The following is a 288358-nucleotide window of genomic DNA, read 5'->3' as shown; positions in this document are numbered from 1 at the left end:
AAGGAACGTATATGGCACAGCTTACCCAGCTTTTTTGCAGGGGTTTCTGGATTTCCTTTAGGGTTCCTTAAGTGGTGCATGCCCATAGAATAGATCGTGAGGGCCGTTATGTGCCTTAGAGGGGCTTCTGGATGGGAACCCCTTCTCTTTAGTGTTGCCATATCTTGTCCCTCAATGTAGAGAAGGCGTTCAACACCCTTGGCTGAAGTTATTTGTTTGGGTTGTTAGAGCGTCTAGAGGATAGGCCTGAAGTTCCTGAGATGGGTACAGACTGTGTACTGCAACCCACTGACATGCGTTAAAACAGGCACCTATATTTCAGCCTCTTTGACATACAGTGGGAACCTAGGCAGGGGTGCCTACTATCATCGCTCATTTCTGTGCTCACTATCAAGCCTCTATCGTCCTGGCTCCACACTAATGTAGAGGCATGGTGAGGGCTGGTGGCTGATGATTAGCACATTGTGCCCTGATTTAGGACCCCTCACGTCACTGATATACAGATTTGGGAACCTATCAGGCCTGCATATAAATTGGGCTAAATCCAGTTTGTTTCCACTCAGATGTGTGGAAGAACATGCGTGAAAAACCGTGATGCCCACAAAACTGGAGTTGTGGTTTGACACATTTAGATACTTGGGGGTAAACATGTATTGCTCTAATGCGGACATAATGGGTGGAAATTAAAATCTTGCAGTTGTGCCAACTTGTGGCTCCCTCCTCTTCTGACTGTCGCTCTCCCATCTCCTGTGGCCTCAGTTACTATATCTTTTTTTGCATTGCCCTGATGGTGCTGAGATAATTCTTAAGGGGATTTAATTGACTAATGTTAGTTTTGATCTGGGGACAGGGCAGGAAAAGGGCTGCGCTACTAACAATGCAGCAACCACTGGTGGATGGCAGCCTCAGAGCTCTGGATTTTGAGTTGTACTATGCAGCAGCCCATCTGCAGTGGCCAATGCACTGGATGGGGACAGTGTCTTTTGCTGAGAGGGAGACTGTTCAGTGTACCTTGCAGTGGGTGCCGGTACTTATATGACTGTCGTGTAATGCGCCCCCAGATTGCCCAGAAAGCACGGTGATGCAGGTGGTGCATAACTGTTGGCACAAATATTTCCGGGGGAAGGGAATCTACTGCAAAAAGAACTATTGATGGACAGAATGCAGAACAATGTCATACATTCACCCAAGTACAGAGATCTGGGCCTAAATCCATTGTTTTTTTGCTCACCATGCAATTCCAGTTTGGACCAAGCCATATGCAAATCAGTCTTGACCCTGTGCCCTATGGGAACAGTCCAGCCCGAACTGCCAGGCCAGGTCCTCCCTGGACTGGAAACAAGCATCCTAGGACCGGTTTCGGGGTTTCATCCCTCTTCAGCCAGAATAGCTTGATTCCAGTGGCATGGAGAGCATGGGACTCAAGTCTGAGCATACCCGTCCCACTCGGGGTGACAAATGCAAAAAGAACTATTGATGGACAGAATGCAGAACAATGTCATACATTCACCCCAGTACAGAGATCTGGGTTTAAATCCATTGTTTTTTTGCTCACCATGCCATTCCAGTTTGGACCCAACCATATCCAAATCAGTCTTGACCCTGTGCCCTATGGGAACAGTCCAGCCCGAACTGCCAGGCCAGGTCCTCCCTGGACTGGAAAAAAGCATCCTAGGACCGTTTTTGGGGTTTCACCCCTCTTCAGCCAGAATAGCTTGATTCCAGTGGCATGGAGAGCACGGGACTCACGTCTGAGAATACCCGTCCCACTCGGGGCGACAAATGCAAAAACAACAGTTGATGGACAGAATGCAGAACAATGTCATACATTCACCCCAGTACAGAGTTCTGGGCCTAAATCTATCGTTTTTTTGCTCACCATGCCATTCCAGTTTGGACCCAGGTATATGCAAATCAGTCTTGGTCCTGTGCCCTATGGGAACAGTCCAGCCCGAACTGCCAGGCCAGGTCCTCCCTGGACTGGAAACAAGCATCCTAGGACCGGTTTCGGGGTTCACCCCCCTTCAGCCAGAATAGCTTGATTCCAGTGTCATGGAGAGCACGGGCCTCACGTCTGAGCATACCCGTCCCGCTCGGGGTGACAAATGCAAAAAGAACTATTGATGGACAGAATGCAGAAAAATGTCATACATTCACCCAAGTACAGAGATCTGGGCCTAAATCCATCGTGTTTTTGCTCACCATGCCATTCCAGTTTGGACCCAGCCATATGCAAATCAGTCTTGACCCTGTGCCCTATAGGAACAGTCCAGCCCGAACTGCCAGGCCAGGTCCTCCCTGGAATGGAAACAAGCATCCTAGGACCGATTTCGGGGTTTCACCCCTCTTCAGCCAGAATAGCTTGATTCCAGTGGCATGGAGAGCACGGGACTCACGTCTGAGCATACCTGTCCCACTCGGGGTGACAAATGCAAAAAGAACTATTGATGGACAGAATGCAGAACAATGTCATACATTCACCCCAGTACAGAGATCTGGGCCTAAATCCATCGTTTTTTTGCTCACCATGCCATTGCAGCTTGGACCCAGCCATATGCAAATCAGTCTTGACCCTGTGCCCTATGGGAACAGTCCAGCCCGAACTGCCTGGCCAGGTCCTCCCTGGACTAGAAACAAGCATCCTAGGACCGGTTTCGGGGTTTCACCCCTCTTCAGCCAGAATAGCTTGATTCCAGTGGCATGGAGAGCACGGGACTCAATCTACTGCGAGCTACACGCCGAGTGCAGTAGGACAATGTTTCTAGCAAGGGCCAAGTGTACGGTGGCATTGGGCTCCAATCTCTTGGACAAGCAATTGGTGAGGGCTAGGGCACATGTGAAGGGGGTTTCAAGGAACCCACTGTTTCGGTACACACAGTTTAACTACTTACCCCAGACCAACCTGACACCGCAAAGTATACAATAGATATTTCTCGGGTGTCCCTTCGTAATGCCCGTACTGCCACACACAACCCACCAATTTTTACCACATGGTGTGGGCTTCCCCTATGCTCTAGGAGGTTTGGGGAGAGATGACAGAAATGCTGTCTGAGGTGGTGGAACGTGCGGTGCTCCTCCCCCCCAGAATACTGGTTATTGGTCATACAACCCAATCTCTATCGGGAAAAGCAAACCAGCAGGCTTGTTGCACTGGCCCTGGTACTTTTTAAGAGACAGATAGCAATGTCTTGGGAGGCCAGCTTAGTGACGGAGGTGGGGCGCTGGCTATGAGATATAGTGAAATGGGCCGAGGCGGAAGTGGCTTTACTGACTGGTCTCCACCGGCACAGTAGCAGGGGGTTGACTATAATATGCCTGTTGATTTATGATGTTGTTTATGATCTGTAATCTTTCCGACCTGGCTCTTTTTCTTTTACTGGGATGTTATGGGCTGCCTAGGAGCCACGGGCGACCTATTGACCTTCTTGATCCTTTCTTGTATATTCCCTGATGTTTCTGTAGTGCTAGTAGAGGAGGTTGAGTACCAGAGTAGAGAGGTGTGTGACCACCCAGTCTCTATATATGCCTGGACTAGGGGAACTCCTGTGTTGTGAATTGCAGGGGGAGTCAGGAGTGCTCCCCCCTGAATTGTTTTACTGTGGTTTATTACTGTAAACTCCAAGAGATTTAAACAAAAATAAGAATGGCTTTGTCATATACCTGATCTGTTATTTATTAAATGTTGAAGAATAATTGGCACAGCTGTGTTTTGCCTGGGGGATTATGGGTGTTACATGGCCACTGAATATATTTTGTACTAGGAATGTAATTGGGATAGGGATTTTCTACTTTGGGATGATGGGTGTTGAATGCGTTTTACATGTACCTGCACTATAATTTCATGATTACTGTAAGGAAACAATGATAGCTACTTTACTCACACAGGATTGTGGGCTTTAAATAGTTGTTAAATAAATGTTCTATATATTCTAATGAATGATCCTAAACGAAAATGGGAATAGATCATGCTTACATAGGGGATCATAGGGGAGGTAATTGGCTTCGACATATCACAGGCACAGAATATTATTTATTCATTTTGGGATAGTGGGTATGGTGATTGTCTAAATAGGGGATAATTGTTGTTAAGTGGCTGTTACATATACTTGCGCAGTCCTAACTATACTTGGTATATTCAATTTCTGATCTTTTCGACAGTGTAAGTGTGCCGCATAGGACCAGAAAGATGCCTGTCTTCTGTAGTCTATTCTCAATGTGTATGTCAAGTAAATCTATACCTGAATACCAAGCACACAGCAAACATTATTTAACATTCCATATTTAACATTATACAAATAAGCGTTTTCACTTTTTTTTCAAAACAAATCTTTGTAGTGATTTCCCAATCTTTAATGTGTGTTCTACACCAATCAACAAATTATTTACAAAATAAATTCTCAGACATCATTACAAGTGAAAATACAATGATTTTAGTCTATGGATTCCACTTTGTTCTTGCTTTGCACAATGCATTTCGGGACATTTTGTCCCTTCATCAGGGGCCTCTGTATAAATTAAAAAAACTTCATATCAACCAAAACTTTCATTACAACAAGGACATTTTGCAAATTTCCACATCAATAGTCCATGTCCAACTTAAAAACCTTCGCCAGCTCCACTCCAACTACCATGCGGAAATTCCTGAATCCTGATAGCATATTGTGATCTTGGCTGTAAAACAGCCTTGAAATAAGTTATATACTCACAACTTCATGGAACCACCAAACAAATTGTACTCCATATGTCGTTCTTTCTGCAAATAAACATCAGCTTTAACGCTGTGTCGGTGGAAACTCGAAGCTATAACCCCATCACAAATGTCCGCATACCTAATTGGTGAATGTAATCACGTTCACTTCTCATAGGGAAGAATGTCTGCCTTTCATGCAGAAGAATCGGAGTGTGTTAGACCAACTCCGATAAATTCAAAATCGACCCTAAACCAAAAGTCAACACTAATCAGTAATCTCTCACCCGGGCAGAATTCACATAATAATTGCACCGTTGCTATATTTTCACGTACTGCTTAATTTGTCCTCAAACTACACCCTCTCAGTGCTCTGCCGACGGTGTCAATGGTAGCTCCATAGTTTTGCACTATCAAGATCTTGGCGTCATCGACCCCCGATACTGACAACGGACAAATCAGCGACACTTTTACACACCCTCTAACAGGCGCCATTTTATAACTTCTGCGAGCCTCCTAAATCATTAAATCAATGCGATCCTATTCATCTTGTGCAGAAGCTCACAATGAGGGCTCCTTGGGGTGTCATTCGCAGATTGTCCACCCCCGGGCAGCTTTGGGCATTTAGTATGGCCCAGGACAGGAGGTGAATCGGGATTGGCTGGCGCTAGTAAGCGCGAGCACCGGGAGTGCAAAATAATCGTTGCGCACTTGCTCCCGTTCTCGGTGAGGTAGGGACGTCGTTTTTGGCGGTTTTTCTTCAGGGCATTTGTTATTTACATTTGCGGAGTTTCATGTGAGATGGAGGCAGCTGCTTCCATTCGGGAAGCGCTGAGCGTCTTATGCGAAGCTGAGAGGGAGGACCTAATTGTGCCTGGCATGTTATCTCAGGCCTGGGTGGGAATGGAGCGGCTCAAACGTAAACGTAAGGCTGCGGGCGGCGTTTCTGCAGCCGTGACTGCTTGTGTATCTAGTGAAGGCTCTCCAACGCCTTCATGCAGTGCGGGCGGCTCGTTATCTGGTGCCTCACCTTTATTGGGCCAGCAACAATGGTCCCCACCACTTCAAAAAGAGGGAGGGGCAGGCGGCGCACACGCGCAGTGCCTGGCTCAGCCCCAATTAGGAAAATAAACAAAAAAACTGTTGTGTCTGTAAAAGAAGACACACACTCCATCATAAGTAATGAAAATACCCCACCCAGTGGCCATTTATCACAATTGCAAAGCCCTGCTTTAAAAAAAACACAAGTTTTGGGTGAGAAAAAAGACATCCTTATATTTGGGAGGAACCTTTTTAAAAATAACGAGTTGGCAGCAGATATGTATACAGATATGTATACAGATAGATGTCTGTCGCCTATAATATCTAGTGAAAGGGGCGAGACTGTTTCTCTGTCTAAACATACACCAATGGTATTAGACGTCCAAAGTGCATCGTCTAGGCAGTTTTCTAGTGACGCATATAACTTTTCGAAACAAACAAATGCGGACAATGTTGAAGACCTGTTCACGGACATGCTTAACAAGACCGAGGTCAGCCAGGTTGATCTCACAATTGAATCTGAACAGGGTGGTCAGTGGGTATGAATACCTAAAGAAATTAATAATGAAACTAGATGATTAAATTTGAAGGACAATAGATCTCCTGCGGCTGCAAGCTCAAGCGTTTTGCAGTCCAACGTGGGCGAGATACTGGCAAGCACAAGAAGTGGCAGTAAGGACATTTCAGACAGGCCTGTAGCGTCTTGCAACGTAAGAAGTAAAGAGAAGGGGAATTTTCAAGAGAAATTTCCCACGCCGTTGGATGCACACTTCTCATTAAGCTAAAGCTATTAATTGGAAAGTGTATGACGGGGGTATAGGTGACGGGGAACATCCAAGTAGCAGTAAGAGGGGTGGTAGGTTAGGGAGTTTTGGAGTGGTAGGAAGGTTTTCGGTGGATGATGGTAATGAATCTTTGGAGGAGGGAGAAATTGATGAGGAAGGCAATTTAATGCAAGGTTGTCAAGAATCTTTGATGGAAAAGGGGGGGTTTACTAAAAATGTCTCCAGAATTTATTTTTCGCAGGACAAAGACAGCGAAGTTGCTCAGGGCAGTTTCGGTACAAGACATCAAAATAAAGGGATGAAGAAAAGAAATTTGAGTGAAGAGCGAACATCTGCCAACCCAGGTGAGGCGCACACACATTTTATCCACAAACGTTTACGTGCAGATAAGAGCGTGGGAACGGACAGTGAGCGTAATAAGGTTATATTGCAAGCTACAGCTAGTCAGGTGGTTCCAGATAGCGAGAATTCTGATGAGAAGGAAAATGCCACGGTAAGCTCAGTTAAGAGTAATAAGGCAGAAGGTGAGATATTAAATGCATCCACTTTAAGACGTTTACCATACATGGGTTTGTCGATGCCTCTGGGTGCTCTTTTGAATAAGGCTACAAAAGAAAAGACCTGGAAGGGGGAGTTCATTGATGTGTTTAAACTTCTTCATAGGAAAATACAAGCAAAAGAAGGTTCAAAAGAGGAAGCGTGGGAGTTGGCAAGGAGGCCAAGGGTGCCAACTAATATAGATACATGGACATCAGCCTTCCTCATTTTCGCGAGTGTGTATTGCAAAACGTTCCCTGATAGGTCGGTTGCAATTTTTAAATATTTAGACACGATACGGAAACCTTCTACGGAATTTGGGGGGTATGCCTGGTTACCTCACGACGAGGAGTTTCGTGCTAGGCTAGTTTTGATTCCAGATAAGCCATGGGGTGAAGTAGCTAATGAACTTTGGGTTCAATGGATGTACCCTCAGCAGCCTCCACCATCCAAGCATACGGCGAGTGGGCTAGCAGTTCCTTATCGGCCTTTTCAGAGCAGACCCACCCTAGAGGGGAGGGTGGGTAGTTGGAATAGACCACAAACGTTCATATCCGGTGCCTGCTGGAACTTTAATATGGGAAACTGCGCAAAAAACCCTTGTAAATATAAACACAAGTGCTGAAGGTGCGGGGGGAAGCATGCAGCTATGCAATGTTTTGGAGAGCAATCCAATTGGGGAGGAGGGGTCTCACACAGAGGAAGAGGTTTTGCTTTTCAGTCTGGAAACAAGGGCTTCTACTTCAATTAAGGTGGACAATTTATGTAAATGGTTAAAATTCTATCCTGATACACACAAAGCAACACTATTGGAATGGGGTTTCAGAGAAGGGTTTAAATTGGGATATCAAGGGCCCAGATGTCGCAGATTTGCAACAAATTTAAAATCTGCAAATGAATTTCCTCACATAGTAAGGAAGAAGCTGTTGACAGTGGTGAAGGAGCGTAGGATGGCAGGTCCTTTTGATTCTTGGCCGTTAGACAATCTTATTGTTTCCCCATTGGGCGTGGTTCCTAAGAAACAAGAAGGGAAATTCAGGATGATCCAGCATCTATCATGGCCTCATGGTCTCTCTGTTAAGGACTTTATAGCAAGGGAAGACTCCATGGTCAAGTTTGCTTCTGTAGATACAGCATTAAGAATGATAAAAAGCATAGAGGTGGATTCTGAATTAGCAAAATGTGACATTAAGTCGGCTTTCAGATTATTGCCAGTGCATCCCTCTGATTTCTCGTTGCTCGGTATCTATTTTGAAGACAAATCTTTCATGGATAAGGCTCTCCCAATGGGTTGTGCGGTATCATGCAGGCTGTTTGAATCCTTTAGCTCATTCCTACAGTGATGTTTCTCTTTTAGAACAGGACATATTGACGTGACTCACTAACTTGATGATTATTATTCATGGGCTCTGCGGGGTCACAACAGTGTGGAAGGGCATTGAGGGACTTGAAAGCTTTTGCACAATACATGGGAATGCCTCTAGCAGAAGACAAAACAGAAGGCCCTAGTTGCTGTTTAACATATCTCGGTATTGAAATAGATATGCATAGTATGGAAGCCAGACTACCCGAGACTAAAATAATTGAAGTGACCAGATTATTGGAGTGTGCAAGAAAAGCAGACAAATTGACATTGTCTGAAGTTCAATGTTTACTTGGTCATTTAAACTTCGCCTGCAGTGTCATTCGGGCAGGAAGAACATTTTGCAGGCATCTGGGTTTTTCCATGTCAGGCATAAAACTACCACATCATAGAATCAGAAAACCTGCTAGCATGCGGGCTGATTTTGAGGTGTGGTTAAGGTTTTTGAAAGATTTTAAAGGCGTCACAATCTGGTCGTTGGAAAAATATTTTGTTTGGCTGATGCAATTATTTTCAGATGCTTCTGGTGCTAATGGTTTTGGCCTTTTTTGGGAGGAAAATGATGTGCAGAGCAATGGCCAGACGAGTGGGTTGCAGAGAAGAAGAGCATAGCATTCCTGGAATTGTTTCCATTGATATTCGCTTTGGCTGTTTGGGGACCGAAGTTGGCAAATAGAACTGTGCTGTTTAACGTAGACAATAAAACTGTAGTGGATCTAGTTAACGGTCAGAAAGCCAAGGATAAACAGTTGTTAAAGTTGTTACAAACATTTATGCTAGGCTGTTTAAAATGTAATATTATTTTCAAAGTTTAACATATTGCCGGAGTGGCGAATAACATCGCAGATGCCCTATCTCGTTTTCAGTGGGAGAGATTCCGTGGTTTGGCACCCGGAGCAGATCTACGGAAGACTCAGGTACCCAGCGAGATATTGGATTTGGCTAAATCACTGCTCATCAGCTCATCGAAAACTCGTTAGCAAAGAGTACCAAATTGGCATACAGAAGAGCTTGGCTGGAGTTCTTAGATTCAGGTGCTGCGTATAGATTTCATAACAGCGAAGGGTTGCAGCAGCGCAGAGAAGACATAATTAAGTTCATCATGCTTAATATAGAAAAGGGCATTTCTTCCACAACAATAGCTGGAAAATTAGCTGGAGTGTCATTCTATGGGAAGTTCTTCTGGGGATACGAGCCATCAGCAGGGGAGATGGGCAGGAGAATCTTGCAACGTTGGGCAAAGACAAAAGAGAGAGGGCATAATAAAAGAGAGCCAATCTCTTTAAAATTATTATATAGGATGACACTTAGTTTACAGGAGATTTGTTTTTCTACATTCGAATATAGTGTCATCAAACTCTGCATGATTCGGCTCTTTTTTGGTGCCTTCAGGGTTTCTGAATTGTTAGGCACTGCTCACAATGATGATCTCAAAGTACAGAATGTTTCACTAGTTCAATCAGCTATATGTATTTTTCTTGAACGTTCTAAAACAGATCAAGCAGGTAAAGGTTCGAGAGTAATTTTACAGACCATAGATGGACCATTATGCCCCAAGCAAGCATGGCTAGATTTTTTAGTAACGGGAGGTGCAACTTCTAATATTGTTTTTTGGCATCTAGAAGGATCCCAGCTCAAAGCTTCCCAATTGCTGTCAATCCTGAGGAAATCATTAAAGAAGTTAGGGGAAATCCCTGTCAGTTTTGGTACACACTCATTCCGCATTGGCGTGTCTTCCGAAGCTGCCGGATGGGGGTTTTCCCTTAGCGATGTTAAGAGGCTTGGGCGTTGGTCCTCAGATTGTTGTTTACGTTATATTAGAGAGTTAGAGCAAAGATATTCATTGTATTTTCTTTTCAGGTTTGGTGGCAGGTTTATCATTGTCACAATGACAAGTTTAGATAATTGGACATTCGTTCATTAAATGGGCTGCAAAACAAGCAGAGAAAAGGCATTTCGGGAAAAATGTGGGTTTTAGTTCTGAAGAAGTGTCCATGTCATGTTTCGGGAAGAGTGGCATGAAGTTGGGGCAGCTATTACCTTTGATGAGCGAGCTGTCTGTTAAGAATAAACCGACGTCATTCTGATCCACCTAGGAGAAAACGACTTAGTGCAATTATCAGGTCTCGGGTTACTTATAGAGATGAAAACCGATTTAGAACTTTTATCAAAGACCTGGTCCAAAGCACAGCTTGTGTTAACAGCATTAATGCCACACAGAATTTGGAGGGGGGCAAAGAGATTTACGGCAGTTGAAAGAGTAAGGAAAAAGGTGAACAGAGATCTAAATCGTTTTTGTTCCAATAATGGAATATATTGGTTAATTCATGACGAAATCACGAAACAAGACTACCAATTTTTTAGGCATGATGGTGTTCATTTATCCTTTATTGGCAATGAAATTTATATCTTAAATATAAAAGAGATGATTTCTAAAATTCTTGAAATACAAGCATGGTGTTGAAAATGTGCTGCTGGAGCGACAACATTGCTGTTATATTCAATGGTTTTACTGTTTTTTCATTGTTTCAATAGTTACACTCCCCCTCCTCTCTTTTTGCATCCATCTCCCTTCCCTCTCCTCCTCCTTTTTCTCAGTTTTTTCCTCTTGTATTATTTTATTGATATCCAGAATGCAATTACATAAGTTCACTGCAGATTCAATTCCCCCCCCCCCTTTTTCATTAGTAGATGTGGTAGGATCCAGGGATATGTTGAGGATGTGTTGGCACCTGTTGGGCGACAGCGTGTGGAATGGCTATAAGCATGGCACTGGTTACAGTATTGAATAAAGTTTTTCCCCTGTTTTGGCGAAAGTGGTGTTATGTTTTAATTAACTGATGACAGGCGTCCAGTAAACAATGCGATTTCATTACAAAGGGGAGGGGGGGGGGGCAGGAAAAAAAACTCCTGGGTTAGGGTTTTTCCTGGTGGCAGAGTTGGAGGAGATCAACACAGGCAGGAAGGGTTGGGGGCATTAGGAATAGCTTTGGACAGAGGGAAGCAAGGGAGCGAGGTAGGAGGCAAGAGGTAGGCAGGAGATATAGATAGGGGTTTGGGGAGGAGGATTAGGCCGAACAATGGTGGGGAAGTTTGTTGTTGGGGGAAATTGCTTAGGGGCGGGGGGGTGATAGTTTGGAATATGTATTGGCCTGAATTGTAAATAAATATGTATTGATTTGCCTACCTGTCCAATAAAGCGGCCTTTTACCCCATTTTGGCCTGAGGACGTGCTTATTTGCCCGATGAGGGCTACTGGGGGTGGCATTCGAAGATTGTCCACCCCGGGCAGGTATGGGCATTTAGTATCGCCCAAGGACAGGAGGTGAATCTGGATTGGCTGGCACTGGTTGCGCGAGCACCAAGAGCGCAAAATAACCGTTGTGTACTTGCTCCTGTTCTCGGTGAGGTAGGGACGTCGTTTTTGGTCCTCCCACCCACCCTTGTAGGGGTAGGATTGTCTTTCAGCTAGTTTTTGCAAGAAAGATTTTCCTTAAATTTTGGTGGTTGTCGCTTGGAGAGGTGGCAGAGTTGGAGGAGATCAAGACAGGCAGGAAGGGTTGGGGGCATTAGGAATAGCTTCGGACAGAGGGAAGCAAGGGAGCGAAGTTGGAGGCAAGAGGTAGGCAGGCGATGTAGATAGGGATTTGGGGAGGAGGATTAGGCCGAACAATGTTGGGGAAGTTTGTTGTTGGGGCGAAATTGCTTAGGGGTGGGGGGTGATAATTTGGAATATGTATTGGCCTGAATTGTATATAAATATGTATGGATTTGCCTACCTGTCCAATAAAGCGGCCTTTTACCCCATTTTGGCCTGAGGCCATGCATATTTGCCCGAAGCATTCCATTTCCGCCTGCCGTCTTAGTCTTTTCTTGTGTTCAACAACTGAGTATGACAGTCAACATTGCGTCGTCTGTCATTTGTCTTTTGAACATTGATGTTTAACAATTACTCATTCACATGTTATTACATTATATGAGTGCAGATTCTAATGTGTACATTCTTCTTCTTAGTTAAGGTTGACATTCTTGTGTGTGTTCAACATATAATCTTATAAATCTATAACCATGAATTGTTCCATGGATGGTCTGAGCCCAAAGCTGTGCTTATTTCTAGTGTTTCTACTGTATTTATAGCAAGTGTGATGTGTCACCAAAAGTGTTCACCAGTTGGTTATTGCTATGGGAGATTATAGAAAGCAGCTCCATTTTGGCATTGAGTTTGACATTTGAACTCGGGCACATAGAATTGATTTATTTGTATCCAATTTGTTTCTTTTTGTAGAAGTGTTTTTGTGGGGTCCATGCCTTCTCTACTGATTGCTGTTTTTAAGATTGAAAATCTCAATTGAGCTATATTGTGTCAATTCTCCAGCCAGTGTGCCACCAGGTTCGAATTGGTATTGGAAGATTTTCAATCAAATCAATTCCATAGAACAAGAATCATTGTATTTTCACAATTAGTTTTGTATATAATGTGTTGAATGGTGTAAAACATACACTAAAGATTGAAAATGCTCATGTGTATAATGTTAAATATTTAAATTTAAATATGCTTTGCTGTGCACCTAGGTATTTAGGCATAGATTTACTTGACATACACATTGTTACATATACCTGCCATTGTATTTTATTGATTTATGTTGACAAAATGAACATACTAATTTTTCAGATGGGGGATGAAGGACATCAACTGGCTGTTACACATACCTGGTACTATTAATTAGTAATTGTGAAGGAAAATCACTGTTACATACACCTGTTATTAAGTAAATGTTGAAGAAAGATGGTTATAGCTGTTCTCTGCATGGGGGGTTATAGGCATTACACGGGATTGTATTAGGATTTTTCCAGGTAAGAAATGGGGATAGGAATTTTCTACATTTGGGGTGATGGGCGTTAAATGGCTTTTACATATACCTAACATCGTATTTTCATGATTACTGTAATGAAATGGTAATAGCTATTTTACTGACAGGGGATTATGGGCTTTGAACATCTGTTTTCCCCTATTTACTAACGAGCCATGTAAGGAAAATGGGAATAATGTTTAAATAGAAGACTATTGGTGTAATTGGCTTCTACATATCTCAGGTACAGAATATTAGTTATTCCTCTTGGGATAGTGTGCATAGCAATTTTCTACATTTGGCACAATGAGTGTGAAATGGCTGTTATAATATACCTGCCACTGTAGTGTACTGTTTCGGGTTGAGGACATGGGCACAGAGATTTTCTGTATGGGTATGGCAGGTGTTAAAGGGCTATTGAATACATTGTCCCCTTATATTTTAATGGGTTTCTGGTAAAAATAAAACATGGCAATAAATAATGTTCACATGGTGGATTATGTGTGGTAAATGTCTGATCCATATCTCGGCTAAAGCCTATTTATGCGTCGTAATGCGCCACCGTTTGTGATATGATTACCTCATTATTTTGTCATTTGTGCATGTTAACACTATCTGGGCAATGGGTTCACCTCATTATAGCCAGTTTGACACTGAAAAACAACAATTAGCAAAGAAAAGTGTCCGATCGCGGTTTGTGAAAGGCCTTCAACAATGGCAATCATGTGTCGCTGTATTGTAGTTATGTTAGATCCTTTTGAATACGAAACACATTTGTTTGTTAAACTTGGCAGATTAAGCAGCAGATGATGGACCATGAGGCAAATGCAACAAATTCATATTTTTGTTGATAACACAGTGACCATGAAATCTACTAATATGCGTGGCTCTGCATATCCTTGACACTGTATTTTAGTGAGTGGTGCTGAGGAAAAAGGCATATCTAATTTTTACATGGAAGATGATGGGGGCTTAATGGCTAAAAATACCTGGTACTGTTATTTAATAATTGCTGAGGGAAAATGGACATGGCTGTGTTCTACTCTAGGGATTATGGGTGCTAGGTAGAAAATATTGATAGTGGTTTTCTACATGGGGATGATTGGTTTTAAGTGGCAGTTATATTTACCTGCCACTGTATTGTCATAATTACTTTACGGAAATAGCAATAGCTGATTTCGCGTTGGGGTTGTGGGCTTTAAAATGCAGTTGAATACAATGGCCACTGTATTCTCATGGTTCCTGTTAGCAAAATAGGAATAGCTATTTTTTATATGGGTAATGAGGGTGTTAAATGGCTGATACATATACCAGCCACTGTATTTTATCAATTGTTGAAGGGCAAATGGCATACCTGTGTTCTATGGAGGTGGGGGGGGTCATGTGTGTGAAATGGCTGTTGAATATAGATGGGACTGTATTAGGCTTGTTCCGGGTAACACATAAGAATGTGGGGTGTCTATTTATGGGTGGTGATTGGTGCTAAATGGCTGGTACATATACCTGCCACTGTATTAGCATGATTCCTGTAAGGAAGGGAATTGATTATAGTGCTTAACACATCAGCGTTCATCCTGCTGTTAGGAGCTATCGTTTCATCAGTTGAAGGATGTGATGTAAACAACGGCTGCCCAAGAGCACACAGTTTCATAACAAGTTGAAGAAGCTAGCATTATTTAGACCTGGCATCTCATTGCTCAGAAGTCTCCAGTGAAGCCAGCAGAGCATCACAAATGCAGCATTCCCCCAGACAGGACGGGCACTATATTCATGCCAAGCAATAAATCAGAGCCACACTAACTTTTTATATACCTTCACCACCTCCTCCCTCACACCAGCAAACCAGTTCCCATCAATATTTGTCACACAAGATTTGCTGAATACACAGAAACACCAAAAGCTAACAGCTCAGCTGCTGACTTTCCGCAGATGGCTCACTCCAAGCAGGAGACGAGATAGGGGAGAAAGAAAGGAAGAGAGAGGGTGAAAGAGGTGATGTAGAGTGCTCTTCTGGTGTGAACAAGGGCTCAGCTGTTTATCATTTGATGCACCCCGGGTGCCCGTTTTACCATCAAAAACAGGCAGTCATTAGAGGAAGCCAAAACAAAAAAGCGAGAGGGTAGACTGGGCACCCCACAGAAATGCCTTATGCAAACAATAGCCCTCATTCACTAAAATTAGTGCAGCGTCATGTGATTAAGTGCAATTTAACACTTTGAATGCAGGCATTTAGTAAATAAATAGACGCTAGTATCTGCTGGGTTATTCTCGGTCATGTAGGCACCCATAACAAGTAAATGAGGGCCAAACAAACATGTCTTCCAGGGCACCTATTGGTGTGAAACCATGCTTCCTCTCCCCGATGACACCACACATTGCCACTGTATGCTGCCAACAGCCACTTGTCAAAAACCATGTTAACATGTCAAAGAGCATTCTTTGGAAGTGCGTACTATTCACTAGTATTTCACCCAATCTGTACAACTTGCACATTCCCCCGAGTGCTTGCATCCAGCCATCGTGTATACTAAAATTTAAAAGTTCACATATTAAAAATAAAACAGTCTCGGGGATGGCACACTCACTGACTGTGCGTGGGGCTCACCACAGAGACAAGCTGCCCTGCGGCCATGAAGATCCTCTTGGCTTTGTAGTTATGAAACCTGAAGTCAATAACAGAGGCGGCCGGTAAGTTTTGGAGGGAGGGGGCGGACGCGACACACATATACATAACACTCACAGCTATGCATTCACATGTGCGCACACACATACACAAACACATCCATTCACAACACTCTTTACCAAACATTCATACATAACATGCATGCACGCACACACCAAACATTTATTTAAAAGAAAACGCACACTCACCTGCAGCCAGCCCTGCCTCAGATGTTCGAGGAGGCTTGGGACTGCAGCCCTCCCTCATTGGCTGGCCTAAGGTTAGCCAATGAGGGAAGGCAGCAGTCCCAACGTCATCACTAAGTGGGATGGGGTCAGTGAGACTGCTGATCGCACCCCACTCTGTAATGAAGTGTCACTGATTAACACTCAACTCTGGGTGCTTCAGAGCTTAAAACTGTAGCACCCAGCTGCGAGGCAATCAGTGACGCTACCCCTCGTCACTGAGGGGAGGGCCTCAGGGTCCTTTGCTGACCTGAGGAGGTCATGCCCACAGGAGCCGTGACTTCCTTAGCCTAGCAAATTTCAGCTCAGGCAGCCAGGAGCCTGCACATTTAGTGCATGTCTGGCTCCTGGCTTCCTGACCTGAAAATGAACAGTGTCTGCCAGGCTGACCTTTGTTCTGCCTGACAGACACTGTGAGGGGTAAAAGGTGGAGGGGCGTGGCCCTTCAGTCCCAATGGACCGGCTGCAGCTGTTGAATAAGGTCCAGAACAGCTCCAAAGCACTGACTGAAGAAAAGCATTACAACTTCTTTTCGGCCCACCCTCTCGCTTCCGAAAAGTCAGATACCCCACGTGTATCGGGCTAACAACACATAATCTGCCCACATCGTGCAGGGCACTAAGCTTGCAAAGTCCGATGGACTTCGCCTTAGTTCAAACAGCAATAACACCTTGAGGTAGAGGCTGAGCAGCAATCATGACCGTCACTGTAATCTCACATACAGTAAAGAGAAACTTGCTTTAAGGGTTAATGTCAGCAGCGGGATGACTCATGGCTGTCAGCCCCTTGACGTGAACAGTGCAACCTGGCCATGAGCACTGTACTCCTGCAAGGCCTGTGCTGGCATGCCTTCATATTCATCACCAAAATAAAGAATCTGCTTTGTATCCTGCAGCAGCGCACAGCCCAATCTCAAATCAAGCCTCTTAATAAATTGAGAAGCGATCAATGGTACCACCACCTGTTCAAAGTGCCGCCTAGAGCTGTTGGTAATCAATCAATCACACAATTAAGAAGCGTGCTCATCTATGGTAATGTTCATACATTCTCCACCAGGTTCCACTCATCAGGGAGCTGGGGAGGAAGGAGGCGGGGAGCGCTCTTTTCATTGGCTGTCTCCGTCCATTCAAGAGGACTGGCTGGTGGGTTGAGGGCACCAGTAAACTCCGCTCAGCCGGGAGTTGGCGGAATTTTTTTTAAACTCCTCATTCCCAGCAGGGCATGGAGTCGCAAAACTCTGCAACTCCGCTGGCTGAGCAGAGTTTACTGCCTAGCTCTGGCAGGCCAGCTGATAATGCAGTTCACGCTCACAGAACTGTCAGGAGAAAAAACACCACTCGACATGGTAAAGTACCTTGATAGGAAAGTTCTGTGCAGCTGTTTGGCATATAGTGCAATACGCATCACAGAATATTATCAGTGGATTATGCATTGATGACCAACTAGAGTCTAGCAAGAAATTGTATATTGTGAGTATGTCTCGCATGCATATAAGTCGGGAAAATAATACACGTGGTGAATTTCCCACAGTAGTTTATCTGATGATTAAGAACAGGAGATTATGATATACGGGAAACGGAGCATTCCTCCTGGTCTTGAGCACACAGTCAAAGAGGACTGGGAGGAATACTCTGTTTCCAGTACAACGGCACCAATTGAAGTGCTAGACTTGGGGCTGATATTCCTTTTGTTTAATGCACACTCAGAATACGGGAATCTTATTCATACCATCCTTACTGGGGCAGAAAGTCATCTATCTCATGACTTCCTGTTCTTTATCATCAGACGACTACCATGGGAACTATACACCGTATATTATCGGGCCAACTTATACGCATCATACTCAATTGGATCATGTGATATACATCGTCTTGACATTATTCATGCCCTGAAGTAGTCCATTTTTTTTTGGGACGAAACGCGTTGGCTGGTTTTTGCAGTATATTTAAGAGGCATCAATAAATGAAGATCACTAATGGTTTTACAAAACTCTGCTTGGATAATTGTTATTTTTTATAAACATTGTAAATATATTGAATGTGGTGTACCTTTGGTCGTATTGTTTGAAATAATTGTTTCCCTATAGTAGGGTAGCACCCTTTGCGAAGAAGGTGCTTTCAGGGAGTGCACACCATATGATACACATCTCTTAAGATAAGGTTTGGATTTATAATGGTGGGGGTGCAGCAAGTTGTTAAGGTCCACTGCCCCCTTTCTTTTGTCTTCTAGCTCCCACAAGGTGTAAACTCCAAGGCTGCCTCGGGCCACTATTCATGATAGGAATTGTGTAAAGGCCTATAAATGAGTAATTGTCTATAAAGTTGCGGACATCAGCACTTTTACTGATCCAAACACTGGAAATATGACTTTGCTTTAAATCATTCTTTTGTATACTGTTCCCTAGCATTTTAACTTCATTTCTTTTTTGTCTCGAGCCTTCCAACCCGCGTTGATCTCTCAGGGCCAGGGCTGTTTAAAACCCCAGTCACGTCTCTCGCACCTGCCAATTATGGTAGGTGACGCAAAGCTTTCAGCTTATTGTGTCTTTCTCTTGACTCCCGCTTCCCTCATCACTTTTTGTTCGCCATTCTAACATTGAAATTGTGTTTGGGAAGTGAGCACCCTTTGGCATATCTAAAAAGAGTACACAGAGAGCTAAGAATTACTGTCCTGAAGCCTTGAATGCTGGATTCCTCCGAGGCCCATAGTTATTGTGCCTACTGTAACTCGTGGTAGAAAGGAAATAACCTTTAATAGGGAGGTAGTGGAGATGAGATGGGAAAAAGCTGAGAGGTGGAGAAATATTTTCATATACAATACTTTTGTCTTCTCCTGGATGCCTTCTGCCATCTGTGGAACACCCAACTGGTATTGCCAGCAGTATCACTTCCCCTCACCCAGGCCGAGAAAGAATACAACTTGGTAGATTCTCTTCTCTGCCTTCATAACTCCGAAGGCTATTTGTCAATCAGAGAATTTCTGTTTATGCCATATATTAATAAAGGGAACTGGTCTGTATTAGTTCAGGGGAAACTCAATTTGACTTCCATATAAATAGAGTTCTTATTGACCCTTTCATCCTTTTCACCCGCCCATTCACTTTATTTTGATGTAACACAATGCGCTATGTTGTATTCCACTATGTTTGAAATATTTCCTTTTTTCAGAATAAACTGTACAACATTATCTGATGCCAACATCCTCCCAGAAATCTATGCATTTTAATTCTAAAATCACTGCTTCAAAAAGAATTCACACAAAATACAGTATACTTTTACTATCTGGCAAACAACAAAACGACCCCTAATACCAATTGCCAGCTTATGCTATGTTCCAGGTTCCTATCATGCATTCCCTTTTTACAGGCCTTCCGTTTCACCCCTCAGTCCACAGACAACCACTAAAAAGGCTTTGGGCCTGATTTACACATTGGCGGAGAGGGTACTCCTTCGCAATGGAGTTCCCTCCCTACCAATATAGTGGTCCTCCCGCTGCATATACATGTGGAAGGACCTTAGAGTTAATCACAGCGGAGACTGCTCTGCCTCTGCCGTGATTAATCTACTCCGACTGCCCTAGTGAGTCAGGGCCATAGGAGAAATGGCCACATGTCTGCACGCCCAAATTAGATTTTTTATTATTCCTTACTGTCAAGTAAAACCTGGAGGTATATAATATTGAAAACATTATATTGTGCTTTCCGCCATGGGAGAAGCCTCCCATGGCGAGGGAAGCATTACTTTTTTTTCTCGAAAAGAAAATCCTGTTTCGGGATTTTGTTTTTGAAAAGAAGAAAGGAATACCGTTTGCTAGAGGGCTGTATCCTTCCAACGTAGCCCCGTAGCAAACAGTAAAATGCATTGACAGGAAACCACAGTGATGGCGATTCTTGCCAATGACTTTATAAATGACCACCAGGTAGACAGTCATTTATAAATTTGGTTGGTGGAGTAGTCTTGTCCTGGTGGGCGTAAAGTCCCTCGCCAGGTCAAGGAGAATATTACATCCACCAGAAAATAAATTCTGCAGCACACTTAGAAAGAGGAAAATGCCTCAAAGGATTGTTTTTGTGCAGGTAGGTGCCCCTTCCTGCACAAAAGCAATCCTGCCTACAATGCAGGCACCCTTAGCCCACGGCGCAAGGGTGCCTGCTTTGGCGCAAGGCAGCAAATTGTGCACCAGTTCTGGGAGAGAACAGGAATGCACCATATAATGTTAAATATGGCGCATCCCTGCCCTCTCATGCAGTGCAGCAAGGTGTCTTGCTGTGTTGTGTTGTGTTGTGTTAAAGTTTGATAAATCTGCCCAAGATATTTACCATAGAACTGGCAGAACAAATTGATTTCATCATGCATGTCACTAGTCATCCAGATCTTGTGGGGCTCGTATGGTCAAAAGATTTGATGGATTTGGGCAAGTAATTGGTAAATATGGCCTCACAAAACCAGCATGCCGAACAGTTAATTTGCTATTATACAACTATTAATCTCAGTAATTTTTAGGTATCTACTGTTGTGATACGAAATACAGTGTTGGATGCAAACTCAATATTTCCACTAGCATTTATGATTCATGAAAAGAACTTTCAGAAATACCACGAACTGTTCAAAGGAGAAATTGTGCATCACATAAAACCAAAAAACATCCAGAATATGCCTTGTGTGACTGATCGTGAAAAGGGTGTTCTTGTTGCTTTTGAAAAGGTTATACCAAATAGTTTACTGTTGAATGTTGATGCTGAATACTAAAATCAGCTAGAGGAACAAAAAATGATATAAAAATCTTAAAGATTCATATTGAGCAATTGTTAAATCCAGAATTTTTTGAAGAGTGGAATGATCAATATGAACAATTCAGAATGTTATGTTCACAGTCTTTTAGGCAATATTATGAAACATGCTTATATGAACCAGTATTTCAATATGCAAGTCAATATCATACTAAAAGGTTTAAAGCATTACAAGACAAAACTTCAACTAATAACTTTTGCGAAAGTATGAATAAAATACTAAAAAATGCTACAGAGTGACAGGAGTTATCTTTGAACATACCTCTACTTTGTTTGTTCCATTGTTCCATTTGCAATCTTTCTATGTCTTTGAGTTTCAAAATCCTCACTATGGACTTGGAATATTCACGCTGAAGGGGGCATTTAGAGCATTGCGCGCTTGAGTATACCCAATTGTCTTTATATACCGGTAGATGACATGGTTCAAAAGCTAAACTCCGAAAATCATACAAATCTCTTGCAAATGAAAAAAGAATATCCAACAAGATGACATAGAAAGTAATAACCTCTGAATTGAAAACAATTTAGTTTCCGTCAGCGATTAGCTTCACGTGTTCCTTGTAAGAAGTCCATTTAAAAATTAGGTTAACCCTGTGCTGTTGTGCCCCAAACCTCATTTTTCCTGTAAAAAGAGTGGGCTTTGATTTCATTTAATTACAGTTCAAAAAGGAACAGGAGTTTTCATCCCAAACAATTTCAGCTATAACATGTCTGCAAAAGCATGTCACCAAAGAAGGGAAGGGAAATCTGGTCTCAAAGGGGAAAGAAAAGAGTACTATGACTATGAAACTGAGCCAGTAACAGTTTCCAAGTTAATAATGTGCGCTAAATCACTAAAATAAAATATAGTTTCACTGAGTCTAAAAAAATAGCAGTTCGACAGTGATTCAAATAGAAGCAGTCGTTCCAGGGCCTATCTCCAATGAAGAGTAACAGTCAATCACTCAAATCCACAGTTATACAAGCATGGGAAACATATACAGGTAAATAGGACAGTGTGACTCCGTGCCTTAAACAAAAGGTTTGGCTGGAAGGTAATGTAATAGACTACAGTTAGATTAATGTAGTAAGAGTCTGGTCTTTGCAGCTGTTGTTTTGTTACTCCTTCAAATTATTTCTATGCTGTGGCAAATGGAGGATACACCTCCTTTATACAATTTGTTGATTCAGTTTGAATTCTTAACTATTATACTTTTAGGGAAAAGCAATAACTTACTTGAAAAAGATGATGTCAATAGAAACATGTTGAGAGGAAGACCAGGCAAATGTTGTGAAAAGACATATATTCTCATGTTTACCTAGAAAACATCAAGACAACCAATAATTACCTGCCAGTTCAATGGGATCCAACCATAAAGCTGTGGCAAAGTCATGTTTTAAACTTTTGTTTAATAAATTAAAATATCATCACCATATTGCAGAAAATAAAGACGTCTGAGCACCTGCAGAACAGATATCGAGTGGGCCTTTTTCCGTTTCTATGTATGCACATTCCATTTGATGAACATGTATATATGTATAAATGTGTATGTATATGTATATAAATGTAGTGTTTACATCTATCTAATTTGTATTTTTGTATTAAAATTAATAATAAACGCATAAAAAAAATGTAACTTCTGAACTGTTTAATACATTAGTTTTTTAATTTATTAAATACATTTCACCTTATTTACTAAATACTAAATTCAAATAGAAATCTCAATTTTTTTAAATGATTGTTTAAAAATAATATTGATAAATTAATACATTTTTTAAAATAATATATCTTTTTGTAACAGTTTGTTTAATTTGAGGTTAATATTTTTAAATAAATAGCACGATTAAAACATTTGTATATTTTTTTTTACAAATATTAATAGCCTATAATTTTCCTGGTGACTATGGTGAATGGTGATTATCAAAAGAGTGGAAAGTTGTGTGTGAGTGTAAGATTATGTATAGACATTAGTAAATATGAAGGTGAATATTTGCTTTTGTAAATCAGGCTCATAGTGTTCCAATATCACTATAAAATAATTTGAAATATACATTTAAATATTACTAATTAAACTTAATAAAAACTGTAATATTTAAACAAATGATGGTGTCTGGTAATAACACAAAAATGTCTCCACAATAGTAAGCGCCAAGTAGTTTATTCTGTATTATTGAAAGGACCCAATCCATAGCCAAAGATCAACAGCTGTGTATGCATCTTCAACTCTTTTAACATAAACATTCTAAGAACATGATATCATACAGTTTCTACAAAGCTGGAGCACTAACCTTGAATGCCAGAATGGTACACACAATTAAAAGTACTCTTTACTAAACATTTTTTTTTTAAAGTGTCCCTGTATTTTTTCAATATTGTATATAGGAAGCATATTTTAGAAAACATAAACAAAAAATAATGTGCAAAAAGATTGCTTATATTTACAAAAAATTTATTAAATACAATTGTAAAAATAAAACAATATAGAAGTATTCAGTTGTTAATAAAGAAAAAGATTAATTCAATAACATTTGTTTTTGTTTTAATTTATTTAATGTCTACATTTTTTTAATATTACTGGAATAAACTAAATATGTCAAAGAACAACAATAAAAACAATATTAAAATTAGTAAAACATTCTAAAATATTATTTATTAATTACCATTCTACTGACATTTTAAAAATATATAATTTTAAGTGAGGATAAGATTTGCTGATATAACATTGTGAGAAGTTCATATATTTGGGATGGTCAAATTAGTTATTATAGTTCCAGTTCCAAAACCATTGAAGAATTAATAACAATTTTACAAAATGCCAATAAATAATGTAATAATCAATAATTTATTTTTAAAAATTGTTTTGATAAAACACCTTCCTCCAAATTTCTCAATAAACCATGCATTCGGAAAAAAAATTATAAAAACAAATTACTATAGCACATTCATTTCTATTATATATTAATTTAAATAAATAAATAACTAAAATAATTTCTCAACAATAAAGTACAACACTTCAACATCAGTATTATTGTTAAAAACAACAAATAATCTATTTTTGATCGATAGTTACTTCCTTGATATTTTCATTCAAAATTTTTACATTGAAATATTTTAAAAAGAATATAAATGTACAGCAGATGTTTATATTGCTCAAAAGCAACCCAGAGCCCTAATACTCCCACACCTTCAGGCCCTTAAGATCTGTGTGTGGAACCCCAAGGCAGCCACCTCCATTTTGTAGCACAGGCTCTAGGTGCACTAAACATCCCATTGAGCTAGCAACAGCAAAGGGGGTAAGAACAGAGACATTTGCTGTGTATTCTTGATACTTAAAAAAAAAAGCGCTGTGTTTTTTCTGTCCGTAACTGCTTAAATTGAACATTTTGTTTCTCTGCAATCTGTACTTTTAAAACTGCTGGTTTTTCTACCCTTGATTGTTGAATTTCTCTCCTAGTTTTCCCTGCTCCGGGCAGCAGGGACAACCCCTGAGTCCCGCCCCCCCTGTGTCTTGAAAAGTAAAAAAAAAGGCCATTTACACCCTCAGAGGCTAAGCAGGTCGTGTTTAAGAGACTGCTTAATCTGCTGTATGGTTTCAACTGTGCTTAGAAAGTGTATGTAGCACTTGTTTTTGGCTAGAAAAAGTGATTTGTTTAAAGTGACGGAAAAGCAGTATTTTCAGTGGTTTTAGATTTAGATTTGGGCCTTACCTGCTGGCCCAAACAGGACATGAAAAGTGTGGATTGAGCCTGTCTGTATCCAAGGAGATTCTGACTTCAGGAGCATCTCTCCCTGCCCCCTGGCAATCAGCTTGTGCTTGAGGTCACATGTCCTTAACCCATTCGCTGCGTTCGTCGGCCAACGGCCGTCGCGAGCACTACCTCCGTAGTGCTGCGCACATCCTTTGGCCGACGTGGCCCTGCCCGCTCACGAGAACGCCTGTACCGCGGCGGATTTTACGCCGCGGTTAAAGGGTTATATATGCTGCTGTGGGACGTTAGATCTGTGCTCTGATTGGCTGCTGTATCTGGTGTTTCTATTGGGCTTATGGTTAGTGTTTTGATTGACTGCTAGGTGTAGGGCTCTGATTGGTCCCTGGGTTAGTGATACTATTGGAAGTCGGACTAGGGTTAGTGTTCTAATTGGTTAATAGGTCTAGGGCTTTTGATTGATTTCTGGAGCTAGGGTTTTAATTAGACCTTGGGCTAGGTTTTCTTATTGGCTGCTAGGAATGGGTTGTGATTGACTCTAACAGGCTGATCTCCTATTGGTTATAGGTCTTAGAACTAGAGGTGTAATTTGTTAGGATTAGGGCTAGGGTTCCCCTTGGACGTATGGTTCACCTGGTCACTAATGCTATTTAAGGTCAGGGCTCAGGGCATCTCAGCCCGGCCGTCAAAGTTAAGGGTGGAGAGCACAAGGGCAGCTGCTTGCTTGAGCCTTTTTGGGACCTGTCAGGCCTAGGGCCAAAGATGCTGTTCATTTTCCAATTCACCAGCACGCACCCTACCCTACCTCATCCACATCCACAACCAGATAAACACACTCACAGCAAATGTACTCTACTCATTTGCAAACAAAGCCTACATACATTTCAATGTCTCAGCACCCCTACAATACCCCACAAACCACACCTTTGCACCCTTCTACCCCCAACTACCACACATTTGCACCATAACTCATTCACAAAACACCACTCTATCCTATATCACTAGCCAATCCACTCATCACAAACACAACCCAAATCCACATCATACGTAACTATACCCATCCAGGCACACACTCCCTGCTCTAATTACTCCTAATAGACCCCTTTCTGTTACCAACAAACCTATACTCATCCTTCCATCTTTACATCCACCAACACCCTCTTCTTTTTACCAAGAAAACACAATCACATAACCCTAACATTCCACTATAACACAAACATGACCTCTTTGAGCAATCAAAACTAACACAAATACTATTAACTCATGTCCATCTCCTTTCACACGCCACATACACTTTTCCAAAGCATATTACAACCCCCTTTACCTTGCATCCACATCCACAATACTTTTATGCAAATACTTCTCAGAAAGCAAATACATCATCCTCTCCTCTCACTACACCTCAAAAAGGAAAAATAACACACACCAGCAAAACAAAATTTCATACACACAGCACGCCATAATACTTTCCATCACAAACTAGAAACATATACCAATTTCCACCTTCCTGACTACGCAAATAATACACACTCTAAACCAACTCCACTGCCAAGCATTCTCTCTTCCCCAACACCTGAAACATATACATCAACACAGCAATACCCTTTTAAATGCCTTTCATCCATAGGACAATTTGGAACCTTACAACATGACCCACTTACTGCACCACCACCCCAACTCAAACACCTTCCACCCTAAACAGACGCAAACAAAATAAGCAACATGCTACTCTTCACAGCTTCACATGTCCATGTCTACTGCACAAACAGGCTACTCAACATAAACAACACAGCTCACCAACTCACTCTCAACCACCATCTCCAACACCTACACAAGCAGACCCATCAAAATGCCTTCTTAGCCTGCTGGACGACTGACAAGATACTGAACAGCTACAATGTTGCTATGCTTGTACAACAAATACCATCACTAAGGACACACTTGCTACAAGCCCACAAAACACTGCTCACTCTTGCACAAAACAAAGTCACACCATCGCCAAAGCACATTCTCTAAACTGCCTACTAATAAATGCTCGATCACTCTAAAAAATACAAGCTTCACATCTACAGCCTTCTCACTGACACACAACCTGAATTACTCTTCATAACTGACTTGTGGTTGGTAGAGGACATGGCTCCAGTGTTGCATGAAGGCATTCCTCTAGGCTATCAAACTATCACACAAAATCATATAGCAAAAAGTGGAAGTGGCCTAGTTGTTGAAATCAAGCAAACATTTAATATCAATAAAGCTGATGACTTCTCCCTACAAGGTTGCAAGGCACTCTTCATCAGATGCAACCCTACACCATCTTGCTCGTGTAACTTATTGCTCCTTTACAGATCACCACCTAGCATTGCAATATTCCCAGCCACACTTCTAGACACTGTTTCAAACCTTATAACACTACACTCCAACCTATGCATTCTTGGTGACCTAAACATTTGGTTTGACAAACCAAATATGCCCCATCCAAAAACAAACATCACTGGCCTAGACGCACTGAACCTACTTCCGGTCATCCGCAAACGCACACACATTGCTGGACACATCCCAGATGTCATTTGTGCAAATACAAAACTAGTTACCTTTCAAATAATTACTCCAGTCACATGGCCAGATCACTATTTGCTTGTTTTACAACATACAACAACACAAAGCAACACACCTAAAGCCAACATACATGCATCCACCTATCAACCATGGAACACACTCAATTTTGAACACCTTAGAAATACAACTAATATTCAGTAAAGATCTAGACACAATACATTTAATTTGAAAGCTATATGAGTGGCTATAGTAAGTATTGACATCCTAATACCACTAAGAACAACACAACAGGACATAAGACAACAGGCACCTTGTAGAAATTCAGAGCTAAAAGAGATATACCAGCAAATTAGATCCTGCAACATACCTGGCTCAAAACAAACACCAATAAGCACAAACTTCACCTACAGGAATTTAGCAGATTATACAAGCTAAGAACAAATACTGTTCAAAATGCTAAATGTGCAAATAAAGAATTGTATAAAAATTCTCACCCAATTTCATAAACCACATTTCCTAGAAGGAGCTCATCCTATTACTCAAGAATTCACAGACAATCTGTCAAATAATTACATGACCACAGCAGACACGTTGGACTCCAATTAAAAACAAAGAAAAACTACCAGCACCGACCCTTTCTAAAAAAATCCTCCAAGAGTAGGCTAACCCAGCCTCTACATTCCTTCCAACAAATATCACACAATTAATTGAATGGACCTGGTCAAAGCAAGCAGGCCTGCTAGCAGCCTTTCTGACCCATGTCCACCACAAACCTTCACGAAAACTCTCCTAACTACCTCTGCTGCCACACCAGTAAGAAGAATCATCAACAATTCTTTAACTACAGGAATATTTGCAGAAGATCTAAAAACAAAGTCCTACGTATGCCCACTACTAAAGAAAACAAACCTGGACTCGCTTAACCTCAACAACCACAGACCAATTACAGATGGACCTTTCCTGGGCAAGCTGATAGTAAGAGCAGCAATCACTCAGATGTCCCAATACAGTGAAGATAATTTCATACTTTCAGACTTCCAAACAGGATTCCATCCAGGAAGAGGCACAGAATCTGTCCTTGTTGCCATCTGAGATGACCATAAGAACACAGTTGACTGGAACGGGGTTACTGCACTACTTCTCTTGGACCTCTCAGCTGCCTTTGACATGGTTGACTATGCCAGTCCAATACAAAGGCTCTACGAAGCCGGCATGGAGGGACAGCTCTCAAATGGATCACATCCTACCTACAAAACAGAACTAATGTCATACCCTCTTGCTCATCCAAACCATATTTCAGAAAAGCAGGGGTTGCTCAAGGCACTATCATCTCACCCATGCTTTTCAACATCTACATGAAGTCATTACCGGCACTGATTAATCAATTTCACCTCACGTGCTATACCTATACAGATGACACACAAATACTCCTTAAACTGGAAAGCCCCAAAGACATGGGAAACTCACACATTTTCAGTTGACTCAGAGCCGTTGATCAGTGGATGACATGGAGCCATCTCAAATTGAAAGCTATCAAAATGTAAATACTCACATGTGAGAATTGGAAAAATTATGACCCACTCGCCATCTGGCCTGATGATCTGGGAACACCACCTAAAGTATTAAAGGAAGTAAGAAACCTTGGAATTACCATGGACTCTAAGCTATCAATGAATGCTCAAGTGGAAAAATTAGCAAGATCAAGCGTTGTTACAATACAAACTCTGCGATGCTTCTTCCCCCACCTGGGATTTCCACACAAGGTCCAGGCACTATCTCTCTCATTTTATTTAAACTCGATTACACCTATACCCTCTATCACGGATCATCTTTAACAACTATGAAAAAACTACAACAGATTCAGAACGCTGCTCCCAGACTACTCTTACATATTAAGCCACAGGGCCACACCTTCCCTACCTTAAAGGTTACCGGTTGCCAGAAGATCCACATTCAAGCTGCTTTGTATCATCGGCAAAGCAATCCATGGTACAGGATCGCTCTTCATCATTAATAAAATCACAAAATACATTCATCAAAGGAACATTCCTTCTAGATTGGAACCTCGCCTCAAAATCCCACCAAACAAGAAAAAAACCATATGTGGCACATCCTTCTCTGTTCAAGCAGCCGAACTAGGGAACTTTTCACCCCCAAACATAAGATCCACAAATAAGTGCCTTATCTTCAGAAGACTACTCAAAAGTTGGCTTTTCCCCAAATAACCACCATACTCAAACATAAATATACAGCATATACCTGTGTATATATGCATTTATTTGGACTACATATGTGTACTTACATATGTGTATAGCTTTCTATAAACATGTACATTAATTATGATAATATATATATAGATTTTCGTTAGTGCTGCTTAACAAATGTACATATTGCTTATGGTTTTATTAATCTATGTTTAACATGTATATAGGTCCCTGCATAAATAAGTAAGGGCTAGAAGTATTACCCATTTTAGCGGTTGCAATTGGAAAAACGGCCCGTTTGCGACCGCTAAAAGGTTTTCGTTTTGTACAAACCCTATTTTGCGAGTCGTTAACCTATTATCAACTTGCAAAATAGGGTTTGCTAGTCGCTATCAGGAAGGACCGTACCAAGGGTGTCCCTTCCTAATAGTGAGTTGCACAGGTATGTACGATTGTTTAGCGACTGCAAAACAATCGCAGTTACCACATTCTGCAAGTAGGTGGTAAGCCAGTCCCATACGGGTAGGGGTCCCCAGGGGACCCCTTTCCCATTGTGTTGGGTAGCAAAAATATATTGTAAGAGCAGGCAGTTGTCTCACGGACCACTGCCTACTCTTTAAAAAATGAAACAGAAACTTTAATTTTTCTTTTTTAAATGCATCCCATTTTCCTTTAACCCCTTCGATGCGTGTGACGGAGCGGTTCCGTCATGCGCGTCGGTTTGAGCTGTGCGCAGGACGGAACCGCTCCGTCATGGCTCCGCCCACGCACGGAACCTTCAGCACGGCGCGGTGATCCGCGCCGCGCTGAAGGTGTTAAGGAAAACAGCTGCATTTAGGAAAAAGACCACTTTATTTAAAAAACATTATTAGAAACGGTGGTCTGCTGACCCCAGAAGGCCACCATCCCTATGAGTGCTGGACATTCCCAATGGGTTGCAAATTGTTACCTGCCTCATGAATATTGATGAGGCAAATCAATTCAATTCAATTCAAAATTCAAAAATCTTTATTCGGCTACAGATATATCCATAAAAGCACAGGTCAAATGGCAACATGATGGTACACAAGTCAACAATAAAATAAGATCAATTCATAATAAGACAGCATAAGAAAACAACTTCTAGTTAGGCCCACTTAGTTTATGCCTGTCCTATATCATAAAAAGAATAAAAGACTGATCTATAAAAAAGATCCATATGTTTTTGGCAATGATCATGAATACAATATTAGCATAAAATCGAAAAGAACAACTTTCATAAAGTGCACATTGTGTTACAAGCATGTACTGCAGCTTTCAAAAACGAGCCTACACGAAACATTAATTCTTCCTCTTCCAATTTGAGGATTTTCATGTAAGCTGCTTTATGTGGACAGGGGAGGTTTTAAAAGAAAATGGTCTCAGAAACCATTTTGCATATTTTAAGTAAAAAGTACAGAAAAATAAAAAGTGTAACGTTGTTTGCCTACTTCGGTCATCACAAGGGCATGGCAGTTGATCAAGATTGGCATTATACCCCAGGGGAAAACAAAGTAGAAATTTCACTATGCCAGCCCTTAGACGGAAAAGTAGTCCTCTCTCCCAGCGGCCTATCAGTTTTAAGAGGTAGTTAGATGGCAAGTGGGAGACATCCTCGATAGACATGTACCTGACAACAGTGGTTTTCTGAGCCTCCTTTTCATGTCTTGCTTTGCTGTAATGTACATAAAGGGCCTGCCGAAGGACTTTTTTTTATCTATGCCATCTAAATCAGTAGGGTTTAAAAAGACATGTGCAAGGTTCATGCTGCTCAAGCTCTCTCTCACTGCGGAGAGCTATGGTATTTCCCTATCCTTCTTGCACTTGAGACAATCTGTTATTATATCTCTGGTGAGGGTCGCAGCCGGGTTTTTACAGACTGCAAGCCAAAATATGACAGGGCGAGCCTTTATATAATCTTCAACGTAAAACAATTTCAATTTGCTGTAGCAGACATACTGCGATGCAGAGATCGGAGCTCCCAGGAGTTTTTGACAGAATCTTTTTTCTTTCGCCTTGGATACTATTACTCTTTCTGAAACCCCAGACCTCTGCACCATATGTTGCAGTTGGGATACATTATGATTTCAATATTTTCGTGATGACTAAAACTACCTCTGTCTTTTTGGGCTGTGGGAGACCAAGGATTGAATTAATATCTTTATTCCTGCTGTTCACCACATGATCATCCCAGGAACCGTTACCTGCAAATACCAGCTCCAGATAAGGAAAAGTGCAAGTGCGTTGTAAACTTTGGTTGTCTATAATAATAGAATTTAAAAGATACTTTTTCGGCCCACAGGCCATTATAAATGATTTTTTAAAATTAGTACATAAATCTAAGCTAGCCATAAAATCAACAAAACCCCGCACTAAGACGCGTAAAGCGTTGGGTGTGAGGCCCATTAAGTCTGCGTCATCGGCATTTAATAGGGCGGGGAGTGTATTGCCATTGATTTTAGGGACGTCGTTGGAAAGTGTTATCAATGATTTATGTAGGTCATTGATATATAGAATGAAAAGGAGAGGGGCTAGGACACAACTGTGCCTGACCCCTCTACCAACTTCAATATCGTTTAAGACCTCCCCGCCCTTATTGATCCTCACCCGGGCTTATAAGTCCTTGTGCAAATAAGCTAGAAAATTAACTAAAACCTCATCCAAGCCATATTTTAAAAGAATAGACCATAAACATGACCTGTTAACGAAGTCAAAGGCTGAGGTTAGGTCCATAAAAGCCAGATAAATAGGGGATTTTTGGGCTATAGTTTATTTACCAATAATGAAGTTAAGATTTACACACTGTTCGATTGTGCCTATTTTACTTCTAAACCTTAACTGTCATGGTTGTAAGATGCAATCTTCCTCAGCCCATGTCTTGATTTTATTATACAGGATCCTCCCCAAGATTTTCAACGTATTATCTATCAGGGAGATCGGCATATAACAGCTTGGATTGGATCAGTCGTCCTTTTTCAAAATTGGTACAATAATGCTAGGTGACCATGTGCTAGGGATCCGGGCTTTAGTTAAATTATTAAAAACATTTAATAAAAGAGGCGCCCAGAACTCAGGTTTGTGTTTGATAAGATTGATAGGTAGCCCGTCAGGTCCGGGAGCTTTGTTGCCCAAGCTCTGTTGAATAGCATCCTCCACTAAATAGGGATATCGTGATCCCAGTGGGGGCTTGATGTTTGGCAGGGTGCTCATTTTGTGTTGGGGCTGAATAGATCATAGAAAAATGAGCTTCCCATGCCTCCCTGGTTATATTGCAACTTATCAGGGTCAATGATTGTCCCATGGACCTCATGTCTTTAACCGCTGCCCAAAAACCGTTCCCATTCTTTAGTGTGGCAGCACATGCAAGGGCGTCCCAGCGCTCTTTTACAATTTCGTCCTTCCTTAGCGAGGTGGCTGCCTTGTACTTTTGCCTTAATAATTAAAAAGAGCAGGGTCTCTGGGGTTCACTGAAAGTGCCTTACGAAGCTGTCTGTTAGCTGAAGAGCAGTCACTATTGAACCATCTTGGTCCATGTTGTGCTTCCACAGTGGGTTTGGATAAATGGATTTATTACCCTCACAGAGTTTAGAACAAGCACCAATTACTTCGGGATTATGGTCTTGTAGCGACAAGCAAATGTCGATGGGTATCGGGTAGTCCCTTACCATCTTAAAAAACAAACCAGTATTGTAAACTCCTCGTCAAACTAGTCTTAGGTTGTCAGCAGTGGGGGTCAAGTTCCTAGCACCACACTCTTTAACATATATCGGCTTAGGGGCTATTCTCAATATTATTTTAATAGGATTATGGTCACCATGGACGTTTGGGACGACCTCAGTTTTCAGCAAGCAATCTTCAGGGGTGGGAGAGATAAAAACACAGTCAATAGTGGAGGCACTGCCCCTACCTCTGAATGTTGGCTCAGGAGGGTTGTTATTATTGGTTATTGCAGCGATTTCCATTACGTTAATTAGGTTATGGTTATGCAGATGATCCAATAGTTCTACCCCCTGTTACATGGGGGTGCCTTGGTGATAGATTCTATAGCTGGGATATTTTCCCTGGAAATCTTAGCATTACAATCTCCTTCTAAACAGATGCCAGCTAAATTGTCGAAGCCTTTTTGATGTTGTAGTGTGGAGATAAAATCAAACAGGTTAATAAAATTAATGCTCGGTGAGGTATGAAAATCGTTGTTGTAAAAGTTAAGTAGACAAATAGATACACCCCTTTTATAGATTAGTGCCTGGAATTTGTAATTTTTTGTATCTAGAACCTTTGCACTACCTCCCGCAGAGACATTGACCCAGATTGAAAGCCCACCAGTGGGGGGCCAAACTTGGGGGTTGGGGCAACATTTTAAAACATTCAAACTCCTCAAGGTATAATTCTTGCGTAGCCCAGGTCTCCTGAAACATATGGATGTCCTGTTTTTGAACTATTTTTAACCAGTCTGGTAAGATTATTTCAGATGCCAAACCAGCAACATTCCAGCTTAGATTATTTAAATTTGGGTCAACAGCGGACTTAATTTGGATGTCTTGCTCACGTGGCTCTGGTGGGTGCATATTCAGTGTAGGGGTGGTCTCATTGGGTACCGGTAAGGGTACCCGTCAGTCCTGGCTTTCCAAACCAGACAAAGCTGAAAACCTATTATGTATGATTGGGAAGGGAGCATCATTAGTTATAGACCTGGGGGTCGGTTTGTAGAAGTAACCCAGTGGCAATGACCAGATATGAGTTGGGTTGATGGTATTGACCTCCTGTACCTTCCATAGTGACCTAACCATTGACTGGCTTTGAAAATTAATCACTACACAATCCCCCTCTATATTCTTTAATGATGCCCCCACCCACCCTACTCTTCATACCATGATGATATCATTCATGTTTGACCCCTTACTATCCTCTGTGTTTGTATAGCCAGTCCGCACATTTATTACGCAGTTGATCCCACGTTTTTTCTTGGACTTTCCCTGAGGGTGGGTACTCTTGCCAAGACCAGAACGTAGGGACACGCCGCTGGTGGTAGACTCATGACCTCCCTGCTGGGCTCAAGGGTTCTAATTCTCAAAGAGTCTGGGACACCCTCTCTCAAACTGCCTGACCTTGGATTTACACTAACTATGTTATTCCCAGGTTCACAATGAGGAATAAAGGGCATATGCAGAACAGCACCAGACATACTTCTAGCTCCACCAAAGGTAGAAGGATTTTTGGGCACAGCAGTAAGCTTCGATAAAAAGCACTCCTTAACTTTACTACATGTTTCACAAGAACCAATGGGTGCAATTGATGTTGATGAAATGGTCTGTAAATTAGAATCGGATACAGCATCAAATGGTGGGTTCAAATCCCTCCCCCCCCCTAATAGCAGCAGACACAATGTTTTTTTTGTTGTAGGCTTAAATTGTTCATAAGATTGTGCAGGCGATCTAATCGCTTCCATAGGCAAGTAAAATTCTTAACTATTGAATCTTTGATACATTCAAAACAGTGCCAACAACAATATTGATAAAAGTATCTCCAGATCCGCTACAGTCAAAAGGGGGGGGAACAACCTCGGTCTGGGTGCTAATGAAACAACTCAGTTCCTCGTTTAATTCAGTCTCCACAATATCAACATTCTGTGTGGGCAATGGGGGCTGTAGCCACTGTACGGGATGATCTGGAACGAAAGGGCTGTTTCCTTATGGAACAGACAGGCTTTCAAAACTTCCTTTTATGTTTGTCCTCTAAAACAGTGACAGGTGTTGGTGGGCCCTTATTTAACAGTAGCTCAACGATTTTGTCTCCCTTACAGTTCTCATTAGGGCGGTCCACATTATTGTGACCGGGTCCTGTAAGTAGTGAGGTGCTTTGTGTAGAAGCGGTCGCATTACAGAATGTAGAGGGAAAGGCAAGATCAGCTAGGGCCACTCCTATCATAGGACCAATCTGTTGAGCCTCTACTCCAAGGGATAAATGCCTCTCAGTTAGTTCGATTTTGTTAGAAACTATGCTGACCGCCCTTTTTAGCATGCTGTCAATACTGGTGGTGACATGCCGCAGAGGGAGTGCCCCTGTGCGCTTCCCCATGGTGGTACTTAAGAATACTTGATTGTTACTTTTCAGTTATATGGGTACTCACCTCAATTGACTTAGCGGTTGATGGATGTAAGAGGGATGGACCAGCCCTGCCTCCTCCTGGCTCTGACGGGCGCAGACAGGCCTGCCCTTGACCCGGGATTGGTCCGGGTGCCTCCGCATGCCTCCAGCGTCTCAGGAGCCTGGGGTAGTTTTACGTGCTCCTCCTGGCGTGAGACCAGCGTGTCTGCGCCTCCTGGCGCTGTGAGTTCAAGGGGATGGAGTCCCCTAAAGTGCCCTTGTACAGCAGCAGCGGTGATGTGATGATGGGCAAGTCATTTGTAACCCCATTGGGAATTGCTAAATGTGTCTAAGACACACAAGAACATTCCGTTTTGCGAGTCACAAATTGCAAGTTGCAAAAATTTGCAATTTGTGGCTTGCAAAATAGAACGGTCGTACATCGGGCCCTAAATCTTTATCATAGCTATTTATCTACAACTGCTTCACTACTGAATTACAAAAAAATATATAAAAACAAATAAATTACCTTAAAGTACAGCAACACTTGAAAGCTTGAGTTTATTGAATACAACTTAAATCTGCATATATTACCTTCCTTATACATATATAACTTCCTTGTACTTATGCATCTTTATATTTAGTACTCTATGTCTATTTATTGCTTCCGAAGTTTTATATAGTGCAAACTCGACCCAAAGGTATCAGGTATCAGAGCGCTTTACATGAGCTCCAGTTGCGTTACAGACGTACACAGTCATTAGTTTGTTAGGCATGGGGAGAGTAAGTGATTTGACCAGAATCACAGGATGTTGAATGTCGTTGCCGAGACTCGAACCCCGTTCTTCAGATTCGAGGTCCACCACTCTAGTCGTTAGGCCACATCTTCTCCTCAGCATCTACATTGCACTACCCTATATCTAACCCCATGCCTTTCTCAATATATCCTCTGCTTTCACACTGACTCATCCCAAATCCCATTCTACTGCTATGATCCCCAAAATAACCCTTTCTAGACTCTTCCTTTCTCTACCCCTCCTTGCATCATCTCATACCTCTTTTACCATTCAAATCTCCCAAACAAACCTTTCTAAACCCTTCCCTCTAAATCTCCCCCCCACCTCCCCTTTACTCATTCCAAACCTCCTCATATTGCTATGAGCTCCAAATAACACTTTCTAGGCCCTTCCCTCTACCATCCCTCCACTATCCTTTTCAATCTAACAAACAGACTAACATCTCCACCCCTTAATTTCATTTCATATTTCCCTATACTAATTCCCCACTAATCTTGTTTGTTTTTCCGGAGTAGCGTGTTACCCCCCAAAAAGCGCTTCAACTGCGCATCAAGGGTAGAAAACCCTATATTAATTCAAACTCTTCCCTCTTCTATCCCTCCAATATACTTTTTCAATCCAACAAACAAACTGACTCGTCCACCCACTCAAACTAATTTCATATCTCCCTATACTAATTCACCCCTAATCCTCTTTGGGTTCTGGAATAGCGTGCTACTCTCCCAAAAAACACATTGACGCCTCATCAGGGGTAGTAAGTGCTATATAAAAGCAAATACAGTTACAATTGCAATATCCATCCCTCACGACAAGTGGTCTTGACTTTTCATTGAAATAGAGAGAAAAGATACCAGCTGCATTTTAGTGCATCATAACATACCCCCCCCACCTCTACCCATTCTAATAGAACCCAAAGTGAAAGGATGCTGATGGCTTCACTTGCCTCTTAGAGAGTGAAATGTGAATGACGTTGTTTTACTGACCAGCATGCACTCAATAACCATTGGGGGAGCACTGTGAAGCATCAAGTGAAAGAATTTAAACCTCTAGAGTTGTTGGTCTTTCTTTTTTTATATCCCCCTTTGAGGGGCGGGGCTCAGTTAAACAACTGTAATGCTGGTAGTCTAGGGAGCTCGAAGCATTTGTTCTCTAGTTTGGAGAGAAAGTCAATAAGAGGTAGATATTTTCCCATTAATCTCTTTTGGGAATGTGTTATGTTGTGTGCTAGCCGTTCCATGGCAAGTGTGTTCAACAACCTGTTGAACCAAAGACCACTGGGGGCGAAATTCTCTTTTTCAAGTTTAGGGTGATAAACTGTTTGGCCACCCCTGTCACATGTCTTACTAAAGACAAATCTACTGTGACGGAGGAGAACATGGTGAATAGCTAGCAGCTGCCCGCACGCTCACTGAAGAGGAGAAGGAATTCACTGCCGACTTCATGAAGGCATGCAGCGCTAATGTGCTGCAACCATTGACCACAAGCAAATAAGAAGTTTGCGACAGGAACATACCGGGCTGAAGACGTTCACGTTGGCAATGTGCAGGTCCCGGTCTGGATCAGCAGCAGGGGAGGCGGCTGGCGTGTGGCTGCCAGGGTGTGTCCCTTGGTAGTCGAGGAGCAGCTGGATACCTCGGGAGATGCCCCGGAGTTCGATTGTTGGAGGAGGGCAGCCCAGAAAACAGGGAGAGCACGCAGGCTCACTTCCAGGGTTGTCTGGACTGGGGGAGGTGGCTACACTAGGAGCCTTTTCTCCGACCTTACTCTACAGGAGAAGTGTGCTGCCAGTTGCTTCCCTGGCAAAGAAAAGAGGCTAAGTTTGAAGAGGAAAGCCTTCAGGTAGGAAAAAGATGGAGGTCTGGCTAATGGGAGGGAAGGCACAGAAGGCAAATCGATATATAAAGAGGGGTGCGGGGTGCTGGTGGTGATGGTGGTGCTCTAGTGTATCTACAGAGAAGCTCCCTCAAGAGAAAAAAACCAGTGGTGGGCCCTATAAAAATAAAAGCCAAAGCACCTAGGGAAGGCAAGAAAAATACTCTTGTGCTCCAGGAAGAAGGGAACGTGCATTCGTTAGAGCTTCATGGGATATCCGGGCAGCCTCAGGCTCAAAGGTCAGCTAAAATAAACCCGCCCCCTACGGGTGAATCTCTAAGGATTATCCCCTCTTTCAGGTATTATTTTAAGTTGCGTGGAAGAATCCCTGAGAAAGAGAAGGGCCATTTATTTCCTGATACACCACAAGTCTTACATGTTAGTCCTAACTTGAATATGGCTAATGCAATGGATAAAGAACCTAGAGGTATATTGAGAGATCAAGACCATACACGGAGTATGCTGGAAGTACATAAAATTCTAATTAGTCCCAATCGGTTTCAATGCCTAGCAGAAGATGATAGTACTGTAAATGTAGGAAGTGGGAGAGAGGCGGAAAACAACAATGGCAGTCATGCGTCTGTGGATGCTGGAAGACCAAGACGAGAACAAGAACACGACTCAATGGGGAAATGCCCACCAGTGTTAAAGCCACAAAACCCCACAGAGCAAGAAGCTCATGCTAACCCCCTGGAACAGCTAATGAAATCACTTGCAGCAGAAGTTAAAAGTGGGTTTGCCACATCTTTAGCTAATCAAAAGGATATTCAGGGAGTTTGTGAGGGGCTTGCTGAGTTTGAATCTCTATCTCAAAGAACACTTACACTAGAGAACCTCAGTTACGAAATTACAGGAGAATACAGCACAAGACAGGCAAGAAATGAATAGGTGAAGGATGAAAGTTAAGGAAAATCAAGACAAATTGGAATCCTTAGAGAATAATGCAAGGCAAAATAATAGCAGAGTGCTGAATGTACCGCAAGGAAGCACGATGGAGGATATAAAAACCTTCATATTTGAGTTGCTGCAGTTGATTGCCATTCAGGAAGGTTCAGCAGAAACTTTGACTCTGAAGATTCAGATGGTACATTGAGACCCCTTCAGAAAAAATGTAAATTGAACCAAACGACGTAGAATCTTAGTGAACTTCCTTACCTTCACTATCAAAAAGATAAGATTTTGAACGCCGCTCTCAAAGCAGGTTCATTAACTAGGAAAGGGTTCTCCTTTGAGATCCGAACTGATATTTCTGAGATCACGCTGAACAGACAGTGAGAGTTAGGGAAAAGAACGGATGAATTCAAAAAGCTAGGTTTACTGGTCAGCTAAAATTCCCGGCCACCCTACTAGTAATGATAAATAACAAAATGCATAATCTGAGAAGCTGTGAAGAGGCATATGTGTTAGTTGACAAGGTTAGGTCAAATCAGGTATGATTATAGGTTATAGGTTTTGGGGTAGGTATTTCTGACTGAGAAAAAAAAGGGTATTTGTGATATGCTGTCTTATTAGCACTCCTTTAAGAGGTATTATTATTGTATTCCCTTCTCCCTGGCATGTCCACATGGCTAGATTAGCCAAGAAGAGAAGGGGTAGGGTTCTCCAGGGATGGGGGAGAGAATGGGGCACGAGGTGAGGAGCATAGAGGAAAACAAACATTTTCCTTTTGCTTTGATAATCCTCCAAGGTGGTGAATCTTCCAGCCGGCAAGATGGAGTTAGTGAGGAGGGGAGTCCAAATTCTCTCCTGGAATATTAACGGGTTGCAAGTCAGGAATAGGAGAGCAAATATTTTCCAATATCTGGGGATGCCCCACCCCAAATTATCATACTTCAGCAGTCACACTTATCTAAAGCAGAATGTTTAGATGCCTTTAAAAATGGGTACAGCAATTGGTATGCTTGGAACAAACATGTCATATGGGGGGGGTGATCATCCTAACTAAAAGACCAGTGAAGGTGTCCATATTGGATTGGAAAGTGGATAAGAAGGGTAGGTGGGTCATTGCTACCACGAAAATTTATGATAGGATTTACACTTTGGTGGGATACTATGGTCTGAATATAGATGATATAGAGCTGTTACAAACTCTATATGCGGAGTTGATATGCTCCCAATATCCGATTATTATGACTGGAGACTTTATTGTGGTGATATATTCTCACCTGGATAGGTCTAATAATAGTAGATCAATGTTTTGCTCCAAAATGCATGCTTATATTAGATCCCTGGTGATCTAAATTGGCGTTTGTGACATTTGGAGAGAGAAGCATGGCGTAGAGAAGGGGTATACATTCCATAATAAAAAATATAATCACCATTCTAGGATTGACTATTTCTTGTTGGACAAATCCTTAAGAGCAAATGTTATAAGTATTAAGCATTTACTTGCTCAATTTTCGGACCATGCGGCAGTGCCTTTAGAGTTGAAAGTTGAATGAGGTACAAAGATATGAAGGTGGATGTTGGATCATTCTTTACTAAATGACCAGGTCTTAACAGACATTTTAGGAAACAAAACAGTTGAATTTTTTGAGAATTATAGTCTATCAGCAGCTAAACATATAGTTTGGGACACGTTTAAAGCTTATATAAGAGAGATTCTGATTAGTTTCTCTGCATAAAATATAAGCAATAAAGGAAAGTGGTTGAAGACCTGGAGCAAGAGATAGTGGTGCTAGAAAAAAATGTGAAGAACAAATGGTTGAGGATGATTGTATTGAAAAATGTCAAAAGGAAATCCAGGACCATAAAATTAAACTTATTATCACTCAAGCACATTGGGAAGCTAGTAAAATAGTGCACTTTGAGTATAGCGAGAATGCAGGGAAACTCCTGGTGTGGAAAACTAAAATAGAAGTGATGAGAAATGAGATAACTGAGATAAAGGGTAGGAGAACCGGGAATAGATTAACAGGAGCTCAAGAAGTGGAACACGCTTTTATTGATTTTTTTGAAACCTTGTATACAGAGGATTTAAATGTATCAGAAGAGCAGGTTAATAAATGGTTGGAAGGTCAGCCCATGGGGGAGCTTTCAGCAGAAAATGAAGAGATTTGTAATGAAGAGATAGCCCAGGACAAGGTCCTCCTAATTATTAAGAGAGGTAAAAAGAGGCAAGGTGGCTAGGCCAGATGGGCTCCCTAATGAATGTTATTTGAGATTTGAGAGATTTGAGCGGTAGGAAATCTTGGGAGAAAGCAGTAATTACCTTAATTTTAAAGCCAGAGAAAGACCCATTGTCTTGCGTGTCTTCTAGGCCAATCTTACTTTTGAATTGTGACTATAAATTTTATAAGAGTATCTTGGGCAAAAGACTAAGTAGCGTACTAGAAGGGTTGATAGCAGAAGACCAAAAAGGGTTTATGAAAGGTAGATTTATGCACCACCTAAGTCACGAGCTAATAGGGATGATTGATTTGGCAATGGAAGGTAAAGTGCCACTTGCTATTATTACAATTGATGCTACCAAGGCCTTTCGATAGGGTAGACTTGCAGTATTTATATACCATGATAGAGCATTATAAGTTGGGTAAAAATGTCTTTAAGGCCATACAAGGCTTTTTTTAGGGCCCCATCGGCAAAGACTTTACTGAATGGCAATCTTACATCAGGTTTCAAGATAACAAGGGGGACTAGACAGAGCTGCCCTCTTTCCCAGTTGCCCTTTAATTTGTATATTGAACCTTTTGCTGGGAGAATAAGGTTGGAACAGGGGATTATTCCCTATTCATATGGTACATGGTCAAAAAAAGTATCCCTATATACTGATGATGTTATGGTATACACACAAGATTTGGTCCCTGCTTTGGGAAGTTTAGACTTCCTTGTTGCAGAATTTGGAAAGGAGATAGTGTATTAGGCCAATTCCTCAAAGACAGAGGTTATGGTATGGAATATAAATGTGAATCATAGGTTGATAAAAAGGGAACTAAAATATTTTGGTATAAAGGTCGTTCCCTCCCTAGAGAAACTGGAAGAACTAAACGTTCGTAAAACATTGGTAGAAACAAATAGGCTTTTACTTAACTGGTCCCATCTCCCATTGACGATACTGGGGAGGACCAACTTAATAAAGATGTCTATACTCCCAAAATTCACTTTTCTTTTTAATATAATACCCCTTAATTTTAAGAAGAGTTGGTTGCAAAAGCTACATGCTAGAATAGATTCATTTATGTGGGCATCTAAAGGTTTGAGAATTGCAAGACGGAAGTTGAGGGTGAATAATGATAAATGGAGCACTGCATTGCCAGACTTTCAACTATATTCATGGTCTTTGCAACCAAAAAAACATTACGTTTTTGCTTTCTGAAAAGGGTGGGTCAGGGAGTGATCAGCTATATGAGGCCCTGCTACATGAAGTGGAAAATTGTGGGGCAAAATGTAGGTATAAATTCAGGGACCAGAGGTTCTTTAAAAAAAATCAGGCTAAAAGTGTTACAGGTGGCGGCTCTATTATGGGCCCAGATTCGGCGTGTAACAAATCTGTCATACTATAGCAAGTATGCACCAATCTGGGACTCGCCAGGTTCCCCGGAATGTCTGAAGGATAGACTGGTGGTGAATTTAAGGGAAGCAGGTATTACTGAATGGGGTCAGATCCTCCAAGATGGCAAGCTCTGTTCCTGGATGCAGTTCCAACAAATAACCTACAAATCTGTAACCAAGTTTAAATTCTTCCAACTACAGAGCTGGTTCCGAACTCTGGAAGAAGATAAAGATGATACCAATGATTTGGAAGAACACTTAATTAAAAAGGCACAACAAAAGAAGGTGGTGGCAACCTGGTATGCTTTAATCATGGGTGACTCAGAGAAGGGACAGAGTACACCTAATGCTCTATGGGGAGGAATAATGCCGGATATAAATCTCGATCAATTATGGCAAGTATCCTTTTGGTTATTATATAGCATGGTTAAACCAGCATACCTAAGATGGAATTATATTTTCTCTCTTCATAGAGCCTATTGGTCACCAAAAAGGCTAGCAAAATTGGAGGGCTCTGAGGTTTACTGGAAGAAATGTGGCTTAAAGAGTGCGGATGGTGTTCATATGTTTATATCCTGCCCTAGCATCCAAGTCTTTTGGAAGGATGTGTGTAAATTACTGAACGGTCTCTTGCATACTCAAATTCAGGTAAGCCTGGAATTCATTATTTTTGGGTTACCATAAGGTGCGGGAGTTCCTTTGAACTACCATAATAAATAAAAAATGTATTTAATTTTGTTGGGAAGAAGACAGATTTGCAAAAATTAGATCCAATCTGCACCACCTTTGAAATCAGAATGGCTGGACACAGTACTTTATGTCAATAGGATGGATATGAATCGTACGTCTTCAAAAAAGGTTGCTAAATTATGGGACCCCTTGACTACCTGGTTGAAAAGGAGGGATGGAATGTCACTTTTAAGCTTATCTAGGAAGGGTACGAGTTGATATACTATCGGCTGGGTCCAATGATTATAGCCATCTAGGGATAGGTGATTGGTAGTCAAGATTCCCCTTTCCGCAATACTGTTGTCTCGAAGGATTTCTTGTTGGGCAGACTATTAAGGTAAAAGGAAAGTCTGGAGGTTTCAGTTGGAAAAATTATGGCAAATGAGGACAAAAAATTAAGGCAAAAAAAATCTACTGCTGTCAATTCTTTGAAGTTGTTAGGCCTAATGCTGAGCAATGTTACACAAGCTCTGCTGGTATAAAAGGTTTGGATCACTACACAGGACCACAATATTTGAATATGAAGTTCCAGATGACAACACCAGCATGGTTCAGCGACAGATGGAAATCTAGGCTTAAGAACCACTAGTACATTTGTTTGTAGGCTGATTCCCTTTGTTGGATGCTACAAAGGATCTTTGGATTCTCCTGCCAAAACCTATCACACTGATTGTCAGTAGCAACTGACCTTGTATCTCGGTCCCATCAATAATGAAAAGCACATTTCCTAGTTACTTTGCCAATTTGGGATCATCTGATATATCCTTGTTATTAGGCCAGCAGAGCCTGCAAAGTTACAACCAGCTTTACAAAGAGTGTGAGGGGTTTGAAAGCTGCTTATCAATGAGGGGATGTAGTGCCCAGTGTCTAATCTGAAGATAATGTGAAAATCTTGAATATGCTGCTCAAAGGGTTTAATAGCATTAAAAATGTCACTCAGGGTTCTACACTCACCAGCTCCCTATGCCCTAACAGGTGTGCCTTTTACTGAGCCTGAAAAATCTGTGTTGAAAATGAGAGAGATGTTGGGTGATGAGAAGGACGTGAGCCCTCTTTGGATTTGATCCTGAATTTCGAAAACAGTTTTAATTGGGGTGGAGCGACTAATCTTTCAAAACCTTTGCTTCCATTCCAGCCAAAGCAGATCACAATATTGGCGACCCACTACATCGCACTCCACATGCAACCATTTTTTCCTCAGGTTCTCTCCCCACCCCCAATGATTTAAATCGCAGGTGAGATTCTCAATAACAGCCAATTTGGTCAAAGCAAGCGAAACCACCGGTTTCCCTAGGTGGCATCAGAAGCTTGGCTGAAATATGGGGTTTCTTTCCTCCTCATATGAATTCTATCCATCTCATTCGCACAAAATATATGTCCCTAGGAGGGATGGGTGTTGGGAGGGATTGAAATAGGTAAAGTATGCTGGGAGGATATTTGTTTTGATTACATTGATCCGCCCCAGCCAAGATTTTTAGAGTGGGTGCCAATGTCTAAGGTCCTTTTGGCATTAGTCCATTTCTCTATGTGGTTAGTGCTATTAGGATCCAAGCATCGGATAGAGTTATTGGACCAATGGAAACAGGAGAGACTCCTCAACTTTGTGACACCTGCAGCTGGGACCGTGATATTCAATATTTGTAATTATGATGTTGAATGACTTTATTCGATATAAAAAATATCATAAAAGTATGTACATTATAAGGTCATCCTAATTATCAAATATTAATACAGCATAAACGTTAAAAATATAAAAAATAGATATATACAGATAATAAGCCATAAAAACACTTCATATTATAGCAGGGACGGATACTCATATGTCTCCAATAGCCAAACTCTTATGAGATCTTAACAGTTTGGTTCGAATCGACCAGGCACACCCTAGAAATGTGGCTACCCCGCAAACCACCACCAGGGAAGAGACATCGGTTAAGAGAAAGCGAAGTGCCACCCTATAATTCTCAAAGACCAGATTCCTACAAATAGGTCTGAGCCACTTCCTCCTGGCCGCCCTGTAAATTGGGCATGCAAAGAGGAAATGAGGAATGGATTCGCTAGGGCAGGGCACCCAGGGCAGTCAGCAGATATTGGAGTCTGACAATTCCAACCTGCTACCAAGGAGTTGAGTGGGAGAGTCCCAAACCTAAGCTTCATATAAAGCGTTCTATAACGGGGGCATTGAATATAATCCAGGTATTGCTCGGATTTTGCCACCAACTTGTGCTCAATGAACTGGTTGGTAAGAGTACCTCTTTTGGGATTTCTAGCTTCCTTTCCCTTCACCCAGACCCAATATGCTTTTTTGATGACTTGCTTTGCCGGTGGGGTCTGATTGAGCCATGCCTCCTCATAGCCAATATCTGTCACCAATTGCTTTAAATTGCAGACCCATTTGATCTTGTTGCCTGTGTTTAGCTTAATGATCTCGTCCAAGGCATCGGCATAGCTAGCCAATTCAGGGGTGCGTCTCAAGCGGACCCAAAAAAGCAGTGGGCGTAATCTTGCAATATCCCTAATGGAGTGTTTACCCAAATCCATACGGAGTGGTAACAAGGGGGTGGAAGTGGGGAGAGAGACCAAACCTCTCAAAAAGTGGTTATCTGATTTCTCCAGATCACATGAGTTCTCGAACCCCCATAACTCCGCTCCGTATAGTGCTGAGGGTAAAGCCTTCCCATCGTAGATCTCAAGGGCCGCAACAATTGGTCTGCTGAAGGAGAGCCGCTGTTTCCTTAATATAGCACCCGCCACCCTCTTGTGATTGAGGAACATTTTGGCTAAATGGTCATTCCATTTCATCGACTTAGTGATCCTGATGCCCAAATAATCGAAGGAGTCTACGATGTCTAATGGCGTGCCATTAAGTGAAATGTCATTCTTGAAACGTTTAGAAGGGGATAGTGTCATGAATTTAGTTTTAGAAGTATTAATTACTAAACCCTGTGCGTCGCAAAACTGACAGAACCTATCGAGCAGCTTTTGGAGGCCGCTTGGGCTTTTTGACATCAAAAGGGTGTCGTCGGCAAAGAGGAGGGTGGGGGTTTTCTCCCCAGCCAGGGCTGGGGCGTCTGAAGGAACCTCTCTCAAATAATCAACCACCCCGTTTATATAGAGAGAAAACAGGGTTGGCGCCAGTACACAGCCCTGGCGAACTCCCCTGTCTACCGCCACCCTGTCTGTCAGCTGACCCTGGTTGCCCCACCTGATCTTTGCATAATTCCCCTCATGGAGGCGCATTATGATATCCAGGATCAGAGGTGGAAAGCCCAAATCAGACAGCACCGACCAGAGTTTAGATCGAGGGACCAGGTCAAATGCGGTCTTTAGGTCGATAAAGGCCAGATATAAACTGCCTTTCCCAATAAGAACCGCTTTCCAGTAGATTGTAAAAAACCGAAAGACCTGGTCAATCCTGCCCACCCTGTGGCTAAAGCCCGCCTGAAAATGTGAAAGCACATTGGCTTCATCCAGCCAAAACCTAACCCTCATAAGAAGGACCCTGCCAACCACCTTCTGAATAACATCAATTAGGCTTATCGGCCTATAATTGGCGGGCTCCTCCCTATTCTCCTTCTTGAATATGGCTACCACTTCGGCGCCTTTCCAGGAGTCCGGAACAGGATGACCTCTAGCAATTAAATTCAATATGGAAAGAATAAGATCTGCCCAAATTTTGGGGTAATGAAGAAGGAGATCGCCCAGAATGCCATCTGGGCCTGCCGCCATCCCGTATGTCAGCCCTGAGATGGCAGAAGAGACCTCACTAAGCTTAAAAAGATCCAATGCACTAACAGAAACAGGGATCGCAGCTGTTGGTGGGTCCTCAGAGAGTGGGAGGGGCTCATTGCTGATCAATTGTGGATGGCGATTAGCCTCACTGTACAGCCTAGTGAAGTGTGTGTGCCACTGTTGCAAAGAGATATGGTAGGGGATCGGAGCCTCACCCATGCGGCTACCCTTATCAATAAGTTCCCAAAACAGCGTGGCGTCCCGCATAAGGGCTGCGGATCGGAGATCCTGCAAGTGCGCTTCCTCCCATATACGCTTAGCTAACTCAATTGACTTGGCATACTCTTTCCTAGCATGCCTAACAAGAGAGATGTTGTTGCTTTGGAGGGCTACAGTTAGCTTACGTCTCTTCTCCCTGCATTCCCTAGAGTACCACAGGTTAGTGGGCCCATTAGTTGGTTTATAAGTGCGGGACTTAGGAATGGTAAGGAGACCCATTTTGTCAATGAGATATTGATAATAATGTATGAGGGGGGAATTCTGTGCACCCATAAGGGGCTCTTGGAGTAAACCAAGCTCCCAGGACTTCTGCTCTACCAAGGTTCTTATTTGGCACAGTTTATCCTCATCCTGTGCAACCTTGTGCCATTTAAGGCGTCGATTACAATAAGAAGGGACTACCTCTTTTGTTATCAGTTTTGTTGCATTAGCAGCTTTGGAGACCAACCAGGAGTTGTTTAGGAGCATACAAAGTGGATTGTGATCACTATCCTGGGTTGGTAGAATTTCCATATCCACTAAGTCATGCCAGAGCTGTATGTCCAACAGGATATAATCTATCCTAGACGGGCAGCTAGCTCTATTGTATGTATTAGCCCCGCACATATCGGAGCGTGACCTGCCGTTTACGGCTCTGAGGTTATGCTCCAATGTGAGGGCACACAATTGGGTGGCCCTTTGAGTCCACTTCTTAATTGGAGCCAAGCTGAGAGGAAGGATTGCAAATTTAGTATCCTGATCGCCGGTACCCAGAACATCCACGGTACAGAGAGGTTCATAAGTGCAATTAAAATCTCCAGCTACAATAGCAACTGAGTTGGGGTTAATTTAGGATAGCTCTCTCTCTAATAATACTATGGTTGGAGAGGATTGAGCCCCAGGAGACCCTCTGGCATAAACGTTAAAAACGTCCAATTTTAGACCATTTTTAGGGCCTTTTATCGTCAAATGTAAAATATCATTCGAGGGGGTTAGATGGAAGGACGCTACTCAGTTTAGACAAACATTTATCCAAATATGGAGTCCCCCCGCTGGGCGGCCTTTCCCAGTCCTCGTGGCTGGAATAAAGTGGGTGGCAAACCCAGGCTTGTGGAGGGGGACCGTGCTCCAAGTTTCTTGGAACAGGCAGATGTCTTGGCCATCTATGAATGTATTCCACTCAGGGAGCAGCAGTTTTTTTGTAGCCCAGCAATGTTCCAGGAAAGGAAACGTAGTGGCCCTTGAGTGTTATCCGCAGTGTCAATGCCTCCTGCGCTTGCATCACTGTTATAGTCAACCAATAAACTCCCCCACTCCACTTGCCCTACCCCCCTAAGATTTAAATGGAGGGCTATGTCATCCTTTTTCCCCCTTTTGTTTTTAATATCGGGAGTTGATAGAGAATTATTGTCCAGTCAATCTACTGTGGTTAAGCCTGACTCTATTTCTTCCCCTACTGTTGACCATAATGGAGAGTTGCGAAACTGAATTGTCGAGAAACCTGGCGGAGAAGTACGAAATTCGAGAGCCACCAGATTTTCGGCTATTTCAGTATTAAATAGCTTAATCTCGATACAATCTGTCCACGAGCCATCTTTTTTAATCCTCAATACCTTTGCCAGATCCTCCCGTATTACTGACCTGCAGCCCCTCACATATCTTATCCAATGAATTACTTTATTGTGAAGGGATTCTTGGGATTCATGACTGTGGGGGCTCGTTGGTTTTGGGACCTTGGTCATAAAGATTGTGGAAATAGGGCCCCTTGAATGTGTATTACCTTTGTTTGGCCCTAGATAGGGCCGGACCAGCTGCTCATCCCTAGTCGAAGCCATGTAGTCACGATTGGCTCCCAGGAGGGATCGATCTAATAAGCCACCTCTATTACCCTTGCTGGAACCCGGATCAGGGTGTGATTTAAGTTGAATGTGGGGGTTGGAGGAGGCAATGGAGGACCGAACTTGGGACCCTTGGCCTTTCACTAGACCTTGCCAAGCCTCTCCAGAGCTCTTTCTCACCGAAACCTGACGTGGTCTAATGCTAGTCGGTTTGGGGGGGGGAGGGCTGGGCCAGGAGATCTGTTCCCAAGTAGATCCACCTTTTCCCTCAGCGAAGCCAATTCCTTTTCAAGGGATTCCACTCTCAATCGGAGGGCATCATTCTGGGGGCCGCAAACACTGCAGGACAATGAACTAACAAGGGGCTTGGCCGTCCCTGCTTTGCTAGGGGTGGGAGTTTCAGTAATCTCTGCACTGAGATCTAAAACGGCATACCTATTAAAACAGGATAATTGGGCAGACATACATTCACTATTAGCAATTACAGGGACGTTTGGATCAGCATTTTTAAGTGGAGATGAAAGTCCATGAATACTCTCCGCTGGACTATATCCCTCATGAGTAGAAGATTTATTTAATGGCTTCTTAGTAAACATAGCTGGAATAAGTCTCTCATGTGGGTGAGGCCGTGCTGGCGCATCCACAGCCCGATTTTCATCGATGGTTATAGTGGTATCAATGCTGGTGCCCAAAATCTCCTCGCAATCATTAACTATGCCCTCGATCCTTGTTAGGACACAGTTACTGGCAGCATGGGCAACTTTTTTGGATTTCCTCCCTTTTTTACTTGTCAGTGGGCCCCCAGCCTCAGTTAGCTTCCTCTTCCCCATTATATATGGGCCACAGTAACCCGGAGATTGATGCACAGTCAGAAAAGTCGCATTAGACCGCAGACTGAATTGAGCAGTTATCTAGTCCTCAAACCGCAGCAGTACTTACAGTTTTATGCTCCTACTTCGGATGATGACAGAGGACTTGCCCAGCCCGGCCTCCTTCGGCCTTAGACGGTCAAGGACGGGCCCGCCCTTGGCCCGGGCTTGGCCTGGGCGCTGCCCACGCGCGTCCCGCGCTGCGGGGTGACAACGGTGCTTAAGTGGGTCCCAGGCGCTGCCTGATGACTTCAGCGGCAGGCGCCTGGGGCAAGGGCTGCTGGGAGATGTAGTTTTCCTGCTGGCCGTTCCCCTCACGGCGGCGCTGTTGAAGGTGGGTGGGCTAGGAAAAGTTCAATGCCCCAACGATGGCCGTTTCCCTCACTGCGGGCTCACAGGTCGGTAGTGTGTCACCAAATTGTTATAGCGCGTCCCGCGCTGCGGGGCAACAGCGGCGCTTAAGTGGGTCCCAGGCGCTGCCTGATTACTTCAGCAGCAGGCGCCTGGGGCAAGGGCTGCTGGGAGATGTCGTTTTCCCACTGGCCGTTCCCCTCACGGCGGCACTGTTGAAGGTGGGTGGGCTAGGAAAAGTTCAATGCCCCAACGATGGCCGTTTCCCTCACGGCGGGCTCACAGGCCGGTAGTGTGTCACCAAATTGTTATAGCGTGTCCGCTTAATAGTTTATTGACCTTAAAGCTGAAACAGACTCAAACCGGTCAAGGAAGCCAACCACTTCCATTTGGATGTGTAGGGTTTGGCGAAGATGGCTAAAGGGAATGCCACTTACCCCTCTTGTAGCTCCGATCTGGATGTTCAGAGGTTCGACCACAAGAGCAAAATGGAGGGGAGAGAAAATACATCATTGCCTGGTTCCGCTGCATAGTGAAAAGGTACGGGAGCGATACCATTAAACCCTGACAGAAGCTGTAGGGGCTTTGTATCCTGCAAGAATTCCGCCCTTCCTCTTCAGACCCATCCGGAATTTGTATAAGACCACTTCTAGAAACAATCTGTTGATGTGGTCAAATACATTTTTGGCATAGCATGATAGAATAAAACAGAGTTCTCCAAAGTCGGTCCTGGAGGGTCATATCCATGCCAGATTTCTAGCATATGCCCATTTATATAAATGTAATTATCTTAAGAATCTGATATGGATCCAGCCCTCCAGACCCACTTTGGAAAACCCTGGGATAAAGGCTGGAATACTTTTCTTTTGACATTTTTCAATTAGGTGGACTAGACTCCTGATGTTATCCAAGCCTTGTCTATTATTAATTAACCCAACTTTGTCAGGGTCTTTTAGGAGGGTCAGGAAAGGCTCTAGGAATATTGCCACTAATTAGGTGAAAATCTCTGTATCTGTGCTAAGGAGGGCTATAGGCATATAAGTCACGCACTGTGCAGGGTCCTTGCCCGATTTGTCAATTAGCATTATTTCCGATCCATTGTGAGCGAATGGTCTCTGGATTTTATGAACAAATTGAATAGTGCTCTTATGGGTTTACCCACCAGAGTCAGGAATGTTTTGTAGAATTCCATAGGGAATCCATCTGGACCAGGGGACTTCCCTAAGGGCATAGATATTAGCGCTCATCTCAAAACTGAGATGTCTATGGGGGACTCAAAGGAATCCCTCTGATCAGGGGTGAGGTGTGTCGAATCATGGTTTTCAATATAGCTCTCTATGTAAGCTTGGCGTTCTTCTCCCTTCTCCTACAAAGACTTATAGATTTGTATTTGTCCTTTTCTTTTATTGCCCATGCGCCACACTTGTTTTTAGCCTTGGAAATATGCAATCTTAGACCTTTGACAGTGTATTTTCCTTGCCAACAGGGTTCCCACCTTATTACCCCATCACAAAAAGAGTTGACTTGCTTTGAGCAGGGCCCTCTCAGCACAATTCATTCTGAGAGCCTTGAGCTAACTGCTGAGGACAGCTAGTTGTCTACGGGACGTACTTGTTGGGGTTAGTTTGTTCTGCTGCTCAAGGGATTTTATCTCAGCTGTGAATCTATCATCCACTAGCCTTGAAACTATGGCATAGTTTAATTCTGTGGCTTTGATTACCCCACAAATTGTTGCCTTGAGAGCATACCCTAAAGTATGCAATAATAGGCTGGGGAGGGAGTTTTGCTAAAATATTGATTGATCATTGACTCTAGGGATGACCTATTCAGAGGATCTTTCAATGTGTCTAAGTTCATATGCCTTTTATACTTCTCCGAGAAAGGGGCACAGTGTCCTCTCTAGGTTATTTCCAGCTGTGCACAGTCTGAGATGGAGATGTCAGAGAACGTCACATCCTGAAGGTGCGTATTAATGTACTGATGAGTATGAAATTAAATTGTAGTCCCCCTCTCCTGGGTATGTTTTCAGCAAGGCTGAAGCTCCCGCACCTCAACTATCTTGTCACCTCTGGTGTTTTGCAGCTGCTCCTTTACTGTTTGCAGAAGGAATGGTTACTGAGCAGAATTGGGGAGGTATGTATTCAAGAGTTCAAGAGTGTAAAGGGGAGCCCACTCACACCATTCCATATCCCTTTTGACTTTAACCTCCCCCTTAGGTAAGTGGGCCTTACAGAGGGTAGTCACCCCTGCTATTGTTTTTATTATAGAGGTCCTGAATTGGTGTGCCATATATGCAGTTGATCACTCCTGAAAAAGAGTTGCTTTCAGTAATGTTGCTTTAGACTTCCTACTGCTTATTCTGTGACTTCAACCCTCTGAAATTGAGGGAAATTAACTTAAAAGAGCACATTTTTCAGGCCATTGGTGGATCATCTCGTAAAATAGTATTCCCTGTTTTGCAATCACCAGTGGACACCCCACTTGCTCCCTCCCTGTCCTCCCAAAAAGCATGAATAAACCTGAACACCAAACTGGGTCGAACTATTTACTAGGGACTAGGAAACCTAAAGCAACTTGAAGGGAGAAATCTTTCCAGTGCTTGAGGGGAAGGAAGTAATCCGTTGCCCATAGTTAAAATCTAGAGACACAGAATATTTGTGTATAAGTGTTTGCCTGCTTCCTAGCCCCCTCAGTCCCAGCCCTTAGGACCCATCTAACTGTTGACATTGTGCATTATGATCAACCCACTGCACCACAAGCAACCTCCTGAGCTCCAGCTGCTTTCAGAGACTTTCCACTCTGCTCTGTCTTTTCGCCTCTATCTATTTTCTTCAAGTGGTAGTTAACATCAGCACGGCCCACTGCACTGCTCTTGTTGGGTCTGCACTGCTCTTGTTGGGACGATGTTGAGTCCTGGGCTTGTGTCTGACTGCCCCTCATTCAGACCCTTGACAGCCGGCGGAAGGAGGCTGAGTTTGGCGGCCTCTCATTACTCTGAATTTAAATATTGGATGATTTATTTAACTGCATGGTGAAGCTAACTTATTCGGCTCACGTTTTTTCATCTACAAATGATGACTCGTCTTTTTGAACCCACTTGACATGATGAGATGCATTTAAAAGTGCTCTTATCTCTAACTATATATTGAAAGTGTGCATCTGCTACACACGCTAAAAGAATAGTCAGCTCCTTCTTCCCCTCACAGGGTGCCCGGATGGGCCCCATGTTAGTAATTACCTTCTTCTTTTACCCTTACATGACTGGTGTGCACATTACCATTCTGACAGTTTATTACCTCTTTTACTCAAGGTGTCCCTCATTGTTAGGTCCTGAGGAGACCCCGTATTGGATGTGGGGTCGAATCACTGTCGACACACGTTTAAGCGAACCATTTTCTTGTCCCTCACTAATGTTCTAGAAGATATGAACAGCAATGATGTATTGAATAATGGTCATTTTTGTTGATTAAGAAACTTCAATGCATGTTACAATTTGTCACTATGCTTGTATATGTTCTAAGTTCCCTTGGGAGACTGAGCACTTTTTCAGCTGTTTTACAGTATAAATATACTATTTGCACTAACAATATTTAGCCCCTATATTTTGGACTGTGTAATTCGTCTTCGCTTTCAGCATTCATATATCAATAGTAACTGCCATTGTGTACAGTTAGTATCAACTTTCCTGCACATTGTCCACATGAACTGTCATTTCTTGTGAGTAAGGTTGCCCTAGTTCCTTGCAGACATGTCCCTCCTTCAGGACATAGTTCCTGCCATCCTACAGGAGCAGTCTGTCCTATGTTTGTGTTGTCTTCCTCAGCATTTCTGTTTTCTCTTTTATGGAAACATTATCCTAAAGGGGTGTCCCCAATGATGCCTGAAGGTCTTGAACCGGTTAGATAGTACATCCCCTGAAGGTTGCATCCCCTTTCTCTCTGGCAATCCTCATGAGGTGTTCTTTGTTCTCAAAAAAGTGTTCTCTTGTGATTATGCCCGCTGTGATGTCAGCCTGAGTGGACATGGCAGCCACACTATGCGTGTGATCTAGCCTGATGGGGGGAGCATCCAGAGAGCCTCTGATGGTCTGTAGGAGATCCTAGGTGAATCCCTGAATATCACCCCCTTCCATTCATTTGGGTGTCTCCCTAATCTGGATATTGTATATCCTGCTTATGTTTCCTGCTGCGTTTGGAGCTCAATGTTCTACTCTTTCAGTTAAAGTATTTTTGTTAGGGGAGTTCCTGGTCTTCTGTGTGCATGTTGACATTGCACTCTAGGTCATTGATTCTGATGCCTAGCTCAGTGATTTCACCATGTATTTCCTGAATACATTTCTTGAGTAGACCTTGATGAGGATGCGCTCCATGTGCTCCTGGATGATAGAAGCCACTGAATGATCTCTATCGTCTGTCAGACTTTTTACTTTCCTGCCACCAGTCTCTTCAGGGGGCCACCTGTGACAACTCATATCTGACAGTAAATGTTCCATTTGGAAGCACCCACACACCATTAATAGAGTCTTATTTTGAGGCTTTAGTGATGTGACTGTAGTCCTGGCATATATGTGGAGGTAGGAAATGAGGGTCTAACTATGAAGGGACACAACTTGTGGGACCAGTCCTTCCCCACCTAAACCTCTGTAGCGAACAATGTTTGAGCTCCCCCAAAGGCCTGAGGAGACCAGAATGACAGCGCCACTGCTACAGTACCATCTCTAGAAGCAGCAGCCCATCTACAGCGCACAATACTTTAGCACCACAATGAAGATCCCACCACTCACCCTCAATGGGGCTGCAAGCGCCAAGCTAACCCATTTCATCAATAATCACCATACTTGCTGGGGCCCTGCAGACACAAGGTAGTCACCATTGTGATTAAACATAAAGTCCACCTGCTTTTAAATTTGGCGGGTGGACCCCAATCTTGGCAAAAGGAGTAAATATATCAGCAAGATATAAATCGGCCCTTAGTTATTTAGCAACTAGTTTTGATCATTGTAATTCTCTGTGTGTTTTTCTGCGAAGCGAAATGATTCCTGGAAGGGTGGCAGAGCACTTTACAGAAGCTTAAAATAAATAGATAAATACATCTCTCAAATAATATCTATGCCAATTTAAATACCAAAACTAGAAGAGTACTTTATCAGACATATTCAACAGCCATTTAAGATACTATAATCTCCCATGTAATAATGATCAATTTCTACTTTCCTAACAGGTAACATTAGAATACGAGGGCAAACATTTCCAACAGACTTTTAAAGCCCTTAATCCCTGTTACATAAGATAGCTCTTACCATTTCAGGACAATGCAGTGCCACCTGCACATAATAAACATTTAACAGAGGGTAAAACACACATGTAGATGGTCACAAGTCTTTATCTACTTTATCAGCTAATGAAGATTCTATATACATTGCCCTGTATACATGGCAGCCACTTAATACCCATCGTCTTCTGGTAGAAGGTCACTATCCCCATTTTCTACACGGAACAAGCTTGATACAGTACCAAATGCATTCAATTGCCATTTAATGTCCATAATCTCCATTTTGAAGACAGCTATATTGATTTTTCTTCAGTAGTTACTAGAAAACATTCTAAGAATATGTAACATCATCTCCCATGTAAAAACCATCATCTCCCATGTAAAAAATAGGCATGCCCATTTCATCAACACAAATCACTACACTATACTGGCAGGTATATGTAACAGCCATTTAACACCCATCGTCCCAATGTGGACATCCTTATGGCCATTATCCCAAGACAGCTACATATAATACTGTGCCCTTGATATGTAGGAGCCATTTATAGGGGAAAATGTATCAAACAGCAGTTTAAAGCCCAACATTCCCCTGTGAGTAAAATAGCTATTACCATTTCCTTAGAGTAATCATGAAAATGTAGTGGCATGTATATTTAAAAACTATTTAAAGCCTATCTTCCCCTATGTAGAAAATTTCTATCCCAATTTCCTACTTTGTACAATCCTAATACAGTCCCAAATATATTCAATGGCCATGTAATGCCCATAATCCCCCACCGAGAAAAGAGTTTTGTCAATTTTCCTTCAACATTTACTAAACAACAATATCAGGTATATGAAAAAGCTATTTATTGACCATCATCCCCAATGTAGTAAATCCCTATCCCCATTTCCTACCTGGAACAATCCTAATATAGCCCCAAATATATTCAATAGCCATGTATCACCTATATCCCCCCATGCAGCTAAGCCCATTTTGCTTTAACATTTACAAAATAATGGTACCAGGTATGTGTAATAGCCATTTAAGCCCAGTCACCCCATTTAAAGATAACAGTGCTAATTACATGTTATTGCCATACCTCATCCAATAATCCCTCTCTCATAATGTATATTGTGTGTCCTGTAACACGGAAAATCTGCAGTGCAGCTGTTTGTTATCACATTTCTTTTTTTTCTTTTTCTTTTTTTATTCATATTTAACTTTATTGGTCACAAATACAGAGAAACAAGAAAAAAAAAAGGGTGCACATCGTTTTGCCTTCAACAAACAAAGAGAAAACAAATACAGTTGCACTAAATGGATAACTACAGATGGATATAGACACTGAAAACTTATATAAGTCTCTTGTATAAATATCAAATCATATCATCACCATATCAAGTTTCAGCGATAATTACCAAAATAATAATTTTAATCCCACTGAAGACTAGACCATAACCGTCCGAATTTGACCAGAGATCTCAATCCCCTAGCTTTTGACAGTGCCAATTCCATTTCATAAATCCCCCTCAATAACAACCAGAATTCACTAATAGTGGGGCTGGATTTTTCTATCCATACTCTAGCAATAGTCAAACGGGCACATGCCATAAAAATTGACACCAAAAAATTAGAGATGGTACCGGTATCTGATAATAACCCCAATAATATTTCCCTCTCTGATAAAACCGTTGTTCTACCTGTTAACGCACTCAGTTCCTGGGCAATCCTACACCAAAAATCGACAAGCTTGGGACATGTAACAAACATATGCCGTATATCTGCAGCGAATTCGTTACACTTAGGGCAGTAAGATTTAATAGAATTACTTGAGGCAGTCCATTTAGAAATTACTTTTGGAGTATAATGCAACATAAATAAAATGCGGTGCTGTTGTAGTTTTAAATTAATAGAAGTGACAGATGAAAATTTCATATGTAGGTGAAAATATCTCCAAAAGCACACCATCTGATTGTTTACCAAAAAGGTAGTGATGAATAAAACCATTAACCCGTTAACAGCGGCGCAAATTCCGCTGCGGTGCGTGAGTTTTAATGAGTGGACGGGGCTGCGTCGGCCAACAGACGTGCGCAGCATTTGCCAGGTAGTTCTCGCGCGCACCGAACGGGTTAAAACACATTCTGATAGGTAAACAATAACAAATGCTGGAGAGAGTTAACTTTCACTTTGAACATGTAGGCATTAACCTACACTGCCACCAGTGGACACTTAAGAGAATGCAGTTCATCATCACCAATGGTCCTTTTAGTACATCCCCTGTAAAGATGGTTAGAATACTTGCTCGTTGTGCTCTGAATGTCACATGCTTTCCAAAGAAATTGTGCCACAGTAGACCGGTTATTTATTTGTTTCAAAATTAAGTGGGCTGTGTGAACAGTTTGTGCCACAAGACTGCAAAAAGAGACTAACCAATGGTTGCATGTGTTGGTATATTATGGAGAAAATAGTAAAAATTGTAATAGTCTATTGGCTTGAAGTATCACAATTGCAAAATCATTAGAGCCTGACCAGCAGCTAACCTGGCAACAAGTATCAAACAACCTATCCTAGAGGATGCATTTCTTTAATATAACCATTGGAAGAGCACTGAAATGGATGAGTTAGCCCTAACCGATGATTTAGTTTTTCTTTGTGTATACTCCAAATAGGCAAGAGTCACTTTTTGTGGAATTAGAGAGACCCTGGTGTTTCCCATATGTGTGTTAGATTATGTTTCCCCAATAAGATCTTATGTATACTAAAACATGACACCAAGAAGTTGGTTCAAGTTGGAAACCTCCTTCTGGGTCAAAATACGTTAATATGTTAAGATTAACCTATTTATGTATCCTTAACGTTATGATTCTGAATGCAGCTACAATTTACACGTTTATCAAGGAAAAGTCCAGTTTTAGAAAGGTAATACAGTACCTGAACCTATTGTGTTTTCTGTAAGAAAATATTTGCCTCTTTCTCAAATATGGGTTACTACTTTTAAGGGTATTTGTCCACAAACAAATTCTCTCTGCACCTGATATTTGAGCCCTACTACCATGCCATTTGTTTGGTCTTTTGTTAATCACCACTAGAAGGGAATGGAGTGAACAAGATACATGTAAAATATTAGTATTGGGTTCATCTGGTGGTAAACCTGGGGAGCATCTACATTAACAAGATATAGCTATTGGAAGGTCATTTATAATATTTAAATAAGAAATAGGGCCAAAGTCCACCAAACTACCACCCAGCCAGTGAATGGCTGGGTGGTATCCCGTAATATGAAATGCTTCAAATTCACCTTTCATTTAGCAGCAATATGATGAGGTCTTTTTCTCTTTTGTCATGAATATAGAGTGCTACCACTGTAGTATTTCATTAAAACCCTGAACTGAGCTACCGCGAAACACTGCTGAAATAACTGACAGCTTCTGTTGGATGTATTTCTTTACACATATTTTTCCACAGATATTTTTCTGGGGAAGATATGGCTTGGATGCCATTCAAAATGGACTCCAGCAGCGGATGCTGTGCAGCACACCTGTCATGAAACTCCCCCCGACCCTGCTTCCGACTTCCGGGATCACAGGGAGCAATAAAACCTTCTATATCGATTCTGGATGATGTAGCTGACAGCTGCAACGGCATTGTGTAACTGTATCTCTCTTGTATTTGCACTTTAAGTCTGACATTTTATGCTTCAAGGAGGTATGTAGCCCTGACAGTAAGCTCATATTGTTATGGCGAGGCAATTTTCTCTTCATAACTGAGCAGAGAAAGAATGACCTTGCATCGCTTCCATAGACGGCCATTGGAACTGGGCGTTTGAATACAAGTGCTTGCTGACTCCTGCTTGCAGTGGTATGGCCCTCATTTAGACGCTAGGGGTCACAGCTGCAACCCCTGGCTTTCCCCTTGCTACACTTATAACTTCCCTTGCGACCCCTGTCCTCCTCCATCACAATGGCAGTGCCAGGGACAGATGTAAAATGGGGCTCTAATAAGCCCAGTTACCTTCTGTTGATACACTCCATCTAGGAAATATTAGTCCATTACAATGTCCATTTCCGGTGGCACAACACATAGGGTGACCAACCGTCCGTAAATTTCACGGACAGTCCGTAAATTGGACCTCACGTCCGTTGTCCGTGAGGATCCTTTTTACGGACGCCTTTTGTCCGTAATTTCAGGCATTACAGAGAACAGATCTGTTCCCCTGCGAGAGGCCTCAGCTCCCTGATGGGGCCCCTCGCACTCCTCTGAGCACAAGAGCAGCCCCACCCCGCCCATTGTCATTCTGTGGGGGGCGATTTCCACATACAGAATGACAATGGGCAGTCACGGCTGGCACAGCATGTGGTGGCCTCCTCTTGCCACGGTCCAGGGCATGGCATTCTGTCAGATGGAAGTGCAAAAACGCCCGAGCTGCTGCTACCTGAGAATCCAGTCAATCGAAGGAAGGGGTGAAAGAAGTTCAAAGGAAAGGATTATAGTTATAGTATAGCAGCCATGGTTGCTGCTTTTTTATTTTATGCAACTAACAACCATTGACAAAGCCAATAGTTCTGGCTTGTTGTAGGTTTAACGTTACTTGTTCCAAGTGTAACTTGTTGTATTATATATCTGGATGCAATGACACAAGCAACAAAAATACCAGTCGGGCGGCACATTATATTGAGCACAGATTTTTAGCTTGTGTGTTTTAAGCCACGCATTTTATTACATTAACCACCCTTTTGGAGAGACCCCCCCTAGTTTTTACATCCCACTTAAAGCTCTGGAAACAAAACCATGTCACAGTCGCCTCACGTCCAGGCACTGTGCATCAGGCATGACTCATGCCTTCCACTTTTTCAGATTGCCTAAGTGCGGGGGCATAGTGAACCCTGCCCCACCCCATCCCTTGCTTTAGGAACTACAGCGAGGGTGGAGTTCTTGATGGGTCTCATAATTATTATTAATAATAATAATAATCATAATAATCCACATTTGTAAAGCGCAAACAATCACCCGTAAGGGTCTCTAGGCACTGGGGGCCATCGGTAATATTAAGCAAGCTATTGCCCAGAGTCACATGGTGCTGGGCTAATCTGCCACCGGTGCTGGGTATCGAACCGTGATCCCCAGATTCCAGAGTCAGTCATGTGAAAAGGTGAGTGAGTAAGTAAGTGAAGGGATGGGTGGATGGATGGCTGGATGGATGAATGAAATGATGGATGGATGGATGGATGGATGGATGGATGGATGGATGGATGGATGGATGAGTGAAAGGGTGGATGATGGGCGAGTGAATGGGTGGATGGATGAGTGAAATAATGGATGGATTGATGAATTGATTAGTGAAAGGGAGGATTGATGAATTGATAAGTGAAAGGGTGAATGGATGGACAGATGAGTGAAAGGGTGGATGTAAGGCTGGATGAGTGAGTGAAAGGGAGGGTAGATGGACAAAAGGATAGATAGATGAGTGAAGGAGTGAAAGGGTGGATGGATGAGAGAAAGGATGGATGGATGGATGAGTGGAAGGATGGATGAATGATAGGTTCAATGGATGGATTCATGAGTGGATGAGTAGATGGATGGGTGGGTGGATGGAAGGATGTATGGCTAAGTGAAAGGGGAATTGAAAGAGAAAGGGGGATGGGTAAATGGATGACTGAACGGGTGAATGGGTAGAAGGATGAGTGACTGGATGGATGAATGAATGAGTAAGTGAAAGGATGGCTGGATGGATGAGTGAATGGATGGGTGGAAGAGTGGATGGATGAGTGTACGGATGGATAGGGTGAAAGGGTGGATGGATGGATGATGGAGGAGTAAAAGGGTGGATGGAGGGATGGATGAGTGAAATGATGGATGGAAGAATACGTGATGGATAGGTTTGTAAATGGTTGAATATGGACATGGATGGGCACACAGATGGAAGGACAGAATGAATGGTGAAAGAGTGAATGATGGATAAAAGTATGATTACACCTTGTAAGCCTCATTACCTTAAGCAACATTTCCTATACATTGACTTTCACATGTATATGAGTGATTGTCTCTATATAATATGTGTGTGTCGTAACGCACTCCAACACTCGGCCCCACATACTTGGGATGAGTAGCACTATAGAAGAAATTAAATACACGTGAGAGAGGCTCTATGTGAAGATGAGGGGCACCATTGGAGGGTGGTAGCAAGGCCAGACTGGCGGGACCGGGCATCAGGCGTTTTCTCTGGGAGCTGGAAAGGTGGGGGCGGTTTTGTTACCACAAAAAGACCTGCACATTTGCTTAAAGCTGCGCGCACACTGACAAACCATGAACTGCACAATTGTCTCAACCTAATATAAACCTATTTTCACTTGTACTTTAGTAGTAGTCTATTTACTTACTTATATACTAGTGCGCAACCTTCTCTGATGTGTCCATAAAACTTACCATTTGTCCTGAATTTTGACCTCCTGTCCTGAATTTTTGTCCTGAATTTTGACCCCTTGTCCTGAATTTTTACACTCACTGTCCTGAATTTGCAGCCATGTCAGTTGGTCACCCTAACAACACATACCTTCATTTGAGGTATCTGTCTGTTTTAACAGTGAAATGCCTATTTCCTGATGTAATAGCGTGAGGGCCCCTAAGCGATCTGTTTCTCCAGACCCACAAGGCCTTCTGCTAACTGTAAATCTTTCACTTACATGGCCAAGAAGGAACAAGATTTCTTTTTTTTTAGCATTGGATCCTAGTAAAGTCCATTTTAAAAATCAAAAAGCTGAGATAAGGCCACTAGATCCAGTTTTGACTGATGATCGTTTGGCTTTATAGTTACCTATGTTCTCTAGAAATTGTTTTTCTAAAACATTATCACAAAACAATTACAAAATGACTGCCTTTGCATGCACACACGTGTACAGTCAGGTGTACATTTTCAAATGTTTTTGTAATAAAGTTTTACCAAAAAACATTGAAGTGACCACCTTTCCGTGCACATGCAGGCACACAGGTGGTCATTTTTTTAACAGATTTTGTGTTAACATTTTTTAGAAACAATTTCGAAATAGAGGAAGATAATAAAATAAAATATCATTTCGCAGAGGGCACTGTGCTCTGGAAAAAGAGATCAAATTGGGGGGGGGGGGGCTCACTGTCTGGAATAGCTTAGGGTCTACAGACTGGCCCCATTGCAGGTATTCTGTGCCAAACTTTGGGCCAAATCCTTTTGCACATTTGCCGAGTTTAAGGCACAGAGGGCCAGATGTACGACGGGCAAAATAGTGCCTTGCAAATTGCGAATCTTTTGCGACTCGCAATTTGAGAGGCGCTATTTTGCATGTACAACAGTGTGTTTAACACTGTTTGCGAGCCCATTAGGAATGACAGGCCCTCCCAGGGATGGTGGCCTGCTGGGCTCAGCAGACCTCTATGTCTGGGATTCCTTTCATATGAAGCAGCTTTTTGTTTTTTAAATGCAGCCCGTTTTCCTTAAAGGAAAACGGGATGCATTTAAAAAAAAAAAGGAAACATTTTCGTTTCATTTTTTAAGGGCAGGCAGTGGTCCTTTGGTCCACTGCCTGCCCTTCAAAAATATTTGTAGAGCCAGTCACAAAGGGGAAGGGGTCCCCTGGGGATCCCTTCCCATTTGCGACATCATTACCACCCTCTTGAAGAGGGCGGTAATTTGCGGGTGTTTCGTGACCGCAATTGCGATCGCAAAACATTCATACATGGCTCTGCGTTCACTATTAGGAAGGGAACGCCCCTTCCTAATAGCGAGTCGTAATGCACTATTTTGCGAATCGCAAATTAGTTGCGAGTTGCAAAATAGTGTAAGTACATGGCCCAGACTAAAATTGCATGCGCACAAGGATCGCAAACCCGTTTGCGCATGCAATTTTACGTCGTACATCTGGCCCATAACGTATTGTACTAGAGGCAGCTCTTTGCTTTCCAAATTATACATCCGGCAGTGGCCACACTATTTCCATTTGATTCTCTTTTCATGCAGTTATGCTGGGAGAGCAGTCAATTACAAACGGAGACATGCACCACTAGCCTCAAGTGACGCATGCAAGCCATGGTCTAAACATTGTTTTGTTTATTTCTGTGATCATTTTGTTTAGATTCCCATATCCAAAATGGCGTTCACATTTTACATAAAATAGAATACAAAGATGAGCAGTTTGACCTTAATAAGCCCTGCATCTTAATAGTATATCCACTAATCCCAAAGGTTATTTTAAGAGGGTAACAGAAGTTTATTCTTGTGTATGTTAAATGATTACCATAAATGATTCAAACTAGAGTGCTCTTAAAGGAACAGATGGCTCTTCTGGAAACCCACAAAATGACTCCATGTAACTTTTATCTAAACTATCAGGCGCAGATGTTATACTGTGGGTCTGTGCTTGATCTGCTTAGTTGTAGGACTGATCTTGCTTATACAACTGTATGTTAGTTTGTTTTTTATGTCATTTTCTTCGTTATTTAACAACCTTAATTGCATACTCTTCAAGGGAAATCTAATGATATCTCATATTTTAATGGAGGGGATAATTATTTATTCTATTACAATCATTTTTCAAATTGCATTGATGATTGTGAAACACTTTACCAAAAGGGAAAACTTCACCTGAAAATCAACAAGAGATTAATCTTCGTTGACATATGGAGTGCACGACTACTTCCTTTTTTTAACAGAAGTTTAACTATCACCTGTCGCTAATTATGATCACTTTGATATTTTCCATCTTCTGCTTCAAGTATAATGGCCTACTTACTGAAGCAAAGTGAAATGGAGGCAGAGGATTAAGAGTGATTTTTTTAAAAAATGCCTTAAATATGGAATGTGGCGCTTGCCTCGGTGCTGGGCTTAGTTTGCATGAATGCAACCTATCACTGGGCAATGGGTCATACGGAACAGGGAGTATAATAAATCAATGCCGATATTCTCTTAGTTAAAAATGAATGTCAGCCTACAGCATAAAGTAAAAGCTCAAAATAAGATTTTTTTTGCCAATTTCCCATATATTTCTAGCTCTTACCACTCAGCCCCCCCAACTCCTAAAACAAAATTAGGTTCTATGACAGGTGGACTCTAGATTCTCAAATGAGTTTGATACTGGGACAACAGAGACTAGAAAAAGGACAAGCAGACATAAACATAATAGTGCTTTGGAGAAGTTTAAATTATACCCTTATAGCCCAGGGCACCATACTGGTTGCTAAAGGCCCTGAACTGAGTGATAGGGCTAAGGTGAAAGACTCTAACGAGGAAGAGGGCCTTTAACAACCGGTATAGCCCGAGGCAGATGGGCTATAAGGCTATTCAAACATTCCACCTACTGAGGGTAGTATGTTCGAAAGTAACAGTGGAGAAACAGAAAGTCAAACATTGGAATGTTGGAGCAGTTTTTCCAAATACATCGTTACAGATTAGCGGCACTTTTAACAAAAAAAACCTTCCCTGGATACTTTTAATATTTTTCTTTACAGTTGAAGTTATTTCTTTGTAAGAAATGTACATTACCTTCACATTCTGTGGATTAACATGTTTCAGCTCTTTCAATGCTAAATCTAGAGTAATCAGGTATAAGGAAGTATTTTATGCATTGCTGTTTATTTAGTCATATATTCAACGTAAATCTTTACATGTCATTCCTTGGAGAGCAAAGACTCTCAGAACTTTATGATTTGATGAATTTCTAAATTCTTCAATCTTTTAGAGTAATCTCGAACACAATTTGAAAGCTCCTTGATATGGTCCCTAAACAAGAAAGGCAGTTCTAAAATGTTTCTTAGTTGGAATATCGTAGAATTATTCAAGATGGCTGACAAAGTCATGTATTTGCTTACCCTTCTTGTGATCCATTCCATTCCAACTTTAATCGGAATGACGATTCCCTAAAGATAGACTGATTGCTCTGTTACCAAACTTCAATTACAGTTTTTTAATCTGCACGTAATCACTGTCTACCTTTGTAGACCAAATATCTGTCTTGCTAAACAGTAACATGTTTATAGATGGAGCATGTGTATACCACACTAGAGTGTATTCTAAACATGCATGATAGTGTACATAAGGAACAGATAGCCGGATTGGTACTGAAGTCTGGAAGATATTGCATGCTTGTATACGGGCATGCAAAGATTTCAAGATAAGAAATGGTTGACTTGAGTTTGTAATGCATTATCTCACATGGACAAAGGGCAAACCTCCGTAAAGAGGGAAGCCTCTACATGTTCTGAATTAGTCAAAGGTGATTCTCAGATGCAGTCAGCATAGTTCTTCTGCTCTCATGGGAATGTCTGGTCAGTGGCCTGAAGAACCACCTGCTCTTTAGTTTGCCTCGACGAAGCTGGGGAAAGGATACCTGGATACAGGAATCTCCCAATCTTCCATTGCATTGTTTGAAATCTTTGGTCTACATTTTCCCTCCTATTGCCTAGCTACAAATGAAACTGACCCAAAGTGTGCAGGTCTACACACCTGACATTTATAGCCAGATGTAGGACCAGTGCTGTGCCAGCCTGGGTACAATCAGTACCTTTGAAACTGGTTGCAGTCAGGAGAAGGTGTAGTGTTTTGTTGCCAGTGTCTTGGCAGACATTCTTTGTAATATTTCTCACAGACGTATTGTTATGTTGGGAATTTGCACAAGTAAAGGACATTCCTATGAGATCCTAGACCTTGGAATTAAATACATATGGGGGCTAAATGGTATTATTTGTCATGTCCTGGAGACTCTATCTCGCAAGATGAAACTGGCAAAAGATATGCCTCCGACATGGAACAACACAAAGATTGCAGTGGTAAACTTTCTAGTCTATACGTGTGTTTTCTAATGCATTTGTGTTCTACATACGGTACAGAGTAAATTGGATAGCCTTTACTATAGCATACAAGTTTGGGCTCTGTAAAGGCAAATCGGATTTCCACTACTTGCCCCAATATATTGAAACCTCGGAGAGACTTAAGCATTTGGCGACCCCTTTATATTTCTTGCAGGGTGCACATTGAAGCATTAGAAATTTGTTTTCTCAAATGACCTTTGAATAACAAAAAGAATAATCAGACCCTTAACAGTAGCCTATTTTTTAAGATGAGTCATTACTATGGATTTTCCTTGCTGTTTATTTTGTAGGCTTTATTATTACATTTTTACAAAGTTTACCCAAAAAGTCTTCATCTGAAAACGCATGAATGGATTTTTTAGAAAGCCCCAGCTGTCTTAACTGGTCCAAAAAAATTGTGGTCTACTGAGATGGAAAATTACCCTCCACTAAATTCAGTTGACCCACATTCTGGGGATTATGTTTGAAAAAATACTTTAATCATGTCAAACGTCTTTTATTGCTAAACATTCTCAGAAATGTTTTGCCTGAATTACCAAAGGATCCACACTTCTTGGAAATTCAAGCTAGTGTTGGTTCAAAACTTGATTACCGCAAATGCTTGCATCATGGGCTTCCCAAATATCTTAAATAACTCCTTCAATTTTTCCAAAATTGTGCTTCCAAAATTCTATTCAATTTACCCTTACTAACCCGAATCTCACCGTACCTTAAACGTTGCATTGGTTACCTATCAGAGAAAGAGCTGCTTTAAATGGTTATGTATGTGTCACCTCTGGGAGAAAGACTATTATCTGAACATTTGCAGCTCTGGCAGTTACCTTGTGTGCTTTGATCTGCTAACATGTACTCTCACTTTGACTACAAGTAAAAGAAATCAGCATGGATCTGATCATTTTCTCATCAAACATGCAGGATTTGGAATTCAGTTCCATTGCACATTTGTACAATGAGAAATTATCTTCCATTCCAGAAAGACCTTAAAACCTGGCCATTGACCATGTAATATGTACCATGTAATATGCTTCTATCTTTGATGGGCTCGGTTAGTACCACAACATCTTAACAGTATTTGCACACTCTATAAATTGCAGTATTAAATAAATGAGCAAACAAGCTCACAAAGATAACATTACTCTAAACTTTGTTTTTTTTCAGAACGGCAGTAACCACTCTGTAGCTATAGTTAGGATGACCAGAGATGGGAATTTTGTCCCTTAGTAACTTTGCACCCATTTGACGAATGTCCGCAAATCTTTGCATACCTGCTACCCTCATTTCATTTTTGGAGTACTACAATTTTCGTGGCGTTTGGTCAAGGGGTGAAAAGAAAAAAAGGGGTTACCAAAACAGCTGTAAAATCCAATGCATTTGGCATAGTGCAAAAACAGTCACTTGGATTTTTACGAAATGCGACAGGATTATATATTATGGTGTGCAGATGATTCTGTGGGGTACAGCAAGTAAGTGGGGTACGTTTTTTAAAATAGTTTAAAGTGTTTTAAACTGAGTTATATCTGTGACCCGTAGTGCCGTGATACTACTGACGTATATAATGATGAATAGTCATTAGCTGATTGTATAATGACTGCACTGAGGGCCCCTTGTTAATTCGGCTTGCAGGTCTGTTGTGTGCCCACCCCTTCTGTGTCTGCAGGATCGGTAGTAATCAATAGTACTGCAGGCACTGGAACCAGGGTCAAGCAGACACCGACGGTTTAATCGTTATACCATTTGCAATTTTTTCTTTGTTTTTGTTGAGAGTGCTGTAAGGGTTTTATGGAGAGAACTGTAATTACTAAATAAATAGTATTCCAAGACAATGTCTGCACAACTTTCTAAGGGGCTCACACATAATTATCAGTTATGTTGCTAATAAGAACGTGTGGAAAGCATATTAACTTGCAGGGTGGTGGCTGGTGAGCGATGACAGGGGCAATCAGTATGACATTATTGTATAAATCTTTAACTTCCATTACAGTACTTCACACCTTGATTACACCTTTGGGGTGGTAATCTTTGCCTGCATATGTCCTCAATTTCACTCCATAAGGGGATCTGCACCGGCTTACTTCTACTCATCGATGTGATGTTCAAATAAGCCTCAGAGTCAGGAGTCTCAACTAATGGAGACGCTGCTCTCTTGCTGTTACACATCATAGGAGCAGCACCAGGATTGGCTTGAGCAAGCAAACTCACAGCTCATTAGAAGACTTGGGGTTTGCTGCTTTGATCAACCGCTGCTCACTAATGTACAGGTGGAGAGAGGTCTCTAGTGCGCATGTCGGGCTGGCCAGAAAAAGCAGCCATCCAACACAAAATGCACACAATGTGGACCGAGGTGCAGTGCTCTCGCTGCCACCAGTATACTGGTGTCTGTCAAATTGAAGCCCCACGCCCTCAAACCCACCAACATAAACAGCCTGTGACAGAAGGCTGACTGCCATCGTTGCGGGCAGAATAAAATAAAGAACTTTGAAAGTTTGAATTATTAAGTTTATAGGTGGGCCAAAATATCAGTGGGTGAGCTCCCTAAGGCAGGAACAGCCCCTGATTGTTATACCATAAAATGTATAAAATTGTTTACACTACTTACCTGCAGGACCCAAAATAATCATCTTAAGTGAAATGTCAGCCTAACTATAACGTCCCTGAAACCTGTGCTTTTTTCAGTGAATATCTAATGTTTTTTAAATGCTAATTTCTAACTATAACGTTCCTGAAACCTGTGGTTTTTTTAGGTGTATTTTAAGTTTTTTTTAAATGCTTATACTAACTATAACGTCCCTGAAACCTGTGGTTTTTTCAGTGAATTTCTAAGGTTTTTTAAATGCTAATTTCTATCTATGCCTACATGGATAGGACATGTATGGAACGAGAAAGAAAGGTGCATAAAGAAGCCAGAGAAGGGCAGAAAGATGCAAGAGACATGCAGAAAGAAGAAGAAAGGTGCAGAAAGAAGCAAGAAAAATGCAGAAAGAGGAAACAGAATCCAGAAAGAGGGAAAAAGGTGCAGAAAGAAGCAAGAGAAGTGTAGAAAGAAGCAACAGAGGTGCAGAAAGAGGCCTACTTCGACTGTACATTTCCACAGACTCATACAAAGCAGCCTAATCACTAATCCTTCTATCAAGATGTCTTAAACTTCGCTTTTCTCTTGAGGGTTCACTATCCATCGACTGCTCAGAATGTTAGGCCTACCAAATGTAAACCAGCAATCCTAACCATATAACTGTTGTAAGTCTCACCAAGTTTGTGAAGGTATGCATGTATAGGCCTCTGCTTTTACCTAGTGACATGTTACATAAAAATAAATATACAAATACTTGAATACCTGTGCTTCAAGCAGCATACTCTGTAAATGTGTGTAAAAAAAGGTGTTTGTATTTCTTTCTGCTCACAATTCTTGGCACATGGATATTCAATAGTATATTTGAGGAACTCTATTACACCTATATACGTGAGACGTCTGGTTGTGCAACCGAATGACAGAGCAGAACTGAGAAGATTTGACCACCTATAGGAGAAGGTACCTGCTTTTTAAGCTACCATCTTCAGCACATGTACAAGAAGACATATACCTCAGTCACAGGAGCACGCAGACCCATAAACTTGATAGCTTGTAACACAAAAAGAGGTGAGAGAAGTACAAAAAAACAAGAGAAATGCAGAAAATAACGCGAGAGGTGCAGAAAGAGTAACACATGTGTAGAAAGAGGCAAGAGAAGTGCAGAAAGAAGCAACAGATGTGCAAAAGATGTGCAGAAGGAGGCAAGCTAACTGCAAAAAGAGGCAAGAGAGGTGCATAAACAGGCAGGAGAGGTACAGAAACAGGCAAACAAGGTTCAAAAAGATGGACCAGGGGTGCAAGCAGAGGCAAGAGAGGTGCAGAAAGAGGGAAGAGGAGTGCAGAATGAGGCAACAGGGGTGCAGAAAGAGGCAAACAGGGGTGCAGAAAGAAACAAGAGAGGTGCAGAAAGAAGCAAGAGAAGTGCAGAAAGAAGCAACAGAGGTGCATAAGAAGGTGAGAGAGGTGCAGGAAGAGGCAAGAGAAGTGCAGAAAGAAGCAACAGAGGTACAGAAAGAGGCAAGAGAGGTGCAGAAATAGGTAAGAGAGGTGCAGAAAAGGAAAAGGGGTACAGAAAGAGGCAAGAGAGGTGCCGAAAGAGGGAAGAGGGGTGCAGAAAGAGGCAAGAGGGGTGCATAAGGAATCAAATGAGGTATAAAAAAAATAAGAGAAGTGCAGAAAGAATCAACAAGGGTGCAGAAATAGGCAAAAACGTTGCAGCAACAGGCAAATGAGGTGCAGAAAGATGGAACAGGGGACCTGACAGAGGAAAGAGGGAAGAAGGGTACAGAAAGGGCAAGAGGGGTGCAGAACTTTGGGGTGCAGAACTTTACAAAAGAGGTACAGAAAGAAGCAAATAAGTGCAGAAAGAACCAACAGAGGCAAGAGGGGTACAGAAAGAGGCAAAAGAAGTGCAGAATGAAGCAACAGGGGTGCAGAAAGAGGCAAGAGAGGTACAGAAAGAGGCAAGAGAGGTGCAGAAAGAGGGAAGAGTGTTGCAGAAGGAGGCAAGAGGGATGCAGAAAGAAGCAACAGAGGTGAAGAAAGAACCAAGAGATGTGCAGGAAGAAGCAACAGAGGTACAGAAAGAAGCGAAAGGGGTGCAGAAAGAGTCAAGAGAAGTGCAGAAAGAAGCAACAGAAATGCAGAAAGACACAAGAGAAGTGCAGAAAGAGACAAAAGAGTTGCAGAAAGAAACAAGAAAGGTGCAGAAAAAAGCAACAGAGGTGCAGAAAGAGGCAAGAGGAGTGCAGAAAAGGCAAGAGAAGTACAGAAAGAGGCAACAGAGTTGCAGAAAGAAGCAAGAGAAGTGCAGAAAGAGGCAAGACAGGTGCAGAAACAGGTAAGAGAGTCACAGAAAAATAGAAAAGGGGTGCAGAAAGAGGCAAGAGGGGTGCGGAGAGAGGGAACAGGGGTACAGAAGGAGGCAATAGGGGTGCAGATAGAAGCAACAGAGATGCAGAAAGAAGCAAGAGAAGTGATGAAAGAGACAAGAGAGTTGCAGAAACAGGCAAGAGAAGTGCAGAAAGAGGCAAGAGAAATGCAGAAAGAGGCAAGAGTGTTGCAGAAAGAACCAAGAAAGGTGCAGAAAAAAACAACAGAGGTGCAGAAAGAGGCTAGAGGGGTTCAAAAAGAGGCAAGAGAAGTACAGAAAGAAGCAAGAGAAGTGATGAAAGAGACAAGAGAGTTGCAGAAGCAGGCAAGAGAAAATGCAGAAAAAGGCAAGAGAAGTGCTGAAAGAAGCAACAGAGGTGCAGAAAGAAGCAAGAGAAGTGATGAAAGAGACAATAGAGTTACAGAAAGAAACAAGAAAGGTACAGAAAAAAGCAAGAAAAGTGGAGAAAGAAGCAAGTGAGATGCGGAAAGAGGCAAAAAAGGTGCAGAAAGAGGCAAGAGAGGTGCAGAAAGAGACAAGTGAGGTGATGAAACAGTCAAGAGGAGTGCAGAAAGAGGCAAGAGAAGTACAGAAAGAAAGAAAGAAGCAACAGAGGTGTAGAAGGATGCAATAGAATTGCAGAAAGAGGCAAGAGAATCACAGAAACAGGCAAGAGAGATACAGAAAGAGGAAGGAGGGGTACAGAAAGAGGCAAGAGGGGTGCAGAAAGAAGTGAGAGAGGTGCAGAAAAAAGCAAGAGAAGTGCAGAAAGAGGAAAGAGGGGTGCATAAAGAGGCAAGAGAAGTGCAGTTAAAAGCAACAGAAATTCAGAAAGAGGCAGGAGAAGTGCAGAAAGGGGCAAAAGAAGTGCAGAAAGAGGCAAGAGAGGTGCAGAAACAGACAACAGAACTGTGGAAAGAGGCAAGAGAGGTACAGAAAGAGGCAATAGAGGTACAGAAAGAGGGAAGAGGGCTACAGAAAGAAGCAAGAGGGGTGCAGAAGGAAGCAAGAGGGATGCAGAAAGAAGCAACAGAGGTGAAGAAAGAACCAAGAGATGTGCAGGAAGAAGCAATAGAGGTGCAGAAAGAAGCAAAAGGGGAGCAGAAATAGGCAAGAGAAGTTCAGAAAGAAGCAACAGAAATGCAGAAAGAGGCAAGAGAAGTACAGAAAGGAACAAGAAAGGTGCAGAAAAAAGCAACAGAGGTGAAGAAAGAAGCAAGAGGGGTACAGAAAGAGGCAAGAGAAGTGCAGAAGGAAGCAACAGAGGTACAGAAAGAGGCAAGAGAAGTGTAGAATGAGGCAAGACAGGTGCAGAAACAGGCAAGAGAGGCACAGAAAGATAGAACACAGGTGAAGAAAGAACCAAGAGATGTGCAGGAAGAAGCAACAGAGGTGCAGAAAGAGGCAAGAGGGGTATAGAAAGAGGCAAGAGAAGTGCAGAAAGAGACAAGAGAGTTGCAGAAAGAAATAAGAAAGGTGCAGAAAAACAACAGGGGTTCAGAAAGAGGCAAGAGGGGTGCATAAGGAATCAAATGAGGTATAAAAAAAATAAGAGAAGTGCAGAAAGAATCAACAAGGGTGCAGAAATAGGCAAAAACGTTGCAGCAACAGGCAAATGAGGTGCAGAAAGATGGAACAGGGGACCTGACAGAGGAAAGAGGGAAGAAGGGTACAGAAAGGGCAAGAGGGGTGCAGAACTTTACAAAAGAGGTACAGAAAGAAGCAAATAAGTGCAGAAAGAACCAACAGAGGCAAGAGGGGTACAGAAAGAGGCAAAAGAAGTGCAGAATGAAGCAACAGGGGTGCAGAAAGAGGCAAGAGAGGTACAGAAAGAGGCAAGAGAGGTACAGAAAGATGGAAGAGGGGTGCAGAAAGAACCAAGAGAGGTGCAGAAAGAAGCAACAGAGGTGCAGAAAGAGGGAAGAGTGTTGCAGAAGGAGGCAAGAGGGATGCAGAAAGAAGCAACAGAGGTGAAGAAAGAACCAAGAGATGTGCAGGAAGAAGCAACAGAGGTACAGAAAGAAGCGAAAGGGGTGCAGAAAGAGTCAAGAGAAGTGCAGAAAGAAGCAACAGAAATGCAGAAAGACACAAGAGAAGTGCAGAAAGAGACAAAAGAGTTGCAGAAAGAAACAAGAAAGGTGCAGAAAAAAGCAACAGAGGTGCAGAAAGAGGCAAGAGGGGTGCAGAAAAGGCAAGAGAAGTACAGAAAGAGGCAACAGAGTTGCAGAAAGAAGCAAGAGAAGTGCAGAAAGAGGCAAGACAGGTGCAGAAACAGGTAAGAGAGTCACAGAAAAATAGAAAAGGGGTGCAGAAAGAGGCAAGAGGGGTGCGGAGAGAGGGAACAGGGGTACAGAAGGAGGCAATAGGGGTGCAGATAGAAGCAACAGAGATGCAGAAAGAAGCAAGAGAAGTGATGAAAGAGACAAGAGAGTTGCAGAAACAGGCAAGAGAAGTGCAGAAAGAGGCAAGAGAAATGCAGAAAGAGGCAAGAGTGTTGCAGAAAGAACCAAGAAAGGTGCAGAAAAAAACAACAGAGGTGCAGAAAGAGGCTAGAGGGGTTCAAAAAGAGGCAAGAGAAGTACAGAAAGAAGCAAGAGAAGTGATGAAAGAGACAAGAGAGTTGCAGAAGCAGGCAAGAGAAAATGCAGAAAAAGGCAAGAGAAGTGCTGAAAGAAGCAACAGAGGTGCAGAAAGAAGCAAGAGAAGTGATGAAAGAGACAATAGAGTTACAGAAAGAAACAAGAAAGGTACAGAAAAAAGCAAGAAAAGTGGAGAAAGAAGCAAGTGAGATGCGGAAAGAGGCAAAAAAGGTGCAGAAAGAGGCAAGAGAGGTGCAGAAAGAGACAAGTGAGGTGATGAAACAGTCAAGAGGAGTGCAGAAAGAGGCAAGAGAAGTACAGAAAGAAAGAAAGAAGCAACAGAGGTGTAGACGGATGCAATAGAATTGCAGAAAGAGGCAAGAGAATCACAGAAACAGGCAAGAGAGATACAGAAAGAGGAAGGAGGGGTACAGAAAGAGGCAAGAGGGGTGCAGAAAGAAGTGAGAGAGGTGCAGAAAAAAGCAAGAGAAGTGCAGAAAGAGGAAAGAGGGGTGCATAAAGAGGCAAGAGAAGTGCAGTTAAAAGCAACAGAAATTCAGAAAGTGGCAGGAGAAGTGCAGAAAGGGGCAAAAGAAGTGCAGAAAGAGGCAAGAGAGGTGCAGAAACAGACAACAGAACTGTGGAAAGAGGCAAGAGAGGTACAGAAAGAGGCAATAGAGGTACAGAAAGAGGGAAGAGGGCTACAGAAAGAAGCAAGAGGGGTGCAGAAGGAAGCAAGAGGGATGCAGAAAGAAGCAACAGAGGTGAAGAAAGAACCAAGAGATGTGCAGGAAGAAGCAATAGAGGTGCAGAAAGAAGCAAAAGGGGAGCAGAAATAGGCAAGAGAAGTTCAGAAAGAAGCAACAGAAATGCAGAAAGAGGCAAGAGAAGTACAGAAAGGAACAAGAAAGGTGCAGAAAAAAGCAACAGAGGTGAAGAAAGAAGCAAGAGGGGTACAGAAAGAGGCAAGAGAAGTGCAGAAGGAAGCAACAGAGGTACAGAAAGAGGCAAGAGAAGTGTAGAATGAGGCAAGACAGGTGCAGAAACAGGCAAGAGAGGCACAGAAAGATAGAACACAGGTGAAGAAAGAACCAAGAGATGTGCAGGAAGAAGCAACAGAGGTGCAGAAAGAGGCAAGAGGGGTATAGAAAGAGGCAAGAGAAGTGCAGAAAGAGACAAGAGAGTTGCAGAAAGAAATAAGAAAGGTGCAGAAAAACAACAGGGGTTCAGAAAGAGGCAAGAGGGGTGCATAAGGAATCAAATGAGGTATAAAAAAAATAAGAGAAGTGCAGAAAGAATCAACAAGGGTGCAGAAATAGGCAAAAACGTTGCAGCAACAGGCAAATGAGGTGCAGAAAGATGGAACAGGGGACCTGACAGAGGAAAGAGGGAAGAAGGGTACAGAAAGGGCAAGAGGGGTGCAGAACTTTACAAAAGAGGTACAGAAAGAAGCAAATAAGTGCAGAAAGAACCAACAGAGGCAAGAGGGGTACAGAAAGAGGCAAAAGAAGTGCAGAATGAAGCAACAGGGGTGCAGAAAGAGGCAAGAGAGGTACAGAAAGAGGCAAGAGAGGTACAGAAAGATGGAAGAGGGGTGCAGAAAGAACCAAGAGAGGTGCAGAAAGAAGCAACAGAGGTGCAGAAAGAGGGAAGAGTGTTGCAGAAGGAGGCAAGAGGGATGCAGAAAGAAGCAACAGAGGTGAAGAAAGAACCAAGAGATGTGCAGGAAGAAGCAACAGAGGTACAGAAAGAAGCGAAAGGGGTGCAGAAAGAGTCAAGAGAAGTGCAGAAAGAAGCAACAGAAATGCAGAAAGACACAAGAGAAGTGCAGAAAGAGACAAAAGAGTTGCAGAAAGAAACAAGAAAGGTGCAGAAAAAAGCAACAGAGGTGCAGAAAGAGGCAAGAGGGGTGCAGAAAAGGCAAGAGAAGTACAGAAAGAGGCAACAGAGTTGCAGAAAGAAGCAAGAGAAGTGCAGAAAGAGGCAAGACAGGTGCAGAAACAGGTAAGAGAGTCACAGAAAAATAGAAAAGGGGTGCAGAAAGAGGCAAGAGGGGTGCGGAGAGAGGGAACAGGGGTACAGAAGGAGGCAATAGGGGTGCAGATAGAAGCAACAGAGATGCAGAAAGAAGCAAGAGAAGTGATGAAAGAGACAAGAGAGTTGCAGAAACAGGCAAGAGAAGTGCAGAAAGAGGCAAGAGAAATGCAGAAAGAGGCAAGAGTGTTGCAGAAAGAACCAAGAAAGGTGCAGAAAAAAACAACAGAGGTGCAGAAAGAGGCTAGAGGGGTTCAAAAAGAGGCAAGAGAAGTACAGAAAGAAGCAAGAGAAGTGATGAAAGAGACAAGAGAGTTGCAGAAGCAGGCAAGAGAAAATGCAGAAAAAGGCAAGAGAAGTGCTGAAAGAAGCAACAGAGGTGCAGAAAGAAGCAAGAGAAGTGATGAAAGAGACAATAGAGTTACAGAAAGAAACAAGAAAGGTACAGAAAAAAGCAAGAAAAGTGGAGAAAGAAGCAAGTGAGATGCGGAAAGAGGCAAAAAAGGTGCAGAAAGAGGCAAGAGAGGTGCAGAAAGAGACAAGTGAGGTGATGAAACAGTCAAGAGGAGTGCAGAAAGAGGCAAGAGAAGTACAGAAAGAAAGAAAGAAGCAACAGAGGTGTAGAAGGATGCAATAGAATTGCAGAAAGAGGCAAGAGAATCACAGAAACAGGCAAGAGAGATACAGAAAGAGGAAGGAGGGGTACAGAAAGAGGCAAGAGGGGTGCAGAAAGAAGTGAGAGAGGTGCAGAAAAAAGCAAGAGAAGTGCAGAAAGAGGAAAGAGGGGTGCATAAAGAGGCAAGAGAAGTGCAGTTAAAAGCAACAGAAATTCAGAAAGAGGCAGGAGAAGTGCAGAAAGGGGCAAAAGAAGTGCAGAAAGAGGCAAGAGAGGTGCAGAAACAGACAACAGAACTGTGGAAAGAGGCAAGAGAGGTACAGAAAGAGGCAATAGAGGTACAGAAAGAGGGAAGAGGGCTACAGAAAGAAGCAAGAGGGGTGCAGAAGGAAGCAAGAGGGATGCAGAAAGAAGCAACAGAGGTGAAGAAAGAACCAAGAGATGTGCAGGAAGAAGCAATAGAGGTGCAGAAAGAAGCAAAAGGGGAGCAGAAATAGGCAAGAGAAGTTCAGAAAGAAGCAACAGAAATGCAGAAAGAGGCAAGAGAAGTACAGAAAGGAACAAGAAAGGTGCAGAAAAAAGCAACAGAGGTGAAGAAAGAAGCAAGAGGGGTACAGAAAGAGGCAAGAGAAGTGCAGAAGGAAGCAACAGAGGTACAGAAAGAGGCAAGAGAAGTGTAGAATGAGGCAAGACAGGTGCAGAAACAGGCAAGAGAGGCACAGAAAGATAGAACACAGGTGAAGAAAGAACCAAGAGATGTGCAGGAAGAAGCAACAGAGGTGCAGAAAGAGGCAAGAGGGGTATAGAAAGAGGCAAGAGAAGTGCAGAAAGAGACAAGAGAGTTGCAGAAAGAAATAAGAAAGGTGCAGAAAAACAACAGGGGTTCAGAAAGAGGCAAGAGGGGTGCATAAGGAATCAAATGAGGTATAAAAAAAATAAGAGAAGTGCAGAAAGAATCAACAAGGGTGCAGAAATAGGCAAAAACGTTGCAGCAACAGGCAAATGAGGTGCAGAAAGATGGAACAGGGGACCTGACAGAGGAAAGAGGGAAGAAGGGTACAGAAAGGGCAAGAGGGGTGCAGAACTTTACAAAAGAGGTACAGAAAGAAGCAAATAAGTGCAGAAAGAACCAACAGAGGCAAGAGGGGTACAGAAAGAGGCAAAAGAAGTGCAGAATGAAGCAACAGGGGTGCAGAAAGAGGCAAGAGAGGTACAGAAAGAGGCAAGAGAGGTACAGAAAGATGGAAGAGGGGTGCAGAAAGAACCAAGAGAGGTGCAGAAAGAAGCAACAGAGGTGCAGAAAGAGGGAAGAGTGTTGCAGAAGGAGGCAAGAGGGATGCAGAAAGAAGCAACAGAGGTGAAGAAAGAACCAAGAGATGTGCAGGAAGAAGCAACAGAGGTACAGAAAGAAGCGAAAGGGGTGCAGAAAGAGTCAAGAGAAGTGCAGAAAGAAGCAACAGAAATGCAGAAAGACACAAGAGAAGTGCAGAAAGAGACAAAAGAGTTGCAGAAAGAAACAAGAAAGGTGCAGAAAAAAGCAACAGAGGTGCAGAAAGAGGCAAGAGGGGTGCAGAAAAGGCAAGAGAAGTACAGAAAGAGGCAACAGAGTTGCAGAAAGAAGCAAGAGAAGTGCAGAAAGAGGCAAGACAGGTGCAGAAACAGGTAAGAGAGTCACAGAAAAATAGAAAAGGGGTGCAGAAAGAGGCAAGAGGGGTGCGGAGAGAGGGAACAGGGGTACAGAAGGAGGCAATAGGGGTGCAGATAGAAGCAACAGAGATGCAGAAAGAAGCAAGAGAAGTGATGAAAGAGACAAGAGAGTTGCAGAAACAGGCAAGAGAAGTGCAGAAAGAGGCAAGAGAAATGCAGAAAGAGGCAAGAGTGTTGCAGAAAGAACCAAGAAAGGTGCAGAAAAAAACAACAGAGGTGCAGAAAGAGGCTAGAGGGGTTCAAAAAGAGGCAAGAGAAGTACAGAAAGAAGCAAGAGAAGTGATGAAAGAGACAAGAGAGTTGCAGAAGCAGGCAAGAGAAAATGCAGAAAAAGGCAAGAGAAGTGCTGAAAGAAGCAACAGAGGTGCAGAAAGAAGCAAGAGAAGTGATGAAAGAGACAATAGAGTTACAGAAAGAAACAAGAAAGGTACAGAAAAAAGCAAGAAAAGTGGAGAAAGAAGCAAGTGAGATGCGGAAAGAGGCAAAAAAGGTGCAGAAAGAGGCAAGAGAGGTGCAGAAAGAGACAAGTGAGGTGATGAAACAGTCAAGAGGAGTGCAGAAAGAGGCAAGAGAAGTACAGAAAGAAAGAAAGAAGCAACAGAGGTGTAGACGGATGCAATAGAATTGCAGAAAGAGGCAAGAGAATCACAGAAACAGGCAAGAGAGATACAGAAAGAGGAAGGAGGGGTACAGAAAGAGGCAAGAGGGGTGCAGAAAGAAGTGAGAGAGGTGCAGAAAAAAGCAAGAGAAGTGCAGAAAGAGGAAAGAGGGGTGCATAAAGAGGCAAGAGAAGTGCAGTTAAAAGCAACAGAAATTCAGAAAGTGGCAGGAGAAGTGCAGAAAGGGGCAAAAGAAGTGCAGAAAGAGGCAAGAGAGGTGCAGAAACAGACAACAGAACTGTGGAAAGAGGCAAGAGAGGTACAGAAAGAGGCAATAGAGGTACAGAAAGAGGGAAGAGGGCTACAGAAAGAAGCAAGAGGGGTGCAGAAGGAAGCAAGAGGGATGCAGAAAGAAGCAACAGAGGTGAAGAAAGAACCAAGAGATGTGCAGGAAGAAGCAATAGAGGTGCAGAAAGAAGCAAAAGGGGAGCAGAAATAGGCAAGAGAAGTTCAGAAAGAAGCAACAGAAATGCAGAAAGAGGCAAGAGAAGTACAGAAAGGAACAAGAAAGGTGCAGAAAAAAGCAACAGAGGTGAAGAAAGAAGCAAGAGGGGTACAGAAAGAGGCAAGAGAAGTGCAGAAGGAAGCAACAGAGGTACAGAAAGAGGCAAGAGAAGTGTAGAATGAGGCAAGACAGGTGCAGAAACAGGCAAGAGAGGCACAGAAAGATAGAACACAGGTGAAGAAAGAACCAAGAGATGTGCAGGAAGAAGCAACAGAGGTGCAGAAAGAGGCAAGAGGGGTATAGAAAGAGGCAAGAGAAGTGCAGAAAGAGACAAGAGAGTTGCAGAAAGAAATAAGAAAGGTGCAGAAAAACAACAGGGGTTCAGAAAGAGGCAAGAGGGGTGCATAAGGAATCAAATGAGGTATAAAAAAAATAAGAGAAGTGCAGAAAGAATCAACAAGGGTGCAGAAATAGGCAAAAACGTTGCAGCAACAGGCAAATGAGGTGCAGAAAGATGGAACAGGGGACCTGACAGAGGAAAGAGGGAAGAAGGGTACAGAAAGGGCAAGAGGGGTGCAGAACTTTACAAAAGAGGTACAGAAAGAAGCAAATAAGTGCAGAAAGAACCAACAGAGGCAAGAGGGGTACAGAAAGAGGCAAAAGAAGTGCAGAATGAAGCAACAGGGGTGCAGAAAGAGGCAAGAGAGGTACAGAAAGAGGCAAGAGAGGTACAGAAAGATGGAAGAGGGGTGCAGAAAGAACCAAGAGGGGTGCAGAAAGAAGCAACAGAGGTGCAGAAAGAGGGAAGAGTGTTGCAGAAGGAGGCAAGAGGGATGCAGAAAGAAGCAACAGAGGTGAAGAAAGAACCAAGAGATGTGCAGGAAGAAGCAACAGAGGTACAGAAAGAAGCGAAAGGGGTGCAGAAAGAGTCAAGAGAAGTGCAGAAAGAAGCAACAGAAATGCAGAAAGACACAAGAGAAGTGCAGAAAGAGACAAAAGAGTTGCAGAAAGAAACAAGAAAGGTGCAGAAAAAAGCAACAGAGGTGCAGAAAGAGGCAAGAGGGGTGCAGAAAAGGCAAGAGAAGTACAGAAAGAGGCAACAGAGTTGCAGAAAGAAGCAAGAGAAGTGCAGAAAGAGGCAAGACAGGTGCAGAAACAGGTAAGAGAGTCACAGAAAAATAGAAAAGGGGTGCAGAAAGAGGCAAGAGGGGTGCGGAGAGAGGGAACAGGGGTACAGAAGGAGGCAATAGGGGTGCAGATAGAAGCAACAGAGATGCAGAAAGAAGCAAGAGAAGTGATGAAAGAGACAAGAGAGTTGCAGAAACAGGCAAGAGAAGTGCAGAAAGAGGCAAGAGAAATGCAGAAAGAGGCAAGAGTGTTGCAGAAAGAACCAAGAAAGGTGCAGAAAAAAACAACAGAGGTGCAGAAAGAGGCTAGAGGGGTTCAAAAAGAGGCAAGAGAAGTACAGAAAGAAGCAAGAGAAGTGATGAAAGAGACAAGAGAGTTGCAGAAGCAGGCAAGAGAAAATGCAGAAAAAGGCAAGAGAAGTGCTGAAAGAAGCAACAGAGGTGCAGAAAGAAGCAAGAGAAGTGATGAAAGAGACAATAGAGTTACAGAAAGAAACAAGAAAGGTACAGAAAAAAGCAAGAAAAGTGGAGAAAGAAGCAAGTGAGATGCGGAAAGAGGCAAAAAAGGTGCAGAAAGAGGCAAGAGAGGTGCAGAAAGAGACAAGTGAGGTGATGAAACAGTCAAGAGGAGTGCAGAAAGAGGCAAGAGAAGTACAGAAAGAAAGAAAGAAGCAACAGAGGTGTAGACGGATGCAATAGAATTGCAGAAAGAGGCAAGAGAATCACAGAAACAGGCAAGAGAGATACAGAAAGAGGAAGGAGGGGTACAGAAAGAGGCAAGAGGGGTGCAGAAAGAAGTGAGAGAGGTGCAGAAAAAAGCAAGAGAAGTGCAGAAAGAGGAAAGAGGGGTGCATAATGAGGCAAGAGAAGTGCAGTTAAAAGCAACAGAAATTCAGAAAGAGGCAGGAGAAGTGCAGAAAGGGGCAAAAGAAGTGCAGAAAGAGGCAAGAGAGGTGCAGAAACAGACAACAGAACTGTGGAAAGAGGCAAGAGAGGTACAGAAAGAGGCAATAGAGGTACAGAAAGAGGGAAGAGGGCTACAGAAAGAAGCAAGAGGGGTGCAGAAGGAAGCAAGAGGGATGCAGAAAGAAGCAACAGAGGTGAAGAAAGAACCAAGAGATGTGCAGGAAGAAGCAATAGAGGTGCAGAAAGAAGCAAAAGGGGAGCAGAAATAGGCAAGAGAAGTTCAGAAAGAAGCAACAGAAATGCAGAAAGAGGCAAGAGAAGTACAGAAAGGAACAAGAAAGGTGCAGAAAAAAGCAACAGAGGTGAAGAAAGAAGCAAGAGGGGTACAGAAAGAGGCAAGAGAAGTGCAGAAGGAAGCAACAGAGGTACAGAAAGAGGCAAGAGAAGTGTAGAATGAGGCAAGACAGGTGCAGAAACAGGCAAGAGAGGCACAGAAAGATAGAACACAGGTGAAGAAAGAACCAAGAGATGTGCAGGAAGAAGCAACAGAGGTGCAGAAAGAGGCAAGAGGGGTATAGAAAGAGGCAAGAGAAGTGCAGAAAGAGACAAGAGAGTTGCAGAAAGAAATAAGAAAGGTGCAGAAAAACAACAGGGGTTCAGAAAGAGGCAAGAGGGGTACAGAAAAATGCAAGAGAAGTGCAGAAAGAGGCAAGTGAGATGCAGAAAGAGGCAAACAAGGTGCAGAAACAGGCAAGAAAGGTGCAGAAAGAGGTGTGCAGAAAGAGGCAAGAGGGGTGCAGAAAGAAGCAAGAGAAGTGTGGAAAAAAGCTGGAGATGTACAGAAAGAGGAAAGAGGGGTGCGGAAGGAGGCAAGAGAAGTGCAGAAAGAAGCAAGAGAGGTACGGGAAAAAGCAAGAGAACTGCAGAAAGAGGCAAGAGAGGTGCAGAAAGATGCAAGAGAGGTACTGAAGGGAGAAGAGGGGTGCAGAAAGAGGCAAGAAGTGTGCAGAAAGAGGCAAGAGGGATGCAGAAAGAAGCAATAGAGGTTCAGAAAGAAGCAAGAGTAGTGCAGCAAGAAGCACCTGAGGTGCAGAAAGAGGCAAAAGCTGTGCAGAAAGAGGTAAGAGAAGTGCAGAAAGAAGCAACAGACATGCATAAAGAGGCAAGAAAAGTGCAGATAGAGGCAAGAGAAGTGCAGAAAGAGGCAAGAGAGGTACAGAAACAAGCAACAGAGATGCAGAAAGAGGGAAGAGGGGTGCAGAAAGAGGGAAGAGAGGTGCAGAAAGAAGCAAGACAGGTGCAGAAAGAAGCAAGAGAAGTTCAGAAAGAAGTAATTGATTTTTCAAACTGTCTGAACCGCCACAATTGCATTTGCATTACAGAACCCGCCTTGCTTAAGGGACATTACAAAATAGATTGACGCCCTTCTGCATACTGTTAGTTCGTCCTTATAATTTTTTGCACCCTTTTTACTTTAGCCATGTTAGTTTTGCTGCAGCACGTAGGGCCATTAAGGTGTCTATATGCCTCTTTGATGTAGTCAGTTCTCTTCCACAGAACAACGTTCTCACCTTTATCTTATTTGTCAATAACAATGGTATTGTTTTTTTTCAATTTTGTCATAAGTTTAAAATACTTTTTATTTTAATATGTTGGGGTAGTTCGTGGAGATTGAACCTTACGCTGCAATTTTTTAAGTTCCTCTGTGATTCGTTCATGGAAAATATCGACATCATCACCGGGCATAGTGGGAACAAACATAGATGCCCTCTTAAATGGACTGTGAACTGCCATGGTGATGTTGATGCCTTCTGCAATATCTTGAGTACTGGCTGATAGTTCCTCAACATTATCAGTAGCATCGCTAAGAGTATGTAAGGTATGCGTAAGTGTCAGGTCAGTGGCTTTTAATCCCTTTGTTTGAGCATAATCATTTCGGGATCATTCTTTATTGGCTTTCACTAGATGATTCTTAATAGTGTAATATTTCCTTAACTTTATTTTCCTTATGAACTTGTAAACATCAATGCGTGAGTTACTGTATCCAAAATGTATATATATATATATATATAATATATATATATTCACTGAAAAAACCATAGGTTTCACACATGTTATAGTTAGCGGAAATTTTAGTGATAAAAAACCAATGAAATTCCCCCGTTATAGTTAGTGCAGGCAACTATAACTCACGCGACCGCAATCCTCTGCTGATGCTAATACTGTATTTAGACACTTATTTACCCATGTCTTCTTCCATACATTTTTAGCTATACATATATTACAAATATTTTTTTTTCATAAAGACACATATGTCATCAGCAGAAGATTGCGGTCGCGTGAGTTATAGTTGCCTGCACTAACTATAACGGGGGAATTTCATTGGTTTTTTATCACTAAAATTTCCGCTAACTATAACATGTGTGAAACCTATGGTTTTTTCAGTGAATTTGCAAGGTTTTTTAAATGCTAATTCCTAACTATAACGTGTGTGAAACCTATGGTTTTGTCAGTGAATTTGTACGGTTTTTTAAATGCTAAGTTACTTTACGCCATTCGTGGCGTGCGCGCCCACTTAACGCAGTTCGTTCCGTGCGCGCACAGTGCGCTTCGCGCACCGTGCGCGCACAGTGAGCACGCGGTGCGCTTCGCGCACCGTGCGCCCACTTTACGCAGTTAGTGCCGTGCACGCACGGTGGGCACGCGGTGCGCTACGCGCACCGCGTGCCCACGTTACGCTAGATGGGCCATGTAAGCACGATGCGCTTCGCGCACCGTGCGCACATGGAGGACATATGATGCACTTCGTTTTGAAAGGTAATATTTTAATTTTTCGCAAAAGTTATAAGCCATGCACAAATGGTGCCCTTCGGGCACCATTTGCACACGGGGTGGAGAGAGTGTGGATAATTTTTTTTTTAAATATTTTTTTTTTTATTATTTTCGTTTTTCACAGCTGTTAGAAGCCATGCACAATTGGTGACCTTCGGTCACCAATTGCACACGGGGTGGGGTTATTGTGGATAATTTTTTTTTTTGATATTTTTTTACCGTACGCGTACGGTAAGCGTAATCGGCGAAATTAGCGAAAAAATAAAAATTCCGTTTTTGGCCTTGGGGGATCTTTGGGGACTCCCTCTACATGGCTATGTGTGTGGGAGCTGTCAAAACAGCCCCTTTACATGTTTTTGTGCTTTGTTTGTTAATCATCACTCTCAGTGCGAGAGAGAAAATGGCGGCCGCCGCTTCCTGGTTTCGGCCGATTCGAATGTTTACTAAGATCTAAGAGCCAATCATAATTGCGCTCGCGCACGCCACCGTACGCGTACGGTAAGCGTACCGTAAGCGCACCGTAAGCTGGCTCAGATATATATATTGATTTAAAGGCTATTTTCTCAGAATCTACTGAACAGATTTACACCAAACCTACAAAAGGCACTTCCTTGACCTGAGGACTACCTCTCTGCCAAATTTCTAGTAATTCTGTTCAGCCGTTCGGGCTGTAGCCCTGTCTAAAGGTCCTATGGAAAAATGCATGGGAAAAACGCGTTTTGGGACCCCCCTTTTATCTCAGCCCCCGCTTGACGAATCCCCCCGAGACTTTCAGGGTAGGAGCGGAGCGGAGCGCCCCACCTATTTTGAAAAATTCGCGAGGATTCGTCGACCGGCGCCAAAGTTATTCAAAATAGAATGTTGCGGATTTCCTATGGAAACGTGGTCCTAACTATAACTACCTACTGGCGACCTCCAGTAGGTAATATATATATATATATATATATATATACATACACACACATATATAACCCAAATTATGTAATATGACCTTTAGGAGATGTATGGTAGAGTTATTTAAACGGCCCATGTCAACATCAAATTTAAAGTGAACCCATGTTAATATTGGGAGTCTCCTGATTAGTTGTTCAGTTCATTAGTTACATGATTATGGACTTTCTCAAGAGCAATCTGGTCATATGCTTAGTGGGTGCATGGATCCAGATATTGAAAGACCATGAGTTTAAGAATGTGTATGCTCCTAATCGAGATCTGTGTGCTATCCAATTATTTTTTGCTGTTGCTCAATTAAAGACTTATTTTGGTGCATGATTACATGAAGGCATGTCTGTCTTTACCCAAATGGGTAATTATTCCAAATGAAGCTCTCTATGAGTTTCTTTTGTTAGAGGAGGCATATCATATTCACAACCACTACATAACCAATGTTTATAACTCTATCCGACCGCACATGTGTTGAATGCACACATATGCAGATACATGTGGAATAATACCACCAACCCAATCAGACTAAAACCACATTTGGATGACCAAGCCCACATTCAGAAGTAGTGACACCAGACTAGCAGTGATGAAATCTTATTCATAAGTACAAACATTTGAATAACATGCAACAGATAGAGTGCAAGAAAAGCAACATCTGAACAATGCCAATAGTATTTTTACAAGCCCACTTACCTAGAAACAAACACTTGTGTGATTAGGAAGCAATGCAAAGAGCATAGCATTCACAGATCTTACAAAATTCATAGCACAGTGTGAGGAGCAACAGCAAAATAAAATCAACAACTTATTTTACAGATTAATAATCCAAAAAATGAAAACATCTCTATACAGTCAGTGTAAATACTTACAGTTTTGTTAGTAATGTATATTTAAGAAGTGGGTTGTTGATTTTGTAGAGGATTAGTATAGGAAGATATTGCTATTTTAGTATATGTTAAATGATTATTGATTCAAATGTAATAGATTAATAGATGTTTTATGTTTCTTTCCTCTTGGAAATGTCATGTACATTACGGGGTCCATTGGGCTGGCGGGCGGAGGCACCACTGTGGTGCTGGTGGAAAATGCAATTTTCCGCACACCAGCAGCGGTCCTCACGCCCGCCATATTAGCATGGGCAAACATAGTCCATTTTCCGTCCGCCGCGGTGCGACGTGCACCGCCATAAAAATGCGCCCACCACCGCGGCGATGGTAGCCTATAGAGACCCACCGCCATGCGGAATGACGTCCAGACCACCGTACAAATCAGGATGCCCCAAACAGCCAGTCACACCGCAGTGAAGAAACCATCCAACCAGAGACGGCGGAAGCACGACAGCGGAGCGCAAATCCAAATTCCTGGGCCCCTCCACCCAGTCCCGACCGCAATTGATCCAGCTTTACATGTCTTCCCGGTGCTGTACTTGATACACTACCAGCAAGTTATGCACAGTCGCGGACGCCGCCGCAGGTACGCAATCACACAACTTCGCAACCACAACACACAACTTCAGGGCTGATATACGGTTCCTGTCCACACCAGGCACCCTGGTGGGGACAGGAACACACCCACAAGTCTACCCACCCATGTCCTACTTGTCACTAAATCACCCCTCCGCATCCAGGTCACCCATCAACCGCGATATCAATGCAATGTCCTAGTCACGTCACCGCAGTGGTGAAGACGCAGGAAAACATGCGCACAATGTAGAAGGCAGGGCCAGCACCAGGCATGGGCAGTCCACAAAGATCATAGGGCCACACATCCACACTCCACACACTAGGCCCCCCACACCCATTAAGGGACATGCTATGTGCCCCTCCTGTGCTCCCCCATGCACAATTACCAGCCAGGTGAACCCACACCCTGCACCACACACCAAACAACCAGGGAGACAGTCTAAACAGGTGGGGCTGTAGAGGAAACCCCAGCACATAAGCTCAGGGCCAGGGCAACCCTCACACAACATCCACACTACACTCATGTCAAGCAAACTGAGTCCAATCACAAAATGAACATGAACAATCACTCAACTAGACACACCCCACACTCACACACAGCCACATACACAGACCAGATGTCAGCAGTAATGGAGGACAGGAAATGGGAAGGCTAAAGTGAGGTGGACACAAATGGAAGGCCAAGGAGCTAGCCACAAAGCATGTGTACATCACATGCAAGAGAAGGAACATATAACAACACCCTTAGCCCATCAAATCACATATGGCTGGCACAGTGAGTGAAATGAAACCACAGTCACCTCTGTGCAACAACTCAGGGAGACAGCAAGGAAACCCACGCATAGGCACAGGGATGATAGGAAGTCTCTGAAGTCAAACAGTGATCAGCCACACATCTCTATCCAACAACTTGACAGGCGTGTGTCATCAGCACAACACACAGGGCCCATTGTCACACTCCATGACTATCACAACACAAGTTGGATCCTTCACACATACCCCTCCGCCACCAACCTCACACCTGCAACACTCAACACCAGTGTCAAACACACAGAATGGTGCCAATAATGTCCAGTGAATACATTGACAAACAATCACACACCCTGGCGGGCATCCACAAACATCACACACTCAGGGATGCCTGAACCAATGGTGGCACAAAACAACAGCCAAAATCAAAACTCACTAACAACATACACAGAAGTACAACAAGCCCAGACCTGTGCTGTAAAACAGTGGAAAGGCAATGGGAGCCCATACGGAACAGGAGTGCACAGCATCATCACTCAGGAACAATGCACAGGCAACATACCCCAACACTGACAAGAAGTGCATCATCATCTCAAAACAATGATGGACACAAACTGGGAGCAATGGGCCAATAAGAAAACACAGACAGACATACCACACCACCCATCAAGTCAACATGGTGTCATAGTGTACCACATGCTTGCACATGCACAACCCTGAAAAGTGACAGGTCAAATAGAAGAGGAGAAAACCCCAAGGATGCACTCAAAACAAGCCCAGGAACAAGAATAGCCCTAAGTGCATGTGACAGACACACAAGTAATGCAAACTACACTTGCAACACACATCTGAATGTATCACAATACACAAACAAATCACACACAATGACATGGTGACATGCAAATAGAACATCACACACAGAGCATCTGTCAGCTGCAAGAGACAACACGGGCCAAACACTGCACACATCCACATCAAACACATAACATGTGCACATGCCAATCCATCACATTGCAAACACAGCTGGACATCAGGGGATGCACACCAGGCAAGTACAAGGCAACATACACTCACAGCACTGCATGCACAACATACCACTTCCACACAGATATTAGTGCCACACCATGAACCCCCACAACACAAATCACCATAGCACACAGACAACATCACATTCAGGAAGGGAAGAAGTAACTCAGCAAACACACATACAGCTCACCCATCACCCACAGATGCACAAGTCTGGGACACCCAGGTGAAAACAACATGACCAGAGGGCTATGCAGCTCAAACAGTTGAACTGCATATGAGTAACCATGACTGCAAAACAGTACAAGAAAATCACATATAACCAATTGGTAAACTGTCCTGAGTGGTACATTGGTCCTGTGCACAGATCAGCACCACAAAGCATAGTGTAACAAATAAAGTGGTGGGGAGGCACACACACTGGCAACCCAAGGGGACAGCTGACATGAGAGTGAAGTGTTGTGTACGTCAGTAGTGAACATATCTGAAGTGCACCACACACAAATAGATGGAGTGCTCACTCACAATGGGTAGGCATCAGAAGCACAGATAGGGGATGTTATAACTCCACATCCCACATGCCATACTGGAGCCACAAATGCCTCAAGTGACAGCAATGCATGAGAAAACACACCCACAATGTCAGTGTGGCTGAACAAGTCTGCACAGTGAGCACAAACAGTAGCAAGACAAATGGCTGATCAACAAAACACAACACTGACTTGCCAGTCACACACTCTGCATACTCATAATTGGCATCAACAACAAGTAGGTGTCCCCCAGAAGTTCAAGGACACTCCAACACACCGCACAGTGCACAACCTACAACTCCCACATGTGCAGACAATCACACACACAGGGCTGACAAATCCAACTAACAAGCACTCAAATCCAGGTTGACACGTGTGCAGTTTCCATCGCAGGGGCACACACACATCAACACTACTGACAAAGTCACCCCCTGCACACTGCACACTTCATGACCACACAAGTGCACACATTGAAATCTACCCATGTGACTGTGCTGACTGGCTATCACAAGATGACCATACAACAACACTGCTGGTCACACATCAAGAAAGATCACACAGACAGGATGGACCCTGGCTAGCCTGCCTGCAATACTGTGGATAGAATCCCACTCTGTGCTGGCAGTGCATCCAAACATGTCATGTGTACAATTTAACTAACATCACCATAGATTGATTAGGATAACAGTAGCTTATCGCAAACAACCATCATTGCACCCCAAGCCTCAGAGTCAAAAAGAACAGAAGTGCCTGTCACCTCTGCAAAACCCTGAAAAAGTTAAAACAGCCATTGGAATGTTAAAGTGGCTTACAGAGCATGTGTCACATTAAAGCATACCCACACATAGAACCCTTTATTTAGCAAGGACACTGACAAAGCAGACAACAGGAGTAACTGTCTTTATTCACATATTACACAGATAGGCATCAAAAGTAGACAAGAGCAAGACCAGTGGCCAGAACAAAGTGCAAAGAAGGTACACGAGAAGCTGCACAGGGAATGGGCAAACACAGCAATGAACATCAAGGCCAGTGGCCAGTCCAAAGTGCAGAGTAGGTACATGAGAAGCTGCACATGGAATTAGCAAACACAGCAATGAACATCAAGGCCAGTGGCCAGTCCAAAGTGCAGAGTAGGTACATGAGAAGCTGCACTGGGAATGGGCAAACACAGCAATGAACATCAAGGCCAGTGGCCAGTCCAAAGTGCAGAGTATGTACATGAGAAGCTGCACACAGAATGGGCAAACACAGCAATGCCAGTGGCCAGTCCAAAGTGCAGAGTAGGTACATGAGAAGCTGCACAGGAAATGGGCAAATACAGCATGGCCAGTGGCCAGTCCAAAGTGCAGAGTAGGTACATGAGAAGCTGCACAGGGAATGGGCAAACACAGCAAAGAACATCAAGGCCAGTGGCCAGTCCACAGTGCAGAGTAGATACATGAGAAGCTGCACAGGGAATGGGCAAACACAGCAAGGCCAATGGCCAGTCCAAAGTGCAGAGTAGGTACACGAGAAGCTGCACAGGGAATGGGCAAACACAGCAATTAACATCAAGGCAAGTGGTCAGTCCAAAGTGCAGAGTAGGTACATGAGAAACTGCACAGGGAATTGGCAAACACAAGGCCAGTGGCCAGTCCAAAGTGCAGAGTAGGTACATGAGAAGCTGCACAGGGAATGGGCAAACACAGAAATGAACATCAAGGCCAGTGGCCAGTCCTAAGTGCAGAGTAGGTACATGAGAAGCTACACAGGGAATGGGTGAGACTGTACACTGCCATGGTCAGAAACACAGTTAGGGGGGGGTAAAAATGGGCAGTACAGGCACTGCTGTGGGAGAGACAGGTGTGTGAGGGGGATTTTGCCTCAGACTTGGCTGTCAGGCAGACTGGGAGCTGGCTGAGTGTCGGGGCCAGTTGGAGGACTGGACTGGGGAGAGAGAGGCCCAGCTGAGGTAAAGGCATCAGTGCCTTTGGAAGCCGGAGGGCTGCTTGGAGCAGGTGGCTCGTAGAGGTGGAGTCATGCTGCAGTGAGACACAGTGTGGGAGGGAGAATGTGGAGGGGTGCCTTTTCACTTCTTGGGGAGTCTAAATGGAGGTTTGTTCTTGGGAGGAGTGGTAGGTATTGTGGCCACAACAGGCACACTCTCCAGCAAAGATGCACCGGGTGCAGCCTGTGGGCCTCCCTCTGGGGACCTGCTGGATCCAGAGGTACGCTTGGCCTGGCCTTGCCTTTTCTCCCCATCACCTGTTGAACAGGTGAACCCCCTACACTGACCACCTTCCCCTGCTTCACAGAGCGCTGGATGGGAGTTGAGGTTGTGGGTAAAGCTGCCCTAGCGGACTTTTTCTGTGGACCCTAAGCTGGCACCAGCTCCACAGCAGGATTGGGAACTGACAGCTTTTCTTTGCAAGACGCTTTTGGGACAGGAGAGTCCTTGGCTTGGGATGCCTCTGAGGCATGTGAGCCTGAGGCCTGCTTCTTGGTTTTATGCCCCTGAGTGTCGCCTGAAGGGCTTTTGCCTTTGCACTCTGGGGTGGCTTTGGCTTTTTGGGGGGATGGTGTCTGCGCTCTGGCCTGCTTGGGCTGCTGCTGTTGTGTGCTGTGTGTGCTGTATCTTGAGCCTGAGGTCTGTGGTGTGTGGTCACTATCATCAGATGTAGCCACTAGAAGGGGGTGGCCAAAAGGACAAGAGCTGGACTCTCAGACTGTGGCAGCTGAATGGCCTCTGTCACTGTGGAGGACAAAGACTGGACAGTCAGGTGTAGCCCACCCACATCTGAATGAATGCCCTCCATGAAAGCAACTACCTGTGCAAGCTTTTTGTCATGGTCTAGGAAGGCGTTGATGAGAGTTGTCTGGCCCACACACAGCTGGCGTAAAAGGTCCACAGACTCAAAACTGATGGCAGCAGGAGAGACAGAGGCAGGGGCAGCGGTGCCTGGGGTGAAGGACACTCTTCCCTTCTTACTGGTGTGAACACGGGCAGAACTAGTGGAAGTAGCTGGGAGGCTGGGCACTGGACGCTGTGTGGTGGAAGAAGAGGCCGAGTTCCCACTCCCTGTGTCCGCAAACATAGATGTGTCACCGCTAGCGTCAGATGACGTTGAGGTTGGTGTTTCAGGCTGTGATTCCTCAAGCAGTCTCCTGTCCCCCTCTGAGGCGCTGGTCACATCAGTTTCAGTGTGCACGTGTGTAGCAGTCGTGCTTGATGCCTCACTACTGGTGTCAGTCCCCTGTCCTTCTCTGGCCAATTTTGATGTTCAGGCAGGGAAACGTGTGAAATAGGCTACACCCCCCTTCCCCTGGAGACAGCATGCTAGGCAGTGTAAACCCACACTCCCAGGCACATATTGCAGCAGATCAACTTCATGTGTGCACTCCCTGCACTCTCACTTCACTCTGAAACACTTATCATGACATCTGGAGCACCATATAGCCTCCCATACTGTGTGAGCACCTCGTCCACCAGGACCTCCAGCTCCTTGGTGGTGAAGGGACGGGCCAGACAGTGCTCGCCATCACTGGGTCCAGTAGACAGGAGCAGCAGCAGTTGGTGGTGAGGGGTGTCAGGCAGCAGGCTCTGGAGACAGACACAGCAGCAGTTGGTGGTGAGGGGTGTCAGGCAGCAGGCTCTGGAGAGAGGAGTAGCAGCAGTTAGTGATGAGGGGTGTCAGGCAGCAGGCTCTGGAGACAGGAGCAGCAGCAGTTGGTGGTGAGGAATGTCAGGCAGCAGGCTCTGGAGACAGGAGCAGCAGCAGTTGGTGGTGAGGGGTGTCAGGCAGCAGGCTCGGGAAGCAGTGGAAATGTGAGGCTCTCTCCTACACATATATAGCCCCTGGGGTAGTTTCAGTGGTTCTGAGCTGCTGCAATTGGTGTTCCAGGTCAGCTTTTTTCAAATGCATCCAATGACCAGCCCCGCGGTGGCGGAGCACGTCTACCACGATTTTCAAAATTGCATTAAGCTACCGCGATTGCGGTTCCCATTGGCTGTAAGGGCTTGGGCATTGGCGGTGACACACCACAGGGGCCAGGCGGTCGCTACCGTGATATGGCTGCTATACATTGGTGCCAGTGACCGTGATTTGGGTGGCGGAGCATGCCAACTGTCATTTTACTACATGTATATCACTACCGCGAGTGTGGCTCTGGCATTGGCAATGACACACCGCAGGGGCCAGGCGGTCGCTACCGCGATATGGCTGCTATACATTGGTGCCTAGGACCATGATTTGAGTGGCGGAGCATGCCAACCGCCATTTGGCAATACACATATATCTATCACTACCGCAAGTGTGGCTTTGGCATTAGCAGTGACACACCACAGGGTCGCTACCACGATATGGCTGCTATACATTGGTACCTAGGACTGTGATTTGGGTGGCGGAGCATGCCAACCGCCATGTGGCAATACACATATATCTATCACTACCGCAAGTGTGGCTTTGGCATTAGCAGTGACACACTGCAGGGGCCAGGCGGTCGCTACCGCGATATGGCCACTATACATTGGTGCCAGTGACCGTGATTTGGGTGGCGGAGCATGCCAACCGCCATTTGGCTATACACATATATCTATCACTACCGCGAGTGTGGCTTGGGCATTGGCCGACCAGACCGCTGGGGCCAGGCGGTCGCTACCACGATATGGCTGGCATACATTGGTGCCAGTGACCGTGATTTGTGTTGCTGATCACTTTGACAGCACCTATGGACTCATCCTGCTGTGTGAATGGCCAATGGCCAGTTCATAACAGTGCACAGTAGACACCTGATTCATGGCACAAGATTGTGCACACAATGCCAATGTAACATTTACCCCACTGCTGACTGCACATGCCATGTTGGTGTATATGATTGAAAACATTGGCATATACTCCCTCACATGTCATTTGTGATATTGCTGGGCATGCACACAGAACAGTGTTGTGATGGACTCTCCCATGGGTACATATGTCAATGTGTGATAGGGCTGAGCAACTCACAGTGATGAATGTCTGACTACTCATTTTGCATATGTCACTGTCTACTTTGCTTGGCTCATGCACACGCTTGTTGTTTACACACAGACTGATCATTGTGTTGTTGATGTGTGCCCTGTTCAACTTACGCAAGAAGATGTGGCAGGTACAGCAGCTAGGTAGGAGACAGTAGTGTTGCAGTTTCACACATATGCTGTATGAAATACTCTCAGGGCTGCTCATGCAAGCTGTGGCCATATCCCTTTGGGCATTCACATAGTCAGATATTGTGTTGTAGATACTCACTGTGTGAAAAGTGTACAGGTGTACGACTAATGTAGCTGAAGGTGTCCCTTCATGTCAGTTGGGCTGTAAGCTGAATTGTGATGACAGTCATTGTTGGCATTGTGTCAGTCAAAACTTAAGATGTTGGAACTATCTCATGGTGCATTGCATTGACATGTATCCCCTTTCATTGCACCTAGGAGGAGACCAAATGTGCATCGTCCCTTCAAAGTGCTGGCAGACATGGAGGATGAGGAGGTCATACGGAAATTCCGTCTGGATCGACCCACCCTACAATACCTATGTGCTATGTTGGAGCACCACCTGCGGGCTTGCAGAACATATGCGACTGCTTTCACACCAACGTCTAAGGTGCTGGCGGCCCTGCATTTTTTTGCTACTGGATCATTCTAGTACACGATGTCCAGAGCAGGTGGGATGTCGCAGCCTATGTTCAGCATAGTGCTATGTGATGTCATGTCCGCTATGATGATCTACAAGGACAGATACATCCATTTCCCCAGGAGACATGAATTGGCGGGTGTGAAGGGGGATTTTTATGGCATTGGGCACATCCCCAATGTTGTTGGTGCCATTGACTGCACACATGTTGGACTTGCTCCACCACAGGCACGTGAGCACATCTACAGGAACAGGTAACATTTGCATTCCATCAATGTGCAAGTGGTGTGCCAGGTGGATATGATCATCTCACACGTCTGTGCCAAATTCCCTGGCGTGGCCCATGACTCGTACATCATGCCTAACAGCATTGTGCCACAGCTGATGGCTAATCTGCTTCCGGGGCGTGCATGGATTGTGGGTGAGTACACAGGGCCAAGTAGCGTGCTGTGTGTGTGACATGCTGTCCTCTGCCACAGTTATATTACAAACTTGGTCTGTGTATCTCACACCTAGGTGATTCTGCATATCTCAAACGTCCTTGGTTGCTGAGCCCACTGCAGAATACCAGGACCACAAGTGAAGTCCGCTACAATGATGCCCATGGAAGGACACGTCGTGTGGTGGAGCATACTTTTGGTCTCCTGAAGTCACGTATCCGCTGCCTGGACAAGACCGGAGGTGCACTGATGTACTCGCCCAAAAAGGTGTGTCAGATTTTAGTTGCATGCTGAATGCTCCACAACCTGGCCTTGCACAAGGAGATCCCCCTGCTCCTGGATGCTGATGAGCAGCCGAGGCCCCCGCCTGCAAACCAACCCATGTCCAGTGACGAGTATAGTGGAGAGGAGGAAGGTGTTGACCTGCGTCAACAGCTCATCAACCGCTACTTCACTTGAAGGTGAGTGACAATGTACAGCGGGGCCCTTGTCTGCTGATGTCGTTGTTAGTGAAAAGGTCTATGTGAGCTGCGTGACTGCAGCCTGTTGTCGACTTAGTACTGGCTGCCAATGTTTCTGGTACAGGGTAGTTTGGCACAGATACAAGATGTCTATGTCGGTACAGTTGCTGATAGTAATATGTGCAGATTGGAGTACCTTGATGACATGTGTTGTGTGATGGCTGTGATGCCACCGCCTGACTAGTGAATATTGTTTTGTTGTGTTTTCCTAGGTCCCCTCAGCCTCTCCTTGGCTACAAAGAATCAGTGCTCCTGGTACATTGTAATCATGGTGAACATTGCACATCCTGTGATAAACACGGAGCAGACACAACAACATATGTGTGTAAGGAGTGTTTATTTACAACGGGTACATGTGAAAAGGGAGTGAATATTTACAAAAGGGTGAATTGTGAAGCAATGAGTTGTGAGTGAGGGTAGATGAGACAAACCCAGTCCAACAGATGGATGCCATTGACAAAGTAGTGTGGGGAAGGCCAGTCAACAAAGTCAATGCAATAGTGAAGAGGGTTGCCATCATGGCTGGCTCCTTGACTGGTGTTTGGCAGATGCTTTGCCACAGGTTCCTCCCTTGGATTTCTTTGGACGGCCCCTTGGTCGTTTGGCAGGGGGGGACTCTGCCGCTGGGCCAGTGGCGTCTGTGGAGTCCCCTTTCTCCATTTCCACAGGGGAGGATGTGGAACTGTCATCCTGCGGGCCTCCGGAGGGAGGTGGAGGTGTTGGTTGTGCCACAGGCCTGTCCCTCAGAACCACCACCAGCTGGCCCAAGAGGTCCACAATTTGGCCCATGCGGGTGTCAATAGACCTCAGCAGCAGGTGGAGCTCACGGGAATCTTCCTGAGCCTGACCTGTTTGTCCCTGGGCCCTTTCATAGGCTCCAAGTACTCTGGTGATGTTGTCCAGGGCTTCGGTCCCAGTGTCCTGTTGGCTTAGACAGGCAGGAAGAGTGTTGCAGGCAGCACTGGTGGTAGTGGTGGTGGAGGCCGCACATGTTGTTCCAGCACGGGTCAGTATAGTTGTTGTTGTTGCTGATGTGGTGGTGGGGGGGACAGTGGGGTCCTGGGACCTGTTGCACCCTGGTATACCAGATGGGCTGGTTTCAAGCTCCGCATCCTCGAAATCCAGGGAGTGCTCATCAGAGAGTCCATGTTCCGGGGGTGGAGACTGGCTCTGCAGATTGATGTTGTCGTCCTCTGCAGTCAGTTGTTGGTCACCAGTGGGACAGAGGGGAAATAGTCATTGACGTTCACCCCTCAAGCTTGGTGTTCAATGTATCTTATTTGCAGGTTATGCAACACACAGTTAACTATTTCTCACATTGTATGTCTGCACAGTAATGTGCATCATGACATGATGTGGAGGTACATACATTACTTGTCCATGGTGTGACATGTCAATGGATACCATGCCCCAAGTGTAGATTTTGTGATTACAATAAAGGTTGTCATCTGACGACTGGCGGCAATACAACTTGATGTCAAGCATCTTTGCTGATTACTCTGCCTGCCAGGCATTACATCTGCGCATGAACTAGTCATTGTCATCTCATCATACCTTTGTCATGTCCTGTGCTTTGATCCATTTGTTATAAAGACCATGCTTGTTTTGTTTCCATATGGTTCTTAAAGCTCTGCCCCCATAGAAGTTACAGATAGTATTCAGTGCTGTACATGTTTGTGCCCTGATTTGCTTCTACATGGGATTTGGTGAGTCACACTTCTGTTTTTGGGACAGTTACATACGCTTAGCTGTCTGCACACTGTAAATTGATGTTGTATCTGTGTCAAGTTTGGTGAGATGAGAGGGCTTGTGTTGTCATATGGCTCCATGCTTTTTAAGAGGAATGGTGTGGTGCATGCACTGTCTGCTTACCTGTTCTGTTGTCACACTGGGGTGGGCTTTCTGGCACATGCTTCTGGATGTGTGTTTGAGTGCTCCATCGTGCTCAGGGGTGAAGCAAGGGTGCCAGTTGAGAGTTGTAGTGCAGGCCTGCCACCCCCAAACAGCCCTCCCTGGGAAGATGGCTACCTACCTGTTAGATGAAGGTGAACAATGCAATGGCTGACACATGCTTCTGGGTGTGGTGGAGTGCTCCATCCTTCTCAGGGGTGGGACATGGGTGCCTGGTGGGAGTTGTAGTGCAGGCCTCCCACCCCCAAACAGCCCTCCCTGGGAAGATGGCTACCTACCTGTTAGGTGAAGGTGAACAATACAATGGCTGCCACATGCTTCTCGGTGGAGAGGGGCAGGAGTGCTCCATCCTGCTCAGAGGTGGGACAGGGCTGCCTGGTGGGTGTTGTAGTGCTGGCTGCCTGTACACATGCAACCCTGTGAATGTTGCAGGCTACCTTTGGGGTGATTTAGATGGAGTGGATGTTACATCTGTGAGACCTGTGTATGGTATTGTTTTGCATATGAATGGACTTGGGCCTAGGAGGTGTAGCTTTGCAGTTGTGCAAGACAGTACATAGCAGTGTAATGGTTTACATTTGTTTGTCCTTACCAGCCTGCAGTCCCCCCGGCTATTCCTGTGAGACTCTCTGGATGCAGTATGGTAAGCACCTTCTCCTCCCATGCAGTGAATGTTTTTGGTGGTATGGGAGGGCCACAGCCAGTCCTCTGAGCCAGCTCATGGTTCTTGTTCTTCTTTTCTTTCACAGCCCTCTTCAGTTCATGTCACCGCTTCATGATTTCATTTCTGGAGTGCGGGGTGAACCCTACTGCATTGACCTTGTCGACTATCCTTGCCCACATTTGTGCTCTTGTGGCTAATGGTGTCTGTTGGACCAGGGTACCAAACACTTGTGGTTCTACTCTGATTATCTCATCTACCATGACTGACAACTCACTCTCTGTGAATTTGGGCCTTTTCTGTGGTGCCATGGTGTGTGATGTGCTAATGCTTTGAGGTGCAGTTGTGAGGGTGGTGGGGGTGGTGTAGGTGGTATGTGTGTGTTGTTGTGCTGGTGAGATGTGCGGTGTTTTGCCTATCCAATGTGCTGCAGGGTTTGGTTCCTTCAGTGCTGGAGTAGTGAAAAGGATTCTGGTCAGGGAAGGGGCCGGTTTTATACTCAGGTATGTGGGTATGTCAAAATGGAGTATTGCTGTCAGGATTTTTGGAGCGGTTGATCCTAATCGAACTGCCGGTTTTGCCACGGTACTGGCAGACGGTTGATTTCTGCTACCATGGCGGTCGGGGTGGTTTTCCGACCACCATCCTAATAGAGCCCCATGTGTTTTATTACATAATTTAGTGTTAACAGTTTTAAATAATAATTTTAGTACAATGATTTTTATTTAATTAAAATGTTTGTGTTTGCTAAAGTAATATGTTACAAGAAATTGTAGTATTTATTATGTAAGTTATTTTTTTATGTTTGTTTTTTGTGGCAAGAAAGTAAATGTTATTTAATTTGTTATTTTTAAATTTGACTTTGTTTTTATGAATTTTTAGTAGTATATAATATATATTTTTACTTACAATATGAATTTGATTTGAATTTGATTTTAGTTATTTATATATTTTGTACAAAATGATTAGGAGGTGGATTATTTTTTGCAGTTCCTCCAAAGTCCTATATTTTCTGTATTGTTGGTTCTCTGGAGTGGGAATTGTAAATCTAACCCCTCTGGAGTCTAACATGTTCCCGACTGTTGTAAAGATTATAGTGGGACTAATAAATATAACTCTTCTAGAGTCCAACACTTTTTGTACTGTTGTATACATTGGAGTCGGAATATTAAATATAACCCCTCTTAAGTCCAACACTTTCCCTACTGTTAATAAAACTGGAGTGGGAATAGTAAATATAACCACTCCGAGGTCCAATACTTACCTTACTGTTTAATAGGATGGAGTTGGGGATGTCAAATAGTTTTGGGGAAATTAAATGTGTTATATAATGTTTTGTTATCGCGCATTTATAGTAATTTTAATTGCTATTTAATATTGCATGCTTATATCTGTTTTATTTCTATTGTTTAGGGTTTGTATTATTTTTATAAAACTGTTTTAATTTATTTTTATAATATTTATAATATTGGTTTCATTATTTGTTAAGTTTTGTTAAAGATGGCTTTATACAAATGTCTTTACTGTTGATCTGCTAATGTTATTTTGGGATTTTTTTAGGATTATAAATATATTGGGAATATTTGAAAAAAATAAAATATATATATAGACATATATGATTGATAAAATTGTTTATATACTGTTATTTTATTTTCATGTCTATAAGTATATATGTATCTATAAATTATTTTTGTTTGTTGATATCTTTAGCGCTGTTTGACGAATCTTCACAAAATATTCCCCTCCATCCATCAACGAGGGCGGAGAAAAAGTGGGGTGAGGTCCCAAAATGCATTTTCCCCATTGATTTTTCTATAGGAACTTTAGACACAGCTACAGCCCAAACCGCAGAACGGATGTACACCAAATGTTGTAGAAAGCTAGATTTTGGCACAGAAAGACAGCTTTTTGAGCTTCAGTAGTTTATGAGCAAATAATGCTCAAAAGCTTTCTACCAAGAAGTGGTGGCAGCCATCTCATCCCCAAGTCATATAAACAAAAATCCCGAAAAAGCCAAAGGGGCAGGATAGGGATACCCTGACCCCCTAGGCCCTGGGCCAAAAGTGTGTTTTTTCAAATGTTGCAGTGACTGTGCAAATATCCCCCATGAGTGCGCCAGGGATGGGGAGGGGGGTACATATGTGATTTTAGGTTAGTGGCCATATGGCCCCAAGACTCTAAGAGGCCATGGGTACCCATCCCCTGGGGGCAAATTGATAAAAAGTCGAGACAGTTCACACAGTCACCTCCCGAGCCTTTAAAGACCTCAAGGCCCCATGCCCTGGGGTCAAACTTATGTTTAAAGGGAGAGGGGCCAGGGAGAGGGGCCACACAAAACCCCTTCCTGAGCCTTAAAAGGCCCTTGGGACCCCAACTCCGAGGCCGGCTCTATTACTCTATCCTGGGGAGCCCACCCAGGGACAGAGTAGTTTTCCTGCCCGCATCATTATCGGGCAGTGATACATATGTTTGTTTCCACCTTGCTGAAGCATTTTTAAATATCCCATCAGGAGGGAGCAAACATGCCTTCCCTGCCTACAGCAGCATGGGCAGGGAAGGCATGTGAGCTCCCAGCCAGCAGGAGATTTTAATACGCTCCTGCCGCATGGGGCAGACATATTTTTCCCTGCCCGGAAACAGTAGAGCTATTGCTCCAGTCCAGAGGAAACAAGCATAAATGGTTGCTCCCTCAGGGCAGAAGTCCCCTTTCTATTGACAATATGCCCCCAAGGATGGGTTCCCTGGGCCTGATAAGGTTCCAGGAGGGGGGCATACTACCTCCTCCACTTTTATTCTGGATTTTGGCCCCAGGGATTGCATCCCTGGGACCTATTAACATTCGGAATGCGGGCCACGCTGTCCCTCACCATTTTTATCTCATATGGTCCAGGAGGATGGGATCCCTGGGTCCACTTTTGGCTCGGGATGTTGGCTGCCTGCAGGGTTGGTTGACCACAGGGCCTTGCTGTCTAGTTTGTCGTTTTGGGTTCTTGTATACTACTTTAGTAATGTATTGTTATGTTATGTTAAATTGTGTTATGTTACCTATATTTTGATGATTAAAAGCCTCATTACGAGTCTGGTGGTCCAAGAACCGCTAGACTCTTGGGGCGCGGTGATGGCTGTCCAGCCCCTGCAGCCCAGGCGGTCCGACTGCCCCTTTACAAGTTGAGCAGTAGCCGGCAGGTAACTGCTGTTCCCTGGAGGTGGTGCAGCGGTCAGGTACTTAGTTATATGCTGGTGGTGCCGTTGTCGCACGGCCATGCATATTTTGATTTTTAGGACTACCAGCGGTCTCATGGAGGTTTTTCCTCCATAAAAAGCTGGTGGTCCTGAAACAAAAGGGCCCTTCAGGGCACCCTGTTGCTCATTTGCATGAGGATGCATGCAGGGGGGTACAACATGTGCCCCCCTGTATGCATGCACTCCAGTTCTTGCACGACATAGACTTTACAGTCCATGCCGTGCAGGAACTTTTTTGGGCGTTCCCATTGCAGTGCCCATTTTCAGAGGCACCACCCAAAAAATCCTGCCAGACCCAAGGAAACTTGAAATCTGGCAGTCCGTGGGAACACAAGTTTGGTTGTGCGGGAGTGGGCTGCCGGTGTGGCGGTCCACTCCTGCACCGCCAAACTTGTAATCAGGTGCTAAGCATGATGTATATGTATTTTTGAGAATGTAATGTGTTTTGTGTGTGGGGTTTCTTATTTACTTAACAGTTCTTGTCTACAAATCTATCCTATGTGCAGTGGGAGAGTTATTATTAAAACGGAAATGAATTTTAGCTTATAATAAACCAATGCTTTTTACTTTGATTTTCTTTATTTTGAGGGTTTCCTGGAGCGTTTCTTTTTTTTAAAACACTGTTGTTTTTTTTTATGGTTCCTAGATACCTCGAATAGCTTTGAGGGATCTCTATTGGATACAGTTTATTGAAAACATTTGGGGGGGATCTTTTTAGACAATATTTTTCCTATTTTTGGTAGATTACTATTTTTGATTACGTGGATACAGAGGAAGCTCTGCAGCTACAGAATAGTAAGTTTTATTTATTTCATTTCTTTTGGGTGAGGTGTGTGATATTTAATTGTTTGTGTGAATATTATGTGATTGATATTTGGAATTGTGTGGCTGATGTTTTGTAATTAATTCATGTGATGGATTGAGTATATTTTTTTAGTTTCTTTATGGGTGACAGTTACATCTTTTGAAAAATAATTTATATATTATTTTATTTTCTCAGTCTTCATTAACATTGGAGTTTTATTTAATTTTTAGGCTGATGTAATAAACTATTATATTTTGATTTGTCCTGTTGGTTTAGCTTATCCAGGCCCAAACCGTCCCTTTTACGAAATGCAAGTCACCCCTAAGGTAGGCTCAAGGCAGTCCCACGGGCAGGGTGCAGAGTATTCAAATGGTAGGACATGCACTAGTGTGGTTTACGTGTCCTAATAGTGAAATACTGCTAATTTTGTGTTTCACAATTGCAAGGACCAGTGGCGGTTTCTGTGCGAGGGCATAGGGGGTACGCCGCCTTTACTTTCATAGTAAAAAAAGAAAGAAATGTGCAATGCTAAATCTGCATTAAAAAATAATAAAACCTTGTATTTGCACATACAAACCCGAAACTTGAATGGGGTGGGAGGGGGTTCTGTATATAACACTGTCTGCCAGGCCGCCACTCACTGTTATGTTATGACCCTGATGGATCACGCGGGCTGCTTTTCTTAAACCTGCAAGTTGCTCCCCTGGTGGACAGGCCCAAAGTCTAGAGAGTATTTTCCGGGCTGACAACCTCTCAGCCCTGAGGTCTGTTATGTCATCAGCTCGGCATACACCTAGCATCTAGGGACAGTCTCCACCCCCTGATGATGTGGAGGTAAAGTTCGCCCCGGGCATTTCAGATGCAAGCCCTGTCACCCCACCCTTTCACATCTTGTTACAGGGTGGGGTGGGACTCACCCTGTGACGAGGTGGGAAAGGGTGGGGTAAGACACACTGCGCAGATTCGACTGTGACTGCTTCCCGCCTGTATTAATCCTGGACTCCGTTGTAGCACCGGCGTGCGTGTTTCTGTTCAGAAAGTTGATTTATTTACTGCCAGCCAAGGTGGCGACAGTGCCAGTGGGGAATCAAGGTCAGTGAGATCGAGACGCTCCAGAAGCATAATAATTTATTACATGCAGCGAGAGGATTTAAAATGGGAGGCCAGGAACAGGGATAACATACATGTAGTCGAGGTGAGCTTAAAAAACATACCAGCTGGTCCCGTCTGTCTCTTTGAATAAAGTGGTGGGAATATGTTAATGGGTAGTGGGCGAGTCTGAACCAGGCCAGCTGATGTTAAATACCAAGAAGAGGTTTTGCTTGTTTGTCGAGAAACAAACAAGCCTGCTTGTAATCCATTCCTAGTAACCTTGTCGTCAAAAAGAAAACACGCAATCCAATAACAGAAGGTGGCCGGGGTGAAAGGTTCGCCGCTCCAGCATTGTGAACAGGCATAACTAACATTGATTTATTTTTACCATACACCAACTTTGGTGTGCCGGCTTACTGGAGCATTTAATCATTCATTAGAAGCCCACTCCAAGAAAGAAACAGCAGCACGAACACTGACATAACACCTGTTAATTGTTATCATTAACAGGAAGTCGCCACTTTCCTTAATTAAGTCTCTTCACTAGAATACATTTTAGGTTTCTCATTTGGGAGTGCCTGAGTGATGACAGTGGCTAGCGAGGCCAGCATCAAGAACATTCAGTCATGGCTGAGTGAGACAATTTGGAAGTACTATAACTTCTGCCAGTAAGAAGTAGAGAAGAACCGAACAAGAGGCACACAAAATGCGTGTTGATACAACTCGCTACTTCGAACTAGAGATATACAATGCTATAAAAGGATAAATGAGTTTTATTCTCTTAGGATGTGGTTGAGGGAGGCTGATGACTTGATCATTTGTAATTGTCGCCAGCACCTTGAGAGAGTATTTTCAGAATATAAAATGCCAGTTACTAATTATGCATTTTATATTGAATGTTTAATTTAGTTGTCCTGATTAAGAAACATAAGGTGGGGTGACAGTACTGCATGTTTAGCTATCTGATTATATAAACAGTGTAATGTGATGTAATGATGCAAAATGCGTGAGCACTAAATCCACAGAGCAGCATGTGTTCCAGTTTCAAAATATAAATTGTGGTTCCTGTTTTCAGTGGTTCTGTTTGCTCGTGAATTCTTCAAGTGTTTCCTGTGTTTTCTTAAGTTGCTTTGATTGCGCTGCAGGCATGTTTCCTTAGTTCACCTTTCTGATGTAGTTTATAGGACATTTGCACATATGATGTTCATTTTTATTATGTTAGATTAAAGCATATTTGATAAAAGTTATTTTAAACATGAAAGAAAAAGTGGGTGTTTTAGACAGTTAAATCTCAGACATCACTTCACCTGCGATGTCAAGGTGGGGAACATAACTTGTGATGCAGGACATGATGGCACGGTGTCTGATCTGTCCAGGGACTGCGTAGAGTCCACTGATCAGAAAGTAACTGGAAAAAAACTGGTTTGCCTGAATGTGCTTGATTTCTGGTCCGCGCCAGGTAGAATTGCAGTGACCGTTATCGTACGTCCAGCAGTTCATTTTAATATGTGCAAATGATGATAACATCAGCATACGCAAAGATTGTCCTCTATAGGTCATAAAAATTGGAAATTTCTTAAATTATAAATAATTAAATCGTATTGCTTTATTAACCTTCCTGCTTCCTCAAATTTGCTTGAAAATACACCATTTATCCACTCGCTCGCTCGCCACAGTGCAGTACTGCAAAAGTTTTACGCCCTACCACTTTCAAATGTCACTAGCCGCCACTGACAAGGACTATCTTTCTCATAGGATATTATGGGGATTACCGTGAAATATCTTTTAAATGTAATTTCCCATTGGTAGCAGATAGAGATTTGGAGTTTAGGGTCTCTGAACTCACAAAATACATAATTTGGTGATGTTGGTTTTTAAATTGTGTGTTTGAAAATGGCACTTTTAGAAAGTGAACATTTTCTTACGTAACCCTTCTGTGCCTGCGCCTGTCTGTAGAATACATGTCTGGGTTGACTATTGCACATTCACTCTAGACAGTCACACAAAGGGACCTGAGGTGTGCCTTGCATGTCCTGATGTCTCATCACCACTCTGATGGGCCTTCCTGAGCTAGGGTGGTGGGAGGAGTTGTCACTGGCATCTGAATAGGCCTGTGCCTGTCCTCTCACAAAGCTGTCTTCCCCCCCCCCCCCCCCAGTGTGTCTGGAGCCAGGTTTGGAAAAGGCAGGGTCCAAAGACATTCCTTTGAAGTCTGCCTACCTCAAAGGCAGAAAGGGGTATAAGTATTGGCCCTCTGGCACCCCAAAATCATAACACTTCTGGACTGAGAACATTCTGCCAGGAAAAAGAGCTGGATGCTTTAGGAGGGACTGCTACTCTGCCTGTTGCTTTGTTGTGCTGGCCTGCTGCTTGCTCCTTCAGTCCTAGGAGTGAAAGGAATGGACTTTGCTCTCTATATCCTGCTTCCAAGGTTCTCTCCAAGGGCTTTTGAGTGCTTGCCTCTGTTTAAGAAGTCTCAAGGCCTTCAAATACTTCAACTACCAGTGCCTGGGCTCTTCTGCTGAAAGTCCTGACTTGACAAGTGGTGCCAAATCCAGTTCTTGGGCCTTTGGAAGTGTAACCTAGTGATGTTAAGGAGAAAATCCATGCATCGACTCCCAGCGCCTGTTTTCTCAATGCACCGCTGCAAAAGATTGATGCCTCACCACTCCCTGCATCAAAGCACGGTTTCCGGTCGACCCACCGACTGCAGCTTTTCACCGCATGCCCCAGCTTGCCATCTCAGCGCATCAGAAAAATCGCCGCAGAGTGAGTCCCAAGCAACGTGTCACCGACGTCCATGGCACCCGCTACGGCTCCGACGCAGCACCTGTTTTGCGGCTGTGGAATAAACAGTATGCCTACATCACCACTGTTGCTTTGATGCAGCTTGTCTGCATTTTCAACGCATCGTCCCTAAACAAGGATTCTTCATCAATACCGCACTGCAGTAAGGAACTGAGGTCACGAGTCTGGAAACTGACGCATCACGTCCACTGCCAGAAAGGAACCAATGCATCACCTCCCCTGCCAGTAAGGAACTGATGCATCTCCTCCCCTGCCTAGCAGAAATGAACTAACACATTATCTCCCCTGCCAGTAACATAACATAATATGTGTATTTGTAAAGCGCAAGTTCACCCGGAGGTATCATGGGACTGAATAACAGAGGTTTATTGTTACCCAACTCAATGGTACTCAGAACCCGGCCCATCACCTCCCCTGTGTAGTATGGAACCAACGCATTGCTTTGCTTTTCTGGTGCCTCACCTCCCCTGCGCCTTACACTGTCTTTAATTTTTGATGCATCCAAGGTACTTTGTGCTAAAACTAATGCATATATTGATTTATATGGACTAAACTAAACTAATCTTTTAAAAGTGATATTTTGACTTGTGTATGTTGGATTTTTGTCGTTTTGGTCTGGTTTTATTCTGATAAATATTGGCTATTTTTCGAAACTGGTGTGGACTCCTTTTGTAGTGTTTTCACTGTGTTACTGTGTGTGTGTACAAATACTTTACACATTGCCTCTGAGATAATCCTGACTGCTCGTGCCAAGCTACCAAGGGGGTGAGCAGGGGTTATCTTAGCTTGGACAGGGTGCAAAGCACTGTCAACTAGAGACCCCATTTCTAGAGTTTAATAGTATAAATATATACAATAGTTCAAAGTTTGCACGTTTCTTATTCACATGTAAAATTATGCAACTACTTCTAGTTTGCATACTTACATGTATTTTCTGTTTATATATTTCACGCTGTTTTGCAGCTTCTCTGTTGGGGTGTTCTAATGTGGAGCAGGTGCTTTCTTTTCTATAGGATGATAAAACATGTCAGTTTCATTTTACATGTTAATTTTTTGGTAGTTCGCAGAGGTTGGAGTTGTTAGGTTTATGTTTACTAACTATTTGGGTGAGTTTATAGTTTGTTTTTATTTTATGCATACTTACTTTCTTACATCTTTTTGCTGGTGTGTGATATTGTTTTTTTTTCTGGCAGTTTATCGTTTTTTCAAGCCATATCTTTTTCCTTTTAGGAAGTCTATGCAAAGCGATAGAAATTGGAGAGTGTTTGAACAATTATTTGCTATTTAAAATCTATAAGTTTATTAACAAGTACATTTTAGTTTAAATATACGTTTTTCTTACTTGGATAGGTAGATGTTGAGCTTTATATATTTCTTCTGGTAGAATTTCCTCTTCTTGCAGCGTTTGTGTTTTTTGAAGTATCTAGTTGTTTAAATTAGTGTGCCTTTAATATTGTTGATTTAATTGTCTGATTTTATTGGCTAAAATTATTTATACTGGTTGGTTTAGTTTGAATTTCTTTTTGTCAGTTATGTCCTCCTATCGTAAATGCTAATTTAGGTTTTACTTATTATGCATGACATATAGTTTGATAGTTTTGAATATAAATGTATGTATATATATATTTTTAGTAGTTTGGTTGTTGTCTAAATGTTTGTACTTAATGGTAATATTTTTGTTGTTGTAGTGTTATGATTTTAGTTATAAAATTTACTGGGGTGAATGATAAATATTTTGGTGATGTAATACATTTATATTCAGTTTCATCATCATCATAAAATCTTTATTTGGTTGACAAAAACAACCATAAAAGAATACAAAAGATAAAAATATAAAATCATCTCAGTAAAATATTCCAGATAAAAATCACAATCAAAAACAGGAAAGTCCTGGTCACAGTACATGAACTAGTCGAGACTCGATCTCCTAGACATCGAGCAGCTCGTAAAAGCATAAAACAGCTTACATAGCACACTCACTGGGGAGCATCTGGAGGTAAACCAAGGTCGTCCTTACTTGAAACAAAAATGCAGGCACTTTCAACAGGGGGACTAAAAACAGCTTCCTTGGCCTACTAAAATAGCCGCAAAGTATAACAAATTGCAGAGTGTCCAGCAGAGACTTATTGTTGCAGCTGCAGGGCAGCCTAACATCAGGCAAGGCCCAGCTGCTTGGAGAGACCAGAAGATGGTGAAGTGAGTTAAACATGAACGTGGCCAGGAGAAACCTATCTCACTGATTGCAGACCTGGGCTAGATAGGGCTTCATATCCTGAACAGTCTTCAGGAGTATATGTCGCTGCAGTGTGGGTTTCTGCAGCTCATGCTGCTCTCTATCCAGCAGGGCTCACTCCAGAAACAACCTCTTAACAAATGTCAATTCACGAGAGGACAAAGAGTTGGGATAATTAAAGATATCAGTCCTCCAAAGAGAGGCAAAAGCTGCGGGCCACCGTACTCGTCACTTGACCAAGACCCAGCTCCACCTGAACTGAAAACACAGAATGGAATGTGGAACCTGCACTACCTAAAGTAGAAATTTGTTCTCTGTGATTTGGATCATGCTCAAGTGTGCGTTTCCCCAGAACTCACTACCATACCTTAGCTGGGACCCACATTTTGCCTGATCGATTCTTAGGAACACCTTCGGAGACCAAGAACCTAGCCCACATGTGAAACTAGAAACCGCCCCTATAGTTTTAATGAGCTCAGATCTTTTACCCTCAATTAATAGCTTCCAGTAATTTTTTGCATCAAATAGGACCCCCAAATAGGGGCAAGCAGAGACTTTACACAAGGTGTGATTAGTCACCTTAAAAGTCTTACTGCTACTGGGCCTTGGACCAACAACCATAACATAGGACTTAGAAAGGTTTATGGAGAGGTCCAAGTCTCCCATAAATGAGACAAACCTGATCAGGAGTAGATCCAACCACTGAACCGTGTGGACTGTAAGAACTGCATCATCAACGTATTATAAGACTAAGAGGGATCTAGCTCCAACCCAGGGATAGGCCACTGAAACTGAAAGTAGAGAAGACTTCAGCTTATTCACATATAGAGTGAACAGGAATGGGACAAGAATGCACCCTTAGCGAACACCACTACTGGTGGGGAATGAAAAAGTGTGAGCAACGCCCTGTGAAATATTTAGCAAGGAGGAAGTTTCTGCACGAAGGTTGGCTAAAAGGGCCACAATATTTGAGTCACCCCCCCATCTAAAAGAGCAAGGCCTAGAGTTTAGCATGGTTCACCCTGTCAAACTTGGATGTTAAGTCCATGGAAGCTAGAATCAATGATTCACAGCAGGCAACCGTGTATTTATTGATAATAAGATGAAGATTCCGGCATTGGTCAGAGGTGGCCCTACCAGACCTGAAACCATATTGGACATCACTCATAATGGTATTCTCCTCTGCCCACTCCCACAGCTTGTTTACAATTACCCTCCCTATGACCTTTACCACACATCTATTAATGAAATTGGGTGGTAGCATTGGGGATTGTCTTTGTCGCCCTTCTTAGAGACTGGGAAAATCACGCTGTAGATCATGAATGCATCACCCCCTCCCAATCAACTGTTTTCGGGACCTGAGTCAAAAGAGGCCCCCGACCTTCACATCGGCCCTGAACAAATCTGGAGGATTTCAATCTGGTCCCGGGTGCCTTATTGCAGGACAGTGCCAGGCTACCCTGGGTGACTTCTTCTAGGGAAAAGACCACTGGAGCACTGGCTGAGACCTCTAATGCCATATCATTGTCCCACCTGCATTCACCCTGATTGAAAACACCTTAAGAATAGCTGACCCATTGTTGTTCAGAGATATGATGACATATCACTGGTCCAAATCCATCTTCAAAACAAGGCCTATTAACCACTTTCCAAAAGAGTGAGCTGTCCCCTCTCACAAGCCTGGTATAGCTCCTCCCAAGCTGTCTCCTGCAGGGTGGATTTGCAAGCATCTAGAGCTTGCTTGTAGGCCACCCTGCATCCTGCAACCAGGCTCCTTTCCCTGGACATCTGCTTTAATGCAGCCTTCAGCTGTTGCAATGATCTCGTCCTCCTATGGTAAACGCTAATTTAGGTTTTATTTATAATGCATGACATATAGTTTTATCATTTTGAATATAAATGTATTTATATATATTTGTTAGTATTTGGTTGTTGTCTAAATGTTTGTATTTAATGGTCATAATTATTTTTGGTGTGTAGAGTTATGATTAGTTATAACATTTATAGAGGTGAATGGTAAATATTTTGGTGGTTTAATATATTTATATTCAATTTAAACATGTCTAAAATGTTTTAGGTTTATTTCAAATAATTGTTTTACTTAAAAAGTGTTTTTTTTATTTATGATAATTTGATTATTTTGTCAATATTATTGTGTAAATCAATATTTGTGACATAATATATGTTTTTTAAATGTAAAAATATTTGTGTTTTTGATATAAGTAAAAATCAATATTTTTAAAAATGATATTTGTTTTCTCGACATTTGTGATTTTACTAGTCAGTGATTCGGGCCCACGCCTTTCCACTTTTAATTGTTGTCCATTCACTTAGTAAACATAGCAATGCTCCCGATTAATTTTGCATTTTGTTTGCAAGGGCCACAGTTCTCCTGTGTTTTGGGGTCATGGTTGTGTGCTTGAGATCCCAGTTTTCCTCACAGACCACACATTAGTAATCAGCTCTTTGCAAAAATCAGGGAGGAGGGGAAATGATGAACCAGACATATGATTCAGCATTGCAGTCTGTCTCCCACTCCATAATTAGTTGCATCAAACCACTGTCTTTAGAAAATACACAAATTGTACAAACATGATCCAGGTATGTGTAAAGGGGTACAGTTTTGCCATAATCTAAAACTCTTAATATGACATAAAAAATGGGACAAATGGGAGGAAAAACAGGTCAGCAATATTGTGGATGTGATGTATAATGGGAAGTTATGATATATTTGATATCAATTATTGCAAGCAGAAGACTGGAAAAAAACACACAGTTGTACCATTACTTCTCAAGACTGACACTGTGGCAGTAGGTTTGCACCACAGCTTGCCCTTGAATAGACTGGCACTGTTTAAAAAAGAATACAACTGAAACAATGACATTTGTCATAGTTTATTTCAGGGTCAGAAGATGTCTGAGATCCAGATATGCTTCTTGGGCTTAATCTTGTTAGACATAGTGTTAAAAAGCAAGATGTCATAGTCCAAGGGATGTGAGGCTAATGGGAAATCAATTCAAATGCTTTGCAGTGCCTGGTTGAATTCTTGAGGATGACTAGGTCTCCAGTAGAGCGCTCTAATTCCCCCTTAATCAAGACCTATCATGGTAAATTAGTTCCATGTTATGGCCAAATATCAAACATTTTAAGAGATTATGTGTTCCTTTCACATTAACCAGTCATGCAGGTTATGTAGATTCTGCATTATCATATTTATTGCACAGGATTTTATACTCAAAACACAGTTGCACTCTTCTGTCTTCTGTTTTAACTGATTAGGAGTACACTGGCCTTTTAAGAACCTTTATGAATATGTTGCCACATGCCCCCCCAAGCCTTAATAAGCCCGGGGGCCCCATCCTCTGGGCCCCAATTCCAATAAAAAGTAGAAGGGGAAACGTAGGCTCCTTCCCTGAACCTTAATTGCTCCTGGTGGTCCCATCCCCTGGGGGAAAATTTGAATAAAAAGGGAAAGGGGCACGCAGCCCATTGCTCACTCCCTGAGCGTTTTATGCCCGAGTACCCCATTCGCCAGGGCCTGTATTAACTATAAGTAGGTGCCATGGTGGCCATCAGGGACACTCACCAAGCAGAAAGTTGGGGACTGCAGGTAAAGCCTCAGAGTCCCTGTGGAGGCAGCCGGCTCCCCATACTGTGGGAGCCGGCATCGCTCCCACCCTGCGAGAGTAGCTATTTCAGCACGCTCACACTGTGGGGGAATAATATATGTTTCCCTACCCCAGGAGCATGGGCAAGGAAACAGAAGTCTGCTCCGACCCAGTGGGAGCATTTTTAAAGATCCCACTGAGTGAGAGCAGCCATGCCTTTCCTGCCCGCACTCCTGCAGGCAGGGAAGCATGTTTGTGCCCACCCGAGTGGGAGCAAACACATGTTTTCCTGTCCCCTCTTATGTGAGCAGCGAAACTACTGTGTCCCGGAGGTGGGCTCTCCGGGACACAGTCTATAAGCTGGCCCCAGGGGATGGGGTCCCCTTTCCTTTAGAGACTCCTGGGAGGCATGCACCTCCTCCTTTTAAAGTTGTGTTCAGCCATGGGCGATGGGGTCCCTGGGGCCTTTTAAGGTTCTGGGAGGGGGGTGCAGCATCCCCCACCTTTTTTTATAGAATCGGGCTCCAGGAGATGGATCACTGGGGCCTAATAAGGCTCATTTACTTATCAGCCTGGGGGATGGGGTCTCTAGGCCTCAGAGAGACTTGGGAAGGGGGGCCACATGCCCCACACTCTTAAAGAAATAATTAGCGCCGCCCCCAGGGGCCCTGGCTCACCCTGGGATTTTATTTTATGACAGCAGGGATGTGTGCCAAAAACAAATTCAAAAACGTTTTTGGCCCCACCGCCAGGCCCAGGGTTTCAGGGTATCCCTACCTTGTACCTTTATGTCTTTTTATCGCTTTATTTTGGAGGACACTTGACTTAGTCTCAAGTCCTAAAATGGCTTCTGCCACATCGTTGTTGATGTGATGGCAGCCAATCAGATCTCAGCAAGACATCTGTCAGATCTGTGGAGCCTCCTTGGCATGAAATATAAACATTTTTTGCAATAATTGCTCAAAAACGACTTAACAGATTTACACCAAATCCCAAAAAGCCCTCTTTCTGGACCAAGATCTACATGTGCACCAAATTTGCTGTAAATCTGTTATGCGGTTTAGGCTGTAGCTGTGTCTAAAGATCCTATGGAAAAATGAATGGGGTAAATGTGTTTTGGGAAACCTCCTTTTTCTTGGTACAAGCTTGTAGGATCACCCCACAACTTTCTAGGAAGGAGCTCAAGAGAATTTTTATTTGTTTGCAAGAATTTTGTGAAGATTTGTCAAACAGCGGCAAAGATACAAGGAAACCAAAAACTGCATTTCCTATGGAAACACAATTCTAACTATAACTGATATATATGTGTGTGTGTGTAGATATATATACACGCACACACACACACACACACACACACACACACACACACACACACACACACACACACATATATATATATATACACAACACTACTCCGAAAGCCTCTTGAGTCTGTGTCATCAATGATTTGCTCTGGTGGAGAGCAACGCCTTGCCCACCAGTAGGAGGCTGTAGATAACGCCTGTGACTGCTCCTCCCAGGCCTGCTACAGTGTGGGGTTGCCATTTATTTGCTTGAGTTGGTGACCTATTCCTTACCGTCTGCCTCTCCACCCAACTCTGCCCCCACGGGGCCTCGCCGATGGTGACGCTGAGGCTCCCTCCTCGTAGCGGCACAGCAACACCCAGTCCCAGGCATCTGAGAGCTCAGTGAAGAAGTATATAGTATTGTTCGCCATCACGTTTAGCTTGGCCATGAATAACAATACCTTAAGCCTACTTGTCGGAATTTTAGGCTCTCCGGTGCTGCACACCCACTGTGTAATCTGGAAATAGGTATATTCTCACATTGCCATGCAAAATTGGGTCTGCATTGCGGGTCGCTTGCAATATTGCCTCTTAGTCATGGTAATTTATTACACGCACCACCACAGGTCTAGGGGGGGGCTCCTACCGGTGGTCTCCTGGCTGTAACTCAATGGGCTTGCTCAAGCAATAAATGTGGGGATAAGGTGTCGTGTGCTACTGTCTGGCTCAGCCAGTTTTTGAAAAACTGCACCTGGTCCGACACTTTGGCTCCTTCGGGAAACCCCACTATCTGGAGATTGATTCGGCGTGAGTGCCCTTCTTAGTCTTCCGTCCTGTTTTCAAGTTCCTGTACTTTGGCAGTAAGAGATCGTACTTTGGCGACCAGTTCTGACACTTCAGACTAGATTTTTACTACGGCAGAATCCGCAGTTCCGACTCGGTGGACAATTTCTACTGGTCTTCCCGGAGCAACCTCATTTCAATCACTACTGCATCAACTCTAGCTCTTAAATCCTGTCTGGCAACAGCAATAACCTTCAGGATTTTGTCTAATTTTGCATTCATGGCCGTTGGGGGCAGCTCCTCGGCCGTAGTCTCAGGGCTAGGACATCAGGCAGGTCTGTAGGTTGGCATCCAGCAGACTGGGAGTGCATTCCACCTCTTTTCCCCATGCTGCAAATTGTGTCACCCTCCTTTGTGCCACTGAGAGGCTACTGGGCTGCTTCCATCCAAAATCGGGTGGCTCACTCTTTCTAGACCTACCAGACCCCTGATCACTATAAGACTGTTCAGTGATAGGGTGGCACGCACGACCTGGGCTGACACTCCCCACCAGTCGGGACAGGGCTCAGTGGTCTGTCTGCTCTGACATACTTGATCCTATTTCGGGCCTGGTGGCAGAGGTTGGCCCGGCCTCGCCAGGTGCAGCCCCGGTGCCTGTGAGACAGCTTTAAAGTCTGTGTGATCACCTCCTGAGACTAGGCGAGATAAAAACATCACAAGTACCCTAGTGAAAAAGAACCATTCACAATATTTCAAAGTAAAGAAGGATGTAAAGCATAGTCGAGAAAACACAAAACAGTTACATGTGAAAAAAACAAACTCTGTATTCGCCGCCAATTCAGCCATTGCCCACAACACATCGAAAAAAAAAATTGAAATATTTTATGAAATGTCAAGCCAAGGTCCATCACACTCCTTCACAAACTCGTCGATGCGTTAGACTTTTACTCTTTTAACAAGTTCAATTGAATAGTTTATAACCAACCCTGTCTGAAAATCCTCACGTTCCTCGGATGAGCAACTTTTGAGCATGAGACATATTAAAAGGGAATTCTCTAGAGACCTACAGACCTCACTTTATCATATCAATAATTTAACTCCTAGGTTTCTCAAAGAAGTGAAAGAAAATGTTATCCAAACGTTAATACACTTTTTATTTACAACCATCCTATTTTTCACCCCCAAGTGCAATTCTACAGTGTTCCTTTACAGAAAACTAGGAAATGAAATTGACTAGTAACTGAGGAGGCTAGGTAGCCAAACTGCGAGATTCGGGATCATGACCAGCAATTGGATGAATGCATATCTTTATTTAAAACGTATTTCTCAGATACAGCAGATTTGTTTTCACAGATTATTCTATATTCACGGGGGTCTTGTCATTAGCTTAATATTTTCACTATAATTGCAAGTTCACTAAAAGAAAGCACTCCTGATGGAAAAATATTTCAGTGTGGAGTGGTATGTAAATAATTTCACCAGGAGCAAGGAGGTGGGAAAGTTCTCTAATGCTTTGCAAAGCCAAACATTCCACGAACTGTTGGCAAGGAGGTGGGTGTCATTGCCAACCTTCTATGAACTGTACTACAGATAAATTAAACAAGCCTGCTAATATAACTTCATTAAAAACAAACAGCAACATGGTTGGCAATCCTTCTTGTAACCTGTCACGATTTGGGTATTAATATCTAGATCAAAAGTTCACTGAGATTTGTTTATGCAGTCCCTACTCCCATTTAGAGAAACTTCCTTGCCAAAGTCGTGGCGTGTGTGCACTTCCTGTTTATAAAGTTAATAGTGTACAGTTTAGATAAAATAAAGTTTAGTGTTTAGTTGTAAAGTACATTTGTAAAATTGTACATCTGCGCAAAAGGGGTTACTGTCTTCACTCGCGGCGGGCTTAAAGCTTGGCAAACAATTGTTTCGGCAACGGTTGCCATCCTTTTTCTTAACATGCAGTCTTTCCGTTTCCATTGTGATTAGATAAAACGGTAAATGTTTCTCCTTCCTGGGAACGATGTATTTCCCATGGACCTCATGAGCTGACACGGAAAACAAGTGCACAAAAGTACAATAAACACGTAATTTGTCAGAAGCAATTTCATGCTTGGCTTGATCTACCAAACATTATGGGGCTGATTCACGAAGCCATTTTAGACCTCTGCATTAAGGTTAGGAGCGTAAATGCTTAGATTTAGGAGTTTGAGTTCAAATCTGGAATTCACGAATCACGAATTTACACTTACAAATGGATTTACTCCGACATTAAATTACAGCGATGTAGTTTGAAATTACATATAGAGGTGGAGAATGCCTATTCCAGGGTCAGGATGGCTCAAAGTTAGGGAACACTCACAAACTTATAAGGTTGCGGGAATTCACATATTTTACTCGGGCACACCCCGACCCTGGACACGAATAGAAATAAACTGTTGCCAAGTGGTGGAGTATCTAGAGTGGCAATGGGGAGGAAACCCCAGCTCCCAAAACTTTTTGTGAGATAGGAGGGAAGATGAAAATATTTTCTCTGTGGAGAAAAAAATAGTATCAAACTTCAAACGTCAAATGCACTTTTCTAAAGTACTATCACATATACACATCTACACCTGTTACATATACAGGTGTAAATATGCAAGTGAGTACCCTTCTAAAACTGTGACTCTTGCTGCACCCCCCGGGTACTCCAGGAAGACAAGGAATACTTGTGAAATCAAAATTAGTCAGAGACTTATTTCAAGCTCAGTCCTAAAGCAATGTAATGTAATGTTAAATATTTTTTTAAAACGCGATTAATTGCCCGGAGGCGTCTAGGCGCAGCTATGTTACAGAGATAGGCCAGATAAATGAATACATGATAAGCAATGTAGACTTTCAGTAACAGTATCTCACCTATGGAAGCGAAAGATCCGGTAATTATAGTGCTGTTAAATGTACAAAGTATACAAAACATATAGCCATGTAAAATGGCCAGGCCCTGCTCCGAAACCTTGGGGGTCAGCCTTTGTCTTTGCACAGCGGGGCATAGCCAACAGGCCTGTGTCAAACTCACTCTGGGGTACCAGCCCCTGCTGTGCACAGACTTTTGCTATGCGCATAAGGGTTGTCTGTAATGCCAGGCCTTTGGTCAAGGCCTGTGCCGAACCCACTTTGGTGAACACCTAAGGTGTACATGGCCTTTGTCCTTGCTCAGAGTCAGTTAGCCTTGTACTGATGGCGCCCCACTGTGGAGATCAGCCATACTACTCAGGCCTTCAGCCATGCGCAGCAGTGTTGACTGCAAGGCCTTGCCTTTGCCAGGCCGTTCTTGGAACCCATCGAGGGGGACCGACCGAGCTGGACAGGTCTTCAGCTGTGCACAGTGGTGACTGTCCGCAAGCCCTGCTCCCAACCCACTTAGGGACACCCACTCAGGCTTTGGCCAGGCCCTGTGCCCAAAACACCACAAGCAACCAGCCCACACTGTGAACTGTCATTGGCAATGCAGAATGGGGGGTTGCCGCATGGCCTGGTCTACAGTAAACCCTCAGCCCCACCTATTCGGTAGATGCAGATCACATATAGTTGAGGGGTTTTAAAATATTCAGGTTTGCGGATCTCATAACAAGTCCGCAAATCTGAATGTGGGGGACCAGACTCCGATGTGCAAGGCCCTAGTCAGGGTTGGCCGCATGGCCTGTCCTTTGACCAGGCTCTGCGCCCAACTCACCAAGGACTGCCAACTCCTGCTGTACTTGATCGGGGCAGGTAGACAACCCACTGCCATGTGCAACAGTGGTTGACAACAGGGCACAGCTGGTAGACATTTTCAACAACCTAATCCACATATGGTCAACTCCTGCTGTGCACTGCCCGTGTGCAGCTAGAGTTGACCACAGTGCCCGGCCTGTGACTAGATCTTGTACCCAACCTCCCTTGCAGCCAGCCCTACTCCATATGGCATTAAGCTGCAGTTGTCAGGAGTTTACTACAGAGTCTGCTATGTAGCAGGGTACTGGGACTAAACCCCCTCGGGGCCAAACCCCCACCATACATCACACGCAGGTAGGAAGTTAAGCTGAGATAGATTTCGTATTTAATCTTTCATGCAGATTTATCAAATAACCTGAAAGTAATTAGCAAATCAAAAGCATTTTTGACACATTACCCCCTTCATTTTCCAACCCTGAACTGGGATTAACTTGTAATATACTAAATTGCATACTGATTTGTCAAACGGGTTCAAGGTACTTACAAATTCAGACGTTTTGTCCCAATCAAGATGCTGGGAGAGTATCTGCACACGCAGCTGATAGGTCTGCACACCCAAAGTTCCTTTACTATTCATAAATAGGTTGATTGTGCTGTGTTGAGTTTGAGGTCTGTGGTAGGGCTCCTGTTAGCACCATGATTTGTAGCTTGGATCCCAGCCTTATGCCATCATTATCATCATCTTCATTAGGATACTCCACTGACAGTGGGCTGAATGGGTATAGGCCAAGTGTGGACAATTCCTTCACATTTTCTTTTAGCCGAGGTGCTGCAGCACCACCCTAGGCGGGTCGAGAAACAGTTCACTTATGTGGTTTGTGTGACGCTTGTTAGAACCTACATGTATTCTGACGTCAATGACACTCAGCTTAAGGTCAATTGTAAATGCAGTCTATGTGTCATAGACTCATGACCTTTGGGTTAAGGCTTTATTTTCGTATAGGCCTCTGTCCATGCACTGTTGCGGTGCCCAGATGACCTGCTTTATGTTTCCACTCATGTGGTCGAAGAATGCACCAACTTTCTCTTCTAATTAGATTTTTCCTTAATAAGGGTGTACAATACATCTCATCCTGATAAGTTGTGCTTACTTTGTGGATCGCTAACATTCCCAAATTTTGTGCATGTAATTCGCAACTGTTGGAAACGCAGGGGCTTATTTATTAGCCGCTGCGTCACTTTTGCGCCACCAGTGCGTCTAGGTAGATGCGTCACTTCGTAAACCCCTGCACCACATTATACCTGCGCAAGGTATAATGTATGCAGGGTGGGCGTACCCCCGCAAGAAAGGGTCGTAGGAGTGGAGCAGCAAAATCTTTGAAATTTTGCTGCGCCACTTCTAGGACGCCAATGCGTCAAAACCTTGCGTCTGCCTTTGCTGGAGTTGGGTCAGGCTTCCGACACAACTCCAGCAATGCGCCTCTTTTTGCGCTGACAGATACGTCAGAAATACTGACGTATCTGTCTTTCCTTGCGACATGATGCGTCATATTGTAAATATGACACATCATTGGTGTTGCAAGGAGGGCACACTGAGAAGTGGAGCATCGCTGCTTTCACGCAGCGATGCGCCACTTCTCGTAAATGAGGCCCGCAGTGCTTTGCGATTTCTGCACAGCGAATTTGAAACAAATTCCCCCTGGTACATCTACCTATTTCACTGCATTTACTAAACTGTGTGGAGTTATCGTACAAATTCCCAGCAAGGGACTACTTTTGCCTACTGAAAGTGTCTGCAGATGTTTTTCAGAAAATCCATCCTTGCTTTTGGGTTATGAGCCTTGATGTGGAAGCTGAAGGAGCTGCAACTTACCCAGAGCAGGACTTGCCTTTGGAATGTAAAGTTTCAAAAAGATAGACACAATTTTTCAGAGAGAGCTAAAATATGCATCATTGGATTTTTATATCGATAAAACTGTTCATTGACGTATGATGTTTGCTTTTTGCTTCCTTGTTTGAGTAATAAAAGCCGGTTCAAGCATCAAGATTTAGTGAACTATAAAGATTTTACGATTGTTTAATGTCCACACGGCAATAAAACAAGCATTGGCATAGTCTCTAGGTCTGGTCTTGGCTGCCAGCCTTTTAGATATGCCAATGCTGGTTTTATTTTGTGGTGGATTTAGCAAAACATTATTGTTGGGGAAGCTGCTGGGCATCTCAATCTAAAAATAAAGCAGTGGCTCAAAGCAAGAAATTGTTGTTCTCTATGAGTATCCGTTGCCATTATAGTGTGCTAAAGTACTGAGCCGAATTACAAATTTCCCTGCGACAGACCTTTTTAGGTCCCTGATAAATAAAGAGAAGTTAGCAATATCCAATAGTTAAAATTTCTGTGTAACCTATTTGGCTACACAGTGAGGACCCAAAAGTCGAGAAATGGGATTAAATGTAGGTTTATTACAAATTCAAAGGCAAATTGATGTATACACATATCAAGAATATATTGTAAAATTACAGAATTACTACTGGTAATCCATATTGTCTGTCAAAGTTTAATATGAGTTACATAAAGCACACACTCAATTCAACAATAGCAATGCAGAAAATAAGGAATAGAATCTGATGATCAGTATTTGATTTTTGGTCCTCTTGCCGATACATGAGTAAATCTTAATAACCTAAAGTAAGCCTAAAATAAGTAGCAGTAATTGGGGAAACCCCTAATTGTAACCAGTAACGCAGGAAAGTATCATCATTCCAGAGACTTCTGTAGAAGTTCTCCACAATCTGGAGTAATGTACAGCATAAAGCATCACAACAGAAATATAGCAAGGTGGTCTCTACCCCTCTAAGTCTCAGGGGAATCTGACTAAAGCTAAAGTGTGACTAACTAGCTAAAACTTCACAGAGCATTCGAGAATCCCATATCTCGTGTTTCAGTACTTTTCCACCTTCTCACGGTAAAACTTGGCTGTTTCAATTGATACTCCCATCTCTTGGTCTGAACATCAGAGGCTGTATTACGCATTGTCATTGTTTGTGCCCGGTGCACCTTTTGAAAGGTATGCCGGGCGCAAACAATGACAATGTGCTCCAATATGGTTAATGCACTGCCCCCAGGGCAGCCGCAAACTCGCGCTGCCCCACGGCAGCGCATTCATGTGAAAACACGGACTGGCTGCTTGCAGCCGCTCCGTGTTTCTACAGTGCAGGCGCCAACCCGCCTGCACTTTTAAAGGGGATTAGAGATCCCCTTGCAGGTGGATGCAGTCAGTGACTGCACCCCCCTGCAAGAGGATATATGGGGGTCCATAGGACCCTCTTTCTCCCCTCCAGAGGGCTGCTCTCAGGGGGCGCACTCACAGTGCGCCACCTTCTAGGTGACGCACTGTGAGTGCGCCACTTGAGAGCTTCTTTGCCTCTGCACCCATCTCTCTAATATAAAAGACACACAGATGATTGGCGGAATGCAGAGTAAATGAAACATTCACCCCCAGTCAAGAGATCTGGGTTAAATCCATTGTTCTTTTGCTCACCATGCCACCCCAGTTTAGACCCAGCCAAATGCAAATCAGTCTTGACCCTGTGCCTCATGGGAACAGTCCAGCCCGAACTGCCAAGCCAGGTCCTCCATGAACCTCAAACAGGCATCCTGGGGCCGGTTTCAGGGCATCATCCCTCATCAAAAAGGCTAGCTTGAATCCATTGAAACAGTGAGGCCGGGACCCATGTCTGGGCATATCCAGCGCACTTAGGGCAAGACAGCAAAAGACACACAGATGATGGATGGAATGCAGAGAAAATCAAATATTCACCCCCAGTCAAGAGATCTGGGTTAAATCCATCATATTTTCGCTCACCATGCCACCCCAGTTTAGACTCAGCCATATGCAAATCAGTCTTGACCCTGTGCCTCATGGGAACAGTCCAGCCCGAACTGCCATGTCAGGTCCTCCCTGGACTGGAAACAAGCATCCTGGGACCGGTTTCCAGGCATCACCCTTCATCAGCCAAGCCAGCTTGAATCCTATGGCACAGTGAGCCTGGGAACCACTTCTGGGTATACCCGGCGCATTTAGGGAGAGAGGGCAAAAGACACACAAATGATGGACGGAATGCTGAGCAATTCAAACATTCACCCCAGTCAAAAGATCTGGGTTAAATCTATTGTTCTTTTGCTCACCATGCCACCCCAGTTTAGACCAGCCATATGCAAATCAGTCTTGACCCTGTGCCTCATGGGGACAGTCCAGCTTTTTGCATTTGCATTTGCCACACGTCTGTAATATTGTGCAAGAGCAGAGGCCAAGGATTTCCCTCATTTGGATAGGGCAAGCCCTATGCATATGAGGGAACACCCACTGATGGTAGCGCTAGTATTACTGAATGGGACGCACAAGCGTCTGCGCCCCCTTCTATAATGCCAAAGTGCCCGGGGGCGCCCAAATAGGGCGCAAATGCCTGTTGCCCCCCCTCCGGTGCACTTATTGTAATTACGCCCCTGAACTTCCTTTGATTCCTCCCATCTCCAGATAGTCACATGCATCAGTGTCCTCCCTTTGTTTGTTAGCGCCTCTCGTCTTTGCCAAAAGTTGTTCTCCTAAGCCCCACTTTCCCTTATACACAATGTGCCTTTCACTAACTATGAGATCTTATGAACGCACCTGCAAAGAAGAAGGAAACATTGCAACCAAGCAAACTTTCATGTTTAAGGTTAAACATTAGAGTCCAAATGCTTAAGGTCTTTGGTCAAATAGACGTAGCATATCACTTCAATACACATTATAAATGCATAATTATGGATACACATACAATTACAAAATAAATGCAGGACACTATTCAAATGAAAACGTGAGTATATATGTAATTTCAACAAAATTACTCAAACTACACAAATGCAGATATATGTGAAAACGGCAATTTGATATCACTATTGAAAAACATTTGTATGCACGCTCATGTAAATGTCTGAATTATACAGTGAATGCACCTTCAGTATTTTGGTAAAGTGCCCCACTTTACGTTAATGGTATTAAAGTGCAACACAGGTTATGTAGTTGTGTGTAAGTTCTAAAGGTGACCTGTCAAGTTCTCACACGTTTTAAAACCATGTCTAGGAGGGTTCAGTGATCAAATGTGAATATTCACGTACAAGCTTTTAGCTTTTGCATGACAAGAATTTACTCATCAAATATAAAAAAATTCCACATGGACAGAAACTTACTGTTGCACCCTCTACAATATAAAATGCAGATTCCACCCTTTCCATCTACAACAATGGCACAGTGCTCATTCAGCCCTTAGAAAACAATCTTGAACTCTTCATTATTCTCTTTTTCTACCTCAAGGACAAACTAGACATGACCTCCCCACCTACCCCCTTGCATCTCCCCTTTGCCTCCTTCCCTTCCAACAATCATGTCTCTACCACCCCACACCCCGCTGCCCACATATCCCCATTGGTGATCACTCTGCAGCCAAAGACCTGCACTCCCCTAGAGATAATGTTAGCACGCCTCACCAACACTACTCTATTATCCCAATCTCACACTCTTCTATAGTCACAGACACTTACATCCACAGACTCAATACTTAACACTATAATCTCTGGACTGCAATTGATCACGGCTGACATCCTCAAATTGGTTCATATGACCTCTAATCTTTAACATAAGTGGCCCTCACACATGACTCCACTCCAGATTATCAACTCTCTAACTCCTAATTACCACTGCCTCCATCTCTCCCTACTCACGGGCTACCCATTCTTATTGGAAATCCGCACTGAACCATAATCACCCCTACAGAGCCAATAGGCTAGTCAGACAATTATCGGACTACGATATACTTTCCCTCATAGACACTTATAACCATGATTAGGTCAACCTCTATATACCCTACACAAAAATCGAGAATATCATCCCTCACCCTCTTAGGACATCCAAACACAACACTAGGTTTATACATAAAATGAATCTCAAACAAGATCCCATCTCACAAGCGTCCATGATCACACTCAAAACATCCCTGAAATGAGCATTACACAACTGCCACTCAGCTGTGAAACACACGGTGGGAATAGCCGATCTCATTCTTAACCATGACTTGGACATCCTTGTGCTCACTGAAACTTTGTTGAACGAATCCTCAGCCTCAATATGTGACATACTAGTCCCCCCAGTCATGGCATCATCAGACTAGACCATTTAAGCTGTTCTGGGGGCTGCTGAGCCTGTATATACAGATCCACACTTTCTCTAAAACTCTCTAACGCTCTCTCACTGCCTTCCTGTGAATACCTAAGAATTAACATAACCACCAATGACAACTCAAGATGTTCTCTTCACACGTTTCACCAGCCTCCAAGAGATAACCACATGTTCATTGAACCGATCATGGAGATTATCTCCTCCAACAATGATGAACACGCAGCAAGATTTTTCTTGTCCACTTTAATATTCATTGGAACAATTCCAATGACCACCTCATGAAAAGTTTCAAGTGCGTCCTCCAAGACCTTAACCTTATCCAAGCCTGCAATAACCCCAACCCATAACAAAAGGGCCACCCTTGATTTAATCATTGCAAAAGAGAACTTCATACAAATTGAACCCATCCTTCCTTGCGACTGGACTGACCACCACAGCATCACCTTCCTTATCTCAGTAAGGGAAACCATCTCTAGGGGCTACCTATGAAAGCCAAACACTGGGTCAGAGATACCCCCAACTTTAACCCACTCACTATGTCAGCTGTCAGCAATGACATCTTGCTCCCTACCTCCTCTATGGATAACACTCTTGACCTCACTAAGCACTGAATAAATTGTATGCCCAAAATCATGGGCCACCTTGCACCTTAACAACTAAAATAAATCCTGACTAAACGAACTAACCCCTGGTTCGATTGTGGCCTTAACGAGGAACATCGCCACCTAAGACTTGCAGAAAGAGCTTGAAGACATACCCCCTCCTTGGCCAACCTAAATTCCTATGACAAAGGAGCGCTTACAATAGGTACACCAAGAACGCTAAAACTACCTTCTTCTAAAATCAACTAAACACAGAAATTAATAGATTAAAAAAAACTGTTCCAATTGCTCAAAAGCCAGATAATCTGCAAGAGCCATCCCCCTTCCTCAGACAACGAAACACCACCTAATTGCAAGTCCTTTGCCAACTTCTTTATTGAGAAAAACATGCTAATCTCCAATAATATCCAGAAAGCTATGTAACTCCTACCACCCGTACCCACCCTACATCTTACCCCTCATGAAAAGGAAGGCTGCCCGAGATACCCCCCACACTCACCTAATAATAATGCCAACTGGTCTAGCTTAACAACCTTCGAAGAAAATGACATTCTAAACATTTTAACCTCTCTTAAATACTCCAACCATTTCTCTGACCCCCTGCTCCCTAAATTCCTCAGCAAGTCCATCTACCTCCAACTCCCATTATGGACCATGATAATCAATGCCTCACTCAATCAAGGTACTTTACCTGACTGCCTCAAAAGTGAGCAAGTTACTCCTATCCTTATAAACCCTACTTCCGACCAGTCTGATCACAATAACTACTGCCCTATCTTCAACATCCCTACCTCAACCAAACCCTTAGAAAAATGTGTGCACTTACAGCTTTACGATCACATTGAGCATTTCCAACTCTTTGAACAATGCCAATCTGTCTTCCGACAGGATCATTGCACCGAAACTGCCTTGGTTCACATTGTTGATGATGCCCTTTGGTCACTCAACTAGAATGAATCTTGCTTACTTATCCAGCTGACACTGTCAACCATGTCACCCTTCTGAACCTACTAGAAAACAGGATCGGTCTCTCCGTCACCATACTAAAATGGTTATACCCTTTCCTTCACAACAGATCTCAGGCATCCTAATCAATCATGCTGTCTACAATCAGTCGCCATTGTCATTGGGCGTACATCAAGGCTCTACTCTCTTCCCAACACTGTTTAACTTATATATGGAACCCCTTACAGAATTCCTTGAACTCGCCCACATTTCCTACCACATGTATGTGGACGATACCCAACTTTATCTGAAAATCGCCTCTCTACCGAGGACATCAACATCCTCAACAACACCCTGACACAAACACAACATTGGCTAAAGTTTATGATTTTTGGAATGATTGAGATTTTACTATGCAATGTCTACCTTATAATTAATGGCAATAAAATCAGTTTAAAACGAAAAATAAAAAGAAACTGTGGCTGACCTGTAACCACCTCAAACTCAATGGCCTCAATACAGAATTCCTACTGATCTCGCTACACACCATCGCTCCCAATATCAAAAACTGTCTCCCTGATCTTACTGCCTTGAATTGTACCCCCAAATTCATTGATTCTGTTAAATCCATAGGTTTAACCAAAGCCATCTCCATCAAAAACACATTAGTGCCACCACCAGAGGAGATAACATTCAATTACACATTCTAAGGAAACTTAAACCTTTCCTCCCTTTGGCAAACCTCAAAACAGTGGTTCAAGCTGTTGTACTATCGAGATTAGATTCTGATAGTGCCACCCTTGTGGGCCTTCTGAAAATCGCAATTCACCCCCAAAGGCTACCCTAAATGCAGTTGCTAGGCTCATCACTGGTTCTAAAAAATGTGACCACATCACTCTCGACCTGCAGTCCCTTAATTGGTTACCATATGAGGCCAGGATCCACCTAAAAATTGTATGTATATACCATAAAGCGCTGCACCACAATACTCCCTCCTACCTGACCCGGAAATTGATCTTATCGGGTGGAAACAGACCCTCTAGAAGCACAAGCTCTTTACTACTGAAATCACGAAAACTAAAAAAAAAGAAAACCTACAACTGATCCTTCTCCTGTATGGACCCCATAATTTGGAACTCTACCCCCCCCCCTCTCGAAATCAGATGCAACCCATCCATCTCCATCATCAAAAAAGAAGTAAAAACTCTACTTTCCAACAAATATCTCTCATAATGAGTATCTCACCTCCTTATCTTCATGAGCGACTATTCTCTGCTACTCTTATCATTTATATTTATAAATATTGTTCTATTGTAATTTGTAATCCATGCCATGTCTGTACATTATCACCATTTGTATAATATTGTCCCTTTGTTCCTACTTGTAAAGCTCTCTGTCACCCGTAAGGGTCTTATTTGTGCTATATAAAACTCTAAAAATAAAATAAATAAAAATGAATATGCTTTCCCTGAAAGAGTTCGGAATCCATAGATAACCACACTACCAGATATGGTGCACTTTAATGTTTATGAACATATCTAGTTTTGATAATTGCTTAAAGATACTAACGCCATATGTACTGGACAGGAACTCTTAAGTTTCAACCATTCGTTGGATTGAATACAGTCCTTTCACATTTGTTACACAAAAGAACTATGGCCTCACTCTTCGCTCCTTTACATTTACTTTTTATGCCTGTCATAATACCTACTCGCGCCCCGACGAAGTTCCAAGGTTGCCCTTCTAAGGAATTATCCATTTGCTGGCCAGAAGTTGTGATATATTGTGGAAAAATCAGTATAGGAAACAATAGAAGTTGGTTAATGTATCATTGAAGAATAATGGACTCTGCATTGTTGTGATATGGAATGAAAGAATCACATTAAATAAAGATTTTTGTTGATGAACTATTTACAAAGTATTTCCCTAAAACACCCTATTGTCTTTTGGTGCCTCTCCGTGACATAAATCCTAATTATATTATACATTATATTATATATGTATTATATATGTATTATACAATATTTTTTGATTCTGAAACATCTCCTCTTCCATGAGTTTGTTTGTGAAGGGTAGTTTAGCAATGGTTCAATCATTGACAGATTCTAATGTGGCTGTTGGTTTCTTTGGAAGGGGAGAGTTTAGTGCTTGTTTAAGGGTGTTGATCGAGGATGCTTGCTAAAAAAAAGAATTAATGATCGTTTTTGTATCCATATAAAGCAGATAGAAGTTGAATTCTGCTGTGGTGGCCAAACAAGGCTCAACTAGGACGTTTGAGGCTTTCAGCTTAATGGCTGTTTGCTGGACACTCATTACTGTAAATGACGAAAATGTCGTTTGAATGTTAATTGGTTCGATTGATACATAAAATGACGTTTCTAGCTTCTCTGAGTTTTCAGATCACACACTTTGAATCGTGTTATCAAAGAAGTTCATCATATTGTCTTCTGTTGCTATGAGATGACAAAAATGTTCTTTAGCATGTTAGGTTGCGTAATCTAGAATATTTTAGACCGGTCCCTAGAATGGGTTGAGGCATAGTTGAGTTGAGTAACAAAATTTTACTTTTTGCTTTCTGGACTAATCTGTGGTATTCTGCTATGTGAGTTTTGCGCTTTTTTGTCCTCTATTGCGTGACCCTATTTCCATCATCATTCCAGTTTCTAGTTCAATCTTTTTACTTTGGCTAGACCCACGTTAAACCATTTTTTGGATGGCTTTTGATCTGATTTTGAATTTTTGTGGTGTATTGAGGCCACAACCCCAAGTATTCTGGGTAATCATTTGCTGTTAGAGGTGGAATTGCAAAGGTGGTAAACATTGTGTTGAATATGAAACGAAGAGTTGAGTAAATAGAGAGTACCCTGGCACAATGTAATTTGTGAACTCAGATGCACAACCTAACCACCAGAGCTACAATTTTCATATTTCTATCAACATCCGGGAGGCACCTAAAAAATAAACCTTCTTTTGCTCTGCAGTTTTGTTAACTCTTGTTTTACTTGTTCGTAGGGAATAAATTCCTAGGTATTACTTCAGCGTTCATAGTATTTCTTCTTCATTTACATTGTCAAGTTATAAGATATCAAAATGGTCAAAATTCAAATAATCACACTTTCCACTAAGTTCTGATACTCCGGATATTCAATATTTACACCAACTCCTTTCACTTTCTATAAAAATCAGCACTCATTTTCCTTTAACTCCCGTCAGTCTTCAACTCCCATAAGCCACCATGTGTTTGTGGAAAATCACTTTAACAAAGCTGTCTTTATAGGACCCAACCAAGTACCTAAATTTGTATATGGTGCATCTGCAGATAAAACGTGGATATGGAATACAAATAGTAATGTAAATGTAAAGAATTGGTAACTAAAATGATTATTCATTTATAAATAACCTAATACATATCACAAAATGTAGTGGTGATAAGGGATGAAATCACTGTAATAAATTAAAGAACATATAAGATTAATTGGAATTTACTAATGACATTGGATATAAATGAATCCTAATGTGAAACATTTTGCAAATGTATCGGTCATGGTTTACGGTAACTAAAATTGTACAATGTGATTTTTTAGCCTTGATAAATCAGTTTACCACAAAACACATGGTGAATGTAATATACTTACTATATATTTGGGTGCTTTTGATGTAAAAAAAAATGCAGTGGTATGAAAACCCATATTTCACTGCAAACTATAACGCATTTTTCTCTTAAATATATATTCCATCATCAGGATAAACCGCTCTTCAGAGTTCTACCACTGTCTGGGCTACTAGGATTATGCAGCAAGGAGGAAGAAATTGTGCAGCAAGGTTTTCTTAATTTTGTGGCCAAAATACAAATTATGCAGCACATTCTCCGAAAATTCAAATGATGCACCATATTCTTTGGCAGTATTATTTTAAACCGTTTTAGCTAGAAACAACATTTTACGTTAAATATCTATTTTTTAAGATGATGTGGCAAACTATGTGCTAAATGCCGAGATTCTATAATTAAAAAATGCTGACACCACAGAATCGCATAAATCCTTTGGTCCACATCATTGTGGATTATTTTTATCAACAACTTCTTTATGAACGGTTAACCAATATATTCTAATTGAAATCAGTGCCCACTGTTGGCTGCAATAAAATACAATTTTCTTTTCAAGATATCCATTACACAGTAAAAAGATATTGTAAACAAAAATACATAGTTCAAGTATTTACATTCTCAATCACCTTAGTATCTTTGCAGTATTTCCTAATTAATTTCATGAATGTCTCATTCATGGTTATGAAATTCTTCAGAGTATTTTTTTAATCATATTTTCTTACCACTGTTATAACTTTACTTAAAGTGAATGAACATTTGTTTGAAGTGAGCATTTGGGTATCTTATAACTTGATGACCTCAATAAGTAGAAAACATTAGGAACTTTCGAGCTACTGAGCTTGAGCCAAAAGTTGCAATACAGACTACCATACCTTCACACATAAAATTACTTGCAGTACAACTTGGGAACCAAGCTTATTTCATAATATATAAGTGCACTGTGCTCAGCCCAGTTTTTTGACAATGCTGATTGAGGCTATGTAGTGCTGAACATAATTGACCAGTACATCTTCTTTCCCACACACATGTAGGCAGTCAATATAGTGATGGATAAAACGTATACCATATAAGGTTTCTGAAATGTGCTAGCATCCAAAGATCGGTTGAACATCCCGCTTATCTCTCTAGATGTTAGAAAGAAATTTTACAGAAACAGGGAAATGAAGCACACCCTCACTGTTCAGATGGTCTGTAAAGCTGATCTCTCAATCACCAATGCTGTGCAAGTGTCCAAAATTCTAGACCTGAGGTTTCCGAACAATAGCTCGGGAGGTCCTGGTAGCTCACCAGTACCCTAGAAGTAGCTTGCTGAAGTGTAGCACAGGGCAGTACTTATTTCAGTAGGTCTATTCTAGCCATATTAAAGAAAGTAACTGTTAGACCTGGCATCTTTGGCGTGGTTACCCCTGACTTTTTGCCTCTACCTCCTGTATTTTTTGATGCTATGCTGGATTTCGATTTTGCTGGTTTAGATGCTTTGGGCACTTTGCCACTGCTGATCAGTGTCAAAGTGCAAGTGCTCCCTTGGTAAATTATGGTGTTGATTGGTTATCCATGATTGGGATATTTGTTTCACCTGTTAGCCCCTAGTAAAGTGCATTGCGTGTGCCAGGGCTGGTGATTCAAATGCTACTAGTGGGCTGCAGCACTGATTGTGCCACCCACAGGAGTAGCGCTAAAAGGATGTCTTAGGCCTGCTTGCAGTGCCTATGTGCAGTCCAGGACTGCCATGTCGACCTGGCCAGTGCACCCACTGACCAGGCCTTATCCTTCCCTTTCTGTACATGTCAGGCATCCCTATGGTGGCCCTAGGTACCCCCCTGGGCTGGGTGCAGTGTATATGAAAGGTAGGGCATGTACTGAGGTGTGTAACATGCCCTGGTAGTGAATTACAGCCATTTTCGTTTTTCACTGCTGAGAGGCTATCTTGCCCATAGGATAGAATGGGGAAGGCTGTTTACATGCCTATCTTCCCATAAGGGCAAGATAGAAAACCCAAGTTTGGTATCTCTGTGTTCAGAATTTAATTATACATCTTTTTAGCAAGATGGTTTTTAAATTCACTGTGTGAGAATAGCACTTTTTAGAAAGTAGCTATTCTCCTGTTTAACCTTCCTGTGTGCCTGTGTGCTGGTTGGCTGAAGGGTGTCATGTGATGGGCCAGGTGGCTCCAGGAGCCTGGATGAGTCAGCAGCAGGGTGAATAGGGAGATCTGCTTTAGATGGGTGGGAGGAGTAGTCCCTGGGTTTGAATAGGGCTGTCCCTGCCAAACACAAAGCTGGCTCCACCCCCTGCTGGCCAGGCTGAGGACTCTGCCTCTGCTGGCACAAAGAAGGCTCCACCTCCTGCTGAGCGTCTAACGACCCTGCCCCTCACTCTGAAAGGAACCAGGTGCTCCAGAGCAGAGCACACCCAGGAACCGGTTTGAGCAGGGGAATCCCCCCACTGGAACAAAGAGAGACAAAGACTTGGAGGGGTATAAGAAGAGGACCCCAGACACCTAAAACTTTAGATCACTTTGGAACTAAGAAGAAACCTCTGCCAAGGAGAAAGCTGGAAGAAACTGAAGAGGAGAAGACTGCCTGCTTGCTGTTTTGCTTTGCTGCCAAGGAGAGGGGAAGGACTTTGCTGTGTCCCCTTCTTTTGATTCTGATCTCCAAGGGCCTGAGAAGAGCTGGCTCCCTGTTAAGAAGTCCCAGGAACAAAAGGACTTCACCACCAGCTCCCCTGGAACTCTGCTGAGAGAGTTCTGACCTGCCTTGGAGTGCTTGCCCAGTCTTGGGGCTTCAGGAGGTCGTTTTGCTGTGTTGAGGGAGCTGGGAAGCAGAAGCGTGAACAAGAGTGACTGGTACCCAGCGCATCATCCGATTGCGTGTCGCAAGACGAGAGTGCGTGGAAAATTTCATCGCGGCACCATCGCAACACGCAGGGTCTCCGCATCGCCGAGTGCGTCGAGCATCGTCCCGAAGCGTGAAGCTTCCTGCCATTGCGAGGGTTGTCGCAGAACCAGTTTGCGGGCCGCACCACTGCCGGTGCGTGAAAAGTCTCCAATCGCTGCGTGCGTCGACGCAGAGTCCCGTTCCGTGGCGCATCGAGAGTTGCGGCGCCGGAAGGCAACGCTGCGCCACGCATCGCACCACATCGAAGAGTGTCGCATCGAACCTGTGCGTGAAGCTTCCCCCTAAGAAACCTACGCAACGAAAGCCAAAGGTATCGCATCCTCCCCCTACAGATCGGAGCCGGCGCATCCACCTCTGCTGCGTGAAGCAGGGCTGCTGCAAAGCCTCCCCAGGATCTCAGGAGCATCGCATCGCCTTTGCCATCTTCCTTGTTATAGCTTTTGGGAACCTTATCGCAACTACAGGTACTGTTGGGCACGAAAGTGTCGCATTTTGTGCATTGAGAGTCGCATTGTGCAGGACACTGACTTTGACATCCTGGAGTACTTTCTGCAAACTCTTGAACTATCCTTAAAGTAACCTTTTTGAATTATATGGTGGTTTGTCTGTAATATTTGGTCTTGTGAAGTTTTTAGTAAAGATTCCTTATTTTTCTAAAACTGGTGTGGAGTAAATCTGTGGTGTTTTCACTGTGTTACTGTGAGTGTTGGTACAAATACTTTACACATTGCCTTTGATAGCCTAGACTGCTCAGGCCAAGCTACCTAGAGGGTGAGCAGGGGTTATCTTAACAGTGTATCCCCCTTTCCCTGACTAGAAGCAAGGGTCCCTACTTGGACAGTGGTACCTACCCTGCCAACTAGAGACCCCCAGATCTAACATTGGTGGTCAGCGGTGAGGATTGAACTTGTATTTGTACTTGACCCACAGTAATTGGTGTACATCACTAGGAGTGCAGACCAATAGACAACCACATACTGTATTATTTTTGATTCTATTTTGGAGTAACTCTTCAAGTGCATCATGTCTCAGGTGGCAACAAGCGAGAAGGCAGAATTGGAGTTTTCCATTGCGGATTTATATTCATACAAAGTTGAAGATCTCAAGCAATTCTGCAAAGACCGTGGTTGCTCTTTTAAAAGCGGAGCTAGAAAAGATGTGCTACAAAGAGTCATGAAGGCCTGGTGGGAGGCCCAAGAGGAAAGTGATGCAAATGAAGAGGATGGTTTTGTTCCCCAAGATCTGCCTGTGAGCAGACCAGTCTCAAGGGCTAGCAGCTCCCATTCCAGTAGGGGGCTCACGCCAGAGGAGCTGGAGGAGAATCAAAGGGTGAGAAACCATGAATTGGAAATTATGAAAATGAAAATGAAGCAATCAGAAGTAGACAAGGCGGCGGAGGAGAGCAAGAATGCCCGTGCCTTGGAGGAGAAGAAATTGCTTCTGGCTCATGAAGTGAGCATGAGAGAACTGGACATCAAGGCCAAGCAGGTGGAGTCCGGTTCAAATGGTGGCAGCGCACAGCCAGTGCAGGGGGGTAAAGTATATATCCCCAAAGATTTAGTACAGAATTACAATAGGAGTGAGGATATCTATGCCTGGTTCACATCGTATGAAATTGCATTGAGGATGAATGGGGTGCCTGAACAGCATTGGGGGGCGGGCCTGTGGAAACATTTTGAGGCTTCTGGGAGGAGTGCTCTAGAGCCCTTAGAATTAGCAGGTGCCATGACCTATCCCAATATGAAGGAGGCCCTATGTCTCAGGTATGGACTTACTCCAGAGCAGTATAGACTGCAGTTTAGAAATTCCAAGAAGAAAGAGTCTGAGACTTGGATGGAGTGTGTGAATCTGTACTCGCGGGCACTGGAAGGTTGGATGAAGGGCAGCAAGGTAAATGATTATAAGGGGTTGTTACATTTAATTAGTTGGGAGCACTTGAGTAGTCTATGTGTTCCAGAGCTGCGCCAGCATCTTTTAGATAGCAAGTTGACGGACCCCATTGAGCTTGCTAAGGAGGCGGACCGCTGGACCAGTACCAGGGTCCACAGAGGAATTGTGGGTACCGTTGCCAAAGGTGGGCAGGGTCCCCAGCAGAAGAGTGGGGGGGACAAGGGTAACCAAAAGGAGTTCTCACAAGGGCCCCAAAATAGTTCCCAGGGTAACCAGTCCCAGTCCCCCAAGTCCAAACCCAAACCAACCTGGCCCCCTAAGGGCAGGTCGGATAACAAGGGTCCCATTAAGTGTTATCACTGTCAGGAATTGGGTCACAAGTCTCCTGTGTGTCCCAAGAAATCCCAGGCACCCACTGGTGCTCCAACACCGGGTATAGCTAGTGTAGCTTTTGGGGGGGATTTAATTTCTAGTGATTTGGAGGGTTTAGCAGTTATGTCCCTTGTCTCTTTAGGAGACACAGAGATGGTCCAGGAAACCCCTGTCCCTGATAACACTAAGAAGTACAGGCAGTGGGTGACCATCAATAGGAGGAGGGTGGAGGCTCTCAGGGACACTGGAGCCAGTGTGACTACGGTCAGGTGTCAGTGGGTCCCTGAGGAGCTGATCATTCCAGACGTACTTCACCCAGTAGTGTCAGCTGACAACTCTGTGCGCCTTTGCAAGGTAGCACATGTTCCCTTTGAGTGGGGGGGGGTCTCAGGTCCTCTCAAAGTTGTTGTGAGTCCATCCATGCCAGTTGACTGTCTGCTAGGTAATGACCTGGAGAGTTCCCCGTGGAAGGAGGTGGAACGCCAGGCTCATTTGGAGATGTTGGGTTTGCCTGAGTGGGTCTGTGTGACCACCCGGTCCATGGCAGCCAGACAGGGTTGGGAAGCAGACCTGGAGCCTGAAACAGTGGCCCAGGTCCCTGCCAGAAAGAGGAAGGGCAGGGGGCGTGGTGCGTCCACCCCCGCTGTTCCCACGGTCCAGGAAGGAGCAGAACCTACGGGGGATGCCCTGGAGCCTACAGGGGAACAGGTCGCTGAGCTGGGAGACATACCTGAGCTGACCCATTGGCAGCAAGAGGGTGGTCCCTCCAGAGAGGAGTTCTGCCGTGCGCAGAAGACATGCCCTACTCTTGAAGGTCTGCGGCACCAGGCTGCAGACCAGGCAGCAGGTGCTGATCCGAAGAACTTTTTTCTCTACTGGGAGAATGACTTGTTGTACAGTGAGCCTAGGTTTGCTGAGCCCAGTGGATCACGTACCCTGGTGGTACCCGCAGGGTTCAGAGACTTCCTACTGGGTCTGGCTCACGACGTGCCGCTGGCAGGACATCTTGGGCAGGACAAGACCCGACAAAGGCTTGCCACCCACTTTTACTGGCCCGGGATGAAGACGGACGTCGCTTCCTTTTGTAAATCATGCCAGACTTGCCAGGCAAGTGGCAAGGCTGGAGGAAAATGCAAAGGCCCTCTCCAGCCTTTTCCGGTAGTGAGCACCCCTTTCGAGCGGGTGGGAATAGATATTGTGGGGCCACTGGACCCCAGGACCGCCTTAGGCAACAGGTTCATCCTGGTCCTGGTGGATCATGCCACCCGGTACCCGGAGGCTATCCCTCTCAGGACAACCACAGCCCCGGTGGTGGGCCGTGCGTTGATGGGGATCTTTTCCCGTGTGGGTTTCCCCAAAGAGGTGGTATCTGACCGGGGTACCAACTTCATCTCCAGGTATATGAAGTCTCTGTGGGAGGAGTGTGGGGTAACTTATAAGTTCACCACTCCTTACCACCCTCAAGGAAATGGGTTGGTTGAAAGGTTCAACCGGACCCTGAAAGGCATGATCATGGGGCTGACAGAGCCCATGAGACGGAAGTGGGACGTCTTTTTGCCATGCCTATTATTTGCCTACTGGGAGGTACCACAAAAGTCTCTAGGGTTCAGTCCCTTTGAGCTTTTGTACGGGCACCCTGTTAGAGGACCTCTCAGTCTGGTGAAGGAGGGTTGGGAGAAATCCCCGGGGAAAACCCCTCAGGATGTGTTCAGCTATGTGCTGGCCATCCGCAACCAGACACAGCGCTTCCGGGCCCTCGCTCAGGCGAACCTGGAAGCCAGCCAGGATGAGATGAAGAGGTGGTATGACCAGCATACCACTCTGATGGAATTTCAACCTGGGCAGATGGTGTGGGTGATGGCGCCAGTGGAGCCTTGCGCGCTCCAGGACAAGTGGACTGGGCCATATGAGGTGGTGGAGCGCAAGAGTGAGGTGACCTACCTGGTCAACTTGCGATCTCCCAGGAACCCCATGAGGGTCCTACACGTGAACCGCCTCAAACCCCATTTTGAGAGGTCTGAAATAACAATGCTACTGGCTACAGATGCAGGGATGGAGGAGGATAGCGATCCTCTTCCTGACCTCCTGGCAGCTAAGGAGCAAGATGGGTCAGTGGATGGAGTGGTCCTCTCGCCCACCCTGACCCCAGAACAGCAGAGGGACTGTCGCCATGTGTTGGGTCAGTTTGCATCTCTGTTCTCCCTGACCCCCGGTATCACCAACTGGTGTGTCCATGACGTGGACACGGGAGATAGCATGCCTGTGAAACAGAAGTTTTACCGGGTGGCTGACAAGGTCAGGGCCAGCATCAAGAAGGAGGTTTCTAAGATGTTGGAGCTAGGGGTGATTGAGCCCTCCAGCAGCCCCTGGGCTAGCCCAGTGGTACTTGTACCGAAAGCTGCTGCGCCAGGTGCCACTCCAGAACTTAGGTTTTGTGTGGACTACCGTGGGCTCAATGCTGTCACGAAGACTGACGCACACCCCATCCCCAGAGCTGATGAGCTCGTGGATCGGTTGGGAGCTGCCAACTACCTCAGTACGTTTGATTTAACTTCTGGGTACTGGCAGATTGCCTTAACTGATGGGGCCAAGGAGAGGTCTGCGTTTTCAACGCCAGAGGGGCACTTCCAGTTCCGTGTCATGCCCTTTGGGTTGAAGAACGCCCCTGCCACATTCCAGAGACTGGTCAACCAGGTACTGTCCGGGCTGGAGCAATTCAGCGCCGCATATCTGGATGACATCGCTGTGTTCAGCTCCACTTGGGAAGAACACTTGCAACACCTCTGCGCAGTGTTGAAGGCTCTGCATAGTGCAGGCCTCACTATCAAGGCCAGTAAGTGCCAGATAGGGCAGGGTTCGGTGGTGTATTTGGGACACCAGGTAGGAAGCGGCCAGGTGGCGCCCCTACAAGCCAAGATAGATACCATCCGGGCTTGGGAACCCCCCAAAACCCAGACAGCGGTGAGAGCCTTCTTAGGACTCACCGGGTACTATCGCCGTTTTGTCAAGGGGTATGGCACCATTGTTGCTCCCTTGACAGAACTAACTTCCAAGAAGTTACCGAAGAAAGTGATTTGGACCAGTGCCTGTCAAGAAGCTTTTGATGCCCTGAAGGAGGCCATGTGTACAGCACCTGTACTCAAGGCGCCTGACTTCTCCAAGGAGTTCATAGTGCAGACAGACGCTTCTGAGCATGGAGTGGGAGCGGTGCTCTCACAACTAAATGATGAGGACTTGGACCAACCTGTAGCTTTCATTAGTAGGAGGCTACTTCCCAGGGAACAGAGGTGGAGTGCGATTGAAAGGGAAGCTTTTGCTGTGGTCTGGGCGCTGAAGAAGCTGAGGCCCTACTTGTTTGGGACTCACTTCCGGGTTCAGACGGACCACAGGCCCCTCAGATGGTTGATGCAGATGAGGGGTGAGAATCCTAAGCTGTTGTGGTGGTCCATTTCCCTACAGGGGATGGACTTTACGGTGGAACACCGCCCCGGTACAGAACACGCCAACGCTGATGGTCTGTCCAGGTTTTTCCGCCTTAGCGATGAGAACTCCCAAGAGGGTGGGTAGTTCTCCCCACTTTCAGCTGGAGGGGACACGTGTTAGACCTGGCATCTTTGGCGTGGTTACCCCTGACTTTTTGCCTCTACCTCCTGTATTTTTTGATGCTATGCTGGATTTCGATTTTGCTGGTTTAGATGCTTTGGGCACTTTGCCACTGCTGATCAGTGTCAAAGTGCAAGTGCTCCCTTGGTAAATTATGGTGTTGATTGGTTATCCATGATTGGGATATTTGTTTCACCTGTTAGCCCCTAGTAAAGTGCACTGCGTGTGCCAGGGCTGGTGATTCAAATGCTACTAGTGGGCTGCAGCACTGATTGTGCCACCCACAGGAGTAGCGCTAAAAGGATGTCTTAGGCCTGCTTGCAGTGCCTATGTGCAGTCCAGGACTGCCATGTCGACCTGGCCAGTGCACCCACTGACCAGGCCTTATCCTTCCCTTTCTGTACATGTCAGGCATCCCTATGGTGGCCCTAGGTACCCCCCTGGGCTGGGTGCAGTGTATCTGAAAGGTAGGGCATGTACTGAGGTGTGTAACATGCCCTGGTAGTGAATTACAGCCATTTTCGTTTTTCACTGCTGAGAGGCTATCTTGCCCATAGGATAGAATTGGGAAGGCTGTTTACATGCCTATCTTCCCATAAGGGCAAGATAGAAAACCCAAGTTTGGTATCTCTGTGTTCAGAATTTAATTATACATCTTTTTAGCAAGATGGTTTTTAAATTCACTGTGTGAGAATAGCACTTTTTAGAAAGTAGCTATTCTCCTGTTTAACCTTCCTGTGTGCCTGTGTGCTGGTTGGCTGAAGGGTGTCATGTGATGGGCCAGGTGGCTCCAGGAGCCTGGATGAGTCAGCAGCAGGGTGAATAGGGAGATCTGCTTTAGATGGGTGGGAGGAGTAGTCCCTGGGTTTGAATAGGGCTGTCCCTGCCAAACACAAAGCTGGCTCCACCCCCTGCTGGCCAGGCTGAGGACTCTGCCTCTGCTGGCACAAAGAAGGCTCCACCTCCTGCTGAGCGTCTAACGACCCTGCCCCTCACTCTGAAAGGAACCAGGTGCTCCAGAGCAGAGCACACCCAGGAACCGGTTTGAGCAGGGGAATCCCCCCACTGGAACAAAGAGAGACAAAGACTTGGAGGGGTATAAGAAGAGGACCCCAGACACCTAAAACTTTAGATCACTTTGGAACTAAGAAGAAACCTCTGCCAAGGAGAAAGCTGGAAGAAACTGAAGAGGAGAAGACTGCCTGCTTGCTGTTTTGCTTTGCTGCCAAGGAGAGGGGAAGGACTTTGCTGTGTCCCCTTCTTTTGATTCTGATCTCCAAGGGCCTGAGAAGAGCTGGCTCCCTGTTAAGAAGTCCCAGGAACAAAAGGACTTCACCACCAGCTCCCCTGGAACTCTGCTGAGAGAGTTCTGACCTGCCTTGGAGTGCTTGCCCAGTCTTGGGGCTTCAGGAGGTCGTTTTGCTGTGTTGAGGGAGCTGGGAAGCAGAAGCGTGAACAAGAGTGACTGGTACCCAGCGCATCATCCGATTGCGTGTCGCAAGACGAGAGTGCGTGGAAAATTTCATCGCGGCACCATCGCAACACGCAGGGTCTCCGCATCGCCGAGTGCGTCGAGCATCGTCCCGAAGCGTGAAGCTTCCTGCCATTGCGAGGGTTGTCGCAGAACCAGTTTGCGGGCCGCACCACTGCCGGTGCGTGAAAAGTCTCCAATCGCTGCGTGCGTCGACGCAGAGTCCCGTTCCGTGGCGCATCGAGAGTTGCGGCGCCGGAAGGCAACGCTGCGCCACGCATCGCACCACATCGAAGAGTGTCGCATCGAACCTGTGCGTGAAGCTTCCCCCTAAGAAACCTACGCAACGAAAGCCAAAGGTATCGCATCCTCCCCCTACAGATCGGAGCCGGCGCATCCACCTCTGCTGCGTGAAGCAGGGCTGCTGCAAAGCCTCCCCAGGATCTCAGGAGCATCGCATCGCCTTTGCCATCTTCCTTGTTATAGCTTTTGGGAACCTTATCGCAACTACAGGTACTGTTGGGCACGAAAGTGTCGCATTTTGTGCATTGAGAGTCGCATTGTGCAGGACACTGACTTTGACATCCTGGAGTACTTTCTGCAAACTCTTGAACTATCCTTAAAGTAACCTTTTTGAATTATATGGTGGTTTGTCTGTAATATTTGGTCTTGTGAAGTTTTTAGTAAAGATTCCTTATTTTTCTAAAACTGGTGTGGAGTAAATCTGTGGTGTTTTCACTGTGTTACTGTGAGTGTTGGTACAAATACTTTACACATTGCCTTTGATAGCCTAGACTGCTCAGGCCAAGCTACCTAGAGGGTGAGCAGGGGTTATCTTAACAGTGTATCCCCCTTTCCCTGACTAGAAGCAAGGGTCCCTACTTGGACAGTGGTACCTACCCTGCCAACTAGAGACCCCCAGATCTAACATTGGTGGTCAGCGGTGAGGATTGAACTTGTATTTGTACTTGACCCACAGTAATTGGTGTACATCACTAGGAGTGCAGACCAATAGACAACCACATACTGTATTATTTTTGATTCTATTTTGGAGTAACTCTTCAAGTGCATCATGTCTCAGGTGGCAACAAGCGAGAAGGCAGAATTGGAGTTTTCCATTGCGGATTTATATTCATACAAAGTTGAAGATCTCAAGCAATTCTGCAAAGACCGTGGTTGCTCTTTTAAAAGCGGAGCTAGAAAAGATGTGCTACAAAGAGTCATGAAGGCCTGGTGGGAGGCCCAAGAGGAAAGTGATGCAAATGAAGAGGATGGTTTTGTTCCCCAAGATCTGCCTGTGAGCAGACCAGTCTCAAGGGCTAGCAGCTCCCATTCCAGTAGGGGGCTCACGCCAGAGGAGCTGGAGGAGAATCAAAGGGTGAGAAACCATGAATTGGAAATTATGAAAATGAAAATGAAGCAATCAGAAGTAGACAAGGCGGCGGAGGAGAGCAAGAATGCCCGTGCCTTGGAGGAGAAGAAATTGCTTCTGGCTCATGAAGTGAGCATGAGAGAACTGGACATCAAGGCCAAGCAGGTGGAGTCCGGTTCAAATGGTGGCAGCGCACAGCCAGTGCAGGGGGGTAAAGTATATATCCCCAAAGATTTAGTACAGAATTACAATAGGAGTGAGGATATCTATGCCTGGTTCACATCGTATGAAATTGCATTGAGGATGAATGGGGTGCCTGAACAGCATTGGGGGGCGGGCCTGTGGAAACATTTTGAGGCTTCTGGGAGGAGTGCTCTAGAGCCCTTAGAATTAGCAGGTGCCATGACCTATCCCAATATGAAGGAGGCCCTATGTCTCAGGTATGGACTTACTCCAGAGCAGTATAGACTGCAGTTTAGAAATTCCAAGAAGAAAGAGTCTGAGACTTGGATGGAGTGTGTGAATCTGTACTCGCGGGCACTGGAAGGTTGGATGAAGGGCAGCAAGGTAAATGATTATAAGGGGTTGTTACATTTAATTAGTTGGGAGCACTTGAGTAGTCTATGTGTTCCAGAGCTGCGCCAGCATCTTTTAGATAGCAAGTTGACGGACCCCATTGAGCTTGCTAAGGAGGCGGACCGCTGGACCAGTACCAGGGTCCACAGAGGAATTGTGGGTACCGTTGCCAAAGGTGGGCAGGGTCCCCAGCAGAAGAGTGGGGGGGACAAGGGTAACCAAAAGGAGTTCTCACAAGGGCCCCAAAATAGTTCCCAGGGTAACCAGTCCCAGCCCCCCAAGTCCAAACCCAAACCAACCTGGCCCCCTAAGGGCAGGTCGGATAACAAGGGTCCCATTAAGTGTTATCACTGTCAGGAATTGGGTCACAAGTCTCCTGTGTGTCCCAAGAAATCCCAGGCACCCACTGGTGCTCCAACACCGGGTATAGCTAGTGTAGCTTTTGGGGGGGATTTAATTTCTAGTGATTTGGAGGGTTTAGCAGTTATGTCCCTTGTCTCTTTAGGAGACACAGAGATGGTCCAGGAAACCCCTGTCCCTGATAACACTAAGAAGTACAGGCAGTGGGTGACCATCAATAGGAGGAGGGTGGAGGCTCTCAGGGACACTGGAGCCAGTGTGACTACGGTCAGGTGTCAGTGGGTCCCTGAGGAGCTGATCATTCCAGACGTACTTCACCCAGTAGTGTCAGCTGACAACTCTGTGCGCCTTTGCAAGGTAGCACATGTTCCCTTTGAGTGGGGGGGGTCTCAGGTCCTCTCAAAGTTGTTGTGAGTCCATCCATGCCAGTTGACTGTCTGCTAGGTAATGACCTGGAGAGTTCCCCGTGGAAGGAGGTGGAACGCCAGGCTCATTTGGAGATGTTGGGTTTGCCTGAGTGGGTCTGTGTGACCACCCGGTCCATGGCAGCCAGACAGGGTTGGGAAGCAGACCTGGAGCCTGAAACAGTGGCCCAGGTCCCTGCCAGAAAGAGGAAGGGCAGGGGGCGTGGTGCGTCCACCCCGCTGTTCCCACGGTCCAGGAAGGAGCAGAACCTACGGGGGATGCCCTGGAGCCTACAGGGGAACAGGTCGCTGAGCTGGGAGACATACCTGAGCTGACCCATTGGCAGCAAGAGGGTGGTCCCTCCAGAGAGGAGTTCTGCCGTGCGCAGAAGACATGCCCTACTCTTGAAGGTCTGCGGCACCAGGCTGCAGACCAGGCAGCAGGTGCTGATCCGAAGAACTTTTTTCTCTACTGGGAGAATGACTTGTTGTACAGTGAGCCTAGGTTTGCTGAGCCCAGTGGATCACGTACCCTGGTGGTACCCGCAGGGTTCAGAGACTTCCTACTGGGTCTGGCTCACGACGTGCCGCTGGCAGGACATCTCGGGCAGGACAAGACCCGACAAAGGCTTGCCACCCACTTTTACTGGCCCGGGATGAAGACGGACGTCGCTTCCTTTTGTAAATCATGCCAGACTTGCCAGGCAAGTGGCAAGGCTGGAGGAAAATGCAAAGGCCCTCTCCAGCCTTTTCCGGTAGTGAGCACCCCTTTCGAGCGGGTGGGAATAGATATTGTGGGGCCACTGGACCCCAGGACCGCCTTAGGCAACAGGTTCATCCTGGTCCTGGTGGATCATGCCACCCGGTACCCGGAGGCTATCCCTCTCAGGACAACCACAGCCCCGGTGGTGGGCCGTGCGTTGATGGGGATCTTTTCCCGTGTGGGTTTCCCCAAAGAGGTGGTATCTGACCGGGGTACCAACTTCATCTCCAGGTATATGAAGTCTCTGTGGGAGGAGTGTGGGGTAACTTATAAGTTCACCACTCCTTACCACCCTCAAGGAAATGGGTTGGTTGAAAGGTTCAACCGGACCCTGAAAGGCATGATCATGGGGCTGACAGAGCCCATGAGACGGAAGTGGGACGTCTTTTTGCCATGCCTATTATTTGCCTACTGGGAGGTACCACAAAAGTCTCTAGGGTTCAGTCCCTTTGAGCTTTTGTACGGGCACCCTGTTAGAGGACCTCTCAGTCTGGTGAAGGAGGGTTGGGAGAAATCCCCGGGGAAAACCCCTCAGGATGTGTTCAGCTATGTGCTGGCCATCCGCAACCAGACACAGCGCTTCCGGGCCCTCGCTCAGGCGAACCTGGAAGCCAGCCAGGATGAGATGAAGAGGTGGTATGACCAGCATACCACTCTGATGGAATTTCAACCTGGGCAGATGGTGTGGGTGATGGCGCCAGTGGAGCCTTGCGCGCTCCAGGACAAGTGGACTGGGCCATATGAGGTGGTGGAGCGCAAGAGTGAGGTGACCTACCTGGTCAACTTGCGATCTCCCAGGAACCCCATGAGGGTCCTACACGTGAACCGCCTCAAACCCCATTTTGAGAGGTCTGAAATAACAATGCTACTGGCTACAGATGCAGGGATGGAGGAGGATAGCGATCCTCTTCCTGACCTCCTGGCAGCTAAGGAGCAAGATGGGTCAGTGGATGGAGTGGTCCTCTCGCCCACCCTGACCCCAGAACAGCAGAGGGACTGTCGCCATGTGTTGGGTCAGTTTGCATCTCTGTTCTCCCTTACCCCCGGTATCACCAACTGGTGTGTCCATGACGTGGACACGGCAGATAGCATGCCTGTGAAACAGAAGTTTTACCGGGTGGCTGACAAGGTCAGGGCCAGCATCAAGAAGGAGGTTTCTAAGATGTTGGAGCTAGGGGTGATTGAGCCCTCCAGCAGCCCCTGGGCTAGCCCAGTGGTACTTGTACCGAAAGCTGCTGCGCCAGGTGCCACTCCAGAACTTAGGTTTTGTGTGGACTACCGTGGGCTCAATGCTGTCACGAAGACTGACGCACACCCCATCCCCAGAGCTGATGAGCTCGTGGATCGGTTGGGAGCTGCCAACTACCTCAGTACGTTTGATTTAACTTCTGGGTACTGGCAGATTGCCTTAACTGATGGGGCCAAGGAGAGGTCTGCGTTTTCAACGCCAGAGGGGCACTTCCAGTTCCGTGTCATGCCCTTTGGGTTGAAGAACGCCCCTGCCACATTCCAGAGACTGGTCAACCAGGTACTGTCCGGGCTGGAGCAATTCAGCGCCGCATATCTGGATGACATCGCTGTGTTCAGCTCCACTTGGGAAGAACACTTGCAACACCTCTGCGCAGTGTTGAAGGCTCTGCATAGTGCAGGCCTCACTATCAAGGCCAGTAAGTGCCAGATAGGGCAGGGTTCGGTGGTGTATTTGGGACACCAGGTAGGAAGCGGCCAGGTGGCGCCCCTACAAGCCAAGATAGATACCATCCGGGCTTGGGAACCCCCCAAAACCCAGACAGCGGTGAGAGCCTTCTTAGGACTCACCGGGTACTATCGCCGTTTTGTCAAGGGGTATGGCACCATTGTTGCTCCCTTGACAGAACTAACTTCCAAGAAGTTACCGAAGAAAGTGATTTGGACCAGTGCCTGTCAAGAAGCTTTTGATGCCCTGAAGGAGGCCATGTGTACAGCACCTGTACTCAAGGCGCCTGACTTCTCCAAGGAGTTCATAGTGCAGACAGACGCTTCTGAGCATGGAGTGGGAGCGGTGCTCTCACAACTAAATGATGAGGACTTGGACCAACCTGTAGCTTTCATTAGTAGGAGGCTACTTCCCAGGGAACAGAGGTGGAGTGCGATTGAAAGGGAAGCTTTTGCTGTGGTCTGGGCGCTGAAGAAGCTGAGGCCCTACTTGTTTGGGACTCACTTCCGGGTTCAGACGGACCACAGGCCCCTCAGATGGTTGATGCAGATGAGGGGTGAGAATCCTAAGCTGTTGAGGTGGTCCATTTCCCTACAGGGGATGGACTTTACGGTGGAACACCGCCCCGGTACAGAACACGCCAACGCTGATGGTCTGTCCAGGTTTTTCCGCCTTAGCGATGAGAACTCCCAAGAGGGTGGGTAGTTCTCCCCACTTTCAGCTGGAGGGGACACGTGTTAGACCTGGCATCTTTGGCGTGGTTACCCCTGGCTTTTTGCCTCTACCTCCTGTATTTTTTGATGCTATGCTGGATTTCGATTTTGCTGGTTTAGATGCTTTGGGCACTTTGCCACTGCTGATCAGTGTCAAAGTGCAAGTGCTCCCTTGGTAAATTATGGTGTTGATTGGTTATCCATGATTGGGATATTTGTTTCACCTGTTAGCCCCTAGTAAAGTGCACTGCGTGTGCCAGGGCTGGTGATTCAAATGCTACTAGTGGGCTGCAGCACTGATTGTGCCACCCACAGGAGTAGCGCTAAAAGGATGTCTTAGGCCTGCTTGCAGTGCCTATGTGCAGTCCAGGACTGCCATGTCGACCTGGCCAGTGCACCCACTGACCAGGCCTTATCCTTCCCTTTCTGTACATGTCAGGCATCCCTATGGTGGCCCTAGGTACCCCCCTGGGCTGGGTGCAGTGTATCTGAAAGGTAGGGCATGTACTGAGGTGTGTAACATGCCCTGGTAGTGAATTACAGCCATTTTCGTTTTTCACTGCTGAGAGGCTATCTTGCCCATAGGATAGAATGGGGAAGGCTGTTTACATGCCTATCTTCCCATAAGGGCAAGATAGAAAACCCAAGTTTGGTATCTCTGTGTTCAGAATTTAATTATACATCTTTTTAGCAAGATGGTTTTTAAATTCACTGTGTGAGAATAGCACTTTTTAGAAAGTAGCTATTCTCCTGTTTAACCTTCCTGTGTGCCTGTGTGCTGGTTGGCTGAAGGGTGTCATGTGATGGGCCAGGTGGCTCCAGGAGCCTGGATGAGTCAGCAGCAGGGTGAATAGGGAGATCTGCTTTAGATGGGTGGGAGGAGTAGTCCCTGGGTTTGAATAGGGCTGTCCCTGCCAAACACAAAGCTGGCTCCACCCCCTGCTGGCCAGGCTGAGGACTCTGCCTCTGCTGGCACAAAGAAGGCTCCACCTCCTGCTGAGCGTCTAACGACCCTGCCCCTCACTCTGAAAGGAACCAGGTGCTCCAGAGCAGAGCACACCCAGGAACCGGTTTGAGCAGGGGAATCCCCCCACTGGAACAAAGAGAGACAAAGACTTGGAGGGGTATAAGAAGAGGACCCCAGACACCTAAAACTTTAGATCACTTTGGAACTAAGAAGAAACCTCTGCCAAGGAGAAAGCTGGAAGAAACTGAAGAGGAGAAGACTGCCTGCTTGCTGTTTTGCTTTGCTGCCAAGGAGAGGGGAAGGACTTTGCTGTGTCCCCTTCTTTTGATTCTGATCTCCAAGGGCCTGAGAAGAGCTGGCTCCCTGTTAAGAAGTCCCAGGAACAAAAGGACTTCACCACCAGCTCCCCTGGAACTCTGCTGAGAGAGTTCTGACCTGCCTTGGAGTGCTTGCCCAGTCTTGGGGCTTCAGGAGGTCGTTTTGCTGTGTTGAGGGAGCTGGGAAGCAGAAGCGTGAACAAGAGTGACTGGTACCCAGCGCATCATCCGATTGCGTGTCGCAAGACGAGAGTGCGTGGAAAATTTCATCGCGGCACCATCGCAACACGCAGGGTCTCCGCATCGCCGAGTGCGTCGAGCATCGTCCCGAAGCGTGAAGCTTCCTGCCATTGCGAGGGTTGTCGCAGAACCAGTTTGCGGGCCGCACCACTGCCGGTGCGTGAAAAGTCTCCAATCGCTGCGTGCGTCGACGCAGAGTCCCGTTCCGTGGCGCATCGAGAGTTGCGGCGCCGGAAGGCAACGCTGCGCCACGCATCGCACCACATCGAAGAGTGTCGCATCGAACCTGTGCGTGAAGCTTCCCCCTAAGAAACCTACGCAACGAAAGCCAAAGGTATCGCATCCTCCCCCTACAGATCGGAGCCGGCGCATCCACCTCTGCTGCGTGAAGCAGGGCTGCTGCAAAGCCTCCCCAGGATCTCAGGAGCATCGCATCGCCTTTGCCATCTTCCTTGTTATAGCTTTTGGGAACCTTATCGCAACTACAGGTACTGTTGGGCACGAAAGTGTCGCATTTTGTGCATTGAGAGTCGCATTGTGCAGGACACTGACTTTGACATCCTGGAGTACTTTCTGCAAACTCTTGAACTATCCTTAAAGTAACCTTTTTGAATTATATGGTGGTTTGTCTGTAATATTTGGTCTTGTGAAGTTTTTAGTAAAGATTCCTTATTTTTCTAAAACTGGTGTGGAGTAAATCTGTGGTGTTTTCACTGTGTTACTGTGAGTGTTGGTACAAATACTTTACACATTGCCTTTGATAGCCTAGACTGCTCAGGCCAAGCTACCTAGAGGGTGAGCAGGGGTTATCTTAACAGTGTATCCCCCTTTCCCTGACTAGAAGCAAGGGTCCCTACTTGGACAGTGGTACCTACCCTGCCAACTAGAGACCCCCAGATCTAACAGTAACTTTACAAATCAATGACATTATTTTCTTTGAATGTGTTACCCCAAAATTGAAAGTGCCTATTTGAAAGAAATCCTTGTATTCTGAGAAACCAAGATGCTGAGATTTGGAAACATGAAGATTGAAAATCCAAAGCATATTCTAACTGCTCTTCGAAAGATGGCTCATACCGAGCTGTGGAGGTTTATAGCTTTTAGGAGTTCATTTGTGCACTTGGTTTGTGGAAAACTGTCAGATATTCTTACAGTCATCAATCCAGATTGTCATATACAATCTTACTGTAAGGTCTTAGTTTGTGTCAGATTTCTTTTCATATGGAAATGTATGATGGGCATAGATTAAAGTAGCAGTTTATTTCTGAATCAGAAGGGCATAGAGAGCAGTGTGTTAAAGCATTTGTGTTCTAATTTTTGTAGCCTTATGGTCAGATTGTAATGGATGTTATATACTGAAAGGTTGTATGTCATTACAACGCATTCTGTTGCAATAGCATGCGTTTACCACGCATGCGTTACAACGCGAATGCCCTTACCACGAATAACATTTACCACGAAAATGCCTTTACCACGCATATTGGTAAAGGCATTTTCGTGGTAAATGTTATTTTTTTTTAATAATACCCCTTCCCTGAACCCCTGTGCGACCCCCCGCCCCCATTCCTTCTAATAAATTCCCCTGCCCTCAACATTAAAAATGTTTCCCTGTGCGATTCCCCCACCCACAAACCCTTAAATTTACCCCTTTGCTACACATCCCCCTTATTAATTACTTAAACTAAATTCCCCCTGACCTCTCTACGTCCTCTCTTCTCTGTAAGCTCTTCCGATCAGTGTCGCACGTCGTAAAGAGGAAGCGGAAGTGTCTTTCCGTTTCCTCTAACGATGTCAATTGCCTCCACATCGTGATGGAATCAGGTGTGTTTTTTTGGGGGGGGGAGACCCCCCATCCCCCCTTTTTGCTGCACACACCTTTTTTGGGGGGGAGGGAGACCCCTCAAGCCCCCTTTTTTAATATTACCTTTAGCACACATGCCTTTACTACGTATCTCGCAGTAAAGGTATGCGTGGTAAAGGCTTTTTGTGGTAGCCACGCATGTGTTGTAATGCATGCGTGGTTATGGTTATACGTGGAAACGGCCGCGTTGTAGTGGCCGTTTCCCATACTGGTTGTATGTCATCAGTATAATTTACAGAAGCATGATGCTGAGCTCATAAAGAACATGATTAGTCATAATAAAGAAGTCACAAAATATAGACATTCATAACAGATTTGGATAGTCAAAAAGGATTGACGATGACTCTTATCCCAATTGAAAATGACCTGGCACATCTTCAAGCATAACACATAACATATATCATTAAGTTAGTTACAACACAAGAGAGATGTCTGTCTAAAAGAAACACACATCATTGATCATCTTTTTATATGATCTAATAATGAATCTTTGCACCTTTGTCAAAGCCATTATTCATTTTCTCTTTTACGTAAAAACAGTTCTATGTTTCACCCTGTTTTTTTTTCTTAATTTGGTCCATTGTGCAAAAGGTGAATTCTTTACTGTGTTCATGTACTCATGCATAGTGCTCGATCAATAGATATTTTGAATCCAATGTATTAATATTCCTATAATATTCTTGAATTCTTGTTCTTACCCGTCTTATAGTACTTCCAATGTATACAAATATTCAGGGGCTTGTGGTCAAATTTACCTTAAATGTACTATTACATGCCAGCCAATGTTCAATTTGAAAAGGCCCTTAGTCCTGCTTTTTTTTCTTTCGTTTTAATTTAAACATGGAACAGTTATGGTGGTGGAAGATGCCTGTTGGTTTGTCTTAGTAGTGTTTCTGGTATCTTAAAATGCGGTGGTGCATAGGATCTTTTTGAGATTTGATCCATGTCCAAATGCAGTTTGTGGAGAGTCCAGCATGGGGTCCAATAAATTAGGGTTATTTTTTAACTGATATCAATGTTGGACAGCCAGTCAAAGGTTTTCAATAACAGAGCCATTTCAAGCTTGAAACCTGAAAGGTTTTCACTTCGGAATGAGGTGGGGGATGCACAGGTTTTGTGAAGCGGGAAAACTACCAATTTATAGTGCTCCTCCAATTCTGCCAAACGTTAAACGATGTCCATAGCCTCATAATGACAAAGACGAAATCAATTCAGGAGAGTAAGCAAAAAAACACAAGTGAAAAAAGTTAAAGGCCGATTTATCCCTGGTCAGATTAACAACCAATCTGTTTATGTGCTGGTGAATGGTCAGTCCAATTTTGACAGTGTCACCATTTAGGCAAGGTTTTCCCCAGGCATGACTCCTATTGTAATGGGGAGACAAGAATTGTGGAGAAAACTCTGTGCTGATGTTTCCAATCATGCGCTTATGGCACAGTGAATTTGCACCTATGAATGTGGGTATTGGAAAATTTTCCACGCAAAGTTGGAGTGCATTTTCAGTATCCACATTAAAAATGTCCCCGATATATTCAGCGTTTCTCCCAGCATATCAGAGCTGTTTCAAGGGTTTCTATGCATGACTGTCAAAATTGACCTGATGGTCTTGCATGGATGTGGAGATTGAGGAAATGTTGATGGTCTGGCCATCCTAAATTGGGAAGCGTAACAGATGCCATTTCTGAGATTGTCACTACTGCCCAGTGTATTTCATGATGGCAAAGCAGCATTGCTCTCTGGAACATTGCCTTCACCCAACCTGAAGGAGGTGATGGAATAAAAAATGAGGCAGATCAAACTTCTGTTATTGGTTATAATACTGTCCACCTCTAAACCAATCCACTCCAGAGCAACCCAAAAACCCTCATGGGACCAGACATAAATAAAACAAAATAATGTTCCATATGGGTAAATGCTTTTGATTTATGTTTGACTCATATACACCACTCAATTAAAGAAGGGGGGATTTTCAAATTATCATATTTAATTTATTAGAAATGATATGTGTAATCTGCACAGATTCTGCATATATTCTCATGTAAGAGTGCCAGCAGTAATGGTGACAGATTTTAAGGTGACGATGGAAATGGCGTAGTGAGAAGTGAATTGGTGCAAAAAGTGATATGTTCAATTTTTATGAGAAAAGTTAAGGAAGCAAGCATTGGCAAGGTCAATAGGTTGTGCCTATGGGCGAGCTATTCGCTTTGTCAGTCCGGTGGGGGTCGCGAAAGCATCACACAATGCTCCTTTACTCATTTCTGAGTGTAAAATATCCTCACCTCCCCAACATCTACAGCTCTTAAAGACTAAGACCTTGGTTAGCCAAAGATTTAGAATTATCATAGCAGGAACAAGTGCCTTCTCGGTGTTTGCCTCCACACTGCAGAACTCGTTGCCTAAAACACTTTGTGATTCTTGAGGACTGCCTAGTCATTGCAAAAGGAGCTTCACACTGCTTTTTTGTAACTTCACAATCTCCATGGCAAATGATTACAGGTAGCTTCGCAACCCATAAGTCACTTGCAGTAAACCAGCTCTAGAGGAAGGAACTAACATAACAAGACAATTCGTAGTCAGACTTAACTGCAGTAAGACAAGTTCATACATAAGTATTTCTTGCCACACAGGAAATATGGATGCACTGGGGACAGAGAGCTATCTTTGCTAGCTTCACTTTTTTTGGGAGAACAGAAGGATTCTACAGAGACCACATCTAAGGAAAAGGTTTCTGGAAGATGCATTCAACAGTCTTTGCCAGTGCTTTCTGGTCTAGCTTGGATGATTTCTTAGAGATGCATAACACTATTGGGTGCTCTTAGCATTCGTTGGATAGGCTCATAAATATAAAATCCAAATCATCATATCTAAAAGAAAGTTATTTTTGTCTTCTATTTTTGGAAAAAAAAGTTTGGCAAAGGTTGAAAGTATCTTTCTTTAATCTTTTCTCTCCTACCCTTAATCTCTCTTTATATCATTGTGCAGACGCTGTGGTTGGAAGAAGCTTGAAATTGACAGATATTTAGAAGTCTTTCATTACATTGCGATCCATTGGCTGCTTATAAATTGACTTCTACAGACTCCAGGAGCAGCATTCAGATGCAAATGCTAAGCGCGGAAGATGGTGCCCGAAAAGAATTTAAGGTGTGACAGTGACTAAAATCAGAGTTTGGAAGCGAGTTAGAAATGAGGGGTAGGTCAATGACAGAAGTGGAAGCTGGACAACAAATTCATAATCAGGGGACAGTGGCTGAGCTACCTGATAATGACCGTCGCCAGAAGCAGGCGAATGTGCTCAGGATCTGTATTCCACCATTTCCAATGACAATAATAATAATTTCCAGCATTTGTAAAGCGCGCAGCTACCTCAGGCTAGGAGTCCCTGCACTCGGGGACGTCGGGAAGATTTAGCGAGCCATTTCCCAAAGTCTCAAGGTGCTGGGCTATCCTGCTGCCAGCACCGGGGATTGAACCGTGAGCACCCCTGTTCTGGAGTCAACCGCCCTGTTCGCTCACCACACCTCTTCCCTATGATGTCTGGAGGTAATCCATGAAAATAGGAAGCTTCAGTACAGGTGAATCAGTTACAGCTTACCTGTTGTTAAGCCACACCCTTAATTACATTGGCCACGCCCCTTTGAGAGATCCCCCAGTTTTTTTCATCCCACTGAAAGCCCTGCCTAAATGGCATCCACAATCATTAAAAATAAGAACTAAATCAAAACAAACCGGGTGTATTGTTTGAAACCATTACATTGTATTTAGAACACAGCAATTACAAAAGGGGTTCCAAAAGAAAGAAGGTACTTCAAGGGTATCGATGACAGGCAAAATAGGTTTTCAGCATTCGTTTTTCACTTGTCATGAGTACTAAAAAAAAAAACATTAACGCACATTAATGCAAATAGAGACTGTCCTAAACATAGGAACGTCTCCTGGGTACGATATTTAACAGAAACAAAAGGAAAAATGGGTTAAATCATCAACGTTTCAGTCTCTGTTCTGATGAATCTGCAAGATCATCATCAGGACAAGATCTTTACAGAAGATCCAAGACCCCTATGTGAAATAATCAGGGAGAATATGTGGAAAGGAATCACAGTTGAATTGTGGAAATGAGCAAACCCGGAAGAGGCAGAAGCTGAAGCAAGTTTCAGCAGTCCTCGTATTCCTTCCACAATGTTTGGATAGCAAGCGCTGACTAACCCTGGGTGAGTTTGTGGAGTAGTACTCAGCAGAATTTCACAGAGCTAGTGGAAAACTCACTGAAATTCCATGGAGCTCCGTTGTCTGGCGAAGTTACTTCCGCACCCCTGCACCCCCTTTGCCCCCCCCTTCCTCAGCCCCTTCAGCATTGTAAGGTCTGACCTTACCTGTCCTGGGCCTCCTCCTGTTCTTGGTGGATCAGTTTGCATGCAGGATTTTACAGTGGGGAGGTAGGCATTTGATGAAGGGATGGGTACCAGTAAAACCATTCCAAGGGAGATCTTTAAGCAACAGGGGTCATGTGAAGAATCTGATGAGCGCTGTAAGTAAAGCTGATCTAGAACTGATGCAGCTGAACAAACATATTCACCTGGTTGATGGATCATCTCAGATGCAGGCCATAGACAGTTTATTTCTCTTCTGACCCAGCACTGCAATTAGATAACAAACTGTGTTACTGCTCTGATAGTAGCAAACAGGAAGACTGTAAGTAAATCTGTCCAGGCCAAAAAACAGAACAACAGCAGAGAAATGTGCAAAGGCTGTCCGCAGCAGGCGGTTTTCTAAAAAGAGAGCAGATGTGGAATATAACATGGGCACCCTTCAATCCAGGGGTGCACGTAAATGTAGATCATGGATTATGATTTTGGCACAGAGTGAGAACACCAGGCAAAGGCCATATAACTGATGACTACAATTCAATACAAATTATCAATGCTGGTCATTAAAGTATTGCAAAACAAAAGCGAAGTTGTCTCTTTGCATCTAAATAGTAGGCAATGTTATTGCACAGATTAATGGTGCTCATTTTATTTATACTGCTGAGCAATGAATGGCAGACTACATTCAGTGCTCAGCAGCGAGCGCTCAACCTGTTGAGCTGTTTGTCCAGCATAATGAATTGATCTTTGTAATAAAGTTTAAATTATGATTTCATTGACTTTGGCAATATAGTGCAGTTTTGGCATGTGGTGGGGGTCTGTACTGTAACAGGGGGCATGGAGTGTAGGTATAATATAAGTACAGGTACAAAACAACAAGCTGATTGTTAGACCAGACAAAGGATCGAGGTATTGCAGTCTGTGACATCGGTGGCTGCAAGTTTTTTTCACAGACGTGTCGAAACGCGTCCGGAAAAGGCAAGGGTTAAAAGCCATGCCAGGGATGCACACACCGCTAAGGTAAATGCAAGGTCAGACATAACTTGATCCGTAACTGAAGCAAACCCTCCCTGCTCACCTGAGAAGCTCCTCATTATAGTCCAGTGAATGTGCCCGAACAAAGAAAGGGCTGTACTCCACACAAAATCACTCCCAAGATGGGCATTGCTCCGTAATCAGAACTGGATCACATATTACAAGACTGCATTCAGCTGAACTTAACTTGAAAAATCAAGATGTCCCTAAATGCAGGGCTTTAAGTGGGCCGGGTCCCACCGTTGCTCAGCACCGGCAGTGTTTTTTAAGGAGGCCTGGAAACAGATCTCTATCGGACTCTGTTTTGTGCCTGGTCCATTTTTTTCTGGACTGCAGAGACAGCACGCACATCTGTGCGCGTGCTCACACTGCTCACTTCTCACTAGTGGAGAAGTTACGGCATGACATCATGCCAGGTGAGCATTTTAGGGGAATGGAAATCTTTTAAAGAGAATTTCTCTTGGATTTCCCTTCTCTTTTTGAAACTCAGGAGCAGCATCATTGTCGTGGTGTCACCAGGGCTTTAAGCGGAAGATTTTTCAATATTATATGCAAGCCATATTAACACTGCTACGAATCGTCCAAAGGCACTGTTTAGCTTAGTGAAAAATCTAGCTGGCGCTCAGACCTTAGCAAAACCTGTGCCTCTTAACAAGCAATCCTGTGATGATCTTGCAAAAAAAAATTCGGACAAAATAGAACTTATCCATTCAGAAATAGCAAACTCCCCCCTGACTCGCATGCGGTCCCCTTCAATTCCAGACGACACCCCTCAAGAACATTCTAGTGCCCCTCCTAAATTGTCTTTTTGGCCCCTTTTGGAACTGGAATCTTTTATTCCTATTCTTGGTACTATTAAATCTGGTTCTCCTAATGACCCTTTACCTGCTTACATTATGAAACAACTTGATCCTGTCCACCTCCAGGTTATTATGGAAGTTCTAAATTCCTCCTTAAAATCATCTATTGTTCCTCCAATCTGGAAGAATTCTATGGTAGTACCTTTGTTAAAAAAGCCTGCTGCTGATCCTAAAGTCCTGTCTAATTTCCGACCCATTTCTCTCATCTCTATCTTTTCTAAGCTTTTAGAAAAACATATCCACACCCACTTCGCCAAATTTGTGGAAACAAATAACCTCCTCCATTCCTCTCAGTCTGGCTTTCGTGCCGGCTTCTCGACTGAGACCACACTTTTAGGCGTCACTGAAAGGCTGCGCTACCTATTGGATTCCGGTGATACAGTAGTGCTCATACTATTAGATCTGAGCGCTGCTTTTGATACCATCTCTCACCCATCCTGATTAACACTCTTGAATCTTTTGGCATTTATGGTTCAGCCTTGGACTGGTTATCTTCCTTTCTTACTGACCGCACTTTTCAAGTTTTTTCTGCGTCGGACAGCTCCAACATCTCTCCTTCACCTTTTGGAGTCCCTCAGGGCTCCATTTTGAGCCCTCTGCTTTTTAATTTATATGTCAGGCCTCTTGCGGACATTGCTGTCAACGCAGGACTATCTCTTTTTACCTACGCCGATGACTCCCAAATTATTTTTTCACTTTCCAAATCTGATCCCTCTTCTTCTGTCTCTGTTCTCCAGTCGGGCCTACGCCAAATTGCTGTTTGGATGAATAACAACTATCTAAAGCTAAACGCTAACAAAACGGAGGTCCTTATTCTGGGTAAGCAGAAGGATCTTTGGGGTGCTCGTCACTGGCCGAACGAGTTGGGAACTCTTCCTCGTCCTGTCGACCATGTCCGAAACCTGGGTTTTTTCATTGATGACTCTTTGAAAATGCACCATCAAGCTATCAAAGTTGCAGGCACCTGTTTTACCATTCTGAAATGGTTGCGAAAAATTATTTGGATGCTGCCTAAAGACACCCAAAAAACCGTAGTCCATGCTCTTATTACGTCACGGCTGGACTATGGTAACGTTCTGTTTTTGGGTGCTAATAAGGCGGTATCCCGTAGGTTGCAACTTGTGCAAAACTCCGCTGCCCGACTCCTATGCGGAGTTCCTAGATGTTCTTCTATCTCCCTTCATCTCCGGGACCTACACTGGCTTCGTATTGACAAACGGATTGAGTTCAAAGCTCTCACCATAAAATCAAGTGGGGCTTAGCACCTGACTACTTACAGACTCTTGTCTGTCCGTATGTTCCAACTCGTTCCCTCCGCTCCGCCTCACTTGAAAAATTCCATGTTCCCAGGTTCAGACTTTCTAGAATGGGAGGTAGATCATTTTCTGTCTTGGGTCCCTCTCTCTGGAACTCAATTCCTCTTGCCCTACGGAGGGAGCCGTCTTATCCCCACTTTCGTCGTTCTCTTAAGTCTTGGCTTTTTAATCAATAATCAATAATCTCTTTCCTTTTCAGTAAATTCGTTCAGGCGCCGGGAAACCCTTGTTGGGTAGCTGTTGCGCCATATAAATTAAATAAATAAATAAAAGCCATAGTTGCTGCTTATTTATCTTATGCAACTAAAAACCAATGACAAAGCCAATAGACCTAACTTGTAGGTATAATGTTACTTGTATCATATATGTGGGTGCAATGACAGAAACGGCACACTATGCTAAGCACAGATTTTTTCTTACCTGTTTTTAAGCCATGCCCTTAAGTACATTGGCCACGCCCCTTTGAGAGACCCTCCAGTTTTTTTCATCCCACTGAAAGCCCTGCCTAAATGGCATCCACAATCATAAAAAATAAGAACTAAATCAAAACAAACCGGGTGTATTGTTTGAAACCATTACATTGTATTTAGAACACAGCAATTACAAAAGGGGTTCCAAAAGAAAGAAGGTACTTCAAGGGTATCGATGACAGGCAAAATAGGTTTTCAACATTATTTTTTCACTTGTCATCAGTACTAAAAAAAAAAAAACATTAACGCACATTAATGCAAATAGAGGCTGTCCTAAACATAGGAACGTCTCCTGGGTACGATATTTAACAGAAACAAAAGGAAAAATGGGTTAAAGCATCGACGTTTCAGTCTCTGTTCTGATGAATCTGCAAGATCATCATCAGGACAAGATCTTTACAGAAGATCCAAGACCCCTATGTGAAATAATCAGGGAGAATATGTGGAAAGGAATCACAGTTGAATTGCGGAAATGAGCAAACCCGAAAGAGGCAGAAGCTGAAGCAAGTTTCAGCAGTCCTCGTATTCCTTCCACAATGTTTGGATAGCAAGCACTGACTAACCCTGGATGAGTTTGTGGAGTAGTACTCTGCAGAATTTCAAAGAGTTAGTGGAAAACTCACTGAAATTCCATGGAGCTCCGTGGCCTGGCGGAGTTACTCCCGCACCCCTGCACCGCCTTTGCCACCCCCCAGCCCCTTCAGCGCCTGACCTTACCTGTCCTGGGCCTCCTCCTGTCCTTACTGGGTGGTATGGCGGCGCCGACTTCCTTCCTGGTTCCTTCCTTTCTTCTCAACTGCTGCCGGCTGCACTCATCAGCGGGAGAAGAGTAGAGCCAGCAGCAGGAGTAGGTAAGTGCTACACTCCTGTCCTCTGTTCCACTGTGAGTGCAGAGTTTTTTAAAACTTCGCACTGCAACCGGAGTGCGGAGTTCAAAAACTTTACAAACTCTGCCGGCGGAGCGGAGTTAGCCGCCCGGCTTAGCACTGACGCCATTAAGAAGGACGTGGTGCTACGGGCAGTGTAGGCAGATGGGGACGCTGTCATTTCAGAACTGAGGAACCAGGTTTGATTCCCGGCATCGCCACAACATCCTGTGACACTGGGCAAATTACTTCATCTCCCTGCCTTAAAAAATGAATGTGAATTTGTGTAATGTAACTGGTACTCATGTAATGCGCCCCATAACTTCTTTTAGTTTTAAAGGAATGTTTATTGAAACTTAAGTACAACAAAATTGTAATAGAACAACATGTTTAGGTTCAACTAAAGTGTGAACATTGTCGTAGGCGAGGGGAAGAAATAAAGAAAGAAGGGAGGGAAATAGAAGGGAAAGGGAAAAAAAGATTATCTGTTAATAGAGCAAAACATATACGTTAAGAACGTAATCATTGGTATATAAAAATATGTAAAAAGATTATACAGATATACTAAATGTACAAAGACTTCTCCAATAACAATGCACAAAATAAATATAAAACACTCTATATGCATATATACTTGAAACCATCAGGAATATTTTCATGGAGGCTTGGGAACTTCTTCTGTACAAGGGGTATGGAAGGGTAGCGAACGTGCAACTACATTTAAAAAATTTGTGACTGTACCCATAATAAGTCACGTTTAATAGCAAGCGTAATGGGATAAACATAGGCCCTGTCTAACCTGTGGTGATAACAGACCCCATACCACCAAGCTTGAAAAGAAACTTTTGAAGCATCCTTCCAAGATTTAGTGATTTGTTGAAATGCTACAGCTATAAGTAGATCAATAATGGAGGTACTAGTAGTGGAAGAAGACCATATGTCTGAGAGACTGCCTAAGAAAATATGTGAAAAATTAAAGGGGAAATGGGTAGAAATTTTTTTATTGATCTGTTGCCACACATCATTCCAAAATTTATAAATCACTGGGCATGTAAATAACATATGTTTAAGATCTGCTAGTGAAGCTGAACAAGAACAGCAAGTGGAGGGAATAGAGGGATCAATCATATTTAGTTTAGCAGGAGTGATCAAAAGTCTATTGTATATAAAAAATAATGTTTGAGTTGTATTAGCTGCTCTAGATGATTTCCTTATCTTGATCCAAATTTTTTGCCACATGAAAACAGAAAAAGAGTCCTCTAAATCTGATTCCCAGTCTTTTTCTACTTTAGATTTATCCCGAGTGTTAGAAGTATCTCGTAACTTTTTGTAAACTTGGGAAGCAGAAGAAGAAGCAAGTAAATAAGGGAGAGGAAGAGGACAAGAATTGGTATGGGTGATGGAAGCAGAAAGGGAATTATAACTATTTTGTGCGGCCGCACTCAATAGACTATATTTAGATTCAAAGGATATTGGTAAAGAAAAGCGGGATTGAAGAATAGAGAAGGCGATACAAGTACCTTCATGAAAAAGTTGGTGAGTCCAACTAAGGCCAAGATCCCTCCAGTCCCCCCAAAAAAGCATCTTATTTCTTATTTTAATAAGGGGATTATACCACAAGGAGGATTGCAAGAAACGTGAACGATCATCTAAACCGTCCAGGAAAAGAGGAGAAAACATTTTCCGAGAGTTTTTAAGAATAGGAAGAGATAATCTCTTGGGAATATGGGACAGTGACACAAATTCTTCAAAATTGAAGGGGTGAAAGAAAGAGGACTCAACGTCTACCCACAAAGGCTGAGAAGTGATATCAGACACATGGTCAGATAGTAGGGAAACAGAATGTTTAAGAAAAAATGAAGTATGATAGAAAGCAAAGTCCGGAAAATTAACTCCACCCAACTGCTTAGGACATTTAAGTTTCGCAAAAGACATCCTAGCTTTCTTATGATGCCATAAGAATTTTGATAAGGTGGAGTAAATATTTTTATAGCAAGATTTAGGGATATTAATTGGAAGATTAGGAAGATAGAACAAAATTATTGGAACTAACATCATTTTAATAGAGTCTAGTCTGCCCCACCAGGATAAAAACAAGGGATGCCACCGAGCTGTAGAGTCTTTTAAAGTTGTTAGTAGGTTTTTAAGATTTAGTGTTACAGTGTCTTTAACAGAGGATTTAAACCACAATCCTAAGTATTTGATCTTAGATAGGCTCAAATGAAAAGAAGAGGCTAAAAAATCCACACGGAAACAAAATTTATTTAGAGGGAGAATTTCACACTTATCAGAATTAAGTTTATAACCTGATACCTTCGCAAACTCAGAGACTTCAGATAAAAAGGATGGAATAGAGGACTGGGGGTTGGAAATGAATAAAAGTATATCGTCCGCATAGGGAGAAAGTTTCAAATGTTTATCCCCATAAGGAAAACCGGCGATATCTTTCTTTTCTCGAATTTTTGTCAAGAAGGGTTCTAATGTCAAAATAAAAAGAAGAGGAGAAAGGGGACATCCTTGTCGGACACCTCTAAAGAGGCGAAACGAAGAAGAGACAAGGCCGTTAGCTAATATAAAGGACCTAGGAAAGGAGTATAGTAAAGAGATGTAGGCAAGAAATTTCGGGCCAAAACCAAACCAAACAAGAACTGCGAACATAAATTGCCAATTAACCCTATCAAATGCTTTCTCGGCGTCTAATGCAATAGCAGCTAAAGAATGTTGGTAGGAGTGAGACTTACTTAGTACATTAAAAAAGAGTCGAGTGTTGTCAGAAAGGTGACGACCCTTAATAAACCCGCATTGTTCCCTACCAATTAATTTAGGTAAAATTTTGTCGAGACGAAGCGCTAGAATTTTTGCAAATATTTTGTAATCCAGGTTGATTAGAGAAATAGGTCTATAATTTTTACATAAGGTATGGTCCTTATTCTCTTTAGGAAGGAGGCAAATTAAGGCTTCCTGAAAGGAGCCCCCAGATTGTTTGGACGATATAAAGAATGAAAATAGTTGATGAAGTTTGGGAACAAGCAAATTGGAGAAATGTAAATAGAATTCTATCGTGAAACCATCTGGCCCAGGAGCTTTGCCTTTTTTAAGCACTTGAATGGAGTCCAAAACGTCTTTAAGACTTATATCTGCTTCTAAAGGGGCAAAATCAATTTCTGGAAAGGAAGGGGAGGGGATAGAGGATAAATAGTGATCAATGTCAGTTAACAGGGGAGGAATCTCCGGAGTATAAAGATTTTGATAAAAGTTAGTGAATTCCATCAGAATATCTTCATCCTTATGAAGTGTGATATTAGATGAGGAAACAATAGATTCGATTCTTGTGCGCTCTCTTTTAACTTTAAGATATTTGGCAAGAAGATTACCTGCCTTATTTTGCGCAGTATAATACTTGCCACTAGATTTAAGTAAAAATAAATTTGCAGATTCCGTGGAGAGTTTATTAAAAGAGAATTTGGCCTTGAGAAGTTTATCCAAATCAGAATGGGATTTAGTTAAGTAATAAGAATGTTCCAATTGTTTAATTTGCAAGTTAATCGATTGTAAGGAGTGAGAGGCGGCACGCTTTTTACGAGAGACAAATGAAATAATGAAATCTCTAAAAGCAGCTTTAAAAGTGTCCCATAACACCTGAGGGGATATCATAGGAGACTCATTTTCTGTAAAAAATAGGGATGAAAACTCAAGGAAGGCTGGGGTAAATTTGGGATCTAATAGGAGAGAATTATTAAACCTCCATCTTCTAGTACCTTTTATGGGGGGGAGTAAATCTAGGCGCAAGGAAACTGGAGCATGATCAGAAATTAAAATAGAACCTATTTCAGAATGAGTAATATGTTGAGTCAAGGCTTTAGAAATAAAAATGTAGTCAATCCGGGATTGGGAAGAATAAGCTGGTGAGTAATACGTGTATTCCCTAAGTGTAGGATGGCAGAGTCTCCAGGAGTCAACAAGAGAACGTTGGGAAATAGTGGAAGTAAATTGAGTGTGCATGAAAGAGGGCGAGAAGTGGGAGTTGGACCTTCGATCTATAATAGGATCCACAATTGTGTTACAATCCCCCCCAAAATGAGGTAATCATCAGAAGATTGCATCAATGAGGTGAGCATCTGGGGCCAAAATAATTTATCCTGTATGGTAGGAGCATATACATTAAAAATAGTTATAGGGATATTATCAATCAACAAAGATACAGTCACCCACCTGCCATCAGAGTCATTGGCGTGGTTTATAACTTTGATATTTAACCGCTTATGACAGAGAATAGCAACACCATTACGTTTCCCTGAACCAGGAGATGCGAAAACATGACCTACCCAATTACGACGTAATTTGGTAATTTCAACCTCTTTTATATGAATTTCTTGTAATAACACAATATCCCCTTGTAAACTTGCTAAATAGGATAAAACACGTTGCCGTTTAATGGGAGAACCCAATCCTTTAACATTCCAGGTAAGTATAGTTATCGACATCTAAAAATATAACTTATATCAAAAAAGTTGTGTGAGAATCAAATATGTACAAAGGTAATAAAATACAAAGCATCTTATAAAAATTTGAGAGAAAATGACATTGCTCTTAGAGGAGTATTGATAGAATAAGGTAGAGAAATATGAAATAAGAGAAAGTCTTGGAGAAGAGAGATTGTAAGCAAAAAGGTACGAAACGAAAAGATTGAGAATTAGAAATAAGGAAGAAGAGAAATAACAGGGATAGAAAAAGGGCCAGAAAGAAGAGCAAAACGAATAAATAATAAATGGGAAAGGTGAGAAGAAACATGTATTACAAAAAACAGAAGTACAAAACGACAGACACAAGTGATGAAAAAATATGATAACCAATAGACATACCACAAGAAAGAATGAAGAACGGGGTTGGTGAAGCCACATAAGGAAGACAGGACACTGAGACGGGAGACTCCAGGACGACGGTAAGGAAGGGACATCTGCTAGGCAAGCTGAGGAGAACAAGGAACGACGAGGGACCACAAAATCGCTACCTGATGGAGGGAAGAAGAAGGAACAAATTATTCCAACATAATGGTACAAAATATATTAGGGGAAAAATTAAACATCACTAAGGGTGAAACAAACAGATACTACTAAAATAAATAAATCCATCATGACTGAGGCACTTCCATGGACTCTGTTCTGCAGCTGTTCAGAAATTGCTGGAGCAGCACTGGATCCTCATAACTGGTAGTTTTATTATTATAAGTCACTTTAAAGAGACAGGGATGGAATAAACCGTAGCGTGCGTTTATGCTGCGTAATGCAGGTCTCATCTCCAAGAACTTTTTCCGACGGTCAGCAGTCATGTTAGCATAATCCTGGGCAAAGAAAAGAGTAGAACCATTCCAAGCAATTTTCCCTCGCTGTTTGGCAGCCTGAAGGACTCTGAGTAGATCCGTATACTCCAAAAAGTACAAAATGACTCCTCTCGGCTTAGTAGATGATGATGGAGAAGAACGGAATAATGGACCTAAGCGATGTGCTCTTTGGATATTCAATGAAGGGGTTTCAGGAAGACCCAAAAGAGTTGGCAAAAAGGATTTGAAACAAGAAATTGGATTAGTACCTTCAAGGCCTTCAACTAATCCATAAATGCGCAGATTATTGCGCCTATTTCGATTTTCCAAATTTTCAATCTGTTGCTTAAGTTGAACAACCTCCTTAGAAATAAGAGGAACTTGAGCCGTGAAATTTTGGACAGAATCAACACGTAATTCTAGGTCTCCAACTCTCTTTTCAGTGAGAGACCAGTTGGCTTCCAAATTCTGAAGTCTGACGTTAGTTTCCTCCATATGTGGTTTGAGAGCGCGAATTTCGTCAAGAAGGAGCTCCATAGATATCGGGGATGATGAATTGGTGGGAGAAGGTGGGTTAGCTTTTACCCGTTTGCCAGAAGTAGATGGTGACGCAGAAGGTATCTTGGAGCTTTGTTTAGCGCTTAAACGAGGAGTGAGTGGTGTAGTAGAGTTGGCGCCACCAGAGTCTTTGATATTATCCTCAGTATGATCCTGTAAAATATCGAAAGGATTATAGACCTCTAAACTCGCCTCGGTGGAGGGATGAGCAGCACTACAGTTGCCGCGAGGCATGATGATATGTGAAAAGACACTCAGAGTCCCTTGAAAGTAAGCCAAACTTGGGAAAAATGCAAGAAAGTGAAACAACACCGGTCCAGACAAATATCAAGAAATAATGTTCAACAGTAACTGCAAGCACAGAGGAAACGGCATCGATGGAAGCAACACCAGAAGACCAAATAAAATAAGCGTTGCCCAAAAATGAAGAAAGAGAATGATAATAACAAAAAAGGGCAGTCAACTGTTAACCAGCATCGTCATACAGCCTCAGGCGGGAAGCAGAGGATCGTTGAAAAAAGAAAATGGCGGCCGCGACGGTAAGGCAACAGAAAAACGTTAAATTAAGTTTGCCAGTCTCACCCTATGAAAAAATAGTGGCAGCATTCTGACGAGCGGCGGTTCCGATTGCCGAAACAAGCAATTCCGACATTTTTTGATAGTGTAACATTGCCTGCAGAGGTCGCGCTCCCTCACGTCTCGGCGGAGCTCCCGAGAACAGCGGCCATCTTCTGAGGCTCCGAAGCCACGCCCCCCGCGCCCCATAACTTCTGATAAGGGAAAAGTTTACACTATTTAAAAAATTTTAAAAACAAAAGGAATAGTACCTCAATCGCAGCTCAAGCGACGGGAATACATGTATTAATGCGTACTTGGGTTATCCACACGAAGACAAGGACAGCAGTGCACGAACTGCCAAATTAGAAAGCATCAAAGAAGGTCGATAATGTTGCCAACGACCGGCAAGTAATGGGTGGACTGAAAGCCTCTTGTTTGAGAGGTTTTTTTCCCCAGATACAACAGTTCATCACTATAGCGACAACGCATGCCCGCTGCTTCCAGGCTCGAACTAAAAAGAAAGACAGTCAAAAAAGAATCTGTCGTCTTCTAACGTTGAAATTTTGACCTCCAATCTCATGACAAGGCCCTCATCAGAACAAAATGTAGTTTAAGACAAGTTTTTCTCATGTTTTTCTCAATGTCATGAACGATATCATTTTTTAAGAAATGTGTGGAATGCACATGAATATGTATGCTAAAAAAGTGACAGGGTGGTGGTTGACGCTTTTGTGCAAAGTAGCACATCATACCCACATTCTGCAATATCATACACAAAATGATAGTGTTGCATGCAGACCATAACATCCTTAACAGCAGGCAGAAGAGCAATTTGTCATGACATTACCAGACAGGTCGACCAGTGAAGGATTTGATTATACTTATAATAAGACAGAGGAGTTAATGAAAATAATACATAATAAGGAGGTCGATAATGAAAAAAGAAATACGTTTAAAAAAGCTTGCTTGCGGTTAGAATAAATCCGAGAAAGGTTGCCCCAGTAAACGTCATCACAGAACGTGAGATGCAAGGCTGTATGATATTGCAAAAAGTCATAAAGTGAGCAATCTAAAAAATGGAAGCGAAAAATCAATACAAAATGTACCAACCCTAATTATGAGTGGTAGAATTGTGATTATTGGGTACAGTTCTGTCGCCCGCAGTTTTAAGTGACTCCAGGCCCTGAATGATCAGGTCTGCAATGCAAACTATGAACCTGATAATTCGGGGTTTAGAGGTACCGTAGTCTTTTACATGCTGCACTTGCAGGGACTCTGCCACCTCACATGCCCCTTTTTATGAAGGTGGACAATGTCTGCAATTTTCAGCCCAGAATAACGGAGAAATGCACCGGAAAAGACACAGTATTGCTTGGTCCGTGCAGTTATTCCTCATTCAAGGGAGAAAAGCTGTACTGGCCTGAATATGGTAAGGGGATGCTGTTTGAAATCAAATTCTGGTACTATTGTAAGTCAGCAGCAGATTGGACTACGGAAACACCCTCTACGCAGGAGCCCCGGCCAAACTCCTGAAACGACTACAACGCATTCAGAACGTCTCCGCATGCCTGATCCTCGACATACCTCGTCGCAGCCACATCACACCCCACCTGAGAGACCTACACTGGCTCCCTGTCAACAAGAGGATCACCTACAAGCTCCTCACCCACGCACACAATCACTTCACAACACTGGACCAGCATACCTCAACAGACGTCTCACCTTCTACACCTCCAGCCGCCAACTCCGATCCGCAGACCTTGCCATTGCCACCGTCCCCTGCATCTGAAGAGCGACCTCCAGCGGCAGATCGTTCTCCCACCTCGCCGCCAAGACCTGGAATACTCTCCCCATTCTCCTACGACTGACCCAGGACCTGCTTACCTTCAGAAGACTACTCAAGACCTGGCTATTCAAGCAGTAGCAGCACCCATCCCTCCCAAGCGCCTTGAGACCCTCATGGGCGAGTAGCGCGCTTTACACATGTTTTGATTGATTGATAATTCCAAATGAGCCATATCCACAGTCAGAGATTGCTTAAGAAAATCTGTAGGGAGAAAAGTATTTAAGTAAGAAAACCATATACATAAGTGGCATGTACAGTCAGCAGAACCAGAACAAGCTGGATTTTGAATTTGATATGCATTAGTTCCAGACTTAAGATCACATGAAAGTGAAGCAGCACACTTCAGATGGAGAAAGTTCTTGTACCTCTTCTCACTCCTCAATGCAGTCTGACAGACAGAAGCTTCTCCCAGCATAAGTACTGGCAGAATGGCCCAGAACCTAGTCATCTGGCTCCTTTATATCCACCTCTTCTCAGAATTGTGAAAAAAACATTCCCTGCCCAAACTGTGCATACAGAAAGATGCAACTTCCAACTGAGTGCAAGCTCTACAGAGACTCCCTCCTGTGACATTACACAGACACATGACACTCCTTGTCCAATCAAGAGCTTGTAATCTGCCCTTTTCAACTCCCTTGCTCCTAATTGTCATCTTTCAGATCAGCTACAGAGGCAGAGACTAGGGGCCCGATTCACAGAACTAACTTGCGACAAAATCCTAAACTTACTACTCATGGTATTCACAGAATGCACTTACAACTGTCCTAAGTTTATGTCCGCACTCGGGCCGGAATTTCCACACCCGGAGTGTAAGCTCCACACCTGGAGCGGAATTTCCACCATCGGGCCGGAATACCCACAATGCATCAGATATAGTCAATTAACACCAGATTGTGGGTATCCCAGCCCAATGGTGGAAATTCCGCTCCGGGTGTGGAGCTTACACTCCGGGTGTGGAGGTTACACTCCGGGTGCGGAGCTTACACTCTGGGTGCGAAGCTTACACTCTGGGTGCGGAGCTTACACTCCGGATGCGGAAATTCCGGCCCGAGTGCGGACGTAAACTTAGGACAGTCATAAGTGCATTCTGTGAATACCATGAGTAGTAAGTTTAGGATTTTGTCGTAAGTTAGTTCTGTGAATCGGGCCCTAGGACTGCAGATTCAGGTGCCCACCCAAAATACTCACCCTTCTCTCGCGTCTGGGTATGAAGGAACAATCAGTGCTTCTACTTTCACTCTTAGTCATTTCTGAGTTTGTGGGACATCTGTGCTTCCCTGTTCTAGCTGCAAGCTGCATGCAGTGGATGAATGTTTGTTGAAGTGTCTGCCCTCTGCTCTGCACTGAACCAGGGAGTTTAGCCCATAACTATGAGACCTTGTTATGCACAGTTGTTTTGGGGATATTTAACTCCCTTCAGCACCTTACAGTTTCAGTACCTTCTCTATGTTGAGGTCGATAGCCACGCAATGGGGTCCTGAAAATCACATCCGCCTTGCCATCCTCCCCATATCTCCCAGCATCTGGTTTTAGACTTGCAGGTACAAGCAGCTTTCCAGAAAAATGTCCACTCACCCATCTGTGATCTGCTTGTGTGCAGACAGGTGGCCGTCTCTGTCAAGAGTCCATTCAATGCAGGTATATCTTTGGTGGCCCACCAAACATAGTCAAGTAATAAAGCTATCTGTGGGATAGAGATTGGTAGGTAGAACAAGTAGAATGTTCTTTTAGGGTGAATTGTAGACCATGGAATGTGGGGACTATGGGTTCTAGTGAGGGCGGTTGATAGTCTGCGTGGACTGGGCCCTAAGCCACTGCAGAAGAAACTGGTTTGGTACACTACTGCCCGAAGTCTCCGTTCCTCTTCAGCCTGTCTGGCAAAGGTACCCAGATTCTACAGGGCCAGACTGGGAGGAAGATCTTTTAGCTATGCTGCCACGAAACTCTGGAATGAACTTCCACTTGCAATCAGACAATGTAGTACCTTGTCCCTGTTTAGGAAAAGGATCAAAACGTGGCTGTTTCCTAGAAACTGATCCTGCTATCTTTGAGTACTGCTTATTTTAGGCTTTATTCTATTTTCTTTTCTCCTGATTCTTGCTGGTCCGTGCTCATGTATCTTCAGCGCCGGGGTACCCGTAGGGTGTTTGTCGCGCTCTATAAATATACAATACAATACAATACAATACAATACAATAGTGGTAGTAGAAGAGTACCTTTCTATGTAATGCCACAGGCCGGCGCCGCTCCTTGTGAAGATCTTATCTTAAAATAAATAAGTATCCCTGAATCCCCACCTGCGTTGAAGACCTCTTTCTTTCCAACACTCTCCTTGAGACTAGTTGGCAAATATGTGGGTAATGGAAATATATATTCCCACCCAACGGGATAGTGCATTTCAATATTCATCTTAAAATTTTCCTGACAGAAGGTAAGATCCTTTCTTGACTGGGGAATTTCCAGTAAGGGCACCCCCCCGCCCGCAAACAAGGGAGGATATCCAAAGATGTTATTGAGTTAAATTAGTTTGTGATGAGACTGGCAGAGAGGAACATTTAAGTGTTGAACCATGTTGGTTATGCAGTCAATCCTGCTGTGCCATGCATGTGATGTTGGCTGTTTCAGAGAGTTATGTGTGAGCATTCTGTCCTTGAAGAGACATTTAACTAGTGTGATACTTTCAAGGTGTGACAAGTAAGCCCTCCATAATGGCATTGTAAATTCTTAAGGATAGTTGTAGAAAATGGCTCCAAAGTCATCATTTATTTAATAGAATTGATGTAGTAATGTATAAAATCCACAGAATAGCCAGTCAGATCAGAAAATGCAATTTCACGTTGCCACTCATTTTATAGTACATTTCTCTCCTCCTACGCATCACTTCCTTCCATTTTTCCATGCTGTCCCTTCCAAGGAGCTTTTTAGTTATACCTTGCTACTGAAATTCTCCTCAGACGACACATGTTGGAAAAACACAAACTACACAAATCGTACAATCTTAGGGCACAGACATCGGATCTACGCAAACTCTGCAGCCTAGGACAGCAGTGCCATTGCTCAGTGTACAGCAGCCCAATAGGCAAGTGCAGTTGTTTTACTTTGATCACTCAATAGATGGAGGTGTGCAGCAGGGGCTCCATTAGGGGGCGCTGCACCAACTGACACCATTAGAATGATGGGGAAAATCTAGTTGTGCTCGGTCCAAATGCCCCATTGTGGCAGCCGCCATGGACCCGAAGATGTATGCAGAGCGGCTGTCACGCATTCGCTTCTTATAATTTCCAGACATGCAGACCACAAAATGTTAGAGCAAGGCTAAAAGCTAAAGGCTTGGAAACACCTTAATTATTTTAAATTGCCACTTATTTGCAGGCAAGCAGCCAGGCTTGCTCTCAGTTGTCATAGGCAACAGTATGATTATGCACAGCAAGTCGTCCATAAAACACTTTTATGACATATTCGCAAGGACAAAAAAAAGCTTTAAGATGCAATCAAAACCACAGAGCGATCATGTATTGATATTAATAGAAATGTAGACAATGGAACTGCCATGTATTTTCCTGAGTATACAAACCTGCATTTTGTTACAGGAAAGACAACAGGTTCATAATAGATTTCGAAAACAAGAGAATTCAGTAGCGAATGTTGTCTGGCGTACATTTCTCATTCCCAGTTGCATGCTGCATTGATTTAAGTATTTTTAAAATATGTTCATGGAGCCCTAATCTGCGTGCGCATGCTTGAATGAATGGAGCATTATGCCGTTACAGCCATGATGAGTTGCGCTCGCACAATTTTAAAAAGCAAAATACATAATTTTATATTTGTGAAACAGATTCCCTCTTCACATTTCTAGATATGGATTGGAAATGTTCCATGTAGATCATTTGCTACGTACAAATATGTGTGCGACGGTATTTATAAACACTGAGTGGCTTATTTATAAGCCCTTGTGACACTCTCAGACCGCAGCTGCGTCACATTTTGTGACGCACCTGTGGTGTAAAAAATGCACCCCGTTGCGCCTTATTTACAAAGTGATGCAACAGGCAGATGCGTCACTTTGTAAACCCCTGAGCCACAATATACCAGCGCCAGGTATAATGTAGGCAGGGTGGGCGTTCCCTGCATAAAAGCCTTGTAGAAGTTTGCATTGAAATCTATTAAATTAATAATAGATTACATTAAATGTGGCGCATCCATCATGTCGCAAGGAGGACGCAGTGAAAACTGTTACATCGCTGTTTTGTCACAGCGATGCAACAGTTTTCATAAATGAGGCCCTGAGTGACCATATATTTTAAGGTGGATGAGATTTACGATTGTATAGGGACTAATTCGCTTGGTTAGAATTGAATAAGTGGATTTTTTTTAAAGAAAAGTCTACAAGTTGGTTTCATTTGGGCTTATAGGAAGCCTGACTGTCTTAAGTAGGACAAGGGGCTTTCCCCTTTCCAGTAATTAATCAGATTCTTGTCTTGTTGACGTTGCATGGTAGTTCTTCAAAGGTCAGTCTGAAGAAATCTGCTCTGATAATCTGTTACACTCGCTCTTTTAGACAATTTTTTGGTCTATAAAGGGAGTCACTAGGCTGAAGAAACCAATATGGCGCAAAGCCTTCTAGACAAAAAATAAATTCATTTATTTGGCATATCCTTTCTTCAACTCCTGCTCTTTTTAAGGTGAGAGAGGTCGCCTCATTGACATCCACCTCCTCACGCTTCCCTACTTCCTAGTAATATTTTTGTTGAAGACTCACTCTCCAACCCTTCCCCTTCCTACCTTCTCCCCACCCCTCATTGGGTGGTGTGGCTCTCCATCCTCCTCCTTCATTTACTCTTTGTCCTATGTGCCTGTGCTTGCCTCTGTTCTACTTCTGTTTGCTCCCGTTCCTTCCTTTCTGGCTCATAGTAGACATTGAAGAAAGACTATGACTGTTCGTTTTTTTTCCTTAAACCCTTTTTAGTGCTTTTTCTTTCTTTGATCTTATAATTGGTAATGTTTTAGGAATTGTATGAACATCCTTTTCATGTATTCATATAAACCGTTCTCTGGGACCCAACCCAGGGCCGGAATATTTTCCCCCCCAAAATAATTGGATTTTTGTGGAAAAGCTATTTTGTTAGTACCACGATTATCAAAAGTGTTCCATCAACTTGGTTTCGTCAGGCTGGCGTTTCATGACAATGAGGATATACCTTTGTAGGCAAATGCTACTTAGTAGTTGAATTTTATAATAGTGGCGTGCCTCACGGAATATCTGGGCAAATTCCTTCATATCCCTGTGTCTAAACAAAATAAACAAAATTTAATTTGACCTTGTGTAATGTAACTGGTGCTCAGGTAGAGCGCTCCAATGCCTTCGGGTTGAATTTGTCCTATTTGAAACTGCAAAAAACAATATCTTCTGTTCAGTGCGGGCCGTCACGCGTGTCTTCCACCTGTCCGTGTGATAGCAATAGCCCAATATTTGCACTTACATATGGAAGATAGGAGAGCAAAATTAGGCAAATAGCACAGACGGTTTATTGAGTGATCTGTTTCTTATTATTGCTTTGTAAGTCACAATCATTCAGTTAAGGTACTAACACTCAAAGGCATCCTTCTAGCATCACCACCTTTCACCTTCTCATAAACCCACTCCAGATAGCACCGGCAAATACAAATCCAATCAAATAACAAAATACTCTAAAACATTAACAAAAACATAGCCTTCCAACTACAAAAACTTCCTCCCACCTACACTCTTCATGACAAACTAGAAAAAGGCTTCCACTCTGGAAGTGGTGTTATAGAGTTTGCCTTTTATGTCTCTTAAAAGCTTCCTTAAATTGTGCAATTGCTCATTTGCTTATTAAAACCTCAGGCCATATAAGTAATTATTAACAGTAGCTGATACTTTTATGTTTATTATCGTTCAATCAGGTGTATTACATTTATCATACGTTCTGATTGTATGCTTCTAGTTCATATATTGATCATTCATTTCAGTGGTTGAAGAGTATAATAGCAAATCCTTGTCTGTGAATTCCACTCGATATGGCTTTTGAAACGCCTTACATTTCCCTATGTCTATTCCAATTTCTGCAGCCATTTCCATCAATTTTTCATGATACACCTTTGCGTTCCATGTAATACTCCTACATACAAACAACAATTCTTTTTCATTGTAATCATTCAATCTTCCTAATCCCACATTTCCAGCAATCATTTCTTCTCACTCGACTTTCAATGTATAAATATCTAAAATCTTTGGAACTGAACTACGTCTTTCTATTCCCTGTGACCACCTTTCCAAATCCTCTGGAGTGACCGCTGTTGTTCTTTTAGTGATTGGAGGTGCCATTGTCCCTCTTTCCCTCCCACGATCAAGTGAACTTCTTTTTGGAGTTCCAATTACTGGCTTTCCTATAGGGAGATCCATTAATGAAATGACTGAACTGCATTCACTTGCTTGATCTTCTGTAATTATTATGTCTGTTCTGGAGTTGCTCATTGGAGCAGGTACAGTTTGAGAATGTTGAACATTCACTTTATTTCCAAATAATGGTATAACAGGACCTATAGTGACAGGTATGGACAGAGCTTCTGCACGCAAATTCAATTGATTTATTTTTTATATCAATTCTTCTCTATTTTTGTTCAGAGCCTCAATTTCGTTTTCTTGGAGTACTCTATTTGTCGAGTTATCATGCAAGACCTGCGGAACTAAAGGAGTGCCTAATACTGGGGCACTTGGGGTGATTATTCTACTGAGTCCTTCCTGATATGGGGGAGGATTTTTTGTTAAAATATCCTCTAATAATTTATCTTCTGATTCACCATACCCTGTCACACTCATGTGCTTGGTTTTCTCCCTACACTTACTTCCTGTATGTTCTTTATCCGTCAACACTGGATATAACCCTTCTGATACCATTGCTCTGCTCCATTGTTTCATCTGATCTTCTTGTGATCCATTCATATAACTGGGGAAAAATCCCTTCATTCTGCCTCTTCTGTGCTTCTCTCTCTCATATGACTCAGTCTCCCATTCTTCTAAAGCTTCATACTGAGTTAATCTAGGTCTTGGTTCTAAATTCTTCATTCTCATTTTCAAATTCTGAAGAACTCTCCCATTAAATGTACCATATTCTGGGAAAGCTAAGACTCCATCACCTTTGGTGTAATCTACCCAATTCTCCAACCATACACAGGTATGGTAACCTCTCTCCATCATCATAAATGAAGCAGGTGTTTTCGGTGGAGGGATAAGAATCCCCTCTCTAGTCAATACGGGCTTCTCTTTCTTAAAGAAATTCTTTTTATCAATGTAATTTTTCTATCCTCCCCATACATTTTGGGTAAATATCAATGTACAAAGTTGTATTCTCCAAATCCTAAAAATCTAATATCTGGATGATTTCCTACAATAGCTTTTTCTCAATTTTGCAAATAATTTTTCCTTGTCCAATCCTAAAGTAGCTTTTATTTTCCCAACCAATCAAACTCAGGCTCACACTTTTGGTTTGACCAATCCCAGCGCGGCCTTTTGTGACGTCAGTATCACTCCGTACTACTGACCCCTCCTTTACAATCTGCGTTTGTCACACACGCCCGCTGTTTTCACCAATCCCAGCGCGGCACACTGTGACGTCAATCTAACTCCTGTGATTGACCCTCCCTTTACAAGGTAATGCGATGACTTTTCTCAATACTTTTCATTAAATTCTTCGTTAGTAAGAACATAAAAACATTTGCTACTCTGCCTGTTCCACTAAACAATGGATAGATTGCTTTTCACTGCGAGTAAACCATCGCGCCCACTCTTCACAGAGTAAAGTCTTCCGTTTACCCTTCATACACTGCGAGTAAAAACTTTCTGCTCACTCTTCATTGAGTAAAGTCTTCCATTTTATTCGTCATTCAAGCTCAGAAGAGCCTGCTACTCCTGCAGTGTTACCCTTTCTAGGTGATATAACACTAAAGATTCACCAGCGAACTCTTTGCTTTCAATCACTCTCGCTTTTACACGAAATAGTCCCTATTTTAACACTGCCAGCCCTGCATAGCTTCTCAGTGCTATTCCAACAGACGAGTAACCTCAGAGCAGTGTGGCTACTTCCACCACCAGCTATTCCTTCCCAGGAGTTCCAGGTACCGCTGTACCCGTGTTTCCAGACAACATAAAATGCAACGCAAAAAAATTTGTTAAGACATAAATCAATAGTCAATAATCAATAATCAATACTCATCACCAAACTAGTCAATAATAACCATAACTCTACTACTAGAAAACTGATCCAGTGGAGCACCAACAACAGATACTCCAACACCATATATTCACCTGGGCCCATCAATAATACTTACACTCTAATTTACTTGGCTAACCGCTGGGGGTTGGTTGTTTGTTTATTACTGATCAATAAGTTCTTTCCATTTGGTCGATGAACCAAATTAGTTGGAACTAGTTGATGGTGATGATGCACATTTCCTACCTTGCAAATAATTCATAATAATAAACAGAGACTCAGTAAGTTTTCAAAACCTTTATCTAAATTTAAATGTGAGCGAACCATTCAAATACACCACGGAAACCTTCAATCATTAGGAAGGAAGATTCAATCAATTCAAAACAACCAAAGTGCTGGTAAGGGTCCCTTGGGAAAGATCAGGCATCAAATGCTTCAGGACAGGAATTAGGACAGGACAGTAGACTTCACTAGAACCGATGACTCGCCGCACCCCTCTCTGACACTCTCTCCCTCCTCGAGATTCTTCTGCGATCTTCTTTCTAATCAATTTCTTTAATTCTTTATTGAATCTTCTTCAGCATCTCAGCATCATCAATAACTCTGACAGCATCTTCTCTCTCAGCATTCGCTCAGGATCACGCACACCCCAACTAACTATACTACCTTAGTTATACCTTTTGGGATTCATGTACCACCCCTAAAAGTTGCAATAGCGCAAAAATTTGATTTCTGATTAGACAGGCAAGGGGCGTTTTGGTCATCACACCATGATGGCATAGCCCTTTCTTTGTTCCCAAACCCATCCCTTTATTAATGTTCATTTTATTTTATTCCCACCCGAGTTTATCCACAATTGGAACATTTTTAATAATAATGTTCATATGATTTCATTCTCTGCACTTCAGACATCCGAGTTTCCCAGGGTTTAGCGGTCTATGGCCTTGGATGTGGTCCAATCATGGGATCATTCTTCCATGGGAAGTAGAGGTCACACATGCTCAGACGGCGTTCACTCAAATACTCGTGTTGTCTCAAGAAGGCCCAAAATACAAACTAATAAAAGGTCAAAAGAGAAAATATTAATTTAAGAAATAAATGATTTCACTGTATACCACCTACATATACTCTTTTCCCCTTTATTTATTTAATACTTTCCCTGCATTAGCTCTTAGTAAATAAAGCGTTCTCTAAATAGCAATGCAGGTGCCAGGGATGTGGGTCTTGAAGACGCCATGTTAGTGCATTCTGCTCATGCGCAAGAAATTTCCCCCAAAGCTTGTTATACGTCACATTACGTAGATACAATTGACGCATGCGCAGTAAAGTTCTCCCTGTTAGAGCCACGCTTTTAGTCTGCTATCCGTATAAATGGTTAGTAAACACATAGGCAAGCTTCACTGTCTCATTATTTATGTTACTGTAATGTGCAAGGATTAATCACAAAACACAATTAATCATTTCATGTGAATAAATTCATAAGTTAAACAAGTGAATTGATTTTGAGCAAGTCTCACATAAATGAGTCCTAGCTCCATCAATACATACACACATGCGAAAGGTTTTCCTGATTTTAATACTGGCGTCTGTGCCTGTCTTGCTACTGTGGGGCCTTTCATCTGCGGGCAGGTGTCGCAATTCAAGGCTTAGTCCTTAGTTTGTTTAGTTAATCCTGGCCACCAACAGCGCTGTTTCAGTAAAGAAATAGTTGCTGTAAAGCCTGTGTGTGCAGAGCCCTAACCCTTGTGTGCAGCTATTATTAAACTTTGCCTACGATCCATATTTGGTATTACTCTATCCCCCACTCCAGGAATTTGAGCGTATGGAATGTTTTGTGCATCTAACTTGTAGGAGTATTTGAGTGGAATTTTTTTAGGTACTGCTGAGCTGCCTTTGTGTGAAGCGAAGACAGCTACCATAACATCTCTGTCTATTCTCGTTTTTGAATGAGTGAGTGCAGCTACGGAAGCTGTTCGAACAACCCCCTTTGCGGCTTCATCAGCCAATGAATTCCCTGCAACGTGAAAGCCATCACGTTGATGACTCAGTGTATGGATCACATGTGTCCTTGGTAGCTTGGTTTTTAACTCTGTTACCTGTTCCCATAACATTTTATGCTTAATTGTGCCACCTTTCGCATCCTTAAACCTGTTTTGTTCCCAATGATGTAAGTACTCATTGTACGACTGTACACAGTAAAAGGAATCACACACGATTAGTGTCGGGAATTCGTGATCCGTATTTACAAGTGCCAGTATCAGTGCTTTTAATTCTGCCAACTGTGCCATGCAGTCTCCTAGAGATTGTGTTTTTGTGCAACTAGGATGGAACATGCCATCATGCATGCGACCTTTAATGATAGCACATGCCGAGCTGTATTGCTGCTTACTTCCTATGGCCGGTTACGCAGATCCGTCAGTATAAATAGGCTATCTGGTTTTAGGTTTAAACCTATAATAACTGATAAAACCCCACTGAAAGGAAAATAGCCATTACCGATGTAAACATATAAACACTGAAAAAACACCTTTACAACCACAAACTAAGTGCCATTCAAAGAAAGGAAAAGATGAGTGAAAGTGTAATTTTTATTTCGTACAGAAGGGGCCAATACAATGTAAGTTTGTTATACAAGGTAGTATCAAGAAAGACTAGGTTAACATTATTCTGCTTGAGTTTTGTTGTTTAGGGATGTCACTAAAACATTGTCTCTTTTTTCTTCTGCTTTTTTTAGTTATGTGGTCTTTGGTCTAAAGATGCAGTGTTTAGAAGCATGTTTTAGGTCTTATTTAGTTATTTTATAAACTGTAGAGAATGAGGAAATATCAAAATCATATTTGAAATTTTGGCTACATTTGATTTCACTGATAAGGTAAAATGGCTGGTTTCAGTAGAATCTTTCCTAATATGTAGCCTCACATTTACCCACAGACAGAGAATAGGTAAAATCCTTTGATACATCAGCCCCCTTTTCTAGTGAGTCAGTATTGATTGTAAGTAAATTGCCAAACACCCCAGTCTTTAAACATGACACGTTTGGTAAACATGGAACACAGTGAGACTTGGAATGCTGCTGAAAAAAGTTCCTACCAAGTTCAATAAAGATTGGAGTGATACTGTTTGTATTTGCAGTAATTCAGCTATGTATATGAAAAAGTTGTATAATGGCCTGTCAAAATCAATACCTGAGCTGAAGTGCTTCCCTGTAAGAGATCCTTGTCACTTGCTAGATGGTTTGCTGAAAGCATCTTTACAATCTTTAGAGTTAAAGAACAATGCTATTGACTTTGTAGTCCATTCTGGTGCAGTAAAAATGTATTTGGTCCTCATATACCCTGTGCACACGCTACCTATACACATGCACTATCAGTGCAGAAAGCAAGCAATAATTAAAATTAAATTAAAATTCCATAAACACCGGTAAAACACTGTTTTTGTTGTTTTTAATGGCGCGAAAATGTGTAACCACTGATAACCACTATTTTTTTAAGGTATTGAAAAAACTGAAAAAAACACCAGAATTTATCAAAAATAGAAACTGAAAACAGGAAAGCCTAAGTATAAATAATATATTCATACTGATCGAGAGACAAGATTTAATTTGGTAGAGGATATTCTTGTTCGTATCGAGGGAATGCTTGTGTTTTTAGGCTTGGATCAAATCTGTATTCAACGTCTGTTGCAGTAAGAGAATTAGCCCACTGTATCCATCTTGGATGTAACACTTTCGCATTTGGAATGCTGGCCTTTGTAACAGCTTCTAAAGCCAGTACCGGGTTTACGACAATAATGCGTCTCTCCTGAGCCAGTGCTCTTTCTCTTGCTACAACTGTCTGAACAGCCGTTAGGATTTTTTCTGTTGAAGTGAAACGCATTTCTGCATTTGTGTTCAGGTGTGATTTGTATGCGATTGGTACTGTTTCTCCTTGATTGAAGGTTAGTAAGTGTAACCGCATTGACCCGCAATTAAACGGATCGCCAAGTGGCGTACATTTACGCGTGTTTGGAAGTGTTTGGATGTAATCATGTCTTCCTGGAGTGAACGAAGAATATTAGTATGTTCTTGTGTCCACTGTCAGGCTGAAAAGTGAGTTTTTATTACGTCGTAGAAAGGTTTTACCCTTTGTGCGTGATCTAAAATGTATGTTCTTCCAAAGTTTAGGAATCCCAATAATGATTGTAAATTTTTTAATGATTTTGGAGGCTGGAGCAGCGCACACTTTTCGAAAAAATTTGCTGCCAGACTTTACCCTTCACTTGACAGCTCATATCCCCAAAATAGGACATTGAGGTGGGCTATTTTTGATTTTTTAAAGTTACATTTGTAGCCCTCAGTGGCAAATCCCATAATAATGGTGCTTACCCTGGGCAAGTGCCTCTCTAAGTCGTCGTCCGTTAGATAAATATCATCCACATAGTACAATGCTTCTGCATCAAATTTTTGAAGTAAGTCTGTTACTCTTGCTGAAAATACCCCGGGGCTATTCTTATACCCTTGGGCGAGTCAACAAAATTGTCGCTGGGACCCTAAGGCACTGAATGCGGTCAGATACCTGCTTTCAGGTGCTATATTTTGGCAGAAAAATCCATTTGAGATATCAAGTGTTGTTTTGTATTTTTTGCGCACAATGTTATTCATTAATGCAGCACTATGTGCATTTTGGACAGCAAATGTCTTTGTGCATGAGTTTAAATGTATGTAATCTAAAGCTAGATGATATGTATTGTCCGGTTTAGAGACGGGAAACACAGGATTGTTCATTGGAGAGGTACATTTTTCAATGACCCCCTGGAATTCAAGTTGATCTAAGATCTCCCTGATCTGTTTTTTAACTTCTTGCTTTATTGAGTATTGTCTCTGAGTGTAGGTGAAACTTTTAACGGGATCACGTGGTAGGCTGAATCCTCATCCCACCCAGCGTTAATTTTGTACGATGCTGGAGCTTGGGCTACTGCCCACTCCCGTGCATATGTATGTTTAAGGTGAACGGGAACATGATCGTAAAATGCAGTCCGTTGTCACCTATTGTTACTTCTGATGCACTGTCTAGCATCGTCAGAGCCCATTCCTTGTTCAGAAGTTGTGTCCTCAGAATTCTGGGCATGTCTGATTTTCAGACCAGCAACTTTCTTTTTCTTAAATTGATGTTTTGATTTTGGCTTATCTTCTTTTTTAGAGGTAAAGTCTTGAGCGCACTGCTTGTCTCTGGACTGTGTGCACTCCTCTCTATGCTCTGACCGTCCTTCTCTTTCGGAGTTTTCTTCGAGCCCTGAAAGGAACAAGAGGAATGTGTATCAGTATCCTGATACCCACCAGGTTTCCTAATATTATCCCTATTCCTAAGGTTGTACCTCTTTTCAGAGGGCTCCTGTGGAGGAGACCTACCTCGGGACTGAGATCTCTTGTCTTTAAAATGTTGTATTTTATTATCCCACTTCTTTTTAGAAGAAGGAGGTGTCTTCTTAGAAGTGTCCTTTCCGGGACTTCCCAGTAGTTGAGGTTTTAAAGCTTTTTCCCTCCAACTATCCCTGCCTAATTCTGCATACGCAGTTTCAATTATTTTGGGTAGTTCATTCTCCTGTTCTAATGGAGAGAGCCCCCATAGTGGTTGGCGGATTGCCACTGATGCTGCTTCTCCTTTAATGTTAGCTAGTATTATGGATGATACCTGGTTGTAGTTATTTAATAACTTCATCCCTATGTTTAGAGCAGGCTCTGCTCCATACTCATTTTGTATTTGTCTTAATACATCTGGTATCACTGCTAATGAAGGAGTACCATGAATTCTGGTATATATGGCAGCAAAGACTGTACCCCAAGATGTACAATCCTCTAATTGTGGTGTAATCCCCATTGGCAAGCAGATTGTTAACATTCTGTGTTTTTCAAATGGTGTTGTATGTGGGAATACTGCTTCTAACTGGATTATTTTCTGAGCTACCCAGAAAGGATTTTGTTCACGTCTTCTGGGCAATTTCCCCATTACAACGTGTAATGTTTGGGGAGTAATTTTAGTAGCTGTGCTCTGTGTAAGAGCTGCATTTGGGGTTATTACTGTTGGTTGGAACGCAAGTGTCCTCATGACGAATTGTGTCATGTTTCTGTAAAGTTTTATCAGCTGTTTGTGTTGAACAAGCAATTCATCATTTGGCATTGTGTCAATGTCAGGATGTGGTGCATAGGTCGCTAATATCGGCCATGTTGCTCCTGGTCTTCCTAAAGGACCGAGTCTTGTTCTTTTTCTTGAGTAGGATAGGGCACCATTAAACCAGAAAATATGTTCCTGGTGTGTAATAATGAAACGTTTTTGTTTCAGCATTTGCTGCTGGGAATGTAACCCATGAATAGAACACCTCTGTTTGGAAATTTTGTGTGCCTCTATCACGAATATTACTACACCTCCTCTGGGTAGTAACCCATGTAGTGGAGAAGTGTGGCTCAATGGTTGGAGCGGCAGACACTGATGCAGAGGTCCGGCCCGGGACCAGTGTTCAAATCCTGCTTCGGCGGGTCTTGGGCTTAATTTCCTCGGACCTGATATTTCTCGCCTTGGTGCCTATTCTAATCATGGGTCCCACTCTGCAACTCTGGGCAATAGCTTGCTTAATCTCCACAACGGCCCCAACAGCGCAGGGGATACCTGGCTGCACCTTGGGGGTGCCCAGGAGTGGACACTTCACAGGGAAAGACAGGATGGGTCCCTCTGCGGTATAAGTACAGCTCTGTTGGTAGGTAGCTGTGTATTTTACAAATGCCAGATTATTTATTATTTATTATTATGTGTGACGAGTTTAACTGTCAATGTGTGTCTTACATTGGCTGCAATATGTATTGCATCAGCATCTTCCTCGTCTTCTGACTGAGTCAGTGGGTCTCACTCTCTGTTTACGGTAGTCATTGTGTTTGAGACACTGAATAACTGTCCAAGAAAATTAGGATATGGTGTTTCGCACGATTTTGGGGAAAGTGTCCTTCAAGCTTGATTAACCAACAGCCAATAAATAGGATATCTTGCCTACTCAGCTGTGGCGGATTTTTGTGCCCACCCACTCCAGACGTCTGTGGCTTTTGTGAGTAGGGGTCACTGAGAATAAGCACAACTGAGCTACTCAGATTCTACTGTTAAATAAGTACCAAACCAAACATTGGTGGTGCCATGTAGTGTAGTTCCTATAGTACCCCTGCAGGACCTGCGCTTTGGATAACATACACTGTGGGTCTGATGATAGACTGATTCTGTGCACCCCCACGGCGTATATTGGCCTTGTTTGCATTAGCTAGCTCACAGTACTACTAGAATCTCCTTTTATCAGAGAGATTAGTTTTTGGCAACCTCAGAACATAACAACCCTGATTCCTTAGACTCGTGGAAACAATATACTACTTTTCACCCAGTCACTCGTGCTTGCTCATTTGGTCTCAGAGAGATACACGGAAGAAACAGTTGAGCGTGTTTACAATAAGAATTTATTACACTGTTGTTCTTCTAGTGTAAAATATATGTGCTGCTACAACTGTAGCAGAGATATAGGATCAGCAGTACAGTGAATAAAAAGGAATAATACAGTTCTACCATTTTGCAATAGTCAAGAACATATACATGAATATAAAATGCATTTATAAAATAAAGCGCATACTCCTACGATGCCTGTCTAGATGTACCCAAGTGTGAGTAGGTGCTAAAGAGCTAATAAGCCTAGGAGCCAAGAATCCCTCTAGGATTTAGTCAAACCCCATTACCTGAATAATGAGAGTGTTGGACCCTGTCCTGGTCTCGAGTTGGACACCCCGCAAGGGATGTTTAGACCACTGTCACATGGAGCGACGGCATGCAGGAGCCTCAGCGTCTCTGGTCAGTGTGTCGGCCTTGAAGTCTCGGTTCCCTCCAACTTCTGATAGCAAAAGGTGCTGTATTTATACAGAGCACCTTTGCCCCTTGTGTGTGTGTTAGCCATTGTTTGGTATGAGGATGACATATGGGATTAAACCATGTGCGTAGATAGGAGAGGTGAAGTATACTCCCTGGGTAGTGTCCTCATAATTTATTCATATGTGCTAAGGATGACGTCTTAGCATTATTGATTGGGAAAAACCCTCCCTCTGCATGGAACTAGGTGAATGGTTTAGTCCATAAAAGGCGCCAATCCTTATAAGGCGTTCTGTCCTTATTGGGAGTTATGTCCTTAAAAGTCTTGTTCATGTGAAATGTAGGGGAGATGATGTAGGGGAAGGGTACAATGTTCCCTGGACCTATATTAGAGTACCTATATGAAACATTACACCATCTTCCTAAAATCTCCAACTCAGCACAATCTTATGGATATTAGCACCAGGAAATCCCGCCCCTAGGTCAAACTTTTCCCTGGAGTCCTGGTCTACTATGCTGAAAAGCTCAAAACCAATTTTAGACTCTTGTCTCACCTCCTCATTGGAAAAACACTTCCACTGGATAGAACCCTCATTGGACAAAGTGATTCCAGTTAAACCTATTCCCTGTAGGATGAGAGATAGAAATACGCCGTGGTACTCGCCCCAGCTTAGGCTGCTTAAACAGGCCTGTAAACAGATAGAAAGGAAATGGAGGAAGGACTACAGTGACACCAGTAAAATGGAATACAGAGAGTCTATAAAGTACTACCAAGCGGAAATTACAAAAGCCCAGGCGCTTTATTATGAAGCAAAAATCAGCAGCTAACACTCCCAGAGAAATTTTCAACATTGCTAAGACTCTTTTAGAGCTCCCTTCCCCCAAAACTTTGACAGAAATATCCACAGATCGTTGCAATGAATTTGCAGACTACTTTCCCTGTCACGCCATGTCCTAGCGACCCTCTCATCCCTGCCTCATTGATCTGCGACCTCCCTGCCGTTAACAGGCCTCCAGACATCATTCAGCACACCTTGGAGGAATTCTCTCTCCTTGACCAGGACACACTTTTTAAAATGTTTGCCCAAATAAAGTCACGTTCCCCCTGGGACCCAGCCTCTCCCCACCAGTTGGGCAAGGTTAAAGAGGTAGTACTTCCGGTAATACTGCACGTTGTAAACCTCTCCATCACCAAAGGCCATGTTCCACTTTCCTGGAAACACGCCATGGTGAAAGCTTTACTGAAGAAACCGAGCTTAAACCCTGATGTCCTGAGTTACTACCGTCCGATATCCCTGTTGCCAATGGTCTGTAATGTCCTGGAAAAATATATTAATTCCATTCTCTCCGACTACTTAGAAACCCATGACCTCCTGCACCATTCTCAGACTGGCTTCCATCCCCTCCTTGGAATGGAACCAGCACATAGTATGGTAATCGAAGAATCAAAAAAGATAATTGACCAGGGAGGAGCAGTAGCCAGCATCCTCCTTGACCTTGATGCCGCATTCGACATGGTAACTTTTGACATCCTCCTTAAATGACTCACGAGCCTTGGAGTGTCAGGGGGAGCGATTTCTTGGATCCAATCATACCTCAATGACAGAACTTTCCAAGTCTTTGCTGGAGAAAACACCTCTAGGTGTCTACCCCATAGTTTTGGAGTACCTCAGGGATCTTCCCTGAGTCCTACTTTATTCAATGTGTATATGAGGCCGCTGGCTGATATCGTCCTGCTATATGGGATTAAAATTGTTACCTATGCGGATGATACTCAGCTGGTAGTATCACTAAATGATCTGCACAATTCTCCTTCTGATCTGGATTCCTGCCTGGAGAAGGTGGCAACCTGGATGCAACACTCTTGTCTTAAGTTCAATGGAGTCAAATGCGAAGTAATGTATCTAGGCAATCTGCCCAACGCAGACCTCAAACTGAAATTGCCAATCTGTCTGAGACCTGCACCCACCCGTAAGGCTAAGATTAAAAGCTTAGGGGTGTGGCTAGATAAATCATTTAAATTTGATCAACAAGCAGTGGCGGTGGCAGGTACTTGCTATGGTATCCTCAGAATGCTGAGGAAAGTTCTCCCTCTACTCCCTATGGAGGCGAGGAGAATTATGGTCCAGGCCCTGGTCCTCCTGCGCCTGGACTATTGAAACTCCTTCTGCCTCGGCATGCCCAAATCTACCGCAAGCAAACTCCAAGTTGTCCAGAACTGCACAGCTAGGCTGTTGCTCAGGCATCCCAGAACTCAATTGGCCAAGCCTTGTCTGAATACCTTACATTGGCTACCCACTCTGGAGAGGATTACATTTAAATCCCTCTGCATAGCCCATAAGAAGCTTAGGGGCAAAGGTCCTTCTATTTACAAATCCCTTGTTACCATCTATCACCCTAGGAAACTCCTCCGCTCGGTGAGCCTGAGCTTGTCCGTCATCCCTAAAATCCCTAAAATCCAAAGGATGTGAAGTGGGGGTAGCTTCTTCTCACACAGCATAGCTAAGCTGTGGAATACCCTTCCCCTGAATCTGCGTTCCGAAAGCAACTTAAAACATGGTTGTTTCAGAACACCAACCTGTAAGCTTCCTTCCCCCTTCTGCTCTGCCACAAGTGCTGGGATGCCTTGGGGTAGCTATGTGCTCAAGAAGTGTTAATTAATAATAATACTAATACATGAACTTTTACTTTTCTAAAGAAATAGCACTTACTGGACAATAATTTACTCAGTGTTATTATTGCGTGACGGCAAATGGTGATTACTCGCTCACATCAACTCCCTTGAGAAGGCTTTGGACTGCTCTGCTTGACTACCCTGAGAGAGTCAAGCACTACAATAGGGTGTTTGGTTCCCAGTGGAGGGCAACTGGAGATCCATTACTTTGTGCAGGCCACACAACTAATGGCCTTTTTCCTTACACCAGCATAATCAATAAGTGATTTTCTTTTTTTAAGGTTTTCTTAGTGAAACTAAACAGACACTTTGTGTGTAATTACCTTTCATTAATGAGTATATCATATATGCTGCACAATTAATAGTGTACTTGATAGTATATGTGCTGTGCAACATTAATAGAGGCATGCTGGAGGGTCTGCTACTCAGCAGCATGTTTTTGGGAGAGCTATAACAGATGAGTGAATAACTTATTATAATGAATTCCAATGGCCCTGCTCTTCTCAGCCTGCCTCTTCAATTCTACTCTGAATCCAAACTTAGAAGCAGATTGATGATTACTCCCTTGTACACATTACATATAACGGATATCCCGTCCGCCATAAGTAGACAGTGCACAGATTCTAAATGATGCATCGCAATACAGAGAACAGGATATGTTTTATTAGCCACATTTTTCACAGAGATTCTAAACGATGCATCGCAATACAGAGAACAGGATCTATTTTATTTGCCACATATGTCACAGAGTATCTTATCTGCTAGACTTAAAATCAGGCACTTAGTCCAACTTTACACCCTGACCTTCACGACAAATTATTTTCAGCAAATACCTTTACTTGGCAGTGGGGAAAGTTACTCAACTGAAAGGTATGTTAGAGGGATTACACTAGATAGAGGTTTAGCTGTAGAATAGTGGGGTATCACTGATCATGTGCTGCGCTCTTGCTTAGCCACATTTGTTGACGAATGACAACTTGATGGAAGGAAAAAATTGGAATGGGCACAAATCCATCATGGAAACAATGAAATATGCCACTTGGTCAGAAAAATGTGTCATATGCTGGGATTGAATATACCATTTTTAGTAGGCTGGGACAGAAGGAGAATGATGAAGTGAAGTACTAGTATTAGCTAATAGGATATTAGTGGGCACTGAGAAGCACACGTTGTTTTAGGTTTGTAATGCATTGCAAATTTTGTAATGCAGCACTGTTAACTGAAGCAACTGCACACATCGCGGCCTACACTGCAGCGCTGAATCAAACCATGCTGCAGTTAGGTGGTGAAATTTTGTGGGCAGGGAAATGATGGGTGGGATATCTGCCTCACTTAACAAATAGAGTGGCTTATTCACAAGCCCATTGTGCCACCGGTGCATCACTTTTTTTTAATGTACCGCCAGTGTAATAGGCTTGCCCATATTTACAAGGCCACTGAAAGTCACCCTGGCTGACTTTTCATGGCCTTGTAAATATGGGCCCCTTTCTCGCATTACTCTGGTGAAAGGGGCATTCCATTAATGTAGCTGTGGTTGTTCCCATGCAAGATCCATGGAACTTAACAGATTTCCACATTTACAACATTTAGTAAAATTGGAAATGCGTCAGAATCCTAGTACCCCCCAGGAGAGGCGTAGGAATGGTGCAACAGGGAGCATTAATTTTATTTGTCCTCATTTTTTTCTCTTTCTATGCATGCTGTATTTTGCAGCAGACATAGAAAGATGAAAGATGAAAATGCCATTAAATATTGTTTTTGTTCAGGAATGTGTACCTTCCTGCACAAAAACAATCATGTCTCAAAATGACTCAAGGGTGCTTGCACTGGCGCATAGCAGCCAAATTGTGCGCCAGCGCAGGGGAAAGCACAGGGTTGCGTTGTATTGTTGTTCATATGACACATCCCTGTGCTTTGAAAATGACAGCCCGGTGCAGTTAAAATGCATTGCAATGAATGATCTTTGCTTCTACGGCCCTTTGATGGGTCAAGTCACTCTCCCTTTACAATGTATACAACACAACAGGGAGATTTGGACTGTATGAGCAACATAAGGGCACAGATAAGAACGCCAACACCCTGATCTACTACTAACTTAATAATTACAGGACAGGAGTTGGCATCTTTTCTTAAATCAGCCCAAGCGAGCGCCATGCACCTGGCTAGCTCATGCTGGAACAGAATCCAGACAGTATCATTTATTTGATATCCACCTCACTTCTATGGTGCAGCAGCCTCCCTTTCAGGCTGACACTATGCACCACTACTCCGACGGCCCAGATTGTTCAAGGGTTTGTTGTTTGTGTTGTCCTTGCCTATAATGATTGTTTTTGTGCAGGGAGGTGTGCCCTTCCTGAACAAACAATCCAGGGTGCCATGTGACGTATGTGGCCCCCTTGCACCATGGCGCAAGGGTACCTGCATTAGTGGGGTAGGCAACAGTTGGTTGCACCAACGTAGTGCGACAGAAAGAATGCAGCATATCTTGATAAATTAATTAATATCTCACATTCCTGGTCCCTCTCTTTGGTGCAGCACTTCAAGTTGTCTTGTGCTGTGTGACACAAATTGTAATACCTCTGTGCCCAGATGCACTTAGCAAAGTGTATAAATGATAAACCATGGCGTATTACTACATTGCTTGCCCACTCTTTCAGAAGAAAGACCATGAAGAACACAACACTAAAAGTGCATTTATTTAGTTGAGCGGAATACACTAACATTAAAAAAACCCTTGCAAGTTTCCTCAGCATTGGTACCACGCTTATAAATACAATTTTCTTTTTGCACCAGTGGGCACATATGCCCACAATAAATGTGGCAAAAATATATCTAGTCTACATATTTATAAACACCCACACACACACACACCCACATATATATATATCTTATAGAGAGAATAGATACATAACACAAACATGTTTACATTTGTATTTAACAAATTCATATTGTGTGTGTGTGTGTGTGTGTGTGTGTATATATATATATATATAGATATTCACTAAAAAAACATATGTTTCAGGCACGTTATAGTTAGAAATTAGCATTTAAAAAATCTTACAAATGCACTGAAAAAACCATAGGTTTCAGAGACATTATAGTTAGTTGGACATTTCACTCTTACAAAACCATAGAAATTCCGCCGTTGTAGTTAATTCAGCTAACTATAACTCGTGCCCCCGCAATGCACTGCTGATGACGTCACATATTACATCATTCATGACATGGTCAGTGACATCACTGATGACATCACTGATGACATCTCAAATGACATCACTGATGACATGATCCAGTGACTGTGTGTTTGTATAAAGTTTTAAATATGTTTTATATATATATGCCAAGGTGTAATGAAGAATGAGTGGGTGTATAAGTGTCTGGATGGAGGATTTAGTAGGTGCGTGACTTACTGTTTAAGTGAGTGATTACATGTGTCTTACTGAATGCATGGTTTAGTGATTAAACTGTGTGAATGTCTGTATCAGTCTGTCTGTTGTTATATAAGCTGCTGCATGGGTTGGTCAGTAGCAACATAAGTGTCTATATGGGTTATCGATTGGTTGCCTGAGTATTTGTATTGGTGCCTGAGTGTGTGTGCGTGGGTGGGAGATGTGTGACTCTGGGCATAGATGTTTGAGTGGTTGATTCACTGGGTGTATGGGTTCAAGAGTGCATGTGGAAACAGCTGTATGGGTTGGTGAGTGTGTGTATGGGTGGGTTGGTGAGTGAATGGATATCTCAGTGGTACATGTCCAAGTAACTACATGTGTAAAAGGCAGTGTATGTGAGAGTTGGTATATATAAACGACTATACGTGCGAGTCAGTGATTGTGAGAGTGGATGAGTGTTCAGTTGTATCAGTGATTGTAGAGAGTAAGTATGCATTTGTTTCTGTTTGGATAAGTGATCTGGTGTGTGTATAACTGTATAGTTCAGTAAATGGAAGTGTCATTGATTCTTTGCATGACTGGCTAGGTGTGTGAGTAACTCTGGATGAGTGGTGGTGTGTGAGAGTCTGAATAGGTGTATGAGTGCATATGATAGTATTGTATTGATGAATGACTGCATGTATGAGTGATTGTATGGGAGAATGAGTGGATGTGTATGTAGACCCAGGAATCAGTGAGTGCATATGTAGTAACTGGTATTGGTGTGTCGATGGTTTCGAAAATGGTAGTCTGTATTTACAGTGGGTTTATTAAGGGTTATATTAGAGTGTGAGGAGGTGCATCAGATTTTCACGTGGATGAGGTCATCAGTGACGTCATTTGAGATGTCATCAGTGATGTCATCAGTGATGTCACTGACCATGTCATGAATGATGTAATATGTGACGTCATCAGCAATACATTGCGGGGGCGTGAGTTATAGTAAGCTGAACTAACTTTAACGGCCACATTTCTATGGTTTTGTAAGAGTGAAATATCCAACTAACTATAATGTCCCTGAAAACCTATGGTTTTTTCAGTGAATTTGTAAGGTTTTTTAAATGCTAATTTCTAACTATAACGTGCCTGAAACCTATGGTTTTTTCAGTGAATTTCAATGGTTTTTTAAATGCTAATTTCTAACTATAACGTCTCTGAAACCTATGTTTTTTACAGTGAATTTCAATGGTTTTTTAAATGCTAATTTCTAACTATAACATTCCTATGAAGTCACCTTGAATCCTGAAGGTCCAAGTAGCCCACCAGGTACATCCAGTAAGCGCCACAGAGCTACGTTGCAGAGAAGTGTTCTGAGGCTACGCCCTTTTTTACACCACACTGCAAACGCGGCTTCTGGCGCACTGCTGCTCAGAAGATGAAGTCTACTTGTTTCCTGAGGTCTTCAGGACACAAGAGGACCTCATCGCCCCACCAGCAGTGCACCAGAAGCCGCATTTGCGGAGTAGTATAAAAAGGGGCGTGGCCTCGGACCACCTCTCTGCAACACAGCTCTGTGGCACTTACTGGAGGTACCTGGTGGGTAAGTTGGCCCCAATGGACCCTCAGGATTCAAGGGGACCTAATCCCCCAATTTACAACACGCCAGGGGGTATCTTTGCACACTTGTAATATCAGGCCCCGCCCCCTCCCTGCACCACTGTGCAAATGCACCCGCTGGTGTGTTGTAAGTTGGGGGATTAAGTCCCCTTGAATCCTGAGGGTCCCTGGGGCCAACTAGCCCACCAGGTATCTCCAGTAAGTGCCACAGAGCTGCGTTGCAGAGAGGTGTAAAAAGGGGGGTGGCCTTGGACCACCTCTCTGCAACGCAGAGGTACCTCGTGGGCTAGTCGCCCCCCAGGGACCCTCAGTATTCAAGGGCAATTAGTTCCCCATCTTACAACACGCCAGGGGGCTGCAGGGAGGGGGCGGGGCCTCCGGCATGATGCTGGCTTTTTTGTTGTTGTTGTTTTTCAGAAGGGGGGCTATATGGCCCCCCTTCTTTTCCCTTGTTTGTGGCCCTGGGGACCACATCCCCCAGGTCCTGACCCATCTTTTGAAAAAAAAAAGGGAATGGGGCCGCATGGCACCCCCTCCCGAGGCCAATATCAGCCCCGGGGACCCCATCCCCAGGGTATGGCCATATATATACATATATATATATATATATATAGAACTTAGCTCAGAACTTGAATCAGATCTAGAAGGCGCAATTCCACAAGAACCAAGTTGCAGCGCCCCTACACCCATCCAGGAGTTTGGTTTTTTACGTTTAGAAAGGATAATGAGCCTGAGACCACGAACGTCAAACCCAGACCAAAAATCAACAAATCAACAAAAAGAAGGCGTAGGAAAAACAGGAGGTGGGGCAAATGTGCAACAAAAGGCGGGCAGACCGATACACAGAAAGAACAAGCGCAATTGAACACAAATGACGAAGAAGATAACACAGTAATCAATTTATCACAAATGGAGTTAACAGATAAAGAGAACAAGATTCTATCATTGGGACTTTCTTTCTGCACAGTTACTAATTTCGACTATACACAGACAAGAATAGACTTATTCCAATATATCCGGAAGCTAAAACTATGTAAATATTTCTACAATGTCAACAAAAAGTCAACAACTATGCCATTAACTGACAACACAAATACCACTACAAGCAACCTAAGAGTAGCAGATATGTCTCTTCTACAGAACTTACAAGAATTGGATCAGGAAGTAAGCCAGATATCTCCTGCGGACACAGCTACTAGTTTAGACATTAATATATTTCAACGGTCACAAAGTCCCTTTAAACCCAAATCCATCTTTTCACCAGTGATGCCGAGGGATGGCATAGATACATTTTCAGAGAATGTTATCAAAGATCTTAAAGAATTAGCCCTCACCAGCAACAAGAACTTCATCACAAATCATAACAACAGATCCCTGGAATATAACAATCTAATCATAAAAATCAAATCAAGGAATGACATAATGGTCAGATGGTCTGATAAGGGGGGCAACATTGTCCTGTGGCCAACGGACATGTATCACAAGGAAGCAATGGCACAACTTCAAGATGCTAACTGCTATTGCCGTATCAGCTCCACACACTCCACAGGGGTGAAAGAACGATTTCATAGTGCCCTGTATGAATGGAAGAGAACTGGACTGTTATCAAAAGAAGAGATGGATTTTCTTAAGAACGATTATCCTTTCACACCACAATTGTATCTTATACCTAAGATTCACAAAAATCCTTTGTGTCCCCCTGGAAGACCTATTATTTCAGCAATTGGGGGTCTATTTGAAAATACCAGTAGGTACATTGATTTCTTTCTCCAACCCTTTGTCCGGAGTTTACCTTCGTATATTGGATATACTGGGGACTTTTTGAGAAAAATACAGAATCATCAATGGAATGACAATTATGTTTTTCTAACACTTGATGTACAGAGTCTTTATACAAGCATCAAGCATGAAGATGGTCTCAATGCCATGAATTTTTTTCTAAATAAGAGGGCATTGGAACTTTACCAACATACAGCCATGCTATTAGACATGGCTAAATGGTGTTTGCATAATAATTTCTTTCTGTTTGAGAGGCTACACTATCAGCAAATTCAAGGTACGGCCATGGGTACTTGCTTCGCCCCCAGCTATGCTAATTTGCATATGGGCTGGTGGGAGGAGCAGGTACTCATGGCTGATTACCCATCACAAATGCTAGAGAACATAAAACTTTACACAAGATATATAGACGATATCTTTATCTTGTGGAAAGGCACAGAGGAAACTGCCATAACATTTTCCAAAGATCTCAATAACAATGAGCTGAATTTGAAATTCACGTGTACTACCAGCAAAGAGATGATTCATTTCTTAGATCTAGAACTGTACATCCACAATGGCAATATAGAGTCAAGATCTTATAGAAAGAGTACCTCAGGAAACTCTATTTTACACGCGACCAGTTTCCATCCAAGCAAGCTTATCGAAAGTATCCCCTACGGTGAATGCTTGAGGATGAAACGAAACTGCAGCTCTGTTTCCAGCTTTAACCAAGCAAAGAATGGACTCTTTGATAGACTAAGTAACAGAGGGTACAACCCAGAGATCTTACACAAGGCAGAGAACAAATGTGCCAGAATAGAAAGAGCCAAGCTACTCAAAGTAGACGAAACCATATCCACTTCGACGCAAGATTCCCAAACTAGCACACCACCAAGACTCATCACTGGCTATAACATCTATCACAACAACATACGCAAAATACTTATTAAGCATTGGCCATCAGTGAGTAGTGATCCAACAATAGGAGAGATATGCAAAAAAAAAACACAAATCACATTTAGACGAGCAAAATCCATGCGTCAGGAGCTCGTTTGCAACTCCCCGAGATCAGACACAAAAGCAGAATGGTTTAAAGCACGAAACGGATTTTACAAATGTGCCAAATGTAAGGCATGCAAACATGGGATTAACACCCGCAGCCTCAGTTTACCATTCAAACATATTCCATTTGAAATCCGCAGCAACTTTACATGCAAGACAGATTTTGCAGTGTATGTCTTAAAGTGTACCTGCAACAAATTGTATGTAGGTAGCACCATCCACCAGGTACACATACGAATCTTGCAGCACCTTCGTGCTATTAGCAGTGATGATCCTTCATATCCCGTGGCACGTCACATAAACACTGTACACAGGGGTAGAAGTGAAGATCTCTCGTATTTCGTTATAGACAGTGTCCCTAAGAACATCCGAGGAGGAAACAGACTACTGTCTCTACGAAAACTTGAATCTAGATACATTTTGTTACAGAAACGCAAATACACGCGGAGAACACCAAGCACCTACGGATAGACGTACTCGTCAACGGAGCCTGAATGTCGAAATTGGAACAGTGGGACTAACTCACAGATTTGGTTGGACCTTTGGGTAAACAACTGCGGACAACGCTTAATCACACCGGTTGTTTTTTGAAATATAAGACCCCCTGGGTCGGAATTATCACCAGGTGTAAGGTCTGAATCATTGGCCGTACTACGATAAGCCCTGAAGAAGTCGGGGGGTGTGTGTACCCCATGACGAAACACGTGTTGGCTGGCTGGATTGTTCTGAATTTCACCATAAAACCGAAAACTGAATCTACTTGATCGTCCTGTGATCCCTCATTTTCCAATTATTATATTGCATGAATCTTGTTTGATACAAATTGGTAACATACCTTGAATACTGTGAAATTAACGTGTGCACAGTCTTGCTTTACATTTTGTTACTAGATAGCAAGATTCCGAAAGGATTAAATGCTGATGAGGCCCTCAGTGTGCATCTGCAATGAACACAGCAGACATAGTACTGTAGCATCAAAATCTATTTTAAAGGCCGCTTTTTTGAGTTTTTGCCCACTCTTTGAAAACACAGGTTTGACACTTTGGTAAGCACATCGCATTTTGGCTTGTTTTTCCCTATGCATGTTTTGGTTCTTAATATTGGAGTCACACACAGTCACTACCCACTAGGGTTTAATTTGAACAAGCGAGTCAATTCAATAACATTGATGTTTGTATTTTGTACTTGGTGTTTCACGATGTGAGATAACATTTATTGTTTGTTTCTCTCAGACTCGCACTCGCAATTGTGACTCTTTCTATGTTCATGAACAACATATTTGGGTAGTCACGCCAATGGTGTATTTAAACTTGACAATTACGTCTTACCTGTGTTCAGTGACCAAGGCGGCAAGTCCGTCAAAACGCGTTTGGCCTTTGGTGTGAATAAACATTTTTCTTGACGAAATCTCCCACGGAGTCAGCGCCTCTTCAATATTGCTTGAATTGGATCGTCGAATATATATATATATATATATATATATATATATATATATATATATATATATATATATACATATATATATATATATATATATATATATATATATATATATTCACTGAAAAAACCATAGGTTTCACACACGTTATAGTTAGGAATTAGCATTTAAAAAACCTTAGAAATTTTAATGAAAAAACCAAAGGTTTCACACATGTAATAGTTAGCTGGACATTTCACTCGTAAAAAACCAATGAAATTTCCCCGTTATAGTTAGTTCAGCTAACTATAACTTGCGCGCTCGCAATGCACTACTGATGACGTCACATATTACATCACTCATGACATGGTCACTGACATCACTCATGACATCACTGATGACATCTCAAATGACATCACTGATGACATCACTGATGACATCATCCTTGTGATTGTGTGTTTTTCTGAAAATTAAATATGTTTTATATTTATGTATATCTCAAGGTCAATGGAAGAATAAATTGGTATATAAGTGTCTAAATGGATGCTTTTTTTTGAAATTTTTTTACTGTAACTGACTGATTAAGTGTATCATAGTGAATACATGGCTTACTGAGTAATCTTTAAATATGAAAATATCTGTATCAGTTTCTTACTTTGTGTATAAGTGGCTGCATGGGTTGGTGAGTAGCTACATGAGTGTCTATATAGGTTATTAGTTGTTTTTTTGTCAGTATGAGTGTCTGAGTGTCTGTATGGTTCGGTGGGGGGTATTACGTAGTGCATAGGTGCATGAATGAGTGACTCACTGTTTGTATGTGTTGAAGACAGCATGTGTGCAGGACTGTATGGGTGGATGAGTGTGTGCATGGGTGTGTTAGTGAGTGAATGACTGTCTCAATAGTGTCTCCATGAGTAACTACATATGTTTTATACTAGTATATGTGACTATTGGTGTATATAAGTGAGTATATGTGAGAGTGAGAGATTGAAAGAGTTCCTGTATGAATAAGTATGTGTTTCTATAAGTGATTGTTTAAAAGACTAAGTATGTGTAAGTTTCTGTAGAAGTAGGTGTGGTGGTGTGTGTATAACTGTATATGCAAGTAAATGGATGTTTGATTCTTTATTAGCATGAGTGACTATGTGTGTGAGTAACTCTATGGATGAGTGGCGTTGTGTAACAGGATGTATAGGTGTATGAATACATATGATGAGTGAGTACATGTATGAGTGACCGTAGAGGACTGTTGGTGAATGAGTGGATGTGTATGTGGTTCTTAGAATTACTGAATAGGTTGTTGTAACTGATATTGATATGTTCATTATTTTGAACATTTTAGTTTCTATTTTTGAATGTGTGTATTAAAGGTTATATTAGGGGAAGAAGAGGTCTGCTACTCTTTCACAAGGATGATGTCATCAGTGATGTCATCAGTGATGTCATTTGAGATGTCATCAGTGATGTCATGAGTGATGTCAGTGACCATGTCATGAGTGATGTAATATGTGACGTCATCAGTAGTGCATTGCGGGCGCGCAAGTTATAGTTAGCTGAACTAACTATAACGGGGAAATTTCATTGGTTTTTTATGAGTGAAATGTCCAGCTAACTATAACATGTGTGAAACCTTTGGTTTTTTCATTGAATTTCTAAGGTTTTTTAAATGCTAATTCCTAACTATAACGTGTGTGAAACCTATGGTTTTTTCAGTGAATTTGCAAGGTTTTTTAAATGCTAATCCCTAACTATAACATGTGTGAAACCTATGGTTTTTTCAGTGAATTTGCAAGGTTTTTAAAATGCTAATTTCTAACTATAACGTGTGTGAAACCCATGGTTTTTTCAGTGAATTTGTACGGTTTTTTAAATGCAAATTTTTTTTTGTCATTTTTTGTAAGCCTTTGTATAAAATAATATATGTACTATATCCTGCATTATGGAAAGGTTTTTTTTTTTTTTATGCATTTTTTTCCGTGCGCGTACGGTAAGCTGACGGTACGCGCTTCGTAGGATACGCGTACGGTAAGCTGACGCTACGCGCTCTGGACGTCATTAGTACAGCGCACCTACGCGATACATGCGTGGCGTACGCGTACACCCGGAAGCAACGTCGCGGTTACGCAGGGGCGTGTAATGCGCATGCGCGAGTGTGACGTACGCGCTTCGTAAGCGCACCGTAAGCGTCACGTGCGCGCACGGTAGGTCATGTGACTTACAAAGAATACTTTTTATTGGTTGAAATTACTTTCACTTCCAGAAACTTCCCACACCACACCCATTCCCCTCATTACTGCTTGAAAGAACACTTTTCATTGGTTGAAACTACTTTCAGTTCCAGATTCTTCCCACACCACACCCATTCCCCTCATTTCTGCTTGTGATTCTCTAGGAGCAGGAGCTGGATTGACATTGGGATACAATGGCAGAACAGCAGACCTCTTCTGAGAGTGAGGCTAGCAGCACCACCATGATCCAGAGAAGGAGGAAACAAAAGACTTCTTTTGTATGGGAGTATTTCACTTTTCCAGAGGGGGAGAAAAAGGTGAATGCTCAATTGGTCACTTGCATACTTTGTGGTCGTGTTTTATCAAGAGGAAATCCAAGGAAGAAATATTCCTTTGGAAATCACTCTATGAAGAGACACCTCCAGGACAGACACCCAAGGACCTTTGCTCGACATACTGGAGAAAACTCTTCAGTAAGTCACCAGAGCCCAGCCTCAGATGCTCAGCCGAGTACATCATCGGCAGCTCAGCTGAGCCCTTCCTCTGATGTGGGAGCATCACCTTCTTCTTTTCCTGTGGACACCAACCCTCGATTTGGGAGGGTTGAAATGAGGTGTACAAGTTGTGGTGGTCTTATTGTTTTTGGGGAGATCAGTCTTCCCCGTATTAACAATAAGATAGACCAGCATGTTTGTAGACGCTCATAATACTCCCATTCTTTCTTTCCTCCATCCCTGTATGAACCCAACGGCTCTTATAAGAGCCAACCTTACCTCTCAACTTTTTTTTATTTTTTCTTTGAAACTTTTTTTTTTTTTTACCGTACGCGCACGGTAAGCGTATTTTTTATTTTTTTTTGTAAAAAAACCCACTAAAAATCACTTACCACATCTCAAGATCCTTGAGAAAAAAATGAACTAATTTTTAAAAATCTTTTTGAGATAAAGTGGAAGAAAGAGACCTTCTAATTTCTCATGTTTTCACATTAGTCACAAAACGAAATTTCTTTGCCATTTTGAAAGCACACTTACTACTCTTTTTTTTGGCAAGTGATAAACACTTTTACAGACTGACACATTTTGAATCCACTTTTCAGATTCTTAAAACAGCACATGTCCAAACTGCTTTTTCAGACTAGCACCATGTGTAACCTGGCTGACTGCCTACACTCCAGCAAGGGCAACCAGCCTTACTGATGCTGTATGTATTTGCATTACTGAGTCCAACCTCAAACCCTTAAAGTATTCTTTATTTTTACCAGTACACCTTAATTTATCTTGAAAACATAGTCCATATTATTTTACATGTTCCTCACATTTAAATTTCTCCCAAAACAGAAAATAATAAACACAACTTCAACAAAAGGAATTCCATTTCTATTATTCATTTCTTAATTTATCATATACATCCCCTCTCAAACTCTAAACTCACCTTTAAAATTAGTTAGCTGTGAAAGAAATGTGGCACTCAAACAGCAGATTATCAGAGCCAGGATCTCTGTTCTTTACACCTCTCTCCTCTCAGCAGAACCAGATAATGGCAAACTTTCCCTCTCTTTTTCCACACATATACATGTTAATTTCAAATCTCAGTGCTTCCCCCTTTTTTTCAAATGTAATCACACATTTCTATTGGTTGAAAACCAACCCTTTTCCAAAAGTACCCTTCCCCCAACTTGACTTCTGCCTGCTACCATAGCAACAGCTCATGGAACACTGCTGTGTGGAGTTAGGTCAGAAGTTTACCAAACAATGTTTCAATTCCACAGAGCAAGAGTGCTTGACTTTTCAAACCTAACAGCAAATCCATAGTACTGTTCTTTGGTAACACATTTTTCTGTACCAATACAAAACATGCTTCTATTAATTTACACATGCAGCCTAGTTTTTATTCTAGAATGGTATGAAACAAACAGCCAATCAGTTCTTTTTTTTTATGAAAAAAATATGTATGCCTCCATTTCCAAACTGTCTTTCATTTCTTTTAACCATTCTACTGAATTACACCTCCTGAGTGCATCCAGATCTCCTTGGAAGATGTTCACAGTGTGGATTGTAGGGCACAGCTATGTTTTCTGGAGTGAAAAGTTTGCAGAGAAAACAGGTATGGTGAGAGACCTTGCTTTGCCAAATGTAGACATTAAATGGATTGGTCAGAGAGGGTTAAAGTGGCACCAATTGATGCCATTGGTGAAATCCTTCATGCAAATCCAACACCCTGACCTCATAATAGTGCACTGTGGTGGCAATGACCTAGGCACTTTGACTGGGGTAGGTCTGGAAATGCTTATGAAGGACACCTTTGCACAACTGTTTTCACTTTTCCCTAAAACTGCCTTTGTGTTTTCTAACATATGCCAAAGGCAAAAATGGAACTGGTCCAATCATTTCTGTCCGCAGATTGACAAAGCAAGAAAGCACGTCAACAAATCTGTTTCTGCTTTCCTCCGAGACTATGGTATGGGTTCCATTTACCACAACAACTTGCGTTACGACATGCAAGACATTTATAGAGGAGATGGTGTGCACTTCAATGATGAAGGGAACAGAGTCTTCCTCTTGAACCTTAGACTCTGCATCGGTACTTACTTGTAGGTACCACTAAAAAATCACTTCATAAACACAACGGCTCTTTTTAGAGCCCCCTAATATCTAAACTCTTAAATCTGAATTTTATTTCTTTTTTTATTTTTTTTTCTACCGTACGCGTACGGTAAGCTTACCGTAAGCTTACCGTACGCGTACCCCGTGATTTTTTTTTTAAAATAATAAATGTTTTCTTTGAACTTTTCTGTCCTTCTTTGACCCCCTTACAAATGTTAGGGGGTCTGTAACTCTCCTCCTTGCCCCCTTTTCAAGATATCACTCTTTTTTTTCTGAGTGAAACACACGAAATGGCGGCCGCCGCTTCCTGGTTTCGACCGATTCGAATGTTTACTAAGATCTAACAGCCAATCAGAATCGCGCTCGCGCACGCCACCGTACGCGCACGGTAAGCGCACGGTAAGCTGCCACAGATATATATATTGATTTAAAGGCTATTTTCTCAGATTCTACTGAACAGATTTACACCAAACCTACAAAAGGCACTTCCTTGACCTGGGGACTACCTCTCTGCCAAATTTCATTAAATTCTGTTCAGCCGTTCGGGCTGTAGCCCTGTCTAAAGGTCCTATAGAAAATTGCATGGGAAAAATGCGTTTTGGGACCCCCCTTTTATCTCAGCCCCCGCTTGACGAATCCCCCCGAGACTTTCAGGGTAGGAGCGGAGCGTAGCGCCCCACCTATTTTGAAAAATTCGCGAGGATTCGTCGACCGGCGCCAAAGTTATTCCAAATAGAATGTTGCGGATTTCCTATGGAAACGTGGTCCTAACTATAACTACCTACTGGCGACTGCCAGTAGGTAATATATATATATATATATATATATATATATATATATATATATATATATATATATATTCTCACCAAATGCCACTGAACTGCCGAACAACTTTGTGGGCGGGTGCATCCTCCGTGACCGTGGCCGTCACGTAATATTTTACCACCAAAAGGTCCCCACCAAAGAGACCAAGGAGCACACACGGTTACGATTCCTCTTTTATTCCTAGGCAAACGCGTTTCAGCGATTCCGCCTTCGTCAGTGCCATCACAATTTATTCCCCACATTTCACCAGGCAACATTGTCCCTTTTCATTGGACAGTCGCACTGTCACGATGGAAGAAGGACTACGGGTCAATTTCCTGAAAGTTCCTGCCCGTGTCGGCCATCTTAACCTGCCCATTTAAATCCTTGTAGTAAGTTTAAATGTCTTTTTATACCCAATTCTGCATTTCAATTTTCAAATGAATCTTTGTAGATACACTCGATGCTGGCAAAAAGACATTATGTGGCAGGTAAGTTCCATCTGAAGCGTGGAGCGAATCCCTCGCCCTGCCGTGCTCTGACCTTGTTATGAAGTTGCTTCGCTGGGGTGCGATTAGTATCCTCAATCCCATCCGCTACAGTAGTGGCGACATTGTGTCAACGAATGCAACAATCAATAGGTCAGCGGCGGTTCTGGCAGCTCCTTACTATTCTCACCAAATGCCACTGAACTGCCGAACAACTTTGTGGGCGTGTGCATCCTCCGTGACCGTGGCCGTCACGTAATATTTTACCACCAAAAGGTCCCCACCAAAGAGACCAAGGAGCACACACGGTTACGATTCCTCTTTTATTCCTAGGCAAACGCGTTTCAGCGATTCCGCCTTCGTCAGTGCCATCACAATTTATTCCCCACATTTCACCAGGCAACATTGTCCCTTTTCATTGGACAGTCGCACTGTCACGATGGAAGAAGGACTACGGGTCAATTTCCTGAAAGTTCCTGCCCGTGTCGGCCATCTTAACCTGCCCATTTAAATCCTTGTAGTAAGTTTAAATGTCTTTTTATACCCAATTCTGCATTTCAATTTTCAAATGAATCTTTGTAGATACACTCGATGCTGGCAAAAAGACATTATGTGGCAGGTAAGTTCCATCTGAAGCGTGGAGCGAATCCCTCGCCCTGCCGTGCTCTGACCTTGTTATGAAGTTGCTTCGCTGGGGTGCGATTAGTATCCTCAATCCCATCCGCTACAGTAGTGGCGACATTGTGTCAACGAATGCAACAATCAATAGGTCAGCGGCGGTTCTGGCAGCTCCTTACTATTCTCACCAAATGCCACTGAACTGCCGAACAACTTTGTGGGCGGGTGCATCCTCCGTGACCGTGGCCGTCACGTAATATTTTACCACCAAAAGGTCCCCACCAAAGAGACCAAGGAGCACACACGGTTACGATTCCTCTTTTATTCCTAGGCACACATACCTGCCACATAATGTCTTTTTGCCAGCATCGAGTGTATCTACAAAGATTCATTTGAAAATTGAAATGCAGAATTGGGTATAAAAAGACATTTAAACTTACTACAAGGATTTAAATGGGCAGGTTAAGATGGCCGACACGGGCAGGAACTTTCAGGAAATTGACCCGTAGTCCTTCTTCCATCGTGACAGTGCGACTGTCCAATGAAAAGGGACAATGTTGCCTGGTGAAATGTGGGGAATAAATTGTGATGGCGCTGACGAAGGCGGAATCGCTGAAACGCGTTTGCCTAGGAATAAAAGAGGAATCGTAACCGTGTGTGCTCCTTGGTCTCTTTGGTGGGGACCTTTTGGTGGTAATATATATATATATATATATTTAACTATTTTTTAAGGAGGGGAGCTTCGTGTCCCCTCCTGAGGCCTCTATTAGCCCTGGGGACCCCATCCCCTGGGTCTCTGTCTCCTTCTTTTATATTTTTTTATGTAAATGGGGGGCCACGTGGCCCCCCTCCCAGGCCACTCCTGGCCCCGGGGACCCCATCCCCCGGGGCCTGGCCTCTCCATTGGGGACCGTGGGGGGAGCCCCAATGCCCCCGCGGTCCCGCCGGCTCCCCGCCTCAGCATTGCTTTTCCACAAGGGGAGCTGCTAACATGCAGCTCTCCTTGTGTAAAAGCAATCTGCTTTGCTTCATTGAAGCGAGAGCATGTTTCCCTACTCTCGCTTCAATGAAGCAAAGCAGTGTTTACAATGACAGGGCGAAAGGTTACAGGGACGTTATAGTTAGGTTCAGATTTTACACTCACAAAAACACCGAACTTCAGCAGTTATAGTTGTACATATCTCAAGAAACTATAAATTGCGTCCAAACCAATAATGGTTCTAGGGAGGCGCCATTCAAATTGCATAGGCTGCCCCACGGAGACGGTGGTCCCCGGAGCTGAAGAACGACTGAGGAGGGGGGCCGTGCGGCAAGTCAGGTAAGGGCATATTGGTGCCTTTGAGAATATTCAGAAGGCATTTGCAATACTCAAGGAAGGTTTCTTCAAATATCACCATTTTATGGATTTCTTTCAACATCTCCCAGCAAACAATATTGATATAGCACAAAATAAATTTTTAGAACTCCCGATTGAGGCACCAAGAAGGGCATGCTTTTTTGATATATTTGAATAAATTGCGAGGATCACAAGTTGTATCACCTTGCTTGTAAATGGACTAGGAATATTTCAGTCAGTGACATTAGTTTGAGTAATCAGGTGGGCCAGACTATTCTTAATGTCTACTGCCTTAGAGCCCATCCTTTTATATCCATCATATGCTGTTTATATTACACATGATATAACCTGCACAAATGGGACCTTAAGTGTTTTTGTTGCCACTGTAAGAAGCTGATACAATTCTTTGTATCCTATTATTTTACCTTATTGGACTCAAGGGCTCTCCCAAACTGATTTTTCAAAGAAGACTGCTATTTATTGGGAACTTAAGCTGATACTAATTAGGTCACTCTGCCAGGATTCTCCTTTTTAAGTCAGATCTTCTTTTTTACTATTAGTGTTGAGTATTCATGCGACCGGTTACAACAAGGGACGCTGATTTATGGAGCACGGTGGGGAGAATTTGTATCCTTCTGTGATTTAGAAATCTCAGTTATTCAAAACAATTCACAACAGCATAAACTAAAAATAATTTGGAACTGTGTAATCGACTGGCTCAGCACACTTATTCTTTGTAATGCTCCCAAAATTATGTGCTAAATTGTTACTGTCTTTGTATTAAATTGTCTCAATGTTGTCTCTGATCTCATTTTAGAATGTATGATACAGAAAACCTTCTTTATTGAATTTTTACAACGTAAAAAAAAATCGGAGCTCTTTGAAAATGACCAGGTACATTCAAAGACCTACATTGAGTGCTCACATTTTAGATAGAGAGGCTAAGACCTCAAACATTAGGCCACACATGACTCTTTGCTGTTCTGAATCAAAACATAACTATGCCATACAACTGAAAAGTAGAAGTCATCATGGTGCCATATGTGAGGGCACACTATAAGTGTAAACTCACATATGTAACCACATAGACTTATATTTACAGATGAGATAGAAGGGATTAGAAGAAAAAGTAAGACGTTGATTCTAGCTTTGGGGCATGATATGCTTAGAAACTGTTTTTTTCAAGCAACGTGACATGAAAACACATTAGCAAATTAATAAGTAAAAAAAATCTTTAAAACCGTTCAATGAAAACTGGAACTCTTAGCAACTGACCAGTCACAAGGTTATTGAAACACAACAAGCAAACCCATTAATTTCACAGTGCAAGTCCAAGTATTGAATCATTAGGTTTCAAGTGAATCTTTCTGATGCTGGATCAAAATATAACAATGCCATTCAATCCAAATATACAAGTCAATGTGGTGCCATAGGTGAGTGCACTTTGATGTGTGGTGATTTCCATATAATTATTTACTCAACCAATTGCACCACATTAATTTTAATTTAAAAAATCATGGTAATTTTCTACTGTTTGGTAACTAATTAGGGGTTCCAAAGAGATCAATAAATAAATTTAAATGTGTATGTCAGGGGGCAAATACTATTCTTGACACAGCCTAAAAATGTTGTAAGTATACTATGGCCTAAAGATTGAAAAAACACTTCTCATTCTCTCTCACTTGCTCTCTCTCTCTCTCTCTCTCTCTCTCTCTCTCTCTCTCTCTCTCTCTCCCTCTCACTCCCTCCCTTCATTCTATTCTGTAAATGATGTAGCTGTATGAGTATGCTCACCTATAGAACAATATTGACTTGTATGCTTGTGCCGAATGGCTTAGTTATGTTCAACAAAGTAAAGAGTGTCCTCGTGGTTAAGGTTAGTCGTGGACGAATTTAAAGTAGCCTGGCCTGATTAGTGCGTGTGTAGGCACTTCACTTTTTTCATGTGGCTATTTTCACCTTTGCCACCCATTAGTCTCACTAACCCGGTCCTGAAGAAAGCCTTTCCATACATTCTTTTACGGGCTGAAACATGTAGACCACATCACATAGTCAACTAAGAGTAATAACCTCCTGGTAGATGCACCACATATATTTTTAACCATATCCTGAGCCGCCATTAATACATTTTACAAGCAAGGATTCTCAGAGATATTTTTAATAAAAATTCACAACACATCACATATTCACACCACACCAGCTCCGCTGTAATCAAGAGTTGTAGCACAGCCCGCTGTCTGAGTATACTCACCAATGGAACAATATTGACTTGTATGCTTGTCCCGAATGGCTTAGTTATGTTCAACAAAGTAAAGAGTGTCCTCGTGGTTAAGGTTAGTCCTGGATGAATTTAAAGTAGCCTGGCCTGATTGACGTGACATCAGAAAATGTGTCTTATGCGTGCTATAGGAAATTCCTTATGCCATAATGCCACGTCACATAATTCAGTGTCATTCTTTGTAAAAATGTACTACAGATGTATGGAAAGAACAGAATGCGAGCAGTTGTAGCTTGCTATGCTTTCGTGTTCTTTGGACCATTTTTAAAAACTATATCACAGCTTTGCATTTTGCATCATTACACACAATTTTCTGTAATTTTCTGTAATTTACCATAATCATACGAAAACAAATTATGAGAATTTTGGACACTTCTGATTAAAGTCTTAGACTCTCATTCTGAAGATCAAGGGTTCGCCTACTGATGTCTTTATGGTCATATGTCTGTTCTAAGGTCTGGTCCATTACAAAGAGGTCCATAGTGCGATGAATATAGTAAAAGTGACTATCATTTTAACTTATGGTCAAATATTAAGTATACCATGGCTCAAAGATTGAAACCCCAAAACCCAAAGATTGAAAAAACACTTCTCCCTATTTCCCACTCTCTCTCTCCTCCTCCGTCCCCCTTTTCTCCATTCATAATATTTCATAAATGACTGCAGAAACTACGCAGTGGGGTGGAACTCCACACGTAAAAGATAGGACAGGCATATCTTTTTGTCTGTGGAGTCTCCGCAGTTGTAAAATTACTATTATTAAAATTAAAATTGTACTTTATGAAGTCCCAAAAAATCGTAAAGTTACACAAAAGTGTAAGTTTGTCATTATGAACCAGGCCCTCAGGGCCTCATTTATTAAAAGTGGCGTATTGCTGCGTGAAAACTGCAATGTGTCACTTTTCATTGCACCCTCCTTGCGACATGCTGGATGCGTTATATTTACAGTATGACGCATCATGTCGCAAGGAGTTACAGATACGTCAGTATTTCCGACGTATCTGTAGGCACAAAAATGACATATTGCGTGAGTGTGCCACAAAAGTGACGCAACTTCAGCAATGGGTCATTTCACATGGGCAAGTTCCATTTCAAATGTGCCTGCGTCAGTCTTACGCCTGCTGTGAGGCAGGTGTAAGATATTGACGCATTTGCATTCTAGAATTGGCGCAGTGAAATCTCATAGACTTCTCTGAGGCTTACTTGCGTCGGAAGTTACGCCGCTGGTGTGTCACAAAAAGTGACCCACCGGAGGTGCAAAAGTGATGCAAGGGGTCATAAATAAACTCCTCAGTGTTTACATCTCTTTGCACATGGGACTATTCCCGCTGATGTAGAACATGAATACTCAAAGCATAAAACACACCTTGTGCACATAACTATACACACTTTGTTCTCACTACTAGCATCCACCTAACACCCCTTCTCTCACACCCAACTACATTCCGACATTTCTACTACATTTAGCAATAAGGTGCCATTTCACTGTATGTCATTACAGGCACTGTTTCCACTTCAGGGATTTTTTGTGACATCCTAGTGCATTGTGGCACCTGTATTCTGAGCACACAGAGCTGTCAAGTGGCTTAATTTCATGATTGACACATTCAGCCAGGTCTATTTTTGTAGCTAGCAGCACTTTTCTGTTGGAATTGTTATACTATTCAAAGCAGAAATATGAATTTCAAAATGCTAGTAATGTTGTCCAAAAGTCAAGACTCACAGATGAAGGACCACTTGACAGGAATGTAAATGGTCTAAATAACTACACTGACAACACACTCGTTACCCTGTTTGGGACTCCTGAAAAACATCAATCATCTTGAATCTTCAAATTCTTAATAGTTCATTCATTCCTTAATTTTGTATCATATTTCATTATTTAGATAGAACTTTATAATCTTAACAAGGAGTTCACTTCAAGTTCTTGGACGCTTTTTAGGTCTCGCCTAGTGATGCAGCACGAATGTGCTGCCATCTCTTTGCGAGGCATGCAGTATACACTGTAGTGTGGAAGCTTCGTGGAAGCTCCTGCCACTCTCTGCCCATTGGCTTTTGTCTTAAATGCTGCCTTCCGATTGGTTTGAGGCTTGTTAGTCCCTCCTCAGTCATCATTTGTATCCTTCCATGGCTACTGTCCCCTATACTCCTAACACTATTTTCTTCCCTGTCTCCCCCCAGCCCCCTCCCCACCCCCTCCCTCAGTCTGTGACTTCTCATGCCCCGCCCCCCCACTCCCGTTCATTTTTTGTGTGTTTTCAATGCAATAGGACTCGTGTAAATCACAACCTGCTTTGTTTATGTTTAGCGCGTTGTGCTTGCTTTCACTTTCTAAGCAGCCGGACAATCGAGCCGGTGCTGCTTGTGTCTTCAATGCAAAAGGACTCGTGTAAATCACAACGTGCTTAGTTTATGTTTAGCGCGCCGTGCCACTGCTCTTACTCCCTGTCGCTGTCTCAAGCTGTGGGGGAGGCTAGCCAGTTATCGTCGATAAAGAAGGAGCTGGGAGGGCAGCCCATTGTTTAGCACCTTTGCCACCACGCCCCGCCATTGCAGTCAAAGGACACCCCTGCTGAGAGACCGGAGGCAAAAGAGTCGACCTCCAAACAATCAGCCAGTGCCGTCGGTCCGCTGAGGCAGCCATGACCCAAAACGCCTTCTCCGAAAATCCCCACATGTTTAGTAACTCGAAGACTGGCTGTGGAAGAGGTTAGATTCACTTGAACGCAATCTTGCCCCGCATATTATGCCTCAGAGTAAAGTTGATTGATTGATTGATTGAAACATAGACTAGGAATATCTTGGAATTGAGAAATATGAAAGATAATATGCCAGTAACAACATCCATTGGTGCGCTGCGAATTGACTTTTCAATATCACATCAGCAACATTTTTGCTCACTGTTATCTTTGATATGCTTATGATGCTATGTCTGTGCTCTGGTATCTCTCCATAGCACCAATCATTTTTACTTCTGGAACCCCAATTTTGTGAATCAACAACATCTGAAATGTTTTTTCATACGCGGTGATGTCTCCCTGCCTACTGAACACGTTGGCTTCCTTGCAAGGGCAAGGTGTTTGAAAACAGCGCGAGGCCAGATGATTGTAGAGGGCCCCCTTACAATCCATGGGGGGAGGCTAAGATTTTGTTACCCCACTGACGCATTGGTGTAACTTAGAACAGCATGCATGCTGTGTTCATCGCAAATTATTCCTCTGTGGTGTCACCCAACACAGAATTGACGGCAGAAGATTTACGCGCATATTTGAGTTAGCACTTATTCTGTGACTTAATAACACACTCAGCAAAGACCTCCATGTGCGATATTTAGCGGTATAAGCTCGAAATTACCGCGTCACTCATAACAAGCTGCTTAGATTTCAGAATGCTTGGGGTGCTGTACTGTACAGAGCTACTAGTGCAAGTTTTAATTCTGAAGTTCGTAGAATGGGTTCCATGACCCCACTGTGCAAAATGTAAGAGCGTTTACTGGTTAGAACATTATTTAAACTGCGTAATTTCTCGTATGGCTTTGAGTTCAAGCCGCTCATGCATATAGATGACTTAAATCTATATAAACAGAAAACTCTGGAGATGTTAAAGCCAGACCTAATGTCGTTGCCAGTGCTTGTTCATCCTTGACATTCCAGCGAATGTTGGCCCGATCTCAAACCATAACAAGTTTCGCAGATCATATTTGTTTCGCAGATCATATTTCAAGTTCGGCTTGTGTCTTTCTCGAGTACAGAACACGCTTCTGTTTCAGTCTAGCTATTGCTCATGATCAGTTTCAGTTTCATACCACACTGTTCTTTACCTCCACATTCCTCTGCTGCTCCTCGTCCCTGACAAAGCAACACAAGAATTTGCAAAGCTAGCCGGTCTGACTTTGTAAATGCATTAGCTTTGTCAATGCATATTATTTTTTGTAAAACTTTATTGTTTGGAACTAACAGTTATCTTAACCCCTTTCCATGGCGCCCCACTGAGAACAAATGCTCTTTTCATCTGGTTATAGCAGTTGTGTAAGGCCAAATAAGAAGAGTTAATATAACACCCAGGATAATGTGCTGCATGGCTAAATACTTTTAAGATCCTAAAGGCGAGACCGTTGCATTGCAAATTCTTGTTAAAATTATGACTGGTAGTGTATGGGTTGAAGCTTGACCTTATGCAGTTGTTGGGTGAGGTGTGTAAGGTTTTTCCAAATACCACTTTCTTACCAACTCATATTTTCACTCTGTTTGTGCTCTCTTTCAGCTTTCTTAAACCTAACTAGTTGCCTTTTAAAACAGTGGGTCACTTACTAAGGGGCATATTATCAAGGAAGTCGTTAAAATTATCGCCCGGTTTAGACGCAGACAACTGTCGCTAAAGCGGCGATAATGGGCTTGATAATATGCCCTGGAGAATTCCAATAGAGGCCCATGTTCACACCAGAACATGGACTTCTATTGGAATTCTCAAGGGCATATTATCAAGCCCATTATCGCTGCTTTAGCGACAGTTTTCTGCCGCTAAACCGGCAATAATTTTTTACGCCGTCCTTGATAATATCCCTCTTTGTTTGTTATGTAGAGGAGGCAAATGTGGTGAAATGTGGAGGCTGAACTGCAGGACAGCTGATTGTGGAAGTGTGGAGGAACAGGAGCTTAGTAGCCCAGCCACAGCCTTCTATATACAACAGCCTGGTTAGAGATAACACAATTTGCTTTAGACTGCCAGCATACCAATGTAGACCCTGCCAACACAACAAGGTAGGATCTCAAAAGCCTTTGTTACAAGTAATAGTTCCATTTGTTTCAGAGAACATGCGTACACTCATTTTCTGGCTGTGCTGGATTCTATGGTGAACCTGTTACTACAAAGATCTGCAAAGAGAAGTGGCATTTAGATTATCAAGGAATTTGCACCTTTTATACTGCTAGAAATTGATGGTGCTTATCTGCCATTTTTTTCCTACTAAACATAGCATTGCTATTGTAAGAGTGAAACAGTTAAAAGCAATGTAAAGAAATACCAAAATGTGTTCAAACATTTAGCAGATTCCCTCCCAATTAGGGGGAGTTGGCAATTGTTCATGCAACAACAAGACCCTTTGCTGATGGCTAAAACACACATAGACTACAAATAATAACATAGTTATATTCTAGTTCTTCCAAGTGATGCACATAATCATTGTTATGATTCGACTACAAGGAAATATATTGGCACTTAATATACTTATCTTAATCCATAGTTTCAGTGCCACAGCCTTTGACAGATTACAACTTTTAGGCTCAAGTAATGAACTAATTTGTAGGGGTGGGTTGAACATGCAGAGTTTTACTGTATGGATTGCTGCGGTGTTATATAAAAACTCTCTGGGGAGTTCCAGGAGCAGTGAAATTTCGGCATGTCGTGCTGCTTGCGCAGTTTTTTTGCAGCAGGAGCTTGTTCTGCGCTGTGAGAACAGCGTGAACAGCATATATAATGTAAAATATTTTACAATTTTTTTAAAGTTTAATAAAGTTTATAAAGTTTTCCTATATTTACCATAGAGTGCTCTCACTATAGTGTTGGAGAACTCCGCCTACATGTGAAAAGTTACTAAAAGTAACTTTACAATATTAACTTAATTTTGAATTAAATATTCAATTAAAATAAATATACTAACTTATAATTAATATTTACAAATCTATTTTTAAAATCTCACCTAATGTAAAATGGGTGAATTTAACTAATTTGCACTAACAATTACAAAAAAATATGTATAGAATAATTTAAATTGAAGTAATTATTTTTATAAGTAAAACTTATCTTTGAATTAAAACATGTAATTCGAAAATTTTAGCATGAACTAGCTGTTATATTTTATTTATATGTATCCTTTTTTTAAATGAACTTAAACGTGAATTTTTTTATAAAACAACAAAACAAATTAACTTATTTTAACATTATTTCCAATACAATTATATTTTAAGTCCCTGCCTCTATTATTTTATGACACACATAACCTTGCATGACCAAGGGCAACACAATCCTCTGATAAATTTGGCTCATGAAACTAATTTGAGCGACTGGATATTGTATTTATTTGTCCATATTAAATGGAGAATATGTATTTTACGCACGCAGTGGAGCAGTCCTGTTGTACGCTACTCTCACATGAAAGGACTGACAGAAGGCTCCTTTGTGGTAAGGGTGATTCTGCAGTGTCCTTTGCTGTCGGGTTTTGCATTACATTAAAATAATGGGCCAAATCCACAAAGATTTATGTGTGATTCGATCTTGTAGTACTCCTGACTTATCCGTAAATTTCAGGAGCAAGTCAGGTTGTCATATTTATGCAATTCAAGAATATTACAAAAGATAGTCAGAGCAAAGACTTTGTGAGTAGTGACACAAGTCACTTCCTGCTCTCACGTTTGAGCCTCCATCACCATGTGCGAGATTCAGCCTTTTAGGATTGAGCGTTGAACCCGACTTCCAAATGGGTGAGTCTCATGAGTGATGGGAGACCCCTAGGACCCCTGTTCTCTGAGTCTGTTCATGCCACTGAAGCTCTCTCTCTCTCTTTATGGCAGATTTACAAGCCCCTTGCGCCACTTTTGCGTCACTTTTCCCATGTTAAAAGTGACGCAAGGGGCTTGTAAATCTGCCCCTTTGTCTTTTGCACGCTCTTGCTTGCTTGTCTTTTTCTACAATAAAAATATGCTCATTTATGTATCCGCAATTATCAAAAATGACCACTAGATGGCGCCACAGCTCCACGTATCCATGCTTAAATGTTGCTCAACCAACCGAATGCACACACAACGGAGCCAGACAGATAAGTCCAGACGTACTTCAGTAAAGTGGTGGAAAATAGTTCTATGATTTCCGACAACATAGCTCGAGAAACATAGAAATCTATCTACTTTCGAGAAAACATACAAATCCATCTACTTGCTAGTTAAAAAACTGGGGTCCATATTATCAAGGAAGGGCGAGAACCTGGGCTTCTATGGGAATTCACAAGGGCATATTATCAAGCCCATTATCGCCGCTTTGGCGGTAGTTTCCTGCCGCTAAAGCGGCAATAAAGTTATCGCCATTCCTTGATAATACGGCCCTGGGTTCGTTTGCTATCTATTTCTCAAACACGTCTTCATTTCTTGCACTGTTTAACAAAGCCCTGTGCCGATAGATATCTTGTTTACTTCATACAGATTCATTTTTACATTGCCTCATTGTTGTCATGTAATAGCCCAACAAATACAGGCATTTGCAACCGTTGGGATTTTTGGGGGAAAATGGATATGCTTAGATTATTAAAATTTAAGTGGCCGATTACGATGCGGTCGGAAATGGCTCCAACCATAGAGTCGAAAACGGCTCCGACCGCATCGTGATCAGCCCGTTGGATTCCTTTCCGGCTGACCCATTATGATAGAGTCGGTCGGAAAGGAATGCGACGAGTCATTCCGATTGGCTTTCGATGGGCTCAGAGAGCCCACACGCCAGTCAGAATGCTTGCAGTAATCCCAAGGGCGGCTCTTTCCGCCCTTGGTGGCCTTTCTGTGCCGGCCTTTCTGAAACAGAAAGTCTGTCTGAATTCGACTTTGGGGGGCCCCCAGCAGTGCTCCCTTTGGTGTGCTGCCGAGGGAGCACCTATGGTTCCCCCCTGTTGATCCCTGCACCTGTGGCAGGCACCTTGAGTTGCCTGCCACCGGGTGCAGGGATGAACTGCACCTCACATTTTTACAATGGGAGCGTGCATTCTGCATGCTCCCATTGTAAAGTATAGGCATGTGACCGAACAGTGTTTGGACGCATTCTAATTAGTCGGTCGGGACAGCCTGACCGAGACGATGTTGGGCAGAGGAAACTCCGCCCAACATCATAGGGCCCTTAAATGTGTATTCTACACAATTTCAGGCCAAACGTAAAAACACATTTTGCTGTTGCAAACCCTGCAGTTTGCCTACTCATAGGTTTTGTGACTGCAAAGTGGTACTCTCAAACGTACAACATTTTTTTGCGATTCATATAATCCTTTAGAAAATGGGGTTAGTGCCTCATTCCGAATCACAATTAGGAGGGGTGCCAACAATGGTGATGAACTAGGAGAGTGGGAGTCGCTGCAGCACCAGTTGTGGCTGCTACCAGATGCAAGTGGTGGGGCAGGGGAGGAGAAATAAAATAAAAGAGAAAAAATTACTTTTCTTCAACAGCCGGCAGCCGCCTCTACCCCATCTTCTTCTTCTTTTTCCTGCAGCCCTGGCTGGCAGCAGGAAGCACCAGGGCACACAGGCTCCCCAGAGCCAATCACAATGCTGCAACGCAGTGGTGTGGTTGGTCTAAGCGCCGTGGTTCGGCTCAGACGGGGACAGGGAGCCTGTGCATGTTCCTCACCAGGCTGTGTAATGCAGCCTGGTGGGTAACATGCAAAGTGTGTATGAACTGTTTGGCCGGTCCCAGAGGGCTGGTCAAACAGTTCATGTGTACTTAAGGCATGCAAACCACTCCTCCCCTGCTCTGGCTAGCTCCACCCCACCCTGCCACTAACTGCAATATGAAAAATAAAATTATAATAACGATACGTTATTATCAGTCGTGGCTCACACAGGTAAGTGCAGTGGGGCAGTGAGACAGGGCAGGGGCAGGCGGGGTGGACGGTAGTGGAATTCGACATATTACGGATAGTGAAATATAAATAAATAAATAAAAACACTTACCAAGCACTCGCCGCATCGCCAAGTTCGCGAGCGCAAGGTGAGTGGTTTTATTTATTTATTGATTTACTTTCCACTATCCCGTCATGTGTCGAATTCCACAACCCCCACCCAGTCCTGCCCCCACACCCACCTCACCGCACTGCTCCACCGCGTTTACCTGTGCGAGCTGCCACTGGTTATTCTCATTTTATTTGTCCTTTTTAACAGTGAGGCAATGCTCCTCCGCCTTAGCAGAGGGGCTGCCACTGTGCAGCACCCCCATAAAACTTGAAAAAGTGTAGATGGAAAATGAACAATGAAGGGGCCCTTCAATTGTTTTTCTTCTAGCAACATTTTTGGTGTTTTCAAAGAAACCTTCTCAAATAATCCCATGGGGGCCGATTCACAGAACTAATCTGAGACAAAATCCTAAACTTACTACTTTTGGTATTCACAGAAGGCATTTAGTAGTAATAAAGTCTTTACCGAGGTGATGCTATGGGCCAGCACCCCTGCTCTAAACCAGCACCACTGGGTGTTATAGGCGTGTCTCTTCCTTACTGTGACTGACAGTGAGATGTATCAAACCTTTGTGACAGCAACTGCAAGCACAAACGATTGGAAATTGACTGATACCTCCAAGTAGTATCTCATTCTCGAAGCGGAAGCTGTTCTCCGCGGGTTAACTTTACATCCTCTCATTAGCATACTGTACAAAGCAGCCTCTAGAAAGTAGGTGGTGGTCCAGGGGACAGCATCCTGCTCCACCACGGTCTTCCCAGAGGGGACATTTTTTTTTTAAAGCAGCACGTTTTCTTTGAAGGAACTGATTTGAAAACGACTTAAAAAAACAAAAACGTTTGCTGTTGAAGTATGCGAAGGCAGGGATGACTGCCTGCTGTTTCTTGCAGGCTAATATGCCTGTGTTCACAGCCAGGCATAACGGGTGAGTGGCTGTGAACCAACATACACCAGCCAAAATAATATTCATTAGGCATATCGTCAGCGACTCCTCACAGCAGGACATTAACAGTGAGGTCTTATTGCAAAAGTGGAACCAAGTCGTAGTTTGAGCCCTATCTGTTAGTACATCCGGCCATATACCTTTGTTCCTGTAAATGCAGTGTAGTCAGGAATAAGGTGGCTGCATATTCATTTTCTGACTCTCTGAAGTATTCGTCATCATCAATTTTTTATTCCTAATCCCTCCAATCGTTGCTTGAGCAAGTGTTGTTTTGCCACTCACAAAAGTATAAATTTGATTGGTAGTGGCGGATAAGAGTAACATAACAAACCATGTGTATTTGTAAAGCACACGTTCATCGCGATGAGTATCATGACGCTGAATAACAGATGTTTATTGTTACCCAACGGTACTCATTTTATTGACCTCAGATGGACAAAAGGCTGAGTGAACCCACCGGGATTTGAACCTGTGACTATGAGGTCAAACACAGGCCCCTTTCAGTGGACACATTAGTCCACTAAGCCACCAAACCAGCAACCAAGAAGGATTAAAAGTAGGTCTACAAGCAACAGAGAGAGCTTAGGCTAGAGAAACCATAACCACAATATGATATGATTAATTAGTCGCTTGGGTGAATATTGACCAGAACATTTTTAAAATTGTTGAAGGAAAAGGCGGACTCTTATCGCCCAAGTCAAATACCTTTTTAATTGGATACACCTGAATTACAATTTTCCCTCCTGTACTATCACAGGAAATATGGCAGGCAACACTTCACTAAATACTTTATTTCTCTAAATGTTTACTACCCAGGAATCCATGCCAGCATCCTGACCTATACAGCGTACGCCTGGGGCCCCCTTCCTTACAATGGATACCAATCCATAACAAACCAAACACAAGGAGACGATGGACGAGCACTGAAACTTTTCAGACACTCACACCCAGTCACAGATCTGGGTTGAATCCAATCTTCGTTTTTTAGCTAACTTCTCCACCCAAGTTAAGAGTAGACCCAGTCATATGCAAATCAGTCTTGACCCTGTTCCTCATGAAAACAGTCCAACTCGAACTTCCAAGACAGGTCTTCAGTGGACCGTAAACAAGCATCCTGGGCCAGGCTAGCTTAAATCCAGTGGCAAAGTGATGAACGGAGCTCTGAAACCGGTCCCAGGATGCTCCGTCCATCATTGTCTTATGTTTGCTTTGTTCACCCTAAGTTGGCAGGGTATGCCCAGACGTGGGTCAGTTTGATCACTTTGCCACTGGATTCGAGCTAGCCTGGCTGATGAGGGGTGTTACCCCGAAACAGGTCCCAGGATGCTTTGTTTCCGGTCCAGTGAAGACCTGTCTTGGCAGTTCTGGCTGGTCTGTTCCCATGAGAAACATGGTCAAGACTGATTTGCATATGGCTGGGTCTGAACTGGGGTGGCAAAGTGAGCTAAAGAACGATCATGGATTTAACCCAGATCTTTAACTCGGGGTGAGTGTCTGAAAAATGTCAGCCCTCCATCCATCATCTCCTTGTGTTTGCTTAGAGCTGCTTAAGCCCATGTGATATACTTGATGGAGCCTAGGATTCCCATGTAATTGGTGTAAACCAAGTTTCACCATGTTGATGGTGCAGAGTTAGTGCAAACCTCAAGAACTTTTGTAGCTTTTTGCATATAACACAGAAATACATGTAACGGTACTGCTTTCTATGAATGAGGTCATGCCTGAGTGCCAGTAAGGGAATCCCCTCTTTATAGTGTGCAGGTATTAACTTTGTGTCCACCCAATGAGTATTAGAGGAAGGCTGCTTAAAGGTCCACATCCTCTCTCTAAAACCAACATATCTCAAAAGTTTTAAAAATGGACACATGCAACTGTTGTGCCCCTGCAGGTGAAAGCAAGGCATAGTGTTTTTACGCTAGGCAGGCCATATTCTAGTAACGTACATTAGACTCTTATGCAAAACACTGCCAGACTGTACAGTGACTGTAGCAGTAAATGAAGTTCAACAGTTTGATAACTGTTCAGAGCTGGGTGTTAGAAATGCGGGCAGACTAGTGAAAACCAAATAGAGTTGAGTGCCAGTTTTACTAATATTTTGTGCTGGCTTTGCATCACAAAAGTGACGCAAATCAGCACAATTTTTTTTGAGTAATTTACTTTCCAGTGCAAAACCTTTTTTGCTCTGGAAAGTAGTCTGAAAGTAAATTAAATAAGCGCAAAGCACTGCTCTACATTACATAGGGGAAGATTTACTAAACTGTCACCAAGAGCAGCAGCCAAAAATGCTGTGCTGTGTTGTGTGACCGGGAGAAAGCAGGAGAGCGCCATATTTACAAAGATATGGCTGTGTTCTTCCCTCTTCCTAGCGCTGGCACAGATTTTTTCTGCCATGCACAGGTGTGTGCTAGTATCTAGCATAGGTTTGTATTCGATGGGTTCCCTTACAGTGCAAAATACTATGCCTAGACAACTTCTAAAACTTTTCATACTTTGTATGTGTGCTTTACACTGCAGCACACATGAAAGTCATAAAAGAAAGGAAAACATTTCCCCTTTTAATGCCTGCTTTCAAAAGGGCTTTATTTTTTTACACAAAAACCTGTCTCACATTTTTGGTGCCTAGGGTTTCGCATCAAAAAGTTTGGGTGATTGCATGGGAACTCCTATGTACCTCTCCCTTGACACTAAGTAACGCAAAGCAGGACTTTGCGATACTTTGTGTAACTTTCTTTATGCTGGAAAGAAAATATTTAAAAAACACATTTTGTGCTGGTTTGCGTCACTTTTTTTTTAAGAACACATTTTATTGGTTTCATCATAGTCAAAACAGTATATTCATGTGATGTGTCATACATAACATCAATGAGATATTTCAGTAAGGATCCTCAGTCCTCACTACTTCGAATACATTTGTGTTACCAATCTAATTAAAAGGAAAAAGAAAAATGTTATGCATTTTTTTCATTTTTTATTTATTCAGTGTTTTCTATAGCGTGAACAAGACCCAAGAAATTGAGTGTCAGAGCACTTTACATCAACACCACTTTACAATCAGAGGATATTCATTTCTTTACATATAAGCGTGAAAAACGTTTTCAATAATATGTCAGATGTTAACCAATGTCCAATCTGTCACGTATTGAAGAATAAGGAAATCATTCAGTAAAAGTAAAACATGTTATACACATTCTTCTGAACAAAAATAGGTTCATTCCTGATATCCTAACTGTCTACAATGGTTATAATATTGCTACTATAAAACAGATATATATTGTTTGCAGTATATTGTTCAGCATAGTCTTATTGTACCCTAGAAATAGTTATGGGAGAAATGTATCCATCAGAAAGGCCTTGGTCCCTTTTTTTAATCGTGGACCATATGTGATTCTCCTAATATTTGGTGGTAGCGAATTCCAGATCCTTGGTGCGGCTCCCGTGAACGCTCTGTTGTATGATCTCTTCTTACAGAAGAATGCTGGTTTTAGCAAAAAATCTTTAGATCCTCTGGAGGGTCTACTGCCTCCCGATAGCGTGATTTTCTGGGCCAGGTAACTTGGAGTTTTGTGGTGTATTGCCTTGTGAGTGATACAGGCAATCTTGAATTGTATTCTTGCCTCGTATGGTAGCCAAGTGAGCGCTTTTAGGTGTGGAGATATGTGGTCAAATTTTTTTGATCCCGTTATAAGTCTGGCTGCTGTATTGAGACATGCTTTTAGGGGGGCTGTAGAGATCTTAGGGAGCCCTGAGAGGGTTGTGCATCCATTCTCAATTCTTGATATGACCAGTGCCTGGACTGGCATTTTGAGATCATCTGATTCGATGAACGGCTTACATTTTTTGATGTAGCGCAAATGGAAACGAGCAGATTTGGCAATAGCGTTTATGTGAGTTCGCATGTTTAGTTCTTTATCCAGAGTGATTCCAAGAGATTTGATAGAGTCTACTAGAATTGGGGATCCGTTAAGTGCAGTGATCATCTTGGTCCATTCCTATAGTCCTGGTTGCGTTTTTAGGCCGGGAGATCAAAAGCAATTCTGTTTTCTTTGCGTTGAGCTTCAGATGGTTGTCACCTAGACATTCAAAAGTTCTAATTAGTGCTTGGTTCATTATGACGATCTCTTCTGGTGATGTGAGCTTCATATACAGTTGGGTGTCGTCTGCATACATGTGGAAGGAGATGTTAGCCTGCTGTAGTACATCTGTTAGTGGTTCAATGAACAGGTTGAATAGTGAAGGGGATAGAGATGATCCTTGTGAGACCCCAATCTGAATTGGGATGGAAGGGAAAGCTCCTTGTTCACTAGGAATCTTTGCGATCTGTTCTCTAGGAAGGAATAGAACCATTTCAAGACTTTCCTGATATGCCCATCCCATTTTCGAGACGGTCTAATAGTTTGGGATGGTTTACCGTGTCAAATGCAGATGATTAGTCAAGAAGGACCAAGAGACAGGTTTCATTACGGTCTAGAGGAAGCAGGGCGTCATCTACTATTTGTAGGATTGCTGCTTCCGCACTGTGGTCTGATCTGAACCCTTATTGGTAGTCATTCAGTAGCTTAAATTCGGTAATGTGTTGATTCAGTTGTTGTTGAGCAAATTTTTCTAGAACTTTGGCTAGTAAGGGGATGGTTGTCACCGGTCTATAGTTATTTGGATCCGACGGGTTCTCCATAGGTTTTTTTAAAAGAGGGATGACCTGCCCTGTTTTCAGACAATTCGGGAAAGATCCTTGGGCTAGTGATTCATTAATTATCTTGGTCCAGTAGGGGATGACCATGTGGTTGAATGAGGACCAGCATTTAGCAGGCAGAGGGTCATTGTAGTGGTTAATGGGTTTCAGGGATAGTAAGATTTTGGTAATGTCATGTTGGTCGTATAGTTTGAAATCTGACCAGTGAGCATTGTTTTTGGGTGTTGCTTGTGCAGGTGTGTCGGTATTCTCCCATTGAATATTCCTTATACTCAAGGCTTTGTCAGCGGTATTCTTGAGTTCTATCTCCAGTGAGCTGGCTTTGTTGGTAAAGAAAGTTGAGAAGTCTTCACTGTTCAAATCCGATTTAGCCGTTAGTGGTGAGGATTTGGCTAATTTGTTCGATTGATCTTTTAGTAGATCTAAGAGTTTTCTCGGCCTGTTTTTTGCGTTATAAAGCTCATTTCTAAAAAAATCTTTTTTTTATTTAAGTACGCTTTTACTGTAGTTTTTTCGGGACTTTCTTAATTGTTTTAGGTGGAGGAATGATGGATTTTGTCTCCAAATCAGTTCTGTAAGTCTGAGTTTTCGTCTTTCCTCATACAGTGCACAATTGAACCATGGGTTATTATCCTTGACTTGAATTCTTTTCAATTTAAGAGGGGTTATATTGTCCAATATTTTTGAAATTGTATGATTATAGTGATTCTTCAGCTGGCTGCCATCCGTCAGTTCAGATGGGGGTTGAAGTTCATTCTTGCATTGTAAAGCTAAACTGTCAGGGTTTAGACCTTTTGCGTCTCTAACCCAATGCTTGGGTTTAACTGTTTGTGTGTTTGATGTATTTTTAGTGGATGGAACTTGGAACGTGATGATTTGGTGATCAGACCAGTCACAAGGGTTGCTTGAGACAGAGTTGACCATGTTTTTTTGGATATGATGATATGATCCAATCTAAAGTAGCCCCTTTGGAGTGGGTTGGCAAGGTACAGGCTTGCACTAGTGCGTGGTCAGTGAGGAATTCTTTAAGAATATTGATTTGATTATCATTGCTGTCGTTCCAGTAGAGGTTGAGGTCTCCTAGGAAAATATCGTTGGCATGCGGTTCTGAGTTTGCTGTAATAATTTCCATTAGTTGGTCTATGAACAACAAGTTTTTACCTGGGGGATGGTAGAATGCGTGTAAAGTTGGTTGTCTGTAAACCGTACAGAGAGCCCTAAGTATTCACATGATTCCATGGGATCTGCGATAACTTTGGAGATGGTGAAGTCTGTTTTGTAGATACAGGCTACATCTCCCCCAGTTTTGTTTAACCTATATAGCCTTATGATGTTATAGTTTGGTGGAACAAGTAGGTCTAGGCATGGGAAGGATGATTCGGATAGCTATGATTCCGTTAAGATGGAAATGTTAATTTGCATCTAACAAAACCTAACAATGTGCCTTATTGTATTTGTTATCAACTTGGTTATTCGCGTCTCTAGTATAAGTGATATAGTGTCTTCATTAACTCACCGTTCCTACTGAAATATTACAATCTCGTTGTTTAGCTGATCATCCGAAGTATTACGTGTCTCTATCGGGGTGTTCCTGTATTTGGCCCATCGTCCCCATATTTTGATGTGTTTCTGTAGGCATCCGCGGGCTATAAAGACCGGCCGCTCTAGTTCCATAGTGTAATCCATGCCCTTTATTCATACTGAGACACAAGGTGGAGCGTCTGTCTTCCGATGTCTGGCAATGTCCCTTTTAGCAAGTGTGAGACCTAAAAGCAGTAGGTGCCTTTTGTAATGATTGCCCCCGATTCCTTCTGAGCAGTGTAGGAGTATGAATTTTGGGGTTCTGGGAATGTCCCATGCCCCTACCACAGATAAGCAATTAAGCACCCCACGCCAAAAATGTTTAAGTAGGGGCATGACCAGGTTGTATGTAAGAAGGTGTCATCAGCTAGACGGCACCATAGGCACTGAGGGGAGGCGATTAACCAGCTGAAGTCTGTGGTGGGTGTAGTATACTCTATGCAGATATTTAAATTGGATAAAGCGGAGGCGGGAAGGTATTGCGGCTTCTTGTGGTGATTGAAGTGTCTCTGACCAGTCGTTGTCATTGGTAGAGCCTATATCTGTATCTTATGTAGAGCGTAGGGCAGCGAGGGTTATGGGGCTATTCGTCACCAGGGTCTGGTAGATTTTGTTGTCCCCGAAATCTCCCAACAGGGGTTTGCCTTCTAATGGGCTGAATTCCATCAACGCAGTTGAGTCCCTAATATGGGGATGTAGGGCATGCCGTAAATATAGGAATTTGTAAAATTGGGATAGAGGCATTGAGAACTCTTTTTAGAGGTCCTGGAAAGGATTTCAAGGCTGTTCCCCTCATGACGTCTCCTAGGGTTTATATTCCAATATGATCCCAGTCGCTGAATCCCTGAAGGTCTTCTACCGGTGAGAGTAGGCGATTGCGCCACAGCGGGGTCTCGTGAGTGAGGCGTCTCCACCAGCCGTTTCGGCGCAGGGTTTGTCTCCAAGCCATAATCACAACTTGTGCGCTGTGTACAAATGAGTGTAGGGAAGGTTACCCCAAGATCCACCATTCCACATTATATGCGGGTTTATCTCTGGGCCCATACCACCATTCGTTCAGGATCTGTAGTTGTGTAGCCGCATAGTAGGACTGTATGTCCGCAGTAGCTATATCCCCACAATATGCGTAATGCTACCCTAGCTGTGTTTACGCCCCACACAAATGTTACCAATGCTGCATTCAGTTGACAGAACCAGATTGTGGGGATTGGGTAGGGGTGAGACTGCAGCTGGTACAGTAATTTAGGCAGGGATACCATCTTGAAGATGGCTGATCTGCCATACAGTGATGGGGGAGTGAGGACCATGTCTTCATCTCAGCTTTTACCTTGGCTGTCATGAGTTTGTGTCACTTTTATGACACACACCCAGCTCAAAATGATAGTAAATCACCCCCTTGGAGTCAAGAGGGCATTCCATTGGTGGTACATCTCATTCCCATGGAGCCACCCATGGATTTTGAAACAAAACTCTATCTACTAACAATAGTACACAGGTTTTTGTGTCACACACCAACACCAGTTTAAAACAGGGAAAGAGAAATGTTTTAATTTCTCCTTTCTTCTCTGACTTTGAGTGTGTACTGCACTGTACAGCACACATAAAAAGTAGGAAAGGTTTTAAAACTCATCCATTACAAAACCTATGCTAGACTCACACTCACACCCTTGCACAGTGGCGCAAAGGTGTGCGCTTGGCACTCGGCAGCAAAATTCTTGCTAGGGAAAGAGGTAGGAGAGTGGCATATCTCTGTAGATATGGTGCTCTCCTGCTCTCTTCCTGTCACAGAAAGCAGCACAGTGTTTTTGCCTTCTGCACTGCATTTAGTAACACTTTGATAAATCTGCTTCTGAGTATGAGAAATGTAAGGCCACCAGTGATCAAAGTATTTTGGTCAGTGCAGAGAACCTAGAACGTCATTGTACATGTACAATAAACTGACAAGCGGCAATGAAGGGAGCTTGGTAGTTTGTGGAATTCATTAGCTTTTTTGTGACATCTCTTAAAATCTCTAGCAAGCTAAAGCCTGGAGAACCATAGGTTTGCCAGAGAATACTGTAGGGCTAAAGTGCCACTATAAACCTTGACTGAAACATCATAATCCTTTGTCAGACCCATGTCCCCAATAAAGTGCGGTGTTCAAACACCCTAATTCCTGTAGCAAAGAGAAAGTGGAGCAAAGTGCCTGCATCAGAGAGTTTAACTGCATTTGTTAAACTCCTTTTTATTCAGGTTTTACGAGAGTATACAGTTGTGACAATCCACTACAGCAGGTGTAACAGCATTACAAAATACAATTGCTCAATTGATTTTAAGTCAATGCAACACGTATCCCATTACAACCCAGTGTCACTTTCCTCACAAGCTGTTCTTCCATAATTTGTTCCCAATTGCATTATTAATGAGTGGTTTCTTGATGCCCTTCCTTGTAAATAATCTTGAGGAACTCTAATTTTGCCTTTGAGATTGACTACAAGGATTGTAAAGAATACTCTATCAACCTGTTAAATTTTGTTGCATACTTTCATGTCTTGTTCTGCATTATATAGAGATACAGGGTCCAAACAGTTATCATTCAAAATACAAAATAAAAAATGTAATTATGAGATAGTATGGGCCATTTTCTGGCGTGAGATTCAATCAGTCTATCAGGCAAAGTTATAAGAGGAGGCAATATGTGGTAATTATATTTTTAACAGGAAAAAAATATGACATGAGACACAGGCAAAGTGTAGGAAATTAGATTATTTCGGGTGGACATATGTGTACCGAAAGGACAAGTTTGCCAACTGCTAAATGTCACATAAATTAAACAAAAAAAGACCTGTCCTTAATCCCTGAGAATGTGACACAAAACAGTGAGGCTCAAATTCAAGGCATGCGTAAAGTGTTTATAATCTACAACAAATTTGGAAATTTTCATGAGTAAAAAATGACCAACACAACACAAATCTGATGAAGGGAAACCAGAAGTATGAATTTGTGAAAATTTAATTGAAAAAAGCACCAAAAAGCACAAACTGCTAATGTTAGTCTATGGAAGTGGTAGACCAGGACTGAAGCATTTGAGGCCGACTGCAATGGAGCCCTGGTCAGAAACAACAAGTGGACTGATCCCAGTGAAAGATTGGAAGTCAAAAAGTTTCAAAAACTTTCTAAGCCCCAACACAGAAAGGGACTTTATCAGTTTCTGAGAAAAAAATCCTCCATGAGTTGGCTGCCACTGAAATTTCAGCTGCTGCAGCGGAACTGAAGGCTAGATCCATAAAGCAGGTTGGCCCCAGTAGCGCTCTCTAGCTTTGGGGATTTCTAGCTGAAAATTTTTCAAGTCCAAAAGTAGAATGGAACTGAGGACCTGAGTAAGATCTTGGTGGTAATGATCCCACATTGTGTTTCCGTCTGAATCTCTTTCTGGCTACTAGGTGGTCCGCCCACTCTATTTAGATGCTGGCAGGTTCATGAACGAAAGAACGTCAGACCACCCTGCCTCAGTCAGAATTTCTCACCTGCATTCACAGCGCCATAAAAAAAAGTGAATGTCAGAGGAAGTGCAGCCACTTTGTCCGCTGAGTCAATCAAGATGTGCCTTCCCTCGACATGACTGTGGGGGGGGAACCTCTACACCTGAATTGGCAGGTTGAAGGAATATAAGGCAGAAACTCATCTTTTCTCACTTTCACACTTCCTTTTCCAACTTTGACCCGATCTTCCAACTCCTGTCTTTGGAGTTGCTGCTTGATGATTACCAAAATCAACACTGTCGTGGATGGAATCAATCAGGATTTGTAAAGCATAACTGCTTCATCCGGGAGGGTCTCGAGGATTTGACAGCAAGCGCCACTTTTACCTGTTACCTTTTGACTTGTCTGTTAACATTTACACCGAACTTGTGCATTTTTAAATCTCTCTCAATGCAATGGCTAACCAATTTGCAAAGCATATTTCTGTAATGTTGATGTTTAAAAAATGTAAAGAAACACACTTGTAGTATCCTGTTGCGTGTATAATTCGGTGCCTGCTGCCTCCAAAAACAATGGACGTTTGCAAAGGAAAGGATATCAATCAAAAAATCAAAATGTCACCATACAGGTGTGTATAAATATATTTAAACAAGCATTTGCAATGCAATAGGTTTCGCATTTACGTGTGTTTGAGGTATTGGCATTGTCAATGACAATGGCTTTTAGTTTTGTTTTCATATTTATGTTTTAATAACGAAAACAAAAATAAAAGGCATTGTTATTTGCAATGTCAATAGCTCAAACTCGTATAAATGCGAGACCTATTGCATTGCAAATGCTTGTTTATTTTGAGAGGGAGAGTATCTGCACTTCTCAAGAAAAACATAATACTGTTAATTAGAAAGTACTGCACTTCTCAGAAACGACATGTAACAGTGAGACTAGAGGCTTTAGTCCTGCTTATATAACTGACCTGTCCCAGTACTTGCTTCTCAACATCTGGTCACCCTAATCAAGTGACACATAAAGCTCTGAACTTTCACACACAAAAGTGTTGTAAAAAAAGGAAAAATCACACATAAGCAGACTGAAATCTTGGCGGCTATGTGCTGATGACCGGCTGCGTTTGGCAACCAAGCAGCACTGGGGTGACGCTCAGGAAGCTTTGCTGCGGAGAGTGCTCCCTGACAGTGACACACTCAACTTCCGTGTGAACTAGACTACTTCTCTGACGAACTGCTGTAGTCACACACTGCCTCTGTAAAAGACGCACTAGAGTGGCCCGTGCTCTTCCAAAAGCAGTGGACTACTTACCCAAGGGCTCCACGGTGAAGGCTGACATGGGATACATCTGGGAGCAGGGGAGGAATTCTAGGTGGCGGTTAATTTCGGGAACAGGAAGCGACCATTTCCCCGGTGGCGGAGCCACATGATGAGCAGAACTCCGTGGATTCCCGCTTCTAACCACGCCTATCCACTGACAGCAGTTTCTGTTTGGTTAGCAGTTTCAGCTGTCTCTTTGATTCAATTTTCTTGGGTTGGCGCGAAGGAGCAGGCTGGAAGGAGAAACAATAGCGTTCACGAACGGGACGGAACCCCCCTGCTTCCAAACGAGGAATGCTCATAAACCGCATTGCACGAAGGGAAAGCGAGACCTATTGGCTATGCCAATGCTTGTTCGTGTGTGTGTCTGTGCGTGTATGTGTGTGCCTGCATGCCTGTGTGTGTTGGTCCGAGCCCCATTTGTACCTTAAATAGGCCAACCTCCATTTTTCTTCATAATGTAATAGGACAGCATCCTTTAAGCAATTTCTTCTTTGTTTTTTCTTTAAATAGGCAGAGAAAATGAGTACTTGTGCTTTGGTGGTAAAGTTGGACGCTGCAAGGAATCCTGATTTGTTTAATCTACTAGGAAATATTCTGAAAGCTCAACAAACCCCTCACCTGCTCAAGATTGCTAGGACCAGAAAGGCACAGCCATACCAGTTGGACGAATTTATTCAGGTGACCTGGATTCATGAGAAAATTGTGCAGAAATCTTATTACCGCATGCTTGAGGCGGTAATATAAGCAGGAGTAAAACTACATCACAGCGACCTTATGTGATCAACAGCGAATGAACTTTCAGAAGTGCTACAGACCCATTCACTTGTGTGCTTCCACTGAAAAAAGAGTGCTCTTGTTGCACTTTCTGCCATTGTGGCGTAACTATAATTGAGGGGGGCCCCCCTGCAAGGTACGTAGAGGGGCCCCCGCCGGACTCTATTAGGACAGGCTGCATTAGTCCCTGGTGCGGGGGTGGTGTGTTAGTGATAGGTGTGCGGGGTCCCTGCCACCTCAGACGTGCAGTCATGCTGCATTAAACCCTGGTGCAGGGGATGGTTTGTTAGTGATAAGTGTGTAGGTTCCCTGCCCCTGAGACGTGCAGACACACTGCATTAATCTCTGGTGCAGGGGATGGTTTGTTAGTGACAGGTGTGCATGCTTCTGCCCGTGAGATGATTTTAAAAACAAATATGGCATCAGGAAATGACATTCGGGGAGCATTCACCATTGCCTGTGGCCACCATGTGTCCCCCGGCGACAGGTTTCGCTGAATCCATATCACCTGCTGCTAATTCCGTGAGCCTGGTGAGTGGCAGACGTGCACCAGATCTGAGGTGTGATCTTGTGCACCCCAGGCTTTGCGACCGCTAGTTCCGTGCACGAGCCTCAGACCGGTGAATGCTGGACATGCCTCGTGTCTCTGGGTCGTGCACGCACACAGCTTCAAGTGCTGGGAAAGTGCTTGTTTTTGTTGTGAGCTTGTCTTGTGTTCCTAAGTTAGTTATCTCACTCAAGTCTCTTAGATTTGGTCCCCAGCCAGGAAAGGTTTGTGTGCAGGAAGTGAGATAGGGAGGGAGGAAAGCAGAGTGTGATTACTGGAAGGAGGAAGGAGACGTGAGGTGGGGGAGGGGAGGGGCGACGAGAGACGGACACATCGGGCTGAAGAGACCTAGGGCTTCCCAGGGTTTGCCCCGGAGTCTCACACCATCGCGGGTTCATTCACAACCCACGTGAACACTGTTTGTACATGTGCTGGCTTCAAAAAAGCGAGACTGTAATTCATAACTACGTGTAGGGGTGTCACCTTGCCCAACACTGCGTGATTTGCGCTGTAAAATAACATTGTGAATCTCTGCTTACTTGATTTCAAGCGCTAGACCAGTTCAGGCTTCGAAGCGCTGTAGAAAAGTAATGTTGCCAGTTGTGGGTGTGCCGGCAGAGGAGTCTGGGTCTGCGCAGCAAAGCGGCCGTGAAAGTGATCGCGATCAAAGCGGCCGCGAAAGTGAAAGTAAGCGTGGCGCACGCGCCCGCGCACATGCACTGTAGCTCTAGGCTGCCCTGGTAGCACTTTTTGGAGCCCACATACAAAATGTCTCTTCGAGTCAGCGCATGCGCTGGGCTCAGCGAGACCTAAAAATTATTAGACTAACATTCCTCTTCGAGAACTTTCATAGAACTCTTCAGTATCTTCAATAAAGTGAACACAGTAAAGGCGAACACTTCCTCTGCTGCAGGAGGATAGGCAGGGGAAGGTGGAGGCCGAAGCATCAGAAGTCTGAGGTAGAGCATGGGTGGAAGAATGTTGCGAAGCTTGTTTTTGGCTAGTGAGTTGAAGACGATCGTGGGCTCAATCAAACCCAGACATTTGACTCAAGCATGGCTTGAGCCATCGTTGACAACCTATCAAGGGTATTTGCAGTGCCAAACAAATATCACCCTCATTTTTGTCTTAAAAGGTTGGATATTTAGCTGTCAAAAAGAAGCACAATAAAGGTTTGGGCCATTTACAAACTGCTGGGCTTCCCGTAGATTCTTTGTGTATCTATTTATTGAAGAGTAGAGCTTAGAGCCAATTGGAGCTGGAAAATCACCTCCTATATAGTAATAATCAAGTCCACAACACATACATGCCAACATTTAAATTTAGATAAAGGGACATTTTGAAATAAAATCGGAGACTTTATTTTTCCCATTGACGCACATTGAAGCAAAGGCAATTTTAAGCACCAGAGAGCTAAAATAAAGGCACCTTAATCCACTCCATGTTTTTTCACTGTACAATAGCATTTGTAGCCCTGTCAAACTCATCATAAGTGTCAGAATCCACAGAAATGTCCTGGGCTGGATGAGCTACTGGTGCACGGAGCTGTGGATCTTTACGGCTCTGAAATGTAGTGTTGCTCCAGCTGAAACTTTCGAGAGCGGCCGCTGCGTCTGCACTTCCGATAAAAAGTCACATAATTTCAGTAGCAGGTTCTCAGAAAATTCTCCAACAGAGATATTTTGACTTCCTTAAACACAACACCCGTCAGGAAAAACCCAAGATTTACAGCCTCTGGTTATCACGCCGTAACCTCCACCCACTGGAGCCTGCACTAAAGCGAAACTATTGAGTCCCCAGAACTACAGAATGAGGATCGGAAATGTTCAAAAGTCTCCACAATGTGCATCAATTGGGCGGCCATTTTAGTGTTGCAGTGTTTATGGTTTATTTCGTGAAAGAACATATACTGTAAACAAAAGTCTAAGTACTATATTTCCAGATTTAATAAGTAATGTTCTACAAAATAACTCCACATGAGTTAGTATAGCTGCGTTTTTTTATACATATAAACATAGTTCAATAATTATGTCTCTTAAACTCCGAAAACATAACACGTTGAATAAATCTGTGGAAATACGCTTAACAAGTAACTCAATTTTGGAATTTTGTTTAGATTCGATACACATACGCCTACTTAAAAATGGCCACTAATTTAACCACGGGTGACGGGCTACGAATTGCTGGTTTATTTCTTTGACGCATGCGCGGTAGGCACAGTCCCGTCACTGTCATGGCAACCCACTGGAGCAGGTTGTTGCACATGGGCAAAGTGAGGTGCGCATAGGAAGAGTGCTGTTCTGAGGCTGTCATCTGAGGGTTCGCGCGCTGTTGCGGACATCTACCTCTCTGTGCACGCTGTACACAGAAACAGTACAGAGACAGAGCCGGTGATCGCCTGATCCCCATTGCAGCTTGAATCGCTAGCTGTCTGCTTGATGTCTGTGGTCCTGATGCTGCCAGAAGCGATGGAGCAGGCGGTGCTGAGGGGCTTTCCAATCGCAGCAGAACGACAGCAGCTCAAGCAAAACCCAGACGCCGCTGCTGCTGCAGGTACTATATATAACACAACAGTCATCTTAGCTCGGGAGTCTATTTCTGAATCCAAGGCACCTGGAGGGAGGCAGTATGTCAGAGAGGATAGGGGAGGGTTGGGGTTGTAAAGGCCAGTATCAATCAATCAATGAAGGCATTTGTATAGCGCGCTACTCACCCGGAGGGTCTCAAGGCGCTTGGGGTGGGGGGGTCCGCTACTGCTCGAACAGCCAGGTCTTGAGTTGCCTCCTGAAGGCGAGGTGGTCTTGGGTCAGGCGGAGGTGGGTGGGGAGGGAGTTCCCCGTCTTGGCGGCCAGGTAGGAGAAGGATCTTCCTCCCGTAGTGGCTCTTCGGATGCGGGGGATGGCGGCGAGGGCGTGGCTGGTCGATCGGAGCTGGCGTGTGGGAGTGTAGAAGTTGAGGCGGTTGTTGAGGTATCTTGGGCCTTGGTTGTGGAGAGCTTTGTGTGCGTGGGTGAGGAGTCGGAACGTGATTCTCTTGTAGACGGGGAGCCAGTGCAGGTTTCTTAGGTGTGTGGAGATGTGGCTGTGTCGGGGGATGTCCAGGATGAGTCGCGCTGAGGCGTTCTGAATCCGCTGGAGTCTTTTCTGGAGTTTTGCAGTGGTTCCGGCGTAGAGGGAGTTGCCATAGTCCAGTCGGCTGGTGACGAGGGCCTGGGTGACCGTCTTCCTGGTTTCGGTGGGGATCCACCGGAAGATCTTCCGTAGCATGCGTAGGATGTTGAAGCATGACGAGGAGACGGCGTTGACTTGTCTGGTCATGGAGAGGGAGGAGTCCAGGATGAAGCCCAGGTTGCGTGCGTGGTCCGTTGGTTTGGGTGCGCTGCCCAGGGCCGGGGGCCACCAGGAGTCATCCCAGGCGGAGGGTGACGATCCCAGGATGAGGACTTCGGTCTTATCTGAGTTCAGTTTCAGGCGGCTGTTCCTCATCCACTCGGCTACGTCTTTCATCCCTTCGTGTAGGTTGGCTCTGGCGGTGGCGGGGTCGTTGGTGAGGGAGAGGATCAGCTGGGTGTCGTCGGCGTAGGAGATGATGTTGAGGTTGTGTTGGCGTGCGATGTCCGCAAGGGGGCTCATGTAGACGTTGAAGAGGGTGGGGCTGAGCGAGGAGCCTTGAGGGACGCCGCAGATGATCCTTTAGCTTACAAGCTTATGTTCTACATTTCAGCGGACTTTAAAAAAGAATGCGTTGCCTCTGTTGGTTATAAATGTCATGTTGATTTCTGTTAATATTCTTGTAGTTCATGTTAGAGGCATTTTGCTTGCTGTTGTTGCCTATTCCATCATTACTTTTGGTTACATACATGCAAATAGATAGGATACAGTTACACACCTATGAATAGGGTTACAATCATTCAGTGTTCGATTGTACAGCGAAAGATTTCTGAAATAGATATTGCCTTGAAATCTGATATGAAATAATTATATTACAGTGACTGAAAATATAATGGGTATCGCCAGAAAGATCGTTTAGTCAGTTTATTTGATTTTCTGAGAGGTATATACTTGAAGGCAAAATGTCCGAACCATGATAGTGCCCCCATATTCCCAGCAATCAAATGAGAGCTAGTGACGTGGGTAACTGTTCTTTGTTATGTACTGCATCTATAAGGTCCGCAAATATTTAATATGGGTGATCTTATATCACATTAAATAGATACTCCGTGGATAAAGAAATGTATTCCGGGTTTCACCCAGTAACGTAAAACATTCAAAGAAACAAACACTTTAGTGGTTGGGTAAAAACACATTTTATCTTATGTTCGCCAAGACTGCAACACAATAGTTTTACATGCAAGGGTTGACTATAGCGTTCTAGTTTATTGTAAAACAACTTAAATCTTGACAGTGAGTATGCAGGGAGATGGGCCAGACCTGTGCCCCTGAAGAGGAAATAGGCACTCTCTTATACAAAGTTCCTGCCTCTCTCCGAGATGTTGCGAAATATATATATAATCATTGGGAAGTCAATACTACTTTAAAAAATAAAATACTGATACTTGATCCCTAGGAACCTAATGGTTGAGATCACTGGACCATTTAACCTTTGTCCAATGTCAGCAGACGGGTAAATCGAATAATAATGATAACATCTTTTTTAGCCAATTTGGGCTGCGGGCAGAAGTTTCTGATATCGCATGATCTGGCCTTTACTTTATTCCCGTAGACATACTCACCTGACAGATTTTTTAAAAAAATAAGATAAAGATGTTTTATCTGTTGTACGAACTAGCTCAAGAACATTTTGATACTATTGTTAGGCTCAGACTGCCAGCGGAAAAACTGGGATTCTGCTTATGTTCATTTTAATTCGTATACAGAACATTTTGCCTGTCTGTATCAGCCATCTATAGCATGAGACTGACATCTGCTTTGCCACTTTATTTTCATGAACATGCCTGGCGAAATTCAGGTCATGCGATTAATTGTCTACGAATATGTCTTTTGTTGCTAGCTCGTCCATCTACCACCATTGAGCTTTATTTGTTATTCCCTGATAGTCGTGTTGGAAATGTAATACCAGTGCATTTAACAGCGACGTCTATTTAAACGGCAAGTGGTTGTGAGATTTCCATTTTTAGAATGTATGTTAAAATTTGTGGTTAAAAGACAAGGTTTACAAATCCTGGTTTCTTCTTACCAGATGCTAGGAATAGGCTTCTAAGGGAAGAATTTCCCAATTTCATTTAGCAAGTGTTACGGTGCGAATCTTAATCGTGAAGTGTACTGCACGGAGGAGTCGTTGGTGATCGCAGAGATGACGAGTCATTCATTACCACAGACTGCTGCAGAGCTGTGGTGCTTTAAAAAAAATGGAGCTTATTTGATGGTTGTAATCTGCCGACTGTAAGAAGCAGATCAATCGGAATCTGTTATTTTTTTATGCGTATATGTGTGTGAGTTTGTTTTATTGCCGTGCGGCCGCGAAAGTGAAAGTGATCGATCATAGCGGCCGTGCGGCCGCGAAAGTGAAAGTAAGCGCGGCGCGCGCGCCCGCGCACATGCACTGTAGCCCTAGGCTGGCCTGGTAGCACTTTTTGGAGCTCACATACAAAATGTCTCAAAGAGACAGCTTGCGCTGTCTCAGCGAGACTTAAAAATGGTCAAATTAAAAACATATGCATTAAACATCATTGGGATAAGTGCAATGTCACCTGATGTAGAAATTGAACTAGACAAGGTGAACCTTTACCTTACTAATTTCCTATCAAATCAATGTCACTCCCAAATTTAAATAATTCAACATATTCATCCATGTAACATTTCCCCTTGTCTGGCATAAGTCCTGTGTTGTATCCAATTCAATTGTCATATTACTTTGTAAGGTGTAATGCAAATATGTTCATTCTTATCAGTAATCAAGGTGAAACAAACACACCTGTAATAACATTTCAAAAAATACATTTAAACATCTATTTGTTGGTGCAAGTGCCCATTATCATGATGTATGCCTGCACCTAAATTCAAACGACCATCACATACTATTTTAGCGAGTGTATGCACTTATCAAAGTAGATATTAAAGGATATATGTTGTATTTCCTGCCGTAATGGTATATAAAAATATGTACCTCACATTTTAGTCAGAAACATTCCTAGGAATCAAACAGTTGCAAACGAAAATGAATGCCAAGCAAACTTGATGAAAATAAAAGTATAGATTTATTCAATGAGATACATCTCTCAAAACAAATCCAAAATTAAATGGCACTCCATGACTATTTCAAAAGCCCAGTGAACTGTTGTGCTGTGGCACTAAGTTTGCCTCCTAAATCACTGCCAGGGGGATTTCCACAGGAAGAGGCATCCAGTGGGCACAGAGAAGGCACCTCAATTATCCTACTTGGGAAGAGGTGGTTTGGGAGGGATGGTTTTTGGTTTGGGAGGGGTAGTTTTGGATTTATTAGTGGGGGGTTTGGATTTGGGAGTGGTGGTTTTGACTTTTGAGGAGGTAGTTTTGGGTATGGGAGGGGTGACTTGGGTTTTGGGAAGGAGTGGCTTTGCATTTGGAAGTGGTGGGTTGGGCTTTGGAAGGGGTCAAGGCCAGGGCAAAAAGGACATCTTCACAGGGAAAATTGGCAGGATGGTTGGCAGGGAGTTGGGTTTGGTAGGTAGAAGAAGTGGCACTGGGTGATGTGCTAGTGTCTGTTTAGGTTGCGGGTGCTTGTGGTGTGTTTGGGTGAGTGTGGGAGTGTTTTGTGAGGTTTCTAATGTATGTGTGCGTGTTATAGTGATGGGTGGGGTTGTGGTGCTTGTGGATGTGGCGGTGTATGTGGGTGTAGTGGTAGATGTGGTGTCTGTGGGTGTGCTGGTGGTGGTACATGTGGGTGTGGTGGTGGGTGTGATGTCTGTGGGTGTTCTGGTGGTGGTGCATGTGGGTGTGGTGGGGTGTGTCTGGGTGTGTGCAGGTGGTAGTGCATGTGGGTGTGGTGTCTGTGGGTGTGCTGGTGGTAGGCATGTAGGTTGGGTGTGGTAATGGTGGTTGTTGATGTTGTGGTGTTAGTGGGTATTGGTTAGGCCTGGGCGGTAAATTCCATTCCGCTTGCGGAATTTGGATAATTTCGCGTTCCGCGGAGAGCGCGGAATTGCCCAAAATTCAGCGTTCCGCTGCTTCGCGGAGTTTTTTGCTTGTTCACGTTCTCAACATGCATGTTCGTGAGATATTTCCCCCCGAGCATGCAAACAATGATTGTGAACAGGAAAAATGCATTGCGAACAAGCAATTACGCCTGTTTGTGAAATTTCTGCGTGTTCGCGGAGATTTTTTACCGTTTCGCGGAGCCTTGCGTAGCTCAACTACGCAAATTCCGCCCACCCCTATTATTGGTGTGGTAGTGGGTGTGATGAATGTGGATGTACTAGCGGAGGTGGTGGCAGCGGTGGTGGTGGGTGTGGTGCCTCTAATTTGATTGGGTGTATGTCTGTGTTTTTTGTGTTTTTGTGAGGGTGGGTTGCGTGTGCCTGTTGGAGTGGGTGTGTGCAAAGGTGTGAGTGACTGAAAGAAGGTGGCCATTTTATCACACAATGCTTGATACAGGAGGAATACATTGCTGTGCTAGAGTGCATTGACGGTTTTAAAGCCTTTTCTAGCAGAAGTTTTGGCCCCCTCTATTTTGCTAGTGTAGAAGTTCTTTGTAGAGCTGATGATAGCTGCTTTGTAATCATTTAGTGCCTGTTTATAATTCTTTTTGGCCATCAGGCTCTAGTCGATCCTCCATACGCGTTCAAGGTGTCTGCATGTGGATTTAATTGTATTCAGCTCGAGGTTGTACCAAGGGGCAGTGGGTTTTTCCTACCTTGTATGACCGTTCTCTCTGGGGCTAATTGGCTAATGGCTGACCTGATCCAATTCTCATAGCTTCTGGCCGCCAAGTGAGAATCGGCTCCTGAGGTGGGCATACTGTTATCAGCAGGTCTGTTAACACCTCAGGCCTGATGTTACGCCAGGGCCGAACTTTGGTTAGAGGCAAAGGTGGCAACAGCGGATCTTTATTTGGCCCGTCAGGTAGGTTAAAGAAAATTGCCACATAGTCTGACCAAGTAAGTGGCAGGATTCTATAAATACTCATAGAGGAGTTGTTCGTAAAGACCCCATCCAGCATTTGAAGTGCATTATGAGTTGGTTGTAAAACTACCTGAGTAAGGCCAAAGGCTTCCAGAGTGTCTATCAACACAAAAGTATAAGCATCATCACTGCATTCAAGGTGAAATTTGAAGTCCCCTAATATGGTAAATATGGAGGAGTCTAGCACGATTCTAGGAAGGACTGTAATGCTTGCAAAAATGGGAATTTAGGTCCGGGCTTTCTGCAGAGGAGCAGACAGGGGAAAAACTAACACATTTCTGATTTTGATGTTGAACATCATGGCTTCTGCTCCTGGGAGCAGAACAGATTCAAGAGTCATTTTAAACTCTGACCTATAGACAATAGCAATCCCACCACCCATTTCCCCAGATCTGGGCTGGTTGGCAAGTGATTAACCCACAGGTAGGGCTATCACCCAATTCAGTTCCGATGACGCAGTGGCCCAGGTTTAAGTAAGAAACACAACGTCAGGTTTCGAGGTTTGCAGCAGACAGCCGAATTGATATTTGTGTTTGATGGCAGATCTAGTATTGAGTAGTACAGCGCTAAGTAAGCTATCTTTGAATTGTGGGGCATTAGTAACTACTAAAGAGTCGGAAGAAATAGAGGTACACTGGGAGTTTAGGTTCTTGGTTCTGAGAGTTGCTTGCATTTGTGGCCTCTCAATTTGGGGAGGTCGAAGGCCGGGGAGGTAGCAGGGAGGTAGCTAGCTAAGAGTGCATACCGGCAGTGGGGGCATAGAAGGGTGTTATTATTGATTTCTCTGAGCTGGAATGAGACATTGCCACACCTACCTGTGTTTAGGAGCAGTAACTGTTCCTTAGTGTAGGTTAGGAGAGGAAAACGGGCAGGGTTACTGGCGCAAGGCGCATTCCGGGCGCTGACGGGTACAGACAGGTTTGCATTTGACGCACCTTTGGCACGCCCGCTGCGCGCATCCACTGCATGCTCGGGAATGCATCCTGAAGATATGCCCCTGTTGCCGGAACTGGAAATGCAGAACCAGGACCTGCAGTAGAGAGCTGGACCACCAACTGCTACAATGGCGGCCGGCTTGGAGTAAAAGAGAGAGAGCAAAAATATAGCTCTTTCTGCGCAATCAAGAAGAACCTCGCGGCAGACCGAAAAGCACAGGGAAAGGAGAAGGGAGCTGGGACTGCTCACCCGGATACTCCCAGGAAGTTTTGAAAGCCAAAAGTGAGCTAAAACACTTAAAAATACATAGAAGTACAGCGAGCTAAAAGCAATTAAGAATGCTTAAAAGTAAAAACAAAGTGCAACAGTGCCATGTAATTATAATCGTGTATGCTATAATGCGCGCCTTACTTCAGCAGGCATCTCTCCAAGAACTGTATAACACCTCTGAATGGTTGGGCTTTGTTGTTTAGAATAGTGAATTTATGTCACCAAAAAGGATATAAATCAAAAATACCTTTGAGCAGTATGTTTACAAGGCCCACAAATCTGTATTATTTTCCTTCACAAAAAGTAAAAACTCAATCAATGTGTGTCAACAAATACTGCAACATTGTATCAATATTTTATTATAATCTGAAAGGCAATTTCCTTTGTTTAGGCATTTCAGAATGGTAACACTTATGTCAAGTAACTAATGTATATTTCAAATGTTTACAATATTATGTGGATTCTGTACTGAAGAAGTTTATCTATTTATCACCCACTATGTAGATATCTATGCTGTTAAAGAAATTAAGAAAGATATTGTTTGGTGGATTAACAAATGACTTCTACAGAATAGGTAAATACATAGGCCTTGATACATTTCTAATCCACTTCAGGTGCAGAGCAAAAACATTGAAAATGTTACTTCTAAAAACCTCTAGTTTACTTCTAAATATCTCTAGTCCAAACAAAGGTTTTTCCATTGTGAAATTATTTAACAAAATATGCTGGCTTTCAGTTTAGCCAAAAATTGGTTCAATATCACAGTAAATATTGCAGAAACTGATTCATATATTACTTTTACTTCAAATATTCAAATGTAATTCATAATATCCAACATATTACACTGTGATGCATTTCTACCTTTGCCTAATGAGTCATGATTTGAGCCGGATTTTGAGTTTTTGAGATGAGATACACCAACATTCCATCTCCAAAAGTCTCTTCAAGTATCTAATTTTTCTCCATCATTAATTTACCATCGGAACATAACAAAGGACATTGAAAATTGGTTTTGGGTATGTGTTACTCTGTCCCCAACGTGTACACATTCCTGTCTGTTGTTCCACAAAAATGGTATGCCCATCACAATTATTTGCCCAAAAACAGACCTGTTTACACACATTTTTGTGAAGGAGTAAGACATCATGCAAATCTGTCCCTTTTTACATGTATAAAACAGTATTTTGGATTCCCAACACATTTTGGATACATTGTCACTGATGATCATGATGTAACCTGAACTCAGCCTTCCCTTAATTTTGAGGTTACAATATGACCTGCTGGTCATTCAAAAAATATAACTCAATGCTGCGAACTACTCTTGAGGTGTCTGGGAGCTACTGGTAGCTCATAAATGACGGTTTCGAGACACCTGATCCAGGCTGAGTGATAAGTGGGGTAATGCACAAGGAAGGAAAATTATAAATTAATAGAGCAGAGAAATACAACACCAGTTTTTTACTTTGTTAGTTTTGTAATTTCTATTAAACGTAATCAAATAAACTAACACAGGATAAAAGCCAAAAAGCCAAAAATATTAGAAAACGCCAGTCATGGTGAAAGAAACCATTATTGAATATTGAATATGGGCCTGTATCATACATAGAAAGAGAAAAACGCTGATTAAGATTGTTTTTGTGAAGGAAGGTGTCCCTTCCTACACAAAAACAATCTTGCATGCAACAGAGGCACCCTTGCACCTTGGTGCAAGGGTGCCTACTTTGGAGCTAGGCTGTTGAAATGGCGCCAGCACAGGGAGAAAGGCCAGGAATGCACCATATTGCAGAGATACAGTGCATTCCTGCCCTTTCACTTTGGTGTAGGACAGCACAACAAGGTGCCTTGCTGTGCTGCCCTATACCACAATTCTATAAACAAGGGCCTAAGTCTTTATGTTCAGTAAAATACCGCGGTCTGCTTTTCTCATTTGTGCTGACAGCCGGGTTGATAAGCTCAGCAAGTAAAGGCTGAATGCCTCCTGAAAGGGTGGGTAATGCAATTCAGCTGGGTCTATCTCATCTGTGTCTCTTTGTACATGGTCCACTCCCTAACCTTTCACGTTCAGTAAGAACAGAAGAGGGAGCGCTCTCCAAATAATCACTGGTGCATTGGAATAGTACCCACATTAAGGAAAGAGAGATAATTTAATTATGTTAAAGCCGATCCAGATTGGTACAGAGATTCATCCATTTAGTTCATAAACACATGACTAGACATAAAGGTGAGTCTTCAAAACACTTTATTCTTCACATATTGAACATCTGCCCAACCAACAAGTTTCACCCTTCAACAAGGGCTTCATGAGGGCTGCGAAACAAATATACACAAAAACTATATTTGAAGACACATAAAATCAATTAAACTCAACAATCATATTTGCGACTTCTTCGATCCTCAGATATACATATCAAATTCTAATCATATAGGACTCGACACCCATGTGAACAGAAGATCTCAGACTTCGAAATGTTACATAATTAATTTACTTTAATCCAAGCCCCACATTTTCCATTATGTAAAGAAACTCTCTAAGTGTGACATGTTCCATTAAATATTCTCATCAACATTTTAGTCATCAAAAATCACATCATACAATATTTACAACACAAATATCTTCCAAATAATATCATCATATCCAGTATTATATTCATACGGTGCAATATTCCAGATCAGTGATAATTATTGGAAATGAGCCCTCCTGTTTGGAGGAGAGGGGAAAAAAGAAGCTATAAGCTTCAACATTTCAATAGTTTTTTATTCGATTATTAGTTAATAATCATAACAGTACAAATAAAATCACTATTGATGCATTATTCATCATAAAAAGGGCTCTAAATAAATATGTAGTTTAAAAAGAAAAAGAAGAATTCATAGTACATATTCTTTAAAACAACAATAAACAGGGAACATCTTACTTTGGTACTGATGTAAGGGTATTCATACATATATAGCAGCATTCAATTTTAAGGCACATTTTATAAAAAGACACAACGGCTGAAATAAGAGTTGGATCTGACAATAATTACAAGTGCAAAAAAGCAGGCCTATACTGATAAAACCCCCTGGCCCTTAGAATGGGGATCAAGTATCTTTTATGCGGGAAGTGGTACGTCAGATAGAGTAGTACCAAATGGTCCAAAGTTTGTGAGGTAATTCCATCAAATGGACAAGTTAAAATGGAGTTAATATCATATTGTCTAGGAGGGAAACATAGACTACATTGTATTGAGCCCAATTCCCAATTGGAACCTTGTGCACAGGGATCTCTCCCACAGATATTTAACCAAGGTGAGATAAGGTTTAAGGCCTGGGTTTGTTTGTATTATCTTACAGGGTCTCATAATAATTTTTTCCAGCACCCTCGATTCCCTAATTTCCATGATTATACAAAAATATTTCTCTTTTATCCTTTTCCCGTCGGCTTTAACAATAGACACTGGACTATAGTACAATTCAGAATGTTCCAGTTTAATTGCCAAGTTTTTTATATATGCTAGCCACAGTATCTTATGCCCCAGATCACAGTCAAGACAGTCCTGGATTAATTCCCTGTTAAATGCAGTGTGGTCGCCATCCCAAACAGAAATCCATAAAAGTAGTGGAGCTAATTTTACAGAGTCTTCCACAAACCCCAAGCCCAGTTCATCATTAATAAAAGTGCCTGGGCTTGAGGGATCAACCCCAAGCAATTTTCGACAGAACCAGTTCTCTTCCCTCTGCATTTTCATACAATTTTGGTAACTCCAAATGGCTTCACAATACATATACACTGGCACACATTTCAACCTCTAAATCAAGAGAATAGCAACTATGGGCTTATTTCCTATTGAAGCAGAAAACCTAAAAAGGGCACCACAAGCTTGATTAAATATTTGGCCTCTAACAGCCATAGATGGGCTCCAGTTGCAATGTTGGTCAAAAGTGACTCCCAAGTAAGAAAAGGAACGGACCCATGAGATTACACTGCCCCTGATAGTTAAGGGCCTAACTTTAGAAGTAGTCTTCCAGCAGATTATAAAATGAGTTTTAGGGATATCAGTGTCAAGGTCAATATCATTCATAAAGTTTCACTAATCCCCTTAGGACATTGGCTTTGCGAGATAATAAAACCACATCATCTGCTTACAGCAGAGACAGTACAAAAAAGGAATTAACCCCAGGCATATACTTTCCATTATCTATTAAAAACATATTAAATCCATTAATATACATAAAAAATAGGAGGGATGCCAAAACACACCTGTTCCTGACACTTCTCTGGAGATTAAGGGAGTCGGTACATTCCCAATCGTGGCCAAACCTAATAGTAGCAGCATTCTCTGAATGCACAGCACATAGGAAATCCAACAGGGTTTGGGGAAATCCCATCTCCACTAATATGGACTACAGATTTGACCTAGTAACTCGGTCAAAGGCGATGCTAAGGTCCATAAAAGCTAGGTGGATGGTGATTTTCTTTGCCACCACATATTTGCCAATCAGCAGCCCTAGGTTAAGGCATTGCTCCATTGTTCCCTTCCCTAAAACCATACTGAACCGGACTTAATATATTGTTGATTTGAGCCCATTCCTCCAAAATCCCAAGAATAATTCACCCAGTCACCTTTAGGATTGAATTTAACAAATAAATTGGCCTATAACAACAAGGATTCTAGCAGTCCAATTTTTTAACACCCAGTATAATTGTGGCACACTTCCATTCCTTAGGGATTCCTGTAGGTGCAACTGCATTAGGGTGTTAGTTAATAGCAGGCCCAAAATGGGATATTTAGCTTATAAAGATCCACTGGGATCCCTTTGTGGCTAGGAGCCTTGTCAACAGTGCTGATCCTAATCGCCTCTCTTACGCACTCTAATTCAAATGCTATGAATAGGGGGAACTCAATTGAATCCTCATCGCCATCATTGTACCTGCTCAGGTCATCCGAGTAAATAACAGAAAAGTGATTTAACCACTGTTCCGGTGAGATGTTTATGTCTATATCCTGTTGGGCGTCTAGAAACATATCCTTAGCCTTAACTATTTCCAAAAGCCCCTAGAGTCCCCCTTGGCGCAGACAGTCAGCAGTCTGTCCCAACTTGCTTCCTTTAAAGTTTGCTTCCTATGCTTTATGGCCAACTTATAGCTTGTTCTTACCCGGGCATCATCTGCTTTATTTTTGGCTTGATATTAAGAGTATTCCTTAGCGGCTTATTTGCTTGTCTGCAGACATGATTGAACCACCCAGATTTTGTTTGCTTTCCTGGGGCAGAGAGGTTCTTTATGATCTTATTAGTGGTTTTATTAAGGGACCTAAAAGCCTTCAAAACCTCACCAGGTGAAGGATCAATCCTAAGCAATGGGTCCATAAGCAAATGCAGGTTGACGTCAACTAGGAACTTAAATAGCTTGGAAATCTGTATATTTCGCCACCTAATTCTGCGTCCCTTATCTACAGTTTTTAGCCCAATCAGACCTGGGTTGCTAATTCTTGCTTCTCCCAAAAGTATTAATAGTTCAAACACTATGGGGTTATGATCATTGTAGCTGGTAAGTATGACGTTGCCTGATTTAAGCCGTTCTCCCTTTGAACTTGATAAAAATATAAAATCAATAGTTGTTCCCTTTCCCCATCCTATAAAAGCTGTTTTGCAACTAAAGCCTTGTCCTACTTAAGAGCCCTGGTCTATTAAATCAGTATGACCTAAAGCTCTTATTAACCGCTGTCCTCTTTCATCAACCCCAACTGAGTGACTATGTTACACTTCCCTCTCGAAAGGATTCTCGTCTAGGCTAAGTTGGCCAAGTTAAAATTCTGTAACCATTTAAGGACCCTAGTTTCTAGGGTATGCAATACCTTAAATAATTCATAGATCTGACAGCCCATATTGACTACTAAGTTATAAAAGTTGATAAAAAAAGAAATTAAGATTTTGGGTTGTTACCATCCATATCACCTGGATCCCCTTATGCTTGATAGGAACAGCTGTAATTTTAAATAAGCCAGTTACACGGATCAAGATAGATAATCTGCCATGGGCTCTCAGTCAACCTCACCAATTGCTGGAATGTGGAAGCACTCATATCCATCCCCCAAAAAAGGTTCACATGCCCAGGTTTCCTGAAATAGAATTACATCATTTGGATTAATCAAATTTAACCATTCTGGGTACGTCACCTTTGAAGCAACCCCACAACATTTTAACAAGCTAACCAAAAAGTTGGATGCCTAATTACCAATGGTTCCAGACTATTATTCTTACTCATCAAAACTGGTGGTTGTGGCAGGTCCCCCTTACTGCTTTTGTTTGGAGGGGCGAGTGTTTCATGTAGTCAATCATTGCTATCAAGGTTTGCCAGCTGGAGATATCTGTTGGCAGTAGGGATTGTTTTTTTTTTAGTGCTTGTCGGGTGGATCTGATTGTACATATTTATGGGCCTCAGGTGACTGTAAAAAAACAGAGGTTCAAGGCTGATACCCTTATCTGTCAGCCACTGAGAGTGGGAACTATACATTAATCGCTTTGCCAATATTGGATCTCTGCAGTTAACCACAATACAGTCCCTTTCTCACTGTTATCTACCCGATCCCGTCCACCCTACCCTTTGGCAAAAAGAATATCCTTGTGCTCCTTAACATTTAATTGGGTATTTTTACAGAACCAGTGGCAAACTCTGTTACATAGCTGTGCAGTAGATTCCTTAGAATATGAGGGTAACTCAGGGACCCTTGTCATTACAACTCCATATGGGCCAAATTCAGGAGGGAGGCAGATTAAAATGATTGTATTTACAAATGCCCAACCCTTCCCTATCCCCCTGTTATTCCTTGCTGCATGTCCTAAGCCCCTTTCTGCCAGGACTAGATCCCTATTTATCAGTCGGGCAGGATTTAGAGCTGGTTCGGGATCATCTCTAGTCCTTGCTCTCTGTTCAGGGGATTTTGACTTGGTATTTGGGCAGGGGTTAGCCTCATCTTGTAAAGCCCTTGGACACATGGCCTCAATCCCTCTCTGGGATGTGTTGCTATTTCGGACTCCAGATATTTGATCTATTTTCGAGATTAGAACATTGACCATTAGTTATACATTATACATCTTCTCATATAGAGGAGCAATACATTTCTCTATTAATTGTTTAAATTATGTCCTCATTCAAATTAAAAGTTGATGTAGTCCAAGCCCTTAACATTTTCTGTACCAATGTCCTTAGGTGGTTCCTTTTTCTTGGAGCCCCGTGTGCCTGGTTTTGCTGTTTTTGGATGTTTATTTTTATTTTTGCATTTCCTTTTGACCACAGGTGTACACGCACTGTCATTTAGGTGACCTTCCCCACTGATTACAGACAGGTCAACTCTAGGCACTGAGAGGGAGATTGTTAGTGCAGCTATAGACACACAGTTATTGCTCTGCTTGTTATTGGGCAGTGTAGGAACTTCGAGAGGCCCCCCTCCCTCACCCAAGCGAACGTGTAGTTCAGCTAGATCTATCTCCTTCGATATTTCCCACCACACGCGCCAAATATTTGTGCAATGTGGTTGTAGTCAGGCGTTTGGCAGGGCTGTCCTTACCCTTCCCCTGATCTAATATTGGCTTACCCTTTTTGTTGTCTTCATAGATTTTAACTGATAAAAAACCACGAGGGGTTGCCCAGCCGGCTTCCTACCGCAGGAGGAGCTGGAACGCGCAGCACGCTCCCACCGGCAAACAGCTTCTGTCCCCTGCGCTGTGAGAGCCCATTGGGGCTGAATTAGAGTGCTTCCGGGTGCAAACAGCAGCGATGGTGGCTTCCTGCCGCAGGAAAAGCTGGGGCACGTAGTCTGCCCCCCACCGGCAAACAGCAAACGGCTTCTGGCCCCGCGCTGCGGGAGCTTGTCGGGCTGAAATAGAACACCTTCGGGTACAAACACCAGTGATGGCAGCTTCCTGCCGCAGGAGAATCTGGGACATGTAGTCCGTCAACCACCGGTAAACAGCAAACTGCTTCAATTTCCTAATGTTCTAATACAGTCACATTACACGTCATGAATCTTTTTGTTTTGTTTGAGAAAGCACATGTACCATCCATTGAGTCCCCCTCTATCTAGGGGAGCTTCTGTTGAAATCCATAATTTGCATCATTAAGCATTCCCCATTGTATTCTAGGGTGAAACACTAAGCAGATCAATTGATCTCCATTAAGCAGGACTATCCCTTCCCTCTCTAAAGGCACCTGCATTAGATTCCTCACCCCTTATCAAGCTAACTTTTTAAAATTATACTAGAGTGGTTTTATAAAGCAATATCAAAACTCATTACCAATACAACACTTCTTAGTTCACCAGTTTCCTAAGGCAACAGGTTATTAAAACCACTCCCACATAAACAATTACGTGCTTTCAAACAACCAGCCTTATATTTAGCAATTATCTCCAACCTTAATTTCAAATTGCATTCAGTTCAAAAGCGTCAGTGAAAACTAATTCATTCCTTCTCCTCATTATGTTCTATAGTGGCCGTCCCCTTACCACAACAAAGTCTAGCTCCTGTTGCGTTCACTGCATTCTATCTAGACCAGTAGGCAAGGAAGCCATTATCCTTTACCTCTAAATACCCACAGATTGCCAATCAGAACCTTCCCCCAAAGACACCCTATCAGATACATATTTCTTCACTCCATAATGGTTTCTATTCAGTTCCGCTCTATTCTACCAGTAGTTTAATATTGCGTTTGTCTCTATTGGATCCTTCTATGGGCCAATCGGCTGCCTAGTATCCTGTCACCAAGCTTATTCTCCATAATAATTTCCATTCTTGTTTCTCTATTTTAGCAGTAGTCTCTATTCTGCTTACCTCTATTGGTTCCTCCTATAGGCCTATCAGCTACCTGTGTCTCAGATGCAAGATCTGTACAGTGTTTGAACAAAAGAATTATGTAATTTGTAGATGACAAGCAAGAGAATTTGGCAGAAGATTTATTTAAGTCAGCCATTAATATGCAGCCCATGCTACTATAGGCTTTATCAAAGGACAGGTTAAAATCTAGATTTTAAACATTAGACAAATTGAAAAAGGCAAAGTTATAAAAGTGGAGGGATGGGATAGCTCTGAAAAGTTATATTGAAAATAAACACATCCCTAGAGGATTAAGAATACTAATTTTCCCCACCTTTGATGAGTTTGAGTAGGACCTTCTCAAGGAATGGGAAGTTAATTTATACACAGCATCATTTAACATGATGCAAACTTTAACAAAACAATTAGTAGAAAAGACCTGGTGCCTTTTACTTATGTTTATTCTGTGAAATTGTGTTTTGAACAATAACAATAAAAGAGAAACATAGTTATCAGCTTTCCATAAACGTTGTTCACAACTTAATAATAACCACTTAAAACAAAATAGCAAGCTCAGACTAAATACTGTGAATGTAATCCAGCAAGCTTCATCATCACGTTGCAAAGAAAAAGTGATATTAAACAAATGTACATTGTATATCAACCATGTGCATTCACTTTTAATCAATTAATATGTGGAAGCTAACAGGGGAGTGAGAAAAGCATAATAATCATAACAATTTGGGACAATAGGTGCTGCTGCCCACAAGTAGCATTTAACGTTTTATGCCATGGATGTATTTCTGCACCATATATTGTGGTCTTATAGGGAAGCTACAGGGGCGGTTTCTACATTAGGGCTGTGGGGTTATGCCCCCTGAAATTCCTACAGATTCAACTAACAACATATTAACTGGAACAATTAATTTAAGAGATACAATCGTATCTCTAAGTAAATCGATGTATTTAAGTCTGGGCTGAGCTGTGTGTTTGAGGCCGCCTCGCTCTGATGCAGGAGAAGGAAGCCACGCAGGAAATCAACTTTAGGAAATGGTATGCAGGACGCAGGGCTTTTTTTTTTTTAAGCCATTCATTGCCATTGGGTCTATGGTTGCATGCGCTCTATAGGCCAGTGATGCAATTAGCATCAAGGTTTCGGAGATGGGAGACTTCATCTCTGCTTGACTTCAGACATCCATCATTCAAAGGCGTAGATTTCACCCTCTCGTCATACGAGAGAGTAGATGCAAGCACGTCTGATCCGGTGCTTTGTTCCCGGTAATGGCAAGTGTTTGCAAGCTAACGTTGTGTTATGTAAATTGCGCTGAGACCCCTCATCACGCTAACATCCCCCACTGTGACACCCCAGGCCCTGACTGCACGTAGCTGGCCCCGTTAGAAGTGGAGCTGCACCATTTGTTCCACTGCAAAATGGATCCAAATTACGAGCAGCGTTCCTTCTTATTCCCTTACGAAGTTGATCCAAATATCCAAGTCTAGCAAGGTGAGAAATATGTGCTTACAGTGAACAGTTCTCTGATGTGTGACATTAAAACTGCCCGTGGCTTCATGCCCCTAAATTAGCACTGATATGGATTGGCTTGCAAACAATGAATGTTAAAAACGTTGAGGCAATACATTTCAGTGATTTAGTTGCTCTTTAATTTTTCATACTTTATTTAATCTTGCATTCCCCAAGAGTTGGCTATTTTATGATGATGTTGTTGTTTTCTGTATATTTTTTCTGTGCATACTTTGAGGCTTGAGCCATGCCGAATGCGTGTCTGTGGGTTGGCCTCCCTACAGAGCACATAGAGCAATGTTTATGTAATCCATTTGCAACTGAGATTCTGTGAATGTGTGAGTAAAGGGGTACACAGATGTCAAAATACTTGCAAGGCAAAAGCAAGAGAAAATAAAGTGCTTATATTTGGGGGAGTGCAGTATATGCTTGGGGGAAGTGAAGTGACAGAGATGCAAGGAAGTGCATTCAGGGAAGAGTGAAAAGACGATGTTGAAGAGGAAAGAGAGAAAGATGTGCAGATGGACAGGATATGCAGAGCAAAAGAGAATACATATCTAACATAAAGCACAAATAACTGAAAGTCAAAACTCCTTCCATAGGCCTCAATGCTATTTAATTCACAGACTCACTATTTCAGAATTAAAACAGTTCCAATGTTAATTATTTATAACTAATCATTGTTTGTACTCATTTATTTTAAACAGCTAACACCCATTGACAAAGCCAATCGTATAGAAGGGTTTTAGGTGTAGATCAGTTGTTACGTCATTTATCTGATACAATTACATCTCAGAGAGAAACCAGTAAACCAAAATACTGGTCGGTTGGCACACTATGGGAATCACAGAAATGTATTTAACATGTTCTTTATGGAGAGCCCCAACTTTTTTCATCCCACTTAAAGACCTGTATGCACATATTGCTATATGACTGGTGGCAGCCAGCAGCTGTGGGTGCTACCCGAAGCCTGATGGTTAGAGCATTTTTTCCAAAGTTAATGATGCATGCATTGCAAGACAGTGGGTAAGCATACAATTTAAAGTTCAAATGTTGTCAAGCTGTACAATTTACATATTCCATTAACTGCTCAAAATATTAATGCAGTAAGATATGGGGCAGTTTTTAAAGTGTTTAATATTTCAAGACTATACTTTCCCACTGCTTTATAAGCCTTGCTTTATCGCTACATTCATTTGCTTTAAAATGTACCATTTGGCAATCTTTTTTTAATTTCTTTCTCGGTAGAGGGACCCACCCTGGCATCCAGGTTTGTCCATTAAACCTTTTCTCGTCACTCGCTATATAAAAGTCATGCCCAGTGTTTATGCCACACCTCTTTCAAATGTCACCAGTCGCCACTGGGAAGCTTACTATGCCAATCAGGCTTTAAGCAAATGTGACATGTTCAAGGGGTCAGAGCACATATGCTGGGCACTGCATAGCAGTGTCTCAGTGCTGGAGTTCAAGATTGCCAACAAAGTGAGTCCCAAAACAAATGAAAACTGTACGTGACCATTCAAAAAAGAGTCACTTTGCAACACGATAATAAATCAGTGTATATACAAGTGACGAAAAGCAAATACAACTGCTCAAAGGCGACGGTGACCCCACGGTGCTAGTGAAAGACACTGTATTGCCCAACAAAAATGGTCAAGTGAAAAAATATGCAGAAGACAGAAATAAGTAAATTAAACAAGTTCACAAAGCATCCTGTAACAATTGTATTAAATTATAGTCCATGTGCTCTTCTTGGTCTTCACGCCTGGTAGAGTTTATGGCATTTCGACCCCAGAGGGAGTCAAGGGGTCATCATCAGGATGAAGGCAGCGAAAGACCACTTTGATTTACATATATTTACTTATTTATTAAGATTTTCCAATTTTAACATTTATTGTGTATGTCTAACAAACACACATCAATTGACATTAGATAGGAGTTGCATACATATTAATAATGCCAGTGAGACAATCACCAATATACTACTGCTCCACTTAAACCAAACAGCATTATGACGATAACATAACTGATATATTGGTCCTAGTGGGGTAGTGTATTTTGGAGTGCAATAGAGCCCAACGGATATCGTGATACAATAAAATGCAATACAAATCTTACATACATTTAGGCTAAGTTCCTCCAATACATTGGTACTCATCTACAATTATTAGTGACTAGTAGTGCTTTTAAGTGAGTATATCCCGATTTGCAAGGGATGTCTTTAACTAATGCCAAACGTTTTAAGGTTTACTGGTTTGAGGCATTAGGGAGTAGTATAGATCCAATTGTTCCTTGCAATATATTCAGAGAACCACATTATGAGGGAGGGCACTTTATATCTCCCCCTACGCAATGCACTCTTCTCTTTGCTAGCAGTAGTGTCATTGAGACAAACTTTCTTACTGATTGTGGCAGGCCTAAAGTGCAACCAAACAAGGCCACTGGAGGCGGCAGTGTAACAGTTATTTCGGATAAAGTAGAGATAACATTGAAGACCTTAAACCAGTACCCATTTATCGCTGGACATTTCCAAAGTTAATATATAATATCGGGATCTAAGGTCCTACCTCGTGCACAGGAGAAATCAATAGTCAGTTTGGATTGTAAGGACCTGCGAAGGTGCTTAAGATGTGATGCAAGAATTTATAGGGAGTAATGTGTAATCTACCATTAACTGCAAACCTTTTGGTTTGAGTGCAGCAATAGTGTCATTCATTGTCGGAAATGTCATGTCCTAAATATGTTTCCCATGTGGTTCTTGCTTAATATTGTATAATTGGGGGCCTCTGTTTGCACTTTTGTATATAGTCTGGTAACTAGATGCTTGTTGGAGGGGAGAGTAATAATCTGGGTTAGCGTTTTACATGGTTTTGGTTCTAGGGGAAAAGATAGGTAGTTAGTCTTGCGGATTGCCATTAACTAAGAATATACTAAGCTGTCTTCTGTAAGGCACACCAACCAGTCAGCAATGCACATGCACTCAAGAAATTAGCTATTAGGGAAAACATCATTTAGCTTAGTGATTCCCCAGGCCTATAATTTATGAAGTAACATTTTATTTTTTATTAGCTGATGAAAGGGGTAGTGTGAGAGTGGCCGCTCCGGAGGGTATAGTAATGGGCAAGTAATTTTTCCTCAAATTCCCTCCAAGGCTAGTTGAGTACAAGCACTGTTTTCTAGAACTGAATTGTGGAGCTGACCTAATAAAGCATGCAGCCGGGTGGGGGCAGTGGTATTGCGTTTAGTCACCAGATCAGATATAAATGCCTGTGGCGCTGCCAATTGTAAACAAATTGTGCTGTGCTTGTGCACAAAGGTAATAAAGTTCAAAACCAGGCACAGCTAGACCACCCTCCTCATTTGGGAAGGTAAGAATTTCTCACTTAGGGGTCGAATATGATCTTTGTCAGGAAAGGTTGTGAATGGGATTCGGTATTGCAGAATCCGATTCAGAACCCTTATTTCCAAAAAAAATCTTACCCATTTCCCAATGACCAATTAAGATGCTCGGGAACCATTCGGGTAGTCCGAATCGGTTCTTAAAGGCTTACGGAGCCGATTCGTACAGCTCTTCTGGACAAGCGATTATGATGACCGATTCGGACAGCCGTTCCGATTCAGTCTGCCTGACAAGAAATGGCTGTCGGAATCTGTCTTTGGGGGCCTGTTGCGGGCCTCCTTCAATTGCAAGTAATCAAATGGGGCCCATGGGGGTACCCATGGGACTCCTCTTCCCAACCATGCACAATGTTCCAACCCACCCCTTTTTTAATGGGAGCCTGTGTCCTCGTTTGGAACACAGGCTCCTATTGAAGTCAATGAGAATCCAACAGAACGATGTTGGAAAGCATCGTAATCGGTCGGTTGGACTCAGAACCCGATTCGTTTGGAAATGATTCTGAAACGGATGCGGTTGGAAGAGTTTCCTAACGAGATCATAATCGGCCCCTTGATGTTAATCTCTTTGCCAGCCCCCACAGGTAAAATCATGTGAGATTAAAGAGTTATGAATAATTCTTTATTTAATGGAATAAGATTGTTAGTAAACACATAAAGTAGTTTGAGTAGGCTAATAATTTTCATGAAGGGCATGTCAAATTGAAAAATGCATAAATAATCTAGGAACCGTTGGTACTGTGCATAGCCCAAGTGGTAAATTCAGAGCCAGCCATTGAGTGAAATGTCTGGTGTACACAGTGTTGTGTACTGCCCACTAATCCGTAGGATCTGCGCATTTGTTGAAACAATATAAAGTAGGGGCTTGGTGTCAAGACTGATTCCAGACACCCCCTCAGGATATGGTGGCCTATAGACCAATTAGCTCAAAATGCCACTATAAACCCCCCTAACGTACCTGGGAGGAAATGGCTTCTGGCAACCACTGAACTGAACACAATCCTCGGGATTGTGGAAACAGTACAGAACCTTTTGCTCAGTAACTTGTGCTCACTTATTCTCAGATAAGTATAGAGAGAATACACCCTGTTACGTTTTCAATAAATTTAATGAACCAATGTAGTTCTTGCGTAAAATACGTATGCTACAATAATTAATAGACAGAAGATGATAGATGTTCTACCATGGTTTTAAAACAATGTATACATGCAGGCATATAAAACAAGTTAGTAATTGAGCGTATTCCTACTATGCAAATGCTACTCTTAAGTGTACCTGAAGTGTACATAGGTGTAGAGCAAAGAATCCCTCAAGGGATGATACAACCCCATTACTTGATGGGATAGAATGAAAGACCCCATTGTGGTCATGAACTGGACTCCACTCACAAGATGTCAGACCGCTGCGTGGTAAAGTCTCAGCATGCAGGGACCCTCAGTGTCAGCTGAAGTGACTCCTCTCCTAATCTATCTGGATGCTCATATTTTATAACAGAAAGCAGCCTTGCGATGTGCGTATAAATTAGTGATGTCATGGAAATGTAGATAGCCCTGTCGCCCGCGTGAATGAAGATAGAGATGACATTTGTACATGCGAAAATAGACCTTGTGCATGATGCCCAGGGTATTGTGATAATGTGTGAAGCTAGAGGTGTAAACAAGTTTAGTTTCAAGGAAACTAATCCCACATTGTCGTGCATGCAAATATGTGCAAAAGGTCACAGCTGAAAATGTTATTGTGGCTAGGCCTGGGCGTAGTTCGCGAAGTAGCACTTCGCGAAGCTACGCAAAGTGAAGTTCGCACTACGCGAGCTACGCGTAGCACTTCGCGAACTGCGTAGTAGCTTGTTCGCACTGTGCCAGATGTCGTTTTCAATGATTGCACAGTGCGGACAAGCAACCGGCACTGTGCAATCATTGAAAATGGCATCTTGCACAGTGCGAGCTGTAGTTTTCTGCTGCTCAAGTAGATTTTTACTCGAGCTTCAGCTTTCTCAACGCGAACTGGTAGTTTCTCATCGCGAGCGGTTGCGAGCATACGCGACCACTCGCAATGAGAAACCTGACCTCCTCGCGTTGGGAATCTCGTCGGGAGGTTTATTTTCCATGCTCGCGATCGCCAACTTGAAGTTTCTGATCGCGAACAAGGAAAAAGTCTCGCCGGGATGTCATTTTGCTTGCTCGCGGTCGCCAACTTGACGTTGAGGACCGCGAGCAAGCAAAAAATGAACGCAGCACTACGCGACACTACGCTACGCGTGTTCGCACTGTGCTACGTGCAGTTCGCGTAGTGCGAAGTAGCGCGAACTTCGCAAACTACGCGAGCGTAGCATAGTGCTTTGCCCAGCCTTAATTGTGAGGACAATGTAAGAAATAAGCTGCTTCGCTACATGGGTCTAACTTGGGAGCATAACAATAGGAATCAGGTAGTTTTGGAGGGGGAGGTCAATAAATTAGTTATGCTCCATTATTAGAGTGGGTGGTCCACACACAAATGTGAATTAGTATATATTTGGTGCTCGAATTAAGTCTGAATTAATTATTTCCGTTCATTTCTTGCATTTATCACTGTGAGGAATGAGAAATATGGGGCCTGCTTGGCACTATATTTCTAATCTTTGTTAAGCAGATGAAACACCGGCTAAACCTGGCTAAATTGCCTAATGTTTTGTATCATCTTACTGCTGATTCCAAATGGCCCCATGTCACTATTGGCTTTTAATAACTCATTGCTTGCCAATAGTGACTTTCTGACAGATGGTCTTGCTCTTTTAGTCTGCATTTTGAAGGAGCTACCCTCATATTAACGCCTCGTCAGTGAAATTATGTGCTTTATAAATACAATTACAATATATTACATGGGGCATTACATTTCAACAACACTCTGTTTTGCGTATTATATGTTTCCTTTTGCCTCTGATTATAAGAAATAACATGCCCCTTGCTGTGTACATTATAAACATATAGTAAGCCACTCAGAGTTCTTGCTTGTATAAAGGCTTAAGGTCTTTAGACTTGTGTCTTTATCTGGTCATGAAATTTGGTGACTTGCAACATCCTTATAAAGTCCAATTGTGGGTATGTGCTGTGCAAACACATACACATACGCTCACTCAAAAAACACAGTTAAAATAGAGTTATGATTGCAAATTCAGACCAACAATCTTTGAAACTCACAAGTTATGGTTAACTTCCTAATCCATAACTTACACAACAGTCTTGTAAATCATAACTTGCACATCAAATGCAATGCCCATAACCTCACCCTCAATTAGGCAGATTGCAGTACAGAAGATATAAACAATGTTACAAGTCAGATTACTAATAACATTACAATTAATACTACTAATAAGAAAATAATGAACAGAGTAATTTTGTGTTTGTGTGTTTTGTTTTGCATTAATGTAGTGCTTTTATCCACGGACTTAGTCCATCCTCCCATCCATCCATGCACCCACTCATCCACTCACTTATCCACCCATCCAAAGTCCATCCACCTACCTACATATCCATCCATACATACAGCCATTATATTTGTATTTAATTTAATTTTAGGCTTACTGCTCGGTTTTCCAGCTCAAGATGTATTTTATGTGCTGGTTTACTGTCTAGAATACATAGATATTCTTGACTCTTATATTTTTAGCAGTCCACAAAGTCAAAATGTGCTTGACCCAGGTCAGTAATACTGTTTCTGACTACAAAAAAACATTGACTAGTGGGTAAGGAAAATAATCTAAGAAGTGAGCTCAGAATTCAACAAGCATTAGCAAAGCCAATAGATCTGCTGTTGACCGCCACTCTTTTGACAATTCTTTTTTTGTTTTGTCACAGCTTTTGCAAATTTTATTAGTTGGGAAGCCTAATCAATTCTCAATGGATAATGGTAAAAGTGTTTTCCTGGTCTCAGAAAGGTACACATTATCATGGTACACCCAATACTTATGAGAACTACTTTGTGTGTGGATGTGCTCCATGTGAAAAGGCAGCATGCCGTAACTCATAGTGAAGTGAGTCAATGGCTGAAGTGGGCTCACATACTAAAATTAAAAGGTCTTGGCTAGCATAGACCTAAAACAGCCATCGGTCTGGCATTCAGTGTCAGCTTCACCTGTAAGAAAGAAGGGAAGGAAGGAAGGAAGGAAGGAAGGAAGGAAGGAAGGAAGGAAGGAAGGAAGGAAGGAAGGAAGGAAGGAAGGAAGGAAGGAAGGAAGGAAGGAAGGAAGGAAGGAAAAAAGGAAGCCAGACAAGGTAGGAAGGCAGACAAAATAGGAAGGAATGCAGATAGAAAAGGAAGAAGGACACAGACAGAAGGAAGGAAAGAAGGAAAAGAGAAAGAAAGAAAGAAAGAAGGTAAGAGAAAGAAGGCAAAAAAGAAAGAAGGAAAGAAAGAAAGAAAAATGCAAGGAAGGCAATAAGAAAGAAAGAAGGAAAACATAAACATGCAAGGGAAGAATGAAAGAAAGAATGCAAACAAAGAAAAAAGAAAGAAAAATGGAAAGAAGGCAAAGAGAAAGATTGAATGAAGGAAGGCAAAAAGAAAGAAGGAAATATGGTAAAAAAGAGAGAAGGGAAGAAAGAAGGCAAAAAGAAAGTAAGACAGCAACAGAAAGCAAGAACAAAACCAAACGAATAATGGAATGAAGGCAAGTAATAAAGATGTCAAAAAAGAATGGAAAGAAAGACAAGAGGAAGAAAGAAAGATAAAAAGAAAGAAAGCAGGAAGGAAAGAAAATGAAAGTAGCAAGGAAGAAAGAATGAATGAAGGTAAAAGAAGAATAAAGAAGACAAAAAGAAAGAAAGAACAACTACAAGAAAGAAAGAGGAAAGAAAAAAGCAGAAGGGACTGAAAGGAAAAAGGAAAGAATGCAAAAAAGAAAGAAAAAGGAGGAAAACATTTAAGAAGAAAGGAAGGTAAAAAGTAAGAAAAGAAGAATGGAAAGAAGAAAAGAAAATGGAAGAAGACATCAAGGGAAAGAAAGAAATAAAGAAAAAATGAAATGCAATAAAGAAGGAAAGAAGGAAAATTGAAAAGAAAGAAGTAATCAGTGAGAAAGAACAATTAGAAAAAAGGATGACAGGAACAAAACAATGAAAGAAGGCAACAAAAAAGAAGAAGACAGAAAGGATTAAAAGGAATGAAGGTAGAAAAGTAAGAAAAGAAGAAAGGAAAGAAGTAAAGAAAAAGGGAAGAAGGAATAAAAGAAAGAAAAAAGGAAGGAAAAAGGAAAGGCAAAAAAGAAGGAAAGAAGGCAAAAAAGAAGGAAAGAAGACAAAAAAGAAAGAATGAAAAAGAAGGCAAAAAAGAAAGAACGGAGGAAGGAAAGAAGGTTGTACAAAAAGGCAATGAAAAAAAGGAAAGAAAGTAGGAAGGAAAGAAAAGATGGAAAGAATTGAGTAAAGAGTGTTCACGTTATAATACACTGCATATTAAAACCCATCCTATATTTAAATAAAACTGTTACAAGTGTGCTGCAAATTAAACACCATAAAGTTTGACTTTCTTTTCTGGGCAAAGTTATCAAAGAACGATTGGTGAAACTGTGTCCAGGATCACAATATGGTAATATGGAAATAGCAGCAGTCGACTTCAAAAGCAATTTACAACAGCATTGGAAGATGACAGAAACTGGAAAAGCTGGAAGGTGCCCTGTGCTCACTTTAAATGTACCCTACTATCACATCAGGAAACAATAGCACTAAAGAGAACTCCTTGTGTGTGGATGTGCACCTTGTGACATTAACCAGAGGCTTATGTAGGCTGAATAACTGCCCCGTGCAATTTGCTATGGTGGGCAGAGGCAAAATTTGAATGACACAACAACAGACAAAGGTTGAAGAGAGGTGTCTGAAAACCCCTTAGACTAAGTATATTATCCATAATATTTTTGTAAAATTAAAAGGTCTTGGCCAACGCCAGACCGAAAAATGAGGAAGGACCTAACTGAAAAGCTACCAACTCATGCATTTCCATTGTCATCTGGATGTCATTGCGGAAATGCTCCCCTGGCCTAAGCAGGAAGCCTGCTGAAATGATAACTGGAACTGAAAGCATAGAAGAAAGCAGGTAAAATAACTGGAGTCAAATAGGTAGTTTAAACCCAAAGCATTGACTTTGTGTGTGTGAGTGTGTGTCTGTCTGTACACGTGCAATTGGCAAGCAAGACAAAAAGAGAGGTAGAACGGTGGTAATTCCTGCATTTAAAAAGTTGTTACTTTGCCACAGCCATTCACAAAATAATGAGGTAGCGGTGCTTAATATGAGCTAGTGGTTGAAGATGGGACCCAACAGTACTTATATGTGGGGACTCACACGTATTTTTCCTCGTCCGACCCAGAGCAAAAGAGAGGAGAAACACAAAAGGGGGAAAGGAGGAAAAGAAAGACGGAAAAAAGGAATGAAAAGGTATCTGCAAGAGTAAAGTAACGGGGCAACGGGGCAGGGAGTGTATGATTTTGTATGAAGGGGGCCGAGATGGAATCAAGACTAAGTGGCTTTGATATTTGGTCCCGCAGACATTCTGTAGCACGAGTAGCAGGATTCAAAGCAAAATTGTGGGCCCCAACAATTATCCTTTTACACAGTAAACACTGTCGAAATTGTCAAGGAGATAACACAGACTGCTGCCTGCTTGGCACACTACAAACAAAATTAGCAATTAAGCCACTAGATTGGTATGGGGACTGTGGTTCTACCAGGGGCGTCTCCTCCGTAATGGCGGATGAGAGTTACCCCACTGCCCAGAGCCAGTGGTGCTAAATAAAATGATAATAACACAACCTTGTTATCATTTTATTCATCGCTGTCTGAGCCATGATGGAGTCCAAGCAATGAGTATGGGGCAGGGCTGGCTGAGTGGGGAAGAGGAGTAGTGTGCACTTATAAGTGCGCATGTCAGTTTGGCCGGCTATCTTAGCCCAGCCAAACAGATATGCACACTTATGTTTCTCCAACCCAGATATGTTGCACAGCCAGGTTGGAAAAAAGACACAGGCTTCCAGACACTGTCTGAGCGGTAAACCAGGCTGCTCAGACCAATTTCAGTACTCCAGTCATGCTAAGTACATCATGACTGCAGAGTCTGCATTGGGTGGGGAGCCTGTGCTTTGTGACCATTCATTTCAGTGCAGGACGAGAGGAGCAATGAAGTGACCGGCAGCGTCAGCGGGAGCAGAGGGGCAGGTAGTCTTTTTTTGGGGGGTTTTCGGCAACGCCGCCCCCGGCCGTCCACCCACTTTAGATAGGCAGCAGATGCCACTGGGTTCTACTCTGTGTTGAATGAAAATATGATGAAGCCAGTTGCTGTGATCACCGTGTACACATCCTAGCTGTAGATTGGAATATGTCTTCCATCCACACAATTAGGAAGTCTTAACAGCTATTTTTCATAAAGTAGAAATGGTGTGTTTCAAGAACACATACAGATTTTAAGATCTGCATCAAAAATAGTTTTTAAAATATAGTTAAAAAAACGATTCTGAAAAAGCTTTGTTGCCTCAGGTGCAGCATAGAGCAAATTGATGCGACTTGTGTGTGTGTGTTATTAGTGCATCAAATGACTAAGCAAGGTTAGTTTTAGTATTTTCGCTCTTATTTTGACAATGGCCACATTTTGAACGTCAGCTACTATAAAGGGACCGCCACCTACCATAATGAAGTCAGTGCATAATTTGCACCTGATATTTGCAGCTAGACCCTTATCAGCCCTTGCAATGATGTGAGAAAAAAGGGCTGCTTTTATCTACATATACCAAGATGCATTTGGAAGACAAGCTAGCTAGCCGCTGTGTGACGCCACTCCATTGAATAAAAGTATATATTATAATGTGTGTGACCTGCAACTATCTGATTCTATTAACTCAGCTGAGGTCTATAGCATAATACAAATGATTGTTGGTGAACACAGCAAAGGCTACACAGAATCACCTGTATCTTACCTCTCTGCAAATACTACAGAAGAAGAAAGGAATGCCCCTGCACTAAGGGGCATATGTATGAACAACTCGTTTTTTGAGTCCTTACTAGCGATTTTTAGCGAATCGCTATTAAGAAGTCTCAAAATGTAATGTATGTAGGAATCGCAATAATAATTGCAATTTCCTTACTATTCCTTAATTGCGGATCGCCAATTGCGATTCACAATTAAGGATTACCTTCCCATTCATTCTTGTGGGCCTAGAGGCGCATAGGAATGAATGGAAAGACATTCGCAATTTGGGAGTACCCATTAGGTACACGCAAATTGCGAATGCAATTTCAAGGGTCAAAGGGTGTCAAAAGGACACCCTGTTGCACCCCTGAAATATGTATGTGTGCACATGTGGCGCAAATACATGCCCTAAAGGCATGTATGTGTGCCACATGGCACTTTGAAAAATGCAGAAAAGTGCATTTTTCAAAGAAATCGCAAATTACCACCAACTTGAAGTTGGTGGTAATTTGCCATTTCTTAGGGCAAATCGCAACTTGGGTGCTTCCTGCATTGCATTTAAGGAATCGCAATTTGTGATTCCTTAAATGCATTCGCAAAATAGGGAATCGCAAATTTTGCAATTCCCTATATTGCGAGGGCCTTTTGGGATGATACATCCCAAAAGGCTTTTTCACGTTCGCAAACGGGCCGATTCTGAGAATCAGCCTGTTTGCGAACGGGAAAAAGGCTTCATACATATGCCCCTAATAGTTTTAATATTAGCAGATTCTCCGCTAAAAACGCTGTATAGTGGCTAAATATATGAGTGGATTTTGAAATTCAGAAATAAAAGACTGCTGGTGCTTGTCAGTGCTTAATTTGAGCTGGTGGTTGCCGGTGGGGGGCCACCAACCCTTATGTTCTGGGACTGGCCCTTATTTTGCCGTATCAGACATTTACCGATAGCAAGAGAGAGAAAAACACACAAAGCGGAAAGACGGAGGAAGAGAAAGATGGAAAAACTGTCCTAGAGGGAGAAAGCAGGAGCCGGCAAAAGTGAGATAAAGGGAGAAGGAGTTGGTGGTAGTGTATTAAAGAGGCCTGAGGTAAACTGAAGTCTACACAGCTTTCGTATTTGGCATGCTGACATATAATTGCACCGGCCTCAAGATTCTGAGCAGAGTTTTGGGCACTGGTACTCATCCATTTCCAAATTAAGCACTGGAGTACGACTAATTTAATAAATTCAAAGGTTCGGGTTGTTGTATAAATATATTGTATTTCCCATTGTAAGGAGAATAAAGAGATTTGTTCTCATTTTTCATTCCCGAGATAGGAATATTGGCTTTAGTTGGACAGATACTTAACATCTTTTATTCAGCAGTCAAGCCCATCTGCTCTGTTACAGGAGTAAGATGGATCACATGCGCAAAAGCTTAGGACTGACAACAAGGAGATTTATTTTTTGGAGAATATGTTTTGTTTGCCTCCAACTAAAGCGAGCAGATGACATTTTGAAAATGGTGCAGGCCCGATTCACCCAGTTTACTCCTTGAACTCAGGAGCAGCCAGAAGTACTGCAATAGCAAGTCACACCTACTCACAGCATAATCTTTGTGACTTTATTACGTCCTTTCTTTGCAGAAGAAGCGAAAGCTGTGTTTTTCTATAACATATAGGAAACACAATCAAAGTATTCTGATCAAAGATTACCTACCTAGCATGCTCTGTGCAGATGTAATGGCTATAAATGAAGCAAAATGAAGCTGCTTTTGCCTTGTAAGCCGCACCATGGGGCCAATTCACAGAACTAATCTGGGATAAATTCCTAAATTTACTACTTTTGGTATTCACAGAAGGCATTTAGTAGTAGTAAAGTTAGTTCTCCTAAGTGTACTACTACTAAACTGAGACAAAGTCCTAACTTTACGACTTTTGGTATTCACAAAAGGCATTTAGTAGTAGTAAAGTTAGGAGTCCTAACTTTACTACTACTAAATGCCTTCTGTGAATACCAAAAGTAGTAAGTTTAGGATTTTATCTCAGCTTAGTAGTAGTAAAGTTAGAAGTCCTAACTTTACTACTACTTAATGCCTTCTGTGAATACCAAAAGTAGTAAGTTTAGGATTTTATCTCAGATTAGTTCTGTGAATCGGCCCCCATATATATTTCCACAAAGGTACTTATACAAAAGAATCGATCCGTTAGATTCTCTTTAAAGAATTTCCAATTGCTCTCTTCAGGCCAGGTTTACAAAGTTATTTGAACACCTAAGTGGCACTTAAGTCTCAAGTCACAAAACTATTACAAGTTCAACTTATGCACACAAATATCCCTTGTCAGTCCGGCATTTTCAGAGACCAATTGTTTTTACTAAAATTATATACTTAGAATACTTGTAGAGGATGTCAGCCTTCCCGTTTCATTCATTGGTTTATTGTTCTTTCATTCAGGTTTTGCTTCGGTCAAAACACTTGAGCCATGGGCTCCTTTCACTGTGACTGACAGAATTGTCCACTAAAAAACTACTCTTATTGAGTGCCCTGTGATGTTTTAAATAAAAAAGTGCCCTCATTGCTGCTTATAATGCACAGCAAATTATGTGCTCACTGAAAGCATCAGACATTTTGTATGTTGGCATTTGGCTGCATTAGAGGCCGAGTTCATGAGACGTTCTTCCAACACGGGTGACTACATGTTGCACTGCATAGCAGCCCTCAATGAAGCTGTTTAAAGTAGAGCAATACCTGCCCACATGCATGCAGAGAAATTACAACCATCAAGGAAACTTCTGAGCATCATTATAGGCACTCTGCAGCAGCGTGGCAAGTGATGCGCACTCTGACGCCAAGAACCACTCGGGTAGTACTGCTGTCATGACCCCTGGCAACATGTGTGAGAACTGGCATGTGAGTTACCGGACCTGCTTAACGCCCTGGCAGTTCCTCCATGACCTGTAAGCCTGCAGTTTCATGTGGAAAAAGCAGGTGCTGCAGCAAAAGAGCATTACCTATAGTCTTCATAGGTTGAGAAGGGCAACAGCACACAGGGAGTGAGGGGTGGAAATTCTCACTGGGCACCCACTTTGGCTCCAAGTGACCCCATTCACTGCCATTCTGTAAGGTGCCTGTCTTGTTTGCCAATGTGTCCTCCTTTGTGGAGACCTGTGGCTGCATTGCTCTACTAGGATATTTCCAAAGAGCAGCTTGGAAGTTTTCAAAGTGCAGATTGCATCACCCTTAAAATGAGGAAACATTGAGGAGAAATTAAGATACCCCTGGGAAGGTGTAGCATTTTGACGCATCCTCAGGTTTATCTGTCTTGGTAAATCTGGGAAAGTGCCAAAATCCATAGTTGGATGTATGGGAACACTCACACTCCACCCATGGAATGCCTTTCTAGGACAGAGTAACTTCAGGCAGCAACTCACACTGCCTTGCATTGTTTCAGATTCACCAAGCCATGCAGGGCCATGCAAGGTGCTCTTGAGTGGCTTGGTAAATCTCATTCTAGGATTTGCATCACCCTGTATCACCTTGCGTGGCACAAAGGCAACGCAAACGCTTGATAAATTTGCCCCATGTGTCCTGCTTTCAGTTTGAAAGAGCATTATCCATTGTGTTTATATATTTTTATCAACTTTTATCCATATAAGAGAAAATCATTATATTCAATAACATGCAATTCGTATACAAGTATAAGATTGGTTTGGGTTGCAGCAATGTGGAGCAACCCACAGCTTTAAATAAGCTAACTAATACAGGTATTGTTTCACTGTATAGAACAATAGACTCAAATTTCGAGGCAAACCGAAAATAACGAAGAAAAAATTAGCATTGGCCTTTGTTTTGCATCTGTGTCCTTTTCCAACTGGATCCGTTATCATGTGTCTTTTTTTGCTATGCACGTTAGATGCAGATGCAGTCATAATCAGAGGTCCTGGGTGGCATCCAAAGAGTCGACAGCCACTGTGCTGTATTTATCTATCTTTGTGCCATGTAGCGAGCATGTGCCTCACTACTTAAGGATGCGTGGGTTAAACCTGCAAGAAAAGTGTCCCAAATGAAGGTATATTCTATCAATTGGTCATGCAATTTATAAATCGTCTTTTCAAATGAGGCCAATGTGACCATTGCATTTCTCCAGGAAGAGAAGGAGGGTCTGTCTTTTTCCTGTTCTGTCATATGCATAACTTAGGAGTAGCCAGAAAAGTTGCTAGCTATCTTCTACTGTATATGGTGAGACATTCGACCATTGCTGAATCTGCCATTCAACGTACATGTGTAGAGTGGTCTTCACTTATTTCCCCCCAAATCTTGTCCCAGAAGAGGGAAATGTTAGGGAAATATCTTAGGATGTCCATCAATTCTCCTCCATGTTGCTCACATCTTCAACATTCTGAGGACTGTGCATGCAGACTTAGTGGAGCTTATGTCGAAACTAATCTCAGTTATGGAGTACCCTAAAGAAGCTCAATTTTAGATGCAACTCTCTAAGACCTTTCCTGTGATCCATTAGGTTTGCCAACCATATATCATCTTCAAACTGTTTACAATTTTTCTTGGCCCAGAAGGAGCGAAAGGACTTCCTTGTGGATTTTGAGTAGAGTTCTTCTATGATTAGGGAATTTAGGCGTAGATCAGTTTATTTGTATGCTTCCCATGATACAAAGTATTTATAGAGGATGGAAGAAGTGGGTGGTTTTGTTGGTCGGCCCATTCTCTTAATGATTATGCTTTATTTTGCACACCATACCAACTCAGTTTGGAATCAGCCTTGTACAAAGCAGCTTTGACCGTACTCCAATTGGAACTGCCAGGATAGGTCCTCCCTGAACTGGAACACAAGCAACCCAGAACCTGTTTCACCCTACTTATGGATCATTTGTTGGTGCAAAAGGAGGTGTACCATTGCTAGAAAATAGTTAAGATTTGGTGGCAAGATTTCTCCGATCACTGGCTAGTGCACAGGATAAATCTAGCACCTCAACCACCATCTCCTCTAAATATTCCTGGGTGTGGGAGAACTCCACCTGAAGAAGAAGGCCCTCCTGGAAGAACAAAGGCTTGTCATCTGGAGAAGGTAAAAATGAATAAGGGGGCCAAGTTATTGTTTGGCTTACATGGTAATCCACCACAAATGTGGTGGAGTGCACTATCCATCAAATCCTTTGTCTGGCCCCTCTATTTTGAGCCGGGCATGCTGCCATCTTTTTGACGGCATTGACCCAACTGGCTCCCCCTTCAAAAAGCTTACCCTGATGGGCTGATGGAGTAGGACCCATCTGAGTTAGGACATCAGACTACCTAACCTATTTGGAGCAGACAGTCTGATTTTTCATTTACGTCTGTCACAGCCAGGAACACATGGTGATGCCAGACATAAAAACGAGAGCTGACTCCCGTGCCCTGTGTGAAAGCTCCCATAGTGTAGGGGGTCATTTGTTTTTTGTTTTTCAATAACAAACTCCCAGTCACCAAACTTGCAGTGTTTCAAGAGGAGCTGCCATGACAGCGGTTTCTCTGAAGGCGCAGAAATCACTGCTGACCCAGCGGTGATCTCTAACTATTGCGGGTAGCGTCTAGCCAGGATGCCTTATGAACAGAGTAATGCGGAGGTAATCGGAAAGGCAATAGGTTGTCCATAAAGTCATCACTGGAATCACTATCACTAATTTCATGTTTCTTTTCTACAGTTCCAACCCCCTCTCGCAATTTCTTTCTTTCTGCTTTTCCTCTTGTTAACACAGGATCTATCCTTTCACCCCAATGACATTCTTCCTGCGTTCTTGCTTTTCTGCATTTAACCTCACGTCCATCCAACTACGGATCTTATTCTCTGTTCGTGTCTGACATTTCTCCTTCTTTATCGCATGTGCAGCTTGCTGCCATGCATTACAAACCTCATATTGTGCAGGGCCGGTTTTCAGGGGTTTTCATCTAACACAATACTCACCTCAAGTTCTCCATTATTCTCAAATTAAAGGTACCATATGAGGGGGAAACTGCAAGGACCCCTGGTTCACAGTGATCTTATTCTATTGTTTAGTCCAGATACACATGTGCAAATGGACGTTGGTTGTCATGTAATGCACTGGTGTGACCTCTGGAGGGGCCTCCTTGCTCTCACAGACAGGTATTCTTACATAATCGCTAACCAACCTCTCAATTATTTGAAAAGTGACATCTTTACTCCGTATGTGACTGTTAGACCTGGTGGTTTCCCCTAAACAATTTTGCCTTCCTCCTCCATTTCTTGCTGATCTCGTTTTTGCTTGCCTTCGGACTCTGCGCACTTTCTCACTGCTAACCAGTGGTACAGTACATGTGCTCACTTTCTAAAATATGATAACATTGGGTTGTCCCCAGTTGGTATATTTAACTTACTTATAAGTCCCTAGTAAAGTGGCACATGTATCCAGGGCTGTAAATTAATTGTTACTAATGGCCTGCAGCATTTATTGTGCCACCCTCTTAAGTAGCCATTTAAACGTGTCTCAGGCTTGCCATTACAGCCTGTTTTTGCTGTATTAAACTGCTATTTCGACCTGGGAAAATAAATATATTGCCAGACCCAAACCTTCCTATTTAATACGTTAGTCGCCCCTAGGGTAGGCCCTGGACAGCTCAGAGGGCTGGGTGAGTGTATTTAAAAAGTTGGTAATGTATTTTTAAGTTTGATATGTCCTGGTAGTGAAAAACTCTTACATTTGTTTTTCACTACTGGAAGGCCTACCTCTCCAATAGGATAACATTTGAGTTACCTTATTGCATTTAATAAGCTGTAAATTTAAGGGAAACAAGTAACCAGGTTGTGTTTGGTGTCTTTGGAATAGTAATGAAAACTTCTCTCCTAAATATAGTTGATAATAGACATAGCTCTGGTTTATTTATGAAACTGCTTCATAAAGTCACACAGAAAACAATTTGTTTGCTTTGTAGGCATTTGGGAAGTCAAATATTTTCGCAGCTCTCTCTCGAGTAGGTTGTGAAATCTTCCATTATTCTCTGGAGGAAAATCCGCTGGAGGTGGCGCTGGGGATGAGGGAAGCTGTATCATATAATCATCCCATTCCGTATTAGCATTTGGTAGCTCATCCTCTTCTTTGTCATCTTCCGAGGATGTATGGTCCTGGAGGGGATCTTTTTGTGGGGTATACAGATTTGGCATAGATAATAGCTGTGGTAGAGGCAGTGATGGTGAAGCCCACCTAGGTGGCGTTGTTGCTGGTGGAGTTGGAGGTCTGGTGGGAGTTGCTGATGGAGGGAAGCGCCAGCGATAATCATTAAGCATGAACTGGAGGTCAGATGCCATAGACTAAGGTAGAGAGGCCATTTCTTGTTGATACTCTTGATGGTATTGCTCTGCAGGAGTACAATCATTTTGCTCGTAAAACTCCTCCTCATCATCCTCTGGTTGACAATAACATGTCATTCGAAAGGGCTGTGTGCCACACCAAAGAGACCCTCTTTGTCCGAAGCTATATTGATCCAAAAGATGAGTGGGTAGTAAATGAGATACTTTACTGGGAGAAGTAAGCGCTGGAGTGAGAAGAGGCGATTTTTTGTATTTTGTGATATGTGCCTCATGGACGAGGTTGTCGGTGAGGTGGTTTTAGTCTCTGAAAGCTTTTCCTTTGTTGACGGTAATGTGGTCAAAGACGGTGGTGTTTTCATCGATGGTGGTGTCTTCGTCGACGTCGGTGTCTTTGTTAATGATGGTGTCTTCGACGATGATGGTGTGTTCGTTGACAACGGTGTCTCGTTGACTGGAACTTCACTGGAGATTACTATGTTAGGCGTCAACGGCATAGGCGATTGGCTAGTCGACGATTAGGTGCTCGTCGAGTGACGATGCCATCAAGAATATAATGAGATTGAGAGTAATTGTAGCGAACATCTTAGTCGTCGATGGTGTGGTTGACGCTTTTCTTGTCGAAAGTGAGGCACTCGTCGACGATCTGTCTGTCGACGGAAATGGAGACGGTTTTGTGAAGGAATACCTGATCTGTGGTGGAGGTGGAGGAGGCTCTGAAGTCACTTTTGAAGGTTGTTTTTTTCTGTTGATGACTAGAAGACTTTTGCCTCATGTGAAGAACTGTGAGGTGATTTTTTAGAGCATTTTATGGGAGACTCTAGAGAGTAATGAGGATGGGAAGAGTACCTCTCTCTCTGATGATGATTCTTCACTCTCAGTGTATGACACACGCTCCTTTCTTGTTTTCAGTTTTAGGAGCCATAAAAGAAGCCTTTCCTCGCAGTCTTTAAGAGTTTTAGCTGAAAGGGTACAGCATACCTTACAGTCTGTAGCCTTATGCGATGGGTATAGGCAGTAGATGCAGTCCTGATGAGGGTCATCTTTGTAGAGCGTCTTTGTACCCCAGGTAGCCCAGCCTCCGAAGAGGGCCTTTTTGCTTTTTCTGACATGGTAAGTCAGATTTTAACAAGAAAAATACAGGTGTATAAATATATCTGAATAAATATAACAAGTTATATGTCTAAAAACTCACTCAATAATTGTCTGGAACAGAAAACCTGAGCAGAGCTCAAAGAGACTCCTTAACAGATGTGCAGCAAAAAATCTGATGGACTTGACCTTCTCACAGAAGTATTCTAGGGGTTAATACAACCTGATTGCTTAAAACCCAAGTTTGGTCTGTTTTTTTTTAAAACGACTGATAATGTACTAAACTAAGAGGTCTAAGCCTTTTATTATATACCTATCATTGCATTACTTTCTAAAGGTACCAGGTGACTCTCATCTCGACAATGGGAGATGATTCAAGCATGTGAATCTATGAAAGTTCTAATAATGAAGTAATAAATGATGGAGGCTCTCCATGAGAGCCACACATAACAATAAAGCTCTGCTTTTATTTTGTTGCCCGGCCTTGCGCATAGCCCGCAGTCTCTATCTACGGCCAATTCTATTACAACTGGGCACCCGTACAGCCAAGGAGGCGATCTCTCAATTGTACACATTGAACACAGTAAAACATATGGCTTCGTTTGGCAAATTCATCAAACAGGCTCGATTATTGCTGACGGCTCCACCACTTAGAGACCCAGTCAATTGCAAGTCTGCTTGACGTCCACGGATTTTAATTATTGCCTTCTTTTAAATGCTGTTATCTTTTTACAACTGTTTTATATGCTAAGGTTTTATGTTATGGTTTTAAGTAACCAGCAATAAAATATTCATTCATTCATTCATCCATTCATTCATTCATTCAATAAAGCTCTGCTGCTCAGGATTGACTGCATTGTTCATGCACCAGGAAAGCCTTGGGTTAACAGAGAGGGGGAAGGGAACAAAGCAGTAGCACAGGTAAATATGGGTACACTCCAAAAATGCGTCTATTCTGAACACTTGTTCATAATAATATGCTGTAATGCCTGTCCTTCCACTTGTTGCCGGATGGTGCTGCCTAATTCTAGTTGAACATAAACCCTAGAAAAATCATTCCTGCAACACAGCCCTAGTTACTGATCATTCTCCTGCAGTGGTTGAGACGCTCCTAGCAGTTGGCATCACAGGGGACTACCTACGTCATTTATTTATAGAGACGACCCTTAAGTCACTGTCACTGTACTAAAGCTGTTAGCATGGCCAGTCGACTAGATAATGTAAGTTATTGGTTTTGTTTCCTGTATAAATCAGCAGCAAATGCATCTGAATGCTGTTGAATGCTGGAACATTGTCGGTTGCTTTAATTTTTACCAAACAGTTTGCAACAGAACCTAGTAAGAAAAATAAAATAGAAATTCTTCTTTCAAATTTCCGATTCATTTGTTAGAGGGCTGCAGGTGACAAACAAAGCACCCAGAGCCTCCGGTTCCCATCAGAAATGGAGAGGCTAAAAACTAGGAACTGGATGAGCAAGACTTTTTACGGGTCGCAAACCCTCTGATTAGATAAATCAGAGACTTTGCAACCCGTAAAAAGTTTTTTTTCTAATATGATAAACACATTTTCCAATTCATAGAACATTTTCCAAATCATACAATGGTTTAAAGATTGTTAGCTATTTTTGTATTTAAAGGAGTCTGTTTGGTGGTCCCTTCCAAATGCTGAATTCGTAAACCATGTATGGCTTGCAACCATAATTCCTGTCTCAAACCATTATTAAGGGACATATTTACAAGGCGGCGATAGTAAATTATCGCCGCTTTTGTGGCCATTTTCGGACGAAAAGCGGCGATAATTTTATCACCTAATTAGCAAGGTCACGCTAACGTGTGAAACCTTGCATTAGCGTACCTATTCTTAACACCCAGCTTTGCATCTCTAATGAGATGCAAAGTGGGCGTTCCTGACCTGATATGACAGGAGAAATGTCGCTAAGCGACATTTCTCCTAGCATCAAGCCCCATGCTATGAAGCATAGCGGCAGGAAAAGTAGCGATAACCCCTGTTATCGCTACTTTCCTTACGCCTGCTTCAGGACTGACTTAGCCATGATATCCTATGGAAGGAGGATATCATGGCTAAGTTTGTGAGTCCCTATCAACAACCTAACGCCACATTTCGTGAGATTATCGCTGGATTTCCAGCGATAATCTCACGTTAGGCAGTTAGCGCTAGGATTTTTATCGCTTTTGAGATAAGCGTTGCTGATAGCACGCTATCTCAGTGATAAAAATCCACGCTAGCCGGCGATAATTATCCTAGCGCTAAGTGCGCTTAGCAATAATTATCGCCGGTGGTTGCTGATATGCCCCTAAATTCCTGACTCCCGGGTTGGGGTACTTGCTGATTCACAAGGGGCAAGGGGCCACTGTTGGGTCTCTTTCCTTTTCAGAATGGGGTTGCAGCTTCTAGGAAGAGTTGGCAGTGGTTCGAACGGTGACTGAAAATTTTCCAAAATTACAAACAAAACAAGTTCTGTTTCTTTAAGGAAATCTGGCTGTTTTAAAAACTATTGAAATTTAGTCACACAGATGATGGTCGGCTGCCCTTACAGGCCAACAACCCTGTGATTTTAGCCAATCATAGAGGGTTGCAAATTACTTTCTGCCTAATTAGTACTCATTAGCCAGGCCATTCTGTGACTCCCTATGATTGCTTAATTTGTGACTCGATGTATTAGTTCATAAGTTGCTTTGCAAAATTAAATACTAGTCGCAAAAAAGTTAGCTTGCTATTTGTAACCACTGTTTGTGACCAGTATCTTAGCACATCTAGGCCTTAATTAATACATTGCACAGACTGCATAAGGCGCCTTTATAAACAAATGGGGCCCAATTCACAGAACTAACTTAAGACAAAATCCTAAACTTACTACCATTCACACATTTTGATATTCACCGAAGGCACTTACTCATTTTGGTATTCACAGAAGGCACTTACTCATTGATGAGTAAGTGCCTTCTGTGAATACCAAAATGAGTAAATGCCTTCTGTGAATACCAAAATGGTAGTAAGTTTAGGATTTTGTTTTAAGTTAGTTCTTTGAATCTAGCCCTACATTCTCGCTGCCTTTTGCATTCTAGCACGTTTTTCGAGCTTTGCCTCCTGGAACGAGTCAAACCTTCTATCCGTGATTATTTTGGTATAAAAGAAACTTACTGGAAGGTAATGTTAATTTTTCTTGGCTATTTAACCTTAACATGAGAGAAAGTCTTAAGCGCTTTATGAAGTCAGAACACTGCTCAAATAGTGCTCCCATTCGCGTAATATTTGTATCAAAGTCTTTAAAGCTTCCTCGTCATCCTTGACTGCTCACGCTACACCACGTGAGTCGAGGCCATGCATTTTGTCAGGCCGCATCTAGGTCTGGAAAACACTCGAACACCTGATAAATACATCCTTGTATGACTATAGCTGCCTGGTATGAGTTTCACGGTGTGCCTTCCAGCCATTTTTGTTCCGACAGTAAGGAATGCCTTTTCTTTTCGCAAAGCTCCTAGAATGGTTAAGACATCTCTGAAGTAATTAATGAGAATTATAAATCCCCTGAAATTGTTATGTCACTTGATAGCTTTTTTTTCAGTGAGCATCCTCCCTCATCATATTCATATTTTCAAAAGGAGATTTCTGTCTTTCAGTTCAGACGAGCACTACGGCCTATGACGAGTACTACGGCATATTGAATGACTGGCGGCGGAGAGCCATTGTCTTTGCTGCGGTTTTGTCCATGCTGAATTAATTTACCTTGGCAGTTTCCTGATTGTTCCACTGTATTTTGTTTGAAATGGAAACTGGGCCCTGTCATCTGTTCTATATTTTGGCACACGGCTATAGCTTCCATTTTGTAATCAATCAATATTGTTGGTACTTTTCCACGATGCGCCGCCTTGTTGTGGAACGGCACGTGACAGGGTGCAGGCCGAGGATCGCAGGTGCTGTGGAAAGGAGGGCGTGTGTGTGTGGGGAGGGAGGGGAGTGGGGGTTTGGAGGAGATCTAGGGGGAGGAGGGACATCTGCGGCAGATCTGAGTGTAAAAAGGCCTCTGTTATGCACCTCCATGTTCGATGGTACACAACATAAAGAAAGAATACTGCAACCTGGGCTGAAATTGTATGGTATGTTACATTCTACTGAAACTCATTAGTGTTACACATTGGGCATATTAAAACATCTTATCGCTCGTGTTCACCTACAGCTAGCTGACATGTTGGATTTGATATTCAAATTTCGCCTTTTTCGTTCACCATTTTAAAGAGGTTTGCACTTTGAACGTAGCAAATGCAAAATGAATGATAGATACAACTTTTTACGACCACAAGGTTCATAACCTTTTAGTGTATGTTCATTCGCATGAAAGTCAGCAACTGCCAGGGATTTATGTTAACTTTTGTTTGTGGGATATATTTATCCTGGTGCTTGCTGTCACTTCTTTGCAAGGTCCTTATTTCCACTCAGGGTTTAGTTACTGACGACAAAAGGAGTATCATTTAAGGTGTACCTCTACCAGTAAACAGAGTTTTTTTAAAATAAATGTCTTTCACTTGTGCAATGCTTTTATTAATATCATATGGTCAGGTACAGCCTAGACCCCCTCCTCCCTTATCAATACTAAGACAGTAACATGCCTAGCACAAGGAATTTTGGATTAGGGAGTCGTAAACCCCCGGCCGTATTTATTCACATAAAATTAAATCAACAATTTTTAATTATAATATTTAAACAATACGCAGAAAACCATTACATTGATTACTTGGATAGGTACAGAAGTAATTTTCCTAACCTTAACATATCTCTAATACAAATATATTCCTATCCGAATCTAAACATTCCATAATCAATAATCATAACAATAACATTTCCTTTTCTGCGTATCCCTATTTTGAGCCTACGGCAAGGTCATTAACTGGTGCCAGATCCTTATCAAATTATGCCCGCACTCCAACGGAGTGCGCATGCGCAGGGGGCCCGTTTACCATGAGGGTACTTCCCCCCCAGGTTGCCCCCGTACGCCCTTATGCCCGCCCTCCAACCGGAGTGTGCATGCGCAGAGGGCCCATTTCCCGTGAGGGTACTTCCCCCCCCAGGTCACCCCCGTACGTCCTGTAAATTCTCTCCATAAGGGGCCCTTGCAGTTATGCACCATTTACTTGCGCCCTTGTGCACGTGCGGGGTGGCCAAACATCCTACTGGAAAAGCGTTACTCCCCCTCCCCCGCACCCATCCAGCCAACCGGCTGTAACTGCCCCTGGAGTTCTAATGGAGACCACTTGTCCCTACCCCTTGGGTGAGGCCATTCAAGAATGGCGCCGCCCTCTAAGGACCTTAAATTTACTGCTCACCAATCATGACCTTACCTCCACAGGCCTGCATAGTTGACCGACTATCAGGCCCCCCCAAACTCACCGAAAGGTCATGCCCTGCCCCTATACCCAACTAACCCGGCTAGAAGATCCTCCATAACGATTACAAATCCCTAACTTTGACAGACTTTTAAGAAGCACGACTCTATAGTCTGGAGGTGTGGAGACCTAGATAGCCTCCCCTTAGGGGATCTTTTCAGTCCTCGTGCCAGGATGTACCCAGTGCATAGACGTGCCTACCCACCTACTTCTGTGATTAGTGTTTTGTCCATCCCCCTTATTACCCAAGCGTACCCGGTCCTCCCCACCCCGAGTGTAGGATAATAATGCTAGGGCTGACTGGCTATGGTGAAAGTGACACATCGTCTGGGAGCCACTAAATGGCCCCATTTGGTAGCAGCGCGATGTGCCCGATAGACACACTGCCCCTGACAATGATACCCATTGCCGGTGGAAATGCCCCATTGGAAGGCTACACCGGGAGTGCCCCTACGGGCCCCAAGATCTCCCTTGTGCATATCATGGAAAATTCCGTGAACAACCTACCCGGAGCACTATGTTCGGGGCTAGGGTCTGCGCAAGATTCTCCCCCTGCTACAGAGCCTCCCAACTTTTTTAGCTCGCCTATGATGGCACCTGCGAGCACAGGTGCCGTAATGGCAGAACACCTTTTCTCGACCGGGGGGTGTTGTATACACCTTTTATACCTGGGTTCGGTCAAGCTGGAAAAGCACACACCTGCGGAGTAGCGTATTGCAAAATACCACATCTGGCAACAACAAATGGATGACACTCTTACACTTGTAAAGCAGCGCACTGCTACAATACCCGGGCTGGCAACAACAAGTGGTTGATACACCTATATTCAACCCATATATTGCATGGGCAGCACCATCTCCGCCATGCACGCTGGCACCTCTTGAGCTGTTCCATTGATCGCCCATCTGCCTTGATGCCGCTGCTTGCCACTCCCGTCTCGGATCTTCCGGTCCCCTTGCCTGCCCGCATCTTGCAGCCATTGTGGTGTGGGGCGCCTCCCATGTATCACAGTCATGAATCCAGCCATACATAAATGAAAACCAAACACAGACGATTAGTGCTTTCATCTTTGGGTTAAAGATACAGTGTGATACAATTTGTGACACAACACAAATGCAAGATAACATAGGCATACAAAATACTAAATGTGCCCAAGCCATGAGCGGTAGGTAAATAGGTACAGTGTAGCACAGGAATAGAGTGCAGAGTTACCGCTTTCAAACCATAGGCCTATAATGTTTGATCAGGCACATAGTGCAAACCGGACCGTGCGCCACAACACATCCATCCAATTCACCAGTGTCCCGGCACCTGGGTGCAGGGACACTGGCAACACCACTGGCAATATAACCTCGAGGTCTTCGCATTCTGCTGCACCAGCCCCCCTCATCGCACTAAGAGTAACCACACAAGTAAGTAAAACCCCAAAAGTGAACTACATGTGGAATGGATGTGTACCTGACAAAAGCTGCATCTATAACTTGCATTTTTTCGAAGCTGCCCAACTCAATTTATCCGACAAATGCTGACTCTATACTTGCCTTTCTTGTGAAGCGGCTCCAACCCAATTTACATGCATGGTGTTACAAACCAGCATGGGAGTGCAAACCTTTTTCTCTTCGTTTTCCTATTCAGAGGATAAATTACTGTGGATAAGTTCCACCGCAAGTAATGCCACCAATGAGAAGTCATAAGTCGAGCGAGCCAGTGTGCCTGTCATAGACCTTTTAGCAAGCAAAGAGATGTTCGCTTCAATAATGGTTAAAACCATAAAAGTACCCGGTAATATGCTGAACACGTCCCTGCTCAGCATACCTTACTAAGTACCGGCTCTGAACGACAGTGACCGCCATTGATTGTTGCATTCATTTTTAATATACCCAACACCTTGAGACTGAACCTGGTCAACGAGGCAACACAGATTACAATGACGCTTCGGTTATCTGGTTAAATTGATAACAGCTGTGTGTACGAAATTCACCGCATGTGCCCAAAAAACAGCCCGACATGACCTGGAAAGTGGGCGTGTGACCTTCAATGGATCGATCACTGTGAAAATGGACGAGGGCAGTAACCAGGGGACTACTGCATTGTTCGAAATAAAGCAGGGGGACCGGGTTTCAGTACAATAAAACTGTTAGTGACACAAAGGGTGTACCTTGACAACGCAAAAACTCTGCACAAAACTTTGCCACTCCGCCGCGTAGAAACATACCATTCACGCGCACTATTGACAATTTGTAACCAACATAACCCCATACGCTGTCAGTGCGTGTTTACTTACGTTGAAACAGCAGCTGAGCAACCTGGGAGGCACACCACCGCTGATCTCTTCTCCTTTGGCGGCACTGAACCTGTGCCGGCCTATCCACTCTGCTCACGCAGCAACCGTTGGCCTCTTCCATCCTCCGGCGATCAAGAACCCCACGACGTGAGTCTAACGACAGGGCTGCTCACACCGCGTTGAAAAGCAGTTGCTTGTAACCTAGAAAACAGCAAGAAAACAGGTCGGTGATGCCTCCGGAGAGGCTGAGGAGCAGGCGAGCCTCCCATGATCTAGGGAAAGATGGCTTGATAATGGTAAACGTACCATGCACAGCCCTTGATTCTCAAATTAACCTTTAAATAGGGTGCTAAAAACAATGGGTAGAATATTGCCCAGTAACGCTTTTCAGATTTTACAAAATACCTTTCAAAGTCCTTAGCACCTTTTAAAACCTAATCTGCCCAGCCCCTGATCCCCACAACAGTTTAAATGTGGTGCTAACACAAAGGGTAATACACCGCCCAACTAGGCTGCTCAGATGTTCTACAGCCACCCTGTAAATGTTACCCCTGTGCTTTAAACATGCCCTCAATAGCGCGCTGCTCGCGCTATCATAATCAAAGACAAACAACACTTGATCACGCGGGGCGCAATAGTACAAAGCAAAAACGGCGGGAATTGCAATACCAAAACCTGCCTCAAGATGCACTTAAATAGCATCCTGTTACGTACTCAACACATATACAATTATCTTTGCCCCTTTTGCCTCTGTCCAACCAAGGCTGTCGGTAATCAAAATGACTGCTCATGAGATTAGAGGAAAGACAAACAGGCAGACGTGGCTACTGTGCGCATCTGTCCCTTGGACCCTTAGAGAAAACATTTGTGGCAAACCAGGTGCAATCCTTCCTTTGACTATGTGATGCATGCGAACACGTAGATGTAATAACTGTATTCACAAGACAGCTTACTCGTGAAGGAAGGAGGTGTAGGTAAGTACCTATATAATACTGGATGTTTCTTTACCCCACTGGTTGCTGTTCATACCAACAAGGCTGTAAGAATGCATGGCTTGGAAAGCAGTACCTGAGTTCTGATGTAACTCACATTTTTAAACAAAATTAAAGAGACATTGTATCGTGCTCTTCGTACAATTTATACAAAACAGTGCCACCAGTGGTGGGCTGTCCCATGTGCCGGAGATTAAAATTAGGTGTCGGTGCCGAGTAAGAACTGGCCAATAGATGAATCAATGTACAGTGAGTGACTGCCTGAAACACTATCTCAAGTCCAGGAGCCCAGCATCCATGTATGGCCGAGATAATATTTTAAAACACATTTGTAAAATTGGGCCAACAGAGTAGAAAACGATGGGCCCAGACCCCTCAACCAAATGCTCTGTTCTCTACAGGGGTGATTACACCGTACATTGGAAACTGAGGTGCCAACCGCATGTGCCATGAACCGCCCAACTAGATGTATTACAACCATTCTTATGAAATTTACGTGCATGCATAAGAAACGGACATGTGAGCAGGCGCAGCCACAAGCATAAATGCGCTACCACAAGAATAGCAGACAAAGCAAAGATCTTTAAACTACTTTAGTCTTCAATTCGGATATTATCTTCAAACTGTAAAATGGATTCACTTATCAGAACACTTCCATTACATAGCTTGCGTTCAGCCCTAACACACGAGGGATTCACATGCCAAATATGCCCTGATTAAAGTATAACAGACAGGGCGCAACTTGCCCGGGGAACGTAATGGCATTTCCACCGCCCCTGCGCCCCACCGTGGGAAAGCACGGTTAAAGGGAAATGTTCACATGTACTTGAAGGTAACCTGGTGATGCCACAAGGGCTGCGACAGCACAAGAGGCCTCGTTTGCGCGGAATTGAGCTCCGATGCGCTTAAAGTCTTCTTTAACGCATACCTTTTCCCCAAGGCACAGCATAGAAAAAGAAACATATCTCGAACCTGTGGCCTTCCGTCTCAACAACAGATATTTTACAGAATGAGAACAGGACAGCCGAGAAAGCAGTTAAGAGCAGTCCAGGGCAGGGCAAGGGGCCTTGAACCGTGGTCTGTGCGGCCAATCGCAGATGTACTACAAGGGGGAGCTGCGGGGCTGTGCTGAGCTGTGCGTGATTTACTCACTGCACCATTCGGTTGGGGACCTAACAACCGCACCTACATTCAGTGCAAGCGGCATGCAGCACGCAACATAAATACCAGATTTCCTGGTCCCACTCGCGGCGTTCCCGCCACCAACGATACCGCTCATGGTCTGCGATCAGCAGTTTGCACACTCCGGGCCCCGCTACGACGATGGCGATACCGCTCTCGGCCTGTGACCAGCTGCTCGCCTACTCTGGAGCTCCGGTACGACGATGACACGTCCCTGCTCCTGCCGCCCACCGATCTTTGCAACGAATCTCGTCCGCTCACGGCCCCCTTTTAACAACAGCCTGCAAAAGAAAACAAAGGCCTCCACGCGAGGCAGCCCGATTCTGCTACCACCATCCAGCGAACCACACAGCGACGATGGAATCTTCTCAGTTGAGCTCTCAATACGTTCTGAAAAGACAAAACAGAAATTAAAATACAGCCTCCTAGCGAGGCTGTTGTCCTTAAGGGGGCAGGCTGTGGGAGCGGCGAGCTAAGAGGTAGACTCCGCCACTCCCCAGCCTTTTATTCAAAACCTATTCAGGCCAGGCCGGTTCTAACCAGCCTAACCTTGATGCGATGCGTGCCCCGGAAGTGATTACAATCACTTCCGGGGCACGCCTCAACAACCTAGAGACCAACCATTGGCGGGACACGCCTGTCGCGTCACCCTTGCTCGCGACAGGCCCGCCCCTGTGTGGTCGTCGGGGGCCGGCAGGACCGCCATACATGCGGCGTGTCCGATGCCGGCACCGCCTTCCTATTTGTCAAGTATACAAGATTAAATCAACAGATGACCAAGCACTCAAATCACATGAAGCTATGATGTTACAATGTCACCTAAAGACTTAGGGCCCTATTTATAAATTGGCGGTAAATATACTCCATCCCAACGGCGATGGTGTATACATACTGCCAATATGAAGGCCCGCCCGCCGGATTTAAATGTGGGCAGACCTGCAGGTTTCGCCACGTATCCGCCATGACCAAACTTTTCCAACGGCCCTGGGAGTAAAGGGAGTAAATGATTGCAGCGTGCTGGTGGTGGCGTCTTACTTCTCCTGCTGAACTAATTGTTTATTTGTGTTGCATGCGGACTTACATGGTGATCCAGAGGCAGTTTGGTGAATAAGGGTACTATCCGAGGGAGCCCAGTAAGGGTGCTTGATGCCAAACCCTAGGAGTCCTTACGGCAGGACCCTAGGATATAAGCGATGGCGCCCGTTAGTCATTCGGACGGTTGCAAGCCTGAGAAACTGGGGGCTTGCCCTTTACCGCTCCACCCCTAAAAGAGTGTGAGTATCAATCCAGGACTGGCAGTCACAGATTTAAAAATAGCAGCACTGAATGGGTTGGCCATGGCATTGTTTGACTCATTAGGCGGATGGGCAGTTTAGGTTACTGCCTGCCCTGGGTTCGCTTGTAAGTTAACTCACCACGTTGGCATATTTCATTTATGAATTAAATGAAATAAACCTGCAGCAAACTGTTTTTCCACCAAATCTTGTGTTGTCTCATTTATTTTATCTCTTGTGTGCTAAGTAGCTATTAACCTTGTGTGCGGGGGAGGGTTTCCAATATCAGCACTATGATTACATGCCCGCACGCCCGCCCAATTTTGATAGGTATACATGTAGTTATTTTGTACTGTTACTTGCCGCCAGGTAAAGCCTGGCGGGGAGGTACAGTAAAACAATTATAATGCTCTCCCAACCATTGGAGAAGCCTTACATGTTTTCTTTTCAAAACAAAAATTCAGTTTAGGGATATTTGTTTTTGAAAAGAAAAAAAGAATATTGTTTGCTACACAACCGAGTCCTTTCAATGCAGATATAAATCTGGGCCGCTGTAACCTAAAAAAAAAAAAGAAAGTAAATCACCATCTAAATGGGGACCCAAAGTGCAAGCAAAATTAATTGCCACTAGTTGAAGTTAATATAAAAATCCAGAAAATGAAAAAACACATTTGCTGCCTGGTTTCTCACTGAAGGGAAAGGAAATGTTTTTAGGAGGTTGTGAAAAACATACACACATATTGTGCTGTCATTCAAACTACAGGGAGCCAGTGGGTAAAGTGTGCTGACAAACTAGTGGGCCAATTTCGATCTCATTAGGTTAGCCCTCTGGACAAATCAGATCCGGAAGGCTTTCCGAATGAATCGCGTCCAGGAAACCGACCGAATGAGAACGATGCATCCGTATGCTGACAGACTCGGTTCACTCGGACTCCCATTGAATTCAATGGGAGCCTGTGTACTGCACACAAAAAAGGGTGGTTGGGGAAAAGCGTGCACCCTGTGACGGGCACCCCTTGGTTCACGCAGAAAGGGGTAGGAGAGATCTGAGGAGTAGTTTAAAGGCCTGCAAGGGTTGACACCCCTATTTTACTACCTAACACAGAAAAAATAATCCTTGGGTCTCAGAGAAAGGACGAGAGCAAATCGTAAATCACCGATCCCTGGGATATTCCTTTTATAGGACGAAATCCCTCACCCGCTGTAGGTGGCAGGCTTCCTCACTGGGATTCTCCTTGTACCGGGTGCCTTGTCCGGGCACGGGCAACAACCCCCTCACTGAGAGGGAGGAGCTCAGGGATGTTTTAGTTGTTGATCAGAGGTATGCTAAATACCACAATGATGAGCTTCTAATCAGGTCAGGTGAGAGGTGCAGCGTAAGAGAAGAGTGATAGTGAAGGAGCTAAAACTAGCTTCCAGGTATGTAACATGGCTTTATTGACACATCCTGGGGCTAGTGTTAAAAATAGGGCACTGGCAGGGAGAAGAAAATACCTGCAGTTAGTGACAAGGGTGGTCTACATGTTTTAGCCTTATGACCCTTCTAAAAAGGTGTCTTCGGCTTTCATCAAGACCAACATGTGCTGCTGCGAGTGGTGGTGATTATCAAAATTCCAAAATATTTTGGAGTGACAAAAGAAAAAAAAAATAATACTAAAAAACATGGTTCTGATCAACTCAAATAGAAAGCAAAAGTATGCAAGATACAAAATACAAAACCAGTGATCCTTATTCCATCTGTGGTATGGTTTTCAGGGGATTCACTGGTAACACCCATATATTGCGGGTGACAGGTTATGCCTTAACCTGGACTACAGCTCAGGAAGGGCCCCGCTCTCTCTGTCGGTACCCCAGGCGGAAGAGTCTGCTGCCGGTACCCCTTGGTGCCCACAACAGTGTGCATACATAGAAAGGGGGGGACCCGTGGATACCCCCATGCGACCGATTTGGTGGGCCCAGGGTGCAAGGGGGCCTGCCACGGCCCCCCGAAGTCCAGTTCCCACAGCTGTTTTGTCCCGGCAAAACCGAGTCGGTACCGCTGTCAGACTCGTGCATCGTACTCGCTCGTTCGGAAGGCGGCCCCTTTGAGCTGCACGATTCGTCTCTGAACGACTTGGACTGACTGATTCGGGTTCGGAACCGTTTTGGTTGGCGCGAACGGCTTATTCGCTACTATGAAGGGCTGAATAGTTCTATCCAGGATTGCTTTTTGTAAAGTATCATTTTATTTTCACTTTTACAAGCAGAGTGACTTTACATACTGTTGGTTCTGACGTATGCAACGCACCTACTGAGCAGTTAAGCAGAAACATGTTGACCATGATGACCACAATATGAGTTAGTCGAAAATCCATGTCCCTGTTTCACTAAGCTTGTTTTTAACCCTATCCATTGGGGGCCCAGAATAAAGTTAGGTATACCCACCAAGAGGAAGTTTTAATTCACGTCTATTTAGATAAATACTTACACGTGCTCTGACCCTCCTCCCTCATAGCAGTGCAAATAGGGTTGACCAAAAAATAAACCCTCCCGCTCCTCACCCTAGGGTGAGTCGTAGCCCACACTGGGTACCCTGTGGTCCCAGTGTGAAGAGGGCAACCAATGATGAAGCATGTCACCCCAGGGTGAGTGAGGGTTCTCGTCTTTAAAAAGCAATGCTTCTTCACTAATATCCTGTCCATCCCCTGATTCTGGTACCACCTACCACATACATTTTGTGAGTTACTTGATTGGAATAGGGGCCCTATGGGATAATGGTTTTTTTAAGGGCTAATGGGGTATATGTATGAGGAAATGGCATAGTGTGGCGCTGTGGCAAAATTTGCAGCGCCATACTGCTTCATTTAAAAAACACAGGGATCCACCATATTTAGAAGAATATGGCTCACCCCATATGCCATAAATAGCTGCCTTGTGCCAACAGAGGTTCCCTTGCGCCATAGTGCAAGGGTGCCTGCATTACAGGGATGATTGTTTATGTGCAGGAAGGTGTCCCATCCTGCACATAAATAATCAATAATGGTGATTTGCTATTTCAATGTGTGCTGCATCACACATATTAGTAGCACATTTCCATTATCTAATGATTTTTTTTTGCAGCAAGGGACATCTTCCTGCACAAAGACAATCAAAAATTGTGTTTTGGTCTTTCTATGTGTGCCGCAGAATGCAGCACACAGAGAAAAAGCAAAAACGAGGAGAAATAAAAGTATTGCTCCTTGCTGCACCAAGCTTACCTCTGTTTTTCCATGGTGTTAGTTTTTGGCATTGCCTTAGATTTACAGATCCTTGTAAATCTGGGGCAGCGTAAAAAAGTAATAGGTGTTGTGGTGGAACGCCCACAGCAACACCCATTGAATGCCCATTTCATGCAGAAAACTGCCTGCAAGGGTACCATATTTACAGAGCGCCGTTGAGCCACACAAAGTTGCTTAACACCACTTTGTAAATATGTGCAGGTCACTGCTCTACCGGAATATCAGAGAAAGTGACATTCTAGTGGCCCAATGTTTTTTGGGTGGCATTGGGCTGGGGTTATAAAATACATTTTTTCTGTTTCCTTTTGTTTTTTTCTGAATTTTGTACAGATTTGTTAATCATTTTATGGTGTTGTGGTTTTACTTTTTGGGGCTTAACCTACAATTGAGTAGTTCAGGGAGGACCTGGCCTGGAAAGTTGTGCTGGACTGTTTCTGATAGAGTCAAGACTGATTTGTGTATGGCTGGACCCCAACTGAAATGGCTTGGTGGGGAAAGGACAATATGTTGGAATGCTATCCTAAGCGATTGCCAGTGGTTATGCAAGTTGCAAGCATGCCTTCCAGCACATACATTTAGTGTTTTTGCCATCTAAAAAATCACCACACAATTGTGTGTGAAAAGCACTCCATGCCCCATAATGCAGCCATAGAACAAACCAATAGGGGTTCCCACACTCAAGCGAAAGAACATGCAGTTCCAGCTTAAAGTGATCTTATAATGATGGTACTCTGCCCTTGGGTTATTCTTTCAATGACCCTGAAAACATACTTTTATTTCTTCTTTCAAATCCTGGGGGCTGATGTGCTCTTTACAGCCCCACACAAAACTTTTATAAATTGTTGGCTGTGTCCCCATCGCTCCTTGGGTCACCACAGAAGTAGAAACTTTGCAACCAAAGCCCCTGCAGGGCATTATGGAGTGCTGCTAGGATGGAGCAGTAACTCTTTAATGAGCGGCCTCAGTGCTTCAGTCGTGACGTGATGAGGCAGCAGCTTCTCTTCTGTTTATTTATTTATTCCAGGGCACCTTGAGCTTTCTTTTTTTAAAAAAGGTAATGGCAGCATGGGGGGCCCACTACCATGCTGCAGTGTCCTCTGTTTTTTTAATTTGCGTTATGGATGACCTGGACTCACCCGGGGCACTCTGAGATTTAATTATGATTTTTTCACTAATGACAGTGTGGGGAGCCAGCACCCTGCCTGACCAGCAGAGTCGGGCATCTTCCTGCTCCCTGCCCGCTCCAAAAGGGTAGGGAGCGCATGTGTAGTGTGTCCTCACTCCCCCTGTGATGGATTGCGGGTGGGCACACTGCAATCTGCAGGGTGCGCAGCAGCGCCCCCCACATGTAAGTGTTCACAGTCCCAGGGATGAGGTCCCTGGACTCCTACAAACAGAGGTGTCCCTTGGGGATATGGGGCCTCAGGGGTAGGATCCAGTTCAGGGATGGTGCCCCATGCACACCCTCTGCCTATCCATTGCCTCAAGGTCCCTGGGATGGGGTGCCGGGACCCCTTAGAAAATACGGTGGCCCATGGGGGTATGGGGGGCACAAGCCGAGGACCGGTACCAAATAGGTATGAGAAGCGGGGTGAGAGCTCGACTCGAGGACCACCCACAGTATTCCACCGGTCCTGTGCGAAGCGATTAGCCTTTTCCCAAGAAAGATGGAGGAGCACACATAACGGATAAGTAATCTGTTACATGCACACGAGGAGCAGCTACTCTGCCCTCGCTTCATTGACAGGATAGGGACTCCCATCACTGCATTCCCCAGGGAGGGTAACCATTGCCCTGAAGAAAGTCCAGGACCTACACGGCCAACCCAGGACTTAAACATGTCGGCACTAGGGTCTTAGGACCATAACACTCCTACGGACCAGTTTAAAAGATCTTTTAACAACCCAGACAGACCCAAGAATAAAGGGAAACCAGGGGTCTGCCTGAGGGTTTTTAATCTTTAATCCCCCTGGTCTTCATTTATCAAAAGAGCTCCAAACACTGTGGTTGAGCCCACCCCGACTTGTAGGCGTCGGGGTGACCTGATGATGAAGCATGACACCACTAGGGTGTGTGAGGGTAATTAAACAAAGAGTGTTTTCCTTCCTCTCATTCAGGTTGAGTTAGGTGCAACCTTACACTAGAGAGTTCCCCTTTTTTACAGTTAGAGAATCTGTTCTACTGACCACCTGCTGGTCCATTGGGGTATTTTTTGTGGTTAAAAGGTATGGGGGGCCCCCACAGGTTTTTAAACTTCAGTGAGGGGCCCTACGCATGCTGCCTCATGATATCAAATACCATAATAAAACATTTGCTGACTATCCCGGGCTCCTGCCCACCTTGAAAAAGTTTAATAAAAAGGCCGAGCCGGCTTTGCCATTTCTTTTTTTCGCAGCACTGCACAACGGTACCGGTGACTGCACATTTTACATCATTGATGATGAATGAAATCTATGGCAGTGCAAGTTTTGCTTATGTCAGTTTAGGTATAACTGGAAATTTCAGTTTTTTGTTGTTTTTAAAACAGTAGTTTTTTTTATTATTAGAAGACTGACATATAACTCCACTTTAGCCTTTGTTATTTTCAGGGAATATGTGTGTGTGTGTTTGTGTGTGTGTGTGTGTGTGCACGTATGTGTGTGTGTGCATGTGTGAGTCTGTGTGTGTTTTAAGCTGGCTATTGTAAATAACCTTAAAAAGAAGTCTGCACAGTACATATAATAAATCAATGAGGACACCTCATTTTTATGCTTGCGTTGTCTGAGCAGTGTGAGGTGCGGAAGACTAATTCAACCCTTGGTTCAACAGTTGACTTTGAAAAGAACAATAGTATCATGGTTTGCAATGTAAGCCTCCATTTCATAAGAGAGCAAGTAGATCCCTTCCAACACTATCCTTTGTTTCCTTCAGATGCTGGACTACCAATGAAGATTCAAAACACTGTACTGTTATTTGGGAAAGTGAGACACCTAGGTAAATGGACAACACAATTGGAACAGGTAACCTGAACCAACAAATACCAAATGATATTGGTTCATGTGATGGCTGGGAGGTTCTCTACAGGTAAATTAAGCTTGAAATGTAATATTTGGGTGATCAGTCTGGATCATCAGTGCTTGCCTTCCACGTGGCATTCATATTGTTACCATACTTGATTGTCCCTTCGTCAACTTAAGTCCTTCATTTCTAGGTTCTTATGAGACCACTCAGTTTACTAGACTAGACCAAGACTCAATTTCTTTTCATTTTTATTTTCGTGTTCAACAGGTTGATCTCTTTTCGGATAATATTTTGACAGACAAAAGGAGGACCAATCCATATCTACTTTTATGGGAAACAAACTGATTCAAAGAAGCCTACCCTGTGGACTGGAGAGGGTTGTAATTATTAGGAAAATATAGACTAGTGACTCAAGTGGCGGACTATAATAAAGTAGTTAAAGTCAGGTCATGTCACGTGATGGGCACAGGTAGATGTTTTTATTATTTGGTTGATCAGCTGGATACATACGACTAGTTGTCTGGTTGTCTAGGATTGGTACTAGATTGGCTCTTAGTTAGTGTCAGTTAGAGCCAGTCTTTGCCACACCCTCTAGCTTCTCATACACCATGCTTACCTTGATACTTCAATATTGGAATTTTCTTTTGGTTTTCTAGATGCCTTCTCTTCGGCAAAAAAAACCTCGGTGGAGCTCCTGCTCTGTGGTGAGCCCTGCAATCAAGGTGGACAATAAAGTTGCACTGTCCGTTTGTACATAGTATAACTTTTCTTTCATTCTGAATATTATTTGAACTGCTTGGATCCTCTCTATTTTGCATTTTTCAAACCTAGGTTACGATTAGGTAACCGTGGAGTATGGGGGCTGACATACTGTTTGAATTTGGTACCTGAACTGGCTGCTTTCTTCCACGACAGACATAAAGTGCCCATGAACTTGATGAATGTTGTGTATGTCTATGTTTCATTTGTCCCTCTTCCCCCAAGTTGAACAATCTGTTGTGCTTTTAATATCCACCATCAACAGATCTCACACTTGGGGAAGCATGTGTAGTTAAAGCTACGCCTACTGTGACGGGTGGAAGTTAACAAAATTGCTAATTTACCCATGTCATCACTACTACTGAGGCAAGAAAAGACAGTAGAGTGCAGAGAATAAATTACAACACTGTTTGGCCAAGGATAGGTATTTAGCAACATTTCTAGGGTTGGACTGGTCTAAATGGCAATCTGGAGATCCAAAAGGGCTGGCCTGACAGGTCAGTATGGGGGAGTGGATTTGTTGGCTGTCTTGTGGATCTGCTTTATGGTTTGGCAGTCTGGTGTTTGCTGTTTATTTCCCTGATATTACCTCAAATTTTGCCTGCAGCAAGCACAAACACATATACACTTATACAACATGTGTTTACAAGTTCAAAACTTCAGTGATTTGCAGATGGTCACTTTTTAGCTATATGTTTTGCTGTTGAGGAAAACCTTTGTTTTGAAACTTGGCCCATTTTCTATCACAGTGTGGCCTTGCTTTTATCCGCAATCTATGCCCCATGAATTCTACTGACTGAAGTAACCTTCTCCTGAGTCCTGAAACCTGAGGGCTTCATTATGCTTCTCTTTAGTAAATTACTCTACACTACGATGCTAGCTGCTTTTTTAATTATGGTCTCTGTCTTGAATTTTCAACACACTATGGACCTGATTCATAAAGGGTCTCCATACTCGTGGTGGATGCACAGCAGTCTTAAGGGAGTCCCTGCACATGGGATGGATTCTCCACAATGAGAATTATCATTGCGTAGCTTCCACCCTGAGTGCGGAGACTCCCTCATGACTGCGGGGCCCCTGCCATAAGTACTGATGCTCTTTGTTATTCAGGCCCTCTTTGTGTGTTTTTAGTCCAGTTGCCTTTGATGCACAATGTGAATCATTTGGCTGGTTCACCAGCATCATTCACAATAAGAAGAACTTTGGTTTACATGTTATGTCTTCTCTGTAAGTGGTAGGCCACCACCAGCATTAAGAAGACCCTTTGAAAACAAAACTCTTTATTAAGGTATGGACCAACTGGTTAAGGTAGTAGACGTTCCTTTTTTTGCTCAGGTAAGAAAAAAAATACTAAGAACAGGAAAGAAGGCAAAGGCAAATAAGTAACTATTACTGATGGTAGGGTGTGTGCTGTTCAGCCTGATCAAGCCATTGAAGATGGAAGAGTTGGTTAGGTCATGATCAGTTTTCAACATTGATTTTGGGGGTGTGTGTACTGGAGGAGGTAAGGTAGTCTACCTAATGTGGCAAGGATGCTCAGTTAGGGAAACACTAAAGAGAGGACGAAGGGGATGGACATAATTAGACAATTGCCTCTGTAATGGGCTTGGCGTGTGGCTATGTTGGTGAAGCTTCTTGTTTTAATTAACAGTAATGCTACACTGACCAGTATTGCCTAGTAGTTAAAAAAAAGAAAAAGGCGCAAACTGAAAAAATAGCGAACCCATTCATTTTTAAAAAGATCTTAGCTTCCAACCTCACCTTCTGCAAGATTCCTACCACCTCCCCCTATATCCCTAAAAAACTAAAACAACTACCCCTTATTCATCTTGTATTCCCACCCTCATCTCCTGCAACAGGCCCACACCCTGCCTAAAGACATTGGGTCTCAATAGCCTCCAGCCTCTGTGAAATGTCCTCGTGGGTGCAGTCAATCTTCCACTTGCTCTCCTTTATGTCCCCCTGACCGCACAACACTTGCGCCATGAGAGCCTCTGTGGTAGGAGGTACCTATTTGGGACCGCAACTACCTGCGGTGGTGGTGAAGGTGTGACCAGGATGCCTCCAGCAGATGAACAAAGGAAACAGGGGTGGTTTGTTACTCTTTTGTGTCCTCTAGAATCACCAGCCGGCGATACTTCAAACGGATGTCAGCCGAGTGGCTATCTCTACCAGGTACTCCGGGCACAGCCTCTGACGAAGTGAAGCTGGCTGCTCAAACAAAAGAAGATGAATTGTAGTACTTACTGCAAAAACTTGTTTATAGAGTCAGACAGTGAGACCATATTGCTTGTCCCATGGGGCCACTAAAACCTGCTATGTGATTCTTTGTCAACAATAATTCCTTTGATGCAGTATGTAGTATTAATTAATCCACTACTGCTCCCATAATCAAAAATAGATTTTTTGCTAAAATGGATGAACATTTAAAATAAATTCATGTGGTGACAGTCACTTTCACTACACACTGAGGGCCAGATTATGATGCCGGGTGGACTCGGGTCCGATCGACCTCCAGTATGTAGTCCCAAAACTGCAATTACAATGCGACCGCACATGGTGCGGTTGCATACTCCCATTTCTCTATGGGAGCTTGTGCTCTGGCCATAAACAGGCCATAGCACAAGCTCCCATAGAGAAATGGGAGATTCTGTTAATCCCTACACAGTGTGGCAGGCACCTCAAGGTGCCTGCCACACGGTGCAGGTATTAACCGGGGGCACCATAGGTGCACCCTCGGCCCCCAATCAGAGGCCGTGGAGGAATGGGGGGCCTGCCCCCAAAGTTGCTTTCTGACAGGCTTTTCATGTCGGAAAGCCCGACATGGAAAGCCTGTCAGAAACCAACAGTGTAATCCCGAGGGCTGAAATGTTGTCCTCAGGGATTACATTGGGGCCTCCAGCTGGCCAACAGGCTCCTTGATCCCGTCGGAATCAACCCGGAATGACCAGCCGGTTTTTAATTCCAACCGCCGTCATTGTTATTCGGTGGTTGGAATTGAAACTAGAGATGTTGGTCAGAAAGCCTCCTACCATGGTCAGAAAGCCTCCAACCTGCGGTAGGAGGCTTTCCGACCAACATCATAATCTCCCCCTAAATGTGTAATAAAAAAATAACGGAGCTGCAAAATATAAATATATATTGCCATTGAAAAATATGGCAATTCAATTATGCTTCACAATGTATTTGTCTATATTTATTTTGTGCAGCATTAATGGAGCCAACCTGGTGGGGCAACATGTTTCTTTTTGGGACAACTAATGGTGTCATAGATTCCAATTGTCCTGCAGTTATCCTATTCCATCCTGAGGCCTACCTTGGATCTAGACTCATACTACAGCCTCCACCCCAAATTCATTAAATGCACAACAGAATATTTTATTCCTCGTCTATGGCACAAGTATTGGGTGAGGCAAGGTATGGTCTAATAAAACATCAGGGCTTGGACTAGGTTTAGTGTTAGCTATGGATAGCTTGGGTCGTATATATAGTAGCCTTGTCATATGTGTAGTAGCCTTGGCCATGTGAATACCGGAAGACTGAAGATGGGACAGCGTAATGTAAGCCATGAGAAGTAGACACTTAGTTAAAAACTGTGGCAAAATGTGGCATGTGCCAGAGATGAGATTGTGGGCTGGCTGAGACAGAATGGGGGAAGTGGTAGGCATGAGTCGGACTGGGCAATACACCTTTTCTTCTAACAATTACTTTCAATGTTGGAGAGCTGAACCAGAAAAAGGAAGCTAGTAACTTATACAAGGTTTGGAAACAAGAATGGAATACCTCCAGCTGTCATTAAGAAAGGCAAGTGACTTACCAGCAGTCACTTCATACCCAAGAAAGTGATGGTCCGTGCCATCCTTTGCAGCCTGGAGTACTTGAGGCTCCAGACAAAAACATAGCACACAACTTTAAAATATCCTCATACACCATGCTTACCTTGATACTTCAATATTGGAATTTTCTTTTGGTTTTCTAGATGCCTTCTCTTCGGCAAAAAAAACCTCGGTGGAGCTCCTGCTCTGTGGTGAGCCCTGCAATCAAGGTGGACAATAAAGTTGCACTGTCCGTTTGTACATAGTATAACTTTTCTTTCATTCTGAATATTATTTGAACTGCTTGGATCCTCTCTATTTTGCATTTTTCAAACCTAGGTTACGATTAGGTAACCGCGGAGTATGGGGGCTGACATACTGTTTGAATTTGGTACCTGAACTGGCTGCTTTCTTCCACGACAGACATAAAGTGCCCATGAACTTGATGAATGTTGTGTATGTCTATGTTTCATTTGTCCCTCTTCCCCCAAGTTGAACAATCTGTTGTGCTTTTAATATCCACCATCAACAGATCTCACACTTGGGGAAGCATGTGTAGTTAAAGCTACGCCTACTGTGACGGGTGGAAGTTAACAAAATTGCTAATTTACCCATGTCATCACTACTACTGAGGCAAGAAAAGACAGTAGAGTGCAGAGAATAAATTACAACACTGTTTGGCCAAGGATAGGTATTTAGCAACATTTCTAGGGTTGGACTGGTCTAAATGGCAATCTGGAGATCCAAAAGGGCTGGCCTGACAGGTCAGTATGGGG

General features: G+C 43.1%; 1 long non-coding RNA gene across 1 annotated transcript; it reads left to right on the top strand.

Annotated features, from left to right (window-relative positions):
* The first annotated feature begins 103330 nt into the window (after positions 1-103330).
* LOC146866342 (uncharacterized) lies at positions 103331-283747 on the top strand. Its single transcript, XR_014976794.1, has 3 exons — positions 103331-103415; positions 282919-283007; positions 283665-283747. It is a non-coding gene; the product is annotated as an uncharacterized LOC146866342 (long non-coding RNA).
* The last annotated feature ends 4611 nt before the right edge of the window (positions 283748-288358 follow it).

This window comes from Triturus cristatus, chromosome 2_1 (genome assembly GCF_964204655.1).
Source record: "Triturus cristatus chromosome 2_1, aTriCri1.1, whole genome shotgun sequence".
In the NCBI taxonomy this organism is placed as follows: Eukaryota; Metazoa; Chordata; class Amphibia; order Caudata; family Salamandridae; genus Triturus; species Triturus cristatus.
Note: the sequence above shows the minus strand (reverse complement) of the source record. Positions and strands in the feature narration are given on the sequence as shown.